Source organism: Vigna unguiculata, chromosome 6 (genome assembly GCF_004118075.2).
Source record: "Vigna unguiculata cultivar IT97K-499-35 chromosome 6, ASM411807v1, whole genome shotgun sequence".
NCBI lineage: Eukaryota > Viridiplantae > Streptophyta > Magnoliopsida > Fabales > Fabaceae > Vigna > Vigna unguiculata.
In genome coordinates, this window is record NC_040284.1 from 24,691,402 (window position 1) to 24,968,915 (window position 277,514).

Consider the following 277,514-nt stretch of genomic DNA (forward strand, 5'->3'; position numbering starts at 1 on the left):
GACTGCTGCTGCTGACTAACTTGTTAGTCCATCAAATGTGTTTAGTTAACTTGTTCCAACAGCCTATCATAAGGAAAAGAAACAGTGGATTGGTTTGGTCACATACATGAAGAGTGCTAGGAAATAAGGACGATTTTAGGCCGAGTACTGCTGAAATCGTGTCTTTCTATATGATAAGGTTCTTTGTACCTAGAGCTTTTATTTCCTTCACTAGTCGCAATTATAATGATTACTTCAATAAAATAATATTGCCATTATTGTCTTTTATTATACTAGGTTTGCTGCAAAAGGTTGGTGAGTAGCCTACTCGTAGAATTTAATTATTAAGCCCCAAAGAATGGCTGGTTTTTGGTTCAAGTAGAATGATTTTAAACTTTTGTTTAGAGCAGTTTTAGGAGGAGCTACTTGTAAGGAACTGTTGCATATAAAGTACCTCGCAGGAGCTCATATGGACAGATAAGTATGGGCATAAACTATTTGTACTGTAAACTCTTTTATATTAATTTCATTAAAATATGTCTTTAACTAATACTTTTGTTAATTCATTTTAAATTATGAAATAAACTATTTCATTTTTCTTTATTTTCCTTTTTTAACATTATTAATTGAAAATCATGGATGAGGTTGAATCTCTAGTGACGCTTGTACCTGTGGGGTTATTCTCTCCTTGTAGGGTGTTTGAATGCCGTAATTTAAGATGAATTCATATTTTCTATTGGTATTTTTGATACTGTCATTCAAGTCTTCAAAATATATTAAAAGCCTCTAGTATATTTTGAAAATTCAGTACCAAAAACTTATTACAGAATCTAAATTCAATTTAAGATAGTAATACATTTATTAGGAGATATTTAAATTTTTTATTATAAATGAGTTGTTTAAACATCAACTATTTTAATTTCTTAAAATTATAGAAAAGAAAAAGCATAATCTTAAACTCACAATCCTCACAAATTTGTGATTGCTTTCTTGGAATATCAAGAAATGCAAACAATTCTCAGAGAAACCCAGCGTTAGAGATTCCTTAACATCCAAAGAATAGTTATATGGCAGTAAATGAATAAAAGTGGTTGTGGTTGGTGAAATTGGATAGGGATGTGTTCACTGTTTCGGCATGTAGCATGTGATTAGCATCCCCAGTAATATTACCATGGTTTTTCTCTCCTACCTCTTTTCTCTCCCAAAGAAGAAACACCATTTATGCAGTCTATGTTTAAGCATCTCTCATGAATTAGTTACATAGGTATTCTATTCATATTGTGGACAGACCAAATTTGGTGTTGAAATTTGAAAAAATATTTCATATTTGTGCACACTACTCTTTCACTTTTGGCAAAAATGACTGCAATAAAATAATTACATTTTGTATATGCATGGACAATAATAGTGTAAAGTTGAATTGGAAAGAAGACAAATGCAGATGGAGAGAAGAATTTGGAAGGTCCTTTTCGTGGGCACTATAAAACGCCACCTACTGATCCCAAAAACCTGTTATTTCGTTCTGGGCACGTTAGTCACCGACTCACTCACGGGCTCCACAATGCTTGTTCCAAAGTAAACCATGAACTGAGCGCCATTATTTGATGCCTGAAGATGGAAAATGGTGGAATCTCACGCAATGTAAGGTTCTGTCACTTATTTGGCTACTGTCTATAATATAATCATAACTTCCTCAACAGCAACCATATTCAATGGATGAAACTCTTCAAAAAAAATCACTATCCTTGGAATCCTATTTAGATAGTGCATTTTTGTTTTTGACTATTTTTTTTATATTATTTATCTAGTTGAAGATTGTTGATTTTTTACAGACACCTGAAACATAATCTAACAGTACTGTATAATTATCATCAAACTCCTAATACTATAATTCTGTGAACTGTGAAGTGAATCTGTCTAAGTATACAATTTTTGAGTCATATTTCTTTGAAATGGTCCTCAATGTACAGAACACACACACAGTTTTTGAATAGACTAGCAAATAGAGGAGGATGGTACAATCACTAATCACCAATCAACATGCTCATACAAAATGGTCCACAACCACAAATATCATAATATCATAACCTTTTGAATATTTTTTTGTCAGCACTTAAAATTAATCCACATCTTGACAGAGAAAGAGTGATATAATATGACAAAAGAAATATGAAGTAAAATAGTGTTATCATAAAAGTATATTGGATGTGTATACATAAAATGTATGATATACTGATGAAAGGATGTCTTTAGAATACCACTTACTAAATAGAATCAAATATTACAGTACATACAAATTTTAATTTTGGCATTCATGTCATTTTTATTAAAACGTTTTTTCTTTAAAAATGTTCTTTTTAAATGAATGAATGTCACCTTTATTAATAGCCTTGTTTCCTAAAGGCATGACATCTTACACCAACTTCTGGTCCATCTATATTCCCAACCCTCTCAAGTTGATGTTCTACACAACCACAACAAAATTAAATTGTTATCCAGTTACTAAATTCATATTCAACTGTCCCACTTTTCATTGCATTTTTTGTACAAATCCTTGATTTACTCAAATCCACATGATTTTGAACAATAGATTGATAACAATAGTGTCTGATTGCACTGTTTCCTAAAGGCATGACATTTTACACTAACTTGTGACTTATCTATTCCCAACTATGAAAGTCTATGTTTAATTTCACTTAAAAAAAAAAGGAGTGCAATAGTGAACTTAGTGTAACTTTAATTTTGACATCCTTGAAAATGGTGAAATGAATTTCGAATGTCCACACATCCATCCATGGTGGTCTTCGTCAGTATAGTCTACTTTCCAACTTTCTAGGGTAATAACTAAATTAAGAATATTTAAAATAACAAAACAAAATTAAAATAATAATCACAATATTGATTTAAATTGTAAAATGTGTATTATAAATGGTTATTCAAAATTTATCAACCTTTATTTTGATCTTATTTTATTTTATTTTTAATCTTTACAAAACAATATTTTTATCTAAAGTTTTAATTATAATTTGAAAATCTTCTTATATCATAAACTACAATTTTTGCTCTTCTATCTTTTATTAAATTTCAACAAATATTATTAATGTGGCAAATAATATAAAAATGTTTGACATGCCATAATTAGATTTTTATCATTCACTATCATTACGTTAATTAATAAATAAAATGTATTCATCTGAATTAACATAAAAATAAAATATATTTTATTTAGATCAATTCTAATTTAATTTAACATTTCAATATAATTTAATATATGTTAACCGGAATTCTAAAGTCGGGTAACATATTTGTTTAAATTTTGTTTTAAAGTAAAACTTAATAAATATTTTAATTAATATAATTTTTTTAAAAATTTATTTAAATTAACATAAAAATAAATTTTATTTTATTTAAATCAATTTTAATTTAATAATTCATTACAAATAATTTAATATTTAAATATAATTTGATATATGTAATCGGATATGTTTGTTTAAATTTTGTTTTAAATTAAAGTTTAGTAAATATTTTATTTAGTATAATTTTCTTTTAAATATGCATTTGAAAATAAATTTACTTCATTTGTTTAATTTTAATTTAATAAAAAATTAAACAAAAATTATCAAATATTTTAATTAGTACAATTTAACTTTAGTATAATTTCATACATGTTAATTGAATTTTAAAATTCGATTATACTTGTTTAAATTTAGTTTTAAGTTAAAATTAAATAAATATCTTAACTAGTATAATTTTTCAAAAAATATTTATTTGAATTAACATAAAAATAAAATGAATTAACATGAATATTTTGAAATTCGTAGGACACTAACAAAATTAGAAATTCGGTTAAATATTTTTACGGATTTCAAAATCTATTTAAATATTCTTTTGGATTTCGAAATTTAATTAAGTACTTTTATTTCAAAATTCAACAGTTTTTTAAGTCGGATTTTGAAATCTGATATTTCGAAATTTGGTTTTGAAATCCACTTTTAACCCTTCAAATTTTGTGTTTTTTTTTTGGACAGATCTCATCTCCTATTGCAGGTTTTTAAATTTGTTTCAGCTATCAATTAAAATTAACCATCTAAACCCTTATATTTAAAAATTTTCAAATTCGGTTCATCCCCAGATTATTGACAAATTAATAAACAACATAAGAGAGTGAGTGGAGAGTGAAGGAGAAAGATGCGAGTCTTATGCAACGCTAGATAAATGAGGTGGTGAGGGTTGGCGAGAGAATAAATAAGGATAAAGAAAAAAATTAATTATGTTTTTACCTACTCAATCAAAGTCAAATAAGAGACCATTATTGAGATTTAGAAAATTTTGGGGTTGTAGGAAGAAAACTTAGAGGTGTAAGAAGAAACTCTCAAAAATTTAATAAGGTGATGTTTATTTTATGACATTAAAATTTGGGAATGGTAAAAAATTTCAAGATTATTGTCGTGTGCTGTTTATTACCAAGAATATAAATACGTGTGCTTGTCTTACTTATCAAAACGTAATACTTTACGAAACGAAAGTTATTTTCTTCGATAATTACAAAATCTTACTTCATTGTTCTGCTTTTTGTTTTCTTTCACTTTTATTTTTGTAATCGTATAATTTTTTACCCTTACTGAATATCAATAAAATGTATTCATGAAATAATACTTGTATACATATCATTCACGATGTAATGCTCTATTAATTTCTATTGTGTTTTAAATTATCTAACTATTACATTAACTGATTATATTTTTAATAATAATTAAAGTTAAAAACGTGAGAATAAAATCATAGATTAGCACATGCATATTCTATCGGAAATTTTGGGCTTAAGAAGTGTTTTTTGAATTTTGGAAAGCTTGAACTTTATTGGACTTTTATAAAGTTTACAAGGAATCTACAAGCAAAACAAAACAAATAACTAACACATATACTTCAATTTATAGATTATTGTATGAGTATGAGTTGTATGTACACATATATCATAGAAAAAATTAAATTACATATATTACGTACATTAGTAAATTAAACCAATTTAAATATATATATATATATATATATATATATATATATATATATATATATATATATATATATATATATATATATATATATATATATATATATATATATCATAGAAAAACTTAAATTACATATATTATATCACTAAATCAAACCGATCCAAATAAGTAATTTCTGATTCAGATTAACACAAGTTGTAAAATTGGTTTGAATTGATTTTTTGAATATTGAAATCAAACTGAATCATATTTAAAATTTTATATTTAGTTCAAAGTTTTTCTTAACCAAAAATTGAATTAAAATATACAACAAACATTCTAATAAGGGATGTCAAAAAATCCGTACTCGCGGGTATCCGTGGATAAAACCCGCAACAGGTAGAAAATATATATTAAAAATGGATACCCGCTATCCATAGGTATAGATATTTTTGATACCCGCTATCCGCTAAACTTTAATTCACAAAAACATCCTCATATATATATATATATATATATATATGTATATATGTATATATATATATATATACATATATATACATATATATATATATATATACATATATATATATATATATACATATATATATGTGTATATATATATACATATATATATGTGTATATATATATATATATATACACATATATATATGTATATATATATACACATATATATATATATATATATATATATATATATATATATATATGTGTATATATATATATATATATATATATGTGTATATATATATATATATATATATATATATATATATATATATATATATATATATATATATATATATATATATATATATATATATATATATATATATATATATATATATATATATATATATATATATATAAAAAGTAAAAAGCATTCTGAGTCTTCATTCAATAATGGTGGTCGGATTCTTATCCCACATCGGAGTAGATTACTTCCAGATATTGTGGAGGCATTGATGTGTCTTCAAGACCGGTTATGGACCAACATGAGATGTAATGAAATTAACACTTTTACTTAAATATTTTAATTAAGTGATTGTTACAAATTTGTAATGAACTTCTTATGTTTTCAGACTCTTCTAGATTAAAATTGGATAACATGAAACTTTATACAATGTTACAAGATGTGGACATTGATGAAGTTAGTAATTTCTTTAATATTTCATTTAAAAATAAACTACAATATAATTTGTTAGTGATTTTTCATTTGTTTGTTTCTTCATGAATCAATCGGAGAAAGTGAACTTGTTGATCCAAGCACTAGTTATGGTTAAATATTTGTTTTTTTAAATATTTTTGTAAATACCCGCGGGTACCCGTGGATACCCGCGGATATGAGAAAATAGGCGGGATGGATATGGATATGGATACAGGACAAACATTTATCTAGCGGATAGGGTATGAGAGAACTACTACCCGTATCCTACCCATCCCATTGACATCCTAATTCTAATGTAAAATAAAACTAATTTAGTGTCACAAATTCTTTTAGCTAATTTGCTATTTGGAATCACCAACTCATGTTTACCTAAAAAAAAAAACCTTTGCACCAGACTAAAAATAATAATAACTAAGTTCACTCAAACTAAAAGTTTCATTATTTCTCCTCGCACAACTCACAATCTCCTTTTTAATTTTTTTGTAAAAAAATACCATTTTATGTTCAATGTCCTTGTCATAAAAGAAGAGGAAAAAAATAATAATATTTGCTTAACAGTATAGAATTTAATTTAATTAATCATTAGCTAAACTTTCACATGTAATGTATAATTTAAATTTTCAATTTAATAGATTTTCTTCTCTTAAGTATCTTTCTCCATACTAAATCGCATATGATTTTTTACTTCATTCCCTTTCTGAATAAAATTTTGCAGTGAATACTCCAACAATTTACGGTACGTGTATTGAGTCCAGCATTGTTCAACATAACTAAATAAGATCTGACATTTTCAAAATATATATACATTGGAAGATAAACAGTGTTATATCATATTAGATAAATCAGTAAAGGTAGGTTAATCTTAAAAAAAAAAAAAAAAAAAAACTAACAGACACTGTTTTTTGCATTTTAGTTATTACATTTAATTATAACTTGTTTCAGAATAAAATAAATTACTATTCTAAAAAAACAAATACTTTAAAGTGAGTCCAAAAATCTATTTAATTTTTTTAAAGGTTAAAATTGCAGTGACTGTGAAAAAAAAAAAGGAAGAACTTATTTCTCCATTTTTCTTTTTCTTGATAAATTTTAACGTTCTTACCTTTCAATAAAGTGTTTTTTCTTTTTTCAAATTTGTCCACGGAGTAATTATTCTCTTTGGCTCATTCAAAGTATTGCTTTTATATCTTAATAAAGTATAATGCACTTGTAAAATAATAAAGTTATTTAAGTAAAATGATTTCAAGAAGGGACATATTTATTACTGTTTTTTATATGTGAAAGAAAATCTTAAACCACACTTATTGTGGTATATGAAATACTCCACCCGTTCTTCTGGAACCATCACAAATTTTAATATTGTATTCAATTGTCATCAGGGGTTTAAGACAAGATTAATTATTATTTTTATTATTTATAATCATTTACATTATTTTTAATTAATTTATATATAGTGTGAAGAATACCATCTTTCCGAACTCTTACTAACAACGTCAAAAAAAAAAAAAAAATCCTATTCACAAATATTTTTAAATAAAATTTGCAACATGTAGAAATAGACATTATAAATGGGTACATGCATATATCGAGTATAATTTTCTTTTATACCGCATGTTAATAGAGCAGGTATGAATATCAATATCATAGTATCCATAAATACCGTGATTGTTATATTCTAATTTAAATTAAAAAAAAAAATCTGATTAAAATAGGATAATGATATTTTGACCCGCCTTTTTTAACTCACTTTTAACCCACCACTCCAATCCTCCTTAAATCATCACACCACTAAAAAGAATCAAAATAGATAATTGAAAGGTGATTGAGATGATGAGTTAAAAGTGGGTAAAAAATTGAATCAAAAAACTATTATCAATTAAAATATTAATACATTGATTTTGAATGAATTGTTTTTATAAAATTTCCATTTCTTTGTAAGTTGGCATTCAACATTATTTAAATGAATTATTTGACTTTGTTTGAAATATATGTATATTATGTTTGTATTTTATTTGAATTTACTATTAAAATATATTACTAAATATTTTAAATTACTTTTTGTAAATACATGTAGGTATCCGTGAATATTAAAAAAATATAGAAATACTCATAACACATATCTGCACATATGAAAATAAAAACCATTATTACCCTACCCTAATTATTCTACTCTTGAGTTGCTCAACAAAAGTAACTTTTCTTTTTTTATTTGTTTAAATCCTGCCTGAATGCTACACTATTTTTTTTCAAATAAAACTGTAAAATTCATCCCAGGTTGATTTCAAGTTATTGAATTATTTATTTAAAAGAAATAAGGCAATGCAAGGAAATATAAAATACAATAAACAATTATTCATAATGCAAATGAATTGCAGTATTGACTATTCTCTTTTGCGAAAGAAATCACTTCTACAAACTAAAGCAAAAAAAGAAAAAGAAAACACAACCCTAATAAAATGAATGTCTTCTCTTTAACAACAAGTACAGAGCAACCATAGACATTAATTATTTTCCTCGTCCTTTGTGTTAAACACAAATAATCAATCAATCAATCACCCTAGTTTTCGTTAAGCCGTCATCATCATCTGAAGCAGATCCGAAAGCTCAAGAAACGCAACGTTGAATCTTCAATTCCATAATTTTTTTAATTAAATAAACGGAGGGTAAATGAAATTTTGTTTGAAATTAGTTGTTGTTGAATTTTTTGCGAAGAAGAGTAGCACGCAAATCGGCAACGTCAACCTCGTTGGTGTTCTCTGGTTTGTAGTAACCAGTGACAGGATCCGGCACCCATGAAACCTCGTACGTCGACACCCTTTTCTCTTCCCCTGACTTCCCTGCCATGGAGGTAACTGCTCCCCTTGTCGCGCTCTGTGTTGCAACAGAGTATCCGCGTCTGTTTAATGTAAACCATCGCATTAATTCACCAATTAACAATCTAATAACCGTAAAAAGGATTAAAATGAAAACATTTATAGCTACCTGGTTAGAGCGTTGGAGAATCCGTCTAGAAGAAGAGCAGAGAAAGTCTTGACGTTAGCGAAAGAGCGAGCCATTGGTGTGATGAGATTAAAGAGTGGATTACAACCGAGGAAATCTTGTTGTTTCTTTGATAAGAATTTCAAAGGTTGGCGAAACACAAGCTTTCCAAAGTGTAATCTTTTTAATTTGAGTTTGTTTGTGAGATATGAGGTGAGGGTGGTGTTTATATAAGGAGAACGATGACTAACGACAAAGGAAAATTATGGACGCGTCAAAATATGAGTTGAAGGTAGAGTTTGCAATGAGCTGATAAATTGGGAAGGTTCTAAAATTTGGGTAATCTCTTATGAAAAGGTGGTGAGATCATGACATAGGAAGGAGGCGTGTGAGGGCGTGAATTGGAAAAGTTTGATGGAGTCAATGGTGGTGTGAGCTGAATCTGGTCGCGCTTTTGACTCAGCAAGTTGGCACTAATTACAAACGTGTGGTGTGCACAATCAACTGGCATCTCTAGAAGAATGCTGAAATTTAGGAGAACCTTCCCAAGCCTCACTTTTTGGGTAACCAATCAATTGAAGTTCAATTTGAATTTCATTTTTCTCGTTCTCCTCGTTTTCCCATTTTCTTTCACCCACTTCAATCATACTAAGGAAGGGAGGGCATGGAGGAGTTACCACAGAGTTATTAAAATTAGGATGAAGCATGAAGAAATTTACGGCTTCAAATTTTTTATTATTAGGTTGTGATGTTATACTAATAAGTTATGCATAGTCTGTATTGGGCGAAACAGATAAGAAAGTAACGAAAGGGAGAGGTGATGGTTTTTACTACAAAAAGAATGAGCAAAGTTAACACGGCACTACCATAGTTTGTTCTCATGAAATTATTAGATGGGTTAAATATAGTTTTTGTCCTTCAAGTTTCAGCGAAATTTGGATTTAGTCATTCATCAAAATTTTTGATCAATTTAGTCCTTCATCTTTCAAAATGCGTGAATTTAGTCCTTTTAACCAAATTTTGTTAAGTTTATCTAACGTTTCAACCGCATTTCATAATAGTATTTAAATTATTTATATTGTTTGACACATTTTTGCTTTAATGTTAACTTAAATACTATCATGAAATGCGCTTGAAACATCAAATAAACTTAACAAAATTTGGTTAAAAGGACTAAATTCACACATTTTGAAAGATGAAGGACTAAATTGGTATAAAGTTTTGATGGGGGACTAATTCCAAAATTCACTGAAACATGAGGGACCAAAAACATATTTAACCCTTATTAGATTCATGGCATCACCCAATCTAAATATTGAGTCTCGTATCATCACATCAAAACTCACCTCTCAAATCAAAGTTGTTCTATATAAAAATAACGTTTTTTCCATTAATAATCTCGCTATCTCCAAAGATGTATATGATAATTTAGTTTTTGTTAAAGATTAAAAGTGTTTAGGGGCACACTTAGTTACTAGTAGGGTTTTATCGACAAACCAAGGTAGAACGTCAAAAGATATGACTTTTGGCTAAAGTTTCACATAACAAAATATATGACTTTTGGTTAAAGATTCACATAAAAAAAAAATGGTTTTTGGCTTAAGTTTCACATGGGTCGAATGTGATTGGTTGAATGTGAAGTATCTTAGTTGGATTCAACTAAAGTTTTATTGTTATTGAATTAAGGAAGACAATGACGGATGAGTCAAGGTCAAGTAAGTCAGTCCACAGTATGGGACGTAGTGACATTTTTTAGCTCATTGTCATATATAATTCAATCTGCATATATATAACTCGTAGCTCATGCGGGCCTGTTACGGACAGGACAGACAGGTCCGCATAACTTTTTGCACATGTAATTTGATATATGTTTTTTTTCATAAAAGTTGTGCATGTAAATTATTCACTTTTGACTAATACTTCATTTTTGATATTGCACATGTGTAAGATTGACAAATAAATTTTAGCCATAAATTAATGTATGCAATATTCATTTGCTAAATAAAATATAAACATTTAATTACTAAAGAAAAGTGGATCGACATATCCACGAGCCAAAATCAATGTAGTGTAGACTAGTATGTTTAGTTTGTAATTAAAACTTTATAAATAAATTTAAACTATTATTCACAAACCAATTATATTTTTTTATTAATAATCAAATTATTTTAAATATCAATAATTTTTAATTTATAAAAAAATAATTAATTATTTTTTAAAATTTGTTATTACTTTTTTATATTTAGTGTTTTATTAACTAAATCTGTAATCCCATTTATCAAATATTTCACAAAAAATAACGTATCTTAGATTATCGTTTTTTATATAAAATATCTTACAAAATGCATACCATCTGTGAATTAAACAGGGCTATGTCTAGGATCTATGACAAAATTATTTATCAAAATTATACAACACGACAAGTTCATTAAAATATTCTTTGATAAAGATAATTTAAGATCAATTAAAGTTATTTTAAGTTTAAGATTGTTTAGTCTTATTAAGAGAAAAAACAATCAATACCATATCCGACCATAACTTATCATTAAGTATTTTGAATTAAAAAAAGATCTGACTTATTCATACAACGAGGCCTTAAATAGTTGGGAGGCCTAAATCAATGTTTAACGGCCTTCGGCCTTCGATCTAGTCAACTTCATTATTTGGAGTGGAAAAAAATTCAAATACAAATAAAATAATTAATAAGAAAAATTAAACTAATTGTTAACCCTTAGCATTTGCAACATTTTTAAAAAAATTAATAAAAGTCTTACTTTATTCACCTTCAAATTTATTTCATCATAAATAATAATTAAATTACATATTTTAAAAATGTGTGTAAATTTTTAAATAATACATTATAATTATTCAAAATAATAAGTACCGATCAAAAGAGGAATATATATATATATATATATATATATATATATATATATATATATATATATATATTCCCTCTTTAAATACATTTTACAAATTAACTTTAAAAAATAATAATAAAAAAATGTAAATGAAAAATTAAATCAGATGTTACATTAAATGCTACGTTCAACTTCCTAATTTATGATTTTCCATGTATTAACTGTCTTAAACTAACAGTATAAATGATACATGGATACATCTTTTGAAGTCTAGGTTATATAATAATGTTATATATATAGAGGTAAATAAATATTTGAATTTTAAAAAAGAGTTTTGTAAAGTAATTTTTAAAAATGTAAAATTAAATACCAACTTTGTGTCGTAGTACTATTTAAGAAAATAAGTTACTTTTTTATACATTAATGAAAAATATTACACTGTTAGCTTTAAATTGTTTACATTAGCATGTGTTTAATTCTCACCGATAAAGAAAAGAAAAACATAAGACGAGTGTGTTGAGTAATTTTGTTATCATTCATTAGACCAATAATATGAAAATTTGAGGGTGGAGATTATTAGGCCCACTAGCAAAAGACGACCAAAGCCCAATTATTTTGAAAATCAGCAGTAGCTTCCCCCGCCGTGGCTTAGGGTTTTACCTTTACCCCGTCGTGGAAAAGCTTCGTCTTCTCTTTCACTTGGTGAGCGCAAAATGTCTGAAGTGAATGCTACCCCTGAAGTCCCTCAAAACAACACCATCTACATCAACAACCTTAACGAGAAGATCAAGATTGATGGTACGCGTCTTTTTCGTGTTTCCGCAACTTCGATTTCGATGGATTATACGTTCTTTGAATTGTCGTATGTTGGATGTAGAGTTGAAGAAGTCTCTGAACGCTGTTTTCACTCAGTTCGGGAAGATACTTGAGGTGTTAGCTTTTAAAACCCTAAAACACAAAGGTCAAGCTTGGGTGGTCTTTGAGGATGTCTCTTCTGCTTCCAATGCTCTGAGGCAAATGCAAGGATTTCCCTTCTATGATAAGCCCATGGTATCATATCTTCTATTTCGCTTTTTCAAACTCAAATTTATATCTGTTTTGTAATTTTTATTATTATTTGAATGGTGTTTTGAATTGGGCGCATAGTTTTAGTCAATTATGATTGATTTTGCCGGTTGGAATTATGTGTTATTGTCTCGTTGTAATTTCTAATGCTACTTCTTGTCAAGAACTATGATAATCTCCAATTTGCAGAAGCTCGTACGAACAGAAAATTGTTCGGAAATTTAGCATTATTTACGTGCCACAAGGTTTTATTCTTCTTTTTCTTATTATAATGGTTAGAATCAAGAACAATGCTTATCTATCATCAGCAGCAGCTCTTCTATTTTCAGTAGATATTACTTTGTTCATGGGATATGAAGATGCTGAAGGAAGGACTAATGTCGTGTAAAATTGCTGTCAACGTTTGACTAGAGGCAACAGTGGCTATCATGTTTGCCATGTTGTACGTTGAATTAGTTGTTTTTATTAATTAGGTTCCATTCTCGTCACCTCACCAAAAACAGCATAGAAAGATTTTTTTGGGGTAGGAACAAATTATTTTAGATAGAAATAGCCTACAACTCTAGGCAAAACTGACGCAAAGGACTGGCCGAAGTAGAACTTTTCATATATTTATCCTCAATGCCAAGGATTCATTGACTACAACTCATTTATAATTAATTTAGCATACACTCCTCAGTGGTTTACCATTTGGTGCCAAATTAACTACGCCATTGTATATTGGGCATCAAGGATACTACATCTCATTCCTGATTACGTTCCAAGGGAAAATTGTAATTGCAATTCTATTGAATAAGCTTTGATGTTAAGTTCCTGAACCAAATCAGATTTTAGATTTATGTGGCAGTGTAGCACTGGAAAAAAAGAGAAGAGGAGATAGAAGATTTTGAGTTGGTTGACATCGTGATGTGGCATTAAAAAGCTGACAATCATTTCCATCTGAATTGCCTGTTCAAATTGCTTATGTAATTTTCTTTGCAATAATGGTTGCCCACTCCCTACTTGGGGCCTCACCTGCTAATCTATGTCATTAATATGATTCGATACATGTTGCCGTTGGCTTCACCTGATTTATATTTAGAAAACCTCTAGTAGAACTGTGCATAAATTGCTTTGTGACTTTAAATCACCAGTCAAATAAAAAAGTTAGTAGTAGTCATTTTAGGAATGAATCTTATCACAATCATACATCTCATTTATATTCTTTTAATTTGAACATTTCTATATTTTTTTTTTCAATTTTTTGAAAGAACTGATTGATCTGAACAATTTGTATATTTATTTTACTTGATTTCCTTGCCTTCTCCTGCATTGTTCTCTCAATTTGCGTCAGTGAAAAATTATCCTTCTCTAGAAATTGAATTTTGCTGTCATTTATCCAGAGAATACAGTATGCAAAGACCAAATCTGATGTAATAGCAAAAGCGGATGGTACTTTTGTTCCTAGGGAAAAACGTAAGAGGCATGATGACAAAGGTACAACACACTCCAAGCACTCTATTCTTTTTATTCAAGGATTCTTCATTGTAAAATTTTAAACCAATTGGTTTAAATGGGAACAAAAACAAACAAGGTTAAAAGTTCACCCTTTCCATAAACTGAGAAGCAACTAATGCCCAAAACAATGACAATATTATCATATTGATTTCATGCAATTGTCTTCCCTTGAAAATCAAATGACTATTCTGTTTCTTGGGGTATTATCTCCCCTTTAAAATAGGTTAGTCTTTTTCATGCAACTGTCACATGCCTTGTATGGTTCAAATGTATTTCAGACTTTTGTAACTGATAATACCGAAGAAGGAAAGTTCCAACAAATATTATATCTGACTCTAGTGCCTGCCTTAAGACTCTCAAGGCATGTGTAGTTATTTTATGGATCATATAAATCATGTGTTTTATTAAATACATTACGTAATAAGAAATTGTGTTACTCAGAAGTGTGACATTTTTACATTTTAAGTTCACTTTTCTGTTTCTGTCCACAAAGGGACAATGTTATCTCATACTGTTGAACATCTAGGTGGGTGCAACTCCTATGCTGAAAATCTGTGTAGTTTGGAACCTACAAGTGGACATTATGACACACGTTACATAATCAATAAACAACTTTACATGGAAGTAACCTTGTTATGTTCTGTTGCAGGCAAAAAGCGGAAGGACCAACATGATGCTAATTTAGCTGGAATGGGACTAAATCCAGCATATTCTGGTGCTTATGGTGCAACACCTACTGTAAGTTTTTTCTGCTGTTGTAGATTTTTGGGGCGGAGGGGTGGTCATATTAAAGAACTACTAAAATAATATATCCCATCTAAATTTAGTACCTTTTAATTTTTTTCCTGTTTTGTAGTAATTTGTCTGTTACAGACAGGAAAGTCTTTTCTAAGTTCTCTGGTTTACCTTTGAGAAATCATTTTTTATTGTCTAATTGTTATTTTGCCTTGAAAGAAAGGATAAAATGTTGTAGTAAGAAGTGAGATTGCGTGAAAGATTTTAATCGGCTATAGAGATTATGAGATGATACAATATCTGGTTTAAAGCAAGTGATTCAAATAAACAGAATCTTGAACAACTTCGTTCTGTTCTTTATTGTGTACATGTTTATTTAGTTCTATATTTATTACACATGCCTTTCTAACATTCAAACTATCCTAGATACCTTATCCAGGTGGTGCAAAATCCATGGTACCAGAGGCTCCTGCACCACCAAATAATATTCTCTTTATTCAGAATCTTCCCAATGAGTCAACTCCCATGATGCTGCAAATGCTCTTTCTTCAATATCCTGGATTCAAGGAAGTTAGAATGGTTGAAGCTAAGCCAGGAATTGCCTTTGTGGAATATGGTGATGAGATGCAATCCACAGTGGCTATGCAGTCACTGCAAGGTTTCAAGATAACCCCACAAAACCCTATGTTGATAACTTACGCCAAAAAATAGATAGCGGTTTCTTGACCTTGTATTAGGAAGACAGGAATCCCATCTTCAGCACAGAGTTGTTAATCCAGTTAATACAATGGTGTAATGTTAATTGTCATCTATCTTTGGCACAGCCTTGATTCGAGTATGATTGTAGTTACGGATAATAACTGTCATTTTATACAAATGTATTTAGGAAAGTACTAACTAGTTCAAATTTATTATTTTACTTTTTCTAGATTCGTCAATTGACCTTCTTTTGCCCTTATTTGAAGAATTACCTGCCAGCATTTGCAGGATGAAGTTCAGTAAGTGAATACATGATGTCTTCCTTGCACGAGTACACAAATAATTTTGGTTATCCTCTTGTGACGTGCTATCCCTGCTTAATTTTTGAAATTTTGGTGTTTTATTTGTCACTACGTTGGCCAAAAGTAGAAGGCAAGATTGAAGCTTTTCCTATGTCTAGCATAAATTCTAAAAGCAGCCAATTTGGATTTACTGCTGTAAGAGATCATGTTGCAGTTACACGCATTACCTCTACTTTGTCATTGTACAAAACAAATGTAGTTTATACGAAGATAAAAAAGACACGTGTTAATTGACTACAACAGCTATGACGTTTTTTTCACTGCATAAAATCCATGGAAGCTTTTTCGTGCTTTTTTGTCACGTAAGTAGAGCGTGATTATGAAAACTGCATAAATGGGAACTATATATGTGAAAAAAGTGCTCTGTACCTTAATTTTTTCAATTAACGTGTAATTGGATAGCTTATTCAACAAACTTTTGTACTGTACCCTATGCAAGCGACTTCCATAGGGTGCCTTGATTCTAGTCCCATGTTCCCCGTCTTCTGGTCTCTACACTCTATGAATGTTAGCCATTAAAGCTCAATTTTCTTGCTTTGATATTAATTGGTTTCATTTCGTTAATATGAAGGTTGGTCACCCATAGTGACCTGCGAGAAATTTGACAAATGCCAACGTGATGAATGTTCCAAGTAAGTTTGACAAATGCCATCTTGTTCGTTTGATTTCGAGTTTAACATTATGTAATTAGGATATAAGTATAACATCTAACTATACTTTGAGAATAACAACACAACATTAAACAAATTTCATGAGGATTATTGGATGTCTAGTTAACTTCCAGTCATATCAAGCATAGTAAATTAAAAAAAAAAAAACTTAGCGCATGATCTGAACAGTTTTTGAAACTTATAATTAATTTTTATTTTAGTTTTCAGTCGGATGTTTAAATTACCCATCTTAAGTAGTGTTAATTCATTTCTTAAGACTTGGTATTTTAATTTTTTACCTTATATTGTTTTTCAAGTTTGTTGTGGTAGTTTTAGAATTATCGTTTAGAATTACTCATTGTCTTAAAGTGTTGTTCTTGTTATCTTAATTGCTACTTTTGCTACATGTTTTAATCTATTTGGCTTAGATGGAGTTAGAAAATTGAAAACATTGGACAAAAAATTAAGATGTCATCGTTCCTAACGTAAAAGTGAAAGAAAGTACAAAAGAAACACAAATTGTTTTAACTTTTGTTGGATGTGCATAGCAGAATTATGTCTATATTATAAATAGCTTTTTATTAACTTTGTAATCAATTATTAGTAATTTCAATAAAAGTTTTATGTTTTCTCATAGAAAGTATTGTGAAGATATTTTATTCTTATTTTTGAATTATTAATTTTAGACAACAAATCTGACTATACTTATCAATCAACCTTGATCAGCATATCTTTTTCATTTTTTTATTCTTTTGGATGAATTTCTGAGAAACAATCCATTTATCATAATCTAGATACATGTTCATCAGAATGAAGTTATGAAATTGATCCAAACTCCCAATATCAGATGTCGCTGTTCACATGTGAATAGGTTCGGACTGGGAGCATATAAGTTGAAAGATTTTTTGGGTTCTCAAGTTTAATGAACAAGAAAGCAAGCACTTTTTCGATGGGTTGCTGTTCCTTTTTTCTGAAACACAAAAATGAAGTGCCGTAGAATTTTAACCGTTTGGGAGCATGGTGGAGTCTCACGTGCGTTCGAACAAGAGAGTGAATTGCCAAACAAAGCTTTCACTGCCTACCAAGCGTAAGATACACACGCCATACTCAAGTCCTTAGATTTCACAATGATCTCATCAAGAATCTATCTTCTTCTTCCACAAGCATGCCAATTTCCAACCCATTTTTTCAAATAAATGTTCTTCCTTTTAATGCATCGGACGCAAAATTTCACAGGCAATACCACCATTGCACTTTGTTTTTTGAACTTATATGGCAGTGGACGATTCACCAAATCGAAATGATGGCCCAACCAAGTGTGAGTGAAGAAAGAAACCTCACTAATATATAACCCAATGTCGCACGTCACAGATTCCCGCATGCTGTGGACTAGACTTAGCAATATGCACTAAAGGTAAATGATAAAGAAGAGAAATGAAAATGTACATACATAAGATTTCTTGACCAAACCGTGGTTGTGGTTGCTGAGTGCTGAGTTTGCCCTGTTGTGGAAGTTGTGTCCTTTAGAGGCAGTGTTCATTCATTGTTTACTTTTTCTGCTCTCTGTATTAATGCTGCCTTTGAAATTGTTGCAGTCTACTCTGTGTTAAATCACCATAAACTTTGGGGCAAAAGGTAAGGACCTATTACGTATAGGGAATGATATCTACCTAGGGAGCGTCCCCAACTTTCTCTAAAACTCTCACAAGCACACACACATGCACATGCCATACTCAAAAACTTGCAACCCAACACGCAAACCCTACGTCCACTCATACATTATTCTTCTCCACCTTCTTGCACCATCAAATTCTTCTTCAATGGAAAAGGGCAACAGAGAATGCATGTGGGACCCAAAACTCTTCATCCATTGGCTCCCATTTGATTTAGTACAAGGAAAACCTTGTCTCCTTGCTGCAGTGCAGTGAACATCAAATGAATAAGGACTTAATGATAATACTTGTGGATGCAAAGAAACTAATGTGAAACTGGTTTATGTGTTTGTAGTTAGCACTTAAGAAATATAATAATGTGGCTGTGCTGAATTTTAGGAGAAGATTTTTAGCACTCTACTTTTTCTGTGAAGTTAAAGCAGGCAACAATCTGGTTGAGTTTCCTTCGATATATATATATCTCGCTACGTTTGTGTACTGGCATGGCATGATGATATGGTATGGCAGAGTTATATTTTTAAAAAATTTTCTGCAAATTTCTCTCATTGTTCTGCCATTGTCCTTTGATGAATCTCTTTTCTCTCTCTAAAGTTGCATCTATAAATATGAGCTTTTTCCCGTGTCTAGTTCAACTTCAACTTTCATCACCGTTCTCATGAAGCTCACTGGCAGAGAAACTCCTCGTTGGAGAAGCAGGGCACGTGCAAGATTCTTGGCTCTAAAATGTCACGTTATTCTTTGCAGGTGCCCTCCTTCTCCAACATGGTGTCTCTTCTAACCTAACCAATTCTGTTCATCACTTTACTAGGTATAATTGCTTTCCTTCTTTCTATCTTCATGCGTTCCTACCTAAAGTTTCTGCAACATGAACGTGTTCAATCACTTTGAAATTGAGTTTTGCAGTAACTTCAGAACAAAAGTTTATAAAAGAGATGTTACCACTTTCACTAATGACTGCTATATAACAAGTAAAAGCTTTTCATGACTGAGAAATAACACGATACAAGGAAGGGTGTTTTTTTATGTGTTAAACATATGTTTACATTTTACTGCTGTTGTCTCTGTGCATACCAGGTTCTCAACAATGAACACGTTTAAGCTTACGAGTCTATGAATGAAAATTAAGGTAATGTAACTGAACACCTTTTAGAATCACTTTTTAAACTTTTTTTTTTCTCCTACTTATATACGAATAAGCCTTCTATTTTTAATGTCATTTACTTGTAAAGGTTACACAATGTTAAGTGATTTCCGTAACAGGATTAATTAAAAGTACCAATGAAGGTTATGTTAAGGCGTAATTGATATTTTGATTTTTTACAGTTCTTTATTTTCGGATAATTTGTTTATATGAAAAATTTTGAGTTCTATATCTTACATATACATGAGTTAAGCTCTGTTCCTAACGCGATTGACATGACATGAGATTATTGTTAACATTGCTACAGATTTCTTTCACAATATCACTATTTTTCTTTTACGAGTTTTAAATCTTTAGAAAATTCTTCTACAAAATAAAATACAAATCACCAAATGTCCAATTCATAAAAAAAAAAAAACCCGCATTTTTAGAGGAACAATGCAGAAGAATAGAGGAATATAATATTTATAGTAAGAAAATTTTGATTTTGAAAACATGATGATTATTTAAAAAAAAAAAGGCATTAAAAAGGGTAATTAGATGGGTCTAAGAAAAACAAAGGTTAGGTACCGTACTTAGTAAATTAAGAACTACATATAGCAGAAGTCTAGCTGGACAATGTTTTTAAGCAGACCAATTCGTTGGGCCTGATAATAAAACTTGGGCTATGGTATTGACATCTTCTTGTCTTAAAATCTAAAGACACATTTTAAAGGATAAATTTGTGAATGTTCAAAAGAATGAAGAATGTTAACAGCAGCTTAAGATTATATCAAACTTCTATGAAAAACATATTATTTATTACAATGATATAAAATTTATAAAAATTATAAATAATAATATTTTATTCTATTTCTCATTAATTGACTTTGTTTTATGAAAATTTAAGAACGTATTTAGATAGAAAAAATAATATTTATTAAGGATCATGTTACTATTTATTTCTTGTCTTACCTTCTATAAATATGTCCAGATTCTATCAAAAACCAAAATTTTTATAAACATGTAAGCATTTAGAAAATATTAATATTCTTAAAACATTCTTGATTTAGAGCAGCAACGTCAATAGCTGGAGCCTCACCGTTAGATGGTGAGACTCATGACCAATGAGATCAGCCGTACAGGATCAACATCACATAATGCATATTAATAATCATTCAATACGATTAAATGCAAGCACCAATTACGAACCCTTTTCAAAAATTTTTTGTTCTTTCTGGTCAAATTCTTGTAATCCAAACACACAACACAATAATTAATGAAAAAGTTTGAATTAATTAAAAAGGTGTTTTAGTGGACAAAAAAGACACGTGGCTATTCCTCCTCCTCTCAAAAAGTTGTAACAAATAATGTGATGATGATGAACAGATCCACCACACACTTGGAGACAAAATCCCACATTGTCTCTGCCTCACTATATTCTAAAGTAACTAAATATTGCTTCGGGTTGCGCAAAAATTAAATTTTATTCTCAGATACACAAATAATACATTCGATAATTCTGTGACTCAGTTGTGTAGTTTGGTCATAATCATGCATCGATACAAGTGAAGAAACAAAAGCCACTTTTCATTAGGACAAGCAAGGTTTTTCAGTTTCTTCTTTCCTTCTATTATTAGAAAAAAAATATAAAGACGATGGATGCTTGGGTGGGTATTAACATCACGTTAAGAAAAACAAAATCTAAGTATTTTTTAATTGTAAAAACATAGTTATTAAAAAAATATTCTTTTATATTTTAAAAGTAAAATAATATGGTGAAACTCGTTTGAAGTAAAATAAGATCTCATCATAATTTTTTATAGAATTATTGTATTGAAATTGTTCTAAACAGAAAATGATCTTAAATATAGAATTTCGGTTTAAAAAAAAATCCAGATAGGGATTTATTTCTATCTGGAAAATGTTTTTACTTTATTTAATTCAGAAACCTTGAGTCTGGATCATGCAATGCAATCTTTAGATTAAATGCGCCAAGATCGATATATTTATATGAATATATTACAACAATTATAAAAAAAATGCACCGCTATTTTTTTTTTCTGATCAGCACCGCTAATGGAAGTTGTTTCTGGTAGAAATGACTACATAATTTGATATCACAGTGATATCATCCAATGCTTTATGTGAAACCATTTAAATTATATCAAAGTTGAAATATTTTAAATAACACGTGGTTGTATAATTTATTTTAGCTAACGCGGTTTTATAGAATTGATTATAAGTCACGAGTTTATGACAACATGACTTTTGTTTGGATAATGAAGTTGAGAAAATGGATTCTGACACAGGTTTGAAAACGCACCGACACAGGCTTGAAAACGCAATTACACTGGATTGATTCTTTTATATTTAATTAGAACAGTGATATCGTTAGAACCTATGATTTTGATAATTAATATTTTAATTTTATATTATTTTTTAAATTTAACTATTGATACATATTATTCAAATAAATTATTAAGTGGATGTTTATTTAATAAAGGATGTTAAAATATATTTTTCATACAACGAAATAAATAACATGACCAATGAGAATAAAACAAACATGACTATAAAATTATGGTTGAAACAAGTTATACATTTTATTCGTAAGTATTTATAAGATAGAAAAAAAATGATATTTTTGTAAGTTGATATATATAAACTTTGTTACATAAATTTTCGGAATTCTTATTCTTCGTTTGTGTTAGTTTTAATCTATACAATTTTTTCTTTATCTTTTAAACGTATTTATAAGAAAACGAACTCATTAGTGCAAAATTTACCTTTTTAGTAACTTCAATTACACTTAGAATCATATTTTCCAGAAAATTAAAGAACATCGTGATGTAATCGGTTTGACATGTTTTAGTTTTGAGTTTTGTTAAATATGAATTCTAACACACATAGTGTTTACATGTTTAATGTTGTGTTAATATATTAACTCTAAATAAAAAACCATTAAATAAGTGTTGACATAAAACAATTATAAATAACTTTTACACTTCACGCAAGTCATGCAAATCACTAAAAAATATAGTGAAAGGTGTCACTCATTTGTTTGTATAATAATTAATTGTTATATTTTTTATGTGATCATATTTTTTAAAAAATATTTTATTATTGTTTATCATCTGCATATATGTTAATGTTGATTATTTGTTTGACTTATCTTAATTATTATTTTAGTTAAGAGGATGATTCTTTTGGTTAAAACATTTACTGTGTTGTCTTTTTTTTTAAAGATGTTGTAATTATATTTATAACTAAGTATCTTATTGAATTTTATAATTTTAATACTACAATCAATATTCCTATATCGTATTTTCTTGTTTGATGGTTATTTTATAACATCTTACTTGAATTAAAGTTTATTACATTATCAAATAGATTTATTTCATATTACATAGTTATTTTGATCTAGTTATGATAAAGTCTTTATATTTACAAGAATCATAAACATCTCAATTTGTTTATATATTAATATTCGAACCATAACATCCTTAATCAAACAATAAGCGAATAAAACTGATGTGGATAAAGGGACCTATTACTACAATTATAAACAAAGTTTTTACCTTTTCTTCTACCTATAAATCCAAAAATAAGTAAAATAAATTTTATCATTTATTATGAGTTCGACCAGTCTACTGAATACACGGTTGAACATCAATCTCAATATTCCGATGTAACATGGAAGGTACATCACACAATTTTTTTTTTTATATACAATAAGCTTCCCTGTATTAACTTTTAAAATAAAAAAATCCAATTTAACGAAATTAAATTAAATATTAATTTCATTTAAATATTTCAAAAAACGATATCCAGCACACCATGTGACAATTTTTACTTCTCTTTTACCAATTAAAATGGTTACACATATATAATATATTTATCTATATCTATATATATATATATATAGATAGATAGATATGACTTTAGAGAAGTTGCCAGTTAATTCCTAGCTAGGCCTGGCATGCCTTGTAAGCGTAAGCGTATAAATGAACTTGGGCCCAAAAGTGATTTCGGAGATAACACAATTAAAGCTCGATGTGAAAATGCATGCAAACCTATCTGGCATATGTCAGATTAGTGTTTCAACAATGTTTCGTACCTAATCTTTCTTCCTCCTCACCTCATCAAAAACAGTTAAGTGTTCTTGTTCAATCCTGCTTCTCGTACAACTTAACCTAAACCTAAACGACACTGCAATTCAATCACACTCCCACCACCATGACAGTGCATGTTACTTCACCATTCTTGTGTGCTTCGTTAACAATGGCGCATATTAATTAACGTTTCACGTGTTTTACGCGCTTTGTAGTAATAGGAAAGCATATATAGTATGGGTATGACATCATTCTTATGGAATTAAGGGTCCACCTCACAATACCAACAAATAATCATTTAATTCAAAGACAATAATAAATGCTGGCACCGACTAAATCAATAAATGAAGAAGGAGATGAACTCGTTAAACTAAGACACAATTACTTTACTTACTACATTCATTCTCATCGTCACAAAAATACTTTTGTTCTTGTTCTTGTTTTTTTTTTTTTTCTTTTATCCCTAGACAGTGATATTAGCATCGGGGAGCAGCAAAAACCAGCCCAACATATCTTCAGAGTAAACCAGATGTTGCAGTCTCATGAAACGCAAGCCGCAGGAACCAGACACTTGGAAATGAAACCCAGCATTTTCTTCTGCACATGCAACAATGTGAATTGTATTTGGAATACACACCAATAAAATATTTATTACAAATGAATAAATAAGTAAAACGCGTGAGGTGAGGTGAGGTAACTAACGCGCTTAGTTGTGCGAAGGAGCTCTGGAGGGATCTTATAGAGATCTTCATCCACAGGTTTCGGGAGTCTAACGTGACGAGGGGGCGGGGAAAGCGGAACGGCGTCGTGTAGATGCATTTCTTTTCTCACCGGCTTCCTTGCCTGTTCCGTCACGTCGCACACTTTCCCTTGCTTTCTCATGTTCACCTTCACACTCTCTTTTTCCTTATCGTTAACCATCACCATAACCTGCGCACACCTCCTCTCCTTGCTCCTCGTCGCCTGCACCATTATCATCCCAATTTTACCCTTGCATTTCTTTGTTTTCATTACCGGCAACAGGTAATGATAAAAAAACATAGTACATAAAAAGACATGTGGTTTCACGGTTTCAGGTTTCACGTCGTGTCTCAACCACCGCACTATTAACAACCACGGGTGACCGAGACGCGTATTTATGAACGTGGTACCACAAACATTGCAGAGAAAGAAAATGAAAAAACAGCACAAAAAATTCTATTTTACTCTCTATCACCATAATAAATGCTTTTAATTAAGGTGAAAACGCAATGGTTGTTGTGGGGGTTGGGTTGGATTGAATAGAAAAGAGGAACCTTTTTAACGGTGGAGGGTGGCATGTTCCGAAGAGGTTTCTTAAAATCGACGGCGTAGAGATCGCGATGGGGACGGACGTAAGGATCGCTTTCGCCGGAGGAGGAACTGTAACGAACTAAACCAGCCTGTCTGGCGGTCTCGAAGTACTGGGTGATTGGCAACTCGTTGGCGTAATCCCAGTTTCCGAAGGCAGGTATTTGGCCGCTCCTCTTGCATTCCTGTGAAATTAAATGGATTAATTAAGTGAGTAATTCGGTAATTAGCGGAGATGAATCCATTGGGGATGAAAAGGGAAAGTGAAAAACGGCTTACATCCATTTTTGGGTGGAGAAAAAGGGTGTGGTGGTAGGAAGAAAAGGTGGGGTTGGAGGAGAGATGGTTTGAACTATAAAGGAATAGTGAGGGCAAAAGGGTTAAAGAAAAGACAGGATCCGTAGGGAGGGGGTTCCCGATGAAACCTCAGACAGGGATATAAATTCTCTGCCCAGAATTTGGAGGAGAGAAAAAGAATCTGAAAAGTGAAAAAGAAAGGGAAGCAGAGGCAGAGAGGGTGGGGTTAAGTTAAGATAAAACTTTTTTACTAGCTTTCTTCTTCGTATGATAGAAAAGGGATATAGAAATTAATGCAGTGGGTTGTGAAGAGACAGAAAAGGGGGCCTAGGTAGGGGGTTTGTTCCCTTTAGCAGAGGGAGAATTGGTGGAAAAAAGAAAGAGAAGAGAAGAATGGGTGGTTGAAGGAAAAAGGAAAGAGGGAATTGAATGAGGAATGTGAAGAAGAAGGAGGAGGATGGAGGGAGAGAGGGAAAGGGACTGGTCGGTTGTGATATGGAAGGGTATGTAGCTAGATTTGGGGAATTTAGTAAGCGAGTGAGTGTTGCTGACAAGTAGGTGGGTGTTACTGTTCCCAACTATGACCCATCTCAAAAAGACTTAGAATTTCAAATGCCAATGGCTGCTGAAAAACTGTCACTGTTGACTCTCTTCTCTTCTCTTCTCTTCTCTTCTGCATCACTTTGCCTTTATAAACCACACCAATGCCTATGGCCCCCACCTTCTGTCTCTGCGACAAACTCGCTAACAAAGTCCTCTAACTTTTTCTATGCAGAAAGAGATATAAATAAAAGCTAATAGATATTAAATTTATGATTAAATTTTAGTTGCAGCAGAGTGTAGGTCAAGCCACTCTCTGACATAAATATTTGATTTTGATTATAGAGTTAAGAAAAACGAGGAAGATTGGCCAATAGTCAATAGCATAGAGTGTACAAGTCAGCGAAGAAAACGGATGTGGCGAGACAAGGTTTGCAGGAAGAAAGCATAGTCAAACCAAGCACCCATGAGTCAAACACGACACTAGTATTTCTAGACCTTACATCTCACTATTATTAATGCTAAACACATATTTCTTCTTTATCATTCAAGCCCAGGTTTCATAATTTTTAAAATAGCCGTTACAAAAAATCAATACAATTTCTTCTGTAACCCTTTCCGATTGAATGATAATAAAAAATAACTCTATAGTAGGTGCTTGCATTTTTTGTTAAATTTGAAATTACTTTTCTTAGAATCAAAATGGCTTATGTAAGAAATTGTATCTGTATATATTTTGTAGAACAGATAAAAATAAATATATATGATAATAGTTTTAACGTGATAAATTACAGTAATATAGTTCCAGGTAGAAGTGGCATGAGTTTTTTCTTAGGTTTGTTATTTGTCACATTTGAAGAAAAACAAATCTATTACTATTAATTACATTTTAAAAGTTGTCAATGGTATTTATTGTTATTTTCTAAATTATAATCGCAGTCAATAAAAAAAGAGAAATAATAAACACAAAAATAAGTCAAAGCAATGAATAAAAATAAAAATAAAAATTATTTTCATTGTATATACTAACCCATCTCAAAAATCATAAATAAATACAATTGTAGTGTTTACACAACTTTAACTTATTTTAAATAAAGAAATTGATTACTCTTTTGAATATAAATATTATAATCTTAAATGAGCCATGAAAAAGAGACTAAAAAAAAGATAAACACCGAAGACTATTGTCAAACATTGAGCTGTAACAGAAGAGATATTTGTCAAAGATAGCGGTTTTGAGGTGTGAAGAAGAACAGGGAAGAAGAGTGCAAAACACGGTGTGGGGCTCGTGAAATAAATTATTATCCCAACTTTGACTTTAACCCTATTTGTTTTCAACTTAGAAAATCATTTTACTACTGTTTTAACAGCAAAAAGTGTAAAACCCACGTCTTAATTAATAAACCAAAACTAAATTTTACTTCAAAGTTAAACCTACCACGCACTTCCAATACCAATGCATTTATACCAACCAAACCAATACCCATGGATAAAAATGTCACATTTTTAGACTTTTTCTTAATCCTTTTCAAAAATTTATTACTGTGTTTTCAAAGTTTGGCAATGGCATTGAATTTGAAGTGTTTGAGCATGAAGTGGGTTAGGATTAGGAAGTGGGGGGGCCTGTGTTAGGAGGAAAAGTTTGAAAAAGAGTGAGAAGAGATTGATTAGTAAACAGAAGAAGAAGAAGAAGAGCACATGACATGACATGCCAAAATGTGCTTGTTTCCTTCCATAATACGACACTGATGTCCCCTTCTCTTATCTCATTATTTTTTTCATCCACAACTTATAACTAAACTCACACCAATCAAACAATGGAGTTGCCCCACGTGAGCATCCCTCTATGCATGCGTAATTCATGGAATTGGATGTTTTCACAGTAATGTGCATCGGGCAGTTAAATTATGGCATTCTCACCTATACCACACTCCCAAAACCAAATTCATTCATTTCAACGTAACATTTGTACCACCCTTTTCAACTGCATTTCACACATCTAATCACGCAAAAAAGGGAAATGCATTATATCTATACACCGACACCCATTTATGTCCACCTCTCACCTTTCTTTCACCGATTCTTTATATGCATTTTTTCAATACATACAAAAGCTTCTAACAATATCTACATAAAACAAAAATCCACATTCTAGTTCAAACAACTTTCATTTTCACTCTTTCACTTTCTATCCTTCCATCCAAACAACACTCATTCATTCTTGTTTCTATACTCTGAAAGTTTGAGGCCTCTACCACATTATCCTATCCAGCTGCTACAGAAACGCAGAGCAACAAGTCCAGATTCTGACAGTGACTGTGTCTAAGTTGGATAGTTTGGAGTTTAGGCCCAAGACAATTTGGGTTGACTATTCCTTTGTGGTCCATGTGTTACGGAGTTCAACCACCCACCATTTCTATAAATTCTTATGTACTCTCAACAATATTTTAACCATTAACTCATAAGCTATGATGCATTATTTGGATGCCCTTTACTTTTTCCTGAAAAAAATTAACTAGGAGTATAAATTCTTCAAGACTCAAACGTACTATACTACCGGAAAAGAAAAGCAAGAACACAAATGTCTCATCAACCGCATCAGAAGTCACTCCAAAGTCTCATTACAGCCAAAAAGGATGCTTGCATTATCAATTTTATAACAGAGAGAACAGAAAAGCAAAGTACAAGAAAAACTGAGATGGAAAAACTATGTATTAAACTAATTAAAAAGTATGGTTGACATGACATTAAGAATTATAAAAATTAACAAGCTTGAGATTTTAAGGATATAAAACTTAGTGAATGCTTTTTATTTCAATGATTTGAGAAAGAATAAGGGGTTCAGGAGGGAAAAAATTGACGTTGAATACATAAAAGGTGCCAGATGTACAGCTAATAGCTTCTAAATGGACGTTCAAACGTGTGTAGATCAAACACGAATGAAACTGTATGCAAATACAATAGTCTGCATATATACAACAATGATAATTGTGTTTACATATATTTGAAAAGTAAAGAGAAAATTAAGACGATCAAAAAGATTTTGATGCCAATGTTTCTTGAACATGGTTTTCAGACTTATCTTAGTTTCCTTATGGGCAAGGCATTCCCAAAGAGCTTCCCTACTTCTCTGGCTTCCATTTTGAGGCCATTAAGTACCTCCATTTCTTCTTTTGAAAGTCCTTTCAAGAAGTTTTCCTCATCTTCTTGAAATACTTTGAACCCTTCTGCCAACTTCTGAAACAATGTGACTTCCGTTTTCCCCACCTTCTCCACCTCTTCTTCTAACTGTTCAACTTCCCTCACAATGGTCTCCTCTCCTTCCTCTACCTTTTTCTCCAACCTTTCCACCAGGGAAGGCTCTGGTCCACATGTGTTATCTGTCTTGATGAATTTGCTAAAGTCTCTTCCTACATTCTTTGCTGCTCTTTCAAGTTCAGGAACTATAGATTCTGGCAAAACTGCACTTCTTGTGTACACTACAGCACCTCCATAACCATCCCATGCATCGTTTCTGCCTCGGTAGTATACAAATACGTAGTCATCTGGTTTATTCTCAATCTTTGATGACAAAATATACCTGCATATACATGTCATTGCTCGTAAGTTGGTGAAGTTTACAGAAGACTCCTGAATCCAAATATATTGCAATGTAAAACGAATTAAGGTGTGCGCACGTAAAAGGAACAGCAGCATGTTGTATTCTTTTTCTCAACTTGGAAAGTAACATTTACTTCCTTCAAACAATTAAATTTCATTTAAATAGCAAAACATGCAGAGTGTGTGGTAACTACTACTTTTAAAATATTTAGTTTCCCCTATAATATCTTACTCGTGTGGTCTTGGTCTTGATTGATTAGTCCTATCACCCATTTGAATTATTGGACCAAAGCGTTAACATTCATCTTTGAAGTTGAACGAGAGTTATTGGGCGTGCATGCACGACAGACTTTCGTATTTTGAGCTTATATCATTTAATTTAAACTCAAGTGTGATATCCTTTTGGATTCATTGGTGATTGCTACGAGAGGTCTAAAGATTTGGATTCAAACCTCTCCTTCTTTTCTGAATTTGTTTGCAAAAATAATTACGCCTGAACTAAATCTGATTGGTATCGAAATTCAATTCAGAGTTTAGTTTTTACAGACTAGACTAACAAATTTGTGGTCTAAGTTAACTGGATCATTCTTAAATCAATGGTGTTGCAAATGCAAATTGGTGTTTTCATTCGTTGATCGAATCAGAGGAGATTTTCCAGTAGATAATTCAACCATTAACAATAATTGGATACAGAATAATTATAGTGATATGATGAATTCTACCACGTGTGTGAATTACTGAATTTCTTGAGTGGAGCTTTTCATATCACCTAAATTTCTATTCAAATTTTGTTTGCTAAATTTTAATCTACTTACGATGGTCACAACCCCCATTTCTAACTTCCCTAACTTAACTACTAAACTCAATTAATGGAAGAATGACTTAGGCGGTGCCTGAGACTACAAGTAGGAAGCTGATTTTGTTTTGGCTCCAGCACAAAGCTCACGTCAATCTAGATATAGTTGCCAATAACTAAACATATCTAGCTATGTAAAAATTAAAGAGCACTTTGAGTATGAAATTACCAGTCATCTTGATAGTGAAGGTACTCGTTGTCATGATTGTAGAGGATCCCAGGATAGGAAGGATCTTGAACAAATTTCTGTTCAGCAGACCTAGTAATAAATCCAGCATCCGGAGTCTGTATTCTCCATGTCAAATTACCCACAAGCTTATTGGATTCTGTGTGGAACTCATGTAATTGGCAGTCAAAGGTATCGAAGGTAGGATTTAAGCCACTAGTGATGAACCATTTGCCACTGAAATCCGCAATGTTGAAGCTATTAACAAGGACATCAGGATTTGGAGCAGGAAATTCTCCCACATCAGATTTCTTAGGTACACATTTCTTCCGTGAGACTGCACACTCATTGAATTCATCAACCACACTGTTTTCAAACAGGTCCCCACATTTAATCTGCGAAAATTAGGAAGAAAAAGAAGCTTCCATGAGCAGGTTTCGGAAAAAAGAAGAATGATGCAGGCATTAGTTTCATGTAAAGCTCAAGACTAACTTGGCATTCAGTCTCATCAGGTCGATTATTGCAAGTTTGAAGACATGCAATATTGGCAGCACAAGATGGGTTTGAAAGACACTTAGCCAGTTCCAACCTGCATATACACAACAGCATGAAATTGGAGGCCTATTGTATAACTTTCCATCATACAGTTAAGATGACATGTAAGGTATATAATATACGTTATCATGGAAGAAATAGCACAATAGAAAGAGCGATCGCATACCTGCAATCCTTCAATAAGCAAGCACAAGTTTTAAGAGCATCAACAGCATCAGCTGATGGAGTGATCATTAAAATTGATACCAATATGCCAGCTACTCCCATCATGCGTAAATTATTCCAATTCCAATCATTGAGAACAACAAGCATTCTATCAGCAACGAATTTGAATATCTGTTGTTATCAAGCAAGGGTTAAGTAAACTCAACATGGACACTGGATATAAAGGTGTTATCTTTAGCAACAAAATTTACATTTTCACAAAAGGGGGAAGCATGATTGCAACAACAATGAAGTAGGATAAATAATAGATAAAGCAGCAGTTACTTACTCGTGGTATTTGTGTAGTAGTAGCTGGTGAAGAATAATCCAACCCTTGGTTGTGTTTCCCCCCTAAACTACAATAAGGTCTTAACAAGCACAAGCGTGTCGGCTTTCTGGCAGGTGAAAACACTTTGAGCACTACCACACGAGGAGCATATTTAAACTCTCTTGTTCTGTGAAACCTTAAATCCCCTCTAACACTAAGACCTGGTTTTACAGATACACCGGGGGTGCTTGTGCCTTCCCCATGGGATAACAACATTGAATGTGCACCCCACGTTGCCATTCATACATACAATACAACAGTATATGTATGTGTATGTCCTCACCTCCAGATTCAATCTGACATACCCAAAAAAACAGAGCATAAATCAGCAAGATCAACAGCTTATAGTTTAGAATGCAGAGTAATATTCGTGGCAAAAAATACTATTTTAAAAACTCTAACACAAAAGGAAAAACATACTGCATACCCAGTAGTTGCCATTAGTCAAGTTCCAAAATTTAGTTAATATATAGTAAAAGTTGTAGTAATTGAGAGCAGAAACAGGATTTATAACGAGCAGAGTGTGAAACATGCCTTGCGGTGTATATGTGGCGAATTGCAGGTACAGTGAAAGAGATAATAGAATAAGAGGATTTAGAAGAGAGAAATGGCGGCGTAGCATAAGAAGAGTTCCGGGGATGGATGAGATGAGATGAGATGGATAAGAAGACGATGGTGTTCGTGTGGACTGCAAACATACCCGTCACTGCACTCTGCAACCACACCGCACACGTCCACGCTTCAATTTGCTTCCAATTTTCTTGCAAATGGACTCAATGTTACAAGTCCAATACCTTCTTTCAAGGCCCACTTCATAATCTTATCACAAAACTATAGTTAAAATCTTCTTTATTATTTTTTTTCTATTTATAATTGTATATCTTCCAATAAAATATTACTGACAAAACAAGAAATTCCCCGGAATCCTATAAATTTGTCGGAATTAGGGATTTTTTGGTCAAACTATGAAATAAACCTTATCTAGTAGGCAGAAATGTTGATAACAGGGAAGAGACAAACCAAAAATATGATTCCTATCGAATCAAAAGAAAGAACTGAGATGGTAAAATACGAAATGTGGTTGCTTACACACGACGGGGCAATGCATGTAAGATGCTTGCTTAAAAACATTTTCTTTGAATTATTTTAAATTAACTAAAATTTATTAAAAACCATATTTTTTTAACTTTTAATTAATATTAAACAATTTACCGGAAGGAATGTGGTAGAAGATATGTTATTAGAATATTTCGTGGGTGCAAATCACAAGACAACAAGAACATAATTAATCCTTCATCAGAAGATCTTAATAATTAATGATGGGTAAATCCTTATCTTTAAGATGTATTATCGAACACATTGTGTTCTGTTACTCCTTTAATTACTACAGAAAGCAGAAGTAACAGCATAGCATAAGCAGTATTGATTATAAAGTAATTAATTGATTAAAAGTGATGATAGTCGGCTAAGGGTAAGATTAAAATATGTTGTTGATGAAAACAAGGGATATAACCCAAGCTGTAATCTAAAGGCAGTGTGTGAGCGAGAATATCCACATCCATAACGGTGTTCACGAAGAAAACTCACACTATATCTTCTCTATTCTACTTTTAGGTTCATCTGCCATCAACGTTACGCTGCTTCACAATGGGCTAACATATAGTTTCCATACAGAGCAAAAGAGGTTCGGTTTGGACATGAAAACAAAAACCCACTTAGCTCTTCACCTTTTGTTTGCACTTCTATTTCTTGCACCACCATTCCCTCACTCCTCCTCACTCCTATTCTCTGCTGCACTCACTGATCCCCAAGGTCAAATCCTTTTCCCTTCTCTTTTCATTCTTTTCTGCATTCTCAAAACTTATATATATGTATAAAACAAACAAACATCTATTCAATTAAATAATAGCTGCCTTTTAATAATGAAATATCAACTTCAGATATTTAAAATTCACAAAAACATGATGATATAGAATAGTAGAACTGTTTAGATATCCCTCTCATCTTACAATTCTTTACTTTACTCATCCTAATTGTTACTGAGATGAATTATTGATTCTATACCACTTCTGTTAAATCCTTGTAATAAGATAGAACATCATTTTCAATCTAAACTCTCAAGACAATAAGTTTATAGTTCTTTCTATTTATGTATTGTCAATCTTAATAGTTTATTAACAATGTCTGACTTTCGATCTGCATTGAATTCCTAAAAATAATGGTTTTTATAAACTATTGATGATACGTATTTCTTGTTGATTAGATGCTTTTTTTGGTGTTAAGTTAGGCATGTCATACACTTATGTTCTGTAAATATGTTATCTAGACATACCAGCCAGATGTAATAAACTAACACAAAATTAGATTACACAATTCAAACTAATAGGAGAGTAAGTGCAGAAGTTAAAACATAGATTGGAAGCATGTAGAGCTTACTGATATATCTAGGTAACATGCATGTGCATGTTATTGATCTCTGTCATAAATAGAATAATACAATTACCTTTGTAGTAGAAACTGGTTGAGGCAGATCATCTAATGATTTTCCAATCAAGTGAGTGGATTGAAAATTTGAGTAGCTTCACAAAGTTGTAGATTGAATGCTGTTTTGGTACAGATTCATGTGTGCTGAAGTTCAACACAAGCCAATATGTGGCAATGGATGAGTGCACCGTAGTGAATGAGCATATTTACATGTGGGGTGAAGACGGGTTCCCGACCACATTGTGCTGTCGAAATGCTCTCACGATTGTGTCGAATGCATTGGCGACACAAGCACTGAGCTCGGGAGGACAAATATTCCTTTCCCAAGATCAATGGCAGCGTTGTTCGCAGTCATTTCACCCGCAACCAGGGTTGTCACTTGATTCATGTGGCTTCGACAACTTGTACCGAGGAAGTTCCATTTGCTCCAGTTTCATTTTGCAGGATGTTAGGACCCTACAACAGTACCAAGACGCATTCGGCAAATGCTCCCACTTCAACCAACCTTTTGGTCCATCTTGTGCAGATTGTACCAGTGGAATATCGAACGTGAGAGATACTTTGTATTCTCAAGTGGACAAACACAACAACGACACTGAAAGAGCCATATGTGGGGTAGCAGCTATTGTTGCTCTTGCAGCTGGCTCACCAAACGATCCTCTCGTCGACAAATTTTTACGATGCTTGCCACCTTCAGCTTCAGGAAACAAGAGTAGTCATCTCATCTCTACCATTTTATTTTTTGAACTTAACATTTTTGTGTAAGTTAGAACAGAACCATGTGAGGGTACTGACAAAAAATGTTTTTGATTCCCCAGAAGGATCTCTGTGGAAAGCCTTGCTGAGTGTGCCAGTAGTTGTGATTGTGATATTGATTGTGGTTATTATGGTGAAATGTTTGTCGAAGAAGAAGGGTCGTAAACCGGTTGACTTGCAAGAGATCACTGCATGGTCTGGATTGTACTGGTTCTGCAAAGGGGAAATTGAGAATGCCATGAATTATGGTGGTCGAAAGATAAGCCTTGGAAGAGGAAGTGCAGGGCAGGTATATAGAGGCGTTCTACCCAGTGGTCAAATCGTGGCCATCAAGCATTTAACAAAGAGTAACACCTCTGAGTCCTTCACTCGTGAAATTGAAGGCCTTTCAAGGCTTCGCCATCCAAACTTGGTTTGTCTCTTTGGCTGCTGCATTGAAGGGGATGAGAGATATTTAGTCTATGAATTTTGTGCAAACGGGAATCTTGCTCAACATCTCTTACGTAATGTCCTCTCACTAAAATAGAACAACTAGACCAAATATTTTATCTAAATCTTTGATTCCCTTAAAATGGTTTATATATGTGTGTGTTGTTCAGGAAGAGATAGTCACTTGACCTGGGAAACAAGAGTGAGAATTTTGAGAGATTGTTCGTTTGCACTCAAGTACCTCCACCATCATATGGAAGGCTGTGTTGTCCATAGAGATATAAAGGTATGTAACACAAGCAATGAAAATTTGGATATGTTGTATATTGCACTTGAAAACAAGAAGCAAATATATGTACTATAGTAATGCCTCTCACTGGTTTTAATTTTATAGCTTACGAACATTCTTTTGACTGAGAAATACCAAGCGAAACTGTCAGATTTTGGACTGTCAAAGGTGATGGGAGTCAAAGAGAGCAAGGTTTTTACCGATGTACGAGGAACCATTGGGTACATGGATCCAGAATACATGAGTAATGCGAAGCTAACGTGTGCCAGTGATGTATACAGTTTTGGTATTGTTGCTTTGCAAATATTGTCTGGACAGAAAGTCATAGAGTTGGATCTTGATGCCAGAGACCAGCTCACAAGGAAGGTACTCGAAAATATGTTCATTATCATATTTACGTGTGATTCAATGAGATAATTTGAAATTTGTTTTGTAGGCAAGAGATGTGAGTATGGGAAAGCGTCCATTGTCTGATTTTGAAGACCCACGGTTAAAAGGAAAGGTTGATAAAGCAGACTTTGAAGCCATCCTACAAATTGCAGTGTTGTGTGTTGCCAAATCAAGCAAAGGTCGACCAACCATTGAGGTTGTTTTTGATGAATTGGACAAGGTCTGCATGGACACAGAAACCAAGATGGTAAATATATATTTGTTAACTTACTCCTAATCTCATTCATTAATGTGCACAAACCCTTTTGTGCTAGTCCAAGGTTTGTGTTTATCAAATTTACAATAGTTTTTTTGGTTGATGCAGAAGGCAAAGAAGGATGAGAGTTCATCATCAAACTCCACCCCCAGCTCCAAATCCTCCAAATCAGCTCCTCTTTGACGTAAAGGGTATTGTGTTGTGTTGTTGTTCTATTCGTTTGTGAGATGAAACATGAAAATGTAGTGTAAATGGAAATTAGAAAATGAAGATATATTACAAGAGATACTGTTTTCAGCATATTACGATGGTACAAAATTGGGATCTCTTTCAATCACCGTGTGTTCTGCTGAACTACTGGTCCAACAAAATGATTCATGTGGTGGGAAGAGAATCAAATCTATTGTGCAATCATCCAGATCTTAGATATATAAAACGTGTTATTTATAGACTTATAGTAATAGCAATTCAAATCCACAACTCTTTTTTTCTTTTGGCTCAATGTATATTTGGATATTTAATAATGAAAGGAACAAAATGGAATAAACATAAATAAGATTGAATTGGATAATCTGTATGACATTCTTGGTGTGTATTAATATCAATTGTTGATGTATTTACGTATATAAACTTATGAATTTAGAATACACAAGCGTTAAGGGAAACACAAGTGTTAGAAGTAAAAAAAATCAGGGTATGAAAGTTTAAAACTATTTTATAACTGTAATTTTTTAATTGAAAAAAAAAATTGTTGTACTACTTTCTCTTCACTCATATTCCATTATCATGTGAGATGTAGAGATTTCACATTTAAGTAAGAAAATCTTGTATTTATCATGGCAATGTGTATCAAGTTGTTTTCAAAAATGGTTGATAAATATATGTGAACCTTGAAAAGATGACATTTTGACCCATGATCTAACATTCTTCTCATATGTGTTACCAAAAAGTGTATATTGAGTCCACCAAATTTCAAGGGATGGATATCCACATCACGACGCAATATTTGATTCTCACATGACAGAAGGAAACACAGTAGAATTGCCAAAATGATTACATAATAAAAACAAAGATCACTATGTCCAATAATGTCAACAATCTTCTATAGAAATTCACAGTTATTGTCTGTCTTTGTTCACGAACTAATGGTAGATACAAAAGAGAAAAAAATCCAAAACCTACTAAGAAATAAGTATATAAGTGTGTAAATATTGGAGGTGTTATATGGTTGTTCGAGATTTTTTGAAAATAGCGGATACCAGATATCGTTATCTTACTTATTTCACTCGACCATACATACTAATGTATAAACAAACATTGACAGAAGTGTACAAAGCATGATATGATGCCGAATTAAGTTGTGATTGCAACCATGCACGCAAGGATAATCGATTTTTATCGTGAATGAACATTTCACTCTTGTTTTTGATAATCTAAATGCATTCATGCATGCATGCTGCTCCTTTCCTTGGACCTTATGCTGCTGCTGCTGCTGCCATTGTCTGAGTGAACAATCTCACTACTAATTTTTGGCCGATTGAAATGTTCCCTTTTGATCCTCTGCTTCCGCTACGGTCAATAACATCGCCACCATCCCACTGCTACTTCAATTGGATCAACCACTTTTCTTCTTCCTCTTTTGCTTTCTGCTCCTCTCATTTAACCAACATTTCTCTTTCCTACTTTTCCTACTGCTTTTGCGGCCGATTCAGACGCCTCCATCATCTAAACATGAATTGCTGCTGCTCTTGCGGCTCGATTTGGAGCAGACTCTCTTTACTGGCTTCAAGACTGTAATCATGTTGGTTTTCATTCTCATAATAATCATACTCACACATTCTGAGTTCTCTTCACTCTCTTGTTATTTTTCACTAACCTGTTTTTTAGCAGATCCACTGTCATCGCTGTCTCCACCGGAGTAGCTACTGTTGTCGGCACCACCCTCTGTATTGGCAGTGGAAAGAAAACTCAGAGCAGTTACAACATCACTCATCAAAGGACGCGCCGCTGCTTCCTCCTGCAAGCACATCGCTGCTATTGCAACAACTTGGTTCAAATCCTTTTCTGGGAAATCATTATTCAAATTTGGATCTGCCATATCTGGATATCTCTTTGGATCCCTAAATATGGGTTGTGCCTGCTCAACATTTTCATACAACAATATATTTTTAAAAGGACAAAACTTTGATACATTACCTCGTATAACATTTCTGTTGTTCATCAATCACAATCAAATCAAACCTTAATTATTGTATTTTTTATTGAAAAACAAAACTAAACTACGAAGAAATGTGTATGAAAACGTGTCTTGTCTTTTTACCACATTTGTTTACTGTTTGGTGGAATTCCTGTAGGAACTATAACTCATTAATGATGTAACGAGAAACACAGTAATTTTTTTTCCCAACAATCATAAATTAGAGAGGTTTTATAGGTATACCCATGAAACTAGGTTTTGCTCATCGTGTGATCTTGTGGTGTCAACCGCGCGCCGTCCGGTAATGAGCTCTAGCAAGACAACTCCAAAACTGTAGACATCTGATTTCAATGTGAGGTTACCTGTTCTTACGTACTCAGGAGCACTGTAACCATAAGTGCCCATAACTCTTGTGGGTACAATGTTCGCTTTATCGTTGCCAGCAAGTTTGGCCAATCCATAATCTGATAGTTTTGCACTGAAATCGTCACCTAGCAAGATGTTTGCAGATTTCAAGTCTCGGTATATAATTGAAGGGTTGGCCTTGTCGTGCAAGTACCACAATCCTTTCGCAGCATGTGATGCTATTTTCATTCTGCTGTACCAATCTAATGGAGGTTCATCTGGTTTCCTCTCTGTTATAGAACCAAACACATGTTTTATTTTACCAAAACTAAGTCAATAAGCACAACAATTGTGTATCAAAGAAACAAGACAAAGATTATATATGTAATGTTGAGATGGAATTAACATACCAAGAAGACGGGCTTCTAAAGAGCCACCTGGCATGAACTCATACACCAGAAGACGTTGATCTCCATCAGCACAATAACCAGTGAGTTTGACGAGGTTTTCATGGTTCAAGAGGCTTAACATCAAAACCTCAACCAGAAATTCCTTACTTCCTTGTACCCCATTTCGGTCAAGTTGCTTCACTGCTACCACCTGGGTTGGGAAACAAAACACAAAATGTGAAATTGAATTTAATTGTTTTTTAAGCACTAAAAATTGAAGGACTTGTGATACGACCTGCCCGGTTGCAGGAATTGTTCCCTTGTAAACTCTGCCAAAGCAACCTTCACCCATCAAACATTCTTGTCGGAAATTCTTCGTCGCGATGGCTAGTTCACGGAACGTGAAATTTTGTGCTTGAATATTTGTAGTGTCAACGTTGTTTGGATCATCTGCCTTTGGTTTTCTTACGTCTACATTTCACCCCAGAGTTTGGTTTTCAATGTTGATTAAACGAATGACATTAAAGGAAGTAATTAAGTAAATTGATCTTACCCGGAGGTTTTGTTGCTATAACGTTTTCTGGTTGTGTGGTCGGTTGCTGCTCCCTCTTGCTATTGCATTTCTTAGTCTTTGAAAAACACGGAAAACAATTCATTCTTGTAAATCTGTGGAAGCAAAAAAACAAAAGGTGAAAGTAGGATTGTGGGTTGGTATATATATATATAGTGTATGTGCAGGTTTTGGTTCCTAAAGAATATTTTCATTCAATCGATGCAAAGGTGAAAATGAAAGCCTCCATGAACTCTGGTTGAATTGAGCAATGGACGGAGGTTCCCCCAAGTGAGATTGAAGGACCCCGCATAAAGGGAGCAGAGGCTATAAATTAAAATGAAAGGGAAACAAACAGCAGAAGGTGAAAGGAGGAAGAGTTAGGCATGCATGTATGAGAGGAATAGCAAAATCATGACGTTTCCTCAGAAGACTCGGAGAGAAAAATGGGGAATTTTGGGTGGACATCATTCTGAGCTGTCTTCCTACAAACCTGGAACTTATATTTCACTTTTACTATTGTCTTCCGATCCAACCATGCATGTCTAACGTTTTCCTTTCGTTAATTATGGTTACATTTTGACTCCTCATCGTTTTTATATTTATTCTTATTCTTATTATTTCACACCTATGCTATACATAGAACAACACAACGCAGTTACATAGAGTTCTTCGATTCAGTCTTTGAAAATGAAGTGAAATTTGTGGTTATATTTGACTACTACTTCATGCTGAATTATAATTTAAATGATTTATATGTGATGAGTGAAAATTAAAATTACTGGCAGCCTTAATATATACGTGACATAGTGATGAACATAAAGTATATTAATATTGTGGTGGGTTGAAAGTGTGTGTAAATGGTATTGAATTTGATGATGCACATGGAACCAAATTTGGGGCACATGATATGAGAAAGCGAAGGAGTAAACACGTCAAAAGAGTTCCCAATTGCAGTAAAGATGTGAATGGAACATAAAGACACTTCCTCTCCTACCTTTAAAGATAGTGTGTACTATATAATTGAGAGTATATTATTAAAGAGTTTTTTGAAATCATTAATATATATGTGACTTTCTATTTATGATATAAATTTAAAAATGAGTGTATAAATTCATAAATTTGTAATACATGATAATTTATTATTCATTCCGGTGATTATAACCTTAACCTTTTAAAAAGAGTAGATTACAGTGAAATTCATTGGGTTTTCTCAAAGTATTTTCATATTCCAATTTTTTTTTTAATTCTAGACAAACTTTCATATTATTTTAAAAGTTTTTTTTTTGCATTATTTTTTTTTTACATTATATATGCAATGATTTACATTAAAAAAATTACATTTAAATCCCATATTAAAGATCGTTGCAAATTGCAATGGTAAAAGAAAGGAAATGTAAAGTGTAATTTGAGATTTTTTTTTCTTAAAAAAAATAATTAATTCATACCTTTTAATATTTTAATATTTTATTCTTTTTTTTAATTTATTATCAAATTGACCACTCTATGTCTCGATCGGGTGATGTATTTAACGGAAAGAGTGAGTTTTTTCAGTATAACTATTTACATAACATACTGCATGTTGTTGTTCTTGAGTGAATAAATACATATATAGTCCAGTTAAATTCATTAAAAGTAATGGAAAAACACATAAAAGTATCACATATATGTTATTTTTTCGATTATTCAAATTTAACGATAGTTGTATTTGAAATTTGTTTGAAAGTATTCAATGATAGGTTTTATAAAAAACTTCTATATAAATATTGGTCAAATTTAAGATTTTGGATCATGTGTATAAAATATCAACTATAAATTATAAATACAGCATTTATAAGAGTTGCTTAAAAATATCTAACATAAAATAATTTTTTAAAATTAAAATAAGGATTTAGATAGCTTGATAAAATCATTTAAAGAAAAATATGAATTCACACTATTTCTTTCATGATAAATTTGCATGTTAAACTATGTTAGATATGAGGTGCATGTGGTGAATATCGAAGGAAGAGGTAGCACGGAAGAGCGTGCCCAGGGTATAACTATCGGAACAGAGCATTATTATGTTAATATTACTTCACCAAATCCATAGCGTATTGTTAAAATGCTAGAAAGTTGTTCGTTGACGTGGATTCTTATACCGACTATGCTTTTATTATGCAATAAAGACGGAAAAACCTTTTCTCTTTATATTTATCCTTTTTCTTACACTCCATTTCAACAAGAAAAACATTAATATATATATATATATAGATAGACATAGATAGATATATGTAAGTGCAATTATCCAATTATACCTTAAAAAGAGATTACATGTATATCAAAAAGCAGTAGTATGGTATAAAGTTCATAACACAATATACACTTCTACTATTACAAAGATAATATATCATATAATGATTTATGTCTATACAAAATTATTCATAATATATATATATATATATATATATATATATATATATATGACTAGATTACAATCGACTTACGTGTATAGATGTGTGAGGTCCGATCTAAAGTTAATTTATGTGTATATATGTGTTGGGTCTGATCTGAAGTTGACCTATGTATAAAGATGAAGGTCCAATTCATAAATCAACAGTTCATCTCCTCTTTCCAAGATAACGACTAAACGATCACATAACCACATTTTTGTGGAGATCGAGATAACTTCGACACACGTCAACTACCTACTGCGATCCAAGAAAAAACTAAAGCAAAAACGATTCAGAGACCTGTATAAAACTAAACAATTACTTTCCAAAGAGGAGAAACAGAAAAAAGGACTGAGAATGGCACAACTACAAAGAAAAAATATCCCTTTGTAAAAACATCTGACAAAAAGGACAAATTGTGATCATTATACACCTCATATTCCTCTTTAGGAGAACAATATATATATATATATATATATATATATATATATATATATATATATATAAATTGTGGTGATAGGCCCAACCTCATTAGATCTCAATCACAAAAATGTCGACTTGATAAACATTTATGGAAGGTTAGACATTTTTATCAAAGAAAATATTATTTTTTGAGAACCATTTTATTAAGAAAGTTACTAAATAGAATTTTTTTTTTATGCAAAAGTAGTTGTTTGTCGGAGTTTATAAAAAAAACCTTTGTTAAATTATCATTTCAGTCTTATAAAATTGAATTTGATGCTAACAAAGTTCTATTTATATTGATCTCCGGTGTTCATTTTATAAAACATCTTTCTTCCCTTAATTAATTTCTAGGGTCTCATCTCGTACAAATTCAACATTTTCTACAATTAAATTTAAATTCTGCTACTCGTTTTCTCTTTTAATTTAAGCCTCTCCTGCAGTTTTCCTTTTTATTCATTCTCCGCTGGTTCTCTCTACAACTGCAGCTTACATGTCGGTTACTAATTATGTAAGACTCTACTCAATAAAACCAAACAAATATCATTATAGACAATGGAATATTATAATATATATTAACTAAAACCAATAATCTCCATTAATATGTATATTTACAATTAGTAAAAGATATTAATATAGAAATTAGAAGCATTCAATCTGATTATTCTATAGTGAGGATACAAAGATATAGACTTTAAAAAATAATAAAAAATAATTACTATTCACTTCTTTTAGTAACACTAAATATTGTTAAGAAAAATAAAATAAAACAGGAGTTTTCACTTTTTAAATGTTCATTGTCCTGTACCAAAATCCTAATTATTTCGGAAAGATGAACTATAAATAAAGAATTATAATATTTTAACTATTAAATTTTTACGATTTTATTTTATAATACAAGCCACTATATTTTAAGTGATTTTAAAATATAAAAAAAATAATGAATATAAGAATAAATAACCACTTAAAAAATATTACATGTAAGAGAAACTTGTGTAAAAAAATATTTTTCTGAAGTTTTTTTTATTAAGAATGTATTAAAAGCTATAGTAAATATTAAAATATTTTATTTCTTGAAATGTGTACTCGTTGGTATTTGTTCAAATCTAAAACCAAATGCTAATCTTGCTTGAAATGATTTTGCGCATACAGCATTTGTCTCTCCAGGATAATGACTAGAAAGTAAATAACAAATATTTTCAAATGTGGCCCTTTTTTTATCTTCATACATGTTTTCTTTCTCAGAAAAACCTCCCTAATTTTTATTTTTAACCATTATTCAAAGCACTGATTTTCATGCACTGAATTAAGTCGATATGTTAAATTAAACACTAGTGCATTCTTTGTATAATAAAAGCATGTTAATAATTTTCATAGCATTCTTATTTGTTCTTTTAATTATTTATTTTGCATAGTGTTTCTTTTTACTTTTGTATTTTTCATGAACTTTTTGTTCTTTGTAAAAGAAAAGCTATGGTACAGTGTAAATTGATAAAAAGAGAGTATTAAATAAAAATCCTTGCTTGGAATTGTGCGGCAAATAAAAATGCAGGATATGATCGAAGCTTAACCGCTAAGCTTCCCCGTATTCAAATTCACTACTTCCCTTTGCCTTGCATTATATAGAGCACACCATAGACCGACACAAAGCGGAATCAAGAAAAAAAGGAAGGTGCATTCTTTGATAGTGCTGTATATTATTACTATGGTTACCAGCAATAATAACAAGGTGATGGTGGTGGAAGCGGAACAAGGTGGTTGTGGCGGCGGCGGTGGCGGCGAGTTCAAGCATCTCCCAGAAGGTTGCATAGCGAATATACTTTCGTTCACCACTCCTCGTGATGCCTGCGTTCTGTCTTTGGTTTCGTCCTCCTTCAGATCCGCCGCACAATCCGACGTCGTATGGGAGAGGTTCCTCCCCTCCGATTTGCACGCCATCGTTTCCCAAACCTCGAAACCTCTCTCTTATTCCTCCAAGAAAGAACTCTACCTCCACCTATGCGATAACCCCATCCTCATAGACGGTGGTAAAAAGGTAATTATTCAAATAACAAATCACTTTCTCTCAATAATTGTGAATTAACGATAATAATTATTCACCAGAGCTTTGCACTCGATAAACCCAGCGCCAGAAGATGCTACATGCTCTCTGCTAGAAGTCTCTCCATCGTTTGGGGAAACACTCCTAGGTACTGGAGATGGACTTCGGTTCCAGCGGCCAGGTAATTCATTCTTTAATTAATTTTCAAATGTTTTTACTTTTTTATTAGTTTATTGGTCTGAAATTGAACCAGGTATAAAAATTGTGCTTGTTTGACGTAGGTTTTGGGAGGTGGCGGAACTTGTTAGTGTGTGTTGGTTGGAAATAAAGGGAGGGATCAAAGGTCGCATGTTGTCCCCGAACACGTTGTACGGGGCATACCTTGTGTTTAAGCAAAGGAATGGAGGCGCGTACGGGTTTGAGAACCAACCGGTTGAAGTGTCGGTTGGGGTTGCCGGAGAAGGGGAAGGTCGGCGGCGAACGGTGTACTTGGAGGCGGCGACACCGCGAAGGCCGCGTCACCAGATTGTTCCACGAATATTCAGCCGCGTTCGTTCTCGTTTTCTGGATAGTTTTGATGCGGCACCGCCGCCACCGCCACCACCGTCCCGTGTTGATGATTCAGCGGTGGGAGGTGAGCATCCGAAGGAGAGAGAAGATGGGTGGATGGAGGTGGAATTGGGTGACTTCTTCAACGGCGGCGGAGAGGAGGAGGTGGAGATTGGTGTGTACGAGGTGAAGAGTGGGGAATGGAAAGGGGGCATTCTCGTGCAAGGGATCGAGATAAGGCCCAAGAACAAAAATTAAAACGACGACGCGCCGCACCCAATTTATTTACGATGTTGTGTTCTTTGTGTCTACTTTTGCCTGCAGATAGCGATTCAAATAAGCAAGCTCAGTTTAGAAACTATAACTAGAGTGATTTGTATTTTTAGCCGATGAGATTTCTTTCAATTTTATAAAATGGAATTTGTCTCAATTTGAGCTTAAAATAATCAAATATATAAAAAAAATCTATGAAAAAATTGTTTAGACTTTTTGATTAATTGATTCACAAATGATTTTAAAATCTCGTGGTTGAAAGACTATTAGTGATTAGAGCAACATTGTCTTTTGGAAAGATTATCTCATGCGTATGTTTTCTTAAAGTTAAAATAATTTTGGAAGATATTAGAAGAATAAAATATTAATAGATACCCCCTTGATAATTTTACTGCTATTTTTATTTCTTTTCAATTCTAGCAAATTTTATAATTTTCATTTTGAATACTTTAAATTTCCTACATGGACCCATTTAATTAACATTTTCTAATAGAGATTAAATATATATTTATATTCATTTATTAACTATAAAAATATAGATTTCATTCGTTATTTTATAAAATTATAAGATCTTTATAAGAATATAAAATTTTCAAATACTAAGGTGTCGTTCTATATAAAATTGATTTTTATTTTAAATGTAATTAAAGAGAAAATTTAAATGTTTCTTTTCAATAAATTATTATAAAGAAAATTAAATTTTAAATATAAACAAGAACTACAAAACTTGCATAAACGAGAAAATTATAATGCTTTTAAAAGTTGAAAATGAAAAAATAAATTTAGCAAAAAGAATATAAAAAAAGAATATAAAATTGTTATAGATGTCGGTCAGTGTAGCAATACTATAAGTAAAAACACGATCTCCCAAAATTATGAGTAGCGTAAATTCTCTCAAGACTCTATAAAAACATTAAGCATCCCATTGGAGGGAGAGAAAAAGAAAGAGACGAAAATAGAGTTAGATAGTGAAAAAAAAAAAACATAGAAGTTAGATATAAGATACAGTGAAAAGGAGAGAGGGATGAGTGATTGTAACTGAGTGTTTCTAACTAGGCTAATAGCCAAACGAGACAAAAATGTAAGATAAAATAAAAAATAAAAAAAAATTATCAAAGAAAACAAAAGAATGCAAAAAATACATTTCTGTTCTCGGATGAGTGAGGAGAACTTATCGAATAGCCTCGAATCTTCTCTTAGAACAGAATCTGTTTTTTACTCTTCTTCGTTTTTTGTCTTTTCTCGGGACCCTTCCTCCTTTTTATCTCCTCGTCGTCCCTTGTCATGGTCCAGTTACCCCTGAACATCTGAACATCATGGAGTAAGTTACCGAGGATCTAGGATATAGTGATTAGCTCACCCGAAAATCCCGAGCGTTTCGGTTTCTCGACGTGGCAGACTGGTCAAAAGTGAACCTCCTGGCTGACATACGTTGTGTTAAGTTCGATTGCGTAGACCAAGTAAAGATCGGCTAGCCAGGGGTATAATTTCCAATTTTTCTGTTATTTAGTTATAATACTTTTTAGAGTTTCATAAAAGAGTATAATATGTTTTGAATTTGAATTTGAATCTTCACGAGATTAAACAAAAATTAATCAGAAAAGAATGTGAAAATAAATTAGGAATAAAGACGTAACCATCTAACAAATTAATAAGTTAAATGAAGATTCGTTAGAAAAACAAAAATAATCTTTATTTAATAAATAAAATTTAAAAAATGATTAAAAGTGTTTATATTAATTTTTGGTACTTTATATATAGGTACAAAAGTTGAAGAAAACTTAAAACCTCTAAAATAAAGTTCAAAGTCCAAAAACATACAAACATAAACTAATTTTTAAAAGAAATCACAAACTTAAAAACATAAATTACATTTTTAAAAAGTATTCTTTAAATGTGCTCATGATCTTTGTGTTCCTTAAGTTTCATTCTTCACGAAAACGTTATAAGCTTCACGAAGAAGTGTTTTGATCTTCGATCTTGTCATGGATCTTTGAATTAAATGTTCTTTCTCAAGTTTTTCTTATACATGTTTAGGAGATAGTCATCTATCGCACCATTCTTTTTTAAGATAATTTACTCTCAAATTTTTACCATTTGAGGTTTGGGATATAGTTCGCTATCATCAGTGATAGATGCAAGTAGTGCTATAGGGAGGCATGGTGTCGCAATATAGTATATATTATGTTAATGAAAATTAAAGTAGATTAATTTTTTTATTTTTTTTATAAAATATAATATTTAATGTTAATAAATAATAAAATATATAATATATAATAAAAAATAAAAAATTTATTGATATATTTTCTTGGTTCTCTCTTATTGTATTTTAGGTTTCTTACTTTATCTTCCAAAATTATATATCTTCTTTTGTTTTTGAAAAAAAACATAGAAAGTTAGAATCAAATTCATTTTGTCTGCTCTTATTTTTTTTATCCATTCTCTTTCATTATTTAAGATAAAAAATTAACAATCTCTTTTGATAGTGAAATATTAGTTTAATATTTAGTATTTTTTTTTATCTCATGAGTTTTTTGTATGTTTTTTTTAAGAATATAAAACAAAAGTTATGTACTATATCTGTTTTTATAACCATTTTCTAATTGTGATTACTTGATTATTGTAGCTTTTTCTTTTAGTAATTACTTTCTAAAATTTCAATTGGATTTTGATAAATTATTTTTTAATCTTAATTTTTTTAAATTGGTATATTGATGAAGAATAAAATAATACATTATTTTTTTCAGGTGATAAAATAAAATATAGTCGTGGAGATGAAAATAATACAGATTTACTTCTTCACATGTTTTCACATGCACGATACTAATTATTCAATTGGTGAATCAGATGAACCTTTTTTTACTATTCAAATGGGAAGTTTCCTATTAATTACTTGGAACTTATTCCAAAAAAATGTTTTCAAATATGTGAATATAAAAATGAAATAAAAAAACCTTTATTAAAATGGATTCCATATCGAATGTAACATCAAAACTATCATTTTTCTAACGAGAAAATATAAAAAGATATCAATACTAAATTATATATACTTTTGTTATACTAGTGGAAATGATTAAATATATAAATTTTAAATATATTAATTTTGTCCCTTCTAAATTTGTAATCAAAATCCGCTACTTTCTATCATACTCTCGTTCACAAAGATAATTTGTTTTCAAATTCATATCACTCAAAGATTTCATTCCTTATCATGATGTGAGACATACAATTTTTTATTAACATTTCTTACTAATTGGATCAAAACAATAATATTTCTTTTGATCAAGATCATATGCCAAAAAGACACACAACACAGACTTAATTGATAATTTAGTACGTTCAACATGTGATTTTAAAACAAAACATATTCATCCAAATATACACAAAGAAGAATAATCAATGTATAATCATACACCTTTTTAAAATGAGACAAATCAAAATTATATGATATTGGGATTCTATAAGAATAACTTTCATAAGAAAACACTTGGAACATCAACATATAAGTTAATAATCTTATGGTTTCAACAAAATTACAGTGAACAATCTTAATTCTGTTTAAATTAATAAGATTAGGTATATTTCTCACAAATGATTATATAAGTTTTATTCTTCTCCTCTCCATTCATTCTCAAAGAAAATTTCAAAAAATAATTATGAAATTTAAGAAGTAAAATAATTAATTTATACTTATAAGGACAAGATGACATAAAATGTATAAAATTGTACAAGTGTTATCTAACCGTTACAAAAGTAATTCTATCTTAATATTACTGATAACACATGCTTTTATGATTTTTGTTTTCTTTATGATAATAAAATGCGGTAAAATTATTGTTATTGTTATTATTATAATTATAAAATTAAATATATACGAATAAATTTTATAATTTTATCATTAATATTTTTTTTATTTTGTAGATAATTTTTTAACTAAAAATGATAAGGTTTTAAAAATATATTAATTCAGAAAATGGTTAAAATTGAAAAGAATGGTCATTTAACCATTAATATTGATAAATTAATTATTTTAATTTAAGTTATTTTTATTCAAAGAGTAAAATCGAAAAATAGGCAAAAAAAAAAAATCCCCAACAAATTAAATTTATAGATATTCTCTTGTATTTTTAATCAACACAACAGGTAATTAAGTTATGACCTAGTATCATAAATCAATTTCAAATATACATTTTATCTTCAAAAGTTAAACACTTTCTGATTTTTATTTTTCTTTATGTAAAACACAAGGACGTTTCTGATGTGTTTGATGTGCGTTTAAAATCAATTAAATGGTTTAAAAAACTTTAACTGAAAAAAAGAAGAAGAGAAAACCGATTATACACGAATTTGGATTCTCTGTTGGATTTTATTGTGCTGTTTCTTTACTGTACTTTTATAATACACTGAGTATTACTAATTTTGACGTTTTAAAATACCAACACAGTTTATTTTTAATACTCAACAGAGGACAACACCAAAAAACCAGTAAAAAATCTGGATTATATATATATATATATATATATATATATATATATATATTCTTACACAGTATATATATATATATATTAAAATTTAAATATATTCTTACAGAAGCATATTTTCTTATACTTTTAATATTAATCCATTATTCTATTTAAGTTCTTATTTTTTTCAATCTATCACTTTAAATATTTCCAGTCTAACTTAAATTTCAATATTATTTTTAAAAATTTGATCATTATTTTAAGATAACAATTGCATCACAATGCCAGTTATTTACCATAAATTTAAAAATAATAATAATAATTTATATATTAAAATTATTTATTTTTATAGATTTTAGTCATACTATAATTAATGTGTTTAAAATATTTATTTATTATGGTTTTTATTTGTATAAAACAAATATATAACGCAAAAAATACTAGTTACAATTTCGTCTTACGAATTCTGATTTTGGATTGAGGAAAAACCGGTTTCAAAATTTACAATTCTAAAGCAGAGTTAAATAATGAGTTTTTATGATTATTTCACCACGGATATTTTTGAATTTATGAGATAAATTAATAATATAAAAATGAGTCATGTGTGGTAGCACTTGAAATAAGAAAAATGATAGTAGATAAAAACATTTTTGCAAATTTGTAGTACCCTACTCTGGAACGGAAATCAAAGAAAAAGAAAGATAGAAGACGAAGTAGGGAAGCCAGCCAACCCCTCTCCTTTTATAATGTCGAGCTACTTCATACCTTGTTCTATCAACAACACGCTACTTCGTTCCTCTCCCTATCAGTCGAGTATCTCCGCCATACAAATGTACAAGCCTGCATGCAGTAGATGCCATTCTTTTTTTCTATCCAGAGCAAGGGTTTCAAATTTGGATTTTATTTTTTGCTTATTAATTTTCATTTCATGTATGTTATATTTTCTTACTTTTTTTAGAAGTTGTGTTTGACTTTCTAATAATATAGTGTTTGATTTGTTTACAGTACATGGCCAAGAAATTTGATCTAATAAATGATATTGATGGCAAGCGAGAAACGTTAAAGCTTGGTGTTAGAATAACTGATTTATGGATTGTTCAAAATCGTGATTCTACTAAGCATATTCAGATGATTCTGGTGGACCATAAGGTATATCATTATGATGCATTTATATAATATGTATTATGTATTATTCACAATCACTACTATGATGCATGTAGGGTAATATCATACCTGCTTTTGTTAAGAAGGAAGATGTAGGGCTGTGGGAGGATAAATTGATCGAGGGTCAAACTTATGTTATGCACAATTTCAAAATCCTAAAGAACCAAGGACAATATAAAGTGTGTGAACACCCCTATAAATTAATGTTCATTGGTGCAACAGCTATTAAGCCGCAAGAAATTGCAAATGTGCCTATCAGAGTGTACAATTTCAAAAGTATAAAGGAAATTGTAGATGGAACCTACTCTACTACTGATATCTTGATTGGTAAGCCTATATTATATTTCTCTACTTATTACTCATTACTCTAAACACGGTTATGTTATGCTAACTAATGAGTTTGGTGTCATGATTCTAAGATATAATTGGGGCTGTGGACAATGTTAAAAATAGACTCAACTCAAACTGTGTGTTCTTTAATGTCATGGATCTAAGGTAATTAATATTAGGTTTTTCAGAAATTGGAGCTGCAACAATAATTATTTAATGTGGTTTACTTCATGAATTTGTAGTGGTAGTGTAATTGGATGCACCCTATGGGATAACTATGCAACCAAATTTTTAAGCCATTGGAACGAAAAACAAAATTCTGATACAACAATAGTCATTTTGACTCAAGCAAAGATCAAAGCACCATCAGGTAATTCAATGTTTCATTCACTTATATATGAACAATGTTTCAATTACTTAAATAATTATTGAATTATAACATATGTTTAGGAACATGGCCTGTTTCAATATCTAACTCATGGCATGGGTCTAAGTTGTTTACGGATGATGATATACCAGAGATAAGGGAATTCAAGGAGAAATATATAGAGTATGTGTGAATTTGTATTCTTATATTTATATTTATTGTACATGGGTCAAATTAACATAATGAAGGGTGATAATTATATATATATATATATGTTAATGTATAATTATTTGTATGATATTTGGTAGAATGCCTTTGTCCGAGATTAGTCAAAGTCAACATCAAACTCAAATGCCTACATCTTCCCAGTATAGCAAACAAGAAAGATTTATGTTTAAAGCGACAGTGAAAAGTATCTCAGAGATTAATGCCATAAAAGAGGTGTGTATGAAGTACATATTAATTATGATACATGATTTCAAATAATTAAGATTATTCTGACTTTTCTGTTGGCTTATTTTAATAGGAGATGACTTGTGTTACTGTGGGTACTACAATTAAATTTAATTTAAGTGATGATGGTTGGAGTTATTTTGCATGCACGCACTGTAACAAAAAAACTAATCAAGTAGGTGCTTTCAAGTGCAATAAATGTGACAAATACAATGACAATCCTGTTCTCAAGTTAGTACATTAATATATTATGACAATTACTTAATTTAAAATCATATTTAAATACTATCATGTGAAATTAAATGTTATTAATAAATTTTACTCTTTAGGTACAAGTTGGAAGTTCAAGTTTGTTATGGAAAGGATTATGCTAACTTTGTTTTTTGGGATCAAGATTGTGCATCGATTATCGGAATGTCAGCTGCAAATTTGAGAAAGTCTATGATTGAGGTTATTAGCCTACCTTTTAACTTTTGTTGTTTATATATAAATATTTACAATATACTAAAACTATTTCTATTTACTAACATCTTTATATTTTAACGTTAGGTTGGTGAGGATGATCCCAAATGCTTTCCAAATGATTTAGATGTAATTTTAGGGTGTACTTTGGCATTTAAGGTTAAAGTTCAATCACGGAGCAAATCTATGTCAGTTATGAAAGTTTCTAATGATGTTGAAATTATTGAGGAAATTAAAGGTCAACTCCAACCTGAACAGGTATAATGACTATCACATTTTTATCATAACATTTTATGAAATATATATCATATATAATATTATTTTAATTTTATACTGCCATTAGTATATGTATTATGTGCATCTAATATAATAATTTCTTCTAATTTCAGCATAGTGGACAATTGAGTGAAATTTATGATTTAGGAGCTGATACAGAAACTTGTATTGTAAGTATATTGATATATCGTTTTTATTTCCTCTTTATTACATCATATAATAGGACCTTATATATATTCTTTACTTTTGTAGGAAAGTTTTTGTGGATCAACAAATCATGATCCAAATACATCATTTTCTGTAACTCCATGCAAGAGATTGTGTTCAGATATTGACAATGATAATCAATTATCACAAGAATTAAAAAATGCTCAAATGTCAACTACCAAGATGAGCAAGACAGTCAAAAAGGAGAAAAATTAAATTATGAGAAGGGTTATCTTTGTTATGGTTATGTTTTGTACTTTTTAAATTATGAGTAAGATTATCTTTGTTATGGTTGTGTTTTACTTTTTGAATGACCAACATATTATTTTAAATACAAGTATTTTGTGGATAAAATATTAGTCGTTTATTCTTGAATGGTAAAAATACAACAAGATTGATTTCAAGTATTAGTCATGAATAAAGTTTAAAATTAAAAAAAATAATTACCTTTTAGCAAGATATTTTATTTGACACAGAATGTATTCTTTTAGCAAGATATTTTATTTGACACGGAAGGAGATTTAATAATTAGCAAAGTAAATTTCCTTGCCAGCTAATAGGGGTGCAAAAAGATAATATTCATTCCAGTGTTGCACACAACAGTTGTTACTTAATCAATCATAATCTTAAGTATTAAACTGCACACATAATCTTAAGTATACCTGGAACATAAGCTTCCTAATTCCCAAAACAAAACCAACATCACTGTTTCCAATCCCAGTAGCAAATTCACCAAATGCTCCTGCAATACATGTTTAAGAATCACTACATAAGAGAATCAATACACATCTCATGACAAAAACATGATATAAACTAGGCTAAATCAATACACATCTCACTCATAAAGAGAATCATCGATATAAAAAATGTTATAGGTGTTTATAAATTAAATGTAATTATCAACCATGTGTAACGATCTATGCGTAATAGTCATAAAATTGTATACCAGTTCTGCATTCCTTAAACTCAATATTGGCCTCCAGAGTCACTTCTCATGAAATTAAATTGCAATTCAATATCAATATCATTAAGAAAGTGGAGAAAGATCACTTATTAGCAACTTAATAATAACCACCAACAAACTCGCTTCTTTCAATAAAATAATAATTATAGAAACACTAATCAAACGACAATAGTGACCTTCAACTGCCCATACTTATAAACTGCCCATTCCCATACTTATCAACTGCCTATACTTTTAGAATCTTCTCACAAATTGTTCATATTATCAACTGCCATATTCAGTTATACAAGAGTGACCTCTACAAAAAGTTCACAATTCCTATATTCACTTTTTTTAATTAGTATTCAGTCCACTATCAACTATCATATGGAGAGAAGAAGAGTTACCTTTTTTCCTTTGTCCATTCAAAGAGTTTCAGATTTCAAATTCATCTTCTCAAATTCATCTTCTCTACCACTGTGAATTACAAAAATCAAAGAAAATTTGGGTAAGCATTTTTTCTCTCTTTGTTCAGAACAACAATTTCAAATTTTAGCTATCAATCAACATTGAATTATAAATTTATAATGCAAATATAACAATTTCAGACATTTTCAACTCTCTATGGACACCAGAAATAACATAAAGAAGCAATTATCTGCAAAGGCAAGGTTGAAAAGAAAGAATATTCTAATTGAAAAGAAAAATACAACTAAGAATGCGACAAAGTGTCCCAAACAACAAAAAATGAATTTGGACAGATCTCCTACAGAAAATGCATCTCAAGAAACAAAAACAAAAAACACTACAACATTTATTGGAGAAAGTCAATCAAATGCTTTTAATGGATTAGATGAAGTTCATAAATTTCAGAATTATCTTGCTCCAACTGTCAATGCTCAATCCCAAGGTAACTTACTCATATACATTAATTGTCATATGCATTATTGTTTCTATTGATTACATTTATTATATATGTATAATTTTATCTCATGATGATGTTTTCACATATGAATAGATGAGATATTTGACAATAATTCTGGTGATGATGAAGAAGAAATACTTTCAAGAGAACAAATACAGAGCATAACAAATTCAAGTAAAAAATAAATCATTAGTTCATTACTTTGAAGTTAAGTTATATTCAATCTTTTAATATAATTAGCTAAAACAAATTTCAAATCCTTTGAAGGTTATTCAGATATAGGCAATCCTATTTTCCAATGCCATCATTGCAAAGCTTATATGTGGTACCAGGAAAGAATAATGAAACATAGAAATGCTGCTAATCCAAAGTTTCAACTATGTTGTGGTAATGGCAAAGTTCAACTCCCACTCTTAAAAGAACCTCCATCTCTACTACAACATCTTCTATTTAGTAGTAACTTTGCAGATAGTAAGAATTACCAGCAAAACATCCGAGCATACAACATGATGTTTGCATTCACTTCCCCTGGGGCAAAGCTTGATAACTCATTCAACAATGGAAAAGGACCTCCAAATTTGAGAATACAAGGACAATCATGTCACAGAATAGGAAGCTTATTACCACTGCCAGGACAACTACCTAAGTTTGCTCAACTATACATATATGACACTGAGAATGAAATACATAACAGAATGAAATTTTTAAGGTAAAATGCTCTTTTTAATTCTATACTTCTTCTAACCATTTCTCACTTTGTACATTATATGCTTAACACATAATGGTAAACAAAATAAGAGCATTAACTTTCGTCATAGTATGGTTGTTAACTATATTTTTATTTATGAATTCATATGTGTAATGGCAGGAACGAAAACAAGGTTGATGTTGAAATTGTAAGAAAGTTAAGAGATATGTTGGATGCTCATAATGTACATACAAAATCATTTCGGATGGCCAGAGATAGATATAAAGATCAACCATATCAAGATTTGAAACTAAGATTGATATCTGACAGGGCTAAAGATGGTCGTATATATAATATACCAAAGATTTCGGAAGTAGCTGCACTGATAGTAGGTGATGTTGATACAACATCTCCTAGGGATATAATACTGGAAAATAGAAGTGGCAAGCTTCAAAGAATAAACGAATTGCATCCAAGTTACTTAGGATATCAATATCCCTTATTGTTTCCCTATGGAGAAGATGGCTATAGAGAAGATGTTGCCCATCGTGACCGCACACATAAAAAAAGAAATCGACTCACTATAAGAGAATGGTTTTGTTTTCGAATTCAAACTAGACAATCAGAGGCAAGCACTGTGTTAAGATCTAAAAGGTTGTTCCAACAATTTCTGGTAGATGGATATATAATGGTAGAATCTGAGAGACTATCATTTGTCAGAAACAATCAATCTAAGTTGAGGGTTGATAAATATATTAATCTTTCCCAACCAACAACCAGTTCACATAATGAAGGAGCGGACAAAGGAAAAAGGGTTGTGCTTCCATCAACTTTTGTTGGTAGTAGAAGATTTATGGACCAACTGTATTTCGATGGAATGGCAATTTGTAGCCATGTTGGTTTTCCAGATCTATTTCTAACTTTTACTTGCAATCCAAATTGGCCAGAAATAACAAGATTATTGGAGGAATTGACTTTGACACCATCAGACCGTCCAGATATAATATCTAGAATTTTTAAAATTAAGTTTGATAAATTTCTGGAAGATTTGACTAAAAAACACGTGATGGGTAGAGTTATAGCATGTAAGTTTCAATGTTATATGTTATTCAAAGTAATTATTATAATGCATAATGTTTCTAACTAGAGCGTGTAATTTTCTTTGCAGACATGTATACCATTGAGTTCCAAAAACGTGGATTACCACATGCTCATCTACTTATTTTTTTGCATCCATCTAGCAAATATCCAAATGCAGAGGACATAGATAAAGTGATATCAGCTGAAATACCATGTTCCAAACAAAATCCCCAGTTGTATAATTGTGTGAAAGATCATATGCTTCACGGACCTTGTGGTATGTCTAATAAATCATCACCTTGCATGAAAAACGGAAGATGTTCTCGATTTTTTCCAAAAAAATTTCAAGAAATAACTGTCATAAACCAAGATGGTTTTGTTCATTATAGAAGAAGAGACAATGGTTGTAACATTGTTAAGAATGATATCACATTAGACAATCGTTTTGTAGTTCCTTATAATCCCATGTTGTTACTAAAGTATCAAGCACATATTAATGTTGAATGGTGTAATCAAAGTACTTCAATCAAGTACTTATTCAAATATATCAACAAAGGATATGACAGGATAACAGCTGCTATTGTTCCTAATGACACTCAAGCCAACTCATTATCTCAACCATTAGATGAGATCAAACAATATTTAGATTGTAGATACATCTCTCCATGTGAAGCATGTTGGCGAATATTTTCTTTTCCTATTCATGGAAGAAATCCAGCAGTGGAAAGACTTTTTTTCCATCTTGAAGGTGAGCACGGTGTATATTTTAAAGATGAAGATGACATTGATGACATAATTTCTAAACCAAGCGTTTCACAATCAATGTTTACAGCTTGGATGGAGTGCAACAAAACATTCCAAGAGGCAAGAAATTTAACATACACACAATTTGCTTCCAAGTTTGTTTATGTCAAGAAGAATAGATGTTGGAAACCTAGACAAAGAGGAAATACAATAGGAAGACTTATTTGGGTACCACCAAGTACTGGGGAGCTTTTTTATTTACGGAGGATGCTAACAGTCGTAAAGGGACCTTCGTCCTATGATGACATCAAAACTGTTGATAACATAACATATCCCACATTTAGAGAAGCTTGCTTTGCTTCAGGATTCTTAGCCGATGATAGAGAATATATTGAAGCTATTAAAGAAGCAAAGGACTGGGGTTCAGGACATTATCTTAGAAAGTTGTTTGTAACTATATTATTGTCTAATTGTGTCAATAATCCACAACTATTTTGGCAAAAGACTTGGGAATGGCTTTCAGATGACATTCAATATAATCAAAGAAAAATAGCGAGATTGCCAGGTACAAAAACTCTTATACTCTTGAGTTAAACATTTTTATATATTCCATGTACTAACCTATAACTTTTTTCTTTTATGTAGAATTGCATCTAACTGTTGACCAGCTACAAAATTTAACGTTGTTGGAGATAGAAAACCTTCTCCAAATAAACAGAAAGAGCTTGAAGGACTACCTATACATGCCTTATCCTAATGACTATGTTACAAGTCATTTAGGAAATAGATTAATTTATGCTGAACTTGATTATAACATTGAGGATCAAAAACATCAGTTTCAATCAAACTTCAACTTGCTTACTGGTAATAATAATACATTGCAAATATCCTATATTACCTACTAAATTACTTTATTATAGTAATATAGACTAATATTAATTTATTTTCACAAACTATATAGATGAGCAACGACAAATTTTTGAGAAGATAATGCATGCAGTGACAAGTAAAAAAGGAGCTATGTTCTTCCTATATGGCTATGGTGGGACGGGAAAAACATTCATGTGGAAAACATTGGCTTCAGCTTTGCGTAGTCAACGAAAAATTGTCTTAACAGTCGCATCAAGTGGAATTGCATCTCTATTGTTACCAGGAGGAAGAACGGCGCATTCAAAATTTAAGATTCCAGTACCAACACTAGATACCTCAGTTTGTAATATCCAACAAGGAAGTGAGGTTTCTGAATTATTACAGAAGGCTGAGTTAATTATATGGGATGAGGCACCAATGGCACATAAATTCTGTTTCGAAGCACTAGACAGAACATTGAATGATATAATGAGAAAAGAAAATAAATCTAACTCTGTATTTGGTGGAAAAGTAATAGTTTTTGGAGGTGATTTCAGGCAAATTCTACCTGTTATTCCTAGAGGAAACAGATCAGATATTGTTCATGCAACAATTAATGCTTCCTATCTTTGGGACCAATGTCAGATATTAACACTGACAAAGAATATGCGTTTATTGCAAAACGGGTTACAAAAATCCGATGCAAGACAAATTCAAGAATTCTCTGAATGGATAGTGAAACTCGGAGATGGTAAATTATTTGAACCTAATGATGGTATAGCTGAAATACAAATCCCGCCAGAATTGCTAATCACAAACTTTGTTGATCCTGTTGAAGCAATAGTTGCAAGTACTTATCCAGAATTAATTGAAAACTTCAGAGATCTTAATTTCTTACAATGCAGGGCAATATTGGCTAGCAGAATTGAAACAGTTGATCAAATCAATGACTATGTTTTATCATTAATACCTGGTACTTTTACATGACATATCCTAAAATTTATTTTATTTAATGATATACATATTTATAAAATAGTATTCCATATCAATAACTTTTATTGACTATTTTTGCAGGAGAACAAAAAGAGTATCTTAGCTCTGATATAATAGACAATTCTGAAGGAATAGAAGCCGATGCTTTTGATCAAATTACTCCAGAGTTTTTAAATTCATTAACCACATCAGGTATTCCAAACCATAAACTTAAGTTGAAAATTGGAACACCAATAATGCTCTTGAGGAACTTGGATCAAACTCAAGGTTTGTGTAATGGAAGTAGATTGATAATAACAAGGCTAGCAAATCATGTTATTGGTGCAAAAGTTATCACAGGAAGCACAAGTGGTGATGAAATATATATTCCGCGAATGTCTATGTCTCCATCACAATCACCATGGCCTTTTAAACTTATTAGAAGACAATTTCCTATCATGGTATCATATGCTATGACAATAAACAAATCCCAAGGTCAATCTTTAGCTTCAGTGGGACTATATTTACCAACACCAGTTTTTAGCCATGGACAATTGTATGTTGCTGTGTCTAGGGTTCAAAGCAAATCTGGATTAAAGATTCTTATTCATGACAACAACAAAAGGGCTTTGGACTCTACAACTAATGTGGTTTTCAAAGAAGTTCTCCAAAATTTATAGCAAGTAAGTACACACCAATAACTAAACTAATCTTGCATAGTGTAACATTAATATAACTTGATTGACATTTTCTGTTCTACAGGTACAAAATTTTAAACAACTTCAACATTTACCAACATCCAACAAACACTACATGATGCTCTTCTATTCAACCTTAGGTTATTTTATTCACATCATTAGACTATTTATGACTGTCTTTCAAATCTCTTGCTCATGAATCTTTGTTTGGTTTATATATACTTACCATTTACCATGTCTTATGCCTATACAAACTTAAAGATCCCCTTATTCTAATATGTGTAAAAATATTAAATAAAAATTAATATAATTATTGTCAATAAAATAACAGTAATATAGTAATAAAATAAAAATAAAATATATTAATAAGTGAAAATTATGTTTTTTATACCTACCAACATCTTAATATTTTCTGAAAATTTGGAAAAAGTAGATTGATCGAAGCATATTAAAAATATATGAAAAGAACTTTACCAAAAGAAACCATGAGAAGAATCGAGTAAATCAGAAATCAAAACCTGAGAATCCAATATAATAGACTTGCTTCCATTTATGATGCGTTCCCAGTTGCTGAAATCTAGATTTTTTGGATTGGGTGATTCTTTCAGCGACGTTTATTCGAGCAAGATGGAGGGAGGTGTTTTGCTTTTTACATTTTTGAAAGGAGACCAAAGGATGCGCATGATACGTAATTTTAATCTTTCAATTTAAATAATGAGATTTGAAAGCTGTTTTTATATATATATATATATATATATATATATATATATATATATATATATTTTAAATTTACTATTTCACTTTTTATACAATTACTTTTACATACTTATACACTTAAATGTTTATATATCGTGACTTATTTTTATACACTTACAAATTATAATTCTTAATGTAATATAAACTAAATTTAACGTAGTGTTATACAGATTTTAAGCAATATGAAGATTATTATGTCACAAATTATTATTATTTTTTATTTCTTTCCAAAATCTCATTTAATAAACTATATATTATATACAGAATTTAATATAATACAATACAAAATTTCATATAAATAATTATTTCTAAAATTACTAATGTGCACACAAAAGATGAAATCTTTTATATATTATTATAGATTATAACATACAAAGCCTATATCATACAACTAAAACTCACATATTAAAGTTATCAGCAGGATTGACTGTTCTCACTCCTCTTAAAAGGACTTTGATATTATATATTATATATTATCACAAAACCAAATCGATACAAAGAGTCAAAACTTAGTTGATGCTACAAAAATACAATACACAACAAAACCTTAAGTGCTATAACCCAGTTTAAATACAATTAAGAAAAAATAGGCTTAACAAAAATTATAGAAATAAAACAATAAAGAATAAATCATCCATCAAACAAACAGGGTAAACGACTCTAACTCCTTCAACGGAATTTGACATTATTGCATACCAAATTGATACCAAGACCCTAAATTCAGTTGACGCTCTAAGGCACAAATAGCAAAAGCCTTGCAACCCAATTAAAATAACTAAGCAGAACCAACAACCTCAACAGAACAAAAACCCAAAACCATGGATCAGAACAAATATTCCAGCAACAAAATTCATGCTGAAATTTACCAACAACAAGATCAAAGAATAGGATTCTTTTTTACCCCAAACGTTACAAGAAACCAAAACAAGATTGATTGTTCTAACTCCTTTTAAAAGGACTTTGATATTATATATTATATATTATCACAAAACCAAATCGATACAAAGAGTCAAAATTAGTTGATGCTACAAAAATACAACACACAACAAAGCCTTAACTGCTATAACCCAGTTTAAATACAATTAAGAAAAAATAGGCTTAACAAAAAATATAGAAATAAAACAATAAAGAAATCATCCATCAAACAAATAGGGTAAACGACTCTAACACCTACAACGGAATTTGGCATTGTCGCATACCAAATTGATACCAAGACCCTAAATTCAGTTGAAGCTCTAAGGCACAAATAGCGAAAGCCTTGCGACCCAATTATCATAAAACTAAGCAGAACCAACAGCCTCAACAGAACCAAAAACCTAAAATTATGGATCAGAACAAATATTCCAGCAACGAAATTCATGCCGAAATTTACCAACAACAAGATCAAAGAATAGGATTCTTTTTTACCCCAAACATCACAAGAAACCAAAATAAACACTAGGGCACGCACTCCATGAATCTAATTCAACCAAAAAACACCAAATCAAAGAAAGAAAAACGAAAAGGACATACTCTGTTCTGGTCAATGACATCGACAATGACCACTAGCCTCCCATAGTCTTTGCCGTAGTTGATCTGAGCAACCCTTCCAATCTCAATGTACCTCTTGAAAATCTGCAACAAAGATCAGAAAAAAACAAAAACAAATAAACATTATTTCATTAAAACTAGAAAATCCAGATGCAGAAACACACAAGGTAGATAGAAAGTGTTAAAGGGTTGATCAATGGAAACTCACCATTTTGGCTACCAGGATTCTGTGACGGCTGAAGTGATGAAAGAAGAAGTGAAGGTTTGAACTTAAGCTTTTGACGAGGATACAAATGACAAAACCCATATAATAATAATAATTATTATTCTAATTACTAGGGTCCACACATTAATATTATTAATAATATTATTATTATTCTAATTACTAGCCTCCACATATTAATAATAATAATTATTATTATTATTTTAATTACTAGCGACAGTACCTGTGTACAATATTTTAAATATGCGTGATATTATATTAATAGGTGTTTATAATATAGTATTATTAAGTTAATATATAAAATAAAATTATATTTATTAAAAATCAAATGAAATATATAAAAAATGAGAAAATAATTATTAATAAATAAAGAATTTTTTTTTTATAAAAATAACGGTCAATTAAAATTATATTTATTAAAAATAAAATAAAATATATAAAAAATATTAGAGAATAATTGTTGATAAATAAAGAAAAAAATTTATAAAAATAACAGTCAATTTTTAAAAATTTAATAAATAATTATATTTTAAAGAGTAAAATTGATATTTTAAAATGTGGACATAAAAGAGGAAATCTTCTTTATTATTATTATAGATTATTATTATTATTATCATTATTATTCTAATTATTATTATTATTCTAATTATTATTATTATTATTATAATTATTATTCTAATTATTATTATTATTATCATTATTAATAGATTATAGATATCTTAATAATTACATGTAAAATATTTAAACAAAATTAATCAATAAAACATGAATGACCCGTGCGTAGGCACGGGTTCAAAACACTAGTTAATAATATAAAAATGAGTCATGTGTGGTAGCACTTGAAATAAGAAAAATGATAGTAGATAAAAACATTTTTGCAAATTTGTAGTACCCTACTCTGGAACGGAAATCAAAGAAAAAGAAAAAGAAAAGGAAAACAAAAGCAGAGAAGAACAAAAAGAAACAGAAATTTGTTTTACTACGGTCCACCATCTCCTCAAATTCAAGAGGCCGAAGCTAAAACCACGACAAGAAGAAGAAGGAGAAGGAGGAAAAGGAGAAACAGCAGCAACAACTGTAGCACAAACCGTGAATTTCAAACACCAACAAGTGTAAGCGAACTAAGGTACTCTTTCTCTCTCTGTTTTTTCTTTTTTTTCTTTTCCCAATAATTGTCTACGCATGTTTTCAGCCGAAGTCCCTTCCTTCCTCCACTTCTTGCTTTGCTTCATATCCCCAATTAGCTTTCTGCTTCGGGATGTTTCGATTTCCTTTCTGCCAAAAATAAAAATCAATTTTATTAAATACTGCTGTCTCTATATTGGTCGCTTTCTCTGAATTGCCTAAACCAAAGGGAAATCCGACCTCGTAGTTTACGAAATTTAGATTACGAATTCAGAAATTGAATTTTCCTGATTGCAAATGTTTGGATCCGAAAGGAGTGTTAGCAGTTGCGGTCGTGGTTTGATGTATGACCTAGGTGAGCAATGTGGTCCTTGTTTCCTGAGTGTGACGCCTTCATTTGAAGCTTGAATACGAATCTCTCGGATATGTTATCAAGAGACTATGTTATACGTGGGTTTTATGCTACTGTTTTGTACGTTGGCGCTGTTTGCTTCTTCAAAAGAGAATCATCATATGAAATACAGGAGCAAATAAAAACCCATAACCTCAGTTTCTGGATCCAAATAGGCGCAGTTACTACTGCTAAGTACAGAGATGAAAGTGTTATTTGTTTTAGTGCCTGAGAGGGGTAGACCGATTAGAGCTCACTGGGTTTTTGTTCTGTTTTGGTTTGTTTTAAAGGAGCTTCCGGCTACGGTGATGTCATCTTATATTTCCTGAGAATGTAAACACGATGAAGTGGTCCTGTGCAGGCAACAAGCTTTTATGAATTGATCACTGGCACTGTGTGCAGGACCAATCAACCATTTGGGATGTTTAGGCAGGTCATTTGCAAAAGTGGCATACTCAAAGTAGTATTCTTCAGAAATGTGGATTTTTCCATAGGCTATAATCAATTACATGATGGTGTAGAAACAATGCAGTTTGTGTTGTGGATAAATGCAGTTGAATGAGTTCCATAGCAACCACAGATTAAAATTAACATTTTTTTGGTTTCTGATACAGACATCTTTTTCACCAGCAACCATTAGTGTCTGGTCAACCTTTGAATTGTGATTATGGCACTAAAATAAAATTTAGATATAATCCTACAATTGTATCATTCAGGTAATGTTTGATTTCAATCCCCTTTCACTGGCACCTTAAATATATCATTTTCATCATCTCTCATATTAATAAGAACATGAAAGAGAAGGCTTCCAACAAAATTAAGTTAGAGGGATAGAGAACTAGAATCATCTTCTAATTATTTTGTTGTCTGTTTCTTTGTAGCATGTTGCACTCATGTCTTGTTTCATTTGTGTAATCTTTTCCTTGTATTGAGTTATGCAGACTCACGTATGGTGGGTTTTACAAAACTTTGAAATCATAATGATTGGAAATCGATTAACCAAATCAATTGATTTTCATACTTGTTGAGATGTAGTATTTTTATTTATCATGTATGGATCCTTTCTTTAGGGTTAGGGGTTAGGACTGGGCCTTGACCCTTTGTATTCTACTTACTATCTTCTTATATAAACAGTAGTAAAACAGTAACAGTGAGATGTTTTTTCACTGTTTCATTTATCTGAAATCTCTTCAAGATGGTATCAAGAGCCAGAACATGAGTCTGGTTCGTCTTCACTGTTTGTCACAGTGACTGTCATCGTCCGCCGTCTTCCGCAACTGTCCGCCGCGGCCGTCCGCCGCGCCGTCCGCCGTCGCCGCCGTCGCCGCCGGCGAGTATACTCCGGCGAAGTCAGGGTTAGGTGCGCCTCGAGGAGCGCAACCCATCCCCGCAAGTCACGTCCCCGGAAACCTCCGCACGCGCCGCCACGCTCCGCTTCTCTCCGGCGACCTTCACGCGCGTGTACACCACGCGCCGCCTTCCCGGCGCCGGAATCGCGCCGCGCCACCGTCGTTCGTCTCGCCGGAGCCTCCTGGTCTTATATCTGCTCTTGGTTCTCTGTTTCGGTGACCATATCTTGACCCTAGGGTTTCTTCTCAAAAGTTAAGTTTTTTTTTTAATGGCTTCTACGGGTGGAATGTCTCCCTCTCTATCAGCTACTCCTATTATTACCTCTGCGAAACTGAACTGGAAAAATTACTCCTCTTGGTCAGCTTCGGTGGAGTTGTGGTTTCTTGGTCAAGGTTATCATGATCATCTTGAAAAAGAGGTCTCTAATATTTCAGAGGAAGAGAAACCTAAGTGGCAGAAATTGGATTTTCAGTTGTGTGCTGTTTTATGGCAATCAGTTGAGCAAGAGGTCTTAGACATTTTGAGACCTTACAAGACATGCTTCTCTTTTTGGAAAAGGGCACAAGATATTTTTGCTAACGACATTCAACGCCTCTTTGATGCAACTCAAAGAGTAGCCTCACTCAAACAAATCAATCATGATATGGTTTCTCATATCGGAAAGGCTAGGGCTGCAGTAGAAGAATTGAAGAGTTTTTTTGTGGCTGATTCATTAGAAGATATCAACAAAAAACTTGATAAGTTTTACATGGTCTTAATTCTGAGGAGCCTACACTCAACTTTTGATCATGTGCGTGATCAAGTTTTAGCCGGTGATCAAATCCCTTCGATGGACAACTTAGTTACTAGACTTCTTCGTGTACCTACATTGGTCAAAGATGAAAGTTCAACTGATGTTTTTGAAACATCAGCAATGGTAGCACCACGAGGAAGAGGAGGAGGTCGGAGCAACCGTGGAGGACGTGGTGGTCGAAGTGGGCGTCCTCAATGCTCATATTGTAATAGAATGGGCCATACCCAAGACAAGTGTTATTCCTTACATGGTTTTCCCGATAAAGCTGCTCATGTGTCCAAGTCTGATCATTCAGAATCTAGAATTTCTGATGAAGAGTACCAAGAATTCTTGAGGTACAAATCTGAGAAATCCAACAATCCTGGCCCATCCTCTTCAATGTCAACTGCATGCATCTCTCAATCTGTGGAAGGTCTTAGTCCATGGATTCTTGACTCAGGTGCCTCAGATCATGTCTCTGGTAACATTTCCTCATTTTCCTCCATTTCCTCTCCCAAAAGTCCTCATTTTATTACTGTTGCAAGTGGATCCAAAGTGGCATCTCAAGGAATTGGCAAAGTTTCTTTATCACCTTCACTAAATTTAAACTCTGTTTTGTACATTCCTCATTGTCCTTACAATTTAATCTCTTTGAGTCAATTGACTCGTTCCTTAAATTGTTCTGTAACCTTTACTGCTAATTCCTTTGCTATACAGGAACATGGTACGGGTCGTCTGATTGGAGAAGGACATGAGTCACGGGGACTTTATTTCCTAAAACCAAGCTCCTCAGTATCTTGTTTTGCAACTTCATCCCCAAAACTTTTGCATGATCGTTTAGGTCACCCAAATTTGTCTAAGTTGAAGATGATGGTTCCGAGTCTCCAACACATTCAAGCCTTAGATTGTGAATCGTGTCAGTTAGGAAAGCATGTTAGATCTTCCTTCCCTAAAAAGTCTGAGACACGATGTAATTTTGCTTTTTCTACTGTTCATTCTGATGTTTGGGGACCAAGTCGTGTCACTTCTTTTGGTTTTAACTATTTTGTAACGTTCATTGATGAATTCTCTCGATGTACTTGGGTTTATCTAATGAAAGAAAGATCGGAACTTTTATCCATATTTGTGTCCTTCTTTAATGAAATTAAGAACCAATTTGGGAAGACAATTAAAATTCTCAGAAGTGATAATGCTAAGGAATATTTTTCTGCTGCGTTTTCCTCATTTTTATCTTCCCAAGGAATTTTACATCAGTCAACATGTCCTCATACTCCACAACAAAATGGCATAGCCGAAAGAAAGAATAGACACCTTATCGAAACTGCACGCTCTCTCATGTTGAATACCAATGTTCCTATTCATCATTGGGGAGATGCAGTCCTCACTGCTTGTTTTCTAATCAATAGGATGCCTTCTTCTTCTATTGAAAATAAAATTCCTCACTCGATAATTTTTCCAAATGATCCTTTGTATCGTGTTTCTCCACGTGTGTTTGGATGTACTTGTTTTGTTCATAATGTCTCTCCAGGTCTTGATAAACTTTCTGCAAAGGCTATTAAGTGTGTCTTTTTGGGATATTCTCGCCTTCAGAAAGGGTATAAATGTTATTCTCCCTCAACCAAAAGGTATTATATGTCTGCTGATGTTACATTCTTTGAGGACACACCTTTTTTCTTGTCCTCCATGGAGGAGAGTTCATCTATTCAACAAGTCCTTCCTTTACCATCCTGTGATCCCTTGGTTCTTCCTGAAACTCAACCTCAAAATGCCAATGACATTGTTCAACCACCTCTTCTCACATATCAGCGTCGCACTCCAGTGACTCCTTCCTTGCCTGAAGACCCCTGTGACTCAAATCCTTCTCCACCAGATTCTCGAATCATGGATCCTTCATCCTCTTCATCTTCTCTTGACTCCGATCACACTTGGCCTATTGCCCTTCGGAAAGGTACTCGCTCTACTCGTAATCCACATCCTATTTATAACTTTTTGAGTTATCATCGTTTGTCTCCTCCATATTTCTCTTTTGTTTCCTCCTTGTCTACCATTAAGGTTCCTAAGAATGTTGATGAGGCACTTGGTCATCCTGGATGGAGACAAGCCATGATTGATGAAATGCAGGCACTTGAACACAGTGGGACTTGGGAACTTGTCTCTCTTCCTCCTGGTAAGAAGTCTGTGGGCTGTAGATGGGTCTACGCTATTAAGGTTGGTCCGACTGGCGCTGTAGACCGACTCAAAGCCCGTCTCGTCGCTAAGGGGTATACTCAGGTTTACGGTCTTGACTATTGTGATACTTTTTCTCCTGTGGCTAAAATAAGTTCTGTTCGTCTTTTCCTTGCTATGGCTGCCATTCGCCAATGGCCTCTGTATCAGTTGGACATTAAAAATGCCTTTCTTCATGGTGATCTGGAAGAGGAGATATACATGGAGCAACCTCCTGGGTTTGTTGCTCAGGGGGAGTCTGGGTTAGTTTGTAAGTTGCATCGTTCTCTCTATGGCTTGAAGCAATCTCCTCGAGCTTGGTTTGGTAAATTTAGTCGTGTTGTGCAAAATTTTGGATTGAAACGTTGTGAAGCGGATCATTCAGTATTTTATGGTCATACTTCTCCTGACAAATGTGTTTATCTTATGGTTTATGTTGATGATATTGTTATCACAGGAAATGATATCACTAGAATTGCTCAATTGAAGAACCATTTGTTTAGCCACTTTCAGACCAAAGATTTGGGTCGTCTTAAATATTTTCTTGGTATTGAAGTGGCGCAATCAAAAGAAGGTGTCATCATTGCACAGAGAAAATATGCTCTTGATATTTTGGAAGAAACAGGTCTGACAAATTGCAAGCCCATTGATAGCCCTATGGACTCAAATCAAAAATTAACAAGAGATCAAAGTGAACTTTTCTCAGATCCAGAGAGGTATAGAAGGTTGGTTGGAAAACTCATCTACCTTACTATAACAAGACCTGATCTTTCTTATCCAGTGGGAGTTGTTAGTCAATTTATGCAAAATCCCCACATTGATCATTGGAATGCTGTGATTCGCATTCTCAGATATGTAAAAGGGAACCCAGGACAAGGATTGTTGTATGAGAACAAGGGAAGTACTCAAGTTGAAGCGTATTGTGATGCAGATTGGGCTGGTTGTCCAATTGATAGAAGATCTACCACAGGGTATTGTGTATTCCTTGGAGGGAACCTTGTATCTTGGAAAAGTAAGAAACAAAGTGTTGTTGCTCGATCTAGTGCAGAGGCGGAATATCGATCTATGGCTCTAGCTACATGTGAACTAGTATGGATTAAACAACTCCTTCAAGAGTTGAAATTTTGTGAAAATGAGCAGATGAAGTTATATTGTGACAACCAAGCAGCCCTTCACATTGCCTCCAATCCGGTGTTTCATGAGAGAACAAAGCATATAGAAATTGATTGTCATTTTGTTAGAGAGAAATTACTATCCAAGGATCTTGTTACAGAGTTTGTCGGCTCTAATGAACAACTTGCAGACATTCTGACTAAATCTTTAAGAGGGCCTAGAATTCAATTTATATGTTCCAAGCTTGGAGCATATGATCTATATGCTCCAGCTTGAGGGGGAGTGTTGAGATGTAGTATTTTTATTTATCATGTATGGGATCCTTTCTTTAGGGTTAGGGGTTAGGACTGGGCCTTGACCCTTTGTATTCTACTTACTATCTTCTTATATAAACAGTAGTAAAACAGTAACAGTGAGATGTTTTTTCACTGTTTCATTTATCTGAAATCTCTTCAAGAATACTAATAAAAAAAGACTTAGTTCAATTCTCGAGGTGTTGGTCAAGTGGAGTAAGACAAAGTCTTGTATTTGATAGGTTATAGGCTCAAGCTCCCACTCATTACCTTGGAATGATAGGTTGTAAGTGTTCTTTGAGTTCGGGAGCTTCCCCTATCTTGGACTAGGGCACTATCGTGGCATCTCCTTTTCCTAATTTTATTTCATGAAGAAGTGCTTAGTTTCAAATTATGTTCCTTTGGTTACTTATAATATCAAAGAACTTATTGATTTTATGCCAGAGTTCAATGTTCTACTTCTGCAACTCCCCTTTTGTAGGCAGCCTCACAATGTTCAGATTGAGCAAGATATAATGTATTTAAAAACTCCTGCATTAGTGCATAAGTTTGTAGATTTATATATTCTAAGTCTTCTGATGGGTCTTTTCACTTTTTCCTCCTTCTGCAATTATTTTCATTTGAATAATTTAATTATTGAACATTTATTATCAGTTAGCTACTTACTGTATTTACAGCTTGTATGTGTTTGACTGGTACAGCAATCCCAAATTTCCATTTTGTTTCAGTGACTTTTCATTCTGAACTGTATATAAAATTTAACCATTCTTTCTTTTATTTATTGCAGAATCATTAGTTAGTCGGAAGTTTGATATAATGACATTTTTCAGTTCCCATCCTTGGAAGCCCTTGATAATTCACAAATATGATGGAAACCCGTAGAGTCAAATGACATTGCTTTTTCCTTGTTTTGCTGGATATATGGCTAATCATTCTTTAGTTTTAGACAACACATCTGTTAGTACTGTTACTGTAGCAGAGCAGCCATTAGTCATTGGGCAAGAGTTTCCAGATGTGGAAACCTGCCGAAGAACACTGAAAGATATTGCCATTGCTATGCATTTTGATCTTCGGATAGTTAAGTCTGATCGCAGTCGTTTTATAGCAAAATGCTCCAAAGAAGGGTGCCCATGGCGTGTCCATGTTGCAAAGTGTCCTGGTGTTCCAACTTTTACTGTAAGAACACTACAAGGAGAGCATACTTGTGAGGGAGTTCAGAATCTTCATCATCAGCAGGCATCAGTAGGTTGGGTTGCAAGATCTGTTGAAGCACGCATTCGAGATAATCCACAATACAAACCAAGGGAAATACTGCAAGATATTCGTGATCAGCATGGAGTTGCTGTTTCTTACATGCAAGCTTGGCGGGGGAAGGAACGTAGCATGGCTGCCCTTCATGGGACATTTGAAGAGGGTTACCGTCTTCTCCCTGCTTACTGCGAACAAATAAGGAAAACCAACCCTGGTAGCATTGCATCTGTTGTTGCCACTGGACAAGAAAATTGTTTTCAAAGACTGTTTATTTCTTATCGTGCATCAATTTATGGGTTTATAAATGCTTGTAGGCCACTTGTAGAACTTGACCGAGCACATCTTAAAGGAAAGTACCTAGGTACACTGCTTTGTGCTGCAGCTGTTGATGCAGATGATGCGCTGTTTCCTTTGGCTATTGCTGTTGTTGATACTGAAAGTGATGATAATTGGATGTGGTTCATGTCAGAGTTACGCAAACTTCTAGGAGTGAACACAGAAAACATGCCTAGGCTGACAATACTATCTGAAAGGCAAAGAGGCTTGGTGGAGGCGGTAGAAACACATTTTCCCAGTGCTTCACACGGTTTCTGTCTGCGTTTTGTCAGTGAAAATTTTCGTGATACATTTAAAAACACAAAGTTGGTAAACATCTTTTGGAATGCTGTTTATGCGCTTACTGCTGCTGAATTTGAAAGCAAGATTACTGAGATGATGGAAATTTCACAAGACGTTATATCATGGTTTCAACAATTTCCTCCCTATCTTTGGGCTGTGGCATACTTTGATGGTGTTCGATATGGCCATTTCACACTTGGAGTAACAGAATTATTGTATAACTGGGCCCTTGAATGTCATGAGCTCCCTATAGTTCAGATGATGGAACACATCCGCCAGCAGATGGTATCTTGGTTTAGTGATCGGCAGGATATGGGCATGAGGTGTACATCAATTCTTGTACCATCAGCGGAGAAGCGAATTTTGGAGGCAATTGCCGATGCTCATTGCTATCAAGTTCTCCGGGCAAATGAAGTTGAGTTTGAAATTGTGTCCACTGAGAGGACCAATATTGTAGATATACGGAGTCGTGAGTGCTCTTGTCGCCGTTGGCAGCTGTATGGATTACCTTGTGCCCATGCTGCTGCTGCACTTATCTCTTGTGGACACAATGCCCATATGTTTGCTGAACCATGCTTCACTGTACAGAGTTACAGAATGACCTACTCTCAGATGATTAATCCTATACCAGATAAGAGCCAATGGAGAGATCAGGGAGAAGGAGCTGAAGGTGGAGGAGGGGCAAGGGTTGATATTATAATCCACCCACCAAAGACTCGCCGGCCACCTGGGAGGCCTAAAAAGAAGGTTCTACGAGTGGAGAATTTTAAGCGTCCCAAAAGAGTTGTCCAATGTGGCCGCTGTCACATGTTAGGACATTCTCAAAAGAAATGCACAATGCCCATTTGAAAAATTTGCTTACTTGTTTGAAATATCTTTTTGTTTCAGGGACATTCTGCAATAGAAGTAATGTTGTCTGTATTGTAATTTAAATGTATTCTGAACCTGTCAATGACAAAATAAGAATCCATTAGTTTTTGCCAAGGTTTTCGTAAAATGTTGGCGACCTGTCTGTATCCCTGTTTTCTCATTTGGCGTAATAATTGATTAATGTTAGAAAATTGGCTTGCCGGTTTGAATCTGGTCTCTATATTGTATCATAATTTCACGACGAAAAGTTGGGGAAAGTAATCTGAACTGGTAGATATCATTTTTAATCAAAATTCTTCTTGATTTTCAATCTTTCAATTGTAGTTCTCTTGGTTGTCTTGAAATGTTACATATATTTCTTTATTGATTTGGAAAGACATTCACTCTAGCGGAATGGTTAGGCCAAGAAAACTGATCTACAGAGTTAGGTACTGCCATGGTAACACATTTTTAATGGCGTTTACACGAGAAATCCATATATACTTCGATGTTTTTTCTCTTCTGGCCGAACGGTGTATGGAAGATGTTACTAGAGATTTGATTCTAATTGCTTCCCATCTGGCCAGTTCTTGGTAGTTATTGCCCAGTGCATCTTTATATATATATATATATATATATATATATATATATATATATATATATATATATATATATATATTATGTTATGTTTTCTGAATTGCTTTTATAACGGTTGGATTGGATAAATTGCAGCTACTACCTAGGTTTTCTTATTCCTAGTCTGCATGCATTGAAGTTCATCTGCTTTGGTAGCAAAGCGCATTAATTATTTACTGAGCAGACTTCGTTCTGTGCTGGTTTACAGCCACATAATTTCAACGGTGGCATTTCATTTTCCCAATCACCACATCTTCGTTTATTTTTTGTTATCATTAGGGCAACAAGAGCATCTTCTGTCAAAGTCAAAAAAGGAGAGAGCAATCCTTCAGAAGATGTGATCACATCACAGTTCGCAGGTGCACATGACAGAAATATGACCAGATCAAAGTTAGGGTAGTTGTGTTTATAAATGTATTTATTTTAGCTTTTGCAGAATCAAATAACAGTCCTCTTAAGCTCTGACACTATCAAATGATGGTCATTTTGGTAGTTTTAGACTTTTATCAATTAAGTTAGCCACTCTTCATATTTTTTGCATCTAATTTAATACATGTCGATAGAACCACGTGCAGTGTGGGTTTTGTTTATAAGTAGTAGTAAGGTCAATAGCATTACTTCTAATAAAATGTCTTCACAGAATATTTTTGCTTTCACTTTTTCTTATCGAACCAAACACGATGAGAGAACTTAAATAAGTTGAAATAAGTCAGAGCAATCCATTTTCACAATTGATGAATTGCACATACAATTGATCACGATATGCAGGCATGCAATGCAGTGTGCAGTATAGTGTAAATCACATTGGATCATACCAAACATGTACTAGGAAACACAATCTTCCTTATCCCATTAAAATGTAAGAAGAATGGGATCACCATTGTCTTTTTTGGTCATGGGTACAGTGATCAAAGCGCCATTATTGTTCTGCTGCCAGCTTTTACAGTAATAAATTGTAACCTTCAAAACAAGAACACCATATATACATCATTAAAACAGAATCATAATGAATAAAACCAATGAAAAGGTTAGTATTTTCATGGATTGAATTATTCTATACAGAAATATAATTCTTCAAATTATCTGGTACTACCAACACAACAAAGAACATAACTTATATATTGTACTATAGGTATAATATATAAGTTCTGTACCATTGGTATGATTTTCTAACTAAATTTGGAGTGTTGCATCGATACTTTGCATTTTATTGAACATATTACATATTCATAAGATGAAATTTTATATTTAACCGGAGCACTACACTATTATACTTACACTATAAATACCATCAAATCCTTCATCGCATAAATACCTGGTCCCCATTTACGGGAAACTCATCTGAACTAACGTTTTAGCGCAAAGCCTTAGTCATCCAAATGGAAAGTTGGATAAATCAGTAGTAGATTGATATTAGACGAAAGTGAGTTTCCTCAACCTGGAATGCTAAATAGATCGTCTGGGTATGACTTAAGTCCCACATCGTAACACAATATGAAATAAAACTAACTTCTTTTATATAAATAGCTAAGATGAAATTGTTAAGGTATGATCCTTCAGGCAGTTAATGGGATATGAGGAGTGGTTTGGGCTCGCAAAGTTTATGCGAGTTGGGTGTTTGCCCCAAAGCCTGGTTACGACAGTTGAGCACCCTCCAATTTTTATTCTGATCCCTATGCCAGGAGGATAAGTTTATTACAAATATTTATTTGTAACATTTATTTTAGAATTTTTATTTTAAAAATTTATATTGTTGTTTTAAAATATTTGTATTATTATTTTAAGACCTTTGATGGTACAATATTAGTAGTTTATTTTGTAATTCATAAATATGTTTCTGTTGGTTATGTTCAATTAAAATTCAGAATTAAGAATATATATATATATATATATATATATATATATATATTAAAGTAAATTATTCTTTCTTAAATTTATAATATTATTGAATACCATATTGTTTTCCCAAATATCATATTATCATTTGTAGTTATATTTGGCATACAGACATCAAAATATGGTAAATTTATTTTTATAAATTAGTAGTTTTTGAAATATTTTATATTTTAATTTAATCATTTCACATCACATATAATCATGTAAAAAACATTGATCACAAACAATTAAAATCAAATGTTTTATATCCAGTGATTTACTATCATCAAGATCAAAAGTTTCACATCTATTATACTTCCATCGCAAATGCACATATAATGAGATTTCATCCTAGAATCTTCCATAGAGTTTATGCCTTATTAGGCATGATTATTTGTTTACACAGTAAGTAAGTAATAAAAATATCTATCGAATTTCATTACTCAATATCTTTTTTATGTGATGTGAGTTCATTATCACTAGAATCAGAATAATCTCATTCTTAAAATCTTTATACAATACAACATCTAAAGAAAACATTTTTTCTAGAAAACAACTACATTTACATCAAATATATATCAAATCAACGTCTCACTATAGATTATGATATGTGCTTTAGTTTTATTTTATCACTATCTCGCATATTTTTATTTTAAATCTCAACAATTGACTTTTATATACAATATTTTTCCTATCACTTAGTGAGCACTTAAGCTCTTCTAGTGTAACAATTTTAAGGTTTTCAAATATTAAGGCTTGTTTAATTATTCGTCCAATAAAATATTTGTAAAGATATATTAGTCTAACAAACACTTGACTCACTCATCAATCAATCCCTTCTGAGTACTTTGAATTTTAATTAAAAAAATTCGTTAAGCAAGAAGTTTGACTCGTCTAATGAGCAAGTATTATAAGCTTATAACAAAATAATTTGTCAAGTAAGACCAAACTCGCCAAACGACCTAACAACCACTAACTCTCTAGATTATAATAAAATGAATTGTGCTTAGCAATTCACCTAATGAGCCAAGAAATTGGATTTCATTTTATAAAGACTACTATTTCTATAAAACTATCTTATTTATCTTAATGAATACATTCTCTCTAAGTTTATGCTATAATTATCTTTTAAAGATCACATACTATCATAGAGAACCTAACGTACAATAGGACAATTTTAGTCAATCAAAATCTTCTTTGAGTAATTTCATCTCTTAAGTCAATTTTAAAAATTTTTGCATGCATGTACTCTAGAAGCATTGCATGTGATTCAAAAGGATTCAAAATGAATCTTTATTTGTTTAAAATTGTTAAGATACATGTTCAAATTGTTGATATGAGTTTTCCATGTACAAGTATTGCATTTTGTGTGAGTGAAGACTTTTAGAAGTCTAATGGGATCAAGAAACTCAATCCTAATAAGGAGATCTAGTTGAATCTAGTTGTAGAAATGTTGTGATCACCATGCTTAATTTAAGCTATTTGAAAATTGTTGAAATTTATATGATATGTTGAATGAAGATGTTGTAATATGACTTGTGTGGTGACTTTTAAAAAGTTGGATACATCAGTTTGATCATATTGATTCATTATACTATTTTTTTAGAATTGAAATATATATATATATATATATATATATAATATATATATATATATTATGATTTGAAAAGAGATAAAAACACTAGTGGTAACTTATAGATCAAACTAATATATGTAAGATTTCTAAAGTTCTATAGACTCGTTAGGCGAGTCATCCACTAGCTAAGATAAATTCAATTTTTCAAAATTAAGAAAACTTAGGTTGCTTTACTTATACTTTTAACTTTTTTTACGTACTTACATTTTGAATTAAAATATGTTTTCACTTAATGATATTATGTTTTTTCGTGTGTTTTTCTTTTCTGCAAAGATCAATTTACAAAAATTTATGAGCCACCAAAAATACAACAATGCATGACAGAATAAAGAAACAAAAGTTAAAAACAATCTGGATTTGTCCGCAATTTTTTTACAAAACGGAACCTTAATCAGTGTCCCTCCATCAAAACTGTGAAGACACCTAACATAAAACCACTTCAAGGTCCCATGCCTTAAATTTTTAAGGCATACATCAGAGTGAGAGAAGTTAAGTTACCAATCAGACTCTCCAAATGTCTTTTACCAACTCTTCAAACATCATTATTTCTACATTAAGAACCATCCATGGATACTCACAAAATGATATATATTATTACACAATAGCCTAAGTACCCAAGGATCATATCAAAAGCTAATTTTCAAATCAAACTTCTGACCTTTAGAAACATGAAAGCAGTGCATGACTTTTCCATTCATTGAGCTTCTGATTCATTTGGCCTTTGGTTATATGATTAATGCACCCTTTTCTTCCCGAGACTCTTTCACTACTTCCTAACACTCATCAAAGAACTACTAATCAAATTCTACTAATAAAAAGGCAGTACTTGAAATAAAGAAACACTTCAAATGTATAGAATTGTTTCATGCATCAAAACAGAGTGATAATATGTTATGGTGACCTCATTCTGGTGCATGTCCAAGACAATGAAGAACGTGAATACATTTTGTTTATCAAACGTTATTGTTCATCTCTCGATCGTGTGTTTGCTATGGCAATGCAATTCAAAGGCAGTTACGTATGTAGTTCACATGGACGAGTCTTACATGCCCAGAGTTTTCACCTCGCAACGCCATTGGTATTCATCCACCGTTACTTCTCTGGACTCCGCCACTGAACACGTTAACAGTAGCATTTTGTACTCTTACGAAAACGCACTTCACGGTTTCAGTGCTGCGTTGTCACCACAGCAGTTACAGAGTCTGAAAGAAACACCAGGTTTCATCTCAGCATACAGAGACAGAGCAGCCACTCTTGACACCACCGCTTCCTACACCTTCCTCTCTCTCAACGTCTCTCACGGCCTCTGGCCAGCGTCCAACTACGGCCAAAACGTCGTCGTTGGCGTCGTCGATTCCGGAATCTGGCCCGAGAGCGACAGCTTCAAAGACGATGGCATGGTAACTCAAACTCCTCCAAAATGGAAGGGAAAGTGTCAGGGTGGTCAACGCTTTGACCCCTCCCTCTGTAACTCCAAACTCATAGGCGCAAGGTACTTCAACAAAGGCCTTCTCGCAGCGCACGACGGTGATGACGACGACACCAAAATTGGCTCCAACTCCGTTAGAGATAGCATGGGACACGGGACCCACACCGCGTCCACGGTGGCGGGGAACTACGTGAGGGGCGCGTCGTATTTCGGATACGCCAAGGGCACCGCAAGAGGAATTGCGCCACGTGCTAAAATTGCGATGTACAAGGTTTCGTGGGCCCAAGGCGCGTTTGCCTCGGACATGCTCGCAGGTCTGGACCAGGCAATCGCTGACGGAGTTGACGTTATTTCCATTTCAATGGGTTTGGATATGGTGCCCTTGTACGAGGATCCTGTCGCAATCGCCGCTTTCTCTGCGTTGGAGAAAGGCATCGTGGTTTCAGCTTCTGCCGGAAACGCAGGTCCGTCACTGGGGTCCATACATAACGGGATTCCATGGGTTTTAACGGTTGGAGCGAGCAACACAGAGCGCTCTTTTGGCGGCACGTTAATTCTGGGCAACGGGAAGAGGTTTTCTGGGTGGACTCTGTTCCCTGCAAGTGCCACGGTGAATAACCTTCCTCTGGTTTACCATAACAACGCTTCCGCATGTGACTCTTCTACACTGTTGTCGCAAGTGGCGCGTGGCAGCGTCGTCATATGCGATTCTGTTATGGATGTTAACCAGCAGATTCAGCAAGTGTCACTGTCTGCAGTGTATGGAGCTGTGTTTATATCCAGTGATCCCACTCTGTTTGAAACGGGGAAAATGACGTTTCCGGGCCTTGTTATTAGCCCTCACCATGGCAAAAATGTGATCGAATACGCACGCGCCACTCAACCCGCTTCCGCCACCATAAAGTTTCAAGAAACGTTCGTCGGAACCAAACGGGCTCCAACGGTGGCCAGTTACAGTTCCAGAGGCCCGTCTTGGGAGTGTCCGTGGGTATTGAAGCCCGACATTATGGCCCCGGGGTCGTCGATTTTGGCGGCTTGGGTTCCGGATTTGCCTGCGGCCCAAATTGGCCCAAACGTGGTATTAAATAATGAATACAATTTGTTGTCTGGGACTTCGATGGCTTGTCCTCATGCTTCCGGGGTGGTGGCTCTGTTGCGGAGTGCACACCCCGAGTGGAGTGCTTCGGCTGTTAGGTCCGCGTTGATAACTACGGCCAGCCCACTGGATAACTCTGGAAAGCCCATCGAAGAAAATGGAGAGCTCTCTCCACGGGCTTCTCCTCTGGCCATGGGCGCTGGCCTTATCGACCCCAACCGTGCGCTTGACCCAGGTTTGGTTTATGACACCACCCCTCAAGACTATGTTAACCTCCTCTGTGCCATGAATTTCACCCAGGCCCAAATCTTGGTCATTACCAGATCAAAGGCCTACAATTGCTCAAGCCCATCTTACGACGTCAATTATCCCTCTTTCGTGGCTTTTTCTGCTGACCAGAGTGTGACAGTGGAGAGAAAATTCCGGAGAAGTGTGACGTACGTTGGAGATGGTCCAGCTGCTTACACGGCACGTGTGAGTTCCTCTAATGGCACGCAAATCTCAGTTTCTCCCAATAGGTTGATCTTCAAGGCAAAATATGAGAAACGGAAATTCAGTTTGACGTTGAAGTCTGAAATGAAGAAGGAAAATGCAGTGGCTTTTGGTTCATTGGAATGGGTTGAAGAAACAGGAACGCACGTTGTTCGGAGTCCCCTTGTGGTTGTACCTACCAACTTCGTCTTCAACCCCTAAACTCGGATTTAACTTCACCTTATATTCCACTCATCAATATCCATTTTTCCTTTTTATCTTAATCTACTCTTCTCTTCAATCTCTCTGCGTTCTAATAATATCAACATATCATTGATTATCTTTTTTAGCTGGTAATTATCTTACTCTACAATACTGAAAATCAGAATAAAAACACATGAAGTACTTATATAAGCGATGATGATGATATATATGAACCTGCAATCGTATTATTAATGTATATACAACTTATATACAGTATACTCCAGTTTCAAGCCCAACCAATTACAACCCAATTAAGGCCCTATTGGTCCATACCAGTAGATTTGAGCACCGCATGACCAATTGGGAAAATTTCAAAGTTCATGCCATGCAAGTAGCTCAATGTGTATTTACCCTGCCAATCATTATTTACTGCAAAACTGTTTGGAAGAACTTGAGAAACAAGACATCAAGTTCTCTTTGTAGACGAGGATGTTTCAAAACAAGTTGGTCTTGCAGTAGAGGGGCAGCATATAGACTGAAGCAATTCTTCTACACGCAGCACTTCAAATTTAGGACGTGTGTTGGGAGCAATATTGTCAACACGGTGTTGGAAAATCTTGCCATTCTCGTCGAGTTTATACTCAGAGGTTCCATCAAACCTCCCACGGTTCTCCCATGGACCTCGTGAGATTCCATGAACAGTCCACCGAACCATAATGACATTCTCAGCAGGCTGCCACACGCTGGATAAGTCAATCCACAAAGCCTTGAAAAACATCCTGCCATGAAATCGTAGAGCCCAGAAGATTGTTTTGTAACTCTCGATGCCAACGAACGTGTTCAGAGGATCTTTGAGTACAATATCATCCCTGAAAGAAACAGATATGTTTGTAGACACAGAAAACTTCCAATCCAATAAACAAAGAAAGCAGGTAAATAAACAAAAATAAACACCATGCAAATAAAATAAATGTTTAGTTACTTACATTCTTGGTCCTCGATTATTACAATTGTACGTAAGACAATTAAAATCACAAGTACAACTATGTCTGAAATAAAATAAAATTGAGAAAAGAAAGAAACTGGAACCTGTAGATGTCGAAGGAGAGTTCTCTGTGGAAGAGGGCAGGGAAGTCCTCCCTCAGAGCCCGAAGAGCATGCCCCAAATTCACGTAATATTCTTGTTTTTCTTTTTCTTCTTCTTCCTCTTTGTTCCCTCTCTTTACCAGAGCCGAAAAGTAACCATACGAACTAAAATTCTGATCCAAACCCAAAACCCCATAATCCTTAACTTTGCAACTCACTTTTAACCCAATTGTCTTGCCCTTTGTGAGCGGTTTAAAGTTGTAGAGCTTACTGGGTCTAGGGTTAAGGTAGTGCACAATTTTGGTGACCAAGAACTGTTCCGAGCAATGGATGAGAAGAGACATGGTGATGGGTGGGATTTCTGCGACGAAAGTGAAAGAATAAAATGTGGTTCCTGCATGAGAAGAAAAGAAAAAGGGAGTTGAAAAAAAGAAAACAAGATTAGATGTGTGGAGTTATTAAGTGGGAAAAGTGTGTGATTGGTTGGATTTGGATTTTCTTTCTACTTTTCCATAGGCTATGTTACTCAAATAAAAAAGCTTCAAAAATGTCACCTTGTGGCGTGGGTGTGACAGAGAAATAACCCAAGAATAATCCTTTAGGAGAGATTGGAATCTTTGGGTTAGGTGCCTTGGCACTAGTTGAGAGCATATTCCCTTCTTCTTCTTCTTCTTCATTTTTTCATTTTATGTACTTTTGTATTAGTTTAAAAAAGGCTTTAAGGGGGTGAATTTGTTTATAGAGAATAAAGAAATTAGAATGGTTAATCAAAAATTAAATTCGAGATAATATTTTTTTACTAAAATAATGTGTCTTTTATAGTAACTTATAAGGTGGGATAAAAGGGTGTTTATAACTTAAGAGAAGTGTGAGGAGGAGTGTAGATTTAAAAATGGAATAACACAGCCAAGGGCATGAATGTCTTTGGAAAATTGTCGTTTCCCTTACAACAAAGAACATAATAATTCTTAATTAATTATGTGTGTTGGATGATTTTCAGATGCAATGAAATGAGTGACATGTTGCCTTTGGAATTTGACTGTCTTGTCTTCTTCCTTCTCACTCACTCTCTCTTCAGTTCTTGAATTTGATCCACCTTTCTTGTTTTTCTCAAGGAACCAAACAAATACTTAACTACCATTAGTATTGTAGTTTTCTGATTGAACATTGCGCCATGACCTTGGACGTGGTTCCCATGGAGCACAGCAAGGGATTCATCTTCGCCTTGCAGGTCATCAGATCTATCACTATTCTCACTTACTAAACTACATTACCGTCCCTGTTACAATTCTTTCACTTGTGTTCAAATTCATAACCACAAACCTCTAATCTCTCCACAAAGAATTAATACTTATTCTAGTTGCTGGGTGCTGATCCTCCTGATACTGCCATTTCAGGAACTTAAGAATCTGAGGCCTCAACTCTATTCTGCTGCAGAGTACTGCGAGAAATCTTATCTCCATAGTGATAAAAAACAAGTGTAAGGGTACTTTTTGTTAATGGGTATTTTAGTTTGTTGCTCTGGAATGCAAACATACCTCATTTTTACAATTAGTTATTTCGTGAAGTACTATTGCTAGTTTCTTGCAAGGCTCTCAGTGTTATGGCTGAAATTTTCTATATTTGTGCGTTAAAGTTTTCAACAAATGTATAGATGTGTGTTTTGCTTTGTGTGGAATTGTGGATGGATATAACAAAATGCTGTAAACAAGAAAACGGATCTTTAAATTTCTCACTACTTAGAAAATTAATTCGATTATTTCTGATAACAAATTTTAAATGGTCTTAAAGTGGACACCTGATGAACATTGGTTAAGACTTGTTACTGTTTAAGTAATTTCTATTGATCTCTGATCTGACTGTAGTATTTGCGTTATTGTATATGTGCAGAAAAAGTTGTAATGATTCTTAAAATGTGTGGTTGTGTCTGTCAGCTAATTGTTCTTCTGTATTCGAACTGCATGGATTTACCCAAACAAACTCCGTTTTGTTTTATTTCTGCAATAGGGTACTTGACAACCTCAAAGATTATGCTGTAAGAGCTCTTGTTAATGCTGTTGATCATCTGGGAACTGTTGCTTACAAGTTAACCGACCTTCTTGAGCAGCAAACCTTGGACGTATCAACCATGGACTTGAAGGTCTCTATGTTGAATCAGGTAATTAGAAATATTTTTTTACATATCATTTCGAAATAAATAAATTTCTAGTGGATTTGAAGTGAGATATATGCAAAAATGCAGAAACTTCTTACATGTCATGTTTACACTGACAGAGAGGGCCTTCGGCAGCAGCAGTTGTTAGCTTTCGTTCCCAGACATCATAAGCATTACATTTTGCCAAGTAGGCCTAACTGTTTTTTTCTTCAGAATTAACCATTCACTCTACAGATTTTCGTTTACTTATGATTCTTGTTTTCTTCTTAACAACGCAAGCTAGATTCTGTGAATAAAAAGGTACATTTCAGCTCACACAGACAGATTAATGCAAGACAAAATCTATATCGAACCAGAAATCGTCTTCCTTCTTCAGGTCTGTGAAAATGTCCCTTCTGGAGCTTTTGGCTTTGATGTATGTTCTCCACCTTTCTCCTTTTCTCCTTCAACTGAATATGTATTATGATTGTACCTAGGTACCCCTATTTCAAAAACTCTTTCATGGCATTTAGCATCAGAAACTAAGTCTACCTTAAAAAAAACGACTTCCCGCACTTCAAAAAAGTAAGCTTACAATTTTGGCCTGTGTAGGCTCGTTGCTTTATTTGCTATTCACTCCATCAATGAGTGCTTTTTCACTATTTTAACACATCCATTTTTGCAGCCCCAAGGACTCCAAATTTTCTGCCAAGACCTCTGGAGTTTTCCACCTTCTAGGTATGCTGAATAGTTGTATCCTTTGTAGCACATAATTCAGTTACACTAAGCAAGCATTGGTTATGTTTTCCGTGTTTAAATACATTAGCTTGTCACTGTAGATAATGAAGAGCGTGCATGGATGAAACCCTCAGCAGCACAACTCCACTTAACAAATGGAACTCTTACATCTAGAGCTGCCACCCAAACTTTTGGTGTCACAGACGAGGTAACTTTGTTTTCATCAGGAAGTTCAAATGCATGGTAGTGTGGTGCCATATTTGATGGAATAGTCAAATGGGATTTGATTATAATTGACTTATCTGCTCTTATTTGATTTCGTGTGTTTGGAAAACTGTTTATCTTTGTTTAATATTTCTAGGCAATATCTTTGACATAATCTGTCAGGGGAGCGTAGTTTGGATTTTGCACTTGAATAAAGATTCAGATAGAAGTTCCTTTTCTAGAACAGAATAATGCTTCTAATTGATGATATATGAGGGTATTTGATTGTTCTCGTTGGTAATTTTGATACATAAAAAAACTAATGTACTAAGGGGAAGGGTCATTGATAATTTTGCTAGCAGCTTCATTTTGGAGTTCGTTGCACCAGTAACTTACTCACTCAATACTTTTTTACAGAACAATACTATTTAAAGATGAATGTTCATGTTCCATTTTGTTCATCATGCTGAGATCCATTACAGAAGTTCATCTTCAAGAGTCCATTGAATTTAAAAATTTCAGCAGAATGTTGATCCAGTAAAAATATTTTGAAATCGCAAATTCCCAGCCAAGCTAGTATCAACAGTAATCTTTGATTTAAAAAGCAAATAGTTTTGATCTGTTCATTGGGCATTTGATCCTATATTTGCCTTATCTATTTGATCTTATTTAGTTACTTCTGATGAATATGTAGTCCTTGTACAATATAATAAACTTAAAGTGTGAGTGGATGCAAGCCAAAATTAATCTTTGATTGATTGATTGATTCAAATATTAAATTGGTTTCAATATAGCATGCATAATTTATTCCAAAGGAAAAAGGAAACTTCTGCTATAGATCCACACCACTTGATTGAATTATGCTTTTTCCCTTCTCCTTCAATTTTGTGGGGTTGTTTTCACAGCGACTGTGGAAAAATCTTTGTTTGACTTCTACATAGCATTAGATATTCCATCAACCAATGCATCAGAAATTGTGGAGAATGTATCCCAGCTAGCTAACTAGTTGAAGGATGATTTTTTCTTAGTTGTTTTTGGCATAACTTCGGCAAAGTTAGTGATGATTCTGTGTGTGCAGGATGCATTGAAGGGTTCCAAACCATTGACAAAATTTGGATCCTTTGACGATCGAAATGGACGTGAGGCTGCCCAAGTTCACAGTCGCAGTAAAAGTGTGCTATCGACTCTCTTTATCAAGCAAAAGGCACCTAAGTTGAAGACCAGTTCTGTGTTATGATACCTCTCATGACAAACTATGTCATTTTCTTTCTTTTTCAGATAAAAGAGAGTTAAGAAAACAACTTTGATATACCCAAATGCTTAATTCTCTTCTTTCACCCTGCATCTACTAATAAACAGAATTACCTTAATCTATGTTTTCCGGTTATAGTCTCTGAATAATGACAATGTATCACAGTAGCCGTATTTTCTTGTCTGCGTTTTGTTATTACTTATTAGCAAAAGAGCCATCACAAAAAAAAATTCGATTATCCAACAAAAACAAAAACACTTGCGTTTGCCGGGAGTCGAACCCGGGTCTATTGCTTGGAAGGCAATTATCCTAACCGTTGGACTACAAACGCTTTTTGTTGCTTAACATATCTACAGAAACATTATATACAATTACAACACAAATTGCGTATCAACATCATTTTATAGACTAGACAACATTACATGCATGGTTTCAAATTGAATCAACAACTCTTTCAAGCATCATGAAGACCTTCTACGTCCTTAATCTATGTAATACATACACACTTGCCCCTTTATTTGGATCGTTTTTTATTCACTTTTACGAGGAAACAGAATTCAACAACACAAGTGAAGGAGCTAAACTTCAAACTTGGTTTTTGTGCAAACCTCAAACACTGCCCTTGATGGTTCTGGAAAATCCGGTTTGCTTATCAGCGGAGCGATCCCAAAGCATTACTCCACCATACTTGCGCGATCTTTTGACAAAAGGCAACACTTCCCTTATCACAGTTTGTGTCGGCACAAAGCCGCTACCAGCTGCTGATGGAGATGCAGGAAGACCCAAATAAATTTTCCTAGCCTTAATGGACGACACCCACTGCTTCCACGAATTCTGGAACTTGCTGGGGTCACCGGAGTCAAACTGACAATCGTTGTTGTAAAACTGAACCCAAACAAAGTCAAATAGCCCTGTTGACAGTGCTCCATTCTGGTGTTCATCAGGGAAGGGACACTGTGGTGCTGCTGTTAGGTACACTTTTCTTCCCCCTCCTCTGCTGTGCCGAGAGAGTCTCCTTGCAAGCACCGCGTAGAAGGCTTCACCACCACCAACTTCAATGTCGAAATCTACACCATCCAACACTGCATCACCCAGTGGTCTTCTCCTGGATTCCCCTCCCAAGAAGTTGTTCCATATGAAATCTGCCACGTTTGTAGCATCTCCGGCGGATGACAAGGAGTACCCTGGCTCACCACCCCCGATTGAGAGGATCACCTTGATGCCTCTCTTCTGGCAATTCTTTATGTCTGTGCTCAAAAATTTACAACCGTTTGATGCAGGGTCGCAGTGACCTGCAAGGTTGATTTCGGGTTTACGCCCGCCGCCAAATCTTGCAAGAAACGCTATGTTCACAATGTTGTACAGTCCAGAGTTGCATGTTTCGGTTAATGAACCCTCTGTCTCGTTCTGGCCCCAGTAAATCACTGTGTCTCCTCCTGCATTGGTTCTGAAAACCAATGCAAGAAAATTCAAGAGAAAGAGAATTGGAACTTTTTGTGTTTTATTGCCCATTGCAGTTTTAGCTTGATGTGCATCGATCAAGTTAGGAACCTATTTATAGAGCCTCCATAAATGTTTTATTACACGTCACGTACCATGCAGTTGCGCAATCATTGCATACAAATCCATAATCAATTTTACGTCTTGGACTTAATTTATGTCTTTTATTGTATTTATGCATTTTTTTCAAATTAATTGTTGTTTTAACAGTATATAGATATATAAAAGGAAATGAACAGTGAGCTGGGTCAGCGTCGTTATCTCAAACGATGTGTCGGCAAGTGCCACGACGTGACTGAAGACAAACATCATGGGCAAAACAAGTTAAAGTAATGTTTGTTTGTCTAAATCTCGTTTTAAATCGAATCTGTTCATTTTAATAGCATTTCTTCATATATATCAACAATTCTTAGTTTTATATCAAACAATTTCTTGATTTGTAAAGCACTGGCATTACATTTATAATTATGTTCTTTATTTGGGTATGTGGGGATTCTTTATTCAGACTCTTACCCTGTTTTCATATTCTGTATTTATATAATATTTAATTGTTGTAATTCATTTACGAAAAAAAAAATGTTTCATAGTATAATATTTAGTTGCATTGTAATCTATCTACTCCTCTTTAATAATGCTACTTTATTGTTTTTTACAACGCTTTTTGAAATTAGAAAAGAAAATAAGAAGATAATAGGAAAATAAAAGAAATTAAAGTATGATAAAAAGGAAAAAGAGCGTTTGATATTATGCACCCTTCTTTTGTTACCAGAAAATTCTCACACAATAACATAAATATACTTGTCATCCTTCTAAAAACTTTAAGATATAGTTTTTCATCCTAAATTTTTTTTGTTCGTTTTAGATCTTCTTAATTTTAAAAGTGTTCTATTAAAATCTGGAAAAGCCAGTGCATGAAAATTATACGCACTCAAATTGGATAAAAAAAATAAAAATAAAAACAAAAAATCAACTTTAAGTATTTTAGAGGAAAAAAATTATTTATCGAAATTCTTATCATTCATCATTCATCTTTCTATAACCACAATGTGCATTACGATAAAAAGAATGTAATCCGTGAGTCGCACATTGTAATAATTATATTTAAGTAGATTTGTTGGTTTAGAAGACAATAATGTAGAAAGAAGAATAACTTACAAGATTCGAAAACAAATGTATAATGTCACATAAAAAAAAGGAAAACAAAAGTAGAATTCTTGTGTGTACCCAAAACATGCGTTGGCTTGGGAGAAAATAACCAGTTATTGTCTCTAACAGGTTTTGATTTGATTATTACAGTTTTCCGCTCTATCATACAGGTGATGTTGATTTTTATGTATATTTTAAAATTATATTATTTATGTAATTAAATTGATATGTTTTATATTATTAAGTCTGTCTTAAAGTTACATGTTTTTAAAATTGTAGCATATCGTGCTATTCAGTAGGACAAATGAAAAAACGGGTTTAACTATTTTCGTCACTACTTCCTTCTCCCTAAGAATGAGTTTAAAAGATACAAGTATAAAAAAAAATTGACTATAAAGTGTTTTGGAAGTTAATATATTAAATACACTTAGAATAAGAGACCCAAAATTCTTCCTAGAAATAGGGCTTACAAGAGTTGGAAGGATTGTCAAAGCAAGTGTGAATTTTGATTAAATATGATAAGACTTTCGTTTAGCAAGAGATTATTTACTTCGAAAAAAAAATGTTAATGCATTATCATCATCGATTAAACATGGTAAGCCTCTCCACTCTTCATATTGTCTACATTTATGAATCTTTTTAACTATTTTGGATCTATTGAAAGAAATAAGATGAAATGAAAATGAAAAACAATTGTAACGGAACGTGATCAAATCAATTTAACAGTTCGCTGTTAGGATAGACAAATTAAGTATAATAAGCAAATTTTTACTTATTTTTGTGTTGCTCTTAACTAAAAAAGTTTTTATTAATTTCGTATACATACACAACCTTCAGTGATTACATGTACATTTTTTAATATATTTTAGTTTTTACCATACAATTTGTACATTAGAACATAAAAAAAAAACAAAAGATTACTTTACGTGTATTAACAGAAAAATGTAAGAATTGTTCATAAAGACCAAATGTATGAATATTTTAAAAGAAATAACAAAAATCGTCATAAAATTAACCAATTGCAATCTTCGGATTTATTTTTTACAAAAGTAAAAGTAAGAAAGTGATGGAGATAAAAAAAATATGGAAACTAATCTTAGCTGTGTTAGGGATGCACATATTTCATGTGTTATTGTATTGTTAAGCAATATAATATGAACCCCATATTTAAAATTATATTATCTAATATTACACGACTCTTTATGTTCATGCGTTAAAAATATCACATTGAAAATTTTAATTATGATTTTTGAACAAATAGGACAAAAAAAAATGAAAAATGCAGTAGATAAAAGTACACAGTTGTAAATTAATTCCCTAAAAAATTGTTAACTTACAACTAATTTATTTGTTTATTTTATTTTTTTATAAGAAGAAAAAGTAGCTAAAGCGCAAAAGAGAAAATAATAATATTTTATTAAAATAAAATAAAAAATCCATAATAACTGTATTATGGGGAGGCTTTCTTATAGTTAGAGCTTAGTTATTAACTGGCTAGCAATGACGCGCGGCTTTCACTTACAAGTTACAACCTCACCCTAACGCCACTCCAGTTAAGCCAATATTTACGTTTTTTACCCTAACCAATAACGACTACAAAAAACAAAACCCAATTATAACCAACGGGTTTTACCTTTCCCTCTCAGAAAAACCCATTAGGCGTCTCTTTCCGCCGGAATCACAACCGTTTGTTCTTTCTTGGCTCATCACGACCGTTCCCAAGTCCCAAGAAAGAATAGAGATGTTGTGGTAAGGAAGGTTCTACAGAGAAAGAGAGAGGAATGCCGACGCCGGCGAAGACGCATCAAGTATTGGAGATCAACTTGATCTCCGCGCAGGGCTTGAAGCCGCCTTCGTCTCCTCGGCGAAGTCTCCAAACCTACGCCGTCACGTGGATCCACCCCGACACGAAACTCAGAACACGCGTTGACAAGCTCGGTGGCCACAACCCTACCTGGAACGACAAGTTCCTCTTCCGCGTGTCGCCGGAGTTTCTCGCCGGCGACACCTCCAGTATCTGCATTGCCATCTACGCCGTCGGCACCTTCCGCGATCACCTCGTCGGCACCCTGCGGTTCCTCATCAGCAACATTCTCTCCCGCGACGTCGACATGTCGACCCCGTGCTTCAGCGCCTTCCAGCTCCGGCGGCCGTCGGGGAGGTTCCATGGCGTGATGAACATTGGCGCCATGGTGATGGACGGGTCCGGCTTCCCCGCGTTGGAGAAGATTTCGGCGATAGGGTACCGCGACCTGATGGGAGAGAACATACAGCAGCGGCCGAGAAAGACGGCGGAAGATAAATCGAAGGAAGAGGAAGCGTTGTCGAGCGAATCTTGCGAGAATTCTTGCACGGAGGAGGGGGAAGGGGAGTCATCGACGGCGTCGTCTTCTTCGTCGCCGAGAACGGTTACGTTGAGGGATTGGAACGGAGTGAGGGAATTGACGGGAAATAAAGGGTTGACATTGTCGGCTTCGGGATTCTTGTGCTGTTTGGTTAGTCAAGGGAGTGTTGACGAACAATTCAGTCCATCCAACCAATAACACTCCAGAAAGGTAATCCAACCAAGAACTCCACTCTGCTTTCTTTTCTTTCTCTTCTTTTCTCTTTTCTTCTTTCCCCATTCTCATTTCTCGTATCCAACTCCCTTGTTGGTAGGATCCTATACTTTCTTGTCAATTCCAAATTTCAAAATTACGTAAAATTCCCAAGGAAAAAGGATATTCTTTATTCCTTTCTTAGTTTCTATTTTTTAATGTAAGAAGTTTAAAATCACGGTTGTAATGGTCAATTAAAGTTCTGAAATCAATTGCTTATTCTACCAAGAAACGAGTACTGAACAAGTACAAATTAAAGGTCAACGAACGTCTTAACCATTTTCATCTTTTCAATAAAAATACGTTTTAATACAAATGTGTGGTAAGAATTAAGTTAATCACATTCTAATTATGTATGACGGTATCTAATGAATTTCATTAAAAAAAAATTGTGCCTACTTTTGGAAGAAACGAAAATCTTGACGTATGCCAATTAACTTGGAGAACTTCGTTGTAGGTTTTCCTTAGTAATGCGTTCAAAACACCTTTTGAAAACTAATAATTTAACCCGTACGAGATATAGTAACTTCGTTACAATCAATCCTAAATAATTTTCAAAAATAATTATAAGTTTTATGTCTAACTAATTTTAATTGAACATTCCAATTAAGTTCATCAAGATGCAATCTTTTTAGAATTTATTTTTCTAACCCGAAAGAAAGGTAAAGTACTCAACTGATGAAAAAATTTGGTAACTTACATATACTAATGAGTATGTATTATTAGTGTATACTATTGACTATTTTGATATATCTGTTTTATAACGACTATATTATTGAAATTCACTCGTTACTTCCTTCTTTCCTGTTTTCAGAGTTTTATTTAGCATAACTTGTGGAATATCTTGAGTAACTTTTCTCTCTCTTATCCTTCAACACGCATGTCGCGGTTGTTGTAATATATGAGTTTATATGGTGTTTTAGTTTTAAATTGATTGTGTGCTGTTTTTTTATGGGTAGATTTTTATATTTTGAGAGTGATGATTTAGTTTTGGGTATTCTTTGTTTCATTGTTTCTTTTTCAAGACTTCGATAAATCCCCAGGTGTCGAAATTTAAGTTTTTTTTTTTCGAATTTCTTTCTTTAAATCTTAAATTCATATGGATTGGTGATTGAATATCTATCTACCTGTATGTAAAAATGTAATTTTGTGGATAATTAACTTTTTTGTGGGTGATTTAAAACCCTTGGTATTTGTACGATTGTTGTGAAATTTAAGTAAATTTTATAATAATGAGAATCTTTTAATTGTTCGTTATAATTTAAGTAAATTTAAGTATGAGTAATGAAGCCACCAATTATAAGAGACATTTAAGTTTTTAACTTTTAAATCACTTAGATTCAAATTTATTTTAGCTTAAAAGTTGATGGAGATTCATATACCGAATATATTCAAAGAATTATCTTAATTATTTATGAACTATCATGACCACGGATAATTTTAATTCCTTAATTGCATGTTAATTTTTAATAATTCGAAAGTTACCAGTGAGGTTTAAATTGTTTCAATTTATGTGAATTTTTATAACGAATATCTTACGTGATATAATTGTGTTACGGAAAATTTAATATGATAACTAAGATTTTTATATTAAATTTAAATAATATTATCTTACTCTTATATTTTTGCATATATAATTATGATAAGTATGTGTTTAAATAATTTAACTTTTCCAAGTTGGGTTTTTTTATTTATTTATTCACACACTAAAAATTGTCTCTTATATTTTTGTTTGAAAAAGTGTATGGAAAATGAAATAAAATATAAAAAAGAAGAAGGAATAAGTGAAGTTGTTTAAACAAAGTAAAAGAGTGAAAACAAGTTTAAAATTAAATATATTTTTTAGTCATACTTTAATTTTATATTATTTGTTAATTATTTAGTATTATTGTAGCATAAAAATAGAAAAAAAATAAAACATCCGTAAGTAATTAAGACCCACTATAATTAATTATGAATACTGATTATACGTGTACTTTAACAATTTTTTTCATATTTTGTGTAACGTTGACTATATATCCTATGTTTACCTAAAATCTATATTCCTGAAATCTATGTTCCTACATGCTTTTTCTTTATTTTCTTGCTTTTTTTTTTCTTAAATTCTTTGTGGAGAGTAAACAACCATCTATTTCTTTTTCTAAATAATGTTCCATTTGCACAAAGAAACTTATACAATTAACAATAGTTTAAAGGTCTTAAAGCAATATCATAATTCACTTTTTAAATGTATATTAATGTTAGACAAAATTCAGAAAATAAAATCAAAATTGAACCTTAATCTTAGTTTGTTATCTATAAAATTAAATAAAAATGTTCTCTTATAATAATCGAAAAATAAGTTTAATCACCTAGTCAAACACTTAGTCTATTTAACTTTATACGTCAAACTACAAAGTTAAATAAAAATGCTCTCTTATAATAATTAGAAATGGATCTAAACAACTAATCGAAATTAGATTTAACATCTTAATAATAAATAAAAAAATGTGATATTTATTATTTTTATTTATTTTGAATATATTCAGAATGTTCCTACCTAGTTCTAAGAAGATTTTTTTTTTTTTTTTGTATTCATCGTCTAAAAAATAGTACTTTTAAAGTTAAATGATCCTAAATATTCTTAACGTGGAAAGTTTAATTTTTGTTTTAACCCGTGTTAAAAATATTATTTTTAATGACCATAAAATTTAATGTTTTTTACACTAAAAACAAACCTAACAGATGCAAATTCTTTTCATATCATTGACCTAAATTAAACAACTTTTTGTCTTAACTGTGCAGACAACGCTAATGCACCCACCAAATTACAGTCCTAACGTTTTGTCTGATCTTAAGACATCAACTTGGAGGGAGGAGCTAGAAACAAGGTCTGAGTACTACTTTTTTCCTTTAATCTTTTTGTAGTTTTCTTATGAATATTTTTTTAATAGTTTTAGTTGCAGTGAAAAAATAAAGAGAAACATTGTTAAAAAAAAAAAAAATTGTTGTATTTTTCTTACCGTCCGTTTATATTCACATTGGCCTCCGTAACTCTGCTTTTTCTTACAGTCCCTTTATTCCATTGTATTCATGTTTAATTCTGTTTTTTTCTAATAATTTATTTATAGTCATACTCTCTAGAAATGAAATCCAGTACCACATCGTGTGGACAAAGATGTGTGTGGGCAAGTGTGGGTTTTAAATCTTAGGAATATGGGTGAAAGGGACAAAGCAGAGAAGTAAGTAAATAAGTGGTGGGTTGAAAATGTTATGGAGCAAAATGATGAAGTGCATGAATATGTAATTGCATGAGTTATAGTGACATTAACCTAAAACAGGAAACATCATTTTCAATGTTTGGCCATGGTCTCTATGTTTGGTAGGTCTTGCTTGAGAAATTGATAAATCTAAGAGAACAAATGAATGAATGACAAGTTTAAATGAGATATTGAAGAAAAGGTTTTGAATAAAATATTAGAAGTGAAACCTTATTTAGTGTGTGCAAGGTGGCTTGGCCTACAAGAACCTTCAGCTATAGTGGTGCTGCCACTATAAACACCCTTTTTCACAAATTCTTCACCTTTTCTTCCTTTCATTGCATATATTTTTTAAGCAAAAATAACTAAAGTGTGAGCTTTAACCTAATATAATATAATACAATACTCATGTCCATCATTATTGATTGATGACTAACTGCAGATTTTTGTTGTTGTTCGGTTGACATTTGTAACGGAAAATTAACAATGTTCACCCAATTTCTTTGTATAATAATTGTTAATTTAATTTTCTGTTATAAACTTTTTTTTTTTTCAGTTGACTAGTTGACTTGAGTTTGCATATGTACAAAATCGGGAAAATGAGGAGAATGTCCTGATATGAATGATTGTTGCTGAACAAGTTTCATTGCACCTGGATATTATTTAGTAAATTTACAGAAACATGTTTTAAACATTACTTAACTTTTTTTTTTCCCATTGAAATAAACATGTTTTAAACCCGGCTTAGGTTTTTATTTTTTTTTTTTCTGAAACGGAAGTTATAATTGAATTATGACGTATAGACAACTATTGTTTGAAGTAGAAAATATTATATAGCTATAATTTTTATCCAATAATAAATATTCAATTCAACAATTTTAAAATGTACAGTGTAAAACTATGATAATTTTAATGTAAGATAGATCTCATGTTTATTTAAATAGATAATCTAAGTTGATTTTCATAATTCACCAAATAACTATACAAGTGTCAAGAAAAACGCCAAAACATGTAATTAAATCACCAAGTACAATGATATAGATTGTTCGGTCTCAATTTTCTAGTCAACCACTGATTTTACGTTTAACCACTAATATTAGGTTTAACCATATGGAGAAACTTTTGTTCATTCATACTTAATTAATATTGTTTAAGTAAAACTGTTTCCTATGAAAAATACAATAATGATAACAAAAAAAAATGTACCTGTAAACATAGTTATCCACGGATTTAAATTGAATATATAATCTTATAATTTAAACAAATTTGTTACGTATCCATTTATAATTTATAAAGAGGACAAGAGCCAATATTACATTACCTATGTGCCCAATGCTTGTACTCAATTTCAAGCTATGGGAACTTTGAGAAAATATAATAAATTAGAGGAGTGGTTTGGAAAGAAAGTTAAAGATGAGATAGAGGCCCCAAAGACCATAATTCAAGCCCACACCCTTATTTAAGGTCTTAAAACTAAAAAGGGCAATAAAAATGAAGTTGGAAAATAAAGAAAAAAGAAAAGAAAAGGGTGATAGTGGAATTTAAGGAAATGTGTGGAAGTTGGCAAAGCATATCTCTCAGATTGAGAGAAAAGAGTGAAGAGTGTAGTATGGAACAACCTATACATATGGCAACTTGAATATGACTTCATGCTTCCAACAAAATTAAAACAAACAAACAAAACTAATATTCAACCCTTTCATTTTTTTTTAGCTTTATCCCATTTCTGACATCAAACTAGGGTTCAATAATTTATTCCTCCAATAATTTAGTCAAGCTACTAAATTAGTTACCTTATTTCATATTTTATTATGAAAACTTTAATTTTTCTTACTTTTTATTATTATGTTAATTTCTTTAATAAAATGATGAAGTAAAATGACCAGAAAAAACATACCAGACCACCAACCGAACAAGCTGAGTTAATTTAAATGGTTAAATTGAAAGCTTGGTTTAGAAAAAAAATGAAAGTATTAATTAAAATGGAATAACTTGAATGACTCAACTCAAAATATAAACTATGATGCCACATGTTGGGTGCGTACACAGGGGGTGAAGGTGACCATTATCCAACACTTTACTCTATAATCATTTTCATAGCAAATAGTAATAATACAAAAGAAAAGTTATTAATGAAAAATATTAGAAAAAGTTTAGGCTAAAATAAACCAAACGCTGTTCTTAGAAATAATAGATCCTTATTACATCCAAGATGAAACAAAATAGTATACTTTTCTTTCTCAAAATACAATAATTCATCAAACTGAGTTCAACTAATAATCTGTTTTTTTTCTTTTCTGAATCTCATAAACAGCAATATTTCTAAAAAATAATATATATCTTAAGACTACAAAATATTTTAATTATGATTTATTTACTTATTTTAGACATGTTGTAATTATTAGGTAAGAGAAAGAAGATAAATAATAAATAATTTAATTAAAAAACATTTACTTATTTAGAAAAATAACATTTATCTATAAAAGTAACCGTTAAAATAATATATATATATATATATATATATATATATAGAAATTAAATCTATTTATTAGTTTTGTTTCATTACCTTTATGACTCTCACTTTTTTAATTTTCTACATTTTAAATATGTTTCCTTGGTCAACTTGTGTTAGTTCCAAATATATATATACGAAACTGGTATATATTTTTATTATTCGTTGGACGAGGAATAATTGTGGTTCTGAGTCCATCATCAAATATCTTTGAAAAAAATTTCATCCTTATTTTAAAGGGAAAATAAGTTCGAAACTGGATTTTATAAATGGTGAGTTTTTGCAGTGGTTCAATTACGGAAATTCAGATATTTTTAATATATTCTTACCAGAATTGATGATAAAGTTAAAAATGTAAAGAGAGAAAGGGATATTAATGTCAAAAACTAGAAACCTAAATAGTAGATGGTAAAATCGGAACAGTTACGCGAGTTCATCGTCACGTGTAAAATATTAACATTAAAACAAAAAGAAAACCTTAATTTAAAACTAAAACTTTTGTATTTCCTTATTTGTAAGATGAAAACATACAATAGATTTGTAAGTAACATCATAAATATTTCAAAATTAAGTTTAAATTGTTAATTATGTTTAAGTAGCATGTAACTTGTAAGAGCAATCCTTAGAGACATTAATTAATTAAGATCAAATTAAAAAAAAAATCAAATTACGACAACGATTCCTCTTCAACCTGTTCGGTTTTAAAAATCAACTAAATAGAAAAACACATCATACAGCAGCAGTACTTTATCAATTTAATTGACCAAATTAAAATAAATAACAATAATGGGATATTAATTACCGAACCCCTCAACTCAACCCTTCAACCATTGTGTAATGGAAGCATTAAAAGGAGAGACACGCGCCGTGACGCGCTTCTCTCTCTGCAGAAAAGAAAAGCAAGCAGCAATCCTATTCCTATTCCTATAGTGCATAGAGTATATAGAGAAACCTCTTCCTCACTTCATTACCTGCCTGTCGTTTTTGTCGTATCAAAAAAGAAACCAAAAAGAACGCAAACATAAAATATAAATAAATAAAACACTTCTCTTTTTTCTCTTTCTCTTTCTCTTTCTCTCTCGAGTGCTGTGTTGTGTTGTGTGTCTTGGGTTCAATGTGTTGGGTGTTGCTTGGCCTTGTTTATCAACTAAATCTAGAGCAACCCATTTCTCTGTTCTTCCATTTGAAGGAAAACTCACCCTCATCTCTTACTCAATCCCTTCAATTGCGCCAACATTTTTTCTTTCTTTTTCTCCATTTTTTCCTCTTCCCCATAAACCCGCTGCTGTAGTGTAGTGTGGTGTGGTGTGCCTCATTCAACCTCTCACACCCACTCACACTGTTCGACTATTTCAAACCAGGTAACGGGTTTCGGCTACTAATTCTAAAAATGTTATCTTTTTTGCTCTTGTTTAAAGAAAAATGAAAAAAAAAAAAACTGATTTTTGTTATCTTCTCTTGATGCATCTCTGTCTTTGTTGATCTGTCTGTGTTTCAATAATTTGATATCAGCTCAGGTTATCTTTTATTGTCAGTTTTGTCAGGATCGAGGCGGGTTCTCGGGTTATCTTTTATGGGTATTTTCACCATTTGATTTCCATCCCAACCCTTGTTCTTTATTAGTTTTCGTCTTCCCAACAACCCCTTCTCAGGGCTTGATGATTACGGAGAGTTGTTTTGTATTCAATGTTGATTTTGTGGAGAAAAGATTTTGTTTTTCGATCAACGGGCTGTCGTTGGCGGAGTTGCTGTTAAAAATGTTGGCTTTACCATCGTTTTCTTTTTCTGATAAATGCTTGTTCAGCTTCTGAGGTATTTCGGTTTTGAGGATTCATTACATTGGTTGAAACTTTGGTATTTTTATGTTTGATAGAATTTCTCCTTTGTATCAAGCATGTTGTTAATTTGATTCCATAGTAATGTCTGATATAATCTGGAAGCATGGGGATTTTGAGTGTAATTTATTTTTTTCCGGGAGCTGAACATAGTAGCATATCTGAAGTTAGGTTTTTTTAAACTTGTTATATGTTTCTAATTTCTCCCATTTCATCCTGTATTTTGCTTTGCTTTACCCTGCTATGTTTGCTTATGTAGATTGCAGCTAACAACTATTTTTATTCAATTTATTCACAATAATTTTTTCAAAGATGAAATAAATTGAAGTAGTTTTCCTAGTTTGGGATTTCATATCATGATTTGTATTTAGTCATAATCTTCTGTTGTAAGTTCTTGCGTCGTAGCATGTAAAAACGGTACCAGATTTTTCTACTGTAGTAACTGATGTACATCTTTACCATGTGAATTTCTAAATTACAGAAAAGGAGGATAGTTGATGGCCATCTGTCCCTTCAACTGCTCCTCTCCTTTGGCAGTACTTGATTTATTAAAAGGAAATGAATCCTCTTGCTGCCATCATCTTCTGCCCTTCCTTCTTGTGTTTCCAGGATCCTTTGATTACTTGGTCTGGGAAGGCAAAATTTTATTGATTTTCTATTTTTCTTATGATGTTCTTTGCATTGCAGTTTAAATGCAGATTCTATTGTAGAATTCCACTGCGTCATGATTTTCATCCCTGTCAGCAATTCAATCTCAGTGAAATTCGTTTTAAAATCTCAATTTCAATCCCAAAAGTGCCAATCCTCTCTTCCCAGTTCTTTTTAGTTAAATTCCTAGCAACACAGCCACATACTAACCATTCATTCTGTTACCTTGTTCACAATTTAGAAGTGCAGGGGGTGTTAAAGACGAGGATCAAGTGGTGGATCCTTATGATTACAATGTGACATAACTTAGATAAGACGTCTAGATTCTAGAATTAGAGAATTGCTTTTGGTGTTTAAGCTTATGCCATGTGATGCGTTGTTTACTTGTGTTTTGGAATTGTGGACTGTTTTTTATTATATTATGGGTATAACTATAGAATATGATGCCTGGCATTTATGTAATATGGATTATGAATATGCATTATGAATTTTGTAAAATCCTAGAAATCATTTTGGGAATTTTACCTGCCTTCTCAATTTAAGTTAAATTCCTGATTTTAACTACCTTGCTTTTGTATGTTGCGTTACTGGTATTGTTGGTTGGATGATCTGAAAGGGCTTGGCTTTTCCCATAAGCCATAAAGTGCTTCACCTTGGTCCAATTTTTAAGTAGGATGCATATTTCCATGATCTAGTATATCCTTAGATGAAAAAATCCACGTGCTTTTTTTATTTGATTTCAGGAAGCTTTAATAATCATCTCTTTTTCCTTTTGTGCTTTACTGTACTCACCAGGTCTTTCCTCCCAACTGCTATGGCGGGAGAAACATCTTGGATAAGTCACTATGATGACAGACAGAGGGAGAATGGAGTGTTTGATTCATTTCTAGAAGTTGGTGAGGAAGGTGACAAAGATGCAACTGCTGTTTCTTTGGATGTCATTTTGCCTGATGACTTGTTGGAACGAATCCTAGCCTATCTACCTGTTGCAAGCATTTTCAGAGCTGGTTGTGTGTCCAAGAGATGGCATGAAATTGTTAATTCAGAGAGGTTTTTATGGAACCTTTCACACGTTCTACCGCAGAAGCCATGGTACTTTATGTTTACAAGCTCTGATGAACCAATTGGTTATGCTTTTGATCCTGTTTTCCGTAAATGGTATAGCATTGAACTTCCATGCATTGGAACATCAAATTGGTTCATTGCTTCATCAATTGGCATGGTCTGCTTCATGGACAATGACAGCAGAAGTGAGTTATGCATCTGCAACCCAATCACCAAGACCTACAAGAAGCTCGAGGAGCCTCCTGGTTTGAAATTCTCTGATTACAGTGCATTGGCAATATCAGTGAACAGGGAATCTCACATTTATTCTGTGGCAATTGTAAAATCTAAACAAGTTCCTGAGAACTTTTTCCAGTGGGATATCTCAATTCATATATACAATTCAGTAAACACAACCTGGGTGACCACTTTAACAGAAGTTTTGATGGGGTGGAGAGGTGGTGATGAGAGTGTTATATGCAATGGGATGCTATACTTTCTAGTTTATTCAACTGGGGGTGGCCAACCGGAAAATCGCCATGCCCTAATTTCTTATAACATGTCTAACCGTTCTTCTCAGGGTAGCTTGACAAGGAGCTTTATTCCAGTACCATGTTCTCTAACTTGTGGCCGTCTGATGAATCTGAAGGAGAAACTTGTGATGGTGGGAGGAATTGGCAAACCAGATCGACCAGACATAATAAAAGGAATTGGTATTTGGCTTCTAAATGATAAGACTTGGGAAGAAATTGCTCGAATGCCCCACAAATTCTTCCAAGGCTTTGGAGAGTTTGATGATGTTTTTGCTAGCAGTGGTGCAGATGATCTGATATACATTCAGAGTTATGGAGCTCCGGCGCTTCTCATATTTGACACCAACCATAAACAATGGAAATGGTCTCAGAAGTGCCCTGTCACAAAACGATTCCCGCTGCAGCTTTTTACTGGCTTTTGCTTTGAGCCTAGACTTGAAATAGCTCCCTAGTTCTCCTTACTATCAGCAGCTACTACTGAGAATTGTGTCCAAGGTTTCTGCTCATTTTCTTCCATTGTTCTTCAAGTACAAATTTCTTATGATTTCAGTGTTTTCACAGTTCATACAGCAAAATGTTCTTCCTGATAAAACTGCTTATTCATGGATACGGGAATATTATTAATAGCATTTGAAAATACCACAGCCATATATATATATATATATATATATATATATATATATATATATATATATATATATATATATATATATATATATTTGTTTAACTTTTTTTTCTTTTTATTTCTATTCATGAACTTTCTCCAATAACAATTGCAACCTTCTCCAATTCTTTATTGAAATGTATAATGCATACACAAATCCGGACCAACATAACATTTCCTCGTAGAGCTGTTTTATGTTTAGTCTATGATGGAATTACATTCATTTTATTTTGTCAATTTCTGAACGAGTATTTAGACTGTCTTCGTTGCTGTAGTTTTGAAAAGTTGAACCGAGTCAAAATTTTCAAGACATGCTATTAAAATCTCTTCATGGTTAGGGTTACATTATTCAGTTGCTTTGTCTTGTTTTGGTGTAGACCCTGAAGAAAAGGAAGAGTTGTTTGTTAACTAAACTTTGAGGCTCATTAATGATATCGAATAGACATTTATGGAAGGTTTTATAGGTATCCTTAACTAAGTTTTGACTTATTGGCTCACCAATGGACATGCTAGGCTAAGATTACGTGCTATTGAGTGTGTCGTGTGTCGTCCATACAAGACTAATTATATTTTTGGGAGATTAGAAAAGTTGGGAAAATAAAAGTGGTTTAGGAGTTGTGAGGGATAAGTGAGGTCCACGAGTGTTTTGGGAAAGTTGGGTTTTCTCTGGTGAAGATGTGACATAAAAAGGTTAAATAAAGGAATGAAGAAACATGCTTTTTTAGATATGAGTTGCATTCATTCAGAATGAGCATGAAAGTGGGTTATAATAATGTAGAAGAATTGAGTATGATGGATACACACACAACGGTAGAGATGTTAGTAGTAGCACAACACATGCGTCACGTCCTATTCCAATTTATGGAAACTATTTTACTACTTTATCAATATCATTTTCTATTGCCACCACCCTTATAAAGTTGAGCGCAGCATGAATAGGTTTGCACCCAATTTAAGAATAACATCCACCCCATTAATCTTTTTAAAAAAATTTCTTCAATTGTGCTGTTTAATCCATAACTCATTCATATAAATGATAATCAATTATTACATGATATAATGTTTTATAATGTTCTTGAAACATTTTGTAAAACTACTTTAAACATTTTTACAAATTATTTGAGATTGTATAAGCTTTGTCATCATTTGATGAGAGTCATTTGCTAAGTTAACTCATTGAGTTTGCTTTGTCACCTTTATATAAAAATCATTTATAATTTGTTATATATAAATACAATTATTTCAAATAAATATTTGTAAACGTTTGCATAAAATATATTATATTAATTTGTTAAAGAAAAAATTGTTATACAAGATTTTTAATAGTTTTTCCCTTATTAAAGTGTTTATAAAATATTGAAATAGTTTAATTTACTACATGGATATTGTTTATAGTTTTGTTCATTCAATATTTGAGTTTACACCCGGAGGCTTCGAAAATAATGTCTGAAATGTTTAAATCTTAAATACATCCTATTTTTTTGTAAATTGCAACCATTTCGTAAAATTCATAAACTCAGTAGATACGCAAATCACCAAAATAATTAAAACATAATTATTTAACATATTCAAGAGTAGATTGAGTTTAAATAAAAATCCCAACAAAACATTAATATATATATATATATATATATATATATATATATATATATATATATATATATATATATATATATATATATATATATATATATATATATATATATATATATATATATATATGAATAAAAAATATTAAATATGAAATTTCATATAGTAAAATACAAAACAAACTCAATTTTTTTCCACTAACTATATTTTATCTTATTTTTTGTTTAGTTAGTTTTTCAAGTTATACGGCTATTCTGTGGGTTTAACCTGAATCCAAATTTACTATTTACACTCCCTTCTTGCTATATATACTATGCATTCCTTTTTCTTTCTAAGGACATGATTATTTTTTTTTTTTTTCAAACACTGATATATCCTTTGCACTCACATTCAAGATACACGTCTCTTTCTATTTTCATTTTCATTTTCCTAACTGGCGATAATGGTTCCAAAGATTCAATTAGAATAAGTTTGTTCTCCTCAATTAAACTAAAACAAATTTCACAATATTGGAAATTACTGCAATTTAATAAATATGTTATTTTAAATACAAATAATAATTTAACAAAAAAATGAAAAAAAAAACATTCTGTATGGGTTCTATTTATCCCAAAAATGAAAATTTGTCCAATTGTACACAAAAGACAAAGCTTGATCAAGAGCCCACCAATTTGTCGGGCCGAATGAAGCCCAAGTAGAATCTAATTAGTTCCAACGAGGAAAAAGAGGGAAAAAAAAAACGTACAAGGAAACACGAACATAAACCCTCTCATTCGATTCCGAAGTTTAAGGAGCAGTTATCCTAAACTGCCGACTGCTTCAGGTAATGCGTTTCTTCCCCTACCATCTCAATTTCTCATCTTTTCTCTACACTTTGCACTGAAAAACTCTTAAATTTTCCCTCTCTTTTTCTTTTGGAATTCGTAATCACAGAACCTAGTCATAGTCGTTATCGATTTTTTTTTCTTTTTTAATTTTCTTCATCTCAGAGTGAAGATGAAGAGAATGATAGCTTTGGGGTTTGAGGGTTCAGCAAACAAGATTGGTGTTGGTGTGGTGACCTTAGATGGCACTATTCTGTCAAACCCACGCCACACATACATCACTCCTCCTGGTCAAGGCTTTCTCCCCAGAGAGACAGCACAACACCATCTCCAGCATGTTCTTCCCCTTGTCAAATCCGCTTTGGAAACTGCAAAGGTCACTCCTCAGGAAATTGACTGTCTCTGCTACACCAAGGGTCCTGGCATGGGAGCTCCTCTGCAAGTCTCTGCTATTGTTGTTCGTGTGCTCTCACAGCTTTGGAAGAAGCCAATTGTTGGTGTTAATCACTGTGTGGCACACATTGAGATGGGAAGGATTGTAACCGGTGCTGATGACCCTGTTGTCTTGTATGTCAGTGGTGGCAACACTCAAGTCATTGCTTACAGTGAGGGGCGTTATAGAATCTTTGGAGAGACCATTGATATTGCTGTGGGAAATTGCTTGGATCGCTTTGCAAGGGTCTTGACTCTTTCCAATGATCCAAGCCCCGGATATAACATTGAGCAGGTTCTACTCTACTAAATCCTTGTTTGAATAAACTTATCCCTAAATGCTTTAAGGGAAGAAGATGAATGTGAGTGCTTTTACGAGGAAAAAAAATGAGAATGAATTGGGTTTTTTCTTACAATTTAAAGTCAATTTAGTCAGCTAGATCTTTTGCAAAAGTTAAGTGAGAGAATATTTAAGATCATATATTAAGTACATATATTTTTTTTATTAAGTACACATGGAGAAATTTATCTAATCTAGGTTGAATGTGTTTATATATAGTTTGTGCAATGTGAAGGGTATGATGTATGGACTATTTATGTTATTTTTTTTATTGGAATTGTCTTACCTTTGGGAATGTATCACTAGTTGGCTTATGTAGTTTTGTTATCCTTTAGCTTGCAAAAAAAGGAGAGAAGTTTATAGACCTGCCCTATGTTGTCAAAGGGATGGATGTATCTTTTAGTGGGATCTTGAGCTATATTGAAGCAACTGCTGAAGAAAAGCTAAAGAATAATGAGTGCACGCCTGCAGATTTGTGCTACTCTTTGCAGGTGCATTTAATTTGTGTGCCGACCCTTTTCTGTTATATAAATTGATGAATGATGAATCTGTATGTTGATGTGTTATAGTATGTTGCAGGAGACACTGTTTGCTATGCTTGTGGAGATCACTGAGCGAGCTATGGCTCATTGTGACACAAAAGATGTTCTTATAGTTGGTGGTGTAGGTTGCAATGAGCGGTTGCAAGAGATGATGAGAATCATGTGCTCTGAACGTGGTGGAAGATTGTTTGCCACTGATGATCGGTATTGCATTGACAATGGAGCAATGATAGCTTATACTGGTCTCCTTGAATATGCTCATGGTGCATCAACTTCACTAGAGGATTCAACATTCACCCAGCGGTTTCGGACAGATGAAGTGAAAGCAATATGGAGAGAAGCAAATTTGGAAAAATTGAATGGGCTTGCAGAGAAGAACATTTGATTTGTCAATCTTTGAGGTGCAGTCATTCTTGTACTGTACTGTTGTGCACTTAATCAGACCTTTAGTGTAGTATATTTAGCATGTATTTGAGTGAGTATTTCAGATTTTGTAAAATTGATTGTAATTTTGCAACTGATTTTGCTAGACTATGTGGTAACAAACTTTTGTATTCAACACAAAAGTTAGCCAACATTGTTTCAATTCAGAATGTGACAATGTTTAATCCTTTTCAAAGTATTTTTTTAATAGACTACCTATTTTGTTACTATTTCTTTGCTACTAAATCTGTCAAAAGATAGCAATATTTTGAATATTGCGTGTTTCATTGTTTGAGGAATTTCTTTTTCTTTCTGACCCCACAGGTTTGATTCTGAGTGCTCATTGGTAACTTAGTACAAGAAAAACATGCGACTGCTTGGTATTCACAAATTAGCCTCCTTCAAGCTCAAGGTTATGAGTTATTCGCACAGTAAATTTATGTATGAAAAAACACGTAAATGTGTTTGATATTTTGTTGTAGTATTATTCAGTGGTTCTGCAACAGTGGCATACACGCCAGGGTGTACCATGGTCTAACAATGACACTGGCTTTGTACCAAAGTCAGTGTAAAGCTTTTACAGTGAGTCCTTGTTCAAGTGACTTAACAGTTCCTTGTAGGACATACAGTTTGTCTAAACTTGTCCGTGTAATATGTCTATTTTCATTAAGGTAGCCAATCTTCAATCTTTGTCATGTATTGCCTGCAGGTCAAGATTGCCTCTACATACTTCATTGGTGACAAGCACTTTAAAATTATGAAACTCGGTACCATTTTCAGCATGTCAAGTGATGAGATCGATCTTTGGCAAACATCTTGTATTACCTCGAGTTACCTTGGCATGATCGATGCAAAAAGTAGGATGAATTTTCTACAATTTTTTTTATAAGCCCTGTCTTTGAGAATTTTCAAGTCTGGTTATTAAGAAAGTACTAGTCCAAAGTAATAGTTATTTCCAAAGTAGCATTTGAAGAGAATATTTAGCCCATTTAAACTTAAAGGCTTGGCTGATCTGAATTATTAATTTTCCTGTTGATTTACATAAAGTAATGATTTTGAGATTTAAAGTGGAAATAAGAATACTTTCTCAAAGTATAACTATTTTTTTTATGTGCTAAATTCATTTATCACTGTCGAAGGATTTGGAAAACAAGCACAACCCCGCATAATCTAAAGGTGTTTTAAGTCGCCTGTTATTTGATTCCCAAGCATAAAAAGGCATATATCCTGCAGTTATGCAGATTAAGCTGCGGCACTCACCACCATTCAACTTAACCCTGATATGCAGAATCAAATTTCAGTATATAAAGAGAAACAAATTCATCTTATAAATTAATTTTGTATGTCTCATATGCATATATCTGGTCTCAAAAGATAGAAAAGATATGCAGACTGATATTTACCAATAAGTAGTGACTTGGGTGTCATGTACCAAATTCAATTAAATGCATTTAACACCTATTGCAGTACAATAAACCAATAGGTGAACATATATTTGTCTGATTGAAAGACAAAAAAAGCAAAGTGAAGGTCTTGCCCCAAGGGCAATGGCACACTTGTGCATGGACTAAAATTGTAATGAAACCTGTCATAACGCCCTTTAATGATGCATGGTTAACCCCAACTATTGAAGTATGGGAAAGGAAGTCTTAGTTCCATTTTCCCAAAAAATATTCAACAGAGTTGAACTTGCTTTTTTACTTTTAAATGAAGTTCTGGTATGGAATAGGTACAAATAACTGAAAAAATAATAGCGCAGGAATAAACTCCCAGACATGGCGTGAGATGGGAGGAAAGATGGACCACAAGCTTACTTGAATGTTCATAATGGACAATAATTCCCACACTCATCTGTGGCCCCTTTGTTTGTATTGTTGATGGAGCCCAAAGATTCATCGTCACTGCACACTGCAATTTGCGACATCCCATAAACCGCATGCTTAATACACTTCATCACATATTTAGTCATAATTACATGCATAATATAGATTCTTCAACAGATTCATGGCCCTTGTGGTCTTATAGATAGTACATTTTTGTAGGCTTAGCTTAGGTTAGCTTGTCATGAAAGAAAGCAAAATCACAAATTTCAAATTTTCACCTTTCTTTTCTGGTCCAAGTTTTTTTCAACCTCTTAAATTTAGGCTTTTTGCCTTTTCTTTTCTTTTTTTTCTTTCCGCCCTTTGCTTGTTTTGTTTGTCGTTCAAAGCTATGATGATGGTGCCCTAACACTTTCATAAGGAGGCTGTGATTTTTTTATACATGCCATAATAACATTTTTAGAGAAAAATAAGGTTGACATAATTTGACATGGCATTTCACGTTAAATAAAAAATGTTAGACAATAACATAACTTGACAAAATCATATGATCTTTTTACTCTTACGTTAAGCGTAGTTTTTGTTCTCCTTTTTATAATCTAGATTTAAGTGATAAAGATCGAGGACTGAAATGTGAATGAAAGGGAAGAAAAAAAAAAAGGAAGTGAGAATAATTTAGTGAGGAGACAAGACAGAAGGACGACAAAATTAAGGTGTTGGGATAAGGGCCCAATGAAAGTGGACCCATGTCTGAATCATGTGTTGACGTGGATGAATGTTTGGGAGAGATGAGAAAACAGACTTTGTAACTTACACTCACAGTTTACTTCTGGTTGGAGTTTGCTTGGTGATTTTGAGGGTGACACAGCACTGTCAGGTTTCAAAGAAGAAACGAGAAGAAAAAACTTCATTTTTATAAAAAGGAATAAAAAAGGAAGCTTACAATTTGAATTGAAGAGTTGCAAGGAGTAGAAAGATGGAAAGAAGAGAAAAAGGTGAGAAAAGGGAAGTGTTAATGGCGGAAAAGTTGAAAGGTGGGGTTGTTGTGGGGAAAAGAAGAGGGCCTTCAACTCCCCCACCCACATGGAGACTTGAGTTTCCCTCTCAGAGGAATGACAATAATGGTAACAACAGAAGCAGCAAAAACAAAAACCGGGTTGAAGAGTTCCTCAACTTTCCCAGCACAACAACACTCTCTGCCAGAAAACTCTGCGCCAAACTGTGGCAAATTCAGCCCCACCAACATGCCCCACTTCCCAAAATGAACAAGCCTCGCCGTCACCGTAGGGACACACTTCTCAAGGTTCCAAATCTTAAACATTTGTCCCAGGTGAGTGAGGTCTAATTATCTCACCTTCTCTTGCATCTCCTTATACTTTCCTTGTTTCTGCATCATTAAGCTGTAATGGGTTTTTCCTACTTGAAACAGGTTTTCAGTTTTGTTTTTCATATATGATTTGCTTCTATACTACTGTCTCTGTTTTTTTTTCTTCTGTTGTTGTTCCTTTTCCTTTCATCACCTCTTGCTGTCTCCTGTTTTTAGTTCCAGAAATGTTCCAATGGGCGGGTAGAGTGTCCCATCTGTCATGTTACCTTTAACATTTTTACAAAATATTCCTTTGGTAAATTTCTTCCCATTGTTATGTTTCACCTAAAATGGGAAAACTTTTAGCTTTGGCTTTAGACTTTTTCTTCATTCCCCCAAATGTGGTTTTCGAATTTGTTGGTTTGTTCTATCGGCTTCATTTTAGTTTCTGTTGAAATGCTTCTGTTCCAATCCATTTTCTTATTTATGGCATTTTATATGTTCAGATTGCTAACCATTGCTTTGTTCCTCATTGCAGCCAGCATCTGCTACGCGCTTGACAGGACATGTTGGAACATCACTGGTTCAGCACCATAGATCAGCTAAAAGGAATGGTCGCACTGAACAGCCTGTATCTCCTCCTTGTCACTGTAGCTCAATGCAAGTAAGTGTGTGCGTTTATTCCATTCAAATACTGAGCAGTTCTATTAGTTTTTCTATGACATTTTTAAGGAATATGAAATTTGCTAAAAACAGGTGTATAATCATCCTATTAAGTCCGTAGACTTCAAGAGTTGGATTACAGAGTCAAGTCGCAACCCTAAAACGTCCAGAGAGTTACTCAAGGTACTCAACCATATTTGGTGTCTTGAGGAACAGCATGCATCAAACCTATCAGTAGTGAAGGCCCTGAAGATGGAACTAGATCTTTCTCGGGCACAGGTTAAAGAGTTACAACAAGAAAAACAATTGAATAAGCATGAAATGGAGAACTTAATAAAGCAAAGAACTGAGGAGAAGATTGTTAGGAAGGGCAAAGAGCATGATAAAATTAAAGCTGTAATTCAATCTGTCATGAAAGAGATAGAAGATGAAAGGAGGTTAAGAAAGCATTCAGAAAGCTTGCATCGGAGGCTGGCCAGGGAGCTTTCTGAAGTGAAGTCTTCATTCAGTGGTTCTTTGAGAGATCTTGAAAAAGAGAGAAAAACAAGGATCCTTTTAGAGAATTTGTGTGATGATTTTGCCAAAGGAATAAGAGATTATGAATATGAGGTACGTTCTCTTGTGCATGATAATTCTGAGCAGGGTCAAGCTCAGGTTAAAGGGGATAATAGCCATGATAGGTTAATACTGCATCTGTCAGATGCTTGGCTTGATGAGCGCAAGCAAATGAGGTTAGTTCAAGATGGCCATGATCTCCCAGAGATAGATTCATCAATTGTAGACAAGTTAGGTGTTGATATTGAAACATTTCTTCATGCAAAAAGGTCTGTTAACTCGAGAAGATACAGTAACTTGTCCACAAAGGAAAAAATTTTAGAGCAGAAAAAGGGTGCAGACAGAGGACTCGACAAACATGGCTCCAAAATGAACAACAACAATAGTGCAGAGGTTGATAGAGAAAAGAAAGGAAGGCAGAACTCTATGAGGAAACATGTTCAGTCGAAGGAAATCATTGAGGAGTGTTGTGAGTTGCAAGCAGGTGTGATGAAGAATCTGTCATGTGATGAAAATGACAGCACAGCTCTTTTTAATACCCCTGGGACATCTACTGTTTGTGAAGCAACACAAGGTCCAGCAGAAAGTAATACATTGTTGTGGACAAAGAGAATGAATTCAAGTCATGGAGTTAGAAACAGTTCCTTGTCTTCTGAAGGCAATGATAGGGTTTATCCAGAGAGTATTTTCAGGGAAGACAATGACACGTTGATGGAAAAATTGCTTGAAGCAAGGATGGAGAGGCAGAAATCCCGCTCTAGAGCTACCATTAACAAAACCTCATTTCCTTCTGCCAGACAAGTTTGTAATCAGAAACATAGCAGTGTGAGTAGTTGCCATGGTATCGCACTCTCATGAGGCACACTGCATATCACTCTATTTCCACAATTAACCTATTTTTGTAGCAGCTATCGATCGAATCGTAGGAATTTTACACGGTTGAATGGATGAAGATCATTGTTGAGTCCATAACCGTAGTTTATATCTAGTTTCATGGAGTGTTTTATTCCACGTTTCTTAGACTAGATTATACGTGCGTCCATATTGAAGCAAAAAGCAGTAGCTTATGCCTGCGTCTTTTGACAAAATTAACATGATTTTTACGTGGAGTTAACGTGTCCAGACATACGGTTTGTTCCTACTTAATTCTTATAGCTATAACATATTCACACTTTAGTTAAAGAACATTAAAATTTGATTTATTTATCAAGCGACTGCCTATAATAGTATCAGAAAGACAGAATACTCTAGCATTCATTTTGACATTACTTTTTTTTATCTTTTGCCAAAAAGCAATTAGTATTGTTTGTCAACTTTTAGTTGTGTGTACATGTACCATTTTAATCCCTTAATATTTAAAACCCTTATTTAAAAATCTTCCTCTTTCATTTGAAGAGATAAGAATTCCAATGTTAGGAAATTTGAGCACAGACAAACATAAACCAATAACACAATCTAGAATCTAGAATAAAGAAATAACACAATTGAATTCAATAGTAATAGACTTTACCCCAATCAGTTTAGAATGTATAACAAAATTATGTGTGGGTGTGTGTACACCCTCAATTTGAAAGTGAATATCTATTTTTCTGCAAATTGTTGTCATACTAAAATGGTAGGCAAGTTAACGTGAAATGTACAATTTCAGAGGAAAGAATAATTTTAAGTAATTACTCATTTCTTTGGCGACGTGTTGGTGAAACTCGGTTATCTATATTATGTGTCGAAAACTAAATTAATATGAAATAAATCAGAATGATGGATAGGCACAAGATAAACGATATGTATAATAAATAAATGGAAAAACAATATAGTTCAAGATGAAAAACGGAGCGTCCGTCTCTTTGCTTTTTGAATACCCACTCGTGAAAACCCATCACAAGTTCACCACTGAACCTTTAGAAAAATAATGTCAGAGGGACTTCTTTATTTTGATAAGAAAATGTTCTTCTTTTAGTTTTACGATGAAGCTTCAAAAAGTAAATGATCAACCTATTACACGAGTCTTGACACAAGATTTCAATCAGGATAATAATATTCTAAATTTTCTTCCATGATATACTCAGAATCCAACTGACAAACCTTACCTGTGTTGAGACATTCTATAAGGCTTTGCCAACAAGAACTATATGTTTAACTACTAGATTAAAAGAGTACTGCACAGACCTATGATGAGGAAGAAAATAAGACAAGGGAGTAAACACAAATGCAGTTAGAAGCATTGTCTTGACATGTTCAGATCATCACACAGCCATGATACATGCTGTACTGAGCCCTTCTAAGTAAAGAAATTTTTAGAATTCTAACATCAAAAAATATTCACATAACCTATAAAACAAAAATATAAGCTTGTGGCATGGAACCCACATACTGACAGAAAGGTGAAGCCAAAAGATAGAAAAATGTAACAGACATATATACAGTCTTACATGAGTGACTATCCATAATCTAACTTATAATATATGCTCTACTTTAATGGATCTGTATGCCATATACAAAAAGAAGTCTATGAAAACAGAGCCCAAGGCTCTAATTGAATGATAGATACAAAGGGATAAAATAGTTAAGAATCTTCAATATTGGGAAGTATGGAATGGAACGCAATTTATTCCATTTCATCCCTTCTACCATTCAATTGTACTCTTTATCAGACATCCAAAAACCTAAGCAAGTGACTGAAACAACAATCACACAAAACCATAACTACAGAGAACATTAGAAAAAAAAAACAAGGAAAAGCAATAATCAGGAACAAGGTTTTAAAAAAAATCCACCACCGTGAATTGAGCGGCTCTGCAACCATAGTCACGGCCACGAAAGCTAAGTTTATCCGCCCATTTCATCAGAATATCAAAGATCGCACAGCAAAAAAAGCAAGTAAAACCTTTAGCAGGTCAAGGAAAACAACAAACGGAACCCTTCAACTTTTTTCCAATTATATTTTGCACTAACAATCCAATCCACGAAGCACTAATTAAACAGCATGCAAATGAAATACATAGCAGCGGCAACAGTAGCACAATAATAACGAAACAAAAATGGGATGACATGACAGTCGAAAATATCCGAGTTATTGAACAATAGCGCATGATAAAATAAAATCCAACACCGAGATGTAAAGTGACGCGAGATGCAAGGAAGCAAATAGAAATACAAGTACAGATTCTAGAGATATATTATTATATAGATAACAATAACTTGATGGCGGTGGAGATTAGATTTTATCGATGTCCTCGTCCTCGAACTCGATGTAGTCGTTGGCGGTGGCATCGTCCTCCTCGTCCAAGCCGGCGCCAATGCCCTCGTTGAGGCGCGTGGTGTCGGGGAGCTCGCCGTAGGCCTTGAGGAGCCTGGCCTCGTCGGGCATGTACTTGAGGATGACGTCAGCCTTGTCGTCCTGGTAGTCCCGGAGGCCGACGAGGATGATGTCACCGGCGGCGATCCAGACCTTCTTGTGCATCTTGCCGCGGATGTGGCAGAGGCGTTTGGTGCCGTCGATGCACATGGCCTCACAGCGACCGTTTCCGAGCATGCGGAGGACCTGCGCGTACTCCTGGCCGTCCTCCTTGAACACCAACTCTCTCTTCTCGTCGTCCGCTTCGTTCTTTCCCCTCTTCCTGTTCTTACCTCCCTTTCCCTTGTTCTTCGGCATCCTAAAAACCCAACCCTAACCCTAACCCCTCTCTTATCTCTCTATCGATTTCGTTCCTTCCCTTTCCTCCCTTCTCCTCCCAACACACCACAGAAATAAAGTGAGTGCCGTGTGGTGTTGTGGTGTTGTGTTCTGATTTTAATCTCACCCTATTCTTTCCTTTTTATATATTCCCCAAACCTCGCTTCCCTGCTTCATTTTCCTCTTTCTCCATCTACACTTCCAACTCAAACGTGTACCGCCCTAATTTTTTTTTTTTTTTTTTGCGATATTATTCCAATATTCTCTACATTATTATCTCACTCTATTTTAATTAAATATCGTAAATTTTAAGTATTTTTTACTTGTTTAATGATGTCTTCTAAAAATATTTAATTGATTACATCTCATTTTCTATTATTTAATTTATATTAATTAATTTTAATTAGTAAAGTTATAGATAGTTTACTTTATATGAACGTAGAATACAAGGCCTGACAAAAACTACTCCACGGTCCAGCCCAATTCATAAGACTTTATTCATCTCAGACATTTTATTAAGTTGTCAAATATTAAATATTTTGTATGAAAATTTTTTGCTATTTCTTTGTAGATTTTAGTTTTAACACAGACCTATTGTAAAAAAAAAGTTATACGGTCAAATAGGTAGAATTCATACAAAATAGTTTTATAAATTAAAAAAAAAACACACACACACACCAGAAGTAATTGAATAACAATATACAAACTCTTTATGTTATGAATAAAATAAAATACTTTTTTTCTTTTTAGTTATTGCTTTCTGTTATGAATAAAATGTAAATAACAAGTACTCAAATTAATAAATTTCGAAAAAGAAAGCAATGCAAGGTTTTTTGGCATTTGAAAAAGTCATTATTCTGAGGAAAGGTTAAAAGGTGATATACCTGGAACTTATTCATTATTTGATTATCTGAAATGGTTGATTGAGAACTTGATTCCAATTCCATATCCTAACAAAATACCAAATTTCCACTTCATTCCTTTCGTTTCTAGCAAGAGATAGAATAGGATTTTATGTCCATGGATACCTGGTGAACCGCACCAAAAATGCTTTTCTTATATCGTTAACATTTATTCCATAATACACTTTGCTCAAACTCTTCCACCACGCCTTCTTCATCATATACACGCTTTTTTTAATTACATCTAAATATGTGTTTTTGAACTAATTTATATCAGAAAATATATTTTAAAAGATAATAATATTATCACCCTTGATTCCCTTTTCATTTATTTCATTTCTTCAATGTCATTTTACCTTTATCCAGCAAAAGAAATTATTTAAAAGTACATAATTAACTTTCTTTTTTGTTAAAATGAAACCACCCAAAAGCAATATATTGTATAAACTAATCAAACTCTTAGGTGAAAGAAAAAACACAAATCTGATCATTCATTTGATCTCATGTAGCACTAATCACCTAATACACATTATCTCGGTATTAGCCAATATTACAACAAATTAGCATAAGGATGAGAAACATGAAAAAAAGATTAAAAAGCTAGGAGCTAAAAGAAAATAATTTACAAATATGAGAATCCATGTCAATGCCTGATGGTAAGTTCAGCTCTAAGGTGGAGAATACCATTGATAAAGTATAAACTATCTTCAGCCATGAATGTTGTCCATGGAATAGCAAACAAGTTTCTATATCCAACAGCTTTTCCTCCTGTGAATACATAATTTCCTTTATACTTGCTAACAAATTCCTCTGTTGGCCTTGACCTGGCAGCAAACTCATAATCAATCGCAAAGCTAGTTGAGCCTTTTTCCTGCATTCCTAGAAACAAACCAAAGCAATGGAAAGAGCTTTGTTGGTCCATGTTGCAGTGTGCTGATAAGAAGAACCCTTGTCCACCCAAATGGAATGCCTGAGAATAAACTCGCCCAGATGGGAACAAATTCGCACACTCTTCCCTCTTCAGATCCAAATAAACCACACATTGTTGTCTTGGAAGTTCAAATTCCACCACCTTCACAGGGCGATACTTATATGCTCGCTCCACAAAAAGTCTGTAGGAAGCAGAATCGGCAGCTAGTATCCGCTGGCGATGAGGAGCCTCTGCCTTGAAAAAAAGCGCTTCAAGAACAAGCTTGGATGCAACATTTTGGTCGAAGTCATTACACGTTAACACTTTCTTAAGCTTTCTACAGGTCATGTAAGGGAAACGAATTAAACGAGCAAGTTGTGTACCCAAAACTTCTCTCCTTTCATCTAGTTTTGGGTACTGTGTTCTAACCCACTTCAACACAAAGTCATATACAACATCCTCTGATGCAACCTGGAGTTCATCACTAGATAATATTGCTTCTATTCCTACCAAAGGCAAGCTCAAAACCTCCTCCTGATACCTGCTCGTACATCAAACTTATCAATGATTAAAATCAAGAGTTCATATATAACGTCAGATATAGTTTATTATGTCATGCAATTAAGTTACACAAAAAGGGAAAAAACTTACTTTGTTATATCTTTGTATCGATCAACAAGATACTGCTTTGCTGCATCGGTCAATGGTTGAACTGCATCGGCCATTAAGACACTAGAAGGAAGCTCAAGGTAAAGCAATGCAGACTCGGGTGTCATGGGTATAATTCGCAATAATCGACTACAAAACTTCATGCAAGAAGCAACTTCGAATTTGTCAGCGGCCATCAACACATCTAATATTTCAAGGGCTGAAGAAACGTTCAAGGTATTGCTATACATAAAATTTAGAAGTTCCATAAGAGCAGCTTCCTCTGCAATATGCAAATGAAACTCGACATTTATACGGTGATAATTGGACAAAAAAACTATGATAAATATATATAATAAAGTAATGTGTGTGTATATGTATATGCATATTAATATTAATACCAGAAACATTAATTCTCAGAGTGACATGTCTCTGCTCTGATTCCTTCATTCCGTTTGAGAAAAGCTGCAGAATATACATAATTCAATATATTTTTAGCATAATTTTTAAAATTAATTTATAAAAAATGTTTTTATACCTTGTAGAAGAAAGGACTTTTAGCTGCCAAGATAGGAGAGCTGATGTGTAGTGTTCTAACTCTCACAACTGTAGAGCAATCCATATTCCAATTTGAATCATTGATATTTGTGAGTTCATCACCTATGTTAATAATAACAAATTCAAATCATTAAGAAGAACTCACAACTTCAAGGAAATATATATTTTATTATTGTAAGAAAAAAAATTCATTTTTTTGTGTGATTGTTTTTGCTTGTTAAGTATATGACTTCCTGTACATACTAATTTATGTTTTCAAATATATGTTTTTTTGAGGCATAATTATCTTATGCATTCAAGAATTTCTTTGAGAAAACACTCGACTTTCAAACCAAAGAAAAACAAGATTCAATAAACATTAACAGATGAAATCAATAAATAAATAATACGGAAGATGTGGGTGGAATAAATAGCATTATACAAGTTCATCCAATTTTTCATAGTAATTATAAATTTTAAATCATGAATTGTATCGAAACTTTAGATTTTTGTGAAAATCAGCGTGAATAAATCACATTGGAGGATTATGTATTCTACCTAATGCATGAAAAAAAAACTAAAATCATGTCGTACAATCATAATGGAGCATTATTATTCATACAAATGTAATCGGATTAAAAAAAATTAAAACACTAAGCGACCAAGGAAGTATGCTAATGATAATAAGAGAGATTTGTAGTTGTCTGTTGAAAAACTGCAAAACGTTAAACTACAAAGTAAACAATGGAAGAAGTATATTAAGAATCATTAGGATAAGTGAAACTTCATTTCTAAAGGGAAAAAGGAAAAAACAAGTTTTTTTTCTATTTTTTTGTTCTTGGAATCTGGTTTCAACACTAAAATAAATCAGTCTTTATTTGTTCATGGTATCAGAAATTGCGACATCATTTGCAATTTAGAAATACAAAAATCCCATAGAATACCATCATACTTTTCTCTTTAGTTAAAATTTAAAATATATAAATTTGAATTTAGGTTGTGTTTGGTCTCAGACAACTTTGCTCTATGATCTAAATGCTTAGAGCAACAATAAAACCAACGGTTTGCAAAAATATAACATAATTATAGTCAATCGATAAATTAATATGTTTCATTCACCCCTTGACGTAAGACAAAACCATGCAATAAGTACAATTGATGTCGTGAATAATTTGATAACCATGGTACAATATATTTTAATAACTATCATTAAAAAGTTAGATTTTAGAATTTTTTTTTTAATGTTCAAATACCTGAAGAGGAAGACTCTTCACCCATAGCAATTGCCTCTTCATCTTGATTTTCAGGGGATATAAAGTCATCCATATCAGGTTGATTCTCGTTCAAAATTTGCTCGTCGGGCAAAGTAAGATCAACAACTACAAGCGAAAGAGAACATGTGTAATGAATGACAGGAAAAAAGATTAACACATATATAGAGGAAAAAAATACATGTGCGTAATAAAAAAAGTTAGTTACCTTGTCTTCTATTGCAAGATACAAAGCTTATTCATGAGGCTTATGCAAGTAAAAAAAAAAAAATAGACTTGTAACAAAAAAATATAGAGTGAAAAAAAGGCTTCCACTTCTACAGGAATCACAATACTTTTTTTACTCATTTAATTCCAAATAAGTGAAGTTTAATTATTTTTCACAATGATTAAAAAACAACTTAATTACAAAAATAATCAAACTACTTTATCTTTACATTTTAGTCACCCTATCCCGCATTTCATTACGATATTTTTTCTTTCAGTCAAGTTAGAATAAATAATGCATCGATTCTTTAAAAACTTGATATTGCAGTTATAGTAGTACAAGTTTACCATTGCCTATAACATAATGTGAAACAAAATGGTGTTAAAATGCATTTTTTTTTCATAAATTAAACGTGTACATCATAACGTAGCCCAAATAAGAAAAGTTCAAATTTTAGAAGATGAAACGACATAAACAACAAGAAAAGGATATTCGTAATTTCCAAATCAACCAGGGTCACGAAATCAACGCCAAACATTTTTTTCTTTTTATCTCTTAATGTTGTGTTTTCCCCCAATTGGTTTGTGAAGAAATGAAAGAGAAGAAATGGGGAAAATAGTGAATATACCATTATCCTTCTTGACATCCTCACGCCTCCTTTTGCGGTGGCGAGCCCAGTCGAGAATTGTGGTGCAACCCTCAAAATTAGGTGAGGCCTCCTCAACGAGGTCATCCATGATTTCAATGTGAAGGATTCTGTCGGAAAAATTACTATCGTTGAACGCGAATCCAAAATCGGCATCGGAAGAGGAAGCACTGCGAGAGTAATCGGGAGAGGAGGAGGACTCCATTGCCGTTCCTGGATCAAAAAAATCCAAATTGAAATCCTTCATCCTCTAACCCACACAACACAACCACCCCTCCTACCTCTGCAACTGCAAGCAAGCAGAGAAAGGAGGAAGAAGGAAGGAACAAAAAAAATGATGGAGAAGAGAAGTTACATGCAAACTCAATGCAATGCAAGCCCTATGTAAATGAATGGTTGTGAAGTAAAACAAAAAAACTAAGCATAATATATTTCTATTTATTTTTATTTCATTAACTTTTGTTACAACAACATAAATCCACACGTTGTGAGGCAGCTTGGCATGAATAATTAATTCTGTTTGATTTCATATTTTAGTTTTTTTTAGTATAATACTTGTTAAATTGTTACCTCTCATGTCTTCACCCTTTTAACTGAAATTATTATTTTTTTATATAATATTTTGTAACTAAAATATTATGTATTTTTTATGTGGTTGACTTTTATGGAAAGGAAAAATGTAGATGTGAGTTATAAACATTTTTAATATGATTATTTACCGTTATTTATATCCCATTTCACTATCTTAAAGATGCGTTTTTTTTTATCTTGTGGTATTAAAAAGTAAGGATATGTTTGGTTTGTTCTTTTAATAAAATCTTCTTAGAAGAAAATGAAAGGAAAAAGTAAAATTAATTTCTTTTAATCTAAAAGAAATATACACACAAACCCATTTTCATATTGTTTTTGGGATTTTTTTTTTTTTTTTAATTTTATGTGAATTCATTTTTTAACTAATGACTTCCATCTTCGTTCATCTTTTTTCTCTTAAAACAAAATATCTCTTAGACTGTATTATTTACAGAATGAATTTTTTATGCAGCAAACTGACGTGGAAACATTTATTTGAGAAATATATTTATCTATAAAGTGAAACATGACATTGTTTGGTAAATATTTATTTAAGTTTACATATTAATACGTATAATTTGATATAAATTTTATAGAAATATGAACGAAATCTTAAGACTCGTAACTTTTAGAATTTGATATGAATTTTGTAGAAATATTAACTTATAAAATCTTAAAAGTATAGTAAAATTTGATATGAATTTTATAGAAATACGAATTTATGAAATTTTAAGAGTAATAAATTATAGTACAAAATATTATAAATCATATAATATAATTATAGTATAAAATATTACGTATATCCAAAATTTCAATAATTATAAAAATAATATATATATATATATATATATATATATATATATATATATTTATATATATAAAAAGAGAGATATGTTACAAGAATTTATTATTTTATATAATATATATATATATATATATATATATATATATATATATATATATATATATATATAAATTGTAACAAATATAAAATATTTTTAATATCTTAATTTTAATTTTCTAATTCTAAAATATTAACTTTTAATATTTTGAATAAAAATTTTAAAATTACAAGATTTTAATTTGTAGTATATTTGAGCAATAAGATAAGCTTTTTAAACGGTATCATATAAAGAATTCAGTACACATTAACTTAAAAGTAATTAAACCAATTCATTAAGTTAGAAAGTAACGTTTTAATATTAATTGAATTAATTATGATACAAAGAAGATAAAAATGCATTCTTATTAAGAGGAGTATTTAACAATTTCCCAGGCTAAAGTTTCTGTGTCTTTTACTGGATATAGGCTGCAGCCTTTATCAATATGGGTTTGATTTAAAAATTTGGCCCAAAAGGCTAAGACAATCAATACACGATCTTCCAACGCCAAGCTTAGGCAAAGAGGGGAATGGGTAAAGTCCTCCTACTTTAAATTCAAGATGCTTAATGAATATGTAACATAAATACAATAGTGATGTAAATTTAAAAGGTAATAGTTTTAATTTTTTTTATTCCAATTAGTTAATAACGATAACTTCAAAAATAAAATTATTCCAAAAAGATAAAATTTACAGGTTTGAAAGTATACCTTATTACTCAAACATGTGAGAACCTTCTCTGCCGCCACTTCACAAAAACAGAACTCACTCCCTCTCCCTAACACCATCTTCTTCCCTTACTCCTTCTCTGCCTTCTCTCCACCAAATTCACCCTAAAATTTGTTGCAGTAGGCCTAATCCTCTTCCTTGTTGCAGAATTTAGGGCTGAAGCAAGATCAGAATCACTTCCCCTAAGCTGAGTCTCCCTTTCCTACGCGTAAGTCAACTTGTATCCCCCTCATATTCTGATTTTCGAATTCTAAGTAATTCCAGCATTCTGGATGGTAGTAGAATATGTTCTCACCAGTTGCAATTATAATTCAGTGCCTTAGGTGGGAGTTTGAGGTATTCTCTTTGGTTGAGGAGTCAATCCTAGTGGAAATTCCAAAGGTGGGGGGAGTCAACGAACTTTTACCCAATTCAGTTAGATTATGTCTTGATAAGTCTGAATTGCATGTATAATTAGTCAATTGATGATCTAATTGTGTGATTATTGTTTGTTGATGATCTGGGGATGAATCCACACTCTTGCATGTAAGAACAGGCTTGAAAACTGATATTTTCGCCTGGGCGAGTGACTCTCGCCTGAGCGAGACTATCAAGGAAATCACCCATGTTCTTGCGCGAAGTCTCGCCTAGGCGAGCTGGAGTCGCTTAAGCGAGAGTTGCCCTCGTCTAAGCGAACCAGCCTAGCCTGAGCGAGAGTTCGCTCGGGTTTTTAATTTTCGCCACTGTTAGAGTCTCGCCTAGCCTAGGCGAGGTGGACTCGCCTGAGCGAGACGGTCTCTCGCCTAGGCCGGATTTTCTAGCTTGGGCGAGGGTCCCTGCAGTGGATGGCTTGGAGTTCTGTTTTAATGAGTGAATTGTGTAACATCCCTAGGGAATATTACTTAAAAATAAATATTAAAATAAATAATTGCATTAATAGCCATCTCGATAAAAATCCCAACGCGGGAAAATTTCAATTTATTAAGATAGCGCGCCAAAACTCATAACTGAATTCATAAAATGTTACAAGTTCCCAAAATTTGCATTTAAAATATAAAATACATATGAGTAAAACTCTAGCTCTAATCCCATGCTAGCCCTCACTCCGCCATCTGAACATCCTCAGCACCACTTGTATCAACATCTGCTCCCGTGTACGAATCACACGATCATCGCCAAACACAAACAGAAAGGGTGAGCTGAGAAAATAAAATAACAAGCATATAAACACAAGATAGATCGTTTACCCATCTTATTCATTATCTATAATTCTTGGCCAAGACCCTAACCCCAAGACTTATCAGTCTCCAAATCATACAATTTGTTAGCCTTGGACTCGGGAATTTGATGCTCACACGAACCTGCCCGCTCGTGGTCCTGCCTCTACGAACCTCCCCGCTCGTAGTCCTGCTCTACGGACCTACCCGCCCGTAGTCCAACACATGTGATCCACCAGCCCTCGTACCTCCCCGCACGTGGCATCTCTCAACGTGAGCACGGAACATACGAACCTACCTCGCTCGTATCCCCACGTGAGAGTAACTTGATATGAACCTCCCCGCTCATATCATCACATGTCACACCATCCATGAACCTACCCGCTCATGGCACAGCATGTCCCGATCCAAGCAAAGCATCATTGTCAGTTAAAACAACACACCAGGAAGCAAAGAACAACAACGTTACCGCCTGGCTCGGCCCACTCGCCACCAGGCGAAACTGTTCCAGACCGCCTAGCGGTATTCACTCACCGCCAGGCGCTAGCGTTCTCCCAGACCCATTGTTTTCTCGTCACCGCCTGGCGGAGCACACCGTGCCACCAGGCGCCTGCTCAGTGCAAACTCTCTCACGCTAAGGCTATCGCCTGGCGGTTATCAACCGACCGCCAGGCGCCATACCAGAAGCCTCCAGCAGCTGATTTTTGGCACACTCACTGATTTTGTTCCTACTAGAATATTACCATAAGTATCACTCTTCCTATTCATCAGTACATTATGCAAAGTTACCCAACCATACCACAATCAATGGAATTACTCATAACCATACTCCTATGTCTATATACTCCCCCCCAAGGTAGCCCAAGCAATATTGATTAACTCCACCCTCATTCTGGTTTCCTGGCTAACCTCTTGGTGAATCGCAGTACCTATACTTCCCTTCCAAACTTACTATCACGCCTACAATGCACAAATTTCTTCCAACATCATACCATAAGCTCTTCTATTTCCTAATAACAGCTGCATAGTACATTTTCCCGTACTACCCTCTCCACTCAATTTGCTTTAGCACAGTACCACACTTACCTACAATCTTACCATATTATGTTCATACTATCAAACTTAATTCAACTTCCTTAATTCTATATTACAGGTTATCCACATATCACAGGTTTATCAATATATGTCTAAAAGCATCACTCACCCCAGTTGTACTCAATCCCATTCCCTTACCCTTCTTTCAATCACGCAAATGTCGCATATGCAACCGTCGTCGCCTGGCGGCAAGCAGTGCGCCGCCAGGCGGTACACCAGTGCTCTGCAGCTACACAGGATCCTCCATTTCTATCACGTACTCAACCCATTTCCCCAGTTTCCATCCCGACCAATTTCAATCATCAAGGAGCAACCATACCCGCACTACATACTAGCTTTCTACTCTCAATTTTCGTTTCATAACAGCGACTCTATATTCACCCTCGTGTGCAACCTAAATCAATTCCCACAAGATCATCCTTCAACCCTTGCCATCCCGCAATTTGATCATCCATTTCGGTCCAACAAAGATATCCCATAGAACCCACTAACACCAATCACAGAAAACCTATACACACTTACACGAATTGCAATAAACATCAACAAAGACCGCGAACGGAGTCACACCGCCTGGCAGGAATTCATCGCTGCCAGGCGGTTCAAACCAAAACAAGAACCAGCATTCATCTCTGATGTGCCGCCTGGCGGTGGGGATTGAACCGCCAGGCGATTTCTGGGAAAAACCCAGAAACTTCAACGAAACAGTGCGCAAACAGACAGGTTTCATGCAATTTCGATCATGAAGTACGATGTAATTGATAAAACTAAGGAAAACACGCAAAGCAACTCCCCTTACCTGGAATTCGCGCTCCAAAATGAGATTCCCACTCTCCTTGCACACCTTTTCCCTTTGCTAAAAGAACCACTCTTATTCTTCTCTCGCTGGCCCCCTCCACGCACCAGAATTTTCCTTTCTCGCTCTCAAAGTTCTTTGCGCCTTTCACAGACTGAGTTTTCCTCTCCTTCTCTCTTCTCTCCCAAGCTTAATGTGCCCTAATTATTCTCTATTTTTCTAAAACGAATTTTATTAAATAAAATGTGATTAAGACCATTCAATGGTTATCACCCATTATTTTTCAGCCCCCTCCTCATTGCCTCTCCAGTATCTGCTAGGTTTCCCAATCCTTTCATATTCATGCTCAAAGGAACTTTAGCAAAAAGAAAACTATTTAGTTCTCAACAAGGTTTGAACCCATACTCATGCACATACCAAACCAATGCCAAACCATTCAACCAACACATGTTTCATGATGACTCCCACAGTTTTAAGGATTTATCATCATCCCTACGCATTCACTATATAAACACACAAAAACACATAATTTAAATAACACCTAAATGGCACACATAGGACTTGAACCCAAGTCCTCACACACAAGAAGGTACTCTCAACCACTTGAACTAGTACTTTTCCACATCATAGTTCTCCACATTTATTACTTTGAATATTCTCATTACCCGTCCTAATTAAATAATTAATTAAATAACTATTTAATTTTTCCGGGTCTTACAAATTGATATGAAGTGTTATAATTATGTGTAGATGCTCTCCTGTATGCTTGAAATGTGCTATAACTTAGTGAAAATTTATGATCCGTGAAAGATGAGAAGTTGTGTTATAATGGAGTTTCAAGGGAAATTCATAAGAGTTTGTTAGTGTGTGTAAGGACATGAGGAATCCGTATTGGTTGGCATCCTGAAACTCCAATAATCATTCATGCTCACGTAGAGTAGAATGGATTATGTCGTGAGGAGTAGCAGAAGGTCCTAGTCTTTGGACTCGATAGAGCCTTAGACGCGAAGGGGATTTACCCTGTGAGAGGTTGGGTGATAACCCCTTGTGTTCAAACTCTACAGAGTTTGGGAACCTTCACAGGTGCAAGCCACCAAGAGCTCCAATGTCACTTACACAATCCGGATATTGAGTCTAGAATTTTATGTATAATTGTGATATGTTTGTGATTGATGTTTTCGATATGAATTGTATGTTTTTCGCTCAAATCTCAGTTTGCTCACCCTTATTGTTCATGTCTGCTTTCTTTATGTTTCTCCTTGCTATGATCACCCACTATTGGTGTGAGCAGGGCCGAGTCCAGATGGTGATGTCCCTCCCTCTAGCAGGAGCTGAGTGATCGATGAGTAGTTCTGTGATAGAGCTGAGTGATCGATGAGTAGTTTTGAGATGTTTTAGTTTGTATTTGAATACCTATGTTCTTCATCGCAAATTCATAGGATATGTTTTTGGATGACTGTATCAACTATATATTTTTTAGTGCTGCTTTCTTTACTATCTGCTGTGATTAATCATAATATAATGTTTTATTTGATAGTTTGAAAAACTATTAAATGAGATGTTACAATATACACCTCTATATTTCTTTTTTATCTAATCTTCAACACAATTACTTAAAAAAAAATTAAAAATCCTGAAAAGTTTAACAATTAATACGTATTTGGATTGTAATTGAAACTCACCAAATGACTTATAGTTTTAATTAAATCATGTGTTGATATGTCTGGGGCAAAAATATTTAATATTACTTTTCACTTTTTAATAAAGTGAATTCTAATTTTACTTTTTATTTTCTGTTTACGAATCAGGCTTGTACAGAGTAAAAATATTGGAGAGCACATGGTAACACGTTGATGAAAGTGACGCGTGGCGTGGGTGACTTAAAAGAGTTATCTAGAGAAACCAAAATCTAGGTGGTTCTCAGCTGGCTACGCAACCTCTGTTTCATGTTGTCCCCGCACAGCCTCGCAAACCCCACTTATTTTTCTACGTTTTTTAAATTTAAATTAAAATTTTACCACACTGTAAAAGTATTAAAGATTTATTTCAGAATTAAATATATTTTTATATTTATTTTTTAATAAAAATAAAAATTAGTTTATTTTTAAAAATTTTAAATCAATTTAATTCTTTATATTTTAAAATAAGTAGATTTACTTTTTTTAATTAAATTTTGTTAATTTAACATTTTAAATACATTTTTTCAGTTAAAATTAAAATAAAATTATGTTTAGATAAAAACCTCAAATGTTATTATGAAACATTTTTAAAATATTAAATAAATTTAAAAAAAATTGATTAAAATAACTAAATTTTCATATTTAAATGACTAAATTAGTATAAAATTTTAAAAAATAATTAATTTTAATGTTATTAAAAATTAAAAAATCTAAAATATATTTAACCATTTATTATATTTATTATAACTAGACGGTAAATAAAATTTAATAAATAATTTTAATTGTTTCATTGGATTTTCTTGTAAGACTTTCTTGCTAAGTAATTAAGTAATGAGTTAAGAAAATTCAATAAAAATTAGGTGATAATGCATTAATTTCAAAGGAAACAAAATATTGAATCATATAAAAGGGTTTTATCGAAGGTAGCTTAATTTGACAAATATATTATTCTAAATTTAGTAAAAAGGGTTAAATTTTTATTTATTTATTGCTAGGTATTAACTTTTTACTTGAACAGTTAAAGTGAATTAGGTGAATTTGATTATATTGAGCATGGGGCTTGGGTGGCAAACACAGTGTGATTGTGATGTTGGAAGGAGTGGGTCCCAGGGTTTGGTTTTGGAAGGAGGACACGTGTGAATGAGTTGGAATAGAAGGTGGAAACTGCTTGTTGGTGAGTCAATGGACAGATGTGTCAGACATCACACATGACATGGATCGCTACAAAATTCTATACTATATTTCTCTGTCACCATTTTCAACCTTCCATATGTCAAATTCTTATGATTCATACTTTTTTATTATATAATAACAAAATAATTTGATGTGGTTTTCTTTTTTACTTTAAATAGCTAAGATAATAATATTAGCCTTATTTATAAAAATGAAAACGAAGTTTAAGAAAACATAAAAGTAGTCTTAAAGGTGAATTGTTTTTTCTTAACTTTTTACCAAGAGAATTATAAAATATTTTAAAAACGTTTCTTTTTTTTATTTTTAGACTGATTAAAATAATTTATTTCAACATATTTAACGTCTGATATTATTTCAGACTTGAATTTTTAAATAATTTAAGGATTAAATTTGTTTTTAATAATTAATTTTGCAAAATTTAGAAATTAAAAATAAATTTAATTTATAATTTAAATATGTATATTTTTTAAAAGTCTTTGAAATATATTTAAAATTAATATCCTGATGGAAATATACTAAATTTCAAGATGAACAATAATTGAAATGCAATAATTATCTCATGCAATCTCATTAAGGAATAATAAAAGAAAATATTAAATTAAAACATCGTGTATGAAGATTACATCCTAAGATATTTATGTTCATTTTGAGAATAAAGTGTATGTATACGCTTCCAGCACGATGTTTTTTTAATAAACTTATGAAATATTGTTTTAGAGTGATCGTGAGCTTTCTTTGATAGACTTGTTGGTAACATTTTACAATTTTTTTCAACTACTTCATACGTCTTCTACCATTCAGCTTTCAATTGTGTTGACTTGCTTCGAAATATCACAATATTCATTATACGTATCTTTATTTTATTTTTAAAATTTTTATTTTTGTTTACCTTTACGACTGCATCGTTTTGAATCTGTAATTATTATTAGACGAAAAGTTTATCTTCTTTACAAGTAAACCTAACTTTTTTATTGTTTTTGAATTATTTTCTTTTGTTGAGCGTAGAATCACATGATCCTTAGTAAAAATCAAAAAACAAATGACGCATGATACTCAAATGATTGGAAATGTACTCTCGAGAATGGTGATTGATTCAATTTTTAATTCAATTCACATCTTTTTTTTATATTTGAATAATTGAATCAAATTTTCGATCTAAATCTATTTAGATCTATTTTTTCAGCAAAATTAGTTTAGATTTTTTTTAAAATTTAAATCTAAATATTTGGATCAAAATTTAAATTAGTTTAAATATTTGAATCAAGTTCAAAATTCATAATCCATTTTTCATAAAAGAAATTTAAATTTAAATTTCTAAAACTCACGTCCTTAAGGTTGTTACGATACAATTTGGTTAGAGCTGTTAATTTGGCCAAACTCACGAGGCTAGGGCCAAAAAGCCCACAAGACAAAAAAGTCCCGCCTAGGTCGACAAGTCGACTCGTCTAGGTCGTCGAGTTGGCCCGACATGGTCAAGTTGTCGTGCTGGCCCGACCTCACACGGTCGATTCGTCGAGTCTGCTTGGTCCGTTAAGATCATCAAGCCTACATGATCCGTACAGGTCGTCTAGCACGACTCGTCCGAGTTGTCAAACCGACTCAGTTTGTCCTGGTTGTTGGGCTGACTCAGTCTGTCTAGGTCGTCGGGCCTGCTCGACTCATTATGATCGTCGGGCCTACGCAGTCCATACAGATTGTTGAGCAAGACCCGTCCAAGTCATCGGGTCAGCCTAGTCCATTCGGGTCATCGGGCCCGCTCGACTTTTTCGGGTTGTCGGACCAACCAACTCGTTTCGTTCGTTGAGGTCGCCTAGCCTGCTCGTGTCTTTGGGCCTACCCAATCCATTCAAAGTTGTCAGACCCGATGACTCATTTGAGTCGTCGGGCTTGCCCAACCCGTTTTGGTCGTCGGGCTCACCCGATACTTCAGGATCGTCAGACCTACCTGATTTGTACAGGTCATCGAGCAATGATCGTCTGAGTTTGAATTTAGCCTAATCCATCTAAACTTTTAGCCTAACTCAATTAAAATTTTAAATTGAAAATTTGGATTATCCATATTTAAAAATCTTAATTTAGATAATAGATATCCAATCCATAAAATATATAAAATTTAGATTATATTGAAATCCAAATCTATTAAAATATATTTTTAATAAAATAATTTTTTAATGAATTTAATCAGGAAAAAAATGAATTGGATAAAGAAAATTAGGTATTTTGTCATTGTTAATTATTTTGTGGACTTATACCGTGATAATTTGAACATGAGAAATTGATATAAAAATAAATAAATAAGATATATTTTGGGTTATTTTATTAGTTTAGTGAAAACGCGGGAATTTGAGGATTTTAATAAGTTGATAATTTGATATTAATTTTAATTAGCCAATCATTTATTTGATTCGATCCTTTAGAAGAAAAACTTGAGGATTTGGCTAGGGCTAAAAATATAGCCAACCCAAGACAAAACTTTAAAAGCGTGTAGAATAGTTAAAGAAATTTAACGTAAAACAAATAAGAGAAATGTGATAACATTGAAAAGAACACCATCCAATTATTTTATATACTTATATAAAAATTATCCAAATTAATTACTTTTTCTATTTTAATTATTCGCAGTAGTTTCTACATTTTATATACTCAAATGATACCAGTAGTTTTTGTATAAAATTATTTGAATTAAAAAAAAAATGTACCCACTTGTTTAGATTTAGTATTTATATTTATATATTTAATTTAATCACAAAATGAGTAGTAGTTATAAATTGATTTTATTATTACAGGCGCATAAAATTTTTGAGTTAAGATCGATAAAATATATATAATTAATTTTTAAAATTATTAAATGTAAAATTAGAAAAATAAAAAATATATAAAAATATTTTTTATTTAAAATAATTTTAAAATAATAATAATTAAAGATAAATTATTTAAAAAGTAATTAATTTTTAAAATAATAATTAAAGATAAAATTAGAATAAACACTTATCTCTTTATATAGTAATGCTCTTAGATTGTTTCATCAAATTTCTCAGAATTTTTAAATCGCAAGCACTTAAATCATGATACGTAAAACACACATTTTCTCTGTAATTGGCCCTTATTTTTAGCATTAGTATTAAAATAACAGTTAGTTATATACAGTAATTTTCATGGTAAACTACATATATGAAATAGCTGGATAATAAAATATCCACATTTGTAATTATTCTTATAAATTATTGTGGATAAATATTGATTTTTGGGTCAAACCCCTTTAACGGCAATAGTTTCCTCCGTAATTGAGTACGTTGAAAATTGGTTTTAAATCCAGATTGTTTTTTTTTTCATATTTATTTTGACATTAAAAAAATGCATTTTAAAAGATAAAACAATCAATAATAATTATAAATATTATTGAAATAAGTGGGTTATATACAACACCGTACTTAGATATTATAGGTTGAGGGTGAAAATACAAATAAGATCTTTTAATTTATATATTTCAAAGAAATTTGCAATTCAAAAATAATACATTTTATTATATTAAGTGAATGACACAATTTTAGTAATTCTCAAACAAATTTACGATTTGTTTTATTCCATCACTTTTATACTACCATTTATATATATATATATATATATATATATATATATATAATTTTGTAAAGAATATTCCATCACATAAATATTCATGTTTCGATAACATAGTTAAACTTTTTGTTTTTTTTTTCTTTCAAATAAAAGACAAGAAATGTTGGACTTAAAAAAACAAATCTGTACTTTTTTAATTCATCGTATTTGAGCAAATCGACAAAAATCAATCATATTTTATATAATTTTAATCCATTTATTATATATTTTTAAACTATTAATATATGTTTGTAACTGAGTTTTTTTTCACTAAAGTCTTTTAGCTCCTCTAATATTAATTATCGATATAATTTCATTTTATCTTAAAACTTACATATATTTTTTCTTACTGGTAGTACACAAACTTGCAGTTCTATTTTTTTGATAATTTAAAATTTTATTTACATTTATTTATTTTGTTAATAAATAAACACTTTTATATTTGTCACCATATATTTATCACCGTTGACACTTCACAGCATGAGTAAATTGAAAATTAGTTTAACATCTATTTGTATTTATAAATTCACCCGTAGTAGTTACTGTAATATTTTTAATCATACATACATTTTTTAATTTCAACAAACATATTCATAAAAAAAAATCATATCAATTTTTATTATATAATTAAATGAAACTCTGCCTCTTACAAATCTATTAGTACAGAGGATAACAACTTTTGCTCAGGATTCAGACCCACTACAGAGAGAGAATAGAGTGTTGTATAATTGATGCTACTTTTTATTTCTGGGATCTCATTAGCCATGTATATATGATTCTGCACCTTTCAGTTCCACCACCAACATCAGAATAGAGTTATGAAGAACCGGTTAAATTAATGGTGAAAACATGGCAGTTTCTGGGTATTATTATTAACCATGAAAAGACAAAGTTGCCACCTCTGCAACCCTAACTTTGGTTGCTGATGAAAGCGAATTAAAAAAATTTGCGGGCTTTACCATAGGTTAGACCTAAAGGCTTTGAAAAGGGGTTAAAAAGAAAAGAAAGAAAGAAGATATGGTGCACTTGTGTGAGGAAAAAAGTAAGCAAAATATCAGAAACAGTAATCTCTCCTTAGAAGAGTGAGAAAAATTGAGCATAGGTGGCTACTGGTGGATTCCAAATGACCTATTCAATTTAGTTTAATTGAAATGAAAGTATTAATAATAAATTAATATAATTGATAACGTGAATCTGAGAGGGCACGTAAGGCACATGACAAGAGGGTGCGGTGTGGCTTAGCTAGGCTGGACCCTAGCACAAGACGCGTAGATGGATTCTACGACCACCACGTGTACGGCTATGGTGACGTTGGAATAAACAAATGGCCACCTCAACCAACCACCACACCCACACCGTATATACGCTCTACTCTATGTATACGCCCAATTCCACATACGACACGTGTGAGGTGACGTGGACTTCGCCTTCGCGCTCCTACCTTCCCTTCTTGTCACCACCACCACCATACCCCATCTTTGTGTCAAGGCACACTGCTGTTTCCCTCGTTTTTTAGAGAGAGAAAATGCACACTTACCATCTCAATTAATTCTTTCTCCATACCTTGACCCTTCTTCTTTTTTTGGATACTTGAGCTATCAGGAGTGTTTTCCATTGTGTTTTTATGTTTTTTTTTTTTTCTTGGCTCGGTGAGTGAGGATAACAATTGGCCAATTGGTTATCTGGTGAGGTATGTGGAATTCTGCAGTGCCCTTGGTAGAAAGTTTTGATTTTTAATGTTTTTCTGTGTTGGGGATGTGAAAATTGAATGTATGCGTGAAAATTTGAAGTTTCATGATTGGAGACTGAGTAGATTGAAGAACAGATTATATGCTTTTAAGTTTAGATTTTTGTTCATTGGAAACACTAAGAGTATTTGAAGATACCGTGAATTTTCTGTTTTTATTTTTTTTCATTTGATTTTTTGCCTACATAAACAAGAGGGTTAGAATTGGGGTTCATCTGGATCTCGTTTTGCATCCGCGAGAGTTTGGAGTCTGTGTGCTTTCTTTGTGTTGATTTGCTCAGTGAAGCGTTTTTTATTTCACGTGGATGTTATTTTCTTTTTTTGGCCTCATGCTATTTTTGTGAAATTCGTTTTCTTGTAACTGAAGAGGGTGTCTGGATCGGGGCTAAAATACTGGCTAATTAAGGAGTTTCACTCGTTTTCTCAGCTTCCTTGATTCGTGTGAAAATGAAAAATGTTTGATTTGGAAGGGTAATTTTGTCATTTAGCTAGGGGTTGTGTTGCTGGGAGGGATTATAGCATGGTCTGTTGCGTGTGTTCTTCCTTTTCCATACGGCTTGTGGAGTGCTCAAAAGACAGAATTGACCCTTACCGTTCTGTGTTTGACTCTTGCGTCTACTCTGGATTGAATTATCTATCTGTAGCTTACCATTAATACTGCAGCCTTTCCTAAAAGTAGTTCTGAAATCTCACTTTCTCCAAAACAAAGAGCCAGAAAAGTTGAACTGTGTGCTGGTACCTTCTCTGATGGCCCAGTAGTATCTTTAGGTCCCCCTCTGCTCCTTAAGCATTTACCTCTTCATCTCTAATTGATTATGAAATCATCTCATTTTTTTCCGCTGTTGAACTTCTCGTCGGTATAGATCAGTCTGTTATACTGACATGTTTTGAGACGTGTTTCACCTATCCTGAATTCTTTAGCTATATCAGGATGGTCATCTTTGGAGGGTTCTAGATTTTTCACTTCTGAATTCTTTAGCTATATCAGGATGGTCATCTTTGGAGGGTTCTAGATTTTTCACTTGAGATTCGTTAAATCTAATCCGAAGGTTATATTGGAGACGGAAATTAACCCATTCGGTTTTCCGACCAGGAAATTATAATTTTTTTTGGGTGCTATCTTATTTTAGCTTAGAAGGTAAACTAGACAGCAGAAATTGTACTGCACTATTTGTTTGTGGTGGAATCTGTGTACTGATATGTAGTTTTTATACAGTGAATCAGATCTCCAGCTGGTGTTATAACTTTTAAAACATCAATTCCTTCGGTGTAATAATGATGTTTGTTAGTCCTGCATCTTTGTGTAGTCCCTTCCCCCTTTCATAACTTGATTTATCATGTACTAATTTGAAATTGCTATGGAATTGCTGGAATCTTCCCTTGCCTTTGCTATTGTTTTATATACTTTCATGTATAACTTATCTACAACAATAAACCGTTTATAATCAGTAAACATTGTATTATCTTGGTTGCCAACAATATAGTGGATGATATGTAGATTTTAAATGAAAGTTATTAATTTCTTTGGGACATTTTCTGGCTGATATCAATTAACAAGCTGACATGCCTCCTGTTAATGCAGTTCAGATATCTTTCCAGAAGTAGGAAAGCTCCTTATACATTATTTGGCTTAGTGCTCTCTATTTGGAGTGTACAATGGGAAACAATGAGGAAGAAAAATCTACCAAGACTGAAAAGCCTTCTTCACCTGTAACAATGGTGAGTTAATGAGGGTGTATCTGGTTCTTGACAAATTTGTAACAAACTTGAATTTTAATACTGTTTAAACTTGTGAACAGGATCAGGCCAATCAGACCAACCAGCCCAATATTCATGTATATCCTGATTGGGCAGCCATGCAGGTTACCTACCTTTTTCTTTGAATTACTGTTGGTGACAGAAGTAGTCAATTAGTTTCTTGTTAGCTAGCTTCAATGCAAACGAATACCCTCAAATTTTAGTGGTTTAAGCTGTACTATTCTAACAAAGTCAATTATTTGATTGTCTACTGGCTTCTTTGCTCTCTTTGAAGATTTTTTGCCAATGATTTTGTCTTAACACTGACAACCTGGAGAACATGTCTTCATTGTCTTATTTCCTCCATATTTGAAATCTTACATTTAAAAGTACTGTTTCTGTATTTCCATTTTTGTTTTTTCACTGGACGAAGCATTGAACAGATAAAAGCTGTTTATTTCCCTATTGTGAATTATTGATCATTCTCTATGAATATTAGTATTATAGGGCCATTCCTTTGGTCCTTTTTGTTACCTATTCTGTATTTGTGATATACCATCAATATGTTCCCATAAACAATGTCAAACTCAAATTATGCCCTGAATTGCCACTGATTTTGGTTAATATCTAGGATTAGACGTGCTTTGATGGTATGAGGCTATTAAGTTTTATCTCTTCCAAATCTATTCTTTATGCATGTTTTCTAGCATATTTGCCCTCTAATTAGGGAATAGATGCTTTTTTATGATTTAAAATGTCTGCTATATATCTCCAGGCATATTATGGGCCAAGAGTCACCATGCCACCATACTACAACTCGGCTGTGGCTTCTGGTCACGCTCCTCACCCATACATGTGGGGTCCACCACAGGTAGTAGTATCTCAATGCAATCATTTGTTTGTGGATAAGATTCTTTGTTTTTTGCATGTTTGTATGTATCCTAGATGACAAGGCTGAGTAACTTGCTGACATATTATTTCTTCCAGCCTATGATGCCACCTTATGGGCCTCCTTATGCAGCAATTTATTCACATGGAGGGGTTTACCCTGCAGTTCCTATTGTAAGCTAGCATTCTTGCAATTTACTTTTGTCTTTTATGCTTGTTTAATTAACCTTTCTCTTATTGGAACTAGTGTTCTTTCTCTGGTCTGTGAATGGGTGTACTTATCATGTATTGAAAATGGAAGGATAAAAGATGTTAAGAATATAGCGAGATGTGATTCTGCTGTTTCTGTTGGCCCTTAGTAATCTCACAGTTGTTTGCACCTGGCTGCTTAACCTCTCCATGCTATTATAACCTTAATATAATAATATCTTGATTCTTTTAGCGTATAAAATGGCTAATAAAAGGCGTTTCCTCCTAAGTAGTATGCTTCTTTTGGTTGGAATTTTGAAGCATGTTCTTATGAGTTTTATGTACAAAATATAGGGGCCACATACACATAGTCAAGGAGTTCCGTCTTCACCTGCTGTAAGTTTTAATTTCATCCGAGACCAACTCTTACCAAGTCCTTGAGTACTATCAATTTATGATTGGTTTGAAATTGGTGTAACAATGCAGGCTGTGACTCCTTTAAGCATAGAGACACCACCCAAATCATCAGGAAATAATGATCAGGGTTTAATGAAGAAATTGAAGGAGTTTGATGGACTTGCTATGTCAATAGGCAATGGCCATGCTGAAAGTGCAGAGCGTGGAGGTGAAAACAGGCTGTCACCGAGGTTTGTTGATCTGTCCTCTTTTTGTATGAATATTTTAAGGCATTCTATCTGAGTTTCTAGACATCTCCCACGTGTTGGGAGTGGTGGAGAGGGGAAAATCTGTCGTTTGATACTCTTAACTGAGTAAAAATACTTTCTCTCTCTGCCTATAATAGTGGTCCATGAATTGATTATGTAAGGGAGTCTTGTGGATGACTGAATAATTTACTGATGATGTGAACAGTGTGGATACTGAGGGTTCCAGTGATGGAAGTGATGGCAACACTTCAGGGGTGAGAACTTACTTGCAATTAGCATTATTTTCTGCACTTTGTTGACCATTTGAAATTATTCACTGTAGTCTATTTTTAAAATGGCTTGACTAAATTGAAACATCAAAATATGATATTTGCCCATCTTATGCTCAGGCTAATCCAACAAGAAGGAAAAGAAGCCGTGGGGGAACACCAACCACTGGTATGACTCTGTTCTTCACCAAGTGTCACATCTTGATGAATAATAGAGTTGTCCTGAGATCACGACTATTCTTCTGTTGTGACACTCTACACATGGTGTTAAATCTGTTTATTCAGTTGAATCTTCATAATTAAATGCTGTTGTTAAATATTTTTTTCATCAAGGTGAAATTGCCAAGGATTTCAACTTGCCATTAGTGTGATAAATGTGGTATGGGGTATTGGTGTCCCATGGTTGCAAATTGCAATTGCTATTGAAATGTCTCACAAGCCAAAGTGTGTTATTTTAAGTACAGGCATCCGAAGTTTAGAGTAGGTTCCGAACATAATCTGTGTTGTTGATGGTTCTTCTTTTCTGCACTGTACTAGCAGATGGAGAAGGAAAAACTGAGATACAAAGCAGTCCCATTTCCAAAGATATTGCAGCTTCTAATAAGATCGTGGCAGTTGCCCCCGCCAGTGTTGCAGGAACAATAGTTGGACCTGTAGTTTCTTCAGGTATGACCACTGTGCTGGAGCTGAGAAATCCCTCCAGTGTTCATTCTAAAGCAAATGCCACAAGTGCACCACAACCTTCTGTATTGCCTGCAGAAGCTTGGTTACAGGTATGCTCAGCATATATAATCATCCTAGCTGTTCAGATCACATATAGCACGTTTATATACATGTACATGTGTATGACATGTAATAATAATGCGGTATCCTCGTCTTTTGCTGACACTAAAGTAATTCTTGTGGGTATGATGTGTTTATGTAGAATGAGCGCGAGCTGAAACGAGAGAGGCGGAAACAATCTAACCGAGAATCCGCTAGAAGGTCCAGACTACGGAAGCAGGTATAAATATTGTGGGTTTTTGTCAAAAACATTGTAAACCTTTTATTACTTCTTCGGTTGTCAATTTAAAAATCATAATTGATATCACACCCTTGTACATTTGTTGCACGTGATTCCTGTCCTCCAGAAAAACAAAAGTAAAGATTGTATTCTATGGACTTGTGACTAATGCTCACATTCCTGCTGCTCAGGCTGAAACCGAAGAACTGGCACGAAAAGTTGATGCCTTGAATTCTGAGAATGAGACACTGAAATCAGAACTAAATCGACTGACTGAAAGTTCCGAAAAAATGAGGGTGGAAAATGCAACATTAAGGGTACTCTTGACTAGCTATTCCTCATTTCACATGCATTTCATTGTGTTACTTCTTAATGCTGAATGTCATCCTGTCTTTGACTCAGGAAAAACTTAAAATTGCTCGACTGGGACAAACACAAGAGATAACTTTGAACATAATTGACAGCGAGAGGGCTACACCTGTAAGCACAGAAAACTTACTATCTAGAGTTAATAATAATTCCAGTTCCAACGATAGAACTATGGAGGATGAGAATGATTTTTGTGAAAATAAACCAAACTCTGGTGCAAAGCTGCATCAACTACTGGACACAAGTCCTAGAGCTGATGCTGTGGCAGCTGGTTGATACAGAAAGCCAGTAATTGTACTGGCTGATCAGGTGGTTTTGGCATATTACAAGTCCAAAATTACCGCTAACAGTTTCCAGAGGGATGGATCAGCTGAATTTTAGTATCTAAATCCATCAAAATCAGAACTAATTCATTGCTTGTCAGTTTACCTAGGACAAAATCTCTGTTACTATTAGATTTGACAAAAGTGAATGACTAAGTTTGTAAAATGAACAAGAGAACTAGAGATTTCAGTTTGGAGAGGGTTGTTGAACCGATGCATAATTGTGTTTGTATCATTAACTATTGGTGTGGAGTTCCCAATGGTATCTGATATAATTGATATAATGTTATTCTGGTTTGTGATACCAACTCATAACGGCAATGTCAATCATTTTTTACTCCACTCATAAATGTACTGATAGCATCTGCATTTCATATTTTAGAGTGTGCTCTTTCATTTTAAAGTAATTAAATCCATTCATTAGTTTTTCATTATGAGTTTGTTGCTACACACCTTTTCACACGGGTTGGCTATAGGGTATTTGATGAATGTGTTGATTTTATTAGACAGTCTATTATTTAAGTTAGTGTTTGGATTTGATGGCTATATTTAAGAGAAAAATATGGTAGCCATACACGTTATGATGGCTATATTTCAGTCTGTTCTTATCTTTCAAAGATTTTAATAGGATTAAAAAAGAAATGCATGGAAGCACTATGTAAAGTATGGAGAAGTTATGCCATATGTTGGCTAAAATAGTAATTGTGTTGAAGAAAAGAACAAACAAATATAGAATTACGCACCGACAATTTTATAAACAATATTAGATGTAGTGGAAAACACCAAATCTTAGGTAGTAAACATGGATTAACTGTTCTACTTTTATTTAAGTTGAGGGATGCCTACTCAACCTTTGTTTTTAACTCTTTTTCTGAGTATCTCTCTTTATTACATCATTTCACAGTTCTGTTATGTTCTCCTGCTGCACCTCTATTCATTGTACAACAATATGTTGTAAGATAGTGATGCATAAATAACATTATCCCTTTGTTTTGCATTTATCGAGAATCAAGGATAGATCCAGGGGATGCAAACGTGTCTGCCACTTTTTTAGAAACACGAAAAGAAAGTTTGTTGAAAGAAAGGAAAAAGTGGGGAGGGGGAGGGAAAGTCAATATGTTGGCTAGTGAAAATAAAAAAGAATTGTTTGCAGACAAAGTTTGTCCCAATAATCAACATATGCACTACAAAAGCACTTCACCACTTCTATTTTCCTGTTCATTTACTAGGGAAAGCTTGAAATTGGAAACAGGATCTAACTTTCTCTGCAAATAAGGCTAGCCTCAAACAGTATATGACCAAAATTTAGTGAGTTCTAGAGCATAGTTCAACTTCTCTTCCAAAAGAAATCACCATAGCTGTATTGTCCCCAAAATTAGCATTGTACATGCCATTACCATTATTGTTGAACTACAAAGTAGTAAGCAATAGATTTAGTTGCTAAATGATTTGTTCATATTTCAGATTCGTGCTAAAAAGTGTAATTCTAATATCTTCAGTTCTTCAGTTTTTCAAATATCAGATTAGTTTTACAAATTTCAGACTTGAGTGCAATACGTGTCACATCATTTTAGAATCCGTAATTTAAATATCGAAACCAATAATAATTTGAATGTGTTTTTCTTTACTTCAGTTCCTTTAGGATAAAATTAATAGAGTTTATAACAAATCAAATGCAAAGCTAATGAAAATAACAAGTGTTTTCCCATAGTGCATGAAAAATAAATATAGCTGTTTTCTTTATAACTTTGAACTCTGATTAATAAAGAACACATATTTTGTTAGAAAAATTAAATAGCTGTGAATTATTAAAGTAAATATTTACACTGTAGCTTGAAGAAGTAGTTTGATAACTGCAGATGATAACTAATATAGGTGAAAATCCATTGCACTCAAAACTAGAGTGATGAAAAGAGTATTCAAAGCATCAAAATAAGTAGATAAATAAGAAATAGTGAAAAATATTATAAATAAAAGATATTTATTTTCAAGTAATTAAGAACTAAAAAGTTGGAATGATAGATTAAGCTCCCTTTGTAAGAATTTCATAAATTATTGAGGGTTTTGAGTAAACATACATTAAGTACAAATAAAATGAAGTGAATAGAAGTTAATGATAAACTAGACTATTTATGTATTGAGAGGTTTTTTTGAGGAAAGAAATCATGGATAAATCTATATATAAGAACTCAGAACCTCATTTTAAATTAAAAACATTAAGAGAATAAATTTATGTATCGAGAACTAAAAAGTTTGAACGGTATATTAATCTTTGTTTAAAAGAAGTTAAAAGAATCTTATAACCTATTAAGAGTTTTGAGTAAATAAAAACATATATTAAGAAGATATGGTATTAATAAGTTATGGATAAGATAAGTTTATATAAGAGAAGAAAATATCACTTTTAATTCAAAATTTTAAAAAAATAAAATTATTACTCTATTTGTATAATAATTATCTTATTCGTTCTTATACTTTCAAGTCACTTGAATTCTTAACATGTATAAGTTAAAATTTAAATTTTAGATAAATAATATAAAATAATTTCTATAAATTAAGTCAATTTTAATATATAAAAGATTTATTTTCATCACATTTAGAGTTTCAAGATTTGTGTACTATTGATGACTGGGAGTAACGTAGCACAGGCCTCCAGGCCTGAATTGGGTCCAATTGTAGACTATTTTAATGGTCAAATTGGTCCAGCTTATTATTATTTTAATTTAAGCCCATAGATGTTCCCAGTGCCCACATTGCATTTATCCCATTTCAGGTGTTCCCTTCTTTAATGTGGCTCACTATTTCATATCTTTATGACATTAATCATGGAAAAGTGTGTAATAAAATTAAAATAGTTCTTCAAAATTCTTAATTTTGGTTGTAATTTAGGTCTAAACTTCTTATACACGTGTTTGTCGAATAAAGTGAAATAATTATACATAAAGGTGTGGTATTATTCTATTTTTTTTAGAATTGATATTATTTTCAATTTAAAGTTTTAAGATAACAAATTTATAGATTTTATTTTTTTGGATATTATTTAGCCTTTTTTATTTAACATGAGATTTAAATTCATATTCATATTTGAATTTTCGGAAGTTGAATAACAACTGATCTTAGATCTAGAACATGTGCACTGACCTCAATACATTAGGTCCCGTGTAGCCAAATAAACGAATAATAAAACTAATGAATATAATAACCAAAGTATATGTATGCATTTAGACTACGTCAATGGAATCTAGTTCATTTGGTTGAATAGGTTACATGAATTGTCCTAAACTCTTTTACATGAATTAATTTTAGAGATTTTATATCTACTAAAAATTAAATTTACCACATATAAATTAATATAAATTATATATGTTCCAATCTTAGTTTCAATAATCGCATTAAAAATATTATTTGATTCAAAGTCTCAAACTTCTTCACAGTTTTGTCATTAAAAAAATTGGAGAATAAGAAAGAAAAGTTATTTAAATTACTTTGAACCTCGACTATTAAGTAATGTGAAATTATTGGATGTATCAATACAAAATTAAGTCAAAGATTAAGAGAGTTTTTGTTTTCACAAACAACTTCAATATTTAACACAAATAATATAATTTTCAATATCAAGTTTGTCGAGTAATATGTTAGGTAATTCACCAACATTCAGATTATAGTCTGCTTTGAAATGTGAAACTTCATCATAATTTTATCTTTAAAATGTGTTCGAAAAAAAATATAAAAGAAATAATATTTAAATTATCATTTACAATCTATTCCTAAATGATATAGAAACTTATATTTAGGTACTATATTGGTGATTATTGAGGCATTGGAAATGGATGATAGATGTTAAGTGAGGATTGAGGATTTTGTGTGGGTGTGGTGGTGTGAGAGATGTGACAAGTATGGAAAGCAATGTCGTTGATTAGTGGACATTAAGGATGAGGATGTGTGGGGCGGTGGTAGTTGGATACATCACAAGGTAGTTTGCTACGCCCATTCCTCAACACGTGCAACATCCCAACACATGCTTTTATTTCACGGTTAATCCAACACTTTCATCTTCAATGACTATCCAAGGAATGTGTTACATTTCTTATTTTTTAAAGTTTGCTTTTTTTATTCAGAGTCTTCAACACTCACATGAAGAATCTTCAACACCCACATCAAGATGCTCCTAAAGTTTTCCTTTTCAAAATCATCATTCTACAATTTAAACTCCTCCCATTGGTCTTCTGCCTTTCAAATCGTCGCACACAGTAAAAGCTTGTTTCATTATTTTCATCAAAACTATATTCAAACAACAATAAACCCAAACCTCTAAAATATTTATCTTTACCCAATATATCTCATGAACCGTGATGATCAATTACCATAAATAAAAGTAGTATTACTTCCATTCTTTTGTATCTATTCATTTTATTAAGGTGACATATAAATTCAGAAATAAAATTTATGTCTTTCTTCCAATACAATATTTTTCTCGAATGATTAATAAATTGACCACTCTTTGTACCAACTTATTAAATATCAGTAAAGATAACGACATGACTCAAGATTAATATTTGATGTTTTTAAAATTTTAAAAATAGATAAATAAGATTTTTCGCTTTTAAAATGATAAATGAAAATGGGTTTTTCATATAAAATCAAATATAGATGAATACATCAAGCTTATCATATAATAATAGCTTATCTACACTTATAAAAAAGTTAATCATGTCTTTAAGCTGTTTAATTAGTCATGCCTTTTATATTTTGCGAACTTATTAAGTGAGTTCAAGTTAATTTACGGGTTCGAAGTCAAAGAAAAACAATATTTTGTTTCGATTAAAATAATTTCAGGTACACCTGTATAAGTTGCAGAAGATCAAAGAATCAATTATAATTTTTAATTTAAGAGTCCAGCTTAAAAATTAAATAGTTCAAGGTTTTTGTTTTTAAAAATATTAAACCTCAATCATTAATGCAATGGTTTACTGTAGAACGTAAAAATTGAAAAGGTTAAAATATAAAAAAATGATTTTAGTAATAAAATGCAAAAAATGTGTATGTAATCATGATTGAAAGAGACAGGAAAGAAAACAAATGTGCACAGTGAAAAAGATAATGAAGACAATATCACAAAACAATAAAACAATATATTGTATGAATAATTGTAACTTAAAAGTTCAAAATACTAACGGTGATGCAGAGTCTGAAATTCCATGGACTTTTCTTTGCCCTTATCCTCTTAATGGAACAGCCGTGGCGAAATAATAGTAGTAATAATAATAATAATGATTATTATTATTAATATTATTGTCATACTAATAAGATAATGACAATTTATTAGACTAAAATTTTTTATTGTGGGAATTTCAATTTCTGTTTTGTGTGCCCTGTCTCTCAGTATATTAAAAAAAGGAAAATTGTAAGTGTTTCCGTGCTAAAAGAAAAAAGAAAGAGAAATTGAAAGATAAGCCCGGGATTGCGGTGACAAATCCATTTTGCACACCTCATTGGAAGAAATACCGAACATCTACGCATGCCCTTATAATAGTATGCTGAAGTGATGTGATGCCTCTGTGTTGTGTGTTCTGTGTTTAAGACACAAGTGTTTTTTTTTTTATTTATTGTTATTTACTTTGGTTTTCATATTGAGATGGATTCATCCATCACCCTCCATTGTGTTGTGCTGTGTTTTTTGTGTGATTGTTGATTCTCTCCACCACAGTCCAAAGAAAAAGTAGCTTTCAACCCTGTCCTGGAATGGTGTATATTTTACTCTGGTTTTAAATCTTGTACACAGAATTATTATAGTTTAATTGACATTAAGAAAATGTTCAAAATTTTTGACGGTTTGTACATGTGTACATTTACTTCTCGTATCTCCACGTCCAAGAACCAGATCTCTTCAGCAGCCAACAGACACAGAATTTACAACACCGGTTTTTGCTCCTTATCTTAAGCTTCTGTAAAAGTTTTATCGCGCCCTCACACAACATTGCCACCTACCATTTGCTGTAGTTTTTGGTTTTTCAAATCTTGGGGTTGTTGAAAGTTTTAAACTTTTCTTGATTCAATTGCAAGTATGGTCTTGAATGCATACTTCTAAGAAAAGGGTACCTTTCAACTTTTTGAACGCTTCTTCTTCGTCATGTATGTATCTATGTACTCGATGAACATGTGCTGCCTCGTGTCATTGGATGTGTGAATTTTCTTAACTCATTTCACAGAGGTCATGCATTATTCTGGCTCCCACTGCTGCTTCTCTCTGCATCCAAGACCTGGTGTCGGTTTAGACTCAGAATTCCTGATTCCGGATTGTTGAAGTAAGTACACTTATTACCAGTGTTTGGTTAATGGGAGATTTGTTATTCAGTATTCTCTTGAGTTTTTAGTATTTGGTCTTTCTTCCGCAAGCGAATTTTCCCGAAGAAATTATGGTTATTGTATTCTGCTTATATTATTACAGAAAATTTTAGTTTTATTACAGCTGTAATATATGTATGTGTGTGTATGTATATGTATGTATGTGTGCGTGATTTATTTATTTACTGATAATTATTATGTTTTTTAATCTTTCAGAGTTTTTTCAGTGTTTAAATTGTCTTTTTCTGCTGTAAATCTGACAAGTTTTAAGGACATGTTTGGATGTGTGCCAGGTAGATTGGTATTCAATTGCCAAATGTTCAGTGTAATGTTTCTGCTCTTGGCTTTCTGGAGTTTTCATGGAATTCTATCACACATTCCTGATTCTTGTTTAAATAGGTTTATGGTTCCGTAGATCTGAATCATACCAGCGAGAAGAAATTTTGAGTGAAATTGGGTGTTGGGATTTTGGCTGTAACTGATGAGGAGGCTAATTCACTTATTTGTTACGCTATAGGTGTGAGGTGGAGACCCCTTCAATCCTCTGGCATTTGCATGTTCCGAATTTGAGAAGCTTAATAGGATTTTGCTGAAGAAGTTTAGGATCTGCACTAATTTGAATGGGGCATTCTGCAGCCGTATGGGACTATAGAGCAGCAACTGAAATTACCAAGGACTGGAATGGAATTGATCAAGTTCTGCTTCGGACCCCAAGGGGTTCTTCAGCTAGGGTGAGAACTTGTTCGTTACAAAATTTGTATCGGTTTTAATTTAACATTTGGTGAAGTTATGATATGGATATTTTGCTTTGTAAGGATATTTCTAGTTTGAGTAATTTAATTAGTATGATTACTTGGATTAACTGTTTTTCTCTTGAAATTAGGTAAGCTTACATGGGGCGCAGGTCACTTCATGGCGGAATGAGCATGGGGAAGAACTTCTATTCACAAGCAGCAAGGTATGTCTTTCAATTTTGATTGAAAATCGATCTGTATTTTTCAAATTATATGAATTTTGTTAGTTGTCAGCGCTGATAAGGAAAATATGTCAACATTTCATAATCCTGCTATCTGAAAATTTTCATTTTGGGATAATCTGCATTATATTGCAACTGGTATGTGAAGGGCATTGGCCCGAATAATCAATAAATTTAAGAAAGTTTGGATTTTGATGAATCATAGTATTCTATGCTGTCCATCAAACAGGGAAGAAGGGTACATTGTAGTGATTTTGTTCTTTGGAACCACTGGAGTTGAATACTGGTATAATGAAAAACTTTGACGGGAAAACCAACTTGTTGACTGATGATTTTGTAGGAACATAGAACTTTAATCAATTATACCTTTTAAAGAGACAAGTAGTAATTAATTACTAAACTATTTTGTTCCATTTTCCATTGATTGTAGGCAATTTTCAAGGCTCCAAAAGCAATCCGGGGAGGAATTCCGATGTGTTTTCCACAGGCAAGCTTACTCCTTTGTACGTTCATTTTGTATAAGTTATAACATGCATAGTTACATATCTTGAGCTGAATTTTTTTGACAGTTTGGAAACTGTGGATCGCTGGAGCAGCATGGTTTTGCAAGAAATAGAATGTGGGCAATTGATGAAAATCCTCCTCCTCTTCCTGGAAATGATTCCAGTGGGAAATCCTTCATTGACCTGGTGCTAAAATCATCTGAAGAAGATATGAAGTGCTGGCCACACAGGTATGAATGGCATGGTGCGACAGTATAACTGGGATATCTGCTCTCCATGTGTTTGATCATTTGAATCTGACATATATGCACTTGATATTACTTTCTCCTGTTTTTGGCAGTAAATTTCAAGCAGTGGTAATCTAACGATTGTTTAATAATTGTACCAGTTTTGAATTCCGTCTTCGGGTGTCTCTTGCGGCAGATGGGGACCTGTCTTTGATATCTAGAGTCAGGAATATAAATGGCAAGCCATTTAGTTTCTCATTCGCATATCACACATACTTATTGGTTTCTGACATTAGGTATGGATAATTCCTTGTTGAACTTGGTCTTCATTCCCTTTTCTGAGCGTGTGGGATCATGTCCAACCATCATTTTTCTTTTCCATAGTAAATTGACTGCTGGAACGCTGTTTGCAATGCTCTTGCCTATATAGATACTTGTTTATATATTTTTATTTGAACTACCCCTCTTTGGATTGTTTTAGAACAGGGAGTTTTATTTTAAGATTGCAATCATTATTAACGTCACATTAACAATTTTGTATAGTGAGATAAGGATTGAAGGTCTGGAGACACTGGATTACCTAGACAACCTTTTCAAAAAAGAACGATTTACAGAACAAGGAGATGCAATAACATTTGAATCTGAGGTAAATCCTTCTAGGTTATGTTGATGTTAACAAAATGTAGATATCTATAGTTCCATGCTGCAATTTAAGCTATTGCTTCAGGTTGAGGTAACTATAGCACTATATCACTATGGCACTATATTCCTGGCCTATGCTGCAGTTTGTCAATCACATACAATATCCACTAAAGTCTTTTGGTTTTGACACAATGAAGGCTAATGAAGAGGTTTTAAATATCCATATGGCAGGTGGATCGAGTTTATCTTAGCTCTCCAAACATAATTGCAGTGCTAGATCATGAGAAGAAGCGAACATTTGTCATAAGGAAGGAAGGTCTCCCTGATGTTGGTAAGCTCTATGAGTACCAAATTTTTTCCACAAACAAATTTAATGGCAGTCCTTTTTCATCTTAACTTTTATGGTGTGTTCAGCTGTGTGGAATCCATGGGAGAAGAAGTCAAAATCAATGGTGGATTTCGGTGATGAAGAGTACAAACAGATGCTTTGTGTTGACGGGGCGGTGATAGAGAAACCGGTGAGCTTGAAGCCGGGAGAGGAATGGACCGGCCGGCTGCAGCTATCGGTTGTGGCATCAAGTTTTTGCAGTGACCGTCTTGGTCTTGACAGAAGTGGTCTTTGAGGAATTGTACAAAATGGGTCTGAGTTATTGCTGCTACTGCATCCAGCAATGTAGCAGCATCTAGTTGTAGAAATAGTGTTGTTTAGTAGGAATCTCAGGTTTTATGTTGTTGTGATCTTAGGCTAGAAATAGTGCTTTAGAGAGGCCTATGTTTTTTGTGAGAATGGCTTTTTCATTAGTTAGTTGGTTCCTTCTGTTCTGCTATGGATGCTGCTTCTTTAAGTGTTAGATTTGTTGTGTAATTGCCAAGTTTATTATTCTCTCCATGGATTTTATGATATGTTCCACGGCATGGATAATTTAGCTTTCGTTTTCCAATTTGCTTATATTGAATGGTTACGGCTATGATCTGCATCTTATGACAGAGATAAAACGAGTGGTTAGTGGACAATGTGATCATGCATCTTTTTTTGGTATTTTCTGTTTTACAGTGATACGTGCATAATTTAATAACTTCCCACATAACTTTTGTATACTATCACTGTTTTCGTTTCATGATTAATTGACTGAATTATACTATAAATGACTTTTCTAGAAGTCAATATTTTTATTATAAATGATATTTACAATTGAATGACATTGTCAAGAATCCTGATGTTGACTGTGATGTAATTGAATTCATGTTTGTATTCAATAAAGTGGGTCAAAAGTGGTGCGTCAAAAAGCAATATCTTCTCCTGCATTGTACAAATGGGACCAATGGGTGTGCATTAAAAGGTTGAAATTGCTGAGATGAGACATTGTGGTTGGTTAATCAAACTATAAATCGGTATTTACTTTTTTTTAAGTGATTTTCGTATGTTCATCTGCACTCATAATTATCTTAATTCTTTTTATCCTTTACTAGTGGTTTCTTTTAAAAAGTAAAAATCATGTGTTCAATTATATTGTCGTTATATTTCTATTCATAATTCTCATAACTTCGTAGCTTACTTTTTTTTTATAAACATTTAGTATGATAATATAATTTTTAATGTAGTGTAGTATTAATTAAAAACAAACTCAACCACCACCAAAAAAAAACACAGATGCTTCAAAAGACTTTCCATTACCATAGAAATAATCATAAAATTTTCTGGATTATCAACTTTCAGGTTAATTTTGTCTGAAATTATATTTTTTTCCATATAATTTTATTACTTCAAATGCTTCTTTTTTTCTTTTTCTAAATGTGTATTACTAGACTTCATTTTGAAATAAAAAAAAACTTCCGTATTCTGCTTTAGCATACTTGTTTAAAAGAAATAAAATATGTTAACTTAACTAAACTACTTCATATTTATCAAGATTTTGAAATTACTATCAATTATTTACTTTTTATATTTTCATAATTAATCAGTTTAACTCGCTCTATTAAGACTTTAACTGCTATACAATCATTTAACACCCATGCTATTTTATCAAATATTATCGTACCCAGAAAGGAAATTTAGGAAACTAACCATTGAAATTAGTTAGCAATTAAATTGTCAATACTGATGCTATTGCTTTGTTCTGAGGATGCAACCACCATGTACACACACTCAACCAACCCACTAATTATTTTGATCCTAACTTCGATTATTAATTCTTCATTCGTTGAAGTGTCAGATCATTAGTTCCATTCTACATGTCTAATTTTGGGGGATTGGTGGAAATTCAGAAAGTGGTCCCAAAATAAATCATAAATTTGTTACCTTTTAGTCAAAGTGATAAGTTGACAGAAATGAGAAACAAATTCTACCACAAATTTCCGTTTTATTCAGCACTGTATGCTAAAAACAAAATTGTTTCACGTAAATACAAGAGAATTCTCATCCATAACGAAAAAAAACACAAATGCTGAAAGAACGGACCTACAAATCTGGAAAACCATGACCACAGGCAATAATAATCATAGCATCATGCGCTAGCATAAACCAACAAATAATGGAAGCACAGAGGAAACATCATTTCTGCTATAAAAACTATACACCTCGTCGATACTCTAGTTGCTTTGTGTTCTCCAGCAAAATCTGCCAACCAACAGAAAAACAGGATTCAAGCAGTGAAATTAATGTAAAACATGTTTTGACTCCTCTTAGTATAATCACAAAAAGTGTCAACAGCTTCTTACTTCTCGAATGTAGTTTGCTATTGCTTTGCAGCCTTCAATTGCCAGTTGCATAACATTTTCCAAAATGTCAATTGGTAGTTTAGAATCCATCTATAGACAGTAACAACAGATATTAGTGCAAATAAAATTGAACTAAGAGCTTTTCCATTAAAACTACGGAATATGGCAGGGAGTGAACGAAAGAAATAAGCTGGATTACAAAAGAGCTTTTCATAATAATGATAGCAGTAAATTTCTGATTAAAGTTTTGAAGGTTCATAATCTCAACCAGCCTTTACATAGTGGCACGTGTTCGAAACCAATGTAACTTCATAATATCAATCTAAGAGGAATGGTAGCAATAAATTAACTGATAAACTGTCATTGGATGAAATTCATGCCAACGCCACTAAATGAAGTGTCTCCCTCTCTTTTGTGGATCATACATGAATTTCGTCCTATAATAACGTGGCGGAAAGAATATATCAAGTATATTGCTAGTATTTTTCTTCAGTCCAAATTTAAAGAACCAACAACAGATCTGCAACTAAGAAAATAAAAGATGCCAAACTGGAATTCCAAATAAAGAGTTAACAAGTATGATCCTAGGGAAAATTAAGTTACACTTGATCAAACATTAACTCAGACTAAAAAGAACATTTGTCTAACACCAATCAAGGGGTACAACAGCAAATCACTCAATCAAGAACCTTCGTAAGAAGTAAAATATGAAGATTTGAATTTGACTTCTCTAAAGTGATGGATGCATTATAGAACGAAGATATATCTGTTGATTAAAAAACAAATATTTGAAAAACAGATTCATGTGTACTGCAACTATCAGGTTGTTAAATCTGAGGCGAGCTTAGATAAGCTTCTTTTAGGGGTTTCCGAACATGCACCTACTCCCTTGACTAATCAAGGGTTAAACTTTAGTGTTCCCTTCAAAATCTTTCAAGTCAGATAATGAGAACAATTTTTGAAGGAAGGAGAGGGATTACATCTTCAACACCACCAGACTCTTTACTACGTGAGTACCAATGACTGAGAGAGCAATACTTGAAACAAGATGCTCAAGGGCCCAAGAAAAAGGTTAATAAGAGGCAGTGTGGATGATACACATTAGCATAATATACAAGCAATACACACCATAATTAGGCCAAACAGTCAGGAGGAAGCATAAAAGTTTTCCTTTCTCTTTAACTACTTTACTTGGTTCACTACACAGTAGATACAGAGGAAATAATGAGACATGAATTAACCTGAAGCAGTGTCACTTTATCCAACTTTGGCAGAATTCCTAGGGTTACATCGGGACCTCCAGCACTGTCTTCTACATAGTTCAAATCTGTACACATTCAGAAACCTTTAATATTTAGGACAGCCCATGCATCAGAAGTTGACAGAAAGAAAACAGACACACCACACTTGCATTTAGCCAGTTCAGATTTCGAGTAAAAAGAAATATACCAAGCAGACTTGTGCTGTTAAGGTATCCGGCACTACAGGAAGTTACAAGATCACGCATAGGGATCCCAGCATCGGCAAGGGCCAAAGTTGCAGCATTTATACAAGCAGATCTAGTTCCTATAAAAGACATGTCAACATCACCCAAAATTAATAGACATATTAAATGAGTAAAAGAGAGAAAGTAAAATTGCAATGAGAGAAGAGAATCACAAGATCCCATTATCAGGTCTTAGTTACCTCCATCTGCTTGGAGAACTTGAACATATATATCTATCTGCAAATTTAATAACTAAAACATTACGGGGGGCTAAGGGAAGGCAATACACATTTATACAAAATAAGTTCTAAATGTGTAATAAACCTGAGATCGAGGCAATAGATGTGTCAATATAGATGCTTCCATGGTTTGCCGAATAACCAGAGAAATTTCTGTTGATCTCCTGCAGCATGAGAAAACTTCAATACACTAAAGAAGTAGTAAAAAACAAGAGGTCGTCCTATTATCCTTCTGTAAGAGAACCTTACAATGGGAACCATATTAAAACTATGAAGGAGAAGCAAAACTGGATAACATTTATATCTGCAAACATTGATGGTTAAGTCATTCAAAACTACTCAGTGAATTTTGGCCAAAGTTTACTCACGAAAGTTAAGCTTGTAGAAAAGATTAAAAATGAGAAAGGGCAGTAAGGGCGCTTGGGGTTTGCTTTTCACTGTTTTATGATACATAACCCATTGTTGAGCATGTAGTCAGCAATCTAAAAACCCCAAAAACACTAAAGTTAGTGGATATCAAGATAGTTGTTACAACGAAAAATGTGAATACAATATAAAAAAAGTTATACTGTATTACATGAAGAAATGCAATATATATATATATATATATTACTAATTAATAATCAAAATTTATAGTCTAAAAGTCTAAACATGCATCACCATTATTGCAATTAAATTCTTACCTCGTTAAAAAGATAAAAATGTCCAATTTACAATTACAAGGCACTCTTAAGATAGATTCTACTAATGCAACATTCACTGTCATCCTTGTATTCTATGCTCCAATATAATTTTAACAAGTATAAAACTATGAATATATAAAAAATAAAGCGAGAGGCCAAACAAATAGGAAGTTAAACAAATGCAAGTAAATGAACAAAACCTGTCACCCTTTGCTTTCCTCATGCGATCTCCAGTGCTAAAATTAGCCATGCTGTACTCACACCGAACCTACAGACATACATCGCACATAAGCAACAATTAAGGTTTTGTTACAATGCATATAAATAAACACAACATAAATTGAAAAAGAAAAGAAAAACTACCAGAGCATGGTTGCTTATTTGGCTCCTATTTTGCACCTGAAAGACAGAGAGGTTACTAAAGCTCAACTACACATCAAAGCTTTCTTAAATGTTTAAACCCAACTAACACATAAAAAAGAGTTACCAATCCTTAAATTACATAGACAAATTTTCATAAGCAAGGTAAATAATTAAACAGTACCTCTCTAGGGCCATAAACAGCAGCAATAACTTTGGTATTACCCATCTCAAATATGGCAGAACTGGTTTCAAAATGAAAAAACCGGTCAAAAAATGCTTCATATGAAAACACAACTTAATTTTCTAAAAAGTTAAAATTCATTTACCCATCTGCTTTGGATACAGCACCAATCTCTGCACGAATCTGTCGCATCTAGGATATACCATAAGGAGGAAAGAAAAAGTTAAGATCAATAAAAAAGAAATATAAAATCATAACAGTGAAGGAATAGCACTTTAGAGGATAAAGTGCAGTAATAGTCATTGAGATTTTAATAACTTCATAGTTGCTTATACACGTAGATATATTTTATCACACTCCTAACTACTATTTTTTTACTAAACAGTAATAACTTCACCTTATCCTCTAATGTACATCTCATTTTGAATAGTTGAATCCCAAAATCATGTACAAATCACAGCTGTCAAATAGGGCTGAATTCTTTCTGTTACCTCACTTTCTAATAGGACCAATTTCATATATCTCACTAAAAAAGGTCAGTTAGGCATCCTTAGGGTTAGAAACTGTGCCCTTACACATTTTCCTTACCCATGGCATGGCACATCTACGTATAACCCATATGCAGTACTATCTACAGATCTTATATATACTACTTAACATAAAGCTTCAGTAATTCATGACTATGTAAGAATTTGTGTAGGATGTTATTCTTTATTAACACTCCGCATTTCATATGCTTCATGAGTATTTTTGACAGATCTAAAGGAACCTTTTTTGGAATGAATATTAAATGAAGAAAAAAGGAGGAAAAAAAGCCCAAGAAAAAATATAATAGCTGTACCTCCATGGGTCGGCGACCATCCAGGCGAAGTCCTTCTGGGCTGACGTATTCCATCCTCAAGTCAATCTATGCAGAGACAAAAAGGAGAGACAAAGATGAGACATATGCAGCTGGAGTTGTTTTGAGTTGTTTTGTTTTGCTTTACGTTCTTGGCTTCAGAAAAAAAAAATTGATATCTTCTATTCAAAAAGTTAATATGGTGAGATTTCACAGAATCTGAGCCATTTAAAAGTTTGCGTTGGCAGTAGTTAGCGGGTGATTCAGTGAGAGGTGCCAGAGAGTTCCAGAGAGTTCGCATAAATAACAAAGCTCAATTGAAAACATACAGAACCAACTCCAGTTGCTCTACAAAAAATAAGGGTGAAATAAGGTTACAAAAAATCAATCAATCTGAACTTTGAATGAATATCATATAGACAAAACAACAAACATTTGCCCTATGAGTGGGGCATTAGGTAAATAATATAGCAGAAATCAATATTAGAAATTAGCAAACAACAAAATAACAATGCATTTGAACAAAATAACAATACTATTATTCTAAATGCAAGCAAAGAAAAAGAGAAAAGTACACCACGGACAGAAAGATATTGTAAAGGGGTTCAGGAAGCAAATTCATATCTGCACGATATTATTATCTTTATTTTATTCAAGCACTCCCCGAATTTCAGCACATTTCTAAAGGAGAATGAGCAAGCTTTTAGTTTAAGAGTTGCTGAAGAGATACTTGAGTCAATTATATATGAGAAGGACAGTGTTGCCAGTCTAATAAACTAATACCATAGAGCAATGATTTTAGTGACTCTCCGGTGATGCTGAAAAAAAAAATTATGGTTGGGCGGTATAGAATTTCAAGATGCAGGCGTTTTTATAAGAATTTTTGTGAGATCGATACAAAGGGCAAGGAAGGAAGGGTTATACGTTTGATTGAGAGAACGATATAGAATAGGAGTTCAATGTTTGAAGTTCAATGTTAGAAGCTTACACAAAGCGGTCGTAAACTCCATTATTCTTGGTTGTAAGTGTTGAATTGATTAAATTAGAAAAGCATAGCAAAGTTTACGAGTTTAACAGAAAAAGGAATGAGTGGTGAGTGGTGACACTGCAAAGCAATACACGCGACAAAGCAAACATTGAAAGGGTTTGAACTTTGATGACCAAGAAAGAGAAGGAAAAGTACCTGACTGAAGGCGAGATGTGGCTGTGGCTGTGACGCTGTGTGCGGCGCCGGCGAGAACGGGAGTTGGTTTACGCACTGCAAACCAGTGTAGTATAGGCAGGGTTCTGCTGTTCGTTGTTTAAATTTGATTTTTTTAGAAAAATAAAATAAAAATAGCAGCTGCACTGAACCCGGTTTGAACCATTTGGGCCTACAGGGAAAGGATTCATTTTAGTGTTGGTAAACGAAAAGGAAATAAAGGACCAGAGAAAAAGGATTTGTGCGGGCGGGTGTTTTGCGTTTTTGATTTAAAATGTGAACCCCAAAATAAAAAATGTGATTATTAAAATGAAGTTAAAATAGTTTTAAATCAAATTCCAATATATTTAGATATTTTTAAAATTAAAAAAAAATACATTCGTACTTAACATAAAAATAAAAACTTATTTTTTTATTTTATAGCAAAATTTTCAATTCTGTGCAACTTTGGTTTTTATATTTAATATCTGCAATTTTGATCTCTATTTTTTTCAATTTTAATTCCTATATTGTAAAATTTTAGCAATTTTGAATATTCATTTTTTTAAAATGTAATACTTTAAATTATTTGTAATATTATTTAATCTTTATTTTAAAAACATTTTCTTACCTTGCTAAAAGAATAAATTTTTGTGTATTAAATTAACTTTCTCTTATTTTTAGTAAATTATTATTATTTTTTGTAAGTATTTAATAGAACACATTTTTGTTTTGAAATTTAGTTGTGTCAAATTTACTAATTTGACAAAATATAGGACTAAAAATGTGTAAAAAAGATAATAAAAAATAAAATTACTAATTTTTGCAAAATATAAGAATCAAAATTAAAAATTTTCTAAAAAATATTAAAACTATAATAATAATTAAGTTAACCATATATTTTGCGAACAAATTAATTTATTAATTTTAGAATAATTGATAATATTAAATTAAAATACGTGTTTCTAAATGCACAAGCAAAATAGAGAATAACAAGATATTATTTCGATTATGAAAGAAATGATGTAATAAAAAATGTGGTACTACATCATAAACCATAACTTGTTTTAAGTTTTTTATTCATGGAAATAGGTAATACATTGAATTAGGGATGACAATGAGACAGGGTGGGACAGTGACGGATTTCGCTGTTACATACTCATTTTTGTAGAAAAAATGTATCATCATCCCATACCAAAATTCAATGGGTATCAAACTTTTATCACATCCTCATATTTTCATCGGGTGATGAATATAATCTCGTACCCATATTCGTATTTGTCTTCTTATTACTTAAATATTAATTTTAATTAATTTTGATAAAATAAAATAAAAATTATGGTAAAAGAAACACAATACTATCAAATATTCAATAATATTAGGAGGATGATTATTTATTTGATATCAAATACTTTAAAATAAATTATAATTGTTTACATTTTGGATTATAATACCAAATAAAATTTCATTTCATGAGAATCAAAAATATTTATTAAATTTGCAAACATTAATGAAACCTAGTTGATAAAATTTAAAAATATTTTTTTTTAAATATAAAAGGAAAAAAAAAACATTCAAATTAAAATGTATTTTAAATGTTTGTTTACATCAATTTTTTAATTCTAATGAATGCTTTTTTATACACTAATACAAGTTATAATACATCACTTCATCAAAATGACACAAAGAACAAATAATAAACAGAATAATAAAATGTAAAATGTTAACATGTATATTGTATCTCTTGAACTCCAATATATGTTGGATGTTAAAAAAAACTCATGACAATTACATTAAATTTTTATATTGTAGTAAATAAAAGTTATTTATACAATTATGATAGTGAAAAATTACAATATGATTGATAACGAGTTAAAAAATAAAAAATAATTATATAAAATATATCAAAATAGTATTTTACCATGATGAAATAAACAACAAATAAATATATCAAAAAATTAACAAATGTGTGTCTTTTACACAATTTGAGAGACTATTGAAAGAAATCGCACAAAGAAAAATAAATATATAATTAAGGGTATGATAAGATGAAAAATATCTTAGAGATCTAAGAAAATTTTTCAAATATCAACATATATACTCAATGGTTGATAAATAACAAAAATTATTTTAGCGAAACAAAAAAATTCTTTAAATAAAACAAAAATTAATAATAATAAGTAAATTTTTTTATATTACATAATAAATAAAAGCTATGATATTAAATACTTAAAATGAGAATATTAAACATTCTCATGGGAAAGGAAAATATATAATAAATAAAAATATTAAAAAATAATAGACATATTCAAATGTGAGACATAATTTTTTTTTAATTGACATACATCATTTTAACATAATTACATAAATGTTATGATAAGATGAAAAATATATTGGAGATACGAATGAGTTTCATGACAAAACAAATAATTAGAAAAAATAAAAAATAAAAAGTAAATAAATATATGGTTACTTAATTAATGTGAATATTTTAATAATTTAAACGAGGACGGATATTATGGCGAGAATATATACATCCCCATACCCATCCTCATACCCAATTCAAAAGGTCGAAGATTCCTCATACCCATACCCAGTCAATGCGGGGATTTTCCATCAAAACAAGGACGAGTCCGGGCAATACTCACGGGACAAGTTTATTTGTCATCTTTACACTGAATTACTAATAATATGAAAATGTTAATGATTAACTCTCTTTTATGATATATTGTAAAATAATTAATACATATAGGGTGGCGAAATGAACAAGTTTTGTCAATTTTTGTCTATCCTATTTTTGGCCCGTCAAAAATAGGTCGGATCGGGCTGGCTTGCCACTAAAAATGAACCAGAAGCTGTAACCCATTCCACCACATGACAGGTCGACGGGCTGACGGGTTGATCTATCATTTATCTTTTTTATTTATAAATTTTTTTTATACATACTTCTAAATAAGTATTTATAACATATTTAATCATACAAATATTTTCTAAACTTTTAATTAAATAATTAATATCTTTAATCAAATAAATTAAAATAATTATTATATTTACATGTTAAACTATTTTATTATAACTAATAATTAAAATATAATTTGTAAGTATTAATGATTTAAAATTTTAATATTATTGCATATTTACATTCATATAAAAATATGATATATAAATTTTAATTTTTTAATTATTTTAATTTTTAAAATTAGAAATAATTTAGAAAAAGATCAACAAGCCAAGGGCGGGGTTTCCCACTTTTAGCCGCCATTTTGACAGGTTAGGCAAATTGGGCCAAAACGAGCTGGCGGGTTGAAAACTCCAACCTCGCTTTGACACTCATAATTAAGACAATTTAAATACTTATTTCGTTTTCCACCATCTAAGATAATGAGTGAATGATTCTAACCATGTTATTCAACTTACTTGATTTCAGAACATTAATACCTATCGTGGAACCGATAATGAGGTTTTAAGATAAATCATCAATTCATTTAGTCCTCTATTAGAATGAATAAATCATTAACCTTAAACCTCAACTCATACCTTATATTGCCTCCACCCCACACGCACGCACACACAGACACACACACTTCCTGAAAATGAAATATTATTGGAATAGACACTCTTACAAATTTTCATAACAAGTAGACAAAATATTTTTGCAACATAAAAAATCATTTTCATTATTTTTATCATAATGTTTTATTTGGACATTTGAAGTATTTTATCGTAAATTATGAAAAGTATTGATTTTTAAGTAAAACTTTAGGATTTACTACATCAACGCATAAAATATTTTAATTTCATGCCATCTGAAATTTGTGTAAATTTGATTACAACATGATATTACGAACATTTGTTGTTTTTTCGAAGAAAACAGGAAATATCACATTTGATAAGCTTAAAACCGATATGATATATAACATATTTCATCTACATATTATATCAATTGTAACAAACAGAACCGATGTCAAATTTTTTGTTCAACAATAATTAATCTTTCAATATTAAATAAGTCATGGTACAATCGATTTATGTGTGTTCAAATTATTACATCTTCTTAAACAACATCAATTTCATAATCAATGTAATGCGTCATTTGTTTAACAGTGATGGTTTCCCAAAATAATTGATTATATGATCACAATTTATAATTATTTTAAATATATGTATATAATTTATTATATTTAATTTTTAGTTTTTAAGTTTTGCATGCTTTATTTTTATATATTACTAATGTAATTGATTCTTTTAATCTATTTACACAAGTCTTTATTATAATTGAATGTTTCAAGATCTGAATGAACAAAGTTAAACTTAAATTGTCTGAATTAATTGAATATAGATTCAAAAATAATTAAACCAATATAAAATATTTTTGTATAATTTTTTGAGTTTTTTTCTTATTAATTATTTGAAATGTTGTTGTTCTTGGTGTTTATTAACAAATCAATTTACTTATCATCAACAAATTCATGACAAATTTTCCTTTGAAATTATTTAGAAGATATTTTAATTAATTAACCTCTCATAATTGTGTTCATAGTGTTAAATTAATATAGAAGAATTAGAAAACACGAAGGAGTTAAAATGAAAAAAATATTTTACGAGAATTATAGACTGAGTAATTATTTTAGCTACTGTAAATTAATGTATTCTTAAGATGGAATGGAAGAGTGAGTAGGAGTAGAGATGTATAGTCGATGGTTCTTGTGAATGAATCCACGTGGACTTCAGTCCAGACAGGGTTGGGGGATTGACATATAACATAGTTGGAACAAATCTACGAGAATGTATTTGTTTGTACTTTTGTTCTTAGAAGGTGCATGGAATCTCGGAAGTGATTAAGCCTAAGAAGGAAAGTAGGACGTGGAGAAAATGAGCGTTGTGGTGTGGGTTGTGACAGTGCACCTGTGTAATGCTCATCATACCAAACAAAAAACGGCGCTCATTTTCAGCCTCTGATTACTCCACAACCTTACCTTTTCCATATACTCACTCCCGCTTCTCTCTCCCTTCAGATCCAACAACATTCTTCATCTTCAATTCCCCTACCTGCATTTTCATCATCTTCAATCTTCACCACACCAAACTCACAAACATGTCCATCACCTTCAATCTTTCTGTTACCTCTGCATTCATCTACATTCTCAAACACCACTCATCTTCCATCACATTGCCCAATTGATTCATTTCCTTCCACAATATTCTCATTCTTCTCACTCCCTCCACCATGGAACAATCCGCCGCACCCCAAACACCGCCGCAGAACCCCCCCGATCATCAACCCAAACCCGAACAGCCTCTACCCAAACCCCCCGGTTATGGAGGAGACCCCACCTCTCAACCCAGACCAACACTACAGAAACCCCCCGCCTACCGGGACCACCAGTTCCAACCGGCGCCTGGGCCGCTGCGAAAGGCCGCTCTCCCACCCTCCTTCCGGCCGAGACCAAAGCGCCGCCGGCGCTGCTGCCGCGTATGCTGCTGCACCTTCTGCATCCTCTTCATCGTCATCTTCCTCTTCCTCGTCATCGCCGCCGCCGTCTTCTACCTCTTGTACGACCCCGCCCTGCCGAAGTTCCGCCTCAGCTCCTTCCGCGTCCCCAAGCTCAACGTCTCCAACACCAACGACGGGGCCTACCTCGACGCCGACACGACGGCGCGGGTGGAGGTGCGGAACCGGAGTGGGAAGATGTCGTGGCACTTCGGGCAGAGCAAGGTGGAGGTGTCGGCGGATGACGGGAACCTGAGTCTGGGGTCGTCGAAGGTGGCGGGGTTCGTGGTGGAGCAGCAGGGCTTGGCGCAGGTGAAGGCGGCGACGAAAGTGACGAAGCTTGCACTGGACGATAGGCTGAGGAGAAAGCTTAAGGGCGCGGTGGAGAGCAAAGCGTTGACCCCCACTGTGGAGATTCGAACCAAAACCAGTGTGGGCTTGCAGGGTTGGAACTCACCCTCCATCGCCGTCACTGTCGTATGCGGAGGTGTCACCATGAGGAGACTTGAAAACGGAGACCCTCCCCTTTGCTCCATCACTCTCCTCCAATGGTAACCTACACTACTCACTTCTTTAATGCTTGCTACCACCCACCCACCCATGTTCCTACTGGTTTCTTAATTGCTGTGAAGTTCTAGCATAGCGTCATGGTGTGGCACATTTATATCAGATAACTATGTTTTGCAGTTATCAGAAATTTCATCACTCTATATACCAGGAAAAAAGCCATCTATTCAAATATCTTAGTTTCTCAAATGGGTGTCTCTGTTTTAAACCTATATATCTTAAGACACCGTAAAAATGCATGTTTATGGATCACAGTTTTTCAGTGTACTTGTTACGTGGGTTAATTCTTAGTGTAGATGCTAGTACAATAACATGACTCACACGTAGCTTTTGTCTATAATAGAAAACCAAAAACATCATTGAAGACATGGGTTTCTTTTTGGTTTTGTTCAAGACTTCTCAAACCGGTCCCCACTGCTATGTCATGAATCTCATGAGCTGTGCCGCTACACTAACACAAAATTATGTATTTCTGTATTTAGTATAGTTATCATTCACCAGAATACAAAATTTACGAGGCTAGGGTGGAGTTTGTAGATTGTTTAAAAGCGTAAAAGTTGTTTTTCATGAATCTGCAATCCAAATTAATGGTCAGCTGTTATTTTTCTTGCATTAGGTGTATGTGATGGATTTTGATATTTCATTTGTTTCTGACTGGCAATAGGGTAGGGTTCTTGAATGTGGCTATTGAATTTGGATTTTGGTGGTGTCTGTTTCTATTTGTGGTGTCTGAATGTGATTATTCGAATTGATGTTGTTGCTTCGCTTTGAATGGACCACAGGATCAAAATACGATGAGTTGGTTGGAGATGTGTTCTATACAAATGGCGGATTGATATGTCCACTGCGTGCGATTTAGAGGTGATCAAGATATGGTTCACTTGTATCTAATTTTTTTTTTTATTTCTTTTTTTCACTTTATAAAAGTAAAGGAAGAATAAAATGTAAAAAGGAAATGTAATATTCTTTGCTTAGAAAATAGAAAAAGGGTCTCTTCTGCAGCAGTTTAACTCGCTGCTGGTTCTCTCCATTGCGAAGTGGGATGCACATAAGTCCACCTTGTATTTATGAAAACATTTATTGTTCTTTTTTTGTGTGGTTGGTGATAGGAATCATAAAGTACTCGAGAAAATGTTCACTGTGTTTGTTCTTTTGTGACTCAGAAGAAAACCACAGTGTGATGGAGCACCCTGCATCAGTGAAGTAACTCAGTTTTTCCCTATTGTAAATTAAGTAGAGAGTAACTAGAAATGAGTGGCAAATTAGGTATCAGCAATGGTAGCTTTTTAAGGTGTAACGTAACGTATCATTCTCTTTGGTAAACAAAGGTAGAAAGGGAACTTAAAGGCCAAAGCTACCCTGTGCCTAATTATTTTGGTGTAAAGTAATAATGCATTTTGGGTTTAATTTCCCTGTCATGGTTCTGCATATGCATGAATATTTTTTCCTTTATAAAAAACTAGGTATTAGGCCATGCTGCCGCAACTTGCATGTGTTGTTTTCTCTTCCTTAACTTTTCCCATAGAAAATTAGACAAAATTATGTGAGTGGATAGAAAGGGAGTGGAGAAACAAGAATTTGTTGGGATAGCGATGTGGAACTTGAAGCACATGTAAAGAAATTTGGGTGGTTGTTTGAGCACAATAGTGTATCAAAGTCCCAAATCGGAAAAAAGAAGAAGCAATAATAATGTGAGTGAATTGAAGCAAAAGCAAAATGATTGTTTATCTAATTTGCATTTCATTTGTTGCATTACTTCTACTTGAGGTAAAGAGAACAAAACATGGAATCCTTCTTATGCTTTACATTTCAATATAGACCAGGCAACCAGTTATAGGAACTGTAGTTGGACCTTTTCAAACTAAGAAAAAAAACTGTTTTTTCAAATAACATTACTTATTATTATAAAATTTAATTATATAAAATAAACATTTATTTTATGTAATACAGAAATCAGAAAACGGGCGTGCCAAACATAAGATGTTATGTAATAAAAGTATTTTTATTATAATTTCTTCCAAAATATATTATTAGCAAAGAAAACTTGTTTGCTCAATGTACTTGTGTTCTAGTATCTTTTAATTTAGGTTTGAAAATAATAGAAATTTGGATAAAAACTACACTACCATGGACTAGTTTATTTTTTTAACCCACTTTTCAAGGTTAAATTAATAATTAAAGAAGCTATTGACAAAAAATGTCATTCAAAAATGCCACTTTCTACAAAAAAACAAAGAGTGAAAGTCACTCACTAGAAAAATGGAAAAGTTGACGATGTTTGTTTTTTAAATTCGGATAAACTGACCTTTTATTTTAATTACTGTGTAATAATTATTACTTTAAAATGAAGGAAGTAAAATATAACGTCAATTAAGAACACATGAATAACATCAACTTAATTTTATAAATATACTCCAACAATTCAACACTATTTTTTTTTTACATTGGGACCAAAACTAATTTTGATGCTCCCTATGACACTAATAATTGCAGTTAAAGGATCTTTAGCGTAAACTAAAATTATTAATAAATTTAACACACCTACAATAATGTTATTTTGATTTTTTTAAACTTTCATGCGTTTTGCGAATGTGTGATTTTAGTATCAATAAAATTTCAACTAAAAATTTGTTTCTCTAATTTTTTTAAATAAAATAATTTTGGTCAATTTTTAATTATTTATTTAATGACAATAAATTAAATATGTATATACTTATATATAAAAAATAATAATGATAACAATTAAAAAAAATGTAATACATATTATTTAATAAATATGTTAATATATTTTTTCACAATTGAAATATATATTAATTATAAACTAAAATTACTTAATTTTACAAATGAGTAAGTAACTATAAATTACATATTCTAGAAACTATAGGAGTGAATTTAAACCAAAATAATTTTCCTGTCTTTGTCTTTCAATTGAAAAAAAAAAAATATATATATATATATATATATATATATATTTTCTTTGGGATATGAAAACGTTAACCTAACTACAATTAAGAATTTAAACCCAATCCAATATCACTCATGCGTAGCCTGGTAAAAAATGCGTGAGCAGTAATTCCATTATTTTTTAAAATATTTTATATTTATCAATTATTTTAAAATTTAAATATAGTCTGGATTATTATTATTTTTTTCAATCATAAATTTATTTTTATACATATGAGTGGAAAGAAAAATACTATACAAAGTTAAAGTAAGTGATTAAAACAAATAATATAATTAAAAACTATTAAAGCATTAAATGAAAACAAATAAAAAAAGATGAAAGCAGAAAAAGAAAATGAAAACAATAAACTCTTCCCAAAAATAAATATAAAAAAAACCTTAAACATTAAAAGGAAAAAAAACACGGGTCTGTGTTTTGTTGTCCGCGCAAGATTAGTAAAAATGGATTGCGATTTTAGATTTCTATTGTATAATTATTGTCTCTTTCCTTACTTAGTCATATCTGCAACTTGGTTTGGTTTTCTCTTCCTCCTTTGTTTCGTTCAAGAGGGGCTTCTCTCTCTTTCTCTCTCTGCAACGCTTCCTTTTTTTCTTCGTAGATCGAACGCGAATCTTCTTCTGTTCTTTTTCCATGGCCTCTAAGCGGATTCTGAAGGAGCTCAAGGACCTCCAGAAAGACCCTCCAACCTCTTGCAGTGCCGGTACAATTTCTTTCACCCAATTCCTTTTCTTTTTTGCCCCTTTTCTCGTTGTATCGACGTCAAACTTTAATTAAGCTTCCTATGTTGCTCGATCTATGAGTTTTGGAATTTACAAGTATCTGGGTCGTTGTTTTCTTTTTTTCTTTCCCTCTTTGTTTCATGGGTTTGTCTGGATTTTGTTATAGTTACTAGATGGTGGCTTACGTGTGTGAATGTAATAAATTTACAATTTTTGAGGTGGTAGGATGAAATATTTTTTACGAGCTTCTCATCCCTGGGCGTGACCTTTGAAGATTATTCTCAATACTGTATCTTGTGAGACTTTTCTGCTAGTCAGAAGCCTTTCTTGGTTAAGGGCCATAATTAATAACGAACGATTCATAAGTTTTTTATTCCTTAATTTTTTTTATTAATAGGTCTCGATTTTAAATTAAATCCCCTTTGTGTTGTTCCTTCTACTAAGCTAATCCTGCATTTAAAGTGCAAACGCCGAGACTGTTAGAATCTCTATTGCTTTCTGTTAATTGAGATTCTCTCCAAAGTGTGAGACTCTCGAGTTATGGATTTGCAAGAACTATCATAGATTGTAGATGGTGATACTGTTATGATTATCTCTGCTTTGGTTGTTGAATGCATTGGAAGATAACTCTCATTTTATGATTATATATGACTGATATGTTATTATCTGAGGTGAAGAATGTATTTATCAAACAAGCGGAGGTAAGTTGCAAGTCTGTGTATATTTGAAAATTTTATTTAAGCTCCACTCTTTAGTCTGTTACACATTATACACCATTTTCTGATTCTATATTTGAAATTTAATGTTTTATTGTTTTCTAATGATTATTACCTTCCCAGGTCCCGTAGCAGAAGACATGTTTCATTGGCAAGCAACTATAATGGGACCCCCTGACAGTCCTTATGCTGGGGGTGTTTTTCTAGTCACTATTCATTTTCCTCCTGATTATCCATTCAAGCCACCCAAGGTATTAGCGTCCTGCTCAATACAATTTCAACAATTCTGCCTTTATTATATCTATGCTTGGAGAATAGTGGACTTTTTCCGTTTATATGGTTACATTTTTTATTTGTCCTGAATTTTAGATTGTTCTACCATTTGTTGAATAGATTTTATGATTTTTTTTTAAAGATATTTGTGTTTTTTATTTCAAACATGCAAGCATACTTCCTTCGCTGTGCTGTTAAAATCTTGTCACAATGTAACTTTAGTGCCTTGACTGAGATGTTTATACTAGTGACATATTGAATTTTGGCAGTGACTGATGTATGTGCTAAATCACAGTCTGGTGGCATTTTTGGGATGTTGATGAGTCCTTCCCATTTACTAATGGAAATGCTGTTATTTTATATGTGATGGACTATTCTAGTTTTTCGGTTTTTGTGTTTTATTTTCTGCCTAGAAGTTTACAATATGCGCTTGCTTGCTTGGGCTAAAAACAAATATTAGTTTTCCTGATTGGGGAGCAGCTTATGTACTGTTTTCACATGTTGAAATTTCTAAAAGTTACCTGCAGAGATGGAGCTACCTCATTAAACCAAAACTTTCAGTGAGTAATAAAAAGTTTAAAAAACTAGCTAAATAATGAATTTTGTAATTATAAGCTGTAAAGTAGCCACTATTTGGAGAATGCTACTCGGAGTCGTGGATGTTGTTTTGGATAACATAGTGAGGGGACCAAAGGAGTTGACATATTAACTTTCAAGGACAAGATTTTGGGGTTAGAGCAGTTGGGGAGAGAGGTATTAGAAGATATGACCGTGGAAATGGTAGTTACTCAATATCTATACGACAGAAGAGCCTGTTTTTCTTGGTTCAGAGAACCCATTGGCCACCAGAGAGATCCAGATCCTTAATGTGTTGGGGTGTACTTTAAAGAGTAAAGTGTAAATGGTAACTGTTTAAGAGAAAACGGAGAGAGTTTACCTTTTCATAATTGTCCATGTGCTTGTATTTTATAAAAATATCATCATTTTTATTTTTTTCATCAATAATCATAAAATTCATACTTTATTCATCCAATTCACCATGAGTGGTGATGTGTGCAAATAAATTTAGTGTGGTTTCTGTCACTGAGGGCTGGTATCGTTACTCTAACTTTACCTTCAAATCATTTAAAGGAAGATTGTGTGGTTGCACCTTAAAGACAGAACAGAATAAATTCTCTAATTCAGTGATCTGGATTTACTCTTTCTATTTGATATTTCAGAATTTAGATTTGAATTATTTGCTTAGAAAGTTAGTGTTAGAAACTCTTCTGTTTTTAGGAAAATCGATTGAGCTTTTCCAATGACTTACTTTTATGTTCACCGTCACTACTCTTTAGACGTGACCTCCAATTCACATAAAGCTCCTTTTTTTTCAATGCTTTAACCCTTCTTTTTCTGTATGTCTACTTTATTTCTTTGCAGGTTGCATTCAGGACAAAAGTTTTTCACCCAAATATCAACAGCAATGGCAGCATTTGTCTTGATATCTTAAAGGAGCAGTGGAGCCCTGCCTTGACAATATCTAAGGTTATGACTGCACTAAACTTCTTAATGCTAATCTTCTATGGCTTTACTTGTGAGGGAAAGGAAGTTTTGCAATACAGCAGCAATGCTTATAATCACAAATATTTCTGAGGCAAAGAATATACAAATAATTGGTAGAGAAATCCAACAGTTAATTTAGCATAGTGTTGTACAAGGTTGCAAACCTGTGGTCTGTGTGATATGAGAATCTCGTCCATAATCCAGAATATTGACGGATATGTATGGCATGGGGGAAGTGCAACCAACATATTCTTTCTAATGCATTTTATGCCATTGGTTAAAATTTATTGGAAATTGTAAAATCATGAATTGGAATCCACTAAATTTAATGATTTCTAATAAATTTCACCCAACAAGAGTAGGGTGGACTCTTTCGTTTCTCATCTTATGAAACATAAGCTGGGTCTATTTCACATTCTGGGGTCTGGACTGCCTGCAATTCTTGTAGTATACTATTTTATTGCATGCATCTGTTTCACCTTATAAAACCTAAGTTATGGCTAGTAATATTATATATCATACAAGGAACACTTCTTAATGTGGTCTTGTTGTGAAACTTTTTCTGGGAGAAACATTGGAAGGCCTCCCATTGCAATGTTTTATTTATGGTCGATGTTTCTGTTGGACTATTGCTGTTTTTTAAATGGGTGGGAAGGGTTTGTCTTTCCTTTTTCAGGTCCTGCTCTCCATCTGCTCCCTATTGACGGATCCAAACCCAGATGATCCTTTGGTGCCTGAAATTGCTCATATGTACAAGACAGACAGGTCCAAGTATGAGACAACTGCTAGGAGCTGGACTCAGAAGTATGCAATGGGCTAGTATGTTGGAATGAGACCTTATATTATAGGATAGGACATGTTCCTTCCATTTGTTAAAAGACATTAATGTATAATCTATCTTTCCATTCCCGCTGTTGACTTATGTCGTGGATAGGTCTCATGTTGCCCACATACATCTGTGAAGACAATAGGGAGGATTTTTAGTGTGTTTGTATGAAACTTCTTCTGTGAGTGCTGGGAAATATCAGTTCCTGATATTCTTCACTCTGCTCACAATTATTTATCTTTGCATACTATCATGATTCCTAGTTCCTGCAACTTGGATTCCTTACCAATTCTTCACTTCTTTATGACATGTAGTAATAGCTATATACTGAAACTATATTTGTGTTATTCACTATGGAATCATCATCTTCTGTTCTGTTTCGTGAAAAGTTGTTTCATGGATACCCTTCTATAAAATTAACCTAGTTTTGTTTATTTTGTTTCGAACACCAACAACTATTTTTACTATTTTATATCAAGGTGTGTCAAAAGTTACAGGAATACATGAATCACTTTTAAACGCATCCGAACAAAAATCAGGGATCAAAGTATTTCGAGGGTCATTTCTATCATTGAGTTGACTATCGAGAAAGAGAACGCGTTATATCATCTTGTCTATTTATTTATCATCAGAAAGTGATTCTATTTATTTTTATTTTGTTGGGAAAGACTTGTTTATTTGATTATACGATACCATAGTCTGAAAATGTTATATTAATTTTACTTTTTTTTTATATATAAAATTGTTCACTTTTAAACACATTAATTGTTTCTGAAGTGTTATCAACACTATTTATCATCAGAGAAAACACACTATTCATAACTATTGTTATTGCCGAAAAAACAGTGTTTTGAAACTGAAATTACACAAATCTTTTAAGAAATTAATCATGAAAGAAAATAAATATATTAAAAATGAAATATTATAAACTATTAATTATAAAATTATTTTAAATACCTTTTTTCAATAAAATAAAAAATAAATTATTAAATTAAGATTTTAATGTAAATTTTGTTTTGTAATTTTAAATACGAATCCCTCACTATACGTACATACATAAAATTTATTTATTTTTCTCAGAAGAGAATAACCTAATGAAATTATTTATTTCTATATTGTCTATTTGAATATTCACCTTTGCATTGAGGATCCAAATTCGCTCATCTTTTGTCAATTAACTTATTTATTTTCTAAACATTATATATATATATATATATATATATATATATATATATATATATATATATATATATATATATTATCACATAGCAGATTAGTATCATCTACACAAACAACTTAGGAATTTGATATTAGTTTTTTTCTTAAGATTTTATAGTTCTTTTTAATTTAAATTATTGATATAATGAGCAAAACAAAGATCTAGCAAATTTAATCCTATATTATAGATTTAAATTTTGGGTATGAAATTGTCATTCCATTCTTTCTCAGTAAACAGTACTTTTTTTTTACATATTTTTGTATCTTATTATGTACGTAGTAAATAAGATATTTATATATAACTTAGGAGATTGATATTATTTTTAAAATTTTTACAACTTTTTAAATATCTATAATTATATAAATAGATTTCTTTTTTTTGTCGACATTTTATAATTTTAATTTTAATTTTAATTTTTATAATATAATTATTTTGTTAAATTTTTTAAAATTAATAGTTATTTTAAATGTTTTCTATAAAACTATCATTTTTTTTTCACATGTCCATCAATAATTACTTTCTATTATTTTTTTTCATTCATCTCACTTTGTTTGTAATAAATATAAATTTATTTTTGTAAATTAACTTAATAACATTATATTATTCATCACCTACTAATATAATATCATGCATATTTAAAAAATAAGTACACAAACACTATTACATTTGTGTTTATGCTAATAATTTATAATTATAATATTAAGAATATTAGATTATAGTCCAAATATTTGAATGTTTTAAAGAAATCTATCATGTATATTTATATACAAATAAAAGAATAATATATATATATATATATATATATATATATATATATATTATTATTATTATTATAGTGAATGCACAGGCATTCCATTTTTTATGATAAAAAAATATTATTACTAAAACTAGAAAAACAAATACATATAATTTTTAAAAATTTACTGTAGAGAGTTATTTTAGTTTAAAAAATATTAAATTAAAAAAATCACTTAAAAATAGGTAACATTGTTACCTAAAGGGTAAAAGGTAAAACTATTATTTTAATTTAAAAATGATTATTTAAAGGTTAAAAGTGGAAAAATGTATACACCGATCAAATAACTTGTTATATAACAACTAACACACATGTTTTGTTTAATGATAATAAAAAATAACAAAATTTAAGATTAAAAAATATCCAAATAAAAAAGAGAGGCTAAGTTTAAAGGAACAGAACAGTAACTTGAAAGATAAAATTTAAAATAACTATTTCAAATTAAAAAAACTTTTATATAAGTAAGAAAATTAAAAAAAAAAATGAACGAAATCTCCTTTATATATCATTATATATCACTGAAAACATATTCCAGCATATGTGTTTACTTTATTTTTTTATGATAATAAAAAATAAAAAAATGAGTATTCTTATTATTGTTATAATTAAAAAATTAAATATAAATGTTTTATAATTTTATTTTAAGTAGTTTTCTATTTATTTTAGAAATCATTTTTAATTAAAAAATAGTTAAATAAAAAAACGATCAAATTGAGAAAATAATTAAATTTAAACAAACCGTCCTTAAAAGGTAATATGTATAAAAAGAATCATTTTGTTCCAAAAAAAATAATTAAAGGATAAAATTGAGAAACAAATGTGGATACAGACATTATCCTGTTATCCGTCTCTTTTAAATACTTAGAGTAAACTAATGAATATTAAGAAATAAATGAGTAATCCAGTGTTAATATTGGAATCTACAAATATAATAAAGAAATGAAAAAAATGTGATAGTTTTATACAAAAGATTTAAAAATAGCTGTTACTTTTAAAAAATTAGTTAACAATTGTATTTAAAAAAAACAGTGAGAATAAAAATTGTATATACATATTGTCTCTATATACAAGTATCTATGTATTATAAGTTAATGATACATGTGAATTGATTAAGATAATATATAAGAGAAAAGTAGTAAGAAGTAACAAAATGTTAGTAATAAAAACTACAAATATTAGTGAAAATACATGTGCTATATGCATGTGTTTACTTTTTTTTAATTTAAAAAAATATAAATAATATGTTTAATTTTACAATAAATATTTATTTATTCATTTTGCATATAATATTTTGACTAAAATACTTATTTTAGTTTAAAAATAATTATTTTAAAAGAAAATGAATGAAATAGTTAAATTTAACAAAACGATCACTTAGAAGATAAAGATGATAAAATGATTGTTTTAATTTAAAAAAAAAGTTATTTATTAAAGGGTAAAATTGAAAATAGAAATTTGAATTCCAAAAAAAAATATCTTTATATATAGGTATATATAATAAAAAATATGAAAAAAGAAAACTTGTAACAGTTTTATATCTTATGGAAAAGCTTGGAAACAAAGTCATTTGTCAAAAATATTTGAAATATCGGTTACTTCTAAAAAAATCAATTAACAATTATTTATTTATATTTTAAAATCAGTTGATAATAATATTAATGAAAATAAATTATGTGTATTTTTATATATAAATATAAATATATAGGTGTATTATAAGTTAACAATGTAAATTGATTAAGTTAATATAAAATAGAAAAATAATAGTAGTAATATGAAGTAACTAAATGTTAGTAGTAAAAATTATAAATATATAAAAAAAGAAAAAAAAAGGAAATATGTGATAATTTTATATAAAGTATTTTAAAATAACGGTTATTTTAATATATATATATATATATATATATATATATATATATATATAATGAATTAATGATTATCTGTTGAGTTGATAGATCTATTCATATAATTGATATGATTGATACTCATATGATTCATATATTTTTTTTAATGTCAATATTTGTATTAATTAGTTGATTTATCTCCTCTACAGATCACATGTTGTATATATAGATATGATTCTTCCTATCAATAATAATACACAGAAATTATTTCCCATCTACTCATCCTCTGTTCTTCCTTTACTTCTTCTCTTTATTATTAACTATATTTTATAACAATATATATATATATATATGATAATAAAAAATTAATTTTATTAATATAATTTAAAAATTAAGAAAGTATTTTTTATAATTTTATTGTAAATAATTATTTTAGGTTATAAAGGGTTGATTTAAAAAAGCTATTAAATAAAAAATGATTAAATTTAAAAAAAGATTAATAAAAAGGAAAAATCGGTAAATTAATTACTAAAATTTAAAAAGAATAGATATTTTAAGGATAAGAGTAAAAAATGAATTGTATAAAAAAATAGTATAGAAATATAGACATTATAGAAGTATAGATAATATAATATGTAGTATAGATATTTTTGTATTGCATCTAACAGTATAGTATTTGTAATTAAGTTTAAAAAAGTTACATTTTTGTGAAGTTTAAAATAAAATTGACTTAATGGTTTAAAAAAAGTAAAAGAAACCTTATTCAAAAAAATAAATAAAAAAAACCAAAAAAAAACAAAAATTACAAGTAGAGTTTCCCCATTTGATAAAAAAAATTGAAAATCATAATCTACAACAAATTATATAAAATTCAGAGACCAAGGAGCATAAAAGGAGTACAATTCTCCCTCCCTAAGACTCTCTCTGCCTTATTCACTCCATGGAAGAATCCAATTTGAGTGAGGAGAAAATTGTCATTTACAAGCATGTCGACCATGGCATTTTGAACCAGACACCAAAGGTAGTTCGGATTTCGATGAAGGACCCCGATGCCACAGATGATGAAGATGAAGATGAAGGATTTGTTAACCTTCTTAAGACAAAGAAGATTGTGAATGAGATCAGAATTGTGGAGAAGAAACCTTCCACCAGTGTGACAGTGAAACAAACTAAAGAGCCTGGTAGAAGAAAGTTTAGAGGAGTTCGTCAAAGGCCATGGGGAAGATGGGCGGCAGAAATCAGAGATCCTGTCAAGCGATCAAGAATCTGGTTAGGAACTTATGACACTGCTGAAGAAGCTGCCATGGTTTACGACAAAGCAGCAATTAGTTTTCGAGGTTGTCATGCTCTTACTAATTTTATCAAGCCTCCTACAAGTGAAGACATGGACATGTCTCCTGCAATGGAAGACATGCACCACAACACTCCTACAAGCGAAGACATGCACATGGATGCTGTTTCTTTTGAATATGGTTGTTATGATGAATCTCAAGGTAGTTGGAGTGGTTTGGTTGAGAATGTGAGTGGTGGGACTGGTTCAACTAGAGAGTCTCATTTGTCTTCACCCACTTCTGTTCTGGGACTTCAACATGAGAAACATGAGAAACTTGTGTCAGAAGAAGTTTTTGAAACAGATGGTTTGTTTATAGAAGATCCAAGTTTTGAAGATACTTTCTCCTTTTTAGATTTATATTCACCATCCATTGATTTTGATTCTGGAAACAATTTCATGAATGTGATGGTTGACACTAATGTAAAACATTTTGATGAAAATCTGTGTGATATTTCCCCTCTTGGCAATGAGAATTTTCAATCATTCAACTGGGATATAGATAGTTACTTCAATGATCTCTCTCCTCCTTAAGACATTGTATGCTTCCAATTTTGTTGTACTGAAACATCTCATCAGAGAATGTATGCAGAGAATGTATGCTTCCAATTTTGTTCTGTAACAATCTTAACCCAGCTTAGTATTCTGATTTTCAGTTTTGACTCCCTTATACATCTTGATCTTTATTAGAAGAATAACATATCTTGATGTTCATGTATTAAGTTTGAAGAATAGGTGAAATATTGTTGTTTAGTCATTAGGAGCATTGTAAAAGGCTGCCACTTATGCACTAAAGTTTAGTCTCACATGTAGTGTTGGTTGACCATTAAGTATTCCACAGTCACATAATCTTTGGCTACACTTTTGGAGGTAAAACCTCTTTTCTTTGAAATAAAATAAACATGGTCTTTTTGTCTGACATTTTAACTACAATTTAAATAGGATAAGTGAAGGTAGTAAGCAAGATTAACTTTCACAAAACTTGCTTAAAGATGTAGGAAAAATCATCAATATAGCTATAAGAATTTCTGTCAAAGATACTATTCTGCTTTGTCTTGTGTTGAAGAGGACATTAACTTTGTAGAGGCATGTGGTGAACTGACACCTTACAACTGTTAAAAAATGATGTACACCTGAAATAGATATGATAAATGTCGGCATGAGGTGGAGATGGAGGAGTACCAGCATGATATTTTTAAAAGAGTGTGGATGGAATGCAGTAGGAACCACTTGTTACAAAAAAGGTTCCAGCACAAATACACTAGTAATTTCTTAGCTTTGCCTAGAAACAAAAAAAGATCACGGTGTATTGGGAAGTGTGGACATTTGATCTTAAAATTGTAAGACAAATAAGAGATTGGTGAGTTGGGTTTATGGTAAAAATGACAGCACGCTTCTTGAACTATAAATGAGTAATTTTGGGTTTGGTCAAATGTTTAGGGAGAAAAAATAGGTTGAGGTTGGTACAGACTTTTTCTCTGTCGGGTGAGTGCTTTTGTGTGTACATGTGAAGGGGGTGAGATTTAAATGAGGGCAGAAGAGAGGAGAACAGAAGAACAGAAGAGAACAGAGCAAGTTGCATGCCCTGCCCACAAACAAAGGTGTTGTGTTCAAAACCAGAATACTCATGCAATGCAAAATGAAAACCTCTGATTGGTCCTTTTTCAAACACCTTTTACTGTGTCCATAAATTTGTATGTAAGAATGGGAAAGAGAGAGTGAGAAGATGAAGGGTTAATAATTAGTGTTGACAGAGGAGCCATTTTGACAGTACCCAAGGTAGCACCTGGCCTAGGTCAAAATTTCAAAACGGCATTTTTCATTGTCGTGTAATGCAGAGCAAGCAGCATTAAATGAAGAGCATGTCCAATTCCTCCTTTTCCATGACACTGTTCTGCTGCAGCTCTCTGCTACTCACAACTTGCGTTCTTCTTTTCTCTCAAAGGTAGCATCTCTCAACCACCAAACACTGTCTCATTCTTCTTTTCTTCATCCTCATTGAAATATTTGTTTTATAAATCATGGTTCTTAACCAATATTAATGTTAACCAATTAATAGGTTTTTACTTGGAATATAATAGATAATAAAAGATGTTCTTTTATTACTGTTTGTTAGATAATACAAGTCTAAGTTTAACATAATTTTACTTTATTTGAACATAATTTTACTTAAACATTATTATTATAATATAATTTTACTTTAACATTTTTATTTCATAAAATAGTGATAATATATAACTTTTATAACGATTGAATGATTTATAAAGAGATTTTCGATTTTTATCTATATTTCGTAATTTTAATTTACGATATAATTATTTATTAAATTTTTAAAAATTAATTGTTATTTTCATTTATATTAATTTAATAATATTAAAATATTAATGTTTTTTAATATAATATTTTGTGTATTTAAAAAAATATGTACAAAAATACATGATAACGTATGTGTTTATATCCGTATTTATGCCAGTGATATATAATAAATTTATTATTAGTTTTTAAAACTTTGATACTATATTATTTATTTTAGCCATCACATAATTTGCGATATTTAATTTATTATTCTAATATTTTTTTAAAATTTTAATAATTTTTGTTTGATCTTTTACATTTTGAGTGGACTCTATATTTCCATTAATTTTAAACTAGCATAATGTATTTCGAAATGATTAAATTAAAAATAAAAATTATATTGTTTTTATCAGTTAAAATATTTATTTTATTGAAGTTTAATAACTATAAATTTCATATTTGAATGTCATCCTTTTTCAACATTTCTTTTTGTAAATGTGAGTTAAGATTATGTCAAATAAAGAAATTGCAAATACAATTCCATAAATTCCAAAAGAAAAAGATCAAAAAAATCAGCATAGGACAATGATCGCATACGAAAATCTAACTTCTATTTATATTATCAAATAGAAAAATAATTACTATAAAATATCAATGACCAAATGGAAGATGATTAAAGATGTAGAAGGCAAAAAACATAATACTAATTAACACAATGAAAATATAATATACTATTTTTTTTATTTTGATTGAAAGTTTCAATGGATTTTAAGATATAATATAAACAGAATTACTGAAACGAAAAATATATAATTAAAACAATCAATTCATAAATAAAAACACTGGAGTTTTAAATAGATTAAAATTTGAAAATGGTCCGAATTTCTCTTAATAAGATAAAATTAAAGTTTATATATAATATCGTATTAAGATATTGTGTTTATCACTTTAATTTAACAAATAATTTATCACATAATTAAAATTTGATAAGTTAACTTAAAACTTTTTCACTATATACTTCCAAATGTTAGTTTTAAATAGTGTTTTTAACAAATATTATATTTTTAAAAGGAAAATAAAAAATATCTCTATTAGACTCTTATTATTCACAGTTTTTTCCTTCCTGCTTTTGTTCATCTTTCTGATGCCTCCTTCTGCAACTGCAAGCTTTTTCCTTCCTGCTTTTAAAGTGACCTATAGTTAAAATCATCACTTGTTCCTTACATCTATTTATTTGATTTCTTACATTTTATATAATGAAAACATTTTTCTGCGATAAACAGACGTAAAGATACTGCCAGTATTTTATAGACTTTAATGAATAAACTTATAGTGAATAAGTCTAATAATTTTAATTCCACCATAAATAAATTTATTTGAACTTTTAAACTCATTCTTAATAAAAATGTACATATGGAGAAAAAGATACTTGGAATCACTGATGAGGTTCCAACCTGAAAGGCCTAGTATACTTCACTTTGGTAAGCAAAGCAACCAGCCCTGACATACAATAGTATGTTTGTTCGAATACACTCTAGCCTAGGAACCTTCATGTTGCGCGTACTTCTCAAAAATAGATAAACAATGTGAAGACAGGCGAAAATATTACGATGTTGTGACTAACCAGGGAATAGGTCGGAATGACTTCGGCACAGGAGTAGAGAATGCCTCTGCTTAATAAATTGTAATGAGGATTATATAAATTTGTGTTCAAAGATGGAACAGTAAGAAGAGAATTAAATTAATTAAACATATTTAATAAAACCTAAAACCAATTAAACACTGCAAACCCTAGGTCTATAGGATTAGGCTCATTAAAGTAGTATAAAAAATACTATTTACGAGGTAAAGAAATCATGTTATTGTTTATTATTCCTGTCATTTATTGCTCTGTCACTGACTTGATTATCAGAGTGACTTTACAGGCCTCACCACCCGTTGGACCCTTCATCGGAAGAAAATATTTTGGCTTTTGAACTTAAACGTTGAAATGAAGAAAGTGGACTTGTGCATTCAGAATTTCTTTGTCTCCAATACAACTTGTGTTTACAAGTATATCTTTACTCTGCAGGAAAATAAATATTTGTATTTTATTGAGAAGGAAAATTCTATATTCATATAAGAAGAAGTCGATTATTATATTTGTATTGTTAATGTAGAGTGAATAATTTTTATCTTATCAATTATATATTATTATGGCGTGTTATTGATTTTTTTTATTATGTCTATAATAATTTCTGATAAATAAAAGTATTATTTTAGCGAAGTCTGTGTGGACATAGACTATCTAAATTTAATTGGTTGAATTTAGAGGAAGTTGTTGGGAGTATTTAAATAAAACTTACATACTTTTTAAATAGTATTTAAATCTTATATAATGATTAATGAAAAATTTATTCATAAATATCTATAATGTATGGATAAATATTGACTATTGATTATGCATATCGAAAAGTTATGATAATTATTTATAAATGTGATAAATATACGATTATTTTTGTTTAAATCCAAATTATTATTATATATATATATATTAAAAGTTATCAATATAAAAAATATAAACTATTATCATCATTAAAATATTATTTTTTTTATAAATTAAATACTTTATTAATAAATATAGATAAAATATTAAAGAAATTTTCAGAAATATTTAGATAAAACTCACATACTTTTAAATAATATTTAAATCTTATATAATGGCTAATGACAAATTTATTCATAAATATCTATAATGCATGAATGAATTATGTATATTCCATACAAAACATGTTCGACATTAGGTTACATTTATTTTAAAGTTTGTAGGTTATGACATGCAATATATGCATTGTAAAGTAATTTTTAAAAACATGGTAAATATACGATTGTTATTGTGTGAATTTAAATTAAAATTATAAATGAAAAATTATAAATTATTATCATTATAAAAATAATTTTTTATAGATTAAATACTTCATTGATAAATATAGGTAAAATATCATAAAGAATCAAATATACATATATATCAGATGCAAATGCATATTTGACACCAATAATCTAAGTTGAAGTATCTGTGTATGACAAATAATATTAAAAAAGAAAAAATAAAAATAAGTCAAATTACTTTTTTAAACTAATTTTGCTTTATACAAGTTTTTTCATATTAATTTCTTTAAACATTTTTTTTCACGGTTGGTATTCTTAAATAATAAAAGAATAAATGTTATTTTTTATGATTTAAGTTTTTATGAAAAATCAACTAAATAAATCAGAATTTAAATCTGTGATCATGGTTTCCTAAATAGATGATTGATTATGTTCACTTTTAACATTATCACATTCTTAACGGGATGAGTTCATCCTTTGTGATTTATTTACTTATATTCTAATTAGGTAACTTATTTTCTTTATTTGCTTAATCAACAACACCTACTTTTCATGTTCTATAGTGTCAATGTCTCATTACAGCAAAAGTCACATTTTTAGATATATCCTCTTTTCGCTGAAAACTAATATCAAATAGGAAAGCGGGCCAGACTCCAGGGCAGGGCTAAAGCCCGCTATGGTGCATCCAGTGTGAACCGTCAGACCGGTTGCATGGACCGAGTTTTTTTCAAATTAAAAATAATTTAAAAAATAATATTTTATATTTGAAAATGTAATCATATAATTATATTATAATTTATTCATTAATAATCATAAATTAGCTTTCAGTTATTAACTATATTAAAGTAATTTAATATATAAAAATAAATTTAATTTATTTAATTAAAAATATTAATTAATATATTACATTTCTTAAAAATACAATGTTTTATATATATATATATATATATATATATATATATATATATATTAAAATAAGTGTAAAATTAAATAAACCGACAAATCGAATTTTAATCTAGATTTTCGCAGAATCATATAATTGAATTGAAAACGATTTGTGCCTATCACTATTTTATGTTAATACATCACAATTAGCATGAGGTTATAGTGTAAAGAAATAATTAACTCAGTGAATATGTATTATCAGTACAATTTTTTTTTGCACCGATAGAATATTAAAAATAGCTATTTATGTAATCTTTTAAATTTGTTATCGTAAAATTAAAAAAACTCACAAATATAGAATATTTTTCATTAAAAGATAGTGTAGAATCATTTTATTATTATAAAATATAAATATATTATTCATATTTATTTGACTGTAAATATTTGACTACCCTTAGTAAATTTAAAATTCTTTCTTACAGTAATATTTACATAACAAAAATACAAGAGTACTGTTTATATATCATCCGAGTATTTTTCTATCTTATCTCTCCGAAATAAAATCGTTCGGACATATTTATCGTACAGCAAAGTATAATTGAATAATATTGTAAAGAAAACAATAGAAAAAAAAAAAGAATTTGTTTGGTTTCTAGAATTTTCGTGTCCGAAAACAGGTTTAGTTTGGAGTCTACAAGTCCAAACCACACACAGCTGCCTCACACGCATGTGTATTGGTGTATTGTTCGGCGCCCTCAAATTGACGCCACGAATCCCTCTTTCTCTCTGCAAGAAGAAACCAAAAACCTAATTCATCGTTACGCCGTGTCTGATGTTGATTCCCAAAATAATTTCTCCAATGTCAAGACCACATATCGATACCGATTCCGACACGCAACTGAGAATCGAAGAACGAGCTTTCTCCGCCGCTGGTGCCGCCTTCCTGTCCGCCATTCTTGTTAATCCCCTTGATGTTGCCAAGGTATCCATTATTTTTTTGGTTTTCGTTAGTAAAAGCAGTTCCAATATAATTGTATGAACGAAATGTCATGGTGACATACCACTCTACTTTCAGACAAGACTACAAGCACAGGCTGCAGGTGTTCCCTACCAAGGTGATTGCCGAATGACGCCTTTCCAAGCGAACACGGTAACGATTATCCAAAGTTTATTTTCTTTATCTGGATTGAGTTTTGTTCAGTTTTAACTTTTGTTTATTTTCAGAGGCTACAAGATGTTATGTGTCCTGTTTCTGGCTCCCAGCCATCTCGGCCATGTACTTCTGGGTGTTACACCTATAAAGGGACATTAGACGTATTTTACAAAGTTATACGACATGTAAGTGCATTTATGTGCTGTTTTAAGTTGTGGTGGGTTGCAAAATTTCCCTCCACTCTTGTCAAACCTTCATTTTCTCATTGTTAAGATAGTTATTAGTTAACATAGTGACTAGTTCTGTATACCGGATTATTTTCTCATAATGAAAAATCAGAAATTTATACTGCGTCGTCCATAAAGACATGTTGTGTAGGTGGTCTTGTCGGTTGTCATTCAGCCTTGATTGCGCGTAATGATGTTTCCTTAGAGTTTTTTAGTACTGCTCATTAAAGGGAGAAAGAAGGAGACAATGCTAATTCTGTGCATTACAGTAACTAACTACCACTGATACACAGAACATTTGGGGATAGAGTTAGAAGTATATTTCTGTGTCAAACTAGTTAACTAGTTATGCCTTTGACAAGGCACAAAATATGGAAATTTGGTTGATAGTTTAGGCATATAATCCTCTTAGACCTTAGTTTGCATGAAGTTTCTGATAATATTATGATGAAATAGTTTGTAAAGAGGTTGCACGTTAAGTCATGTTTTCACAAATGCAGTAATTGTTCAAGTCTGCATCGAATAGAGGGTTCACAGGATTAACTTTTGCAGGAGGGCTTTACGAGACTATGGAGAGGCACAAGTGCAAGTTTAGCATTGGCTGTACCAACTGTAAGATATCTTTTTTGTTTAGAATTTTCTGTTCCATGATTTACGGTTTACTTTATAAGGCTCCTTATATCATATATGTTAATGGTCTTGTGTTTTTCTGCTGTCATATAGGTTGGAATCTACATGCCTTGTTATGATATTTTACGCAACATGATGGAGGAGTTTACAACAAAGAATGCTCCAAATTTAACACCTTATGTTCCGTTACTTGCTGGATCAGTTGCTCGCTCATTTGCTTGCATTTCTTGTTATCCTGTAGAACTAGCAAGGACTCGCATGCAGGTAATATTTTTAAATGCTAAAGTTGGGAGTATGTTGAATTTCTATTCTTACGTGTTTTCTTTCATTCTTTAGGCATTTAGAATAACCCAAAGTGGCAAGCCTCCGGGGGTGTGGAAGACATTGCTTGGAGTCGTTCACCCTGACAAGGGCACAAGTATTTTTCAAAGCTGTTAGTGTACTCTTGGCATCTTTTTTGATTAATCTTTCTCCATTTAATTTATGAGTTTGTACGTGATAACTGATTAGGCGTACTTTTCTTCATAAACCTTTCTCGTATAAATGACCAAGTTTGCAGTTTCTGTTGGACTGCATGATGTCTGTGTTCTTTTGGTTGACTCTTTGTTATTCTTATTACATTTTCTGAACAGTTCACAGGTACCGTTTCTGGTGGACTGGCCTTGGAGCGCAACTTTCTCGGGATGTTCCATTCTCTGCTATTTGTTGGTCAACCCTTGAGCCAGTGAGATTTTGTTACATATAATGAGGAGTTCATTTTTAGTTTTTGTTTAGGGTATTATGTCTTAACTTTGGAACTTATTTTGCAGATTAGGAAAAACATTCTGGGCCTAGTGGGGGATAAAGAAAGTGCAGCCACTGTCCTTGGAGCAAATTTTTCTGCTGGTTTTGTTGCAGGAACTTTGGCATCTGCTGTCACATGTCCATTAGATGTGGCAAAAACTCGACGACAGATAGAGGTTATTTCTCAAAGCCCCGACTTTGTATAAAATTTCTATTCCATTAATAACCCTACCACTGCCAAGAAAAGGCAGAAATTTAGACCTTGCATCTTCAGGAAAAGTAATCAACCTAGGTTCTCGTTGAAGGTGACATTTATGATTTAGAAAATACCAGCTAGCTCCTGTCCTGAGTCAAACAGCCTGTGTTGCTATTCTGTTTTGGCTTTTAAACCTCTAAGCCAAGCCTCAGAAATCAATCAGAATTTGATATCAAATAGATTATAAAGTTTATTACAACTTTACTGACTTTTGATTCTTTCTAGAGTGCCCTGCAAGGGGTTGGATGTGCTGTATGTGCATATTTTCACCTGTTCTTGTTTGTCATTATTTGTGAACATATGACGTCGGGCTTCAAATTTAATGAAAAATTCTAAGCAAGTTCAACCCATTTAGAATATTTAGCCATTGTTAAATTAAAGTAAGCTCTGGTCATATGTAAGATTAACTTTAAAAGTCGTATAATTGCCCATTGATATGGTTTTCGAGCAACTCTAATCTTTAATGAACGGCTAGTAGGCAATTTATTTACAGGGATAGTTTCCTAATGTAGAATCGACCATTTTCTTTACAGGGATATTTTCCCAATGTTTTGGTGTGATTCTCCCCCATCCACTCATCGCCATATTTAAATTTCAACGGGGAATAATGTACACATTGAATTATTTTGCACTCATAAAATACATAGTTTGATGATTGATTTTTTTTTTCTTTCTAAAAAATGGTCTTATTTGCATTTTTTCAGAAGAATCATGAAAGAGCGTTAAAGATGACAACAAGAACAACATTAATTGAGATTTGGAGGTATGTGCATCTTCCTAAACATGTTATTGGTACGACTGAACATTACTTTAGAGGTAAATTTTGGACTTAGGCTTGTTAACTGACCTTGGGACTAACACTTTCTTGGGACAGGGATGGAGGATTAAGAGGACTATTTACAGGTGTTGGTCCTCGCGTATTACGTGCTGGTCCATCGGTTGGCATAGTTATCTCCTTTTACGAAGTTGTCAAGTATGGCTTACAGCATACACGTCCCACTTCATAGAAAATATTTCTTTGGTGTAGGCTTCTAACTCCAATTTTCAAGTTAGTTTAGTAGTTAATTACATCCAAGACAGCAATCTCATGCCCAATGAATCATGATCCTGATGTTTCAAGAACTCAGCTCAAGAGGCAACAGAACAGACCGGTATAATTGTAGTCCCCCTTGTATACGTTTGACGTATAATTTTGATCTCAATTGCAACACAGAAGAAAAGTTAATAAATGCCTTTGTACAAATGGTACAAATTGATACAGTCAGTTTCATCAGCAAGTTGATTAACTTGCACATACAAAATAGGTCTTGTTTTATTCAATTGAAATTCACACGATTTGTTGTATTTGATGAATTATCACAAGCCCAATTCATTAACTTTTATGGGCAAAGATTCTTTCGATATTTCAATTTCTTAGACAATTATTTTTGTAAACTAGGGCACTTTTATAGGGAAAAATACTCATGTCGGATTATTTAAAAAAACATTTTTCGTTGGTTGTTTTGATCGAGTCAGAAGGCTAAGTTTCCAGTCAAAACTATGAATTGTATGTCTCTGTTTTTTTCTTCAGTTCTGGAATTGATTCTCAATGTCATGTCACAGTATAAACTAAGAAACAAACTAGGACGAATGAATCCCATTTAAAGTGATTCAGCTGTACTAAAATGTTGGGTATTGCAACTACATAATGTATGTACATGTCCTTTTATTTTTAGTGATATATCCTTTCTTATTCTGTGAGTTTCTTGGATCTTGTCTTATGCATTGTCATAACACAAATAATTTCCCCAACATTAGTTATACAAATTGGGAAAAATCAACCATTCAACAAAACTTGTTTCTTATAATTTAACAGTGGTGATGTTTCTAACGTCACTAGCAGAAATGAATTCTTTTCAAAATACAGACTATCCAAGAATTACATTTTTGTAATATTGTCAAGTTTTCAAGTTTACCAGATTCGTTAGATTCTTGATTGTAGATTACGTCAGAATGATTTGAACTATCACAAATAAAAGGACTGGGTATTATGAATTTTATAGAATTTTCTAAAATATTTATATTAAAATTTTATCTCAGATATTGAACCAAAATTTCTGACCATAGAAAGTTATCGCGTGTTATAGAAGTCTTCAGTCTTACACATACGCAAATGTAAATCCATTGAGAGATTTTAAAATCTTATTATATCAATGGAACGAATCAACATGTAATTATGATGAAAAAAAGAAGAATAAAGATGTAATTTACATAATTGGCAATGGAAAAGATGACGCTTTTTAGTGTTTGGGTGAGCATGTGTAAAATTGATTTTGTAAAACTAGTTTTAGTTCTAATTAATTGTGAAGCAAAATGTTTGTTTGAACATATTTATTCTAAAAACATGAATAATGCTTGTTTTTGGTTCCTTAAAATATATATTGAACTTAAGTTTGATCATCACAAAAAGTTAAATGTTTTCTTATCATCATATTTACCCGTACCTTAATTCTACTTTAATCTTTTGTCAGATTAATAGTAGAATTCAATATAAATTTTTGAATCCTAGAAACAAAGTTGCTTAAACTTAAAATTATGTATTTAATTCAATATGAGCCCAACATTGTGTTTTAGTTTAGAATTTTCAATACATGGGTGATTGTTATTTCATATGACGTGACTAATTTGTTTCAAAGCAAATCCATGCATTTTGTGAATAATATTTTGGATAATGTTATTTTGACTATTAAATTTTGATAATTTTTTCTTATAACATAAGATGTCATCTTTTAAATGATTTTGAAATATTTAGAATGAAAAAATAGAAAAATGAAAAATCACTTAGAAGATGTCACTTAAAGTTATAAGAGAAAGTTATCAAAATTTAATAGTAAAAAAATTATTTTGGTAATATTTTTCACCAACTATGTTTTTGGTCCATCCAACCCACGCATGTTAGACTTTTGACGTGAAATTATTTGAAAAGCATAATGTGTAGTTCATTGTTCGGATCCACAAAAAAGTTCAAATCAAAACTATGAAATAGTGCGAAGTTAAAATTATATCCTCCATTAACTAGAAAATGTATACGACTAATTAATTGGAGGAGGATTTGAAGAATATTTGCAGCCATACCCAATAAAAAAAGGTATTTTATCAAAGTGAATTTCAAGATATTATGCCTTATATGTCTTTTTTTCAGGTTATATCGGAACACATTCTTTTATCTTCTTATATACTACCACATGAGTGTTCTCTTTTGTTCTTATGCAACTTCTTTAATAATTTAAGAATAATTAAAAAAAAATGTTTAAGAATAATATATTAACATTTTTTATGTATGAAGACAGAGTTTTAATAAGATAAATTTTAAATAAATAAATAATAAAAGAATATGTAACCAAAGGATAAATGCTATTTTTTATTTTATTTATTTAAAATTCAAATTCTATAACTCCAAATTCATAGAAGAATATGATTATTGTTAGTGGGAAGAACATACAACAAAAACTCCAAAGTCAAGCTGTTCAAATGAGGTTTGACAGATAAAATGAAACTTGTTGGAAGCAGGAAGCACCATGATGGTTTTTTTTTAGATGTGAATGTGACCTTATCTCAATTTACCTAAGAATTAACTTTACTTTTAACCCAATTAACCCAAGACCTCAAAATAATAAATTTCTAATTTTTTTTTACATAATATTTAATTTGTTATTTCTATTGTACTTTCTGATTGTGGGAAGTAATATTATCCAAGCAAAAGAAGCTAATTTAAACTATGTTTAAATATAATGTTGATTTGTTAATTATAATAATAAAAAAATGATAATGATGGTCTGACAAAACACACTATTTCCTCCATTAACAATCATCCAACATTAACCAGAAACAACCAAAGAGGTAACAGAATGTAAAATAGGGACATTAGAAGAGAAAAAAAAAACACTCACTAGAACAAACATCCTTATCCATGGTAATACATTCAACCTCTGCAAGCTCCTACTATGTTCAATTCCTACGGTAAACAGTTACAGATATATAATTCATTCATAACTGATGAGAAAACGCATCAAAGGGGTGGATGAGGTACGTCAGCACCAACGCCACAAGCATCAGTATATATGCAATTCCCTGGTCTATCGAAGTACCTGAACATCAAAAACCCAGAAACATCAGCTAAAAACAAACACCATATTCACCAACTTTCATGTCATGTCATGTCATGTCATGCAAACTAAATTCGAACTCAAATGTCTCACTGTATTGTTGACATTAATAATTTCATTATGACAACTGAAAAAACTATGGTGAACAAGTACATGTAAGATAATTCAGGGACCATGTTCGGATCTAGATCTCCTCAACTAAACTAGATTCCAACATCTACTTCTTCCACATCTGAAAGATCAAATTCAACCTAGAACTAAAACGAGTTTCTTAAAGACATGTAAAAATTTCAATATTCAATGCAGCACTGCATTGCTGATTCTTTCAGATGGAGAAGGAGGAAAAAGGTTTCAATGGTTTTTACCATCACTGGAAGGAGCAGGAGCAGGAGCAAGAGAAAGGGTCTGTGCTTGAAGAACAGGAGGTGAAAAAATGGCAAAGATAAAAGTGTAGATCGCCAAAACTTCAGAAGCTGCTCTGAAAAATGCCATTTTTGTTTGAAACTCTCACTTGGGTGTATGTTTCTATAACACAAAATCAAAAGCAGAAAGAGGTTAATAAGTGTTGAATATAAACTGAAATGGAAGCACTTTTATATGAAAGAATAGCAGTTAGTGAGTGAGGAGATATGAAAAATGATGGCATCTTTGTAGAGATTTGAGTGTCTCTCTTCCTTCTCTTTCGATGTTGTAATGGGACCACCCACCAACTGTTATGACACATCTTTTCTTGTGTTATTTTGAAATGGATCAAAGAAGGCCATGTGCCAGTTTTTTATTCTGTTTTTTTTTTTTGTTCTTATATTTTGTTGCCACATGCATGTGTCTTAGACTTAATCTTCTATAAGTATGTTTGCCAAAACAAAGTGGAATATACTTTTTAATTTCTTGGATTCCTTTGTCTACCCATTTGAATTTTAGAAAGCTGATATCGGAAACATTTTTTCTATACAATTATTATCTCAATCAATACTGTTTTGACTAGGAATTAAATAAATAACAGTCAACTACTTGAATAGTTAATGTTAGTTGGGTTTTCTTTTTTTTTTTTTTATATTTTTTTTTAACAATGTTTTTCACAACTTTGACTGGATAAAATGAAGGGATGTATATCCTACTTTTATTTTTAAAATAAAAATCCATGGAGATCTTCATTTCTATATTTAACAGGTATGATACTTTTGTCTTATATTTATACTTAATTTTTTTTAAATATTTTTTTACAACAAAAATCACTATAAATAAAATATAATATTATTGATGTTTCAATTTTAGAAACGCAAACACACAGTAAGGATAATATCCATATAATAAACAGGTCATTTATCACAATAGTACATATTTCTTTTTCTATGAACTTCGAAGGTTTGGATTACTGTATTACAGTTCTTATGTTTGAGTTGTATAAACAAATAAAATGTGGAACTTCAATTCCAAATTTATCAGAACTTTGGTGAGATAATCATGTGTAGTGTTATATCTAGTTTGAATAAAACAAAATTCATTTAGGTATCAGACGAAGATTTCGAGGACCATGAACGGTGATGTGAGTTTATAGTTTAGGCTTTTAAAAAATAAAAACTAGTGAAATAGAAAGCTCTTAAAAATTTGACTTGTTATGGACTATATGTGGTGGAAAGAAAGAGGAATCAAAAGCTTAAGTTTTATGATACCATGGACCACGAATTGATTGATATTTTGAATGGAAAGTTGGGTGGACCAAAGGTTTAAAGAGATTATGTTTGGAAGGGTTATTAGATTAGTTAGTGTGGTTTGAGAAAAAAAATGGAGATTATGTTTGAAGATGAACTAAATCCGTGTCTAAAGGTGAACACAACATGAAAACAGAACATCCCATGTGTTCATGAATCATAATATTATGGCCTCACACCACATTTATTTATTTTTTTTCTCCGATGCATTAACTAATTTCTTCTCCCATTCAACCCAACATTTTCTACCTAAACATCTCTTTAATACAAAAGACAAGAATTCGTTATAGATATAAGAATGTACTTCTCAAAATTAAGATTTTTTTTTTTTCCAAGGAGAAGTTTAGAGGAAAAAAAGGGGTTGGGACCTGTGAAATTATTATTCAGGATGTTTAATAAGAACATTTTGTGTTGTCATTCTCAAGCCACAAAGGTAAGTTTGTAAAAAGATTTATACTTTGACCACCTATGCACAAAAATAACATCCTTTGTGTTCAAATTACATAAAAATGACCACCACAACAATTCAAACGGCAACTAGAATAACAGCATTCTCAATGGGTCAATTTATTTTAGGTTTTAATAAAATTATTTCTCACAAGAAATAATTTTAAATAAATAATGTTAAAAAAATGTTTTTGGTTAAAAAATAACTATGATTATTTGGATTGTCAAATCTTACATTATAAAATAAAAAAATAAATAAAAAAACTCATTTCAAGGTCAAGTGTACCCAGCCTAACTTTGACACCTAGAAAAAGTTAAGGATTTATGTAGGCCAAGAGCAAGACATTTTCCCGTTGATCACGTCAGCTTTCTTAACAAGTGCAATGAGAGTTTTGTTCTGTTCACAAAAAATTAGGATTATTTAAATGTTAAAACGTTTTTTTCTTAGTTGGCAAACCGATTTTTCGTTCTACAGTATTTGTTTGATCTGTAACCAAATGCAGTTTTGTTGTCTTAGAGAGTATGCATACATTTGTTGTTTTTTATTTTTTTTTTCAATAAGTCACTTTCTCTAATTTATTAGTAGACAAAGATCACAGGTCACTGTGTCGATAATTGAAGAATCCAAAGCAATTCAAAGGGGACCGTATAAGAGATGAATCTCTGCACCACGTGAATGGTGTAAATCTATGGCCACATTATTTGAAATATATCAAGATTCATGTTAAACAGCAAGATTACCAAACAAACACGCCAGATCCAGTTGATGAAACTGGGTTCCTTAATTCTCAACATTTAAACGTTCATCCAACAAACCATTTACATTGCTAAAAATTAACCAATACAGAGAGATTCTGTACTCAATCTCCCTTGGACACAAATGATTAGCAAACAGATACAAACCAAAATAATCACACTGCAAACCAGCTCATATCCCTAAAATGGTAGAAAACTTCATTATAAACCTTGTTGATCTTACACAAAAATCCTTTCCTTTTTTTACGCTTCACTTCTGGTACCTGCAATGATTTGGTTCAGGCTCGTCACTTTTCTATCAAGTATTCAAAAGATTCCCAAAAGATGTGGTTTTTCCTATTTAAGAAATTTTCAAAATATTGGACTTCAAGTGAAAATTAGTTACTGTGATGTGACACTTTCTTGTGCACAGACAGCATAAGGTTTCATTGTCAGGGGATCAGATATTCAAATTTAAAATCGATATATTTAGAAATTGTTCACTGTAAAATTCCAATTTTCTAAGTCGAAACTCCAAAAAGATGAGAAGTTGGAGTAATAGGACAATACAAAGTATTACATTAAATGACTAGGACATGGATTTTTCAATGGGTGCGAAAAATATCTCATAAAGTACATAAATGCAAAAATATTTATATAATTTGAAGTACTTGAACATCATCCCAGGTTATGAATTGAATAGGTATAAAGAGATTTACGACACCCTGCTCAATCAGATGAACTAGAATCCTTTAACATCATCCCATACTTTTATATGAACATCTAATATATTGCTTAACATACTAGTAATATCTTTAATTAGAGTGCATAATAAAATTATGCAAAATTTAATATGCAAACACAATTATAATGATAATATTTGGATGTTCCAGAAAGCACGCCAGACAGGGAGAGAAAAGATGTGATGGGGCCAGGTAGATTGGAGAAAATAACACGGAAAAGAAAATTTTATTTTTATGGAAAATAGACCCAGAACATTTCTGTACCAAGCATTCACAGTTCACAGGGTAAAAGACACTGCAGGAAGAAAAACAGACCAAAAGATTACTCTTGGCTGATTGAACCTAGAAGGCAGACATTTAAACTTATCCAGGTTTAACATTCAATTTCAACCTTCATTTTCCTGTCAACGAGCGAAACATTGATATGTGATTTTTTTAAAGTACAAATAGATATATTTAAAATTACAAGAGAAATATGCATAATAATCTAAATATACAAATAAAAATATTTAGAGGAAAGAAATATTTTTTCTTTAGAGTTGAAAATATAAGTATTTAATTTGTAAGAAGAAAAAAACATTTTAACGTAAAATAATAAAAACAGAGATTCGAAGGATGAATAACAGAAACTTTAATGCAAAAAAGAACATTGCAATTAAAAAAATTCAAGGATTTTAAATAATATAACAAATAAGTGCTAACGGTAAAACCACATGTCACAAGGAGAAAAAGAATAAAGTAAGAGATATTCTCATGTCAAAAAATGTGAACTTAAATTTATAAAAAGTGGATGTCTGATTTATCTTTCTAGAGAAGGAAAGTAAAACCAAATCCAGAAACTTAAAGCCTAAATTATAGCTTACATGGTTTTTCACGCTACTGATTTTGGATCCAATGACCCTGCAGCATTGCCTTCTCCCGTTAGCATGTTGTTTGGATCCTAAACCAGAGGGTAAATAATTAGCAGTTCGCAAGATGTGCTTAAAATGGTAAGACGGTTGCAGAGAACCTACCTCCATTCCCCATTTGATATAATCTGGAGACTCACAGGCCTTATATTCATCAACCAAACTCTCAATTATGTCCCTTGATTCATCAAATTCTGAGAGGTCATTATCCTGTCCATTTTTTATTGATGTCAGTCATCACATGATATGTCAAGTATTAGGTGAAGTTGCTACAAGACAAAGAAGCATTTAACAGCTGCAGATTTATATCAGATTATGCAAATGAAACTGTCACACTTACGGCAAACATTGGGAACTTCCTGTACGCGTCTATAAAGGCTTGTTTCTTTCTTAACTTCTCATACTGGCTCAGAGTTTTACTGAAAAGATGACGGATGCTAGTATGGCTTGCCAGCATAAGGCCACTGACCTACCAAATGCAGCAGCACCTATAGGTTATTTCACAACCCGATTTCTTGCTTTTTAACCTCAACAAAATTCTTAAAAAAGAATATGTACATCGATCTTTCTCCATCATAATAAGGTAAAAAAGCAGAGAAGTAATATAAACATCAAAAGACTGAAATAAAAAGGATGAGAGTCCCACCCTATGTGCAGTTTGAACATATGGAGACTTCCTTGATAGAGCAACCTACCAGGCATGCAGTTAAAGAAATATCAGATTGTCATGAAATTAAATATATGACAAATTACCCAAACACCACTTTAATTTGCGCAGACCTGAATACTTGCAGGACCCCACTCAATAAAGTTAACTAGTTTTCTTTCACGTATCCTCTGCAAACTTTCATGAACCTAAATCCATGGAGAAAGATAAAATCACGACATAGTATAATAGATCTGTTCAAATATATACATACTAGATATATGATACTTCATGATAACAAATCGATCTAGGCAAGCGGGAACTTGATGAAAAACTTCCAAAAATACACAAATCAGCACAAAACTCGAAATGGTCTCCCTACCAGAGGACGGTTAATATAATTTCTATTAAAAAAGTACTTCTAATTTTTCAATGTATTTTTACTGAAGTACAGAATTGCTTAAGATTTTACGTGATAGAGAACAAGTGAGAAGTATAAAATATGATATTGAACATCGAAATCACACATTACAGTCATAGACTTGCTGTATCAGAGACGGAAGCCTCCTACAGACAGTAGTTTCTATTATTTAAATGTATAGTCCGAATACAAAATTTATATCCAACAGTTTCTAATACAAAACCAATTACTAGCAATTATTTTCTACAGATAACTGCCATCTTGAACTTGTAATACATAATACAGAACTAATTTCTAAAGTGGCTGTTTCTTACACACAATTATCATTACTGTCCCTGACTATCAGTTCCTATAACAGAAGAAGCAAAACATTTAATTTAAATAGAAGCAGAAAAGTACCACTTCAACTACAAAACAGCAGTAGCAGAAGCACACATATAAATATGTCTCTTTGTATTAAAAGCATAGATTACAAAACAGGTATAAACAAGCAGTTTGCAAATAGCTGCCAAGATGATTTTCTATGTTTAACTTGGTTTCAATTAACAAAATAGCGAATTTCAGAAGTATTGATAATACTGCAAAATTATTCTGGTTACCTGAGTTGGATCAACCTCTCCTTGGATGATATTCAGAATTGATATGTATTTTGCTTGGCTAGCATCTTTGGTCCGAGCATAAGAAGAGACCATAATATTCTTTGCCTGCCATGAATATAATTGTCAGTAAAGAACATAGCCATTCACTTTGAGGCTTAACTGCTGAGGAAGTCATAATACCTGTAGAAGTCTTCTCATAACGTCAAGTACAGTAGTCTTACGAATTACATTAGCCTGCAAGGAAGTATCATCAATTTTTTCAATGTTTCTCCGGAAGTGTTACAGGAAAAATCACATTCATGACAAGTGGGTGCATATACCAATCAGATTACAAGAGAGTAAAATAGGGGGGAAGAGATGAATTCATAATTTCTGTGCTGATCTTTACATGTTAAGACACAAAATTGTGTGAAAACTTTGATGCTCCAAAATCAATTTTTTTCGGAAAAAAATTGACAGTTATCTCACCTGACGTTCCACTGTCAAAGGTGTATATCCTGTCATTAGGAAATGGCATCTTGGTGTTGGAATCAAAGAGGCAAGAAGGCCAACCAAGTCATTATTCATGTACCCTGGATAACGAAGAGTTGTTGTACTTGCAGACATAACAGTAGAAACTAAGGAATTTGTTTGAGCAAATGTAGGGTTGGATAAATGAAGCCGTTCCACAGCAATTCTATTTAGTGCAGTATTGTCAAGAACTACAACACAGTCAGCATTAAGTGTCAGTCTCTTGAGTGTCAAAAGTGAATTGTATGGCTGGACCACCACATCACTCGTCTCCATTTGGTTAGGAAACACACTGTATGTCTGAACTAGTTTTTTGCTGTAACGGTCATTCAGAGTCTCCAACAAGTATGAGCCCATACCTTCACACAAGCAAGGAAGTGTACTCAGTACACGAGAGAAATTAAAAAATAATTGTAATAAAACTACAGGTGAGGCATACTTGAGAAATCTCCAAAAACTTTCATCTTGTACATGTAGAAATTTCAAAGGCAAATAGGAATTCCAACCACTGTATTCTAAGCAATTTTAGCCCGACAAAAGCTAAAAGGTGGAATGTTCAATTTCCTCTCTTAAGGGTGCAATTAATTGATTGTTTAGTTTAATAAAGTGTATGAAGCAAGTCCAAATTTAGTCGTTCATTTAACAAATCTTTTACTTTTTCAGATGTAGCCGACAAACAAATGCTCAAATAAGAAGAGGGGAAACTGAAGAAACTTCAAAAATTCTTTCAGGCAACGAAGAGAGGAAATGACACCTGAGCCTGTTCCTCCAGCAATTGAATGACAAAGAACAAACCCCTCAAGACTGTCACTGCCATCTGCTTCTCTATCAATCATGTCCATTATTTCTTCTTCAACATGTTGTCCCTGGACAGATACTAACAACCGTATTAGTTAAACAACAACTTTGCTTCTTCTTCCAAATGTTTAAAAACAGTCAAAATGATTCCTGTGGTAGACTTGTCAGTTATCATTTGTAAAGTTGTTGGAAAAGCGTAAATCAAGTTCAGAGTAAACTACTTATGTATAAGGCTGACAGCATCAGGTCAAACCATCTGAGACCTCGCTAGTTATAGAAAACAAAAACAAATGTTATGCATATCTAGATGTTTGGCCAACAAAATTACATGATTTTGGGAAGCAATATTTTTAAACAATAAACTAGTGTCAGTTTGTGCTTCAAGAAACATCACAGATATTGGAATGTATGTCCTTCACTGGAAAGTGCAAGAATTGATGTTGTAACTTTAAAACAGACAGGGACTCTGATGATCATGACACAAGTCTACAATAATTTATTGCTAAATATTGCGAATGTTATTGGAAGTAACAAAGACACAAAGTAAATGAATGGTTAGAAAATCTTGATTACAAAATGCTCCAGTAAGCAGTAACAGACCTGATCATATCCACTGGCCCAATTGTTTCCGGCACCACCTCCGTGATCTGAGACAAAAATGTTCTCATGATTGTAGAGATTTCGGTAGTCACTATTTTGAATTCCATTAATTACTCTTGGCTCCAAGTCAATCAGGAGAGCTCGTGGTATATAATGCTGATCATCGGCTTGGTAGAAGAACACGTCTTTCCGATCACCTCCCTGCAGCATTCTGATTAATATAAGCAAATGCAGAACTAACAGCCACCAATCACAAGATGGGCAACGGTGCATACTAATTGAATGCTTCTAATAGTTCATCGGCCACTAATCAAAAGTCATAATTAAATCAAGTTCACATAAAAGTGGAAGCAAAAAAACTTAGCAGATGCAATTTTGAGGGCTCATGGCAACTAGCAACTTAGCAAGCCAGCCACAGCAAGACATAAAAACAAAATGCCCAGTTCCCCATTTTAAAAATAACGTAAGAGAAGAAGAAAAAATAAAAGATACTTAAATGCCTTCTCCATAACAAGAAAAAATGGCACTACTCCCAAGTCCAAAATTAACAAAAGTTCAACAGAGTCCAAAGGTGGACCCTGGAGAAGTGAGATAAATGCAAATATGGCGAAATTGGGTAAATATCTATCATCCTGAGACACACGTATCCACGGAGTGGACACCCCAACTAACAATTGACGAACATTTCCTGTCAAGCGCAGGACAGAGGACACTAGCCTAAGAATGAAGGCACGGTGTTTTGAAAGACCGAAACAAAAATGGAGATTTGAAATTGAACCTGAGTGGCGAAGTCTTCGAGGATGCCGTCTTTGCTGATACCATGTTCAAGGCAGAGTTGCTTCCAGAACTCCATGCCGATCTGATTCCCACATTGGCCAACCTGAAGAGTGATGATTTCCCTCGGCATTTTTGCGGTGGTAGCTAGGGTTTGGTGGCGGGGAAGACTATGTTTTTCAAAAACAAGAATGACCCTCAAATCAATTCAAAATTATGCCTTCTTTGGTTCCAATCTTCCTTTCCCCCTTTCTTTTTGTTTTCTCAACACTCAACTCACTCACTCACTCTATTCTCCATTTATTTCTTTACATACATTTCTTTTTTATTTCATCTCTATTTTCGAAGGAGTCTTTCTTGGATTACTTTTGCTTTTTATACTTTTCTACAAATATTTGCGTTTTCATTTAGAGTTAAATTTATATGGTGAAAATATAATATTTTTATAAGTAATGAATTGAAAATAAATTTAAAGTGAGTTATTATAAAATTTAATATACATATAAATCTAGTAGTTAAGTTTTGTTCGAGATTTGAAACATATACATTTAATCTTTTTTAAAAGGAATATTTGAACAGAGCATGAATAGGGTAAAATTTATAAAGACCGACAAATTTTATCTTATTTTATTAAAACTAAAGCATAATAATAATAATAATAATAATAATAATAATAATAATAAATAAATAAATAAATAAATAAATAAGAGATTGAATAGGATTTGAATTTAAAGAAATTGAAAAAGCAAAAAAACAATGAACAAAATACAGACACGGTTGCGATCAAATAATTTAACTTTCTTGCTCAAAATGTAATCTTTTATTTTATGTGACAACCATTCGTGAAAAATAGACTTTTCCTTTTTACTTTTCAGACAAGTTCAATAATTTAGTCCTGGAACCATGATGTAGTCTTTTGTATGCTTTTCTGCTGTTAACAAGTTCTAATAAGATTGCTGACCGTTTCTCTTGTGGTCGAAAAAAAAATTGGAGAATAACTTTATTAATAAAGAAATAAAATAAACACAAAAAAATATAAGTTTAAAAAATATAAGTTCAAAATATTTTTAGATCGAGACAAGAAATAGTATAGATTTAAAATTTATTATATAATTATTAATATTTACTGTTTGGTTGTTCTAGAAAATATAAAAATTTTCAAAACATGTTATTTTTATTAGTCCAACACTATAGACAACTTTAAGCCAATGACTACAATTTAGTCTTACTAAAATGTTACATTTTAAAACCATCTAATTCTAGCTAGTAAATACTTAAACTCCACGTATTTAAAATAAGTTATACTTGTATATAAAGAGGGCAAAGAGCTTAATTGAGCAACCATTAAAATGGTTTTTGTTGATAAAAATAGGTTCAAATACTCCATTGGTCCTCATTTTTGTTGCAGAATCTCAATTTGGTCCTCGCATTTTTATTAGTCTCAATTAGGTCCTCATTTTTGTAAATTAGTATCAGTTAAGTCCTTTCCGTTAGTAGATAACTAACACCGTTAAGTAGGAGAGCCTTCCTAGGATCTGTTTGAATTGTGGCAATTGGGGCCTGGTAGACTATTGCAGACCTTGTTCGTCAGTATGAGCTTATGCTTCACCTGCACGACATGAAAGAGCAACTTGGACAGTCTATTCTCCACTTATATTCTTTGTTGTCCTATGTATGTTTTTTGGAGATTCTTCCGCTCATGCTAAGAAGTTTCTTTACTCTCGCTCTCACTGATGATTTTTAGCCTGCTCGAGCCTATTTACTCCATCGCAGCCCCTTGCCTACGTGTCAGCTCCTCGTTTTTTTGAATTTTTTGAATTTTTTTTGAATTTTTTTTGAATTTTTTTTTTGAATTTTTTGAATTTTTTTTGAATTTTTAATTTTTTTTAAAGACACGTGTCAAATTAATATATGAATCTCAATTTGGTCCTCATATTTGTTAAATTGATTTGATTTAAGTCCCAATTTTTTTAAAAAATTTTAATTTTTGGCACTCCAAATTTAGACCAAATTTTACTTTTATATAATGTTATGATTATTTTTATTAAATATTTTAATAATATTAATTATATTTAATATTAAAATTTTAAATATATTTATTTTAATTTTTTATAAAATTATTTTAAAATTTTACATTTGAAGTTATAAAATTGTTATTTTTAAGCCAACTCTAAAATATTGTTGATATTGAATATTATACAAATATTTCGAATATAAATTTATTAATCTATATATTTATAATTTTAAAATAAAATTTAAATAAAGTTTAATGTAAAATATAAATTTAAATAAATTAAATGTTGTTAAAAATATGTAATAGAAATATCACTTGTAATAAAAGTATCATCATTACATTTATAAAAAAATTAAATTTGTTCTAAATTTGGAGCACATGAAATTAAAATTATTTTAAAAAAATTTGGGACTGAAATCAAATCAAATTAACAAATATAAGGACCAATTTGAGATTCATTCAATAATTTGACACGTGTCACCATGTTAGATTAGATTGACACGTGGCACACTACAAACTTGACACGTGGCATAAATATTTTTAAAAAATAAAAATAAAAAAAATAAAAAAAAAATTTAAAAAAAAAATTAAAGAAATTCAAAAAAACGAGAAGCTGACACGTGGCACCTACTTAACGGTGTTAGTTCTCTACTAACAGAAAGGACCTAATTGATACTAATTTACAAAAATGAGGACCTAATTGAGACTAATAAAAATAGGAAGACCAAATTGAGATTTTGCTAAAAAAACGAGGACCAACGGAGTATTTTAACCATACAAATAAGTAGAAACATTCAAGACTGAAGACTTAGAAAGACATAAACCCCCTCTTTGTTTCCATCCATTAATTTTTTTTTCTTTTATGTAAAGAAGTAGGAACATAAATACTCAAAGCTTAAAAAGAGATAAACACCTCCTTGTTCCACTTGATAAAAAAGGATAGATCTATTATGATACGAGAAAATTTTAAAATAGATAAAATATTTAGATAAAATAATAACATTACCTTAAGAAATGCGTAGAGAAAGTATATAATGAATTATGTAGATGGTACAATGGTTTTATGTTTAACTGAAACTTTGATTTTTCTTAATAATTATACAACATAAATAAATATTTACAATTATTATTAAAAAATAAATAAAACTAATTCATTTAAATTATAATATTAAGTAAAATAATTGATTCTATTATATTATTATTTTAAAATATAACTTTTTTATATATTAAATAATTGTAATAATCTATTATTTTAATTTTAATTTAACTTTCAAAAAGCTATTTTATATATATTTTTAAATTATTTTATAGATTATGTTCTAAATGTATTAATATGCCATTAAATTTATTTATTCTATTACGTCAAACAAAACACCAATAAACTTTTTACTTTCTTCACTCACTTTGTCACGATCCAAATAATCTCTCTTTTCACTCACTTCACCATCCCCCTTATATAAAGAAAGCAAAAGAGTAACTACAGAGCTTACAACTGATAGAAACTAAACATTGAATAATCTTGAATTAAAAGAAAAAGTTTAGACCCACTTGAGATTCAAGAACATATAAAGGCTAAAAGCAAAAGGTAGAAGAGACTCACTATCCATTTTTAATTATTCCCTTACCCCAAGTACAGCAATGATAGGTGTTTTTCACAAAGCCAAACCACATGCTCACTATGCACCATCCCACATTTAAATTATTCTTGGATTCTTATGCTTTATAATTTGCCTAACTATTAATATTGAATGCTAAAAAATAGAACGATTCTTCAAGATTATTCAATATTCACTAATCTGTCACTGGTTTCTTAAACAGTAAAACTTCATTTTCGGCAAGTCCGAGCCAAGAAGCTCATTACATGATTACATTCGAATTGAAAGGGAAAAAACGCCCTATCTTACCTTCTACATATCAAACAAATGCCAATCAATGCTGAATGTTAATGATTTTTTTCAATTCATCTTCCTTTTTTATGATTCATAGAATGTTGTGATAACCTCACTTCCATTCAAAGATGGATACAAACTTCAGTTTGCTAGACCTAATCTCTGCGTGAAGGGAAGTATAATGCATTTCCCCCAAATCAATGTGCTTTCTATGTGCTCGTTTAAAAATAAAAAAGAGGGCATTACATGAACATTAAACTGCAAAACAACTCTACTTAAATTCATTAATGGAGAAGAATTACTGAGTGAGTACAGTAATCAGGTAGAATGATGGACTACATTGTTGGTTTGACTTCATGTGACTTTATGTCAATGGATAACACCTCTATCACTCACTTACCAGCTAGAGAAGTTACAGACTTAACAAAAGCCAATAGCAAAATTACATTTCCGTCTAAACCAAATTCTGCTCACTTTCATTCAACAAATTTTTTCCTTCAACATCCTTCTAATATACTTAAACACAGGCAACACAAGGGATTTCCGAATTTGTCATATGGAGTTTAAGTCACACCACCGAAGATGCCTTTGCTCTACAAAGTCACTGAACCAATGCAGCGTGGAATAATATTCAGCATTCTGCTGCTCTACTATTGACTTTAATAGGCCTTATAGGAATACCTGGGAAAGAACAAATTATATTACCTGCAGAACCAATAAGAAAATACTGAAAACCAAAATTACCAATCGTTTGCCTACAAGTGAAACAATAGGCACAAAAAGCTATAACAAGGCTATCATAATAACGAAGCCAGGCACAGTTTACATTAGAGGCCATATATATTTCGCAAGTAGAATTAGCACCAAGAGACTTGTGATTGTCTTTCAATCTAGAAGAAGCTCAATACTGCTATATTTAAACTGCATGCAGTATAGTATCGCATACCCAAAAAAACTGAAATATCACGTTCAAATTGATACTCCATTCAGTTCAGAGTACTGCATGCAACATAACAGCCCGCCCACCCCGGTGGGGGACTCGATGAGGTTAGCTTCATAGTTCATAAAGATCAGCACACATATAAACAACACAACATCAAATCCAGGGATATAATGTGACGTTTGTGCAGTTACACTAACATATAATAGAACTACTTAAAAGGGTGACCCAATGCATGGCGCTACCAACATTTTTCGAGGTTTGGGAAGGGTTGACCATAAATCACCTTAACCTCATGAACAAGGGGCTATTTGTGGCTTTCCACAAGTAAAACCCAGGACCAGCACGACACGAGGAAGAAAGCAACAAAGCCTTGTTTAATATCAAATAAATATTTTCTTAATGCCACACGTTATGTAGCACTTTTAGATGTTGTATGGGAATATTTTATATTATGCATTTGAAAAATAAAACAAAAACACAGAATTAAAATAAATGTCATTTACCCAAGCCTTGTATTCAGACGTCAATACAACATCATGAATGTGGTCTTCTATCAACAGAAACTTCAATGAGCTTCTCTTCGTCTGGTTTAACAGTTATTGGCATATCCAAGAGCATGTTTGGTGGGGCAAAATACATGTGTAGAGACATCATACAAATGATAATGCCCAAGAAAAGCTGTAAAGAGGAAAAAATAAAATAAAAAATAATAACCACTTATAGCCTGAGAACATATAATATAGCTTATCTGCAAAATTATGTGCAACAAATTGATTTGACTTAACAGTTCTGCTAGGGGGAGAGAGTGTGGAAGGTAATTTACCTGCAATGTAGGTTTGAAGTTGAAGAGAAATAGTGAAAGTATCATTGTTAGCAGCATTGCCATTGATGTGGAATAGACCTAAAGAAAGCATCAACAACTAATAATTAGGAGAGGAAATAAACAAACAAATACCAATTGTGATGTTATACTTCTTTACTAATTTCAGCGTTAAAATTATTTCCCTTGTATGAAAAATATTATTCTTTGGAGATAAACCCAGCATCGAGCTCTATGGTAAAATAGATTATGTAATAAACACAAGAGAAAAGGACGGTGGCAGGAGGGTCCAAGGATATACCTTCACAATATTATCAGCGTGTTTCATTAACCATGAAACTAAAAGACCAGTAGAACCCAAATTCAATACCACCATCCAGGTCGTGATAGTGTATCCATCAAAAATACGTCGCCACCAAGGCCCATTTTCAAATCCACCTCTGAAATCATCCACAAGTAGTCTTGCCATGTTGAAAAGTGTTCCAAACCTGTAAAAAAAATTCACTTCATGCGTATTCCTCCAAGTAAATGTAGAAAAATATTTGACCATGATAACTAGTCATTCCCAGAGTGCCATAACAACGAACTCAAGAAGCCCTTGACACCTCTACCAATTTTACAGACACATTAATTTCTCTTTAACAAAGAACAGTGCAGAAATAAAAATTCTCTGAATTAAAAAATAAATCCAAAAAAAAAATTGCTTAAAAAAGGTACCACATGTTTATTTTACAAACACTCCAATAACAGTGGAAAAACAAATCTATTAAACATATAACACCTACCTCAAAAAGCAAGCAGAAAAACCACAAAAAATGTCAAGTTCGAAGAGTTAGGAATTAGGAATCTACATTGAATGAACTGCATGAATTCAACAGTTATATATGCTCTGCTCGTTCTTAGAAAGTGAAAACAAAATAAAATAACCACACTCATTTAATAGGCTAAGGGAGAAGAAATGGAGAAAAAGTTTCTTCTGAAGTAAACAGTTTAAAAGATCAAAAACACATGTGCCTATACATTTTTAGACATTTGACAAAATCAAGAAAAAATACCTACGTGTACAACTGCATATTCTGCCAGTATAAGCTGTCATTGTTTTTCTTCATCAAGAACTCAGTATAAACTCCAGCTAATGCTGAGAGACAAGCAGATAGAACTCCTAACATGTATCCCTGAATTGGTGCTGAGAAAAGGGATTCACAGGAAGTCTCTCCACAGCCCCTAACCTAAAACAACAAACCGTAGTGGTCATTCTAAAGAAAATTTATGTCACAAGACTAATTTACCTAATATATAAACCATTGACCATACAAGAAAAAAATACAGAATAGAACAAAGATGCATTTATGCTTCAATTTTGTATAATTTTACATGCTATCCTTTACATCTCTTAGGTTTTGTACTCGTGGACATTTCAAGGGAAATTTCTACTACTATCATGCAACGGAAACAAATTATCTGTTCCATTTGTGATTTGTCAGCCACTTTGTCTCTGTTTTGTTTTGTTTTCTGATACCATGTACAAATGTCAGCAGAGGAAGCCAAAGCCTGTTGAATTTATTTGAAACCTTCTAAATCCAGGAATGTACTACTCAAACTTTAACATTTGAAGCTCAGGATCTTAACAGGCTACGATTATCACAGAATAAATCACGTTTAGCATGTAATGACTTAATTTCATGTCACGAATGCAGTTTTACAAATCAGAAATTTAAGGAAAAATAAATATTGTTAGAAGGAGGAAAGGATGAGGAAGAAGTTGTGCAAGAGTGAGGCATCTTCCAAAAATAAACAACAAATTTGCTGCATGAAAATGACCTTACGAGAGTGTCACATAAGTAAATGACCGATAAAATATATCCAGACGTATTCCATCACTGCTACCCTAGCGAGTACAAACGTCGTTACTAGATATTCATCTAACTCCTCAACACTGAATTTCCAGTTCATAATCCATATAAAACAATGCATAAATCATAGTAGATAACTTCTTATAAAAATAAATTTAAAGGCACAAAACCAAATTTGTGAGGATCAAGTCTTCGACACCTGACTAGTGGTTGTCCCGACAGCCAACAACACAATAGCCATCCACTGCAAGTTAGAAAGCCTCCTACCCAAAAACATCCTACAAAGAAACAAAATGAAAAATTCAAAACTTCAGACACTAACTGAGAGATCAAAAACACCGTTCTGAAATCTGAACTGTGAAAAGACAAGGCACCTGAATAGCACCCCAGTGGTAACAATCTTCAAATTTCCCATTATCTGATAGGTGGAAGTGTCCACATAAGTGAGTGTAGCAAACTGCACATTATTGTGGATCAGATATATAACCGAGGGAATAGGGAATAAAGCCACCGTTTTCCACTCCGTCGTCATCTTTGGCAGGGGTGACTTTTGGCATTCCCTCCACAGTAAAAAACATGACACCGCAAGCTGAGTATGATAACAAAGATGAAATCATAAACCGATGTTACGCAGCATAAAAACTCGGTTCCCATCGAATAAAAATTGACGCATTAAATGTTTTTCCATTTACCTTGAAAACCTCGGCGAGAAATGGGACCGTAGCGTAATCATATTTGTACTCTCCGTTACTTTGCGAGAGGGTTGTGAGTATTCCCTGCCACGTGAAACTTATCGAAATCAAATTAACATTAACTACTTCAAGTGTGCATAAATGGGAGATGGAAATGGATGAAATTAGGGTTTGAATGTGAGGATTTGGGAGAATGAAAGAGAGTGAGAGTCACCTGAGAACTGGTGAGAACGGTGAGGAGCGCAGCGACGAAGTACCACTGCATCTTCTAACACTTCTGCAGATCCACGCAGAGAGACTCAAGAAACACGCACTCAAACGCACCGTTTAATGCAAATTTCTTTCATTTGCTATGAAGGGCTTTGGCGCGTGTCTCTCCGAGTTATTTAATACCAAAATATTATTTGGAAATAAAATAAGAATAATGTCTTTTAAATTCAACAACCTCAGTCCAAGCCTTTGGATGGTGTGAAAAAATAAAGAGAGAACAAAAGATTAAAAAAAAAATTAATGAAAAATTGTTTAGAAAAAAAATGACCTGAAAAAAATATTCGTGTTTGATTGAAAAAGAATACATAAAAAAGAGAAAAGTGAAAATTTGTCATAAATAACTTTTATGTCTCAAATTCAACTTATTGAATTACAATAATCAAATTTAAATGAATTAAATTACAGTCGTCAAACTATAATTCATGCATAACTGATTACAAATAATGTGCAATAACATAGGTTATACAATCATTAATGTAATAAATATAATAGACTATATTCAAGAATATCTTGGTGCTTTCAAGATGTTAATATAGGTACATTACAATCAAAATACCTGTGTTCAAAATATATATTATGTGAATAATGAATCACAAGAACAAACACGTCATCTAAAACTCTAACAAAAGGATTTAGAATGATATAATATACATATTTTGAAAATAAATATTATTAAAGAATTACAATTATATAAAAATTATTAAAGAAACATATTGTTTAGAAAATATATATAAACTACTGGCTTAATTATATTTTTAGTTTTTCTTTTTCACCTAAACTACATGATTTTCCTCTCTCGAATATTTTTTAAATTAAATAAGTCTCGCCGTTTTTAAAATTAAGCATAATTAGTCTCTCTTTTTTTTGTCAATTTTCTCTCTACATAAAAATACCACAAATTCTTATTTCATATTCAAATATTTCAATATTTACGATAGATTTGAAATATAGAGTAATTTAAAATTTAAGAAACAAGTAACTCGGTGGAATGCTAATAAAGAAATGAAGAATTTAATTTTGTAGAATGTGTAGAGGAAGAAAAAAAAAATCATTTTTTTTACTACAGGTAAATTTAATATTTTAAATCATAGTAAGTTTAAGTAAAAAGATTAAAACAATCTAATTGATTTAACTTCTAAAAATGAATAAAATAAGTTGAAAAAACTGTTTAATTTTAAAATAATAAAAGAAACTTAATCAACTAACAAAGCTTAGAAGGGCCAAAATGTTCATGCAATCTAAATTAAAAAAAAAAAAATAGGAAGCTAAATAAATTTTTATTTATGTATTTGTTACTTATTATTATTATTATTTCTAATAGTAATTTGTTGATGTTCATCCCTGTATAAATTATACTTAACTAACCCTACCTGATGAAAGAGGCAAGATTTAGGGTAATCTTGTAAGTAATTGAAGGCAGAAATTTCGGTGGCTGTAATAAGAACTCGAAGAAGCAATTTCACAAAGCCACAAATAGTTGAGTCATTGTTACAATGTCATATATTTTCTCCACCATATATTGCATGCACCAATTGAGGAAGACACAATTAAAATAACCTCACACTTTCAAATAGAAACACAAAATTGGAAACATGGAATTGAGAATCGAATGTGTTTAAACTTTAGCTCAACTCAAATTAGGTCAATGGCTTCTGTACACATCCTTATGATCTATTTATGTATATATACTCTCACAGAAACAAGTTTCAGGCATGCACACAAGCACATGCACGGATCAACAGATGCAGACAGTATAAAATCTTGGTTTGATTTGAAGAACCAAATTTGTTAGAGAGAATATGGCAGAACCAGAGAAAGAAAGAGAGAGTGAGATCGATACGCTGGAAGAGTGTGAAGGGGAAGAAGATGCTGTTGTTGATGCATTGAGTGATTCACACATGCCAAATACATCTCTAGCTGAGCTCAACATGTTGCTTGTGTTGCTCTCGTTATTATACTTCTCAAGCGATGAGTGTACAGAAGATGAGGAGAGTGAAGAGAAGATAAAAGATGAGATTACTGTAACTAGAAAATGCACATCACGATTACAAAGAAAGAAACGAGGGAGACACGATCCTAAGCTTGGGAGAAAGCCAATTTCATCAAGATTTCAAACTACAGTAAAAGACTCCAGGTAATTCAGCTTCCACATCTTATATATTGTATTGCATATTAAATTTTTCCTAGCTTTGTGGTATGAATTGTTGCATCAGTTATCTTTTTCTTTTCAAATCATGATACAAACTTGGAGCTTGAGACTCTGCATTTTTTAGAGGTTCTAATTGATTTTCTCCTGTTTGAAAGAAAGAAAAAAAGCTGAATTAAAATACAGAAGAATCTCTAAGATTAGGAAAAGATGGAGTATAATTTGAATTTTGTCATCTGAATTCATTCTGCTTGTTTTTCTGAAACCAAACAAGTGGGAGAAAAACAATTCGTAGCTCTTCTTTTTTTATAGTTTTGTTTCCAAAAAAATCGTATAGCCTAAAAACTGAGTGATTATTATTGTACAAAGTCATTGACATCAGAGATTAAGCATTGTTATTGTGTTCAGGCATGGAAGAAAAATGTGAAGTCAAATTTTGCTATTGTGGAGGAGTACACAAATCAACATATATAGAGATTATGGCAAGATTTTGGTGGAGGGGTATTTGTCTGCATCAAGGTATATATGAATACCATTTTAGAAGCTGTAGATAATTGAAGTATGAATGATGGTGGACTACACAAGTTAACATTCTTGACGCAATTCATGTATATGCTATATGAAACAGTTTCTGTTAGTTGGGACATGAATACCGATCGGTAGGGTGTTTAAAACCCAACCTAATTTAAAACTGAAGAAATGTATAGGATTTAATATTAAATATATTAATACATGAATTACTTAGATTAAATTGGGTTGTAATTTCAATTTTATATTCCGTGTTTAGTTTATTAAAATTGGCTGTATTAGTTCAACTTATTATGAAGGAATAATCATTTGTTTTCACGGAGTTTTTCTTAAAATATGCGATTCTTTTCTTTCTTAAAGAGTCTCTCAAACATGGGCTAAATAGTAATTGGTTCAAGTTTATTCATGTGTGTATCGGGGGTGTGCGTTTTAAAATGATATTTATTCATGTGTTGTTTAGATATCCATATTCTGATATATTTGTATATCAAAAGATCGTAAATGTCCAAGATTTCCAACTACATGACATGTTTACTTGAATGGCTAAGTTCTATATAGTTGGGGGAAAGACTTGTCATTGACTATGACTGAACAATTTATCATATTCTAGTAAGATCTTGGAATCAGAGAGAAAAATATTCAGATATTGACGGGTTTGTTCAGATTGCATGGATATATTTCATTAGGGCCTTGAAGCCACATATATTTCCAATGATAAACCCACCTTTTATCCAATAATTCTATATATAAAAATAATTTACTACTCACAAGGATAATGACTAATTACTCAGCAATGGTCTTTTAACTTATCCCGTCAAATCGATTGTAATAAAATAAAGTAGCGAATCACTGGATATTCCATCAATAAAAAATTCTTCACTCGTGAAGAAAGGCATGCAGATAAGTCTGTGCATTGTTTTTCCTACAACATTTATTGCCATAGAAGATGAATATGAAGCTAAGAGCTACATCATGTTCACAGAGCAAAACAAATTGATACAAGGGGAAATAATTTATGCACACTAACTAAAGTGCTTCCCATCTCAATGAAGAGATGTAAACCAAGAACATAACCCTATGTTATCATCTCTGAGCATCCCCTTGCCTACAAGAAAACAACAGGCAATCAATTATCAGATGGCTGACAATCTTCAGTCTGATATTCTGATCTCCACACCTAAAATGTCCTTCACCACCTCATATGTTACAAACGCGATTGCTATGGATGGAACCACCTGCGAGAAATCAAGAGTCAAGAGAGATTAAGATTGCTCATATCTTCAGATAATTGATTTAATTGTAGGTTGTGCTATGCAAAGTGCACTGATTTGCGTGGTTCCACGCTAATTGTAAAAGACTTTTAAACAAATTCTAACATTAAACCAAAATTTTATAACCAATTCATAAATTAATGAAACAACGTTTTCACTTATAAAGTGTAAAATATTGTTTTTGACTTGGATTAAAAAAATGTGAGACAAGGCTAATAACATTAAAAACCTAAGATCTTATGTTTTTAGTGGTAATTGATCATGCACTTCATCAAGTTGAGCTCAATCTGAGCTGGATTAGTATATAATTTAAGTTCGAAATGTGAAATGCTTGACCCAGACTACAGACACTTGAGTCTTACAATAACTATTCAAAAACAGACTTCGTTCTAATCAGGTAGAAGCTTGTGAAGTTCACAGCTTTAATCGGGGAAGTAACACCAACAGAGTATGATATAGGAATCGCACACAGAAAACATTCGGATGACATGTATGAACAAACTTGTTTTAAGTGCTTCATAGATATAGTACATTAATAGTACCTTCGTAAAGAGAAGAAAGGAAAACCTTACTCTCTCAACGGATGCATTGCATATATATTTATGCACATATGTTTTACCCACATTTTTTCAGAACGTAACATAATTTATGAATACTGGAGAAGGCCTGACCTTTACAGAATTCGGCACCAGACCCTTGTATAATGCACCAAATCCTTCATACCGAACAGTTTTCCTAAAAGCATCAACCATGCCACTGTATTCAAGTGGCACCTTCCCTCTTCCATCACCAGCTACGACAGACGCAGCGTGGTTCCAACCCACCATCTGCATTCTTCGTCGAATGACATCAAGAGGGTAAGCAACGGTTTGTCCCATAGTTCCAGCTGCAGCACCACAAGCCAGGCGAGTTGTCACACTCAGCTCAGAATCTTGAACTATACCAAATGGATTGGATTTAACTAACCAATCTTTCAAAGACTCATAAACAGCAAAGTTGAGACCCACATAAGGAATCTGAAAAACAGGAATAAAGAGTAAGATTAAGTCAATAAATCCGGTGACAGAACAAAAAACGGGAGCTTTTGTTCAAATTTAAAGCAAACTTTAGTTAGTTAACTATAATTACAAAGCACACAGAATATTTTAGAAGAGTAACTTTTCACATTTCTATAAACTTTCAGGATGTTAGAAATGAGAGAAGAGGTAGTAAATTAATACAGCTGGGGTATTAGTTAATAGTTAGTTAGTTTGAGGGAGGGAGTTAGTGATATAAATAAATAGGAGGACTGACATGAGGGGAATTCCTTTTGTCAGCTATTATTTGTAAATTGAGCTTTTGCTCTTTATGAAGGTAGAGAGATCTGTTCATTCTTTGTGGAGGTGGAACGATTAGAGGGAGAGATTTATCTCCTTTGTTCTATTCTTTTTCATTCTATCAATTTGTTTTTCCCCAACTCTTTTCTGGGTTTGCAACAAAAGTTGAGCACTTTTGCTGCAGCGCGATTTAGATTTTAGCGCGTTGTGCACCTAGCTATTTTCCACCTAGAACATAACCAGGTAAAAACTTGTCGCCATAACACCCCTCGCCCCCCAATAGTTGTACTAATTATTAGAACTTACTATCGATAGAGTCAGAGCATTGAGCAGTGGTAAGCCTTTATGTAAATAAATTTTTCTTCGAAACATTTAACCCGTAGAAGAACAATTATTAGAAAACATAGTTAAATATCCAAATCATTAAAACCAAACATATCAATGTTAAGTGAAGCTTTATGATCAATCCTACACCCTGATGTTGATCCCACGTTCTGCACAATGTACTGACTAGATGCTATCTAACTACAGATAATAACCAGGAATAAACACTAAAGACCTTAGTCACACATCCTTACCAACATACCCCACATCTATAAGTAGCGCCAAAAAGCAATGTTATTAAATTGTCCCCTAAGAAGGGGGTAGACATTGACAAGAACTCAACATAATCAAGTGTCAAGTGTTTCATAGGTTCTCTCCCCCTCCCCCAACTGCAACCTTCAGGTCCTAATTGTTACTGTCAAATGTAATGTGAATTTCCAGAAAGCTAATAGTAGAATTATGATTACGGCCGTAATCATCAACTCCTACAAAGAAATTCCAGAAAAATTACTCACAACTCCAATGACTGAAGGAAGCCATCCCTTATACAAAGCACGTGGACCTTCTTCCCTGAGTACAGTTGACAGAGCATGAAACATTCCTCTGTATTGGTAAGGGGACTTATCTGTCTGCAAATACAAGGAAAAGAAAAATTAGTGTTGTATTAAGAAAACAAAAAACATTAAGACACTTTGATATAAACCTTTTTTTCCACTGCTATAACAAGTATCTTAATTTTATGCGTTTCCGGCTACCTTTCTGACCAAAAGCAAGTAAAACAAGGAATAGGTAAAAAGCAAAAAAGAAAGTACCTGTACAGTTATTCTGCCTCGAACCATGTCCATCGGGTAAGTAGCAGACATGGCAATTATTCCCGCACAAGCTCCAGCCCCAAGACGTAAAACAGGAGTCAGCTGAGCATCCTCTGCCGAAGTACAAGGAAAAATAATATTTAGCAGGGGTTTTATTATTGACAAATTTCTTTAGGCCTACTTGTTTCCATTTGATTATTTTTAGAAATATTTTTCAGAAGGAAATTATTAAAGTCAACCTAGTGGGTATTAGGGTTAGCTTATTCTGAGTTCAAAATAATTTATGATCAAAATTTTACTAGAAATATGAAAAGGACAAAAATTAGATAGAGTTACTTAGCACACTTGTAGCGTTGCTCTCCAATGTAAAAAGCACAGAATGAAAATAGTAATGTTTATACCCAAGTCTGAAATATTTAAAAAAGAGGATGAAGTGGTCCAAAATTAATATACATGTTATGTTTTGCTCTACTGGAGAACAGAACCTAAAGAACTGATTAAGTTTTATCCTTTCAAAAAAGTGATTTCCCCTCAAAATTATGAAAGCAAAAACAAGCTACTGAACCAGTACTCCCCCTCCCTCGACAACAATACACATACAACAGAAGGGGAAAATAATAAACATGGACATACCGTTTCCAGTTTGCTTCTGATACAGTTGTAGTATACCCCTGCCAGAAAAGGAACATTCAGTAGAGAAGAGGAAAAAGTGTTACCGTTACCTACGAAATGCATAAATATAAAAATTGAAACTTCTTTGCGCAGGAGTGAGAGACCCTCAGCTTGAAGAACATTGTTTTGAAAGAAAAGTTAAAAAGGATTGCAGAATCCCATCAGTAGAAGTTTATCAGCAGTAGTACATGATCGTAATATCTAAAGGAAAGCTTACTTAGAAGCTTGCTCATAACTGAAGAACTTCACCGCAGAATTCGGGACAATTCGAGCGCAATTAGTCCCATTCCCTTTGAACAGCCCACGAAAACCTTCAGTTCTCCATATATATTTCAGACCTTGAATCGTTCCATTGTATTTTATATTGTGTGGATTCTGAACCTGTGAATAGCAAAGGTACATCACATTACATCACTTGTATGATATTGATACATCCCGGCACCAACATCACATTTCGAAGTAAACAACTAAACTGATTAACCTGTAGCAAAATCTTCAACCTTTCCAGCGGAGCAACTGCCGTTCGTGATCTACATAGATACAAAAAGGTTTCAGGTCAACCAAGGCTGAACATAATGCAAAAGGGATGTTGAAATTACATCTAACAGATATCCAACAAAGTCAGATTATGTTGGTAAAAGCATAAAACTAAACCGACGGATTCCAAACTTAAGCAGACTCTCTCTCATATTGGACAGGAACACACTACACTCATTCAAACAAGGAAACAGATTTTAATGCAAATCAGAGTAATTAAATTTTAATAAGTTGTCTCACAAATAATTAGTTACACAGAAGAAATTAAACTTGTTACATAGCCACAAAAACTGGCGTTTATCTAATACAATTGATCTAATCCATACACAGAGAGATAGATGTACAGAAACTTACTTTTGCTATTTCCCAGGTGAACAGTAAGGCTCGAATTTTTACTAGATCATATCATATTCCATTGAATAAAAAATTACAGAAAAAAAAAACAAAGAAAGAGATTTCGCGAAACAGAAAAACTAGCTCCTCATTGCTCCCGTACAGTGAAAAATCAAAGTTTAATTATTAATATTAATATAGCAGGCTCCAGACGAAGCCAGTTGCATCGAAGTTTCCGGAAACAATAACATTGGGGAAAAAAAAAACTATTTCCGAATAGTCAAATTCTCCTGAAATTGATTGAGCATGCAATCAATGCATACATATACGCATGCATATGTCGGGGTGTGTGTGTTGATGTGTTTCCCAAAGGAAGAAAGAAAAGTTAAAGAAATGAGACGCACACTCCTCCGGCGACTCCACCGGCGACGAGGGACTTGCAGATGGTGGTAAGAGCATAGGAGGGAGTCTTAACACCTTCCGTGGCTAGCTTGGCTTCCTCAGCCAGATTCACGATCTTTGTCTCCGAAGCCATGAAAACCCTAACCTTCTATTTTTTATTTTAAGGGGAAATAAAGTTAACGGTATGCGAAATTGAGATCTCAGGTTCCCAACGCTCACGGCAAAGACATGTTCTGTGACGGTTCAGACAAGAGTGTGAGTGAGGAGAGCCACCAACACCACAACCAACCTCCCCCTGTGACGGCGTTCGTTTCGATTGTACCATTCATACAAAATATATATATACGTGGACACAGTCCATTACCACGTAACATCACTCCATTTTTAAATGAAATCACATTTCTCTCTTTTAATGTTTTTTCATACGTGTCTAGGCAAGAAAAATTATTATACATTTCATTGTTTATTTATTTTATAATAATCACAACAATAAAATTTGAACACACATCCTTAGATTACTTCATTAATGTTTGGATTTCAATTCCGAACACGAATTTATAACTAAAAATACTATTTTATTTTAAAAAATAATTACACCGGCAGTGAATTATAATTTATATCTCTTGGTTATAAAAATAATAGATTCTCGTATATTTTTGTTTACATAAATAAATTCATTCACAATAAAATTAAAGTAGGTTGAGACTTAAGTTCACTTCATTGAACATATATTAGAATTAAGAACGACAAAAATACATGTATTTATATTTGTGAGTATTTATCGATAAAATTCATGACATATAATTAATACTTATAGGTATTTGTTATCTGCTGATAATGGATAGTGAGTATTTTAATACTTGTTTATAAATAAATCGATTATGTGTATCATATTATATGTATATGCAGATATTTGTTATCCGTAAAAAATTAAAATTAAAATTATATTTTATTAATTAAATTTTAATTTATATTTTATTGTTAAATTTAATTTATATTTAATTTTACATTTTTTTATAATTTTATTTAAATTTAATTTTAAGAATTTATAATTTTTTTAAAATATTTGTGAATATCCAATAGATATCTATACATTTTAAAACATCTACTAGTATTTTTTAAACGAGTATCGATACTCAATCTAACTCATTTTCTGGTATAAACTAGATTTCAAAATAAGAATGGTTTAAACCATATTCAAAAAATAAGTTTGTCTCTTCTATTTATTTTATTTATTTGCAAAATAAGGTTGTCCGATATTAATTATAAATAAAAGAATACATATGTATGATGAAGAAAAAAACAAATAAATAATAAAATATAGTTTGGCCGTTCTCATTTTTCATTTTCTTTACCTCATTCCATTATCTATTTTGTTTTTTATTTATCGTATTGCTCAGTGTAATTTATTTTAAAATACGTGAAAAATAAAACTATTTGAGTATATCCTCCACCACACTTCTTGAAAGTCCAATACCCACCATGAAAAAACTTTTTTTTTTTCTTAATCTATTTTTATTTTCTGCTGCTATGTTAACATCAAGGTCCACCAATGGATGAAAGTATTGGCCACACCACAAGGTGCGAGCCAGATGAAAACGACCACGTTTTGGTATTTGTCCCATTGTATTTACTTCTTCTTTTTCTTATTCTCACTTTATTATTATTTCTCTTTTTTTCAATTACTTTTTTTTCTCCTCTCTATTTCTTCGATCTCATGCAAACAAATCATTATCTTTTATTCACGGAGCTTTCAAAAATTCAGAAAAAAGTATATTAACATTACAAAAAAATGATTACAAGTGTTTAATCTCAAATCAAATTAATTATGAAACTAATCCATATATGATAATTGCCATATTAGGCAAGTACGTGAACAAAGCCCAATGTCAAATTTTGGGCTTTTTAAACAGAGCATATATTTTTGGACTCAGTTGCTTCCAAATAGACGAATTGAAATGGGCCTTAATATCAATCTAACATGAACATGAAAATAATACTGTCATAACTTTATGTCTTAACACAAAAACAAGTCTTAATATATTTGTGAAGATGAAAAATCGAATATTCAATGAAACTTTAATAAACATTACATTTTAATGAAAGTAACTTTAATCAGAATGTGTTGGTCTCTGAATACAAACTTTTTGACAATTTATTCATACTCATTATTTAACAGTGTTAGATTTATATGATAACATATTTCCAAAATATATTGAATAATATAAGAAAAAAGAAGAATAGTAATAGAGTGAAGGTTTAAATTTCTAAACTTATTGTTTCAATATTTAAAAACTGTATAAAAAAGATGACAATCCATAACCTTTATTGTTTAGGAATTAAAATAAGTAATAACATTGTCATAGAAACATAAAGCCAAAAAAAAATTATTATATATTTATAGAACAGTATCTTGATTCTTGATTATAGATTGAGGTTTAATTGATGGATTGAAAGGGGGAAAATTATAAAATTAGGGTTTTCCATTGGACAAACGCGTGATGATGAATCAGCGAAGACGCAGCAACAACCATTGGAAGTGCTTTCTATTTTATTCTATTTTTCTTCGACAGTACAGATAAGAATGAACACAATACACAGCGTTTCCCATGAGATCAAATACGTATAATAAAAAAAGTTTCAATTCATTTAATAGTCTTGCCTTATTAAGATTATTAATCTTTCAAAATGATTTTTAAGGATAATATCACAACAGAATTTTGAATTTTAAAATAAAAAATATTTTAAAAGCGGTGGTTGATTGATAAAATACTTTATAAAAAGATTGGTCAATGTTCCTCGATAATATAACTTTGTATATAGTTCTTACACCTTAATAAGTCATTTGGAATAACAAATGCTGATTAATTGAAAATGAACTATTTTACAATTCTTCTATTGAAGGAATCAACGCTAACATGTAACACGTAGTCATTAATCATGTATATATTGACATTTTTGAAGACTTACACAACCTTATCTTAGAAGAAAGATGTATCATTAATGTTATTTATGAAGTTTAATGATAATAGATAGAATAGAATTGAGTTTTCATTATATTTTTATTAACAAACCATTTTTAAATGATTTCCAAAGAAATATCCAAATTAATACTTTGTCTATGTTTCTATCATTTGAAAGTAGTAATTTTCTTTCCGTGACATTATATTTAAAACTATAATTTAAAAGTTTAAAATATCAAACAAATTTATGAAACATAGTTTTTCTTAAAATTTGACATAATTAAAACCACCTCTGTATTAAATAGAAAGCAAAACGTTAAGCAATTATTTATTCGACACAATAAACGCTTTAAGCCAAAAAAGAAGAAGAAGAAAGAATCAGAGTATTGTTTACTTTAAGTTCCTATATTGGAAAAAGAAAATGACATATTATGTATGTTATCTGAAATTAAAATATATCAAATTTTATTTTCACAAATTTTAATTTTATATTAAACTTGATTCTAAAATCATATTTAACCGGTATCTCACATCATTATATAAAACAGCAATTAAACTTATTCACTGGTAAAATTCATCGGTTTATTATATCGATGAAATCATAAATAAATTGATTGGACCAATTTACTTAATATATATATATATATATATATATATATTTATTTATTTATTTATTTATTTATCTTTAAATGGACAAAGTTATTGTGATAAAGTATATTAAATATAAATTAATTTTAAAACAATGCAAATTATATTTTAAATTTACAATATTATCATGACAAATTATTCGACATCTAAAATATTTCTTAAACCTTTAAAATCCATAGCAACACAAGTCCCTCTACAATAAATAAGTATTGTCCCATTAAACCGTGAGATAAATTTAAATTGAATCGCTGATTTTCATCAAAATAAATAAATTTACGTGCATTATAGATTAAATTACCAGCTCAAATAAATTTAGACATTAGTTATCGAGTCAATTAATTAAACTGTTTAATTATTCTAATATAAAATTAACAATTTGAATTTTTAATAATTTTTTGTTTAATTTTTGGTGTATTTTTGAGTATTTTGAATTTATAACACCTACTGCACAACGAGGTTGTGATACCTAAGAAATCCATTTGATTAAACTCAGATTCCTTGTATTAAATTACAATTCAACAGAGCAAGATTGTGAAATTACAAAACTGGAAAAGTGAAAATAAAAATGAAAACGATTCAACATTTAAAACATGTTTTTATAAACACTCATTTCGGTATATTCCTCTAGATATTGTTATTTCTTAAAACTTCTGAAAAATATTAGAAATCAGAAAATGATTTCATAAGCCTCAATTATTTGAAACTAAAAATAAATAGCACTGGAAAAAAATTAGTTAATAACGAAAAGGGATTTGCTTAACATACCTCAAATAAAACATATGACAGTGATCGTTGCATAAATATATTTCAAGATGGCTGAGTGTAGGTTTAAGTCACAATCAACAGAAAAAAAAAAAAAACCCTATTCAACCTAAAATAACTTAGACATTTTAAAAATGTTTTACCTACAAGTAACTATAGTTTATTAAAATCAAGAAAACATGGATAAAATATCCTCCAGTGAAAACTGAATTTTACTAATTAATGTCAAAAAAATTCCCAAGAGAAAAAAAAAATTTGTGGTCGGAGAAAAATTAAAGAAAAGGTTAGTGACTCTGAAACATGATCAGAAGCAGCAACAACACAGGGAGTGGAACTTTGTGGTGTGGGGCCCACGGTAGAGGTGACATTTATGGGTGCGGCTATGAATCCAATTCAATAGCGAGAAGCGTAATTGTTATAAAACGAGGAGGTTATTTTGGGCATTTCAGGTTTTTGTATAGCACCGATTTTTTGACCATGGCCTATATATATTACTGCATCCTCCATAAGATTCTTCATTCCTTCTTTCTTCTTCGGTGCTAACTAAACTCCACTACCCTGCACCAAAGTGCCAAGTCACACAACACTTTTTCTTTCTAATCTAATTTCCACCAACTTCCCAACACATCAAACAACACCTTCTTCTCTTTCGTTCTCCAACTCCTATTCAAGCTACTCAACCAAGCAGATCCACCACTCCTCAAAACACACCAAGATTCTCACAGGTATTCAATTTTGGTTTAACTATGGTTTTTTTTATTCTTAATTTCGGTGGCTTCTAGGTTGTGTTGCCGGGTCGTGTAACTGTTGTACACCCAGATGAATTCTGATGATTTTGTTAGCTTGGTCGATAATTTTCGTTGACTTTTCTTCTTCTCTCATGTTTCCTCTGAATCTTTATAGCTCAGAAACAACCGCTGATTTTGTTTTGCTTTGTTTCTTGTTCTTAGTTGTCATTGCGTTTCACCTTTTTTTTTTCTTTCTAAACTAGCTCTCTTGGTTTTTATTCCAAACCTCATCTTTAATGGGACCACTTTTTTCTGTTCTGGTTCAGGTCTTTTACCCCGCGGTCGTGGACTAATTTTTGATCTCTGACTTCGGTTTTTGTGCAGCCAGTGTAATTTGAAACTTCTTTGTCAGTAACTCTTTTTAACCATTTTTACTTTTTTTTAATTAACAGTTGAAATTTCTTGCTGTTTGCTTCATATGAATTTTTTGATTTGGTTTTTGAAGATTTCTCGTGCGAGAGACTGTTAGATTGTTCTATCCAAAGGCAGAGTTGACCTTTGTGACTGGCGCAACAGTGTGCATAGAAAAACGGAATATAAAGTCTCGGAGTTTTCATTCTTATTTCTTTGGTTTTCGTTTTCACCGTTTTTATCGTCAATTTGTCATTTCTTACAATTTGAAGATTTCCCATGGTTTTGTTGTTTCTGAGAAGATTCAATGTACGTGTTAAAAAAAAAACATACGCAATTAGAAGGAAACATGGATTAGATTTTTGTTTGGCCTTGTCCGACTTTTCTACCCATGAATAATACTGTTTGTCCTTTTCTGCGTTACCACTGTCTGGATTGAGTTTGGGTTTTCGTCCCCATCCCGTTCAAATGCTGGGGCAAAATTTACAGAGATTATTGCTAAATTTGAGAACTTAGAACTCGACACTGATCTCTTTTCTGTGTCTTTCTTGTAGCGCGAGAATGTTTGAGAGAGTGGAGGAGTTTAATATGGACAAAGTTATAGAAGAATTTGAGTTACTATCGAAGGACGCGGAAAGGGTTCAGAGGGAAACTCTGAAAAAGATTTTGGAAGATAACGCGTCAGCTGAGTATTTGCAGAGTTTAGGTCTCAATGGAAGAACTGACCCAGAGAGTTTCAAGGCCTGTGTTCCAATGGTTACCCACAAAGAATTGGAACCTTACATATACAGAATTATCGATGGCGATGCTTCTCCTATTCTCACTGGCAAGCCCATCACAACCATGTCTTTAAGGTGCATTTTTTTTTCTTTCTCTCTGCTTTTTTGAGTTTGAACTGTTGCGCGAAGTTTCTAAATGGAATTCTTGCAGTTCTGGCACCACTCAGGGGAAGCCAAAATATGTACCCTGGAACGATGAATTGTATGAAACCACAATGCAGATATACCAGACCTCTTTTGCCTTTAGAAACAGGTATTTCACCCCATTTCTCACCCCTTGTTAGTATTAATTTTTGCGTTATGAGCTGATTAAATATAATTTTAAACTACATTTAAACTAGTTGTTATAAAAAGTAATAAACCTTAATCATGTATGTCAAGCTGAGAGTAAATGATACTGTAAAACAGTTTTATTGGAACATTCTAATTCTCTATTTGACAATTAATGATTGGATTGGACAGTAGTGTTCAAATCTTTACATTGTTGGCGATTTTAACTGAATTCCTTTTTTGTTTGTCCAAACTGAATCTTGGTATATTCTGTCTTCTCACACAATTGCATTCCTGCAGAGAGTTTCCCATAAAAAATGGGAAGGCTTTGAGCTTTATATACGGAAGCAAACAGTTCAAAACAAAGGGGGGTCTGGCGGCTAGAACTGCTACAAGCAATGTGTTCAGCAATGCTGGTTATAAGTGTGCAATGAGGGCAATGCAATCCCAATGCTGCAGCCCAGACGAAGTGATATTTGGTCCTGATTTTTTCCAATCATTGTACTGTCATCTGTTGTGTGGTCTGATATTCCGGGACGAGGTTCAATTTGTGTCTTCTACATTCGCTCACAGTATCGTTCATGCTTTTAGAACCTTTGAACTAGTGTGGGAAGAGCTGTGTAATGATATCAGAGAAGGGGTTCTGAGCAGCAGGGTCACGGTACCTTCCATTCGAACAGCTATGTCTAAACTGCTGAAGCCAAACCCGAAATTAGCGAACTTGATCCACAAAAAGTGTACGGGGTTGAGCAACTGGTACGGGTTGATACCAGAGGTTTTTCCCAATGCTAAGTATGTTTATGGCATCATGACTGGGTCAATGGAGCCTTATTTGAAAAAGCTGAGGCACTATGCAGGGGAGTTGCCTTTGTTGACTGCTGACTATGGATCTTCTGAGGGATGGATTGCAGCAAATGTGAACCCACAACACCCCCCTGAGTGTGCCACATATGCTGTTCTTCCTCACATTGGTTACTTCGAATTCATTCCTCTCTCAGAGCTTGACAACACCAGTGGTGAACCAGATTTCCTTTGTATTGATCCTCAGCCCGTGAGCCTCACTCAAGTCAAGGTTGGTGAAGAGTATGAAGTTGTTATGACCAATCCAGCAGGTACTCAATTATTGTTTCATTAATTTGACTTTAGTTCATGCATGGCATTCATGAATGGGAGTGAGAAGTGAATGAAGACTACCACCTACTTCCTTCTTTCAAGAGTTAATGTTGCATTACAAAATATATGTTCCATGTGTACTGTTGTGGGCGAGCTAATAAGTAACTAATGACATCAACCGACAGATTTTTTTTAATAACGTTAAAATACTATGATGGTTTTGCACAGCTCACTGTCTCAGTGCTGCATATGTTGGCCTAGTGCACGATGGTGAGGGTTTGGTCCTTTCTCGTATGCAGCCCCCTCACTCCAATTTTTTGGTTATGTGCATAGCATAAAACAAACGTAAATATTTCTATTATTTTTATGTGATGGGGACTAAGAAAATGAAGTGGTGCTTTGTATGCTTGGTGACATGATCTTTCATGGGACCAACTTGGAGAAATTTCTTCCTGATGCTTGTAGAGTTACATCATATATACACCTAATCAGAATAAAATATATGACATGCAGCAATTATATATAATCCTGCAAGTTGCAAGTTAGACCCAGTCAATTAGTTTTGACAACTATTTGTGGATTTACATGCGCTCATTTCATGGAATTAGATTGCATGATTGGACATTATCTTGATTGTGTTAGTTAATTTTGCTGCATGCCTCGTATTCTTTTTTAAAACACAATTAGAAACATGGATAAGAGTGGTTGTTTTCGACATTGATAAAACGTAAATATTATTTTATTTGGAAATTTGTTTATGTAACCTAGGCATATATCACACTCATGATTTCATGAACCTATTCACAAGTTTATTATATACATAGATATAGTATAATTCAAATTAAATGTGCACACACAGAGCACACACAGTATTGGTAAAAACATGTTCTCTTTTCAGACATGTGAACAGCATGAATATCTAATCATTTGAAAAAATTACAGGATTGTACCGGTATAGATTGGGGGATGTGGTGAAGGTTATGGGATTCCACAATTCAACTCCAGAACTGAAGTTTATTCGGCGTAGCAGTCTTCTGCTAAACATTAACATCGACAAGAACACCGAGAAGGATTTACAGGTAGCTGTGGAAGAAGCTGCAAAGCTGTTAGCAGAAGAAAAATTAGAAGTTGTTGATTTCAGTAGCCACGTTGATGTATCGAAAGAACCGGGACACTACGTGATCTTCTGGGAAATCAGTGGGGAAGCAAGTGAAGAACTCCTCCACGAATGCTGTAACTGTTTGGACAAGTCTTTTGTTGATGCAGGCTACACCAGTTCTCGCAAAGTGAACTGCATCGGAGCCCTCGAACTGCGGGTTGTTCGGAGAGGAACATTCCAGAAGATTCTTGATCATTACCTAGGACTAGGAACCGCTGTTAGTCAGTACAAGACACCCAGATGTGTTGGTCCTACAAACGCCATGGTGCTGCAAATCTTGAGTGAAAATGTTGTGAATAACTATCTCAGTACTGCTTTCTGAAACTTTTGTGCTAGGAATAACAAACTGCAAACAAAGTTGGCTTAGTTTTACCACATTGTGTAACTCTCTACCTCTGTTTCGTGCCTTGAATTTTGGCCATTTTCTCAATCCTTATCCTTTTTGTCGTTTCATCCTCTCTCTCTGTCAACCTCGTTATCTTCCTCGTCATCTCTCCAATATATAGTCACTGTCACATCCAGAAAACAGTTGACAGTGTACAGTGGCACCTTCTATATAAAGCATGATAATTATAGACATTAAATATTTATGTTTTGTTACTCTAAATTTATATATCAAGTGATAAATTAATATAAAGGTGTTAAAAGGTTTATTCATTTTTTTTTTTAAATAAATCACCTTGACGGCCACTCCCACAATCATTGATAGATATAACCCCATGTCATGTCGGTAATAAGAACTTCAAAAGCTAAGGGCCATGAGTGTCGGCGTGAGGCTGAATATCTTGTAAATATTTTGGACTTGGTGTTCATAAAAATAGTTCAAGATTTTTTAAGTAATTTAATAATTTTTTTTCAAGTAAAAAAATTATAAGTGTAATTGACTTTACATTAAGAATTGTTCTCCGACCACAATTTGCATATACTTAAATTGCTTAAACCTTACTATAACACTTTGTTCAAAAGTTGTCGATTAGAGATATGCGAGTACCCAAGTTGCGTAATATATCTTGCCCCAAAGATTGGAGGATAAAAAGCGTGGAGACAACATAAGCTTGGTGAGACATACATGTGGTGTGGTTTTCGGGCTCAAGAGACAAACCATGCACTAATAAATATCTCGGTAACACTCGGCGATTCTTTTCTACATCACAAACGATAGTGGCCAACAAGTTTCATAATGCTTCTATTCTACCATTCTATGCTCGAAAGGTGGGTTCTTTATCCACAAAACTCAAATAAAAATAGAAAATACAAACAAGTTAAGATAGTGTGGAGGTGACTCATACTCAGTATAAAATTCAAACGTCACTGACAAATTAGTTAATTATAATTAATACACGTTTCTACTTTATTATTTATTGTGTAATCAACATGTTTTTTTTTTTCAAAATTTAAAATTATTTTGTAATACACGTGTCGATGTTTTATTAGTGGGACATGAAACACAGAAAGCGAGAGACACGAGATTTGTGTTTTTGCTTTTCATCATTTAGATAAGCTTCCTTTGAGTTTTTTTTTTGTTGTTGTTAGATTACATGAAATATTTACCGTTGCAAACAAATTTATTTAAAAGAAGATTAAGAGAACTGAAAAATTGAAGGAAAAGACAAATTGAGTTGATTATATAATTATAGCAATTTTAAGGATGGCAATCATCATGTAAATGACTTGTTTTATTTTTGTCATGTCGATTGATATGATGTTGAGATGAACAAATAGCACAGTCACCTGATGTTACAATCAATATTCTATAATTGTTTTTCGGTTATTCCATGTAAGTACCTTCTCGCAACTCCTTCTGGTTTTCCTCAAGGAGACATAAAAGATTACTCATTCGGTGACTTCTAATAATAAATTAAACACATAATTCGGCGCTTCATATCTACACAAACTATTAAATAACGACAAAAAATATAGTTAGATAACAACTCCTTAATTAAAGTTTTTTTTATATTTAGAAATCGATTTATAATTTAAATAATTTTTGATAGTGATACGTAAGATATTTTCAAGCGTCTTATTTCAACTTTCCTAATAAGCCATTAGATGATAGACAAATTTACTATACTATTGCAATTTTGCATCAAATGTATTGAATTGACAAATTTTAAAATTATTACGTGTATAGATAAGTGGTCCTTATAAGATACAATTTTATTAGAAAGAAAAAAAATGGGGAATTTGGCATGTGGAAGTGGAAGCCACAATTTGAATAGTTGGATGAAGTGCATCTTGTCCTTCTCCAACTCACTCCCTACTTCTGAGTGGACCACTATCTTTTCCAAAATATAAATCCTAGTTTGAAAATTCTGAAAAGGTACGTGGAAGTCACTTTTACAAAAAAGAATTTTAGAAATTATAAAGAGTGCAGTTAGAATTTATGGGGGTGCAAAAGGATAAAGCCCAATATAAGCTTTGAACATATTAGGTTTTTGTCAAGAGCCCATGATAGAGAAAGCCCGAATGGATATAGGTGAATGAGAAAACCAATGTTTGTGTGGGTCGTAACACGAAAGCATGTTGACACTTTTAGTTCCTTTTTTAGACCAAAAGCAAATTGTTTTTTTCATTCCAACAAAATTTCAAATCCAGAGGATTTATTTCATATAGATTGAACTTCTTCCTTCAAAAAGAAAATTTCTCTTTACAAGGATAAAATTTAAAACTCTAAAAAAAATGAAAGTGGGTCATGTGAGTTTACTAGAAAACAAAAATCTTATGACTTAATTTAATGGTTTTTTGTTCCTTTGCAAGTTTATAGATAGAAATGCATTAGCTACATTCAATTTCTTTTTGAGCTTTTAGTCAAAGGAGCACAAAGAACTCAACTCAATGAATTGGAGTATAGATATTCGAAAATAGAATGTTACTCTATTTATTAAAGAATTGATGGCTATGTATGTTTTAAATTATAAAAGTTAAACATTTTCTTTATTTTCTACTAGGGTAAAAACATGCGATGTCGTGTATGTATGTATACATTTTTTAAATATGCGTGATATTATATTAGTAGGTAATAATATTGTAATTTTATTAAGTTAATGTATAAAATAAAATTGTATTTATTATAAATAAAATGAAATATATGAGAAAATATGAGAGAATAACTATCGATAATAAGAAAAAAAAAATAGAAAAAACAGAGATAGATCGTTTTATAAAAAACTTCTACAATAGCAATCAATTTTCAAAAATTTAATAAATAATTATATTTTAAAAAATAAAACTAGAATTTTGAAATATGAACACAAAAGAAAATCTCTTTATATATTGTTATACTGTTATAGATTTGACAACTTTCTTGTTTGTCATTGATCCAATACGTTGGAATAAATTTTTCCGTGAGTACAAGGTAAATAATCGGTGTATTAAATAAAACATCACCCAAATTTTATATCTCATGGTATAATATAAGATTAAATTTTCATTTCAATTATAAATAAATAATTTAAGTTTTCTCTTTTTGTTACGAGAATATAATAAGATACTTTCATAACAATAAAATGATTTTTTCAAAGTAAAGATTTTATGAAAACTCTAAATTAAGACCCCTACTATACAAAATATATTTAAAAAATATTACGAGATTAAAAATCCATGAACAAAAGTGAAAACGAAGTATAGAAAAAGAACTGCATGAGTTTTTTTTTTTTTTTTTTTTTTGTAAATTGTTATGTTTCTATATATCATATAAGATATTGTTCGTATCTTTCTTTTATTGAGGACTAAAAGAATATATTATAAAAGTAGAATTTCCAATGAAGCAGGAATCATATAAAACCAATATACAGAATGTGGGTTGAAACTTTGCAAAATATATGTTTATTCAATACACTACCCTTTTAGAATTTTATCTCATCACTCTAATGAATGCCGTTTTTGTGTACTTTTACATAATTTTACAACAGTTTTTATTTGTAAACTAAGCATTAAGGAAATGCAAATTTTATAAACAAATTTATTGTTATAAAATAGGCAAATGTAATATTTAAAACCATCTAAATTTTATGAGAATTTTATGTTATTAAACACACGTGACTTTTTCAATAATGAATATATATTGTATCTCATGTCTGATATATTTTCTTAAGATTGGTGTGCTTTTTTTCTTTCTTATCAACACTTTACTTGTTTGAATAAATTAATATTCAACTTTCTTGACTAAGTTTTTAGTTGAAATTTAAAATAAGCAATCACATATTTTAATGAAACTAGTTTATCAGTAGAATTTAATAATACTTGTTATTAATTTAATTGTAACAAAAACAATTGTCTTTCCCACTTGGTTTTTAATTTGATATATATATTTGAAAAATCAGAGTGACAATGTTGACCTCTGGAAATGTTGAAGTGTGATTGGCTCCTGTATTAACATTTGGTCACCTTCCATATTTTGCCTCTTCTTAAAGCTTTTGAATCTTTCTCCAATGAATAAAATAATAAAAAAATTAAAGAATAGTTCTACCTCAAAATTCTTTATATTATCGTATTCAGAATTGAAAGAGCTTAACCAACCGAGGTATCCAAGTAACAAACTTTTACACAAAAAAAAAAAAAAATTAAGAAGAAAAATGATCTAATTCTTTTACATTTTATATTGAAAAAATAACATTTTGGAGCTTGATCTTTTTTTTACAAATTAACTTATGTTAAAACTGAATTTGTTTCTTTTAAAATACAAAGAAAACTATATCTTAATACAAAGCATATATGTCAATAAAGCATTTTAGTTAATCAATTAAGCCGTTGACTTTCTTTCATCGAAGATGTAACCACCATAAAACATAGTAAAAGAAACAATCAAATAAGTTTTATTTTAGAACAACAACTATTTTATGTTTGGTAGGTTTGTTATTATGCTACGATGAGTTCAATTTTTTTATTAATTTTTTTAGTATTATTCTCTATTAAATATTAAAAATATATATTTTTTAATATATTTTAAAATATAAAAATTAATAATAATTAGTATATTATAGACGCACAATGAAAAAACTAATATAAAATCTAAATCATGATTACTAAGAACAATTCAACTAATTTTGTTAGCGACTTTGTATTATGGAGTGCGTTAATCACATGGACAAGGTTTGTATATAATATTAATTATACATATAACATTAACTTCACTGCCAAAACCAGCTTCTAACTTCCATCTAATCAGATCCAAATTTTACTAACTTTGTCAACAAAATCCAGACCCGTCATTGTTTTATTAGTTTTAAGTTAAACATCAAAACAACGCAATTTTAATATGTTTCAATCTTTTAACTTTTTGAAATTAATTAATTCCATTTCTCAAGTTTAAAATGTTTTTTTAGTTTATATAATTTAAAGAATGTTCTTTAACTTTGTTAATCTTGGGTATCATTAAAAAATGTGTTATTTATATTTATAAATTTTGTATGGTCAAATCGAGAAGAAAAAAAGGAAGGAAAAAAATGAAGAAAAAAGAGAGGAGAAACAGAAAAATGATGAAAAAAAAATCAAATCGCGACATTTATTAATAAATTTTGTATGGGCAGGAATTATCAATAGATTTTCTTATTCATGAATAAAATTTATTAACTATATCATTTTACTCAGATTTTTTTACTCTTAATAAATTGAAATTACTAAAAATTTTTTGTTATTACCAACATATAATATGAGATTAATTGTAGTGTTAACTTATTTCAATTTTACATTTAATGATATATAATAGAATTTTGTGGGTATGATTTAATCCATTAAAAATACTAATTCAAAATGCAGAATTTTCCTTCATTTATACACACAAATTTATTTATGTTGTTGATGTAGGATCCGATCATGTTTTTTTCTTTATTATTTCTTGAAGTGGCTCCATCAAAATATAATTTTCATGCGATCATATTTTGCATGAATTGTGATAATACATCCACTGCCATCTTCCGAAAAAGTTCACTGCTATTTCTTTTATCTCTGTTCTTTAATACTTGTATTTTTGCACCCAGTTGCAACTGTCCTTGCTCTTTTCCTTTTTCTATAATTCATTACAACTATAGCATTAATTAATTTTTTTCTCGTATCTATAATTGTTAATGATGTCATTATTCTTACCTTCACTAACCAATTTCACCTAGTTCTCTATCTTAAAAACTAGTTGGATCAAAACACAAACTATGACAATTTTTTCAGAACCTAACATTTTAATTTGCGTATAGAAAGGGAAATAAATTAATCGTTAAATAAATTTGACAATTTTATTATACTATAGTATTTATATTTAAAATAATAAATAAAATATGTAAAAATATTATAAACTGATTTATAATAATTATGAATTGTTCTAATTTCAGAATAGTGGGTGCAAGCTTGGTGTGCAAATTCCCATAGTGATAAAGAAAGGAAATGTTGTTGTTGGTGTCAGTGAGTTGTTTTTTGTGTATAACTTTCATTCTGGTAAACGCTTCTCAATTGTGATAATCTATGCTCTCTCCAAATTTCTCTTTTACACATAACTTTGCTTTTCAGTTTCTCTTTCTTTTCTCCCATCCCACACTCAACATATCATAAAAATAAGAGCTTTTTTTACTAAAAATGCACATCTTTTATGAATTTCTTTCACGAGCTGTATTGTTCACCAAGCAGAGGAAATATTTTGTTTATTTTAGTTTAAAACTAGTGTTATACCCGTGCGTACGCACGGGTGATGTGTTTTTTTTTTTTTTTAATTTTATATTTGTAAAGTAACAAATATTAATTATCTTTTGTAATTAATATTATATATATATATATATATATATATATATATAAATTCAACTTCCAATTAGTAATAAAATATTGACATTAATAAATCAATAAATAAAGAAATATAATATAAAAATTGATTACATTTATAATAACAAATAGTAGTAAAAATAACACTAATAATCAAATAAAAGTATTAAAATAAAGATAATTATAATAAAATTATAATATCAATGATAAATATATTACAACTTAGGGAAGATAATGTGAATTGAATTCTTGATTTTTTATATATGCATGTTATTTTTAAAATCAAATATAGACATATTATATATTATATTATGTATTATGAATCCTTTACAAAACAACATCAATAATAATAATAATAATAATAGAATCACAATAACATTAAAATAATATTAAATATTTGTTAATCCTAATAATATTAATAATATTACAAATAATAATAAAATAATAATAATAATAATAATAATAATAATAATAATAATTCGAAAAGATTAAATTTTTAATCGCTCTTATTTTCGGTTACGAATTAATTAAAAAAAAAAATATTATTTTACACTCATTCTAATTTGAATACCAATACTTGTAATAATAACACTAATAGTTTGTTATACCAATACTAATAAGAATAAGAATAATAATAATAGAACAGTATATGCATATTGTGGTTGACATCAATATAATAGTGTAAACATATTGTAGTTTATGAATCCCGTACAAAATAATAATAATAATATTATGAAATAATTAAATAATTAATCACATGTATTTTTTGTAATAAATTAAATAAAAAATAATAATAATATTTTACACTAATAATAATTTCAATACCAATCCTAATAATAATATTAATATTGATATATTGTGTGTTATACCAATACGTAATAGTAATAATAATAATAATAATAATAATAATAATAATAATAATAATAATAATAATAATAATAATAATAATGATGATGATGTAAGGATATTGTGCATTATAGATCTCATAAAACATAAATACAAAACAATTGAAATTGAGCTTAAAATTTATCGATAGAAACACATAGAGTATGTATCCATTGCTAAACTAAAATGTAAACATAATAATAACAACAATAATAATATAATAATGATAATAGTGTAGAAATAATAATAATAATAATAATAATAATAATAATACAAAGTAATATTAATATTAATAATAATAGTGATATAATAATGATAATAGTGTAGAAATATAATAATAATAATAATAATACAAAGTAATATTAATATTAATAATAATATTGATAGTAGTAGTTGAATAATATCAATACTAATAACAATAATAAATATTCATTAATACTAATAATAGTAATATATTATTAGTTACGTGAAGAAAAAAATATTATTGTATGATTAAAATTTATAATTAAACTTTTGAGTTATACATTACATATGTTGTATTAAAATGAGATGCATATTCACTTTTGTTGTTAGAGTAAAATGTATATATTTTATATTATGGATCCCTCACAAGTAAAACTGCAATGGTCAATGCTGGTCATGTGTACTCTGAATATACGACCAACTTCCTACAAGATGCAGACTCCAAGTCAAACACGCACCATGTCCTTGAATTTGATAGAAATACCACAAGATTCAGAGTGGAGGAGATGGTCAATCCTAGAGAAGTACGTCCTGTAGGAAAATTTGTAGTCAGATTAGATGAAAGGTGGTGCGATTGTGGAAAGTTTCAAAAAATACATCTACCATGTTCACATTTTATTGCAGCTTGCAAGCATGCACATCACGACTTCAGCATGTACATAAGTCCCCATTATAGGCTGGATGTCATCATGAAAGTATATGACAATTTATTTGGTGAGTTAAGACATGAAGAATATTGGCCACCATACCATGGGCCACAGGTTTGGCCTCATCCTGCCACAAAAAGGAGCGAGAGGGGTCCTCCTAAATTAAGTAGAATTAGGACTGAGATGGACATTAAGGAAGGAAGGCAATCAAAAAAGTGTTCCTATTGTAGAACTGAAGGACACACAAGAAATCATTGTCCTAATAACCCTGCACTTAGATGATCCACATTAAACCACTTAGTTTATGTTGTACTTTTAATTGTGTTCAATAAATTTGTACTTGATTCAATTCAATGGTACATCTTTTCTTATTATCTTTTATTGTTACTTATTTTACATAAATTAAAAACAAATAACAAAATTATTTAAAATACAATAATGAAATGCTTTCAAATTATTTTACTTATTTCCATCATTTTTAAAATATTTTTTACAAATTTTCAAAGTTTATAATATACAATTTTTTAAAATTATCAAAAATTAAAAGATAACTGTAATTTCCATATTTATAAACATCTATTAAAACAATTAATACCTCACAAATTATAAAAACAAATAAATTAAATTGATGTTTATATTTTCAAATTGCACATAAAAAACTTACTACACAATACAAAATCTATTTTTAAATCAACAAATACAAAAAAAAAATATTTTTTTTCTTCTTTCAAATAATACGTAAAATAATTAAAAACACAATACTATATCTATTTAAAAAAATATATATTTAACCTTTAATGTAACATTTTTTACAAAAAAAAAACAAAAAATAACTCTTATATATATTCTATTAAAAAATTTTAAAAATATTAATTCTAATTTATTTTAAAAAAAACCAAGTTCAGAATTCGGATCCCTGGAGACCGAATTCTGACTTGGAATTGAAAAAAAAAAGCTTAACGATTGGAATTCGGCTCCCGGAAGACCGAATTTCCAACTACAATCAAAACAATGCTAGGTATGTAAATATAAGGCACAGTGTGCTATGCTGGTAAATAAAGGAGCAAACAGTGCTCTTTTGGAAAAAAAATCATTTTTTTATATTGATTTCTTAAAATTAACGTAGTACATCATATAATCTTTGTAGTCATTTATAGTATTTTGTTGATTTACTTGTGATTGATGTAAAGAATGACATTAATTAATGGATGGGTAGAAGTTCTACTATTAAGATATTTTTAGTTTATTAGATTACTTTTAATTAATTGTTATTGTGTAGTTAGGCTTGGATTATTATTCTTTATTTATTATTGTTTAGTAAACCAATATTAAATAAGAAATGTGTTTCCTAAGGTATTATTGATTATTTTTTGATAGACCAATATTAAATAAAAAATGTGTTTGCTAAGATATTATTGCACTGGTCAATTTATTTGTCTGTTTTCTTTTAACTTAAGATTAAGAAAATTGTTATTTTTAAATGAAATGTATATATATTTCATAATGAAATGTATATATATTTTAAAATGCAATATAGATATATTTCTTATTATGAATATCGTACAAAATGATAATACATAATATTAAAATATTAAAATAATTAATCATAGGTATTTTTGGTAATAAAATACTTTAAAAAAAAATTATTTTATACTACTCTTTTAAATGAAAATAATAAAGTGTATATTATTATTTTTTTCTGAATGATTAAGATTAAAAAATAACATTTGAATATGACTTTGTTTAAATTTTAAAATTGACATATATGATCAAATTTTTAAATTAAATTTTTTAGTTAAATATTATATTAAATGAAATACTTTAGTTTTTTATTTATTTGTAAATTTATGACAAAAAAAATAATGGTACTATATTCATTTAGTTTGTAAATATATTACAAAAAGATATTTAGAAATAGAGAAAAAAAACAAAAAATACTTTTAAAAATGAAAAGATAAGACAAGACAAATAAATGTAAGTAACATATGATCTAATAATACAAAATTTAAACTATTTAAAATATTGGTGCATCATAATGACTTAATGACTTTGTTTGTTTTAAGTGATGAATACTACAAATAGATAAGACTATAGATCAATACTACAAATAATAAATAATGATATGACTAATATTTGACAATGACTTTGTTTGTTTGTTTTAAATTATAAATTTGACACTATAATTGATTAGTGTTATGTAGTAAAATAATATTATTATATAATTAAAATTTACAATTAAACTTTTGAGTTATATATTATATTAAAATAAAATATGTGCGTGTGAGTTATCGTTAAAATAAGATGTAGGTATGCAATATGATTTTTTGCAAAACAGATACAGCACAAAAAGTTAATAGTCAAAATTTTAAAATAGAGAATAATTAAAAATGTATTGACATATGGATTCAGAAAAAAGTAAAATTAAACTTAAAATATTTTAAATAAAATAACATGTAAACATAATAAAATGTAAATATATCCTGAAATGATGTGATTCCTAATAAAAAAGTTAGAGTATCATGATTTTGATACTTCTTTACATTTAGAGGCCTTTGCTGTTGTTTTTTTTATAATTTTTGTTTCGAGAAAATTGTATTATTGTTATTACATTTATATAAATACATTTTATTTATTTATTTATATATATATATATATATATATATATATATATATATATATATATATTATTAAATATTTGTATTGTATTCTAAAAGCTAATTACATGTTTGACTAAGGAATTTTGAATATTATTTTAAAATTATTTGAATTCAATAGATATATTACAATTGTTTTTAAAATTTGTAATTATTTTTTATATATTTGGGCAACTATTTGTACATCAATGTTCACGATCCTAACTGCTTCTGCTTTGCCACTGATTCTTACTTAGTTGTACATTTGGCACCCCACATAAATTTGGCAAGCTACTTTCCCTTTGATAATAATAATAACAATAATAAAAATAATAATAATAACTTTACTAAAACTACAAATATTAATAATATTACTAATACTATGATTAATTGAAATAATATACTAATACAAATGGTAAAACACACATTAAATAATTATTTATCATCTAATTAAACAAACACATAAAACACACACATATAAAGGAATGATAAACATGATTGTTTGTATTATTAATCTTCACTCATTATTAAGTTCACCAACAACTTGATCAAACCACATACTCATTCATTCAAATTTGATAACTTGAAAGAAGAAGAAAAACTTAAGTGCTACTAAATAGGTAGAGGGTTCTATGGACATTTATATTTCTTGCCATAAGTCAAAGGATCCATGTATCATTTGACACACTTTTCTTTATTTATATAAGTTCCAAGAGGAACACATATACAAGCACAACTTCATCCTTGAGTGCAATTGGCACCTACTCAACAATGGAAGGAAATCTGAAAAAAAATGCAGAGAAAAGTTTTCAATAATTACTTCAGTGTATTTCAGTTAGCATTTAAAAAGAATGCCATTAATAAACATAGGTTCTCTCACATGCATCATGAGATGTGAGAATGACTAACATTGTTAAACGTGCTTTAGATCAAGGTTTTCATTGACCACAAACAAATTTGATAAGTACTTCTGACTAATATATAATTTCAAACATAAGTTAGCTTGTGTCTTTATTCTTAAACATAATTAACCAATTCTAATCCATGTCATTTGAAAGTACACCGACCAAAATACATTAAAAAAAGGTGACAAAAGTCCTGCCATTCAATAACAATAGGCCCTGCAGAGGTTGTCTGAGAGACATACCCTTAATTGACTTCATTCTATTACCCCCCACACTGATTCCAAATTCTCCTATCAAGACATTCATCATGCTGAACATCTTCTTGGAGCTTTAGATTGATTGCCAAGTCAATGTCAGCTACCCCTTCCAATATTTCTTGCACCAAAAAACATAAGCTAAAATTTGAGTACTCTATAATTTAGAGTCTTACATTGCTTCTGTGAAGCAAGAATCACAAAATAGAACAGTTGTAACTTAAACACATAAGGTGAAAAGGCAGAAGGCAAGAGAATTAAAGCCTTCAAAAAGTCTACAAAGTGCTTTATTCACAACAATCATGAAGAGAAAAAGCATCAAGTTAGTTCCCGGTTTTAATCAAAAAGTAATCAATTGGGGAGACGTCATTCCTCACCTAGAACAGGGAGCCATTCAACTTACTTTCCTGAATTCATGTATGTACATCTTCATTGAAATTCCATTTTTTCCAGCTGCAATAGAGGTTGTATGACTGCCACATGAAGATGCACAACACCATCATCCTTTCCTCACACCGCAATCTGCACCATAATCTGCACCATAGAAATGACCAACTTTTAGTCATGATGAGAAGAACCCTTTTGACATAAACTATATTAGAAATGACCAATCTTTAGTCATTATGAGAAGAACTCATTCAATAGAAACTATGATGCACCACAAAAATAATGAACAAATTGGTTTATTTTAACCCCTACATAATGCACAAACTGAAAAACACTAATCATTATCAGAGGTAGAAAAGCTCGAATTAACGCACAGTAAGACTAAATTTGAGGTAGAAAAGTTAGGAGCGCAAAAAAAAAGTGCAATAAAATTTTAAAATAAAAAATTAGTAATAGAGGTGCATAAAACTTTGGATTAATAAGAGAAATAGAAATAAAACTAACAGTATATTTAAAAAATATGCCTACATTGGAACCTAATCTGGGATGAATCATTCCACAATATTGAGGAATCTTTTGCATTTTGATATTTAACCACTGAGAGTTTGTCAAGAGTTTATATATACTTCTAGAATCAGTTGTAATTGTAATAATTAGTTACAACTGATTAGAAACATAAACACAACAAAAGTAGTACCAAATGCATAAAACCTATGCATAACTATTGGCTTGTAAAACTAACAATAAACCAAATTATAGTCCATGAGTAGTACCAAATGCTTCCAGTATTTTAAATATCTCAAATGATCACTTTTGTAGGAATACACTACATTAAAAGCATTAAACGAAGTAGCAATACAACCAACACACAAAGCCTGCAACATTTCAATATTGAAATATACTGATGTTGTTATAGTGAAAAAGTCAAGATTTAAAGTAAGTTCATGCCCACTAATACCCTTGCATTAAACAACACGTGGAATTGAAGTATAATATCATCCTTTCCTCTGAGACTTGTCAATAGATGATGTAGAATTGCCAACATTCAGCTGCTTCTTCCATGGGATTTTAGTAGTTTCTAAACACCACATGACCATGCATTTGATGTTGCACCATCATAACCCCTATTATTAACAAATTGAAGAGCAATTGAGATGTATAAAAAGATATATAAGGAACCATTAAATATCGCAAATATATTGAGATGTATAAGGAACCATTACTAAAATGTCTTATTCATATGATTGATATACTGCTGCTATACACAGTTAGTGAGAAAATGCGCCACAACTTATTCATACGAAATCAACAAAACTACTTATTTCTTGTTAAGCTTGCTCTTCACTAAATTCGAACACATCCTGTGTTTCCTCCAATACCAGTTTCTACTTGGAACTTTACAACTAATCTTGAAACATCCTCTGAATCTACCATCCAACTAAGTTTTAACTAAACCAAATGAAACCTTAAATTCAATTAAAACATTAGAACCAAATCATTAGCTTATATGAAACTCAAGTGGTTTCAAGTCCAAACAAATGCACGAATCACATAACTTCTCAAGCAATTACATTTCTAAAATAATAGTTACAGATTACAAAATCACATTCAATAATTATACACTAACTCCCAATTAAATCACTAAAGCTAATTCAATACCTCCAGCACATAGAAACTCCAAAATCCAATATCCCATTGGCTAACAAAATGCATCAATATCGAATGTCATGAATCAAACTTCAACAAACAACTATACAATTGACATCCCAATCACGAATTGAAACACCCACAATTTGGTCTCAACAGCCTATGACAAAAACCAATAGATTTAAATAACTAAAACATTTCTCCCAAATTTTCACAGTTCCATCCCTACCCTGGCTACACATATACAAAATAATGAATATCGATAAAGCAAAAATATACTTAGATACTAAAACAGAACCAGGGGAGATCAAGTACAAATGATGCACCTGGCAAATTTATTGGTTCCGAGGGAAAAACACAACCAACAACAACAATACCATGTGCAACACTATGTAACCTGCAGTATAAAATTAATTTGTATCATGGATCATAATTTCTGAAAATGAATGATATTCTTCACAAATATGAATGCCCAAAAATCATAAGAACCAAGCACCATGCAGATGACATAATAAAATGCATATAAGATGAAAGTTACCACTTTAAAGCTTCCTCCACAAACTCTAATTTCCAGAAAATTCAAATCTGCAGCACAAGACAAACAGGAACGTGAGTAGTACACTTAACCTAGGCCATCAATCCATTGCATTAATCAAAAGCTAATAAAAAAAAGGAATACATAAATTATGCTCTCCATTCAACATCAGAAACTCATATTTCAATTTCAAACTAATTAGTAGCCTTACCATCAATTAAATCAAACATACATTCAATAAATTTCCAGGATCTCTTTTCAAACATCTCGAAACATTCAACCCTTCAATTGCATAAATCCATTAGCCTCAATCAATTTAAATTTAGCACCCAAAATACCCAAAAATTAAACAAAATCATCAATTTTCACTAAATGTATTATAAAACCTAAAACACTTACCATTAAACTCAAGATGAACACCAATGTAACCATAAAAAATAGCTGCAAAAAACATTAGCACATACAGAAAAATGAAACAAAATCACAAACCCTAAAAAAATACCTTTTGGGGAAAAGTTATAGCTAGTATTCCACCTTTCTTAACAAAGTCCTGTAACAATAATAGAAAGAGAAAAATCATAAGAAAAATGTAGAAGTAGAATCCATAAATCTCTACACCAATGTAAATTCACACACATACGAACAAAAATAAACACTAAAAATTATAACCATAATCAAACATAGCTCTCGAAAAAAAATGTACCCTTTTTACTAAAAGAAAACATTGTCTTTATTTCTGATCAAGAAAACTGTAGAACAAAAATACAAACACCAATTAATAATACACAATAAAAAGGATTTTTAGAGAAGCCAGCTTAATAAACGATTTTCTGTAGCCAAAAATAAATCTTGTTGGATCCAAAACTTCAAAAATGAAAAAGAAAATAATCGTACGCACCAACTTGATAGTAGTTGACGATCTTGATTGTTGATGATCTTCTTGGCATCGATTAAGGCATCATAGTAGTTTTGAAGGGAATCAAACTCATGATAAAACCCTACACCATCAAAGAAGAAGTACCCAAGTTTAGTAGAAAACAAAAAAACACAAAACAGTGAAGTGAGGGTGAGTGAAGCAAAACCCTAAATAGTGAAGTGAGGGTAGTTAAAACCAGACGAATAGAAACCTCGTCAATGCACCACCGAAATCGGCGAACAAAACATCGCTAATGCACCACCAAAATCGAAAATCCACACCATTGCCCTTTCTTCCAAGTGCACGAACCACACCAGACACAATTTTAGTGCACTCTATTGGCTTCAATGACAATTTGAAATGGAGAAATGCAGCAGATAAATCCATAATCTTCCATTTTGAAAAAAGGTAGATATACGTCAATCAATCATAAAAGAATTGAGTAGCATAGATGAGCGGGAAACAAAATTTTACAATAAACCCATCGATTAGAATGAAATTATGGGGGTAAAATCGGAACTGAATCCATGGGCTGAAAAAGGGCAGAAACTAACTTTTAGCACAGGTAAAAAGACAATAAAACCAAAGAATGGAACACGTGTCAGATAATTAAATAGGGGTGTTAGGGTAATATCCCTAGTAGTTTGTTTTCTTAGTATTTAAGTAGATTCTAAATTATTACATGATCGTATAAAGTGTACTTTATTATCAGTAAGAGATGTTAGGAACAAGACAATAAAAAAAAGAATAAAAAAAAAAAAATAAACGACACAAAAAATTTTAACGTAGTTTAGCGTGTAATGTGTATGTTTATGTTCACGATTACGCTAGGAATTATTTTTATTTCTGATTTTCAGATATAAAATTAAATTACCAAACTTATTTTAACTTTTATAATGATAAACAGTGGTGATAAAATATATTAGAGAATTACTTATGAATGGAGTGAGCATAACTTTGAAGGTCATGACAATGAGACAACAATGGCAGTAATAATGGATGACTCCAACATCTTTAGGTGATGTGGTGGACCAAACTGCGATGTTGACATCATAGTTATACCAGTATATGTTTGTGTTGACACCCATGGATTTCTCTCTCATTTTAGTTTTGAAAGATACATAACAAAAGAAAAAGATAAAATTTTCATGTCTACCATTTTTTTTGTTTCAGTTTTTTTTCGTGAAAGCTGTGCACAAAAACATGGGAACACTTTTTATGTTAATTAATTCATTTTATAATATCCGTGAATTTGGATTTCTAGCATTTGGTCATGATAGCTAGATAAAATAAAATATTATTCCTAAAACTTACTTCCAAACAAAATAAAATTAAACTTCTCTAAAACAAGTAATTTACTTACAAGGATACTATAAATAATGTTAATCATTGATGGAAAAAATAGTTATGAGTATCACGTGTACATACATGACAATTCGTGAACTTTGTGGAATATTGGACCAATCTTTGGTTTAGATTGATCTTAACCATGCCACAAATTAGAAAGATAGACAATTAGGGCAATGGCCAAAACTGTTACTGATCAAAATTTAATTATACTTTGCCATTAACATAATTTTCGCATTCTAAGGTTTATTGGGCCTTGCCCAGAATAGGTTTTTGCGTGTGAACGGTGTGAAAGGGTACAAATCAAAACACATTCATAGTGGGAACCCTAGATGCAATTTTTCTCTCAGACAGTTTGTCAAATACCTTTTAAGCAAAAACTGGTATAAGAAAAACACGTGTTAATAATAATCAAATTACGACCATATAACACATTTTGTCAAACAATTCTTGAGCATCTCCAATGGTGTGTGAGTCTGAGATGTTGGTAATGATCAACAACAACAACTGCAATAATTTGAAATGATACAAATTACATTTGCATGCATTCTTGTATTGACACAACGAATAAGGAAATGTGAGTTCAACATTTATCTAAATAAATAAAAATATTTATTGTGGAGTAATTTTATATCACAACCTTACTACTATTTTTATTATTATTTTATCAAATGGTCTAATTTATGTTTCAATTAAACATCTTACTTATAACAAAAGATTTTCAAAATATTAATTGCAAAAAACATATATCATTATTATTTCTTAAATATGTGATTAGATGCAATTTTAAGAAGCTAAGTGTTTTGACAGGTTCTGACAGAAAAGTTTGAATATTTTGGATATTATGAAATGGTAATTGAAAGAAAAAAGGTAAATTTGCAGTAGAATTTTGTAAGAATCTAATAAATGAAAAAAAATGCCCCTATTGATAGGTGATTGGTGCATGAATCAGAGCAGAGAGCAGAGAAGAAGAGAAAAACGTCATAAATTTTTACCTCACACTTCGATTCTAACCCACTAAGTTGCGGTTTTAGATTTTAGTTTCTGTCTCAAACCACTGCTACTTCTTCTACTATTCTCGCTTCCCTATGCACAAATTAGGCAACTCGCCAAAGGGGATTCCTCCTACGACGTCGTTTCGTGCCTACTCATTTCGGTTTTTGGACACAATTATTTGGTCGTTTCTCCTCGTTGGCATAGAACCAGTACACTACAACCTTGGAAAATGATCCCGTGTTTTTCTCGTACACTATTTTAATCCCTCACTCTTTCTCTTTGAAGCCCAAACACTCAAATTAAATCAGGATGTTTCAGTAATTTTTCATGATAATTTCAGCTTTCAGAGTTTAACCTCCCCAGATTCTTAGATTCCCAGAGGAAATTTTGTCCCCGCTGTGATTCTTAATTAATTACCCCTTCTTCCTTTCTTTTTTTTTTTCCTTGTCTTTGGTGCTTGGATTCTTAGAAAAATACTAAGAAAACCCAAAAGAAGATGCAGCAGCAGCTGCAGCGCCAAAAGAAAAAGCGAGAAAAAGAGTTTCTCTTTCTCTTTTGAGTCCTCTCTATTTCTCTCTCTCACACACCCTCTGAACCTATTGCTTTCACTTTGTGAAAGAAAGCGTTGTTTGTTTAACGACATCACCACCTTCGACCCTTCCCTTTCTAACGTTGTTGTTTCCAAGAAGCCAAGCATTCACTTTAGGGAGAAACAAACACTCTCTTTTATATGCTTTCTCCCCATTTCGTTTCTCATGTGCTTCAACGTTTATTCTTCTCGGCTGGGGTTGATACTGTTTGCCTAGTCCCTTTTCCTTCAACGTTTCTTCATGTCGGACTCGGCCAAGGTGCGATTGGTGCGTTGCCCAAAGTGTCAAAATCTTCTTCCCGAACTCGCCGATTACTCTGTTTATCAATGTGGTGGTTGTGGTGCGGTTCTTCGAGGTAGCTTTTCCCCCCCTCTCTTGTGTTGTCACATTGGTTTTGTTTTCACTTTTGATTTTGACGTGCTTCCGAATTTCTTTAATAAAATTAAGACATTCTCATTAGACAATTGTGGTTGAAATTTGCAGTTTCATATTTTACTTCATTGTTTGTGAACGATCTCGTACTTTCAATCAGTTTTTGTTTGCGTCTTACATGCGGCAGAGTAGCATGATCCTGTATTTTGTAGTGGGAAAGAAATTGGAAACGGGTTAGGCTTTTTAGTTTCTAATTTTAGTTGCGTTTGGTTTTAATTTGCAGCGAAGCATAAGGGTTATGTGAGTGGTAGCTTGTCGGATGACGGGAAGGTTGGAGTTGGAGGAGATTCTGGTAAATCGGAAAGTTCATTGGAGAAGGGCTTAGTGGATCGCAGTGATGCTTCGGACGTTGATGCTAAGTCCAGTAGTGGTCCTTCAGGGGACGAAATTCAAAGGGATGTGGATAAAGTAGATAACATGGAGGAGAAATTTCTGAATCAACCAGAGGGTATTATTGAGAAAGGGGTATTTGATGATGATGTTGATGTCAATGGTGGTAAAGATGAAGCGGGTAAATCAATAGGAAGAGAACAGGAGGAACCACACAAGTCTCGAATTAGTCGTGAGAATGGGTCTAAATTCTCCGGGAGAATTTCTAATTGGCAGAATGGAGAGAGAACTGAGATGGAGGAGTTTTGGAGAAAGCCACGAACTGAGATGGAAAGTGTGAGATTTTCCACTTCCAAGTATCCTGATGAAGGACCTTCGAATGGCTTTTCTAGTAAATATATGGGATCGTGGAGGAATCGCAATGAAGCAGATGGTGCAGACATGGTTCAGCACCTTGAGCAGGATCGAGCTGAGCTTCTAAGGAAGCTAGATGAGTTGAAGGTCCACCTCAGTAAGTCTTCTGAATTGGTAAGCAACCAAAAGGAAAAGATTATTCCTGATGAAAGGACGATTCCTCCGGATCCTCATCCCTATGGTGGCTCCGATCCTTGGTTTTCAGATGGATCATCTGGGTTGAACAGAACTTCAAGGCAATTTTATGGCACTGATAAGCATGTGGCAGGCTCCACTCATTTCAACTATCATCATCATGATTCGTACCCTTATCCAAGTAGTCATGACATGGCTATGCCCAACTTCCCTCCTTCAATGCATAATCCAAATCGATATGGGGATCCTTTTGCATCCCAAATGCTGAGGAGAGGTCCACACCAGTTCCCAAAACAACCATTACATCCCTACTATCCTGGACGGTATGTTGATACTAATCCAGATTCTTATGAACTATACTCACATAATAATGCAATGCTTCATCCACCTTCTTGCTCATGTTTTCACTGTTATGATAACAAAAGAAGAGGTTCGGTGCCAGCACCACCTGCTTCATTCATTAACAGCAGATTCCCTGATATTCCAAATGATCCTATGTTATACCATCATGACATCCCAGGGGCATTTGGTCCGCAAGTTCATAATTCCAGAACGGCCATTCCTCCTGCGACTTATCGTGAAAACCAATTACATGCAAGATGGGGTAGTGATTTCAACTCTGAGATGGGTAGTTTTGTTCGAACTCGTCCCCGCAAAGTAATGTTAGCTACTAGTAGCCAGCGTTGCTATCCTGTAGCTGGTGGTTCGCCCTTCATCTCATGTCATAATTGTTCTGAGTTGCTGTTACTGCCTAAAAAGGCATTGGTTCTAGTGAAAAATCGTCGGCAGAAAGTTCAATGTGGGGCTTGTTCCTCAGAAATTAGCTTTGCTGTCATCAATAATAAGCTGATTATTTCTCCTAATTTAGAAACAAAGGGAGTTCCCTCTAGAGGTGATAACAGCTCTAATGAGGTTGGGAGTAGCCGTATGTCACATTCCCGAGTTCATGCCAACAGGACTGGTGCTAACTTTTCATCTGATGATTATTCTGGTTATGATTTTCATTCTGTAGACAGGGAACCTCTCTCTATGGGTGCTTTGAACTCTAACAAGTCCCTGGAGATACCAAGTTTTCGTTCTTCATCTCTCAGTACCTCTGAAGATGAACATAGTCCGGAAGCAATGATTGATCCAAGGGAGGCCACTAAGTCCATTCATCGGCCAACTACAGATTCTTTATCTCCTCCTGCGGGTTCGCCTCTACAGGAGTATTTTGATTACTCCAATAATAACCATGCTGTAAATCGGTTTGGAAAAGGAAACCAAAGCAGTCGCTCAGAGCAAGAGAAGACAAAAGTGGACAAGATGTCATCTCGTCAAAATTCATTGAAAGAGGCCGCACTTGCTACCGAGATGGATGTCCATGATTATTCAAACACAGGTGTTTCCCAGGATTCTGGATATGCTAGTCGAGAACACGATAATCATAAATCCAACAAAGGGGGTGATTCATTTTTTGCAAACATTATCAAAAAAAGCTTCCGAGATTTCTCACGGTCTAATCATACAGATGATCGTAGTAAAACCAACGTTACTGTAAACGGGCAGCCATTATCTGATCGTGTTGTCAAGAAGGCTGAAAAGCTAGCAGGAACAATCCAGCCTGGAAATTATTGGTTAGTATGCTTTACGTCAGTTGTAACCTTCCATATTATTTATACCTGATGCTCTTTTAGATTGATTTATATCTGAGATCTCCAATCAACTCCTTTTGTTGTTTGTGGATTCAGTTAAATTGCAATTGGCTGCAGTAAATGTCCATTGACCAAATAAAACTGAGTTTCATGTCTACATTCCCTTTACAGAATTACATTTGTAGTTGTGCTATTATGCGCTTTTGAACTAACCATAATTTTTCTGCTGATTGCTTATAGTGCACTAATAGATTTTCTTATGTACAGGTATGATTTTCGGGCTGGATTTTGGGGTGTCTTGGGAGGGCCTTGTCTTGGAATAATTCCTGTAAGTTATACCATTCTATCACAACCTGTTTGTTGTATGCTTGGAGACATAAGCTAATCATATTAACTAAATGAAGTGATTGCTCCTGCAGCCATTTATAGACGAGTTCAATCATCCCTTGCCAGAAAAATGTTCTGGTGGGGGTACTGGTGTTTTTGTGAACGGTAGGGAACTTCACCCGAAAGACTTGGATTTGCTAGCAGGGAGAGGACTTCCCACAGATAGAGATAGATCATATATCATTGAAATTTCTGGGAGAGTCCTGGATGAAGACACAGGTGAAGAGCTGGACAGCCTTGGCAAACTGGCACCAACGTAAGTGCTGTTCTGTTCCTAATCTTTAATACTAGTCTTCCTTTTTTGTTTAAGTTCACTCTTTTTCCTACTTTATACACAGAGATGATATGTTTTTACTGATTTGCTAAAACACCATTTTCATCATTTTTTTACTAGCAACTCTAATTTTCACAATTGCCTGTGATCTTGAGCCCTAGATTGGAAACAGGTTTCCAAGATACACATTTTCACTTGGCAATTTCAAGATGGTTTTTAGGTTAGAAATAAAACAATCAGAATCTTGCCAATCATTATAGGTTTACCATGGGTGAGAGGCATGGTTTTTGCAGCAAGCTGCAGCTGATAGTTTGTGAATCATTTTGTTGTTATGTGAAAGGGATATAATATACTAAATTTTTTTCTGTCTTCAATTTTCACTATTTTATTTATCAATTTTTTTTGGTGAAAATGAAGAAAATAAAACAGCTGAAAAGATGGGTAATCTCTATTACTAGTGATCTAGGGTACACTTATGATGTTGTCATGTTTTATTTTTTCTCATTGAGGAGGGATGTAAGCGGGTCGCACCCAATTCTCTGACAGTAATACTCCTTTCTTTTATTTGGATTGGATTGAAAATTAGACTAAACTCAATTCAACTCAACCCGAGCCATTACACCTCTATTGAGTATATATCTTCTACTTGCAAATGACCATGTACTAAATTTATATCTATCAAATGTTAGCCTGACATAGAATATTTAGAAACAACATCTGAAATGTAAAATATCAAGTCAAAGGATTAAAAGATGCTGAATTTAAAGCCTGATAGCTTCTGTAGAGACGTACAAATTCACGTGGACAACAGGCAAGCAAACGTGCGGATGGTTTACTTCTAATTTTATGGTCGTGTTTGAAGCTTCGGATTGAAGACTATATCATTTTTATTCCCCAGATTGATTATTCTTTCTTTCTCCGTACATTGTCTGAACTTAAGTCCACATGATTGTGTTTACTTCATTTCCCACTATGATTCCAGCATTTAACTTTTTATAAATTTGTTCATATTCCATTAAATTTTATTTATCTTGAAGAGGAGCATTTTGCTTTGGCTGATTTTCAACCTGTGCTTTTCTGACAATGTGACAGAGTGGAGAAAGTGAAGCATGGATTTGGCATGAAAGCACCTAGAGCTTCTACATAATCAAAACGTAGAAAGAAATATTTTACCACAGGTTGGAGAAGATGAATCTTTTTTCATCCATTTGATTCGGAAAACATTATTTGGAACGTGCTAATGGAACAAGCTGGAGATATTTGCAAGATTAATGAAAATTTTCCATTGCAAGACAAGTTCAAGGGGTTTGTCCTTCACATGAATTTATATTACATATATAATTGTAATTTTTTTTAAAATGCTTATAGGTAACCAAAAAAAAAAAAAACTGCATTAGAAGTTCTACGCTTGATATCAGGCAGTCTTAGGAAAAGTAAAAGTAATTGTGCGGAAAGTCATGTAGTGTAGAATTTGATGTAAAAAAAATTGAAATTTATTCCTTGGTCAGCTTGTAGTTATGCGTTTCTAATTGAATCATGGAAATGTTTTTTTTTTATGATCTGAGACAAGACTACTGTGCATTCTTCTCTATCTTGTGTGCAAGAATTTTGATTAGATGTAACAAAAATCTTACTATTTAGAATGGAAGAAAACTAAACAAGAATTATTGACTTAGTATCACATTGTTTCGGGCTATAGGTAAAAGTCATATTCTGCCTATGCATATATCTCCATTTTTTATCTGTAATATATTGTATATGATTATAATATTTGGCCATGACTCTTTCTTCATTCCCACCAAATAACCTTGCGTGTTACTTGGTCATTAAGGTAAGTACGGTTAATATTACTTGACGTCACACTGTGGAATCGTTAATAGCTGAAGTTTGTACAATTTCTTAGTTAATTAACATGAAGCGGACCCACATGCTTTCTGACATTTTACTCCAATCATCTATAGTGAAATCGAAAAAGAAATCAGCTTACGATGGAGTTGAATACCAGGTGTTTGTTGTTATGCATTTAGAAAAAGTAGGGTTTGAATGGAGAAAAAACTCATCCAAACTTAACACTAACACACATTACAGACAGAAACGTGGTTGAAACATATTAAAAGCTGAAAGCAAATTTTGATTGTTGTATTTATGTTGATGCATGTCACAGGTAGAGTCAACTAATCATAACTGCACACACACTAAATACTTTCCGTAGCACCTTCTTTAATTCAGATAGGCTACTTCTAGCCACTCACTTAGTTGAACACATAAATATATCCATGACGTTATAGCCTTTTTGCTACACTTTGTTTTCAGTGGTCTTTAACTCTTTTGAAAAACTAATCCTTTAATTTATGAAAAAAATTGACTATTAATTTTTATTTAAAGAACACTTATTTTTGGGGAAAAAGATGAACAATCTTCAACAAATAAATACATGTTTGGTAGTATCACGTTAAATAAGTATTCATTTATCTACATTCAAATTGAAATTACTTTCAGTGACTTTCCTTTTTCATGTTGAAACATCGATTCAAGGTTTTCAATATATATCAATACCGCAAGAATTAGCTGATGTTGCATGAATAAGATATATCAATTTTCAAAATTTTAAAAGTAAAAAAAAATTTAAAGTAAAAAAGTTCATATTTTTATTTATATTTGATCACGATAGTTAAATTGAATTACTTACTATGATTTTTTTTATTGTGATGTATATGCTCTCTGATATATTATTTTTAAAACATTATCTTTAATGGTTCAAAATGTATTAAAAAGTATAAAATCATGAAAAAGTTTATTAAACAGGATGAACTCCTAAATTTTTGTAATTCATAATAAACGTCACTTTTTTATTAGTTTAAAAATAAATTACAAAAAAATATATAATAAAATTGAATGAAAACAGTAATAAATTTCATCCCAATCCAAATGTAAGTATCATCTAAATAATAAGACGGGGCCAAGATAAGATTATAAAAAATAACATACTTGTGAGTCGATTTATTTATTTGATATGAATTTTGAAAACATAATTTGAAGTTAACCTATAACCTATAACCTATTCCAATCACATGAAAACATTTATTATTGTAACACCCCAAATTAGTGGGAAGTGAAGGGTTCTTGGAGTTTTGAGAGTATTGGTGGATCTATTGGGTCAAGTGTGAAAGATGAGATATTTTTGATGACAGTTATAACACAAACTAGCTGCAAGACATTTTTTCATTTGAGTTGAGGTAATTTTTTTATGTGGAGGTTGGTTGGCGTTGAGGTTTTCAAAAGAGATCTTTATTTTTCAAAAAATAGCCTGCAAGGTTTTCTCGACATCTTTATTTGATTTAGGAGACATGGAGGTTGGTTAATGAAAACACCAAAATGATACTATAACACTCAAATCAAAAGGAAATAATACTATCTATCTAAAAAAACTATCTCCTGTATCCTTTTTATTCCTGGTTCATTATTGTATTTGTATATTTATATATTATATACCGAAAGCTCAACCATTCCTGGTGTGAAATCTAGTAAATCTTCTAACCACATTATTCTTCTGAGACAAAGATCTTGCAGGTCATCATTAACTAATCATACATAATCTTTAAACCATTTCAGTTTCATGATATTTCTAATGGGCCTCGAGTTGAGTGGCCCAATAGTAAATTTTGTCCCCGGTGTGTTTCTTAATTGATTATCCCTTCTTCCTTATTTCCATGTCTTTGGTGCTTGAATTCTTAGAAAAATACTAAGAAAACCCCAATGAAGATGCAGAGCAGCTGCAGCGCCGAAAGAAAAAGCGAGACAAAGAGCATCTTTCTCTTTTGAGTCTTCTCTTCTATCTCTCTCTCACACACACACACTCTGAGCCTATTGCTTTCACTTTGTGAAAGAAACCGTTGCTTGTTTAACGTCATCACCACCTTCGACCCTTCCCTTTCCAACGTTGTGTTTCCAAGAAGCCAAGCATTCACTTTAGGGAGAAACAAACACTCTCTTTTATATGCTTTTTTCTCATTCGTTTCTCATGTGCTTCAACGTTTATTCTTCTCGGCTGGTGTTGATACTGTTTGCCTAGTCCCTTTGCCTTTCAACGTTTCTCCATGTCGAACTCGGTCAAGGTGCGATTTGTGCGTTGCCCAAAGTGTCAAAATCTTCTTGCCGAACCCATCGATTACTCTGTTTATAAATGTGGTGGTTGTGGTGCGGTTCTTAAAGGTAGTTTTTTTCATCCTCTCTTGTGTGGTCACGTTGGTTCTGTTTTCACTTTTTGATTTTGACGTGCTTTCCAATTTTTTTTTTTATAAAATGAACACATTCTCATCAGAAGAAATCGTGGTTGAAATTTGCAGTTCCATATTTTACTTCATTATTAGTAAACGATCCCGTACTTTCAATCAGTTTTTGTTTGCGTCTTAGTTGCGGCAGAGTATCATGATCCTATATATTTTGTGGTGGGAAAGAAATTGGAAACGGTTAAGTTTTTTAGTTTGTAAATTTAGTTGCGTTTGATTTTAATTTGCAGCGAAGCATAAGGGTTATGTGTGTGGTAGCTTGTCGGATGACGGTAAGGTTGGAGTTGGAGATTCTGGTAAATCGGAAAGTTCATTGGAGAAGGGCCTAGTGGATCGCAGTGATGCTAAGCCACGAACTGAGATGGAAAGTGTGAGATTTTCCACTTCCAAGTATCCTGATGAAGGACCTTCGAATGGCTTTTCTAGTAAATATATGGGATCGTGGAGGAATCGCAATGAAGCAGATGGTGCAGACATGGTTCAGCACCTTGAGCAGGATCGAGCTGAGCTTCTAAGGAAGCTAGATGAGTTGAAGGTTCATCCAGTAAGCCTTCTGAATTCGTAAACAAATTCTGAAGAAACCACATTTTATATTTTATTAGTTTTAATCTGATTTTGTTATATAAAAATTAATGTAATTTAATATTTTTGATTAATTGATCGAAGTGAATCAATAATCTTTTATTAAAATTAATAGTATAATTATATCAATAAAATAAATTATTCTAATTAACAACTTTAATTCTAATAAAAATTATTTAATCCATTTAAATAAATTTAACGGAAAGAACCGTATTACACTAATTTTTCAAAAGAACCATTTCAAGAAATACTTAATTAAACCTTTTAAATATAACAACCCTAACTAACATTTCTGCGCTCACATGAGACTTTTTTTGGGCGCGAGAGGTACATAGGGTTGAATCAGTGGTTAGCGTTCTCTTTGCCTCTTACTTTCGCATACGCGTAGTGTGTCTCAGTGTGTGCTTACTCGCCCACTTGATGCAAGTGTGTGTCCACCGTCTCAACTTTCAAGCATGGCCAGTCTGGGAACAGCGTTAAATAGTTTTGCTTGGACAGTGGACAGTGCAATAAGGAGTAGTAGTGGTTCCAGCGGTGAAGAAACATTCCCTGTGCGGAGTTTTGCTTCGGTAGTGGACCGTGCGATCAACAGCGACAGTGCTGAAGATGTTGAAGAAGATTTTATGTTATTCACTCGGACTGAGATTGTTGCAACAGCCACCGACAATTTCTCAGTTGAAGTTGAAAACACTATCAAGAAAAGCGTCCAAGATTGCTCCTGGTCTAATCATACAGGTGATCCAAGCCTACTCAACGTTGTTACTGTAAATGGGAAGCCCATGTCAAACTTTAACATCAAGAAGGCCGAGAAAATAGCAGGACCAATCCAGCCTGGAAATTATTGGTTAGCAATAAATAGTATGCTGATGCTATTAGATTGTGATATATCATAGAGCTTACATCAATTTCTGTTATAGTTCGTAGATTCGGTTAAATTCCAATTTTCTTTAGTATATATGTGTTCACTGACAAAATAAATTAAAATTGAGTTTCATGCTTTGGTATTAATTCCCTTTTGCAGTATAATATTTCTGGATGTGTGATCTTGCAATTTGGAACCAATTATATATTTTGTGGTGATTGCTTAACTAAGGTTTTGCTTTGTACAGGATTTTGGGGTGTGATGGGAGGGCCCTGTCTTGGAATAATTCCTGTAAGTTAATCATACCATTATTCTATTGCTATCTGTTGGATGTATGCTTAAAGGCAATGCGATTATGTTAAGTAAATGAGGGTATTGCTCGTGCAGCCATTTATAGAAGAGTTCAATCATCCCTTGCCACACAAATGTTCTGGTGGAAATACTGATGTTTATGTAAACGGCAGGGAACTTCACCAAAAGGACTTGGATTTGCTAGCAGGGAAAGGACTTCCCACAGATAGAGACAGATCTTATATCATTGAAATTTCTGGGAAAGTCTTTGATGCATACACAGGTGAAGAGTCCAACAGCCTTGGCCAATTGGCACCCGTGTAAGCGCGATTCTGTTCATGTCCTCTTTGAATCATTTTTGTCTCCGTGAGGGAGTATACGAGTTTCTTCTTTTATTGTCTTCATTCTTTATTAATCTATTTGTCAAAGATTTTTCTAGTGAAAGTGAAAAATTTGAGAGCTGAAAGGTGTTGTGAAAATGAAGCATGGATTTTGCAACTCATTTTTTCAATATGATTTTAGTACTATGCAGTAGTTGATATTCCACTAAATTGATTAATATTTGGTAGCACTGAATTGGGATAATTTTGAAGCCGTGTGTTTTTGACAATTTAACAGCGTGGAGAAAATGAAGCATGGATTTGGCATGGCAGTACCACTATTTCAGCTACAACGTTATAAACATGAAACACGAGCGAAGTACAAAGGTGTTAAATCATTTTTTGCGAACACTATGGATAAGAGCTTCCAAAATTTCTTCCGGTTTAATCATACAGGTCATGTTACCAGGTTATGTTGCTGTAAATGGGAAGCGTATGTCAAATCCTGTCATCAACAGGGCTGAAAAGCTAGCTGGAATAATCCTTCCTGGAAAATATTGGTTAGTATGTATACTTTACCATAAACTTCCGTGTAATTATACATATTTTTTATAATGGTAACAATATAGTTAGAACCAAAAATTGTGTGTGCTTGCTTTCCTAACTCACCAGCACTGACCCGATCTAATGGGTAATTCAATTTGTGCAACTAAATAGTGATGTGTTAAATTGTGATAAGATAAGTCTCAAAGCTGCAGTCAGTTCCTGTCCTAGTTAGTAGGTTCAGTTAAGTTGCAATTTTCTGTGTGTATGTGTTAACTGTCAAAACAAAAGTGAGCCTTTCATGCTTGGATTCCCTTTATAGAATATAACATTTGCGGATGTTATAAATTTTCTGTTGATTGTTTATGTAGTTCAAGTGACAGATTTTGTGTTGAATAGGTATGATTTTAGAGGTGGATTTTGGGGTGTGATGGGAGGGCCTTGTCTTGGAATAATTCCTGTAAGTTAATTCTACCCTTATATTGCATTATGTTGGTTGTAATATAAACATACACACCCTAGTCGGTTTAATTAAACAAGGTGATTTCTCGTGCAGCCATTTATAGAAGAGTTCAATCTTCCCATGCCATACAAATGTTGTGGTGGAAATACTGGTGTTTATGTAAATGGTAGGGAACTTCACCAAAAAGACTTGGATTTGCTAGCTAAGAGAGGACTCCCCAAGGATAGAGATAGGTCTTATATAATTGAAATTTCTGGGAGAGTGCTGAATGAAGACACAGGTGAAGAGCTGTTGGGGCTAGGCAAACTTGCACCAACGTAAGTCCTATACTCTGTTCATATATATTCTCTGATAATTCTCTTTCCCTATACTCTTTTTCATATATATATATATATATATATATATATATATATATATATATATATATATATATATATAATTTTCTTTCTCTTTTGTATGGGTTAAATATTTGAAGTAAAATTTGAATTTGTTTTTCTTGATACAGTCTAGTTTCTAAATTTTAAAATATTTACACGATTTGATATATTTAAAATTTAATATTAAACTGAAACTTCATTTGATACATAAAAAATATTTAATATTATTAAATTAAAATAACTATATTTATTATAAAATTTGGAACGAAAATATATCAAAATTTGAGATAAATTTTAATTTCAAATTTAAGTTTAGGCATTACAAATATATATTTAAGTATTTTTTTAGTTATCTCGTGTTAGCTCCTACTATATATACTTGGAGATGCTAGTGTTGCTACATTTTCCCAGCGATCTCATCTTAATTGAGCTTGTATTGGATGGAGGTTTCCATTCCATGAAACACGTTGAATGCTTGTAACATTTCGGCATAGAAATAAAACAATCAATATCTTGCAAATCATTGCAAATTTTGATTATGAACAAATTTCTTGTAAACATTTCCAAAGAAAAAGTGAAATAATTCTTTCTACATATTAAAATTAGATTATCGAGTTAATATTTAATTTTTATAAAGTTAACTTTTATAAATTACTTTCTCCGTAAATCAATTTAAACTTATTTTATGATGATATAGAAATATTTATAAGCAGATATAATTCTTTTTCATTAAAACTTATTTAAATAAAAGTATTTGTATTGGGTTAAATTGAAGTATATTAAATCTATACTACTTCTTATCAAATATAAATTAAATGAATTCAATTTATAGTGATTTATAACTTATATCAGATTGGGTTGGTAAATGTTATTTTTCTTTGACCAACGTATTTTTATTAATCTTGAGAGCTTTCGGTTCGAAAATTTCAGTGCATGTTTTTTCTCCCACAATTTAACAGGATGGAGAGAAGGAAACGTGGATTTGGCATGAAAGTACCCAGTGGCGGAGCTTAAGCAATTTATTTTAGTTGTAGTGTATTTTATATATTTAATTTATTTTAGTTTTAACATATTTTACATATTCGGTATTTTAAAACATTTGTATATCAACTTTGGTTACACAAAATATTTTTTAAAGATCTGTCCAAGTATGCTTATGTAGAAAGATTTGCAAGATTACTTGAATTTCTTCCATTGTATGAACAAGTTCATGTGATTTTGTACATGGCTTGAATTTGATATTACCTATATATGTATTGTTAAAGTTTGTCCCATTTCTTTCATTGGTCATTTCTTATGATGCATAGCCACACGCAAATAGTTATGTCATGGAGTTGTAAAAATGTATATTAAACTAATATAAGTATATCTTGTTGAGTTAAAAGCAAATTAATTGTGACTTGGAAACATTACAATAAAAATAAAAATATCAATATCAAATACATCCTTTCATGTATAAATTTATATTGTAAAGTTTGTTTGCATATTATATCATTGGTCTTCAATTATTATTATTTTTTAAAAAAATACATCATCATCACAATCATATTTCAAGTCAAACTAAAAAAAAAATGTAACCTATTAATTTAAACACTTTCCTAATAAAAAATAAATAAATTATATCATCAAACTAATTTTATATCCACTTATAACATTTTCACTCCAGAGCTGTCAAAGTAGGCGGGTCTGGCTCATTCTAGGTTGACCACTTAGTGAGTCAACTCAACTTAACTCACTTATTAGCGAGTTTACAAAATTCGAACCTAACTCGAATGGTTGGAAGTTCCACATCGACTAGAGATAAGGTTAATTCATAATATATAAATAAGGTGCAAACCTCACCTTACAAGCCGGTTTTGTGGGGTTGAGTTAGGCTTCAAACCTACTTCTAACACGACTCACCACAAACTGGTGAATTAAACGAGTTGGTTCACTTAATTAAAAATATATATAATTTTTTTTTCAATCCTAAAAAAGTCAAAATTATAATTTTGATTAAAATTTAAATTAAGTTAAGACATACATAAAAGTTATCTTCAAGAGAAAGAAAGGTACTAAAAACTAAAGGAAAATGTTATCGAGTTGATAATTATGATTTTGGTGTGTCATTTTACGTTTTGAATTTTTATTTTTTATACATTTTTACATAATTTTATTTGTTCTAAATATCTATATAAAGTTATATCATTTATTTTACGCAAAACATAATTTAATTACACTAGTTTAAAGAAAAAAGAATATTTAGAATTTTATTTTTTTAATATAATTTAATATTTAAAATTTATTGGTGTATTAATGAGTCATTCTGACTTATTATAGATGAATTAAATTCTTATTAGATCATATCTATTTTTGATTCGCATCGAAATTTTCAACTTTTTCATAATCCAATATGGCTGAACTAAAATTAAATTGTTGAATAAAAATTAAATTCGACTTAGGTGATTCAAACTAAAATCCAAACAGAAGTATATTCATCATCATGAGATAAGAGATGGAACAATACAATAAATGGGTGGAATACAATTCATGTCGACATAACTCTATCCTTCTTCTTTTTTCAAATAAAATGAATTAATAACGGAAAAGATAATGAGCTGGCCTTGAGCTTTCAGCTTTCGCTTTTTGTTTTTTGCAGTGAAAGCACCAAAGAGGATAGTGAGAGTTAAGAGAATATTTATGACCAAATTTATGATGGATAAACCATACTTATGCTAAACAAATATTTATTCGCCTTATTATTAAAATTGAGAGGTTATATAATAAATTATTCTTATCCACCAGATTAAATATTCATGTGCTGAAGTACTAAAATCTGTTTAAAAAATATGTACTTTTTATTGGGTATTTTTTATAGGATATATCTATTAATTTAATTTAAAGACGATGAGATTTGTGATAATTGGTGTTCGGATCTCTGTTCACATGTGTAGTATCACACTTTTGTCCAAAGAAGATTTTCAAAAGATTGTGGTATTTGAATAAACCCAAAATTAAAAAAAACAATTAAACTATATTTTTAAAGATAGCCATTATTTAAATTTATAATGAAGACTAAGGTTTTTGTGTGGACCATTTTCAACAAGAAAAGGATTATCCTGAAATTTTATATATTTTATCACTCAACAATGACAGAAAAATGAGATGAAATTGGGAAAAAGGTTTGAGAATAAAGGATTTTGGATTAATGAAACCATTAATAAAAAAAATTCCAAATGCGACCACAACAGTGTAAAGAAGGCACATAAAGAAAAAAAATTGAGACAGAATATGATGCTCTCAGAATTTAGTGTCTTATAAGTCATTAACATATGACATAATCTTAATTTTTTTATTTATAAAAAGTAAAGCTGTGAAATTTGGGTTTGTTTGAACATCAACACTGAAAAATAAAATTTGACCAACATAGTAAGAAAACGACAATTGCTAAATATTCCTTCTAAGCAAACTCGAGTATGGTTAGGAGGATTTTGGTCTGTCAAAAAACTAACTACACTCTTCGTTAGATTTCCACCTTCGAAGCTATCATTTTTCTAAAAACTCTTTTTTTTTTTCATTAGTTTACGTTTAAAATAAAAATGATTTAATTTCAAATCGACATTTAATTAAATAAATTTAATAAAAGTAGCTCACCTATATAAAACAGTGTTAATTTAATCCCATCTCAAAATAGAATATGACACAATGACAGCACAGCACGTGACATGACAGGACATAAAAGCTATGGAAAGAACAGAATACATAAAATAAAAACAAAAAAACACAAACAGCATATAGAGTGTTGTACCTGTGACACACATTCGATTATGCTATGGCCGGGGAAAAACCAAACAACAAGTTTCACTTCTTCCACATTTTCATTTTTTATTATAGTAGCTCTCACTCGGAACAGTGCAAACGTTCTTGAACACATAAAAAGTACAGAAGAAGCAGTTTAATTCTATTAATTAATTCTAAAATATTTCCATTCATACCCACTATTAGTTGGTCACTCTTGTAGGTCCGTTCGTTTGTTTTGTTTAGTAGCTAAAGCCTTTGTTGTAAAGTTTTCATTTTTAGCATCAGAGATTTTCCTTTCTTGGTGGTGTGGAGTGACAGGAGATGATGAAGGAAACGAGGTCTGATTCGAACTCATTGTTCGCGCAGAAGCACAGTCATCATCATCGTTTCTTCCTTAAATTGGCAGTGTCGTGTCTCTTGCTGGGTCTCACTGTTCGCCTCCTCTTCACCGATTCCTTCAGTTTGTCCTCTGTTGTGCACAATCCTCCTCCTCTTGCAAATGCAATACCACACTCACCCTTTCTTTCTTTTCCACCTCCGCCGTCTTATTCTCTTCATTTTCCGCCAAACCAGACCCAAGGTAACAAATCATTGCATATGTTTGTGATTTGAAGTTAGAAATGTTGATGCAATGCTGATGATTTTCCTTTGAAATATTTAGATGCAGTGGAGTGCGATCTTTTTGTGGGAGATTGGGTGCCGGACCTGAATGGTCCAAGGTACAACAATGAGAGCTGCCGCGTGATCGAAGCTCATCAGAACTGCATGAAAAATGGACGGCCTGATTCGGGGTACCTTTATTGGAGGTGGAACCCAAGAGGTTGTGAATTACCAAAGTTCAGTCCTAGCAAATTCCTTGACATGATGAGGGATAAATCATGGGCCTTCATCGGTGATTCCATCTCTCGCAACCATGTCCAATCTCTACTGTGCCTTCTCTCACAGGTTCTACACTTTCCTTTTTTAGAGCTTCTTAATGCTTTTCTTCATCTCTCTCACCGACAACAAATGCTTTCTTTCGTGTCATTGGTGTCAATTCTTTTCTACTCAGCTTTAGACACACTCATGTTTTCCTCTTCGCTGGCTTGTCAAATCACAACAAACTAAAATCTTTTTTAGTTTTTTCCTCTTTTTTAATTTTACAGTACAAGCCAAGAATTAGAAATGGAGCCGTTAGCTCTATACCGAGTCCAGTTCATGTGGTGTGATCTACCTAATAGGTGCATAGATTATTGGTGTAGTTCTATATGTCGTTGTAAATAAAGCTGTAGAAGTAGGATTGTGGAAAACAGCTTGTGCTTGTGTGGTTGGTCCACTACTTCCATGATACATGGTGTCTTTTTCAAACAGCTTTGTCTACCTCAATTCTTAATCTTAAACACTAGCCAGTGATTAATTCTGTGATCAATGATCATTAATGTGAGAACTTGTTTTTTGTGCAGAAAGAATCAAGAAGTAGAATTTAAGTCTAATTTAATTCCACAAAATTAATTTATAGGATGAGATTTACAACCACTTATCCGATATCCAATAGTGATGGAACTACATGTCCAATCACAAATTTTGTTAGGATAGATTTAATCTAAAACTTTGATATTATATTAAAAAGTGGACTTTAAGCTTAAACAAAATTATATCGTAGGACGAAGGCTTACACCTAGTTATATATTTAAAAATTATCTTATGGACTTCACCATAGGCTAAACTTCTATTAGTTATGACTAAACTAGTGTAAACACCGGTTATTTTCTGATTGAATAGATTTTTCTCTTTCAATTGCTCCTTTCTCAGGTATGCGTCGTTAGTTTATCACTTTTCCGATTTGTGGCATGAATATAGATTTGTTGAAGTGATTATGTGGTGCAGGTGGAAGCAGGTGATGAGGTGTATCATGATAAGGAATTTAAATCAAGGATATGGAAGTTCCCTTCCTACAACTTCACCCTCTCAACACTATGGAGCCCATTCCTTGCGAAAGCAGATATTTTCGAGGACATCAATGGAGTTTCCTCTTCAGAAACACAGCTTCATCTAGACATTGTGGACGACAAGTGGACCAGCCAGTACAAGAATTTTGACTACGTTGTAATCGCAGGTGGCAAATGGTTCCTCAAGACAGCAATATACCATGAAAACAACACTGTAACAGGGTGCCACAAATGCCATGGAAAGAATTTAACAGATGTAGGGTTCCAACATGCATATAGCAAAGCATTGCATCAGGCTTTTGATTTCATGGCACATTCAGAGCACAAAGCGGTTGTGTTCTTCAGAACGACCACACCAGACCACTTTGAGAACGGGGAGTGGTTCAGTGGAGGGTACTGCAATAGGACACTGCCCTTCAAAGAGGAGCAGATAGATGTGAGGTATGAGGATTCCATCTTGAGAAGCATTGAACTTGAAGAGTTTAACTGGGCTAAGAAGGCAAGTCCCAACTTCAAACTTTTGGACACCACTGGGCTTTCACTGTTGAGGCCCGATGGGCATCCAGGCCCATACCGCCAGTTTCATCCTTTGCTCAATTCTAAGGTCCAGAATGATTGCCTGCATTGGTGTCTCCCAGGCCCAATTGACTCCTGGAACGACATACTTTTGCAAATGCTCACAGTCTGAACATTTTCATGTAAATTCGTTATTTTCTCAAACAATACGACGACGTGGAGTTAGGATTAAATAGAATTGAAGATAATCAAATAACATCTACATCATGTTTATTGAGTGAATTCAATTGGTTTTGAAGAGATAAATGATATTTTTATTTTAGTTTGTGTAATATATTGGATAAATCAATCTTTCTTATTGTTGATAATTTATTTTAAAATAGTAAAATATAATTTAAAAATAATGATGTAAATAATATATTAAAGAGGAAATACTTTTAAAGAAGTTTCTAGAATTGTTGTAATTCAATAAATATTCTGAAAGGTGAATTTGTTTAAAAAAAAAATATATTTTCTTAATTAAGATAATTATGCTAATTTATGTGGAGATCGATTGTTTTGTTATTTTCTTAACTTATGATCACATTCATTTGATTCAAATAATAAATTATATATAATAATTAAATCTAAAACGATTTGTATGCGAACATTTTTTTTTGTTTTAGTCTTGTTTTTGTTTTTTTATCGAAGAAATTCTCTAACAATATATAAAACAAGTATAAAAAATATCAAATATATATATATATATATATATATATATATATATATATAATATTTTAGATATAGATCACCAAAATAATCATATAATATCGTTTTACTTTATTAGTTACTAAACTTTAATTATTATTTTTATAAATAAGTATAACTTATTTGACAATTTAAAAATATAAATAAGTCATATAATCAATTTATAGTTAATATATGTGTAAGTTGAATATAGTAAAAGTATTTATTTCAATTCAATAAAGAAAAACCCCCAACAGGGAAAAAAAATTACTCCTTTAGGTAAACGAAAATTGAGTTCTAGGGATGGGAGTGACAAATAGTAGTTGTTGCAGTGGCAAAAGTTAAAACCCATATCCAACGAATCTCTAAAATTCGTAGCCCAAAACATATTATCATAAGAAAAATTATAATATTACTTCTATTTTTTAATTCCATCCTTTATCTTTTTACATAATTTAATATAAGTCATTGATTAATATACAATTATATTTTTTTTTGAAAAAATTAATAATTTATATTAAATCATGTCAGAAGATAAAAGATAAAAATTAAAAAATAGGAGTTATAATATCCTTATCCTTACCATAATGACTAAATTTCCCTCTTTTATTTGTTTTTTTGGCATATGTATAAATTCTCACGATTTTTCACTTTGATGTATTTAATTTTTTTCCTCTTGAGGAAAATCCTCCGTGTGCTGTGAGTTTACAAGAAGCAGATAAAAAAAGAAAAATGAAAATAGGTAAAAATGCATGATAAAGAAAATGTAAGATATTGATAATTAGAAACATTGTCTTATATTATCATGTTCATTCTGACAATAAAGATTATTTAAATATTGAGATATATTAGTTTTCGTTTTAGGATTCTATTTCGAATAATTGACCCAGATAGATTTAAATCCTATGCAGATGCAGTGTACTGTGACATCACGGGTGTCTCAACAATAATTTGTAACGTGTGTTTGTTGGAAGCTATTCATCTAGTCAAATCTCAAATTAAATAAATAATCGAAACTAAACATTGAACGGATAATATAGTATAGTGGTGGAACTGGGTATGATAACTTCGACATCACAAAATCCAGCGTACATTTAGTAAAATTAAATTGAAAATATAAAATATTTCAAATTAAACTTTGTCATAAATAATTTTGAAAGTAAGCGTACGAATGTTATCGATTACAACTCAAAATTAGTAAAGGAGTTATCTTCATCAATAATCATTCTCCTTAAATAAAAAACAAATAGTGATAAAATAACATAGTATTTATTTTAAAATCGCACATGTCACTTTTTCTATTCACACAAGTCCATATGATTGAGTGAGTGCAATAACTCATTTTATTTATTACCGTATAGTAAGGCAACTAAGTTTAACTTTATACGCATGTCAAAATTGGGTTTAAGACCATTATTTCCTCGTACTAACTTGTTATCGGGTTTTCAACCACGGACAAATTATTTAATTAAACTTTCAAACAATAAGTAATAGACATTGAGTAAAGAAAAATACGACTATAGTATTTTGGTTTGCTAGATCAAACTAATTATGTAAAAAAAAAAGTTAAATATTTTTTTTGTCCTTAACTTTTAGTAAATTTTGAAATTAGTCTATTTTAAAACTTTAAATTAATTTAGTCATTTTAACAAAATTTTGTTAAGTTTATTTGATATTTTGTATGCATTTTAGGATTGTATTTGAGTTGTTTATACTGTTTGATATATTTTTACTTTAATGTTAAGTCAAATACTATTATAAAATACATTTGAAATGTTAAATAAATTTATCAAAATTTAATTAAAAACATGTATTTTGAAAAAATAAAGAACTAAATTGATTCAAAATTTCAAAATAGACTAGTTTTAAAATTCATTGAAAATTAAGAAATAAAAACATATTAAAGAAAACAAGGGTAAAGAAAGAATTAACATAGTAGCCATTTTTTTTAGTAATTAGATTGTCATGTTTATATTATGTTAAGTTATATTTAAATCGAAACATGTGAAATCATGTAAACAGTATAAATTTTAGTATAAAATGCAAACTTTTTATATTATAGCATATTATAATATTAATTTTTATTTCTATAAAAGTAAAATAAAATCCAAATCTTTTTACAAAATTAAATATAGCATGATTAAATTGTGTTGGTTTCCTTCAAAAGCGATATGATTTTATTAAAATGAATAATTTGCATAATGAGAGGCAAAGCAAAGAATCGAACCATGCATAGAACGTCATGAATTGGAAAGCATGACTTTTTGGTACATAAAAAGCAGAAGCACCGTTACTTTTGCTGCCACCATGTTTGAATAAGCACTATGCAAAAATCATCACATCACAACTTTAATTTAGTCTTTCATTATATTTTAGTTAGAAAAATTAAGTTTATTGAATTGAATGAAAACTGAGAATTTTACTTAAGGAAAAAGTTTAATAATTTTATTTTAAAAGCAATTCAGGTTTGAAGTTTAATAAAATAGAACAAAAAAATTGTCACACATTATTTATGACTTCTAATACAAAGTAAAGTTCATTTTAAGCTCTCAAACTCAATATCAAATACACACTTCATGGTTCCATTCTTGCCACAGTTGCAATAGTAAACAATTTTCACTAACAGATAATATCACCGGGTAACGTTTGTTAAAGAGAACACTGACGTCAAAAATGACCGGTAACATTTTTGTAAATAAAACGTCAATTTTGACATCTGTCCATGTGTGTTTCAATGTCCCTTAACGTCTGTTCACCACGCGTCCGACGTCACGTCATCTTGACGTCTGTTCCTTACGCACCCAACATCACTCGATGTCGATTTTTTCACTTATCCAACATCACTTGATGTCTGGTAGTCTCAGACCCGACGTGCCGCCTAATATATAGTACAACAGCTACATGAAACCTCACTATTTCTCTTCTTCACGAGCTCTCCTCCACGTTTCGCTAGCTCTCGTTATATTTTAGTGGTGGATTAGAATGAATTCATTATAATCTACCATTAATTAAGTTTAGATCTTCAAATATATCTACTTAATTAATTAATAAGGACAATATAATTTTGGAGAGCTAATCTTCTGCAACATTGTGGAATAAAAAGCAATGGATTTGCTTTCTAGTTAAAGTGGAGGTGGATTAATAAAATTGAAGTTTAAGCACTTAGTCTAAGTTCAGTGCTTAACTAAAAAACATTTATCTACTAACTAACACCAATGACTCAAGTTCTTTATCATTTTATATGAAAATGTAAGATTACACTTTAATTCAAAATCATAAGAAATCTCAGGATATATGATTTATACTTCTGATTTTGATAATTTATAGGCCAAAGTCAAGGGCGAAAGCAATGAGCATTCCAGATTTAAGAATAATTTTGCATGGATTAATTAAAAATTGAAATATAAATAAGAGTGTTCAATGTGAATGGAAAGAGAGAAAGACACCAAATTAATGCTTATGAAGACTTTACAAGTTACATCATTTCCTCCTCATAGCAACTGACAGACTGTATATTCACTTCAATTCCACGTTCATCATGTGTGTGTTTTCCTTTTTAATTCGTAGAATATTTCAGCATTCACACCCAACAACATTTATACTATTAATGATTTAAGTAATAATATATAGTGTTGTAAATTTTAAATAATATAATAGAAAATTTAAATTAATATTATTTTATTTTAACTTTTAATATTTTTTTAATAAAGTAAGCTAGAGACAACAAAGAAATTAAAAACATTAACAAAGTGCATTAAATTTTGATGAACTAACGTACTGATTGAGAGTACAATTCGATTTTCCTATATGAGAATGTATTAGATATCATATGAATAGTTATGATACAAAAATTAATATTATTTTTTACATAAATTATAATATGTAATATTTATTGTATTGTTGTTATTTTATTGAACTTAATTTCATTATAGTGAATAATGCTGATTTAGTATTTAATATTACATTATTAAAAATGAATTGTGAATTGAACTTTATCCATCCCATTCAGCAGCTTCTGTTATTGTAAAAATATTATTGTTATTGGTACCCACACCACGTTTCAATGATGAAAGAATGATGAAAGAAGTGTGGCAAAAAGCTTCTCATATGATGAATATGATAACAATTAAAGATTACCCACAAAATAATTGGATTGTAAAGTTTCCAAGGAAAACAAGTGATAATTATCAATTATAAAAGGCATTTAGTGGATTTGATATGGGGTCTCTTTCACATTATTATAAAACTACCATCATATATCGTGTTTAGTGTTGAAATGTATACAATTAATTATTCATTATGCCCATGCCAGATGTTATCCATAGCTAATAAATTCTTTTTTTACTTTTTCTTTAGTTATTAAATTAATTTGTTATTATTATTTATTATTGTTGGAAATAGTCCAAATGTGAGTCGAAATTCTAGATGGGATAGAATGGACAAAGTTAAACACTATATAAAAATAAAGACCGTAACACTATTATTTTTAAATATTCAGTGTAAAAGTGGTGTCAAATACCTTATATGTGTAAAATTAATACATATAACTATAACTATAACCTATATGAGACTCATCCTTAAAAAGAGATTGTTGAAAATAATTCAAGTATGAAAATAAATACTTATAACACCATTGTCTTAAAATATATAATCAAACTATTAATTAACGAAAGTTGTATTTCAAAACAAAAATATACTATTATATGATTATAATTTTAGGTTTGATTTCAGATAATTTATTTCTAATACTTGTGTTTAATTTTTAAAGTTGTAAATGTTTTTTCTTATATGAACAAATTAAGAAAGATAAGTCGAAAGTAGTCTAGGATATTGTTTACTTCCTCAATTATTAAACATTTATCGTTTGTTTAACATCGATCAAACACCAGTGCAGAAAGGGCCTTTGGCAGCGGTTGTTTTCAATATTTTGCACCGGTTCGGGAACCGAAGCATATTGGGGCGAGGCCAAAAGGTCATAGCTTTTTGCCTCGGTTAAGAACCGAAGCCATAGAGTCCCCTTCTGCCTCGGCTTTACGTTCCACTCGAGGCCATATGGGCTTTTTTCGATACCCTTTTGGCCTCGGTTTTGGATGCACCCGAGGCCATATGGGTTTCTTTTTTTTAAAAAAAAAAAAACTCAGAGCCTCTTCCGCCTGTAGCCCCAGCGGCGCAGCCCCGAAAAAAACTCAAATCGTACTTCTCCACCGCCGTGTTCGTCGTAAGCGCCACCACCAGCGGCGGCACCAGTATCGCCACCGTCACCCTGTGTTTCTGAATCGCCTCCAGCAGCGCCCTCATCTCAAACTTCTGGATCAGCAAAATAGCGCTCCCCGTTCTCCAGAACCTCGCTCTCGTCGCCCTCCGGGAAAGCCCAGCAATTCTCCGGTGGGTCGTCGACGGTTGCCACCTTGAAGAGGTGGTGCTGCGCTTGCTGGTTGTTGAGCTTGTGGACGTGGATGGAGAGCGTGACGACGAGCTTGGCGTTGGAGACGTCCAGTTGCTTGGCGAGTTCGGCGGCGGTGTAGGAGGGGTTGGTGGTGGTGGCGACGGCGCCGAGCATGGAGACCGCCATGAAGGTGAAGACGAACTCCGGGGAGTTGGGGAGGAGAGAGAGAGAGAGAGAGAGAGTTGCAGAGGTTGGCGCGGGGAGGAAGAAGAGGGTTCGCGATTTTCGAACCCTAAATAAACCCTATGGCTTCGGTTGTTAGAAGAACCGAAGCCATTGACCCCTTTTGGCACCGGTTCTCCTTGGACCGAGGCCTATACCCTGACTTCCAGCCACTTTTTGGCTTCGGGTCCTGATGGACCGAGGCCTAAACACCTCTTTGGCACCGGTTTTGAGCGAACCGCGGCCTATACCCCTCTTTGGCTTCGGGTATTTGAAGAACCGAGGCCTAAAACTTGACTGTAATTGCAAAAATGCCACCGCGCCATTATATGCTTCGGTTCCTGGCCAACCGAGGCATATAAGGCGAGGTAAAATGGGAATTCTGCACTAGTGAAATGAGGAAATACATTCTCTTTTTCTTTTTTCATGTTAAGTGAATTTTTAAGAACATTATTTTTTTATTAAAAAGATGTAAACATCTAAAAATAGCTAAAAGCATAGGTGATCTTTTATAAATAAAGCTTGAATATTTTACATTAAACTACAAATTTATAAGTAGAAAAATCATTTAGTCCAACTTCATTTTTATGAAGACCATAATCTCTTTTAAAAGTATTATCTTTCATTTTATTATCTTCTTTTTATATTTGCTATCAAAGGTTCTTTTTATAAGTTCATCTTTTATTATTATTTTGAAAGTTTAACATGAAGTTTGTAATAATTACATGAGGTCAAGATAAATATACAATTTGTCTAGGATTGTTATAATATGTTTATGTCATTTAAGATTTTTTTTATATATAAGTAATGAGAGTTAGACTTCTTACAACATTGTCAAGTCAATAAATTTAATTAGGTAAGAAAAAATATTATAAAATAATTAAAATATCCTGGAAATTTATAAATTAAGTTATTTAAATAAACTATTCTCTTAAGTAACTTAAACACTCTTAAAATATTTATCACAATTTTATCTTAGCTAAATAATAAATTTATTAGCTGTATGAAAACATCCTTAAAAAAAATAAATCTAAGATCTCGTCCTCCCTTTCTTTTCATATTTGTTTTAGATTGTTAGGTAAAGGACTATGCTTGCAATAAACCAATGTTTCCCTGAAACCACAATTTAGTTTGAGTCGTATGATTTTGAAAATGATGAGATGTTAGCAGTGTACGTGCAAATTTTGTTTTGCATAACTCTGCTGACTGCGTATACTCAATCATAAGGACGTGCACGTGCAAACCCAAAGACAACGTCTCAATAATATTTTTCTTTTTTGAATGTACAAACGTTTTATTATATTAACATAGATAACAACTTATAACGTTTCATTAGGTAACGTTTTAGCGTTCGGTATAATCAAATGAATAAAAGATATAATATAAGGAAATATATTATTACCGGATAATTTGAGTGATATAAAATAATTAATTATCACATTAATCAATTTAGATATTAATATATAAATTAAAAATTATTAATAATTAAAATAATTTTTAAATTTATCTCTAAATTGATCATTATAAAATATTAGTCTCTAAATTTTTCACTACATAAACAACTAATGTTTTAATTACCATATACAAATTTGTATCTAAATTGGTTACTAATAAAATAAATTTAAAAACAATTTTTTTAATAATAAATATTAGTGATCAATTTAAATATTATTTTATCATTAATGTAAATGTTATTTGAGTGATCCATAGTTTTTAATTTATAAATTATTATTATAATAATTAATTTTTTTTATTCGTAAAATGGATAACTAATAACGTATTTTCTTGATGATGTAAGTCAATATCAGTTAGTGATAATTTGAATGATCTAACGTTTTGCATTTTCATAATTTTAGATTTTAAAATATACATTTATATGTCCTTCAGTTTATTCAAAGGTTAAAAGTTGAAACGTTTAAAGGTATACTATGATATTTTTAATTTTTAATGAATGTAATATGCTTTCTGCATAAAAATGTAATTCATGTTTTTCAAATTGTTGCAACTGGTGAGATATACACTTTTGTTCTTAACTAGTATGAGATATACACTTCTGCATAAAATACTTTTTTTTTTTCTGAATTATCGGTGAAAAAGTATACTTGATAATTTGTGACAATAACATTGTGACATTTAAATATCGTAATTAATTTACTTGTATAAAATGATTATATAATTCTCTTTGGAAATATATATCAATTACGATATTTGTTTCATAAGATTATATCTTCTTTCAATCTGATTGAGATTTTTTTCAGGATTTGTTCTTGGATATACTTTTCCTTCAGGAGTTGGTGTGTCTAAACAAACACTTCAATAAAATAGTGAAAAATATTTGAAAATAGTAAATACGCAATGAATAATACATTTACAAATGGCACTCTATTTATAGAATTATGATAATTTTTTCTACTTAAATTGGTTTAGACTAACATGATTAATTCAATCGTTTTTATATCTGAGCAATAGTTTATTTATTTCATGATTACGTTTGTAATTTTACTTATATCATTGTAAGTGACCGGTAAATTTAAAATTATTATATTTTTTAATATATTAATTACGACGTTCTTAAAAGCAATATATTCACTATGCTATTTATACTTACTGATAATTGCATTAAGAAGGTTTACTAGAGTGATATTTAATTTAGGCTACAAATTTATAATAGATAAATATATTATGATTATATTTTTTGATTGTCATCTTTTATTTTTTTTATGTAATTTAGTATGAATTATTAATTAATGTATTTGTATTTTTTTATTTTTAGACAAATCAATAGTCCACATTAAGTTACGTTAGAAAATAAAAATGTAAATTAAAATATGAAAATTATATTATCATTTACTTTATAATAAAATATATTTTTAAAATAACATCAAGTCATCATTATGTTAAATATCATTATAAATTTAAGATCTTAATTACTAACATTTTAAAATATTAAAAGAAAAATAAAATACAAAACCATGAGAGATCGATATAAAAATAACATTTTATAAAACATAGACAAAATATATTTATTTTAAAAAATAATATAAATAAATACATTAAAATAAAATATTATACCACTTTTATAATCCCTATAAATCAAAGTTAAATATTTGCTAACTTACCAACATACTTATTTTATTTATATAAAACATAAGTAACTTTAAACCTTTTATACTTATAAAAACGTAAGCATCAACGTCACTTACCTCGAAGACCTAAAAAATCAAATAAAATATATTTTAATACAAATGAAAATTATAATTATGCTGATATTGAATATAAAAGATTAATTATTTATTGTAGTGACCGTTGATTGAACTCATGCTTATTTCATTTTAGTAGAAAACTGTTTTATTTTATATAATATACATTTCAAAGTTCAACAAGGATAAAGATGAAAAAGAACATTCTTATATTCTTTTTTTTTTCAATTTTTAAAACTAAATATATTTTTTGAAATTAAATAAATGAACGCTAACTCTTTCATTTTTAAATTTTGATATGTTTTATGGGAAATGCTATTCTCCTTCTATTTAATTTTTTGAATTAATTATGTTTAATTATTACAGTGGACTTAATCACACTAACTCATAAGCTTTTAAAAGTAGATATATTTTACAGTTATAGAGTGATGGATAATTGAACTCTTTTTTTCTTTTAAGTGTGGGAAATGTCTTATGTTTTTAAAAGTTTGGTTGTTTTCTCTTTGGTGTTTCTTTTACTATTATCTTTCCCTCTCTGTTTGAAATTTTATTGTTTCTTTTATAGATATCTTATGTGTCAGCACATGGATGTAACTATGTGATTAAGATTTTTAGACCAGGAAAGGTGGACGTTACTGTCTAGTTAAGGCTTTGAATATGGAAACAAATTGATATGTTAGCTTTTCCGTGCATGAATGTTGTGTCCTACTTATTTTACACAAACTGTTAACTTTTGTTTCTGTCTAAGATGAAAAGTATACAAATTACTCTAAATTGTAATATAAACTAACAATAATTTCTTTAACAAATTAATTCAAGTAAGTGTGTAACTATAGTATTAATTTAGTTCCTTTTTTTTAATGACAACTTCGATACTAGAAAAATGTTTATAATTTTTCAATGAAAAGTATACCATGTTTATCACAAGATTATAAATAAGTATTCACAAATATTAGAAAAAAAAAGTTATAGTTTTGTGTAGTATAAGTTACGTGTATCATTCGATACTTGGTATTTATTTTTCTCATACCAAGTAACAATATGATATGTGAACAATATATACCAATTATATATTACATTAAAGAACATAAGTTTATATTAGAAACACTCATACCTAAGATTACATGATCCTTTAATTTTACTTCAATTTTTTGTACTAATTTCTCACACATAACACGTGAGTATGTTCCACCAAACTATAATATATGGTTCATAAAATCACATTGTGGTTTGTTACACTTGCTTTATAATAGTATGATACACAAAATTTCTTGTAATTGATGTTTTATTTTATGTGATTCACACCATTAATGAAACTATAATATAAATCACATATGATGTAAATCACATATAATATTGTAAATCACACACAGACAGTTTCTTTGCTTGAATAACTTTATATTGTTTAGTAGATAGTTACTTGAACAATCATAATCATCTTTTATCATTCAAACATGACATCAATGTTTAAATGAGAAAACTTCATATAATTGCACAACTTTTAAACAAACAAACTCATGTTTTCGTTCCATTACCAAGGGATAACTTAAAAGATATATTTTATACTAATGACATTCAAAAATGGATATAACTTTAACTACACTGAAACAATAATCCATTTTAATATGCCCATAACCATGACATTATGAATTCATATCACAATGATTATATCTATCTTTTAAAAGCAAAATTAATATATCAATTCCAACCTCGATCCCAAGTTCAAAAACTATGTATAGTCATATTTTAACAACTACATTACTTTGATAATATTATTAATATGGTTGAATAAATTAATAGACATACATGATTATCTACTTTAAGAAAATAACTTCCATAGTAAATACATAAAAAATCAAATTATTTAATAAAAAGAGAGCATTCTATATATTAAACAAACAATTTTATATTAAATTAAATGAGCACAATGCAGTATTGTTAAATGTGATTTTATAAGGACAAGCATATTTTGACATTTAAAATTTTTTCACAGCCTTTAATACCATCCTTCATTCTTTCTTTTTTTACAAATACAAAAATTTGCGTGATCATTTTATTTCTATAATAGAATGTCAAATGATTATTTTTTTAGAGTGAAAGAATCTTTTTATTTTTATTAATTGTTATGTTAATAATAGGATGTTAAATAATTGTTTTTAGTGTGAAAGAATCTTTTTGATTTTATTAATGGTGTTGCAGAGGAAGAGTTGGAATGTGAATGTATTCTAAGTTGGAGGGCCTTGACCAGAAGAAGAAGGTAGACATGAATGTGGACACCGCGTCTGTGTTGTAGAGGGAAGAGGAGGAAGAAGAATGGCACATGAATGAAACCGCACCTTCCAACACCAAATGCAAAATACTTTTTTGATCGCATAAGCCTTACGTTTGAAGTGACATCATCCATCCCCCGCCACTTCATAAATTCACAAATTCCCCACCCAACCCTCTCCTTCTAGATACATATTAACTCTTCTTGCCTCCTTCTCCTCCTTAAATACCAACAAAACCATACCCCAATCATAAAACAATCACATAATAATAATAATAATACTTTTATTAAAATAAATACTGCTACCACTCTCCATTAGCCATCACAAATTTAAAATATCACAATTTTCACTCAAATTCAAGACCAATTACTACACCCTCACTATATATACACACTCCCTCTCTGTTCTTCCTTCATCTTCACAACAACAACCCAAAACAGAGGAAACAGAACACATCATTTCACAAGTTGCTGCCATGGAAGTTCCAAAACAAGAAGCTCGAGTGGCACCGGCGCCTCCCATCGTGGCCATGATGCCATCACCTGGCATGGGGCATCTAATCCCGATGATCGAGTTCGCCAAGCGAGTCGTCCGCTACCACAACCTCTCCGTCGCCTTCGTCATCCCCACCGACGGTCCACCTTCCAAGGCCCAAATCGCCGTCCTCCAGGCCCTTCCCGACTCCATCTCCCACACCTTCCTCCCTCAGGTCAATCTCTCCGACCTCCCGCATGACGCCAAGATCGAAACCCTCATGTCCTACGTCGTCCTCCGCTCCCTCCCCTCCCTCCGCCAGGCCTTCCATTCTCTCTCCTCCACCCACACACTCGCAGCCCTCGTCGTCGACCTCTTCACCACCGACGCCTTCGACGTTGCCGCCGAATTCAACGCCTCCCCCTACGTCTTCTTCCCATCCACCGCCACTGCCCTCTCCCTCTTCTTCCACCTCCCAACCCTCGACCAGGAGGTCCACTGCGAGTACCGGGACCTCCCCGAGCCCGTCAAAATCCCCGGCTGCATTCCGCTTCACGGCAGGGAATTACTCGACCCCGTTCAGGACCGCAAGGACGAGGCCTACAAGTGGGTCCTACACCACGCCAAGAGGTATAGAGAAGCCGAGGGAATAATCGAGAACAGCTTCTCAGAGCTTGAACCGGGCGCTTGGAGCGAGTTGCAGAAGGAACAACCCGGGAGGCCTCCGGTTTACGCGGTCGGGCCTTTAGTCAGAATGGAGACCGCTCCTGCGGAGTCGGAGTGTTTAAGGTGGTTAGACGAGCAGCCGAGTGGGAGCGTGTTGTTCGTGTCGTTCGGAAGCGGTGGGACCCTCTCCACTGCTCAGATCAACGAGCTTGCCCACGGGCTGGAAGCGAGTGAGCAACGGTTTCTGTGGGTGGTGAAGAGCCCAAACGACAAAATCGCCAACGCTGCTTATTTCAACGCGGAGAGTGCGGCGGATCCGTCTCACTTCTTACCCGAAGGTTTTGTAGAGAGAACGAAAGGCAGGGGCTTTGTGGTTCCCTCTTGGGCTCCTCAGCCTCAGGTTCTGGCCCATCCCTCCACCGCCGGATTCTTGACCCATTGCGGGTGGAACTCCATTCTGGAGAGCGTGGTGAGCGGCGTGCCCTTCATCGCATGGCCTCTCTTCGCGGAGCAGAGGATGAACGCCTTCATGCTGACCCACGACGTGAAAGTGGCGCTGAGGCCACAGGTTGGCGATAATGGGTTGGTGGAGAGACAGGAAATAAGTAGCGTTGTGAAGTCCCTGATGGAAGGTGAAGAGGGGAAGAAGCTGCGTTACCGAATGAAGGATCTGAAGGACGCTGCCGCCATGGCTCTCGCTGAAAACGGTTCCTCAACCAACCATATCTCCCATTTGGCACTCCTCTGGGCCAACAAAACTGCCGTAACACCACCACCTCTGTAATAATATCTGCACTTAACTTATTTTTATTTTTAATTATAAATATGCTTGTATTTTTTTAGTTGGATAAAACGGCAGAGATAAATAAATAAATAATTGGGTACATGTGAAGTGTAAAAGTTATAATAAAATTGAATTTCACGTGGCGCTTCACATCCCGATGATAACGACCAGGGGTGCTGGCCAAAAGGAGCAGGGTCCCAGTGGACACAAAATTGGTAGCTCCACCGTGAGGAGTCACAATATATCCAAAACTGGACGTGGCTAGCATTAGACATTGGAACTTTGAAGGAGTGTCTTGTGACATCCCAGAATGATTGTAGTAAGGAAATTCATTATGGTTTTACCTCATTCAACCACTTTTTTTAAAACGTCTTTCAACCTAACCTTAATAAGCCCAGCTAACGTGCGTTAATTTCTTGAGTTTGGTAAAATGCCTTCAACATAATAATATTTGTCTCGTAATCCAGGATTAAGTGGTTGAATCATGGTTGTGGAACAGGTGATAGACTTTTCCTTGTGTCTCTTTATTTTATAATTTTTTGGTGGTGTGAACTTTATGACATTGTTGTGGGAACTGCTCGTGAGTGCTCGTATTCTTTTGTCTCTGGCCCCGTCCCATGCGGATGCCATTTTTCTTGGTCAGCCACACTATGTATGTGCTGCTTTCACCATCTTTACATCATCCACTTTTTATTTTTATTTTATTCCTGCCTGCTATTCATAAATTTCCCTCTTCCAAAAGGAACTTCATTTTCCTTTTGGCACTTTAGTTTTGTTTGCTTCATAATATTACTAACTCACTCACATTTTCCAATGTTTCATATTCCTTAAAACAGGGTACACCTGCTATAATACAGTACAAAATAATGGGTAATTTTATTTTGAGACTTGTAAATACAAAAATTAACTTTTTAATAACCAAAATAACCTTAAAAATAATTTGTCAACTAGTTCGAACGGTAAAAAACATATTTTCCTAAAGTTATTTTTAAACTGAGAATATAATTAAAACGTTGTACCCGAATTAATTCAACAACATGTTTTACATAAAACACGTATACATATTAAAAAAGAATTGTTAAAAGAAAGTGACACTTAAAGTTATAACAACACCATCTACCATCCGATGTTCGTACTCCGACTAGATATTCGTATATAGATGAGTCATTCAAAGACCGACTTAAATTTAATGAATTTATAAATTGGACTTATGTCCATCTTATGACCGATTGATATTTTATTAATAAATATTATTGTATAAGAAAGATTTGGTATTTTATTATTATCTTTGTATTTTGTTATTGAAATATTCTTTTATTATTAAAAAAGTAGACAATTTGTATTTATTTTGTTTGTAAATAAAATATTAACTCACACGACTAAAAGATAAAACTATTTTGACTTAAAAGATGGTTATTAACTTAAAGTCAGAATTCATTGTGCTTTTGTTCATAGGTAGAAAGCACCTAATTTTTTTACTAAAATAAATATGATAAAACTAAATTTCAATCTCACATAATATAAACTCATTGTCATAAGAAATACAAGAAACAACTCCAACCAAAGAGAAGAGGATGAGAATGACAACATTGTGAATCCTGCCTCCATAATAATCACAGGAAACCTCTAACATGTACAAGTCATGAAAAGATGGTGGATTTCTCCTTGTTCTCCAATTACAACTCAATTATTAATCTGTTATGTGATTGACAAGGGTACTAAATCGTACAAGTAATAAAGTGTAAAGTCCAAATGTTGTTTCCTAATAGATTTGTGCAACATTTAACAACTCTTGCAATCATAACTCTATTGGACAACAAATTTTACAAAAAGAAAAACAATTTTTTTTTGTATTTTTATCAAACATATGGTGTACAATAATATACAATAAAGGCTACATTGGAATTTAGTTTCATGATTCAACTCAAAGCAAAAACACCAAATAATATACTTCTAGTTCATTTTTCAACGTTCACACATTTTGTAACAAACCGCAATGTCTTATCGACAAGTCTAAAATTGAATAATAAAAATTCTATATCTAGTAATTTTTATTACAAGTTCACATTAATGATCAAGATTATAATGTTATGAATGACTAAATGTTTTATATTTATGTCTAGCATGTGAAATATATTAGTTATTTTATCCTAATCAAGTTTTCCAAAACTATATTTCAATCTACATGTACTCCCACATATACAATCAATCCAAAATATGTCGCTAAAACAAAATTAGAACACAAGGGTGATGAAAAAAACTATATTGAATAGTGGAATTCACAAAGAGTTAAGAATACATTACACCCAACTCCTATAAATAAGGGTTGTTGTCTCCAACCTCTGTCAAGCCTCTTATTTGTAGATTTTTCGAAACTAAGAGCTCGCTCAACGAGTTACAAACAAACAATCCACTGGGCGAAAGGACCTTCACTCAGTGGCTCGAATTGGACTGAGCTTGCAACTTTGTACTTGATATTGTACTAGAGTAACCAATATTATCAATATTTCCTTCTGCTGATAACTTTGATAACCAAATTTTGTTGATATTTTTCTCAATTTCTTTGATATTTTCATTTATCTACAAAATATAAAAATTGTAAAAAAAATACTTATCCTTTTCCAATTTTATTAAATAAAACCTAAAATATCTAAAAAGATAATAATAAAATAATCAAAAATAATCAAAAATAATCAAAAATAAACAAAATAATAAACGTGATGAAAAGAAAAAGTATCAAGTGTCTCTATCTTTTGACGTCAATAAAAAGAAAGTTTGAGAGAAGGAAAAAAAAAGACAAAAAGATAGAATAGGAACATGAAGTTAAAGAACAAGAAGACTAAAAAATACATTCTCGTTGAATTTTTCATGTATCAAAGTTAGTGTCTCCCTATTATGATTTATGTTAATATGTGAAAATCGTGAATCTTAAAATTATAGAATAATTTTTTGGAATTGAATTAGAAATATAGGAAAACTACAAATAACTTACATGTTAAATGTGTATCAAAGCCGAGTTATTAAATTTGTGATCGTCTATGATGTTTGTTCCCAAAATTTAGGTTTTTCTCCAAATTTATTTACCAATCCTAATTATAAGATTTGGGAATTTTATGATGAAATTATATTTTTAACAGCTGAAATTTTGGAATTAATCGAAAGCATCTTGTCACATGAATCGAAAAATTGCTTTGGAGTGTATGGCCTTGATTGAAAAAATGAAACAATTTCCTCTTATGCCAATTGAAAATTTTGGATATATCTTTTTGAATTAATTGAAAGCATCTTGTCACGTGAATTGAAAATTTGCTTTGGACTGTATGGTCTTGATTGAAAAAAAAAAACAAACAATTTCCTCTTTGCCAATTGAAAATTTTGGATGTACCCATGTTATGAAACAAAATCCCTTAATTGATCATAAATGTTTTGGATTGATCGCATGGATTCAATTGAAAAATTATTGTAACTATTACTTGAATCCAATTTTCCCTTAAGTGAAAGCATTGAATTTCAAATTGAAATCTTAAATGCATGTTGAGTTGTCTTCATCAATCAGAAGAATTGAATAAAGAAAAAGATTTGAGTTTCGGACAAATTCATAAACTTTCAATTGAGTTTAAATTTAAAGTACGAAGGATTATATGGTAGAAGATTTATGGACAAAATATTATAGAAAAGAAAAATTTTATATAAGATTTTTTTGTTTTAAACTTTTTTAAATTTTATTTTCTGCTAATTTTTTGTGGTCTATCGAGTGTTCAAAATTTTAAAGAATTTTCAATTAATTTTTGGAGTTATATGCTTATGTTAATTTTTGGTGACGTCATTTACACTGTCACTTAACTTAAATATTGTCATATAATATTTTTTTATAGGAGACTCATGATGATGAGATCTTGCTCAAAAATGTAGTGTATTTAATGAAAATTGATTTAAAATTTAATTAAAAATATAAAATACAAAATAATAAATACTTTAAAAATATAAAATATGTAACTATTAAATTATAAAATTACGAAATTATAAATTATAAAATATAAAATTAAATAAATACAAAATTAACACATTACTAATTTATAAAATTATAAAATTATATAATTTCATAATTACGAAATTACAAAACAAATAAAAGATTATAAATATATTATTATAAAACTATAAATTTACAAATATAATTTAAGAATTTCGTAATTTCATAATTTAATAATTTCATATTTTCATAATTTCACAATTTAATATTTCATAATTTTATAATTACATATGTTTTCTTTATTTATATATTTTGTATTTTGTATTCTATAATTTTATAATGTTATTTAAATTTAAAACAATTTTTGCTAAATACAATAAATCTTTGAGAGAAATCTATTCATCATGGTGTCTTTAAAAAATATTATTTTATGACATCTCTAAGCAGAGTGACAGCAGTACATAATAACTGTCACATCACATGGTTAAAAAAAACAACTAACTGGAGGACTCAATTCAAAAGTTTAAAATTTGGAGGACTTAATAGGTCACAAAAATTTAATGGGAATTCAATTGAAAGTTTTGAAAGTTCTCAAATTAACCGAAGACTCAAAACATATTTAAGAACAAAAAAACACTTATTTTTAAAGTTGTAAAGGGTGCAACTGGTCTTCCCATTCATTAAAGAGAATTACAGTATAACAGGAGCGAGCTCTATCTCAACTAAAGAAAAAGAGAATCTCAACATGGTTGTGAGCGGGTTCTCACCCAGCTAAAGAAAAAGAGAATTCTAACACGGTTGGGAGGGGATTCTCACCCAACTAAAAAAAAAAAAGAAAATTCCAACACAATTGGAAATAGGCTATAACTTGACTAAAAAAACAACATTATAGCTTGGTTGGGAATAAGCTATAACCTGACTAAAAAAGTAACATTTAAGCCCAGTCAAGAGCAAGCCATAGCCTGACTAAGAAAAACAACATTCCAACTTTGTCGGGACCTAGTCATAGATTGATGTAAAAATAGAAATGTCATCTCTTGTGGGAATATGCCATAATCTAACTAAAAAAACATTTCAACTTGGCGGGAGATTGACCTAAAAAGTCTGTTTAAATCAAGCCTAACACAGTTGAGAATTATTTATTGGTTTGCTAAAACAATTACAATAAGTTGTTTATGTGACGATAAAAAAAATTCTATTTATTTATTTATTACAGTATACTTATAAATATTTAGAGGCGAAAATTTATACACTAAGATATAATTATATTTAAAATATTCACATTTATATATATATATATATATATATATATATATATATTTACAATACTATATACTTCCTATATCCACATTGTTTAGTACATTTTATATTTCCTATACTGGAAGAGGAAGAAGGGTTATTTATTTACAGTTTCCCCCTCATATGCGGTTTATCAAACAGGTGGAGGGAAAAGGTTATAGATAAGATTCACTTGGACTGTTGGGGGTAAATAAAAGGTAACTCCGATTTGTCCTTCGATGACAATCGGTGCATTCGGAGCAGAGAGAAAAGTAATGGTAGAGTTTCCCGTTCCCTGAAATGTTACAGAATTATTCACTACATTGGTTTGCCATGCATTTCCCGAAAAAACAGCCACAATGTCGGCGAAGAAGGGATCAGGCGTGTTCGGAGCAGCCATCTATGATAATGTTATAAAATTTTGTTTTTCGCATACAATCAAAAGAAATAGGGAAGTGAGACAAATATCACAAAAAAAATAACATATCATAATAAAATAAAATGAAATGAAAATTCTTCCAATTCCATAAAACGGGATCTTTATTATACTTTTATAAAGATATTGATTAATTTTGTAGTGACTAGTCAGGATAAATGAGTTCATGGCCAACAAAGTAACTCAAGAACATCTCATCTTGAGTGATACTAACTCGTTTAAATCCCCAAGGTCATACCTCCAACTACATTAATCAAATCTTTATTTATCATAATTTTTATTTCAATATTAAACCATATAATTATATAAATAAATAAATAGATAGGATCAATGAATAATTAAAATAGATATAAATGAATAAAAAGGGTCAATACGTAACTAGAGATAAATATAAATAAGTAAATGAGAATAAATATAAATTAAATAAATAGGACCAGTGCATAACTGGAAATAAATAAATAAGATTGGGAACTAAATATAAATTAGAATGAGGTTAGGGACACCTCACTTAGGGTAGATATCGAGATAAAAATTACTAATAGATAAAAACAAATAATCGAAGTAAAAAGATAAAGTGATGGATGTCTCCTTCCCTTACCTTAATTATTGTAAAAAAAAAAAACACCAAGGTGATAAGTGGATCTGATTGCTACTACGCTCTCACTCTGTTATTTTCCTCTCTTCTATTTTTGTTCACTACAGCTTCTCCCGTATCTTTTCCACATTTGCCTTCTAACATCTCTTTGCTATTTATAGTGGTAGAGTAATGATTACTTAGTTTCAATTAAACTAAGTATTTTAATGGTGTAGTTCTTATTAGGTTAGTTATAGATTATGGTTAGAAGATATTTTATCTTCTTTTATCCTTTCAGTACGTCATTCCTGCTGCAACATATATACGTATATTTATCATATACTTATATTCTATAGTTATATTATTATTATTTTATTTACCTATTAACTAACCGTACATGTATCAGAATGTATCAGAATGCATATTGATATGTATGAAATTTATGTATTATAATCGAAACAAAATTATTATACCAATTGTTTTTTTTTTTTTTTTTTATCTAATATGTTAGCTTACCTATAAGTTTATATATATATATATATATATATATATATATATTAATAGTAATATATAATAAAATGCTTATAAAGTAATACATTATTTATTGATTTATGGATGTTATAATTCTCCCCTACTAAAAGAAATTTCGTCCTCGAAATTATTCATTTATTTATTTATTTTTGAAATAAATAAGGGTAAAGGTTTGTTATTTTCTCTTCTAATTCCCATGTAATATCTCCATTAGTTTCATTCCACATGACCTTCACTAGAGGGATTTGTCTGCCTCTCAATTCTTTGACCTTCTTGTCCATAATCTGTACGGGTATTGCGTCAAATGTAAGGTTATTCTTTAATTGTACTATATCAGGTCTTATCACATGAGTTGGATCAGAAATATATTTTCTTAATTGAGACACATGAAAGACATTATGAAGGTTGGAAAGGAACGTAGGTAAGCAAATTTGATAAGCAACATGACCTATTTTTCTAAGAATTTGGTAAGGGCCAATAAACCGGGGAGTGAGTTTCTTTGATTTCATCACTCTACCAATTCCAGTGGTTGGTGTTACTTTCAAGAATACATGATCACCTTCTTGAAATTCAAGAGGTCGTCTTTTCTTGTCAGCATAACTTTTCTGTCTACTTTGAGTTGCTCTCAATTTGTCCCTGATCATTATGATTTTCTCTGTTGTCTGTTGAATCATGTCAGGACCTAATACTAAATTATCATCGGTCTCAAACCAACACAAAGGTGTTCTACATTTCCTCCCATATAATGCTTCATAAGGTGCCATACCTATGCTGGAATGGAAACTATTGTTATAGGTGAACTCAATCAAAGGC

At 31.8% G+C, this 277,514-nt stretch overlaps 35 protein-coding genes, 2 long non-coding RNA genes and 2 other non-coding genes across 63 annotated transcripts; 23 read left to right on the plus strand and 16 right to left on the minus strand.

Annotated features, from left to right (window-relative positions):
- Positions 1-8,508: 8,508 nt before the first annotated feature.
- LOC114186810 (indole-3-acetic acid-induced protein ARG2-like) lies at positions 8,509-9,439 on the minus strand. Its single transcript, XM_028074837.1, has 2 exons — positions 9,142-9,439; positions 8,509-9,055 (listed from the first exon to the last, which is right to left on the minus strand). The coding sequence occupies exons 1-2, from the start codon at positions 9,213-9,215 to the stop codon at positions 8,845-8,847; spliced, it is 285 nt and encodes a 94-aa protein (XP_027930638.1). The 5' UTR covers positions 9,216-9,439; the 3' UTR covers positions 8,509-8,844.
- A 3,087-nt stretch (positions 9,440-12,526) lies between these two features.
- LOC114186787 (U1 small nuclear ribonucleoprotein A) lies at positions 12,527-16,329 on the plus strand. Its single transcript, XM_028074803.1, has 5 exons — positions 12,527-12,797; positions 12,877-13,049; positions 14,447-14,540; positions 15,211-15,299; positions 15,723-16,329. The coding sequence occupies exons 1-5, from the start codon at positions 12,713-12,715 to the stop codon at positions 16,005-16,007; spliced, it is 726 nt and encodes a 241-aa protein (XP_027930604.1). The 5' UTR covers positions 12,527-12,712; the 3' UTR covers positions 16,008-16,329.
- A 7,867-nt stretch (positions 16,330-24,196) lies between these two features.
- Positions 24,197-26,266, minus strand: LOC114186658. The gene is made up of 4 exons (XM_028074629.1): positions 25,524-26,266; positions 25,211-25,429; positions 24,618-24,878; positions 24,197-24,512 (listed from the first exon to the last, which is right to left on the minus strand). The coding sequence occupies exons 1-4, from the start codon at positions 25,527-25,529 to the stop codon at positions 24,456-24,458; spliced, it is 543 nt and encodes a 180-aa protein (XP_027930430.1). The 5' UTR covers positions 25,530-26,266; the 3' UTR covers positions 24,197-24,455.
- Positions 26,267-28,859: 2,593 nt separating this feature from the next.
- LOC114186755 (violaxanthin de-epoxidase, chloroplastic) lies at positions 28,860-32,595 on the minus strand. 3 transcript variants are annotated; one of them, XM_028074757.1, is made up of 6 exons: positions 32,325-32,595; positions 31,752-32,086; positions 31,425-31,594; positions 31,196-31,292; positions 30,707-31,098; positions 28,860-29,661 (listed from the first exon to the last, which is right to left on the minus strand). In XM_028074757.1, the coding sequence occupies exons 2-6, from the start codon at positions 32,028-32,030 to the stop codon at positions 29,160-29,162; spliced, it is 1,440 nt and encodes a 479-aa protein (XP_027930558.1). In that variant the 5' UTR covers positions 32,031-32,086; positions 32,325-32,595; the 3' UTR covers positions 28,860-29,159. The 3 variants fall into 3 exon arrangements, with proteins under 3 accessions (XP_027930558.1, XP_027930560.1, XP_027930559.1); XM_028074759.1 differs by having other exon boundaries at positions 29,160-29,661; positions 32,491-32,589; XM_028074758.1 differs by lacking the exon at positions 32,325-32,595 and adding an exon at positions 32,218-32,241 and having other exon boundaries at positions 29,160-29,661.
- A 725-nt stretch (positions 32,596-33,320) lies between these two features.
- LOC114187606 (proline-rich receptor-like protein kinase PERK3) lies at positions 33,321-36,622 on the plus strand. Its single transcript, XM_028075895.1, has 7 exons — positions 33,321-33,602; positions 34,408-34,986; positions 35,093-35,533; positions 35,630-35,745; positions 35,854-36,114; positions 36,185-36,385; positions 36,503-36,622. Exons 1-7 carry the CDS (start codon positions 33,488-33,490, stop codon positions 36,575-36,577), a joined length of 1,788 nt encoding a protein of 595 aa, XP_027931696.1. The 5' UTR covers positions 33,321-33,487; the 3' UTR covers positions 36,578-36,622.
- An 801-nt stretch (positions 36,623-37,423) lies between these two features.
- Positions 37,424-40,335, minus strand: LOC114187656 (probable serine/threonine-protein kinase PBL26). 2 transcript variants are annotated; one of them, XM_028075964.1, is made up of 6 exons: positions 39,879-40,335; positions 39,621-39,796; positions 39,347-39,536; positions 38,835-39,226; positions 38,271-38,531; positions 37,424-38,173 (listed from the first exon to the last, which is right to left on the minus strand). In XM_028075964.1, exons 1-6 carry the CDS (start codon positions 39,979-39,981, stop codon positions 38,171-38,173), a joined length of 1,125 nt encoding a protein of 374 aa, XP_027931765.1. In that variant the 5' UTR covers positions 39,982-40,335; the 3' UTR covers positions 37,424-38,170. The 2 variants fall into 2 exon arrangements, with proteins under 2 accessions (XP_027931765.1, XP_027931764.1); XM_028075963.1 differs by having other exon boundaries at positions 37,430-38,185.
- Positions 40,336-44,344: 4,009 nt separating this feature from the next.
- On the plus strand, positions 44,345-45,761 carry LOC114187138 (putative F-box protein PP2-B12). The gene is made up of 3 exons (XM_028075279.1): positions 44,345-44,804; positions 44,873-44,991; positions 45,092-45,761. Exons 1-3 carry the CDS (start codon positions 44,475-44,477, stop codon positions 45,615-45,617), a joined length of 975 nt encoding a protein of 324 aa, XP_027931080.1. The 5' UTR covers positions 44,345-44,474; the 3' UTR covers positions 45,618-45,761.
- A 4,921-nt stretch (positions 45,762-50,682) lies between these two features.
- On the minus strand, positions 50,683-62,826 carry LOC114187315. The gene is made up of 5 exons (XR_003605236.1): positions 62,748-62,826; positions 62,522-62,623; positions 54,705-54,774; positions 51,329-54,096; positions 50,683-50,935 (listed from the first exon to the last, which is right to left on the minus strand). It is a non-coding gene; the product is annotated as an uncharacterized LOC114187315 (long non-coding RNA).
- Positions 62,827-63,630: 804 nt separating this feature from the next.
- Positions 63,631-72,959, plus strand: LOC114188018. Its single transcript, XM_028076495.1, has 2 exons — positions 63,631-63,888; positions 70,799-72,959. Exon 2 carries the CDS (start codon positions 70,900-70,902, stop codon positions 72,727-72,729), a length of 1,830 nt encoding a protein of 609 aa, XP_027932296.1. The 5' UTR covers positions 63,631-63,888; positions 70,799-70,899; the 3' UTR covers positions 72,730-72,959.
- Positions 72,960-74,934: 1,975 nt separating this feature from the next.
- Positions 74,935-75,039, plus strand: LOC114189317. Its single transcript, XR_003605621.1, has one exon. It is a non-coding gene; the product is annotated as a small nucleolar RNA Z279/snoR105/snoR108 (small nucleolar RNA).
- Positions 75,040-77,244: 2,205 nt separating this feature from the next.
- Positions 77,245-80,280, plus strand: LOC114186790 (subtilisin-like protease SBT1.9). Its single transcript, XM_028074807.1, has one exon. The coding sequence runs from the start codon at positions 77,770-77,772 to the stop codon at positions 80,092-80,094; it is 2,325 nt and encodes a 774-aa protein (XP_027930608.1). The 5' UTR covers positions 77,245-77,769; the 3' UTR covers positions 80,095-80,280.
- Positions 80,279-81,684, minus strand: LOC114186792. The gene is made up of 2 exons (XM_028074809.1): positions 81,166-81,684; positions 80,279-80,945 (listed from the first exon to the last, which is right to left on the minus strand). The coding sequence occupies exons 1-2, from the start codon at positions 81,504-81,506 to the stop codon at positions 80,543-80,545; spliced, it is 744 nt and encodes a 247-aa protein (XP_027930610.1). The 5' UTR covers positions 81,507-81,684; the 3' UTR covers positions 80,279-80,542.
- A 452-nt stretch (positions 81,685-82,136) lies between these two features.
- LOC114186791 (protein ABIL1-like) lies at positions 82,137-85,665 on the plus strand. Its single transcript, XM_028074808.1, has 9 exons — positions 82,137-82,393; positions 82,560-82,642; positions 83,170-83,320; positions 83,405-83,504; positions 83,601-83,693; positions 83,794-83,881; positions 83,982-84,034; positions 84,136-84,242; positions 85,317-85,665. The coding sequence occupies exons 1-9, from the start codon at positions 82,337-82,339 to the stop codon at positions 85,473-85,475; spliced, it is 891 nt and encodes a 296-aa protein (XP_027930609.1). The 5' UTR covers positions 82,137-82,336; the 3' UTR covers positions 85,476-85,665.
- An 84-nt stretch (positions 85,666-85,749) lies between these two features.
- Positions 85,750-85,821, minus strand: TRNAG-UCC. The gene has a single exon. It is a non-coding gene; the product is annotated as a tRNA-Gly (tRNA).
- Positions 85,822-85,873: 52 nt separating this feature from the next.
- Positions 85,874-87,008, minus strand: LOC114187338 (basic endochitinase-like). The gene has a single exon (XM_028075564.1). It carries the CDS (start codon positions 87,000-87,002, stop codon positions 86,100-86,102), a length of 903 nt encoding a protein of 300 aa, XP_027931365.1. The 5' UTR covers positions 87,003-87,008; the 3' UTR covers positions 85,874-86,099.
- A 2,577-nt stretch (positions 87,009-89,585) lies between these two features.
- LOC114188985 lies at positions 89,586-90,931 on the plus strand. The gene has a single exon (XM_028077676.1). It carries the CDS (start codon positions 89,918-89,920, stop codon positions 90,677-90,679), a length of 762 nt encoding a protein of 253 aa, XP_027933477.1. The 5' UTR covers positions 89,586-89,917; the 3' UTR covers positions 90,680-90,931.
- A 6,589-nt stretch (positions 90,932-97,520) lies between these two features.
- On the plus strand, positions 97,521-101,173 carry LOC114188252 (F-box/kelch-repeat protein At3g61590). 5 transcript variants are annotated; one of them, XM_028076823.1, is made up of 3 exons: positions 97,521-97,845; positions 98,801-98,945; positions 99,763-101,173. In XM_028076823.1, exons 2-3 carry the CDS (start codon positions 98,878-98,880, stop codon positions 100,994-100,996), a joined length of 1,302 nt encoding a protein of 433 aa, XP_027932624.1. In that variant the 5' UTR covers positions 97,521-97,845; positions 98,801-98,877; the 3' UTR covers positions 100,997-101,173. The 5 variants fall into 5 exon arrangements, with proteins under 5 accessions (XP_027932624.1, XP_027932625.1, XP_027932626.1 ...); XM_028076824.1 differs by lacking the exon at positions 98,801-98,945 and adding an exon at positions 98,020-98,296 and having other exon boundaries at positions 97,524-97,845; XM_028076825.1 differs by lacking the exon at positions 98,801-98,945 and adding an exon at positions 98,029-98,296 and having other exon boundaries at positions 97,524-97,845.
- Positions 101,174-103,521: 2,348 nt separating this feature from the next.
- On the plus strand, positions 103,522-106,073 carry LOC114188911 (probable tRNA N6-adenosine threonylcarbamoyltransferase). 2 transcript variants are annotated; one of them, XM_028077579.1, is made up of 5 exons: positions 103,522-103,621; positions 103,788-104,349; positions 104,730-104,885; positions 104,974-105,337; positions 105,684-106,073. In XM_028077579.1, exons 2-4 carry the CDS (start codon positions 103,795-103,797, stop codon positions 105,319-105,321), a joined length of 1,059 nt encoding a protein of 352 aa, XP_027933380.1. In that variant the 5' UTR covers positions 103,522-103,621; positions 103,788-103,794; the 3' UTR covers positions 105,322-105,337; positions 105,684-106,073. The 2 variants fall into 2 exon arrangements, with proteins under 2 accessions (XP_027933380.1, XP_027933381.1); XM_028077580.1 differs by lacking the exon at positions 103,522-103,621 and having other exon boundaries at positions 103,770-104,349.
- Positions 106,074-108,023: 1,950 nt separating this feature from the next.
- LOC114187659 (uncharacterized protein At5g41620-like) lies at positions 108,024-110,672 on the plus strand. Its single transcript, XM_028075966.1, has 3 exons — positions 108,024-108,509; positions 109,024-109,149; positions 109,242-110,672. Exons 1-3 carry the CDS (start codon positions 108,156-108,158, stop codon positions 110,559-110,561), a joined length of 1,800 nt encoding a protein of 599 aa, XP_027931767.1. The 5' UTR covers positions 108,024-108,155; the 3' UTR covers positions 110,562-110,672.
- Positions 110,673-112,628: 1,956 nt separating this feature from the next.
- Positions 112,629-113,534, minus strand: LOC114189097 (eukaryotic translation initiation factor 1A). Its single transcript, XM_028077807.1, has one exon. It carries the CDS (start codon positions 113,353-113,355, stop codon positions 112,918-112,920), a length of 438 nt encoding a protein of 145 aa, XP_027933608.1. The 5' UTR covers positions 113,356-113,534; the 3' UTR covers positions 112,629-112,917.
- Positions 113,535-114,784: 1,250 nt separating this feature from the next.
- LOC114188955 (BTB/POZ domain-containing protein POB1-like) lies at positions 114,785-118,745 on the minus strand. Its single transcript, XM_028077634.1, has 6 exons — positions 118,481-118,745; positions 117,627-117,752; positions 116,375-116,496; positions 116,238-116,301; positions 115,840-116,119; positions 114,785-115,729 (listed from the first exon to the last, which is right to left on the minus strand). The coding sequence occupies exons 1-6, from the start codon at positions 118,743-118,745 to the stop codon at positions 114,922-114,924; spliced, it is 1,665 nt and encodes a 554-aa protein (XP_027933435.1). The 3' UTR covers positions 114,785-114,921.
- A 12,940-nt stretch (positions 118,746-131,685) lies between these two features.
- Positions 131,686-137,789, plus strand: LOC114187917 (common plant regulatory factor 1-like). Of its 5 annotated transcripts, none has more exons than XM_028076332.1 (13): positions 131,686-131,939; positions 133,579-133,715; positions 133,796-133,858; positions 134,509-134,607; positions 134,721-134,795; positions 135,165-135,206; positions 135,297-135,457; positions 135,681-135,729; positions 135,865-135,913; positions 136,282-136,517; positions 136,670-136,747; positions 136,939-137,064; positions 137,150-137,789. In XM_028076332.1, exons 2-13 carry the CDS (start codon positions 133,653-133,655, stop codon positions 137,390-137,392), a joined length of 1,284 nt encoding a protein of 427 aa, XP_027932133.1. In that variant the 5' UTR covers positions 131,686-131,939; positions 133,579-133,652; the 3' UTR covers positions 137,393-137,789. The 5 variants fall into 5 exon arrangements, with proteins under 5 accessions (XP_027932133.1, XP_027932135.1, XP_027932136.1 ...); XM_028076334.1 differs by having other exon boundaries at positions 131,688-131,939; positions 134,509-134,604; XM_028076335.1 differs by having other exon boundaries at positions 131,689-131,939; positions 136,285-136,517.
- A 5,163-nt stretch (positions 137,790-142,952) lies between these two features.
- Positions 142,953-147,073, plus strand: LOC114189054 (putative glucose-6-phosphate 1-epimerase). Of its 5 annotated transcripts, none has more exons than XM_028077758.1 (10): positions 142,953-142,971; positions 143,649-143,744; positions 144,302-144,515; positions 144,668-144,742; positions 145,191-145,247; positions 145,330-145,493; positions 145,652-145,786; positions 146,034-146,136; positions 146,364-146,463; positions 146,547-147,073. In XM_028077758.1, the coding sequence occupies exons 3-10, from the start codon at positions 144,405-144,407 to the stop codon at positions 146,753-146,755; spliced, it is 954 nt and encodes a 317-aa protein (XP_027933559.1). In that variant the 5' UTR covers positions 142,953-142,971; positions 143,649-143,744; positions 144,302-144,404; the 3' UTR covers positions 146,756-147,073. The 5 variants fall into 5 exon arrangements, with proteins under 5 accessions (XP_027933559.1, XP_027933558.1, XP_027933557.1 ...); XM_028077757.1 differs by lacking the exon at positions 142,953-142,971 and adding an exon at positions 144,078-144,109 and having other exon boundaries at positions 143,001-143,744; XM_028077756.1 differs by lacking the exon at positions 142,953-142,971 and adding an exon at positions 143,001-143,571.
- A 1,399-nt stretch (positions 147,074-148,472) lies between these two features.
- Positions 148,473-154,045, minus strand: LOC114186765 (exosome complex component RRP41 homolog). Of its 3 annotated transcripts, XM_028074774.1 has the most exons (13): positions 153,824-153,955; positions 152,970-152,988; positions 152,644-152,709; positions 151,948-151,994; positions 151,803-151,863; positions 151,622-151,657; positions 151,459-151,526; positions 150,661-150,739; positions 150,537-150,573; positions 150,300-150,416; positions 150,092-150,177; positions 148,851-148,940; positions 148,473-148,749 (listed from the first exon to the last, which is right to left on the minus strand). In XM_028074774.1, the coding sequence occupies exons 3-13, from the start codon at positions 152,695-152,697 to the stop codon at positions 148,702-148,704; spliced, it is 723 nt and encodes a 240-aa protein (XP_027930575.1). In that variant the 5' UTR covers positions 152,698-152,709; positions 152,970-152,988; positions 153,824-153,955; the 3' UTR covers positions 148,473-148,701. The 3 variants fall into 3 exon arrangements, with proteins under 3 accessions (XP_027930575.1, XP_027930574.1, XP_027930576.1); XM_028074773.1 differs by having other exon boundaries at positions 152,644-152,988; positions 153,824-154,045; XM_028074775.1 differs by lacking the exon at positions 152,970-152,988.
- Positions 154,046-158,615: 4,570 nt separating this feature from the next.
- Positions 158,616-161,273, plus strand: LOC114188945 (NDR1/HIN1-like protein 13). The gene is made up of 2 exons (XM_028077621.1): positions 158,616-159,862; positions 160,661-161,273. Exons 1-2 carry the CDS (start codon positions 159,048-159,050, stop codon positions 160,674-160,676), a joined length of 831 nt encoding a protein of 276 aa, XP_027933422.1. The 5' UTR covers positions 158,616-159,047; the 3' UTR covers positions 160,677-161,273.
- A 2,031-nt stretch (positions 161,274-163,304) lies between these two features.
- On the plus strand, positions 163,305-167,226 carry LOC114187739 (ubiquitin-conjugating enzyme E2-17 kDa-like). Its single transcript, XM_028076091.1, has 4 exons — positions 163,305-163,543; positions 164,402-164,529; positions 165,974-166,078; positions 166,773-167,226. Exons 1-4 carry the CDS (start codon positions 163,474-163,476, stop codon positions 166,914-166,916), a joined length of 447 nt encoding a protein of 148 aa, XP_027931892.1. The 5' UTR covers positions 163,305-163,473; the 3' UTR covers positions 166,917-167,226.
- Positions 167,227-171,718: 4,492 nt separating this feature from the next.
- LOC114188549 (ethylene-responsive transcription factor ERF112-like) lies at positions 171,719-172,642 on the plus strand. The gene has a single exon (XM_028077122.1). It carries the CDS (start codon positions 171,719-171,721, stop codon positions 172,640-172,642), a length of 924 nt encoding a protein of 307 aa, XP_027932923.1.
- A 6,204-nt stretch (positions 172,643-178,846) lies between these two features.
- Positions 178,847-182,715, plus strand: LOC114186740 (mitochondrial carrier protein MTM1). Of its 3 annotated transcripts, none has more exons than XM_028074731.1 (10): positions 178,847-179,138; positions 179,232-179,306; positions 179,381-179,494; positions 180,089-180,148; positions 180,260-180,430; positions 180,503-180,599; positions 180,799-180,890; positions 180,976-181,125; positions 181,739-181,814; positions 181,910-181,967. In XM_028074731.1, the coding sequence occupies exons 1-9, from the start codon at positions 178,989-178,991 to the stop codon at positions 181,763-181,765; spliced, it is 936 nt and encodes a 311-aa protein (XP_027930532.1). In that variant the 5' UTR covers positions 178,847-178,988; the 3' UTR covers positions 181,766-181,814; positions 181,910-181,967. The 3 variants fall into 3 exon arrangements, with proteins under 3 accessions (XP_027930532.1, XP_027930529.1, XP_027930531.1); XM_028074728.1 differs by lacking the exon at positions 181,739-181,814 and adding an exon at positions 182,080-182,715 and having other exon boundaries at positions 178,848-179,138; positions 181,910-181,968; XM_028074730.1 differs by lacking the exon at positions 181,739-181,814 and adding an exon at positions 182,080-182,715 and having other exon boundaries at positions 178,848-179,138; positions 180,503-180,584; positions 181,910-181,968.
- A 2,301-nt stretch (positions 182,716-185,016) lies between these two features.
- Positions 185,017-186,061, minus strand: LOC114187529 (arabinogalactan protein 20). The gene is made up of 2 exons (XM_028075797.1): positions 185,716-186,061; positions 185,017-185,332 (listed from the first exon to the last, which is right to left on the minus strand). Exons 1-2 carry the CDS (start codon positions 185,840-185,842, stop codon positions 185,232-185,234), a joined length of 228 nt encoding a protein of 75 aa, XP_027931598.1. The 5' UTR covers positions 185,843-186,061; the 3' UTR covers positions 185,017-185,231.
- Positions 186,062-188,207: 2,146 nt separating this feature from the next.
- Positions 188,208-194,551, minus strand: LOC114186550 (tubulin gamma-1 chain). The gene is made up of 12 exons (XM_028074485.1): positions 194,248-194,551; positions 193,470-193,670; positions 192,826-192,937; positions 192,030-192,430; positions 191,742-191,795; positions 191,562-191,666; positions 190,676-190,750; positions 190,542-190,586; positions 190,236-190,364; positions 190,001-190,105; positions 189,851-189,927; positions 188,208-188,528 (listed from the first exon to the last, which is right to left on the minus strand). Exons 1-11 carry the CDS (start codon positions 194,374-194,376, stop codon positions 189,859-189,861), a joined length of 1,425 nt encoding a protein of 474 aa, XP_027930286.1. The 5' UTR covers positions 194,377-194,551; the 3' UTR covers positions 188,208-188,528; positions 189,851-189,858.
- Positions 194,552-198,399: 3,848 nt separating this feature from the next.
- Positions 198,400-202,800, minus strand: LOC114186800 (CMP-sialic acid transporter 1). Of its 4 annotated transcripts, none has more exons than XR_003605156.1 (10): positions 202,669-202,800; positions 202,455-202,538; positions 202,137-202,351; positions 201,962-202,040; positions 200,969-201,138; positions 200,211-200,397; positions 199,913-199,990; positions 199,593-199,767; positions 199,093-199,145; positions 198,400-198,827 (listed from the first exon to the last, which is right to left on the minus strand). XR_003605156.1 is itself a non-coding variant. In XM_028074823.1 (9 exons), exons 1-8 carry the CDS (start codon positions 202,717-202,719, stop codon positions 199,624-199,626), a joined length of 1,008 nt encoding a protein of 335 aa, XP_027930624.1. In that variant the 5' UTR covers positions 202,720-202,800; the 3' UTR covers positions 198,400-198,827; positions 199,593-199,623. The 4 variants fall into 4 exon arrangements, 2 of the variants coding, with proteins under 2 accessions (XP_027930624.1, XP_027930623.1); XR_003605155.1 differs by having other exon boundaries at positions 198,400-198,851; XM_028074823.1 differs by lacking the exon at positions 199,093-199,145.
- A 1,490-nt stretch (positions 202,801-204,290) lies between these two features.
- LOC114186548 lies at positions 204,291-205,638 on the plus strand. Its single transcript, XM_028074483.1, has 2 exons — positions 204,291-204,858; positions 205,279-205,638. The coding sequence occupies exons 1-2, from the start codon at positions 204,524-204,526 to the stop codon at positions 205,295-205,297; spliced, it is 354 nt and encodes a 117-aa protein (XP_027930284.1). The 5' UTR covers positions 204,291-204,523; the 3' UTR covers positions 205,298-205,638.
- A 589-nt stretch (positions 205,639-206,227) lies between these two features.
- LOC114188103 (mitochondrial adenine nucleotide transporter ADNT1-like) lies at positions 206,228-211,391 on the minus strand. The gene is made up of 8 exons (XM_028076626.1): positions 211,068-211,391; positions 210,275-210,323; positions 210,011-210,174; positions 209,755-209,792; positions 209,122-209,234; positions 208,825-208,938; positions 207,341-207,685; positions 206,228-206,633 (listed from the first exon to the last, which is right to left on the minus strand). Exons 1-8 carry the CDS (start codon positions 211,196-211,198, stop codon positions 206,550-206,552), a joined length of 1,038 nt encoding a protein of 345 aa, XP_027932427.1. The 5' UTR covers positions 211,199-211,391; the 3' UTR covers positions 206,228-206,549.
- Positions 211,392-215,936: 4,545 nt separating this feature from the next.
- On the plus strand, positions 215,937-220,482 carry LOC114188102 (jasmonic acid-amido synthetase JAR1-like). 2 transcript variants are annotated; one of them, XM_028076625.1, is made up of 6 exons: positions 215,951-216,163; positions 216,493-216,573; positions 217,132-217,431; positions 217,508-217,609; positions 217,927-218,738; positions 219,682-220,482. In XM_028076625.1, the coding sequence occupies exons 3-6, from the start codon at positions 217,139-217,141 to the stop codon at positions 220,218-220,220; spliced, it is 1,746 nt and encodes a 581-aa protein (XP_027932426.1). In that variant the 5' UTR covers positions 215,951-216,163; positions 216,493-216,573; positions 217,132-217,138; the 3' UTR covers positions 220,221-220,482. The 2 variants fall into 2 exon arrangements, with proteins under 2 accessions (XP_027932425.1, XP_027932426.1); XM_028076624.1 differs by lacking the exon at positions 216,493-216,573 and having other exon boundaries at positions 215,937-216,163.
- An 11,105-nt stretch (positions 220,483-231,587) lies between these two features.
- Positions 231,588-235,816, minus strand: LOC114186693. Its single transcript, XR_003605126.1, has 7 exons — positions 235,677-235,816; positions 235,281-235,328; positions 234,782-234,828; positions 234,570-234,640; positions 233,555-233,720; positions 232,198-232,743; positions 231,588-231,833 (listed from the first exon to the last, which is right to left on the minus strand). It is a non-coding gene; the product is annotated as an uncharacterized LOC114186693 (long non-coding RNA).
- Positions 235,817-238,082: 2,266 nt separating this feature from the next.
- On the plus strand, positions 238,083-243,796 carry LOC114189057 (protein ENHANCED DISEASE RESISTANCE 4-like). Its single transcript, XM_028077761.1, has 5 exons — positions 238,083-238,982; positions 239,283-241,554; positions 241,840-241,900; positions 241,992-242,215; positions 243,326-243,796. Exons 1-5 carry the CDS (start codon positions 238,868-238,870, stop codon positions 243,378-243,380), a joined length of 2,727 nt encoding a protein of 908 aa, XP_027933562.1. The 5' UTR covers positions 238,083-238,867; the 3' UTR covers positions 243,381-243,796.
- Positions 243,797-245,963: 2,167 nt separating this feature from the next.
- On the plus strand, positions 245,964-251,206 carry LOC114189058. The gene is made up of 10 exons (XM_028077762.1): positions 245,964-246,445; positions 246,753-247,066; positions 247,503-247,962; positions 248,214-248,257; positions 248,354-248,577; positions 248,876-248,964; positions 249,047-249,137; positions 249,520-249,580; positions 249,677-249,900; positions 250,920-251,206. The coding sequence occupies exons 1-10, from the start codon at positions 246,331-246,333 to the stop codon at positions 250,972-250,974; spliced, it is 1,677 nt and encodes a 558-aa protein (XP_027933563.1). The 5' UTR covers positions 245,964-246,330; the 3' UTR covers positions 250,975-251,206.
- Positions 251,207-253,747: 2,541 nt separating this feature from the next.
- LOC114187159 (protein trichome birefringence-like 25) lies at positions 253,748-256,506 on the plus strand. The gene is made up of 3 exons (XM_028075308.1): positions 253,748-254,320; positions 254,402-254,685; positions 255,607-256,506. The coding sequence occupies exons 1-3, from the start codon at positions 254,062-254,064 to the stop codon at positions 256,354-256,356; spliced, it is 1,293 nt and encodes a 430-aa protein (XP_027931109.1). The 5' UTR covers positions 253,748-254,061; the 3' UTR covers positions 256,357-256,506.
- An 11,809-nt stretch (positions 256,507-268,315) lies between these two features.
- LOC114187978 (hydroquinone glucosyltransferase) lies at positions 268,316-270,276 on the plus strand. The gene has a single exon (XM_028076439.1). The coding sequence runs from the start codon at positions 268,464-268,466 to the stop codon at positions 269,910-269,912; it is 1,449 nt and encodes a 482-aa protein (XP_027932240.1). The 5' UTR covers positions 268,316-268,463; the 3' UTR covers positions 269,913-270,276.
- Positions 270,277-277,514: the final 7,238 nt, after the last annotated feature.

Excerpts from the sequence above, each read along its gene's own strand:
- LOC114187529 (XM_028075797.1), bottom strand. The coding sequence starts at position 185,842 with ATGGCATTTTTCAGAGCAGCTTCTGAAGTTTTGGCGATCTACACTTTT. Across the intron at positions 185,333-185,715 it reads TCCTGCTCCTTCCAGTGATG|GTACTTCGATAGACCAGGGA; the intron begins GTAAAAACCATT and ends TTTGATGTTCAG.
- LOC114187159 (XM_028075308.1), top strand. The coding sequence starts at position 254,062 with ATGATGAAGGAAACGAGGTCTGATTCGAACTCATTGTTCGCGCAGAAG. Across the intron at positions 254,321-254,401 it reads TCCGCCAAACCAGACCCAAG|ATGCAGTGGAGTGCGATCTT; the intron begins GTAACAAATCAT and ends TGAAATATTTAG. Across the intron at positions 254,686-255,606 it reads TACTGTGCCTTCTCTCACAG|GTGGAAGCAGGTGATGAGGT; the intron begins GTTCTACACTTT and ends TATGTGGTGCAG.
- LOC114187978 (XM_028076439.1), top strand. The coding sequence starts at position 268,464 with ATGGAAGTTCCAAAACAAGAAGCTCGAGTGGCACCGGCGCCTCCCATC.
- LOC114187606 (XM_028075895.1), top strand. The coding sequence starts at position 33,488 with ATGAAAACAAAAACCCACTTAGCTCTTCACCTTTTGTTTGCACTTCTA. Across the intron at positions 35,534-35,629 it reads TCTTGCTCAACATCTCTTAC|GAAGAGATAGTCACTTGACC; the intron begins GTAATGTCCTCT and ends TGTGTTGTTCAG. Across the intron at positions 35,746-35,853 it reads TTGTCCATAGAGATATAAAG|CTTACGAACATTCTTTTGAC; the intron begins GTATGTAACACA and ends TTAATTTTATAG.
- LOC114186787 (XM_028074803.1), top strand. The coding sequence starts at position 12,713 with ATGTCTGAAGTGAATGCTACCCCTGAAGTCCCTCAAAACAACACCATC. Across the intron at positions 12,798-12,876 it reads CGAGAAGATCAAGATTGATG|AGTTGAAGAAGTCTCTGAAC; the intron begins GTACGCGTCTTT and ends TGTTGGATGTAG. Across the intron at positions 15,300-15,722 it reads CTTATGGTGCAACACCTACT|ATACCTTATCCAGGTGGTGC; the intron begins GTAAGTTTTTTC and ends AAACTATCCTAG.
- LOC114188955 (XM_028077634.1), bottom strand. The coding sequence starts at position 118,745 with ATGAAGGATTTCAATTTGGATTTTTTTGATCCAGGAACGGCAATGGAG. Across the intron at positions 116,497-117,626 it reads TGAAGAGTCTTCCTCTTCAG|GTGATGAACTCACAAATATC; the intron begins GTATTTGAACAT and ends TTATTAACATAG. Across the intron at positions 115,730-115,839 it reads CGATACAAAGATATAACAAA|GTATCAGGAGGAGGTTTTGA; the intron begins GTAAGTTTTTTC and ends ATGTACGAGCAG.
- LOC114188985 (XM_028077676.1), top strand. The coding sequence starts at position 89,918 with ATGCCGACGCCGGCGAAGACGCATCAAGTATTGGAGATCAACTTGATC.
- LOC114186550 (XM_028074485.1), bottom strand. The coding sequence starts at position 194,376 with ATGCCGAGGGAAATCATCACTCTTCAGGTTGGCCAATGTGGGAATCAG. Across the intron at positions 193,671-194,247 it reads TCGAAGACTTCGCCACTCAG|GGAGGTGATCGGAAAGACGT; the intron begins GTTCAATTTCAA and ends AGAATGCTGCAG. Across the intron at positions 190,587-190,675 it reads GGGGTCCTGCAAGTATTCAG|GTTGCTCTATCAAGGAAGTC; the intron begins GTCTGCGCAAAT and ends CATGCCTGGTAG.
- LOC114186790 (XM_028074807.1), top strand. The coding sequence starts at position 77,770 with ATGGTGACCTCATTCTGGTGCATGTCCAAGACAATGAAGAACGTGAAT.
- LOC114189054 (XM_028077758.1), top strand. The coding sequence starts at position 144,405 with ATGGGGCATTCTGCAGCCGTATGGGACTATAGAGCAGCAACTGAAATT. Across the intron at positions 145,248-145,329 it reads TTCCGATGTGTTTTCCACAG|TTTGGAAACTGTGGATCGCT; the intron begins GCAAGCTTACTC and ends TTTTTTTGACAG. Across the intron at positions 146,464-146,546 it reads GGAAGGTCTCCCTGATGTTG|CTGTGTGGAATCCATGGGAG; the intron begins GTAAGCTCTATG and ends TGGTGTGTTCAG.
- LOC114188549 (XM_028077122.1), top strand. The coding sequence starts at position 171,719 with ATGGAAGAATCCAATTTGAGTGAGGAGAAAATTGTCATTTACAAGCAT.
- LOC114188911 (XM_028077579.1), top strand. The coding sequence starts at position 103,795 with ATGAAGAGAATGATAGCTTTGGGGTTTGAGGGTTCAGCAAACAAGATT. Across the intron at positions 104,350-104,729 it reads CCGGATATAACATTGAGCAG|CTTGCAAAAAAAGGAGAGAA; the intron begins GTTCTACTCTAC and ends GTTATCCTTTAG. Across the intron at positions 104,886-104,973 it reads ATTTGTGCTACTCTTTGCAG|GAGACACTGTTTGCTATGCT; the intron begins GTGCATTTAATT and ends AGTATGTTGCAG.
- LOC114186548 (XM_028074483.1), top strand. The coding sequence starts at position 204,524 with ATGGCAGAACCAGAGAAAGAAAGAGAGAGTGAGATCGATACGCTGGAA.
- LOC114189057 (XM_028077761.1), top strand. The coding sequence starts at position 238,868 with ATGTCGGACTCGGCCAAGGTGCGATTGGTGCGTTGCCCAAAGTGTCAA. Across the intron at positions 238,983-239,282 it reads TTGTGGTGCGGTTCTTCGAG|CGAAGCATAAGGGTTATGTG; the intron begins GTAGCTTTTCCC and ends TTTAATTTGCAG. Across the intron at positions 241,901-241,991 it reads CTTGTCTTGGAATAATTCCT|CCATTTATAGACGAGTTCAA; the intron begins GTAAGTTATACC and ends TTGCTCCTGCAG.
- LOC114186792 (XM_028074809.1), bottom strand. The coding sequence starts at position 81,506 with ATGTCTCTTCTCATCCATTGCTCGGAACAGTTCTTGGTCACCAAAATT. Across the intron at positions 80,946-81,165 it reads CTCTCCTTCGACATCTACAG|GGATGATATTGTACTCAAAG; the intron begins GTTCCAGTTTCT and ends TGTTTCTTTCAG.
- LOC114186765 (XM_028074773.1), bottom strand. The coding sequence starts at position 152,697 with ATGGAATACGTCAGCCCAGAAGGACTTCGCCTGGATGGTCGCCGACCC. Across the intron at positions 151,658-151,802 it reads CTGTTTATGGCCCTAGAGAG|GTGCAAAATAGGAGCCAAAT; the intron begins GTACTGTTTAAT and ends TCTGTCTTTCAG. Across the intron at positions 150,178-150,299 it reads TAACAGCACAAGTCTGCTTG|ATTTGAACTATGTAGAAGAC; the intron begins GTATATTTCTTT and ends GAATGTGTACAG.
- LOC114188252 (XM_028076823.1), top strand. The coding sequence starts at position 98,878 with ATGAATCCTCTTGCTGCCATCATCTTCTGCCCTTCCTTCTTGTGTTTC. Across the intron at positions 98,946-99,762 it reads CAGGATCCTTTGATTACTTG|GTCTTTCCTCCCAACTGCTA; the intron begins GTCTGGGAAGGC and ends TGTACTCACCAG.
- LOC114188945 (XM_028077621.1), top strand. The coding sequence starts at position 159,048 with ATGGAACAATCCGCCGCACCCCAAACACCGCCGCAGAACCCCCCCGAT.
- LOC114186658 (XM_028074629.1), bottom strand. Across the intron at positions 24,879-25,210 it reads CACCCTCCACCGTTAAAAAG|GCGACGAGGAGCAAGGAGAG; the intron begins GTTCCTCTTTTC and ends ATAATGGTGCAG. Across the intron at positions 24,513-24,617 it reads TCCTTCGCACAACTAAGCGC|AAGAAAATGCTGGGTTTCAT; the intron begins GTTAGTTACCTC and ends TTGCATGTGCAG.
- LOC114188102 (XM_028076624.1), top strand. The coding sequence starts at position 217,139 with ATGTTTGAGAGAGTGGAGGAGTTTAATATGGACAAAGTTATAGAAGAA. Across the intron at positions 217,610-217,926 it reads TCTTTTGCCTTTAGAAACAG|AGAGTTTCCCATAAAAAATG; the intron begins GTATTTCACCCC and ends GCATTCCTGCAG. Across the intron at positions 218,739-219,681 it reads TGTTATGACCAATCCAGCAG|GATTGTACCGGTATAGATTG; the intron begins GTACTCAATTAT and ends AAAAAATTACAG.
- LOC114187917 (XM_028076332.1), top strand. The coding sequence starts at position 133,653 with ATGGGAAACAATGAGGAAGAAAAATCTACCAAGACTGAAAAGCCTTCT. Across the intron at positions 133,859-134,508 it reads CTGATTGGGCAGCCATGCAG|GCATATTATGGGCCAAGAGT; the intron begins GTTACCTACCTT and ends ATATATCTCCAG. Across the intron at positions 136,518-136,669 it reads CTGCAGAAGCTTGGTTACAG|AATGAGCGCGAGCTGAAACG; the intron begins GTATGCTCAGCA and ends GTGTTTATGTAG.
- LOC114186810 (XM_028074837.1), bottom strand. The coding sequence starts at position 9,215 with ATGGCTCGCTCTTTCGCTAACGTCAAGACTTTCTCTGCTCTTCTTCTA. Across the intron at positions 9,056-9,141 it reads TTCTCCAACGCTCTAACCAG|ACGCGGATACTCTGTTGCAA; the intron begins GTAGCTATAAAT and ends TACATTAAACAG.
- LOC114187739 (XM_028076091.1), top strand. The coding sequence starts at position 163,474 with ATGGCCTCTAAGCGGATTCTGAAGGAGCTCAAGGACCTCCAGAAAGAC. Across the intron at positions 163,544-164,401 it reads TCCAACCTCTTGCAGTGCCG|GTCCCGTAGCAGAAGACATG; the intron begins GTACAATTTCTT and ends TTACCTTCCCAG. Across the intron at positions 166,079-166,772 it reads CTGCCTTGACAATATCTAAG|GTCCTGCTCTCCATCTGCTC; the intron begins GTTATGACTGCA and ends TTCCTTTTTCAG.
- LOC114186791 (XM_028074808.1), top strand. The coding sequence starts at position 82,337 with ATGACCTTGGACGTGGTTCCCATGGAGCACAGCAAGGGATTCATCTTC. Across the intron at positions 83,321-83,404 it reads AGGTCTCTATGTTGAATCAG|AAACTTCTTACATGTCATGT; the intron begins GTAATTAGAAAT and ends GCAAAAATGCAG. Across the intron at positions 84,035-84,135 it reads TGGAGTTTTCCACCTTCTAG|ATAATGAAGAGCGTGCATGG; the intron begins GTATGCTGAATA and ends TTGTCACTGTAG.
- LOC114189097 (XM_028077807.1), bottom strand. The coding sequence starts at position 113,355 with ATGCCGAAGAACAAGGGAAAGGGAGGTAAGAACAGGAAGAGGGGAAAG.
- LOC114188018 (XM_028076495.1), top strand. The coding sequence starts at position 70,900 with ATGACATTGCTTTTTCCTTGTTTTGCTGGATATATGGCTAATCATTCT.
- LOC114188103 (XM_028076626.1), bottom strand. The coding sequence starts at position 211,198 with ATGGCTTCGGAGACAAAGATCGTGAATCTGGCTGAGGAAGCCAAGCTA. Across the intron at positions 210,324-211,067 it reads GGTGGAGTCGCCGGAGGAGT|ATCACGAACGGCAGTTGCTC; the intron begins GTGCGTCTCATT and ends GTATCTATGTAG. Across the intron at positions 208,939-209,121 it reads GAGGCAGAATAACTGTACAG|ACAGATAAGTCCCCTTACCA; the intron begins GTACTTTCTTTT and ends TTGTATTTGCAG.
- LOC114186740 (XM_028074728.1), top strand. The coding sequence starts at position 178,989 with ATGTTGATTCCCAAAATAATTTCTCCAATGTCAAGACCACATATCGAT. Across the intron at positions 180,149-180,259 it reads TAGCATTGGCTGTACCAACT|GTTGGAATCTACATGCCTTG; the intron begins GTAAGATATCTT and ends GCTGTCATATAG. Across the intron at positions 180,891-180,975 it reads GTTGGTCAACCCTTGAGCCA|ATTAGGAAAAACATTCTGGG; the intron begins GTGAGATTTTGT and ends CTTATTTTGCAG.
- LOC114187338 (XM_028075564.1), bottom strand. The coding sequence starts at position 87,002 with ATGGGCAATAAAACACAAAAAGTTCCAATTCTCTTTCTCTTGAATTTT.
- LOC114187138 (XM_028075279.1), top strand. The coding sequence starts at position 44,475 with ATGGTTACCAGCAATAATAACAAGGTGATGGTGGTGGAAGCGGAACAA. Across the intron at positions 44,805-44,872 it reads TCATAGACGGTGGTAAAAAG|AGCTTTGCACTCGATAAACC; the intron begins GTAATTATTCAA and ends ATTATTCACCAG. Across the intron at positions 44,992-45,091 it reads ACTTCGGTTCCAGCGGCCAG|GTTTTGGGAGGTGGCGGAAC; the intron begins GTAATTCATTCT and ends TGTTTGACGTAG.
- LOC114187659 (XM_028075966.1), top strand. The coding sequence starts at position 108,156 with ATGGAAAGAAGAGAAAAAGGTGAGAAAAGGGAAGTGTTAATGGCGGAA. Across the intron at positions 108,510-109,023 it reads ATCTTAAACATTTGTCCCAG|CCAGCATCTGCTACGCGCTT; the intron begins GTGAGTGAGGTC and ends TCCTCATTGCAG. Across the intron at positions 109,150-109,241 it reads GTCACTGTAGCTCAATGCAA|GTGTATAATCATCCTATTAA; the intron begins GTAAGTGTGTGC and ends TGCTAAAAACAG.
- LOC114189058 (XM_028077762.1), top strand. The coding sequence starts at position 246,331 with ATGTCGAACTCGGTCAAGGTGCGATTTGTGCGTTGCCCAAAGTGTCAA. Across the intron at positions 247,963-248,213 it reads TTATTGGTTAGCAATAAATA|GATTTTGGGGTGTGATGGGA; the intron begins GTATGCTGATGC and ends TGCTTTGTACAG. Across the intron at positions 249,581-249,676 it reads CTTGTCTTGGAATAATTCCT|CCATTTATAGAAGAGTTCAA; the intron begins GTAAGTTAATTC and ends TTTCTCGTGCAG.
- LOC114187656 (XM_028075963.1), bottom strand. The coding sequence starts at position 39,981 with ATGAATTGTTTTCCGTGTTTTTCAAAGACTAAGAAATGCAATAGCAAG. Across the intron at positions 39,537-39,620 it reads CAATTCCTGCAACCGGGCAG|GTGGTAGCAGTGAAGCAACT; the intron begins GTCGTATCACAA and ends TTCCCAACCCAG. Across the intron at positions 39,227-39,346 it reads TTTAGAAGCCCGTCTTCTTG|AGAGGAAACCAGATGAACCT; the intron begins GTATGTTAATTC and ends GTTCTATAACAG.
- LOC114186800 (XM_028074823.1), bottom strand. The coding sequence starts at position 202,719 with ATGCAGTGGTACTTCGTCGCTGCGCTCCTCACCGTTCTCACCAGTTCT. Across the intron at positions 202,539-202,668 it reads CCGTTCTCACCAGTTCTCAG|GGAATACTCACAACCCTCTC; the intron begins GTGACTCTCACT and ends TTCACGTGGCAG. Across the intron at positions 201,139-201,961 it reads TCGGGACAACCACTAGTCAG|GTTAGGGGCTGTGGAGAGAC; the intron begins GTGTCGAAGACT and ends TTGTTGTTTTAG.
- LOC114186755 (XM_028074757.1), bottom strand. The coding sequence starts at position 32,030 with ATGGCAACGTGGGGTGCACATTCAATGTTGTTATCCCATGGGGAAGGC. Across the intron at positions 31,595-31,751 it reads CTACTACACAAATACCACGA|ATATTCAAATTCGTTGCTGA; the intron begins GTAAGTAACTGC and ends TGATAACAACAG. Across the intron at positions 31,099-31,195 it reads CTGATGAGACTGAATGCCAA|ATTAAATGTGGGGACCTGTT; the intron begins GTTAGTCTTGAG and ends TAATTTTCGCAG.